General features: G+C 44.8%; 7 protein-coding genes across 26 annotated transcripts; 3 read left to right on the top strand and 4 right to left on the bottom strand.

The window, feature by feature from the left end:
- Positions 1 to 4,083: 4,083 nt before the first annotated feature.
- MYBPHL (myosin binding protein H like) lies at positions 4,084 to 22,125 on the bottom strand. 4 transcript variants are annotated; one of them, XM_055353965.2, is made up of 9 exons: positions 20,706 to 22,122; positions 12,149 to 12,237; positions 11,403 to 11,598; positions 11,031 to 11,170; positions 10,764 to 10,923; positions 10,215 to 10,351; positions 9,095 to 9,281; positions 8,192 to 8,235; positions 4,084 to 6,179 (listed from the first exon to the last, which is right to left on the bottom strand). In XM_055353965.2, exons 1-8 carry the CDS (start codon positions 20,848 to 20,850, stop codon positions 8,225 to 8,227), a joined length of 1,065 nt encoding a protein of 354 aa, XP_055209940.1. In that variant the 5' UTR covers positions 20,851 to 22,122; the 3' UTR covers positions 4,084 to 6,179; positions 8,192 to 8,224. The 4 variants fall into 4 exon arrangements, with proteins under 4 accessions (XP_055209940.1, XP_055209948.1, XP_018867208.1 ...); XM_055353973.2 differs by lacking the exon at positions 4,084 to 6,179 and adding an exon at positions 6,338 to 6,978 and having other exon boundaries at positions 11,472 to 11,598; positions 20,706 to 22,125; XM_019011663.4 differs by lacking the exon at positions 4,084 to 6,179 and adding an exon at positions 6,338 to 6,428.
- Positions 22,126 to 23,436: 1,311 nt separating this feature from the next.
- SORT1 (sortilin 1) lies at positions 23,437 to 111,621 on the bottom strand. 4 transcript variants are annotated; one of them, XM_019011709.4, is made up of 20 exons: positions 111,244 to 111,621; positions 83,255 to 83,314; positions 81,128 to 81,201; positions 69,096 to 69,198; positions 68,100 to 68,264; positions 64,660 to 64,733; positions 61,211 to 61,260; positions 59,481 to 59,611; positions 55,744 to 55,888; positions 54,450 to 54,605; positions 49,964 to 50,070; positions 41,218 to 41,320; positions 40,712 to 40,880; positions 38,765 to 38,955; positions 36,797 to 36,986; positions 31,724 to 31,840; positions 30,709 to 30,817; positions 28,536 to 28,642; positions 28,125 to 28,248; positions 23,437 to 27,919 (listed from the first exon to the last, which is right to left on the bottom strand). In XM_019011709.4, the coding sequence occupies exons 1-20, from the start codon at positions 111,547 to 111,549 to the stop codon at positions 27,905 to 27,907; spliced, it is 2,496 nt and encodes an 831-aa protein (XP_018867254.4). In that variant the 5' UTR covers positions 111,550 to 111,621; the 3' UTR covers positions 23,437 to 27,904. The 4 variants fall into 4 exon arrangements, with proteins under 4 accessions (XP_018867254.4, XP_030864832.3, XP_055209782.1 ...); XM_031008972.3 differs by having other exon boundaries at positions 59,481 to 59,608; positions 111,244 to 111,620; XM_055353807.2 differs by lacking the exon at positions 111,244 to 111,621 and adding an exon at positions 110,861 to 110,996.
- A 3,910-nt stretch (positions 111,622 to 115,531) lies between these two features.
- Positions 115,532 to 140,178, bottom strand: PSMA5 (proteasome 20S subunit alpha 5). 4 transcript variants are annotated; one of them, XM_031001431.3, is made up of 9 exons: positions 139,999 to 140,178; positions 135,556 to 135,622; positions 128,926 to 129,052; positions 126,755 to 126,822; positions 125,755 to 125,862; positions 125,555 to 125,613; positions 124,685 to 124,787; positions 123,606 to 123,692; positions 115,532 to 115,773 (listed from the first exon to the last, which is right to left on the bottom strand). In XM_031001431.3, the coding sequence occupies exons 1-9, from the start codon at positions 140,025 to 140,027 to the stop codon at positions 115,696 to 115,698; spliced, it is 726 nt and encodes a 241-aa protein (XP_030857291.1). In that variant the 5' UTR covers positions 140,028 to 140,178; the 3' UTR covers positions 115,532 to 115,695. The 4 variants fall into 4 exon arrangements, with proteins under 4 accessions (XP_030857291.1, XP_055209995.1, XP_063558186.1 ...); XM_055354020.2 differs by having other exon boundaries at positions 140,117 to 140,141; XM_055354005.2 differs by lacking the exon at positions 115,532 to 115,773 and adding an exon at positions 115,780 to 123,425 and having other exon boundaries at positions 139,999 to 140,160.
- Positions 140,179 to 182,485: 42,307 nt separating this feature from the next.
- SYPL2 (synaptophysin like 2) lies at positions 182,486 to 198,312 on the top strand. Of its 2 annotated transcripts, XM_004026261.5 has the most exons (6): positions 182,530 to 183,099; positions 183,263 to 183,337; positions 191,754 to 191,878; positions 192,949 to 193,150; positions 193,988 to 194,179; positions 195,543 to 198,312. In XM_004026261.5, exons 1-6 carry the CDS (start codon positions 183,046 to 183,048, stop codon positions 195,717 to 195,719), a joined length of 825 nt encoding a protein of 274 aa, XP_004026310.1. In that variant the 5' UTR covers positions 182,530 to 183,045; the 3' UTR covers positions 195,720 to 198,312. The 2 variants fall into 2 exon arrangements, with proteins under 2 accessions (XP_055210032.1, XP_004026310.1); XM_055354057.2 differs by lacking the exon at positions 193,988 to 194,179 and having other exon boundaries at positions 182,486 to 183,099.
- Positions 198,313 to 200,009: 1,697 nt separating this feature from the next.
- ATXN7L2 (ataxin 7 like 2) lies at positions 200,010 to 208,899 on the top strand. Of its 5 annotated transcripts, XM_019012046.4 has the most exons (12): positions 200,010 to 200,244; positions 202,221 to 202,286; positions 202,670 to 202,774; positions 203,171 to 203,381; positions 203,682 to 203,968; positions 204,547 to 204,629; positions 205,011 to 205,264; positions 206,094 to 206,292; positions 206,435 to 206,556; positions 207,088 to 207,883; positions 208,193 to 208,270; positions 208,752 to 208,899. In XM_019012046.4, exons 1-11 carry the CDS (start codon positions 200,118 to 200,120, stop codon positions 208,232 to 208,234), a joined length of 2,292 nt encoding a protein of 763 aa, XP_018867591.1. In that variant the 5' UTR covers positions 200,010 to 200,117; the 3' UTR covers positions 208,235 to 208,270; positions 208,752 to 208,899. The 5 variants fall into 5 exon arrangements, with proteins under 5 accessions (XP_018867591.1, XP_055209797.1, XP_018867733.1 ...); XM_055353822.2 differs by lacking the exon at positions 202,221 to 202,286; XM_019012188.4 differs by lacking the exon at positions 208,193 to 208,270 and having other exon boundaries at positions 200,012 to 200,244.
- Positions 208,900 to 208,978: 79 nt separating this feature from the next.
- CYB561D1 (cytochrome b561 family member D1) lies at positions 208,979 to 216,673 on the top strand. 4 transcript variants are annotated; one of them, XM_004026266.4, is made up of 4 exons: positions 208,979 to 210,439; positions 210,672 to 210,775; positions 211,272 to 211,309; positions 211,885 to 216,673. In XM_004026266.4, the coding sequence occupies exons 1-4, from the start codon at positions 210,292 to 210,294 to the stop codon at positions 211,994 to 211,996; spliced, it is 402 nt and encodes a 133-aa protein (XP_004026315.1). In that variant the 5' UTR covers positions 208,979 to 210,291; the 3' UTR covers positions 211,997 to 216,673. The 4 variants fall into 4 exon arrangements, with proteins under 4 accessions (XP_004026315.1, XP_004026312.1, XP_004026314.1 ...); XM_004026263.5 differs by lacking the exon at positions 210,672 to 210,775; XM_004026265.5 differs by lacking the exon at positions 211,272 to 211,309.
- Positions 216,674 to 220,336: 3,663 nt separating this feature from the next.
- AMIGO1 (adhesion molecule with Ig like domain 1) lies at positions 220,337 to 225,898 on the bottom strand. Of its 3 annotated transcripts, none has more exons than XM_004026268.3 (2): positions 225,572 to 225,898; positions 220,337 to 225,151 (listed from the first exon to the last, which is right to left on the bottom strand). In XM_004026268.3, the coding sequence occupies exon 2, from the start codon at positions 225,062 to 225,064 to the stop codon at positions 223,583 to 223,585; it is 1,482 nt and encodes a 493-aa protein (XP_004026317.1). In that variant the 5' UTR covers positions 225,065 to 225,151; positions 225,572 to 225,898; the 3' UTR covers positions 220,337 to 223,582. The 3 variants fall into 3 exon arrangements, with proteins under 3 accessions (XP_004026317.1, XP_018868174.1, XP_055209827.1); XM_019012629.4 differs by having other exon boundaries at positions 220,337 to 225,129; XM_055353852.2 differs by having other exon boundaries at positions 225,737 to 225,898.
- Positions 225,899 to 243,793: the final 17,895 nt, after the last annotated feature.

Here is a 243,793-nt window from a genome sequence, read left to right as displayed (position 1 = left end):
AGGCAGAGGCAGGCAGATCATCTGAGGTCAGGAGTTCAAGACCAGCCTGGCCAACGTGGTGAAACACCATCTCTACTAAAAATACAAAAAATTTAGCCGGGCATGGTGGTAGGCGCCTGTAATCCCAGCTACTTGGGAGACTGAGGCAGGAGAATCACTTGAACCCAGGAGGCGGGGGTCGCAGTGAGCTGAGATCACGCCACTGCACTCCAGTCTGGGTGTCAGAACGAGACACTGTCTCAAAAACAAAAAACAACAACAACAACAATAACAACAACAAAACCAGAAAGATCGTAAGGCTAAGGAAACAGACTTTTTTTTTTTTTTTTTTTGAGATGGAGTCTCACTTTGTTGCCCAGGCTGGAGTGCAGTGGTGCAATCTCAGCTCATTGCAACCTCTGCCTCCTGAGTTCAAGTGATTCTCCCGTCTCAGCCTCCCGAGTAGCTGGGATTACAGGCACACGCCACCAAGCCCAGCTAATTTTTGTATTTTTAGTAGAGACGGTGTTTCACCATGGCCGTGATCTGCCTCAGGTGATCCGCCCACCTTGGCCTCCCAAAGTGCTGGGATTACCGGGATGAACCACCACGCTTGGCCAGAAACAGACTTTTTGTAGCAATAATATTACTGGAAAGGGGTCCCAATCCAGACCTCAAGTGAGGGTTCTTGGATCTCACACAAGAAAGAATTCAAGGCGAGTCCATAAAGTGAAAGCAAGTTGATTAAGAAAGTAAAGGAATAAAGAATGGCTACTCCATAGGCAGAGCAGCCCGAGGGCAGGTGGTTGCCCATTTTTATGATTATTTCTTGATGATATGCTAAACAAGGGGTGGATTATTCATGTCTCCTTTTTTTAGACCATATAGGGTAACTTCTGGATGTTGCCATGGCATTTGTAAACTGTCATGGTGCTAGTGGGAGTGTAGCAGTGAGGTCACTCTCATCATCGTCTTGGTTTTGGTAGCAGCAAGGTCTTTATGACCTGTATCTTGTGCTGACCTCCTTAGGATCTCATCTTGTTACTTAGAATTCCTGTCTGGGAATGCAGCCCAGTAGGTCTCAGCCTCATTTTACCCAGCCCCTATTCAAGATGGAATTGCTCTGGTCGAAACGCCTGACAATAAGACGCCAAATTCCAGCCTGATTCTAGTATAGTATCACAACAGACAGTAGGCCCTGAAAGAAATTAAAGTATTTTACCTCAAAATATATTTTTCTTTTCTTTTTCTTTTTTTAGAAGCAAATGAAGGACAAAATTTACTGTTCTTTTTTTTTTTTCTTTTGTTGTTGTTGTTGTTGAGACGGAGTCTCACTCTGTTGCCCAGGCTGGAGTCCAGTGGCACGATCTCGGCTCACTGCAAGCTCCACTTCCCGGGTTCACGCCATTCTCCTGCCTCAAGTGGCTGGGACTACAGGCGCCTGCCACCATGCCTGGCTAATTTTTTGTATTTTTAGTGGAGACGGGGTTTCACCGTGTTAGCCAGGATGGTCTCGATCTCCTGACCTCATGATCCGCCCGCCTCGGCTTCCCAAAGTGCTGGGATTACAGGCGTGAGCCACCGCACCTGGCCCACAAAATTTATTTTAAAAGATGCTGCAAATTCACTCATCTGCTCTAAATAACTCCTGTCCTTTGGGATCCATTTATGGGCAATGTACACGAGACTTTACCAGTGCAATATACATATTTTCAATAGGTCTTTGGGGAACAGGTGGGGTTTGGTTACATGAATAAGTTCTTTATGGTGATTTCTGAGATTTTGTTGCACCCATCACCCAAGCAGTGTACATTGCACCCAATTTGTAGTCTTTTACCCCTCACCCCATCCCACCCTTTCCCCGAGTCCCCAAAGTCCATTGTATCATTCTTATGCCTTTGTGTTCTCATAACTTAGCTCTTAACAAAATATATTTCTTTGACATATTTTGAAATGGCCCTGCAGAGCTGTCTCTTGTGGGGAAGATCTACATTCTGTAGAGAATTCCCGTTCCTTCCCAGGTCTTTTCCCTGATCCAGGAGAGAACTAGGAGTCTGGCACATTTTTAGGTTTGATAAGAGCTCTGAAGTCTGCTACCTGGAGGCTTCACCCGCATAATAAATCCTTGGTCTCCATAACTTTTTATCTTAACTCAGACATTCCTTTCAATTGGTTCCAGGTCTTGGATAATAACTCTTAACCAATTGCCAATCAGAAAACCCTTTTTTTTTTTTTTTGAGATGGAGTCTTACTCTGTCACCCAGGCTAGAGTGCAGTGGCGTGATCTCGGCTCACTGCAAGCTCCGCCTCCTGGGTTCACGCCATTCTGCTGCCTCGGCCTCCCGAGTAGTTGTGACTACAGGCGCCCACCACCGCACCTGGCTAATTTTTTGTACTTTTAGTAGAGACGGGATTTCACCATGTTAGCCAGGATGGTCTCGATCTCCTGACCTCGTGATCCGCCCTCCTCGGTCTCCCAAAGTGCTGGGATTACAGGCGTGAGCCAGTGTGCCCGGCAGAAAACCTTTGAATCTGCCTATGACCTGGAAGCCCCTCCACCCATGCTTCAAGTTGCCCGGCGTTTCAGGTTGAACCAATGTATATCTCACATGGATTGACTGATGTCTGATGTCTCCCTGAAATGATTAAAACCAAGCCATAGCCCAACCACTTTGGGCACATGTTGTCAGGATCTTCTGGGGCTGTGTCAGGGGACCTTGGTCACTCATACTTGGCTCAGAAGAAATCTCTTCAAATATTTTATGGAGTTTAACTCTTTTAATTGACAGAGCCTATTAGAATTTAGGGTGGGAAGACCCAGAACTTGCAAGTTTATGTGAGGAAGAGCAGAGAGAAGAGGATTGCCTCTTCTGCTAATGAAGATGGAATGTCAGTTGCTTGCAGGATTTAGGGTACATGGAGGGTGGGAAAATCAGAGCCAAGTAGGGCTTCCCTCTCTCCAGGCAAGTAGTAGCAAAGTGGAGATCAGAGGGGAAGAAGCTGTTAATGAACTGCGTTCCTTCTTCCCCTTGGAGCAGCCTGAGTAGAGAAACCCTACGCTTCATCCATCCTTAGATGAGTACAGGAGGAAGTTTTAGCAAACTGGAAGTTAATTTCTCCTAAGGAAACTCCACCAGTTTATGATATATATATATATATTTTTTTTTTGAGACAAGAGTTTTGCTCTGTGGCCCAGGCTGGAGTGCAATGGTGCGATCTCATCTCACTGCAACTTCCGCCTCCTGGGTTCAAGCAATTCTCCTGCCTCAGCCTCCTGAGTAGCTGGGATTACAGGCATGTGCCACCACACCCAGCTAGTTTTGTATTTTTAGTAGAGACGGGGTTTCACCATGTTGGTCAGGCTGGTCTTGAACTCCTGACCTCAGATGATCCGCCCTCCTCGGCCTCCCAAAGTGTTGGGATTACAGACGTGAGCCACCATGCCCAGCCCAAATTATGATTTTGAAAGCTGTTGCAGTACCAGGAAAAAAAAAAAAAAGAAGGCAACAGAACTACTTTCACCTCCATTAGAAAGACAGCAAAGCCAGAAAGTATAGCTTTCAGGCACAAAAATTCTTCGCCCAGCCAGTAATCTGGGAAATATTGATATTTGTTTTCCTCATCTGAACCCCAAAACGACATGTAGGAACAGATGTTTAAGTTTTTGGATAAATAATGAATTAATGAAGAAATTCCGGCCAGGCGTGGTGGCTCACGCCTGTAATCCCAGCACTTTGGGAGGCCGAGGCAGGTGGATCACAAGATCAGGAGCTCGAGACCATCCTGGCTAACACAGTGAAACCCCATCTCTACTAAAATACAAAAAATTAGCTGGGTGTGGTGGCACGTGCCTGTAGTCCCAGCTACATGGGAGGCTGAGGCAGGAGAATCACTTGAACCCGGGAATTTGAAGTTGCAGTGAACCAAGATCATGCCACTGCACCCCAGCCTGGGTGACAGAGCGAGACTCTGTCTAAAAAAAGAAAAAGAAAGAAAAGAAAGAAAGAAAGAAGGAAATTCCTCCTCTCCCAGCCACATAGTAGGCCTGAACTCAGAAGTCTTCCTTAAGTGTCAGATTCATAAATGAGAACAGTAAGGACTCCAGCGTGCTTCTCCTTCAATGCAGAATATGGCTGGAGGTCTTGGGCAGTGTAATTTTATTTCTTCACCATGAAATTTGGGAATATACAATCTTTAAAGGATGGCCCTTGAGTAATTCAGGGAACAGCAGAGGGAAGGGGCTGTGAGCTGAGGCCAAAGGTCTGACTTATCCTTAGGGCATCATAACTGGGGGTATTTCACCCCTTCCTGACCTAGGTCCTGCTTCCACTGGAGGGAGGCCTCTTTGCCATTGGGTACATGGCTGGCTGTCACTGGACTCTGGTCCCTCCCCCAACACTCTCAAGCAGGGGTTCCTTACTAATGATTTGCATGACTATTTTCTCAGTTTTCAAAGGGATAGTATATACCCAGTAACATTCTAATTGCATAGAAATAAGTTAATTTATGACACAAAGGATGCCTTATGGCATGGAGGCTTAATTCTTGTGGAACTTCAGTTGAGGACTGGAATAGATACTTTGCCTCAACTGAAAATAGACCTTTGGTCTGAACAAAAAGGCCCTTCACATTCTGCTCAGCCAAATCACTTCCCCAACCTCCTCAAAACATTTCCTAATATGTATTGCCTCCTGGAAATATTTTCTTTCTTAAACGCATGATTCCAACCCAGACCCTCTACAGTGGGGATCACCAGATAAAAGGGATGAGAGAAAACAGGAAAGCCTTGGAGTCAGACAGACCTGGTTCAAATCCTAGCTCTGCTGCTTACTAGCTGCATGACTTGGGACAACTTAGGAGCTTCAACATCCTCATTTGTAAAATGAAGATTAAAAGAGATAAAGCACTTAGTTCAGGGCCTGTTGCATAGAAGGTTGTTTCAGTAATCTATGATTATATAGCAAACCACTTCAAAATTTAGTGGCTTGAAACAACAGCCACTATTTATTTGCTCATGATTTTACAATTTGGGCAGGGCTCTCCATGGGTGATTTGTTTCTACTCTACAAGGTGTTGATTGGGCTTGACTGGGGCTCTAGGGTCCAAGGTGGCCACGTGTGTCCGGGGCCATGGTGCTGGCTCTCAGTGGGGATGCTTGTTTGTCCTCCATGTGGCCTCCCATAATTCAGTAATCTAGCCTGAGATCCTTTATATGGGAGCTGACTTCTAAGAGCAAAAGCAGAAACTAAGGTACCTCTTAAGGCCCAGGCCTGGACTGGTGCCACGTCACTTCTGCTACATTCTTTCTGTCAAAGCAAGTCACATGATTCAAGGGAAGGGGAAATAGACTCCAACTCTTGATGAGAGGAGCACCGTGCTCATACAAAGATAGGAGGAACTGTTATCATCTTCTGCAGATTCTATCACAGAACACCTTCAATATCTTATTTGTCATCAGAATGAAAACAAAGATAATCAAGGGAACCTCACCTTTATTCTTTCCCTGGGTTTAATGAGACTCTGCTCCAATTTCTTTGCTTTTTTTTGTTTTTTTTTTGAGATGGAGTCTTGCTCTGTCACCCAGGCTGGAGTGCAGTGGCATGATCTCGGCTCACTGCAAGCTCCGCCTCCTGGATTCAAGCGATTCTCCTCCCTCAGCATCCTGAGTAGCTGGGATTAGAGGCGCTCGCCACCATAGCTGTCCAATTTTGTTGTATTTTTAGTAGAGACAGGGTTTTACCGCGTTGGCCAGGCTGGTTTTGAACTCTTAACCTCAAGTGATCCGCCTGCCTCGGCCTCACAAAGTGCTAGGATTACGGGCGTGAGACGCCATGCCCAGCCTAATTTTTGTATTTTTATAGAGATGGGGTTTCACCATGTTGGCCGGGCTTGTCTCGAACTCCTGACCTCAAGTGATCCATCCGTCTCGGCTTCCCAAAGTTCTGGGATTACAGGCATGAGCCACATTGCCCAGCCCTCCAATTTCTTGAGTATCATTCCAGCCCTCAGGTCTTGGGGCTCTGTCTATAATTAGCTATGTGCATATTTGTGTTCTGCTGTTTGCCTCTTTGTGGTGGATGTGCGTCCTGTTATCCCAACTTGAATTGGAAAGCCCATAGAGGCAGAGAGCAAGTCATCTTCGGCATCTCTTTCCAGCACTTAGTACTGTAGAGGGTTGAATTCAGTTGTGTCGTAGATGTCTAGGGAAAAGGACAGTGTTAGAAACCTCTGTGGAAGAGAATGTGGTTGTGGGAAGATAAAGGGGAGTCTTAAGGCCCTGTGGTTCCTTACAGCCTAGCTAAAGGATAGCAACTTTCCAAATGTTTCATAGAAAGTCTCAAATACAGGGACACATAGGCACTGGGGAACCACATATTTATTTAGATGAATCCAAACCAGACATGGTGCCGAAGCTCCTTGAGGACACAGTCTCACCACTGGTGGGCTTCCTGGAGGCATTGAAAAGAGGGAGCACTTTGTAGCCATGACAGCAAATGGCCAGAGGACGCCAGGCTGCTGAGGGCACCGTTGTCACGGTCCCTGGCTCCTGTGCCATGAATTCACTTCATTGCTGGGCACTGGCTGTGAGAGAGGGAAAGGGGCAACTAACACGAACACAAGTATCATTAACACAGAGAGGGAGGTGAGGGAGGGAGAGTTGTCTCTGCAAGCCGACTGTCGGAGAGCGCTTTCCTGAGAAGTCTGTACTTGTAACGCATCCCTTTAGGCTTTCATTTGCTACATACCAGTGAGAGCCTTAAATAAATGTCTTATGCGATCAAATTCATTTCCAATTTCCATCAGCCAGCAGCTACAAGTCAGAGAGGACACTGGGAACTTGTTCTCTTTAGTTCTGTCTCAAGCTTCTTTTTCACCTTATGCATCACTTTGTTCACAACATAGTTAATGTGAATGACGGAAAATCTAAAAGAGCTGTCAAGTTCTAAATGATGAGCTGAGCTGTCTTTTGCCAATAATGTGCTGCTTGGGACCACACACCTAAAGGTTAAATTATAATTGACATAAATGAGAAAGAGGATTTTCTTCTCTTGGAAGGGAAGGAATCCATAAGCTTCAAAGTAAAAAACAAATATATTAATCCATTTTTTTTTTACCATGCTCATGATCCTGAGGTGTTTACTCAGTCAGCAGGAGCAGCCTCCCCTGTCCTTACACACCCCACAGGCACAAGGTGCTGTGACTCTTGTGGGTTCCTGCACTCTGAATTGTTCCCTTGACATCTTTTCCTACAATACCTGCTCAGCTCCCTCCCACAGAATCTCCTTATGATTAGGTGGATGCTGTCACTCTTCTTCAGAGGACCAAATTTAGGTTTAATTCCTACCATCGACTTGAAGAGTACAGACAGAGAGGATATGACAAAAGCAGACTGCATCTACTATAAATTCTCTCCACAGGGATGACAGTATCACTTTTAAAAATGGTTACAACAGGCTGGGCGCGGTGGCTCACGCCTGTAATCCCAGCACTTTGGGAGGCCAAGGCGGGGGGATCATGAGGTCAGGAGATCGAGACCATCGTGGTTAACACGGTGAAACCCCGTCTCTACTAAAAAAAAAAAAAAAAAAAAAATTGCCGGGCGTGGTGGTGGGTGCCTGTAGTCCCAGCTACTCTGGAGGCTGAGGCAGGAGAATGGCATGAACCCGGGAGGCAGAGCTTGCAGTGAGCCGAGATAGCGCCACTGCACTCCGGCCTGGGCAACAAAGCGAGATTTTGTCTCAAAATAAATAAATAAATAAATAAATATAAAAATGGTTACAACAGCTGGGCATGTCGGCTCTCTCCTGTAATATCAGCACTTTGGGAGGCCGAGGTGAGTGGATCACTTGAGGTCAGGAGTTCGAGACCAGCCTGGCCAACATGGTGAAACTCCATCACTACTAAAAGTAGAAAAATTAGCCAGGCATGGTGGCGGGCGCCTGTAATCCCAGCTACTCGAGAGGTTGAGGCACAAGAATTGCTTGAACCCAGGAGGCAGAGGTTGCAGTGAGCCAAGATGGCGCCACTGCACTCCAGCCTGGGCAACAGAGCAAGACATCATTTCAAAAAAAAAAAAAAAATGGTTACAACAAAGTGGCCACCAGTGGATACATGACTGAAAGGCTCAGGAATGCACCTCTGTCCCTGACTCAACAACACTAGCCATAAACAGGAACTAATCCAGTGAGACATCTTGCCTCTCTTTACTTACCTTTGTCAGAGTACCATGCCTTCTTAGGTGTCCTCAATTAGGAACTGTAATAATTCGGACATTTCTCAGTGTTAACATCTCAGAAATCTCTGAGAAACCTTCTTTCAGAGCATTAGAAAGGAATATTCTATTTCAGGTTTTTGGGGAGTCAATGGTGCTAATTAGGTAGTCTATACATAGAGAAGAACAGGACATGTAAGGGCTCATTCATTCTTGATCCATGCAACAAACATTTAGAGTGCCTACTGTGTCAGAAACTGGGCTAGACACTGGGGGGACAAAGGCAAATAAGACAATGTCCCTACCCTCAAAATGCTTATAATTTAATAGGGAAACATATCTATAAATAGATAATTATAAAACAGTATGTTAAACACAATGATAGAGATCTGAACAAGGTGACAGGTATAGATAAGTGATTAAATACTTTAAGGAAGTAGAGAGGATATGCAATATTACTTATAAATAAACCGGAGGGGAAGTGAAATAAAGCCTGACAAACAGCTGCAGCTTTCCTAGGCTGAGTCGGAAGATTGCACAGCATAAAGAAAAATGAGCTGAGCGAGGACCGGGAGACCTGGGCTATTTCCACCAGTGCCAGGTGATCAACTAACTGACACTGGGAATCTTGGGCAAACCAGTTCCCTCCCTGTACTTTCGTCTTCTCATTTGCAAAATGGAAATAACAATTCTTCCCATATTATTGAATTGTGATGGAGAGAAATGAGATAGTAGATAATTAAAATGTCTCCTCCAATACATCCTGATGATGACAGTGATGAAAGAGTCCAGCGGAGGAACCCCTTCTCCACCTAGGCTTGCGTCTCTGTTCCCTGACTCTTCCACCGGTGGAGAGAGGAGGTGACTGGCACCCTAAGGCACTAGTTCTCCTCTTGCCCTTACCTTTCACATCCACACGACAGTCCACAGACGCCTCCCCTAGGGGGTTCACCGCCTTGCAGGTATAGATGCCTCCATCAAAGGGACCCGGCTTGCGGATCTCTAGGGAGCAGATTCCCAGGTGAGTCAGGGCTCTGTACTTAGGGTTGCCTTGGATATCCATCTTGTTCTTCAGCCAGATGATCTTGGGCTGGAAGACAAAGATGAGGGAGGCAGCAAGGAGGGGCGAGGGTAAGAACCAATAGTCTTTCTGTGCTCAGTTTCTGAGACTCTGTCTATATAGAGATAATGGCTTTCTGGAAGGCTCCCTGTTCCTTATGTTGTGGGAAGGGTTTCCCCTTCCAGTACCACCAGCAGTCCCCCAAGCTCCTTCTCTTGTTTGAAAATAGCACCTGAAACTTCATTTTCTTTACCAATATTTCTGACTGGAAGAAAACGGCTAACTTCTGTTCCGGGCTCTCAGGCAGCCCCTTTATGGATCAGAAGCACTGAGCATCAGGCTCACCTCTTGGGAACCATCCATATTCTGTTCCCACTGCTGACTTGTGAGTTGCCTCTGTCCCCTCTGGTTAGAGAGTAGCTTCTAGAGTGGGCTCTTGATATGCCCCTTCTGAGATGTTATCTCCATGTAGTCTGGCCCAGACTCAAAACCCAAAAGATTCTTGGTACAGGTTGTTAATGGTGTTTTCTGCTGTGTGTGGAGCATGATGACTAGATTGTAAATAGACAGAGAGCCTTGCTCAGGGTTGTGGCAAAAGGCTGAACTCTAGGCAGCTTACATGTGCACGGCCCTGATGGGATGAGGTATGCATGGAAAGGAGAAACCACAGGGACTCTGTCACTCCTACCACAGAAACAACTTGAAGCGCATGCCTAATTGCCAGCAGGTCAGTAAGCAACACCTTCATATATGAGAAACAAACATTCAAAAGGAAATGTCATTCTCATCAGTCCTTCTTGGACTCCAAGCACCCCGACTGTTCCTAAATACCATGCTGTAGGAGAGGCAGATGGCGGTGATGGTAACAGATGTTATGTTACAGTGCTCTGCAACTCAGCTTAGGTTAGGACAGGCAGGAACAAGAAGCAGCTCAGCACAGCGCCCCCCAGAGCCCCCACTCACCCGGGGAGAGGCGCGGACACAGCAGAAGAGCTGGGTATTATAGCCGGTGACTGTAGTGCAGTCGGCCAGAGGCTGGGTAAACTTTGGGGCTTCAGAGAAGTCTCGTTGGGCAAACCCCTTGGTCTTGTAAACAGTAGCTGAGGGCACCAAGAGGGGCTGGCATGTAGCTTCTGAGATCCCAGCCCTCGTCGACTCTTTATCCTTAGTATTTTTTTTTTTTTTTGAGGTGGAGTCTCACTCTATTGCCCAGGCTGGAGTGCAGTGGCACAATCTCAGCTCACTGCAACCTCCAACTCCCAAGTTCAAGCAATTCTCCTGCCTTAGCCTCCTGAGTAGCTGGGAGTACAGGCGTGCACCACCATGCCTGGCTAATTTTTGTATTTTTAGTAGAGATGAGGTTTCACCATGTTGTCCAGGCTGGTCTGGAACTCCTGACCTCAGGTGATCCACCTGCCTTGGCCTCCCAAAGTGCTGGAATTAGAGGCGTGAGCCACTGTGCCCGGCCTATCCTTAAGTCTTCCCAGCTCATGGTCCCCGTGCCTCCCTTACCTGCTTTCTGGATGTGGGCGAGGTCTGTGGTGATGGGGGCTGTTTCACTGAGTCCGCACTGGTTTTCAGCAAAGACTCGGAAGGCATAGGAGTTGCCGATGATGAGGTCAGAGACGATGCAGCTGGTGCGGTGATAGTGCTCCAGCACCGTGAACCACAGCTGCGGGGCCGAACATGATGCCAGAAATCAGCCACCCCATGTGGAGCTACCAGAGGCCTGTCCCAGCATGCCCTCTTCCACCCTCCTTCCTTCCCAGCTGGCCTCACCCCGGATTTTGTGTCAGCCTTCTGCACCGTGTATCCCAGAAGTGCTGTATTCCCCGTATCTTGGGGAGGTGTCCATTCCAGTGTAGCGCTGAAGCCCCAAACGTCCACCAGCTTAATACTCTGAGGAGGGCCTGGCCTCTCTGAAAGGGCAAAGCCATGGCAGTGGGCGTGGAACATCCCACATGCATTGAAGTCACTTCAGGAGTGCCCTAGCCCCTTTTTCTTCTCAGCTACCCCTCCTGCGCCCGCCCTGTGTCCCAGACATGACGTGGGAGCCTTGCCCCAGCTTCCCCAGCTCTCTGAGCTGGCTCCTCTTCAGCCTGGAGAGGGAGTTCCTGAGGACCCCCCCATCTCCCACTTCCCCCACCGTACCAATCACCAGGATGTCAATGGTGGCGGTGGCCTCCAGCCCACCCAGCTGCACACGGAGTTGGTAGCGACCTGAGTCAGCACGTTGGGCTTCTCGGATGAAGAGGATGGAGTCTCGCTCCCCATTCCGCACACTCACACGCCTGGTGTCCAAGGCACAGCCATCGTGTGTCCAGATGGCTTGAGGTTTGGGCTTGCCCTGAGGAATGAGGGTAACGCTTTCAGCAGCCCCGAGAGGCTTCCTGACTCTCCCTGCTGCTGTAGGGGTCCTGTCCACCCCAGGTTCACAGGGAGGCTTGACTTGGAGCTGTACATTCCTTGAGTTAGAAGTTGGTGGACCCTCCCGGGGGCCTCCTCCTTTCAGCAACAGCCTAAGGATCTTGGGAAAGAGGGATGGCTTTGAGTCTCCCAACCTCTGAGAGCTTAGGTCATGAACACCCGGGGCAGCTGGGACCAATTGAATGGCCACTCAAACTCTCAAGAACCCTTCTAACTGCAAGCTCCGAGGCTTCTGCAGACTGAAGGGCATGGATTAGCCTCACACCATCTCATGGGTGCACACCAGTCCTATCCAAACCCACCTTCAGGAGCGCAGAGGTCATTTGGCCTCAGACTTCTGGTGGTGTGACCCCTTCTATCCAAGGCTGGGAAGATTGCCCCTCTGCTAGCGGGACTCTTGGTATCTGTTTCCAAATCCAAAACCTGCACTGACCCCAGACATGGACCCAGTATGGGGCTGGCATGATCACCTGGAAAGGGATTAGTAGGTTCACTGTGTCCCCAACCTTCCGGATGTAGGTCTGCCTCAGGGTCCGAGGTAGCCAGATCTTGGGGTGCTCTGAGTGATGGAAAGAGAGAGAATAGGAGATGGATACTCAGAGAAAGTAAATCCTGCATCCAGCTGCCTGCTGTGGGTGAGTGGCCCAGGAATCGGTCACCAAATTAAGCCCTTCTTAGAGGGGAGGGGAAGAGTGCTCCCATCATCCTGCTGGGATTTGGGGATGAGGGGTTGGCTTAAGGAACACCCCGGGAAACATTAAAGTCTCAGCAGAAAGAACACTGGAGTGCGAGTCTGACAGTTCTCTTAATTTGTAACTCTCAAGTACTGACTTTCCATCATCTGGAGGCATTCCATCCTGATGGAGACATTTTTATTTTTCTGTTTGTGTACAGACCAGCCTAGTCTGTGTGGTTTGTCTTTCCACCCTGTTCTACATTTGTCCTCAATACCATTCCTTTTATCAAGGCCACTTTCCATGTCAATCCTGACCTCCCAGTTAGGTGTGGGTCTCAGGAGAATGCTCTCCATTCTGCAGGCAGAGTCAACACCCTGACCTCCCCAGCCGCCCACGGAGACAACACTGATGTCACTGCAGAGAGAGCACGTGTCTGGGTCCCTTCCTCTGCATGGCCACTCTGCTCCCAGGCGCCTGCACAGTCTTCTTCCAGTTTGCAGAGGATCATTTTGTACAGATTCTGGGACAGATTAGGTCCACCACTCATTTCCCTTTGATCTCACAGGTCTGTCCCAGTGAGAAGTAGAGATTAGATGATGTGTATGGGCTTCCAGGATGAAGACAGAAAATGCTTGGAAAAGTGCTGAGTGTAGGTTTGGAGATTGACCAGGTGTCATTTCTCTCCTCTTGGGATGCCTCACACTGTCTCAGCTGCCGAAGCACAAATATTCCACCTGCGTTCCCTCGGGGGCCTGTCTGAGACGGACACCATTTTCTGGCCTTTTCCTGGCTGCTGTCTCTTCCTTTCTCAGGCACAGGCAGTCGCCTGGCTGATATTATCTTCAGTAGAATGTGATAGTGCTTCAGTTCCCAACAACCCAGGATTCTTGCCACAGTTCATTCTTGGCAGTTGGAAGAACTTCACCCCTGGTACATTCCTGTGGCAAACAGCATGACTGCTCGATAGTGGATTCCAGACTCTTTGATAGCACACACTTCTGTGAAAATACTTCCCTGAGCATTCACTATGACATATGTATGTTTACTTATAGATGAACTGTTTAAATACATACATTACATAACAAACATGTAAGTGACGCAACTGAAACAGAGCTTCTTCTGTGTCCTTCCTCCAGCTCAATCGGCAAGCATTGTCCAGAGAACTTCACTCTGAGTCTCCCCATGATAATCTCAAGGTCACGAGACCTTTGCAAATGAAGATCAATAGCAATGTACAGTGCACACGGTCCGTTTGATTTCTGCAGTTTCCTTTTGTGCTGTGTGGCTTATGTTTTCACCTGGGCTGTGCCTGTCTTAGACTGCACCTCAGGAATATGTGACGAGGGGACTTGATGGGCCTGAGTGCCCGTCCTCCCTGCCCTGCTCAGGTCTTGACTGCCTCAGCATAGATGCAGCAGCTGCAGGCAGCTGAGTGACCCTGCTGTGGCTGCCCTCGGCTGGGCTCTGGTGGCTTGGGAGGGGCGGGACATGAAGAACAGAAGAAGCGTTTGTGTGATGGGCTCCTCTCCTGTGGCCATCTTGGCAAGCAACCAAAGAGTTGAAGACGGGCGGATATGACTTAATAGTGTTTTGAAAAAGAGGGCCGTACTTGGAAAGGAGGGTCAAAACCTCATCTTGTCAGGCTTGGTTCCCCACTGTTGGGGGAGGAAATAACCCTTCCTACATTTGCTGGGGAGAGGGCTGGAGAGAAGCTGGCTCTGCTGTCCCTGTGCCGCTTGCCTACAGAATGTCAGCGTTAGGAAGGGCCTGTAAGCACCAGAACAAGGATGCTGGGAGCAAGAGGGCTCCGAGAAAGAAGCCGGTATTCTGGAGACCTCCCGGCTAGCTGTGACGACGTGCTTGGCACCAGAGACTCCTGCCTCCCCATCTAAGATTGTGTGTCTGAAGGACCCATTCTCAGAGCACTAGCTGTGTCTTGCCCACCAGTGTCCACCCAGCAATGAGCACCATAGTCAGGGCTTGGACAGTGGCCTGCCCCTGGAGGGAGGAGGCCCAGAGGGAAGGCGGGGGCTAGACATACCCAAGAACTGCAAAGGGTTGAGGCGGGGAGAGGAACCCCGGCCTTCACGCCTGACAGAAGTGCCCGCTGAGCCCCGCCCTGCTGAGACCTCAGGTAGGGAATGGGCTGTTATGGGTAGCTGTGAGCTGATGTATGTGTTTCCACCTAGTGTTTCTTTTGTTTTTTAGAAAAACACCTGGGAAAATGTTAGCATTCTTACACCTGAACTAAAGAGAAAAATGAAAGAAATGGGTTTATGTGGAACATAAGCTAAGGTGTGGGAGGTAGAGGAAGAGGAGCAGACTGGCCCTTGAGATCTACAGGGGATCCTGGCTGGGCAGAGAGCAAGGAAGGAGGCTGCCCGCGAGAGCAAGGAAGGAGGCTGCCCGCGAGAGCAAGGAAGGAGGCTGCCCGCGAGAGCAAGGAAGGAGGCTGCCCGCGAGAGCAAGGAAGGAGGCTGCCCACGAGGACGGCGGTCTCTCCCTCCCTGGACGGCTCCATTGCCGGTTCTCTGCTTATCAGTGGGTTTCCTGACAAGATGACGAAACTTAAGTCTCTACAATGGACTCTGAGGATGAGTAGGTGAGGCCTCTGCTCCCAGCAGGCTCCCGGCTCCCTGTGGGAGGGCAGAGGATGGACATGAGGCTAACTCAGCTGACTACGTGCAGACGTGGCAGGAGAGAGTGTGACAGCTTCAGATGCCCAGTCAGCAGGTCAGCAGCATGCTCTCCAATCGCCTCTCAACCCAACCCAGGCACAATCTGACTCTTTGCTAAGAATGTGAATGCCGGGGCTCATTTGAGGCATCTCTTTTCACACATCCGCAGTCAAGCGAGGTGTAAATTGTACTGACCTTGGGGAGGCATGGCTTCCCCTGATGCCCAAGGTCTTTCTCCTCCTCAGATGACAGGAGGGATGTGAACCAAAGCCTAGAGTCTTTAAGAGCCTAGGTTTTCTAAAAGCAGGTCTGTGAGAGTCACAGTTTGGTTTTCTCCCTTCATGGGGTCTTAGAGAAAAGGCATCTTGAAAAGTCCTTTGAGGGCCTTTGGTTCTGAGTTAGGCTGCTCTCAGTACAATGTTTCTCTCAGACAGGATGCTGTTTAATTCTTTCTCAAAAATTCTTAGAGAAAACTACTCCAGGCTGGGCGCAGTGGCTCACGCCTGTAATCGCAGCACTTTGGGAGGCTAAGGAGGGTGGATCACCTGAGGTCAGAAGTTCAAGACCAGCCTGGTCAACATGGTGAAACCCCATCTCTACTAAACATACAAAAATTAGCTAGGTGTGGTGGCAGGCGCCTGTAATCCCAGCTACTTGGGAGGCTGAGGCAGGAAAATCGCTTGAACCTGGGAGGCAGAGGTTGCAGTGAGCCGAGATCGCACCATTGTGCTCCAGCCTGGGCAATAAGAGCAAAACTTCATCTCAAAAAGAAAAAAAAAAAAAAAAAAGAGAGAAAACTACTTCGAGTCCAAAGGTCTTGACTTCTGATTAGAAAATTCCTCCTAATACCTACCGTACTTTTATCCTGCTAAAGTTTATACCTGTTTTACTATTCTATAATTGTTCCTATCCTCTCATAATTCCCTTTTATGGGATCAGTCTTTCTCCAGCGGCTCCCTAGGGGCTGTATAGTTCAGACCGATATTACTAACTATGACCTGGAGAGCCAAGAACCAAGATGGAAGCATTGGAGAAGTGGAGAGGGTGTGTGTGTGTGTGTTTGTATGAGTGTGTATGTATGTGTGTGTGAGTGTATGTGTGTGAATGTGTGTTTGTGTACGTGCATGAACGTGTGTATGGGTGTGTTTACGTGTGTCTGTGAATGGTGTGTGTGTATGAGAGTGTGTGTGTGAGAGAGAGAGGGAGCCTGCATACACACGTGCCTATGTGGGTGAAGGGTTACCAAAAGAGGGCGAATGCAGGAGGCTAGCTATGGCTTTGAAACTATCCAGAGGTTTCCAGAAATCCAAGAAGTACCAGGATTTCTTAGAGAAACATTACCAGATGCCTAGGATGTGGCCTTGGTCTACTCAGAAACCTGTCTGGAGGAGTGCAATGGGAAAGGAGGGGGACAAGAGTGTCACTTTCTTGAAGGCCATGAAACTAAGGTCAGAAAAAATAAAAGGACATAGGAACAGGCAACACTTCTCTGAGGAAAAGACTCCACCCCACCCCGTCCCTATGTTACAGTCGTCCCCCTAGTGCTTGATGGTTTTAGCCCTGGCTCACTGTCTCTGCAACACCCTCTCCATGTGGTATGCCTCTCCAGGCATAACTCCTGCTGGTCCCAACACCCATGTTTCCAGTCCCCGTAGGGTCTCTCACATCTGGCCCACCACTCCTCCAATAACTTTGTCCTCTCCTAATTCAGCCAATGGTCCCTGTGGCCATTCTATAGACCAAGAGCTACAATCCTTCTATGATCAGAATTACAAGCATCCCACTGTCTCATCACTACCTCTATAACAGAGATGGCTAACTGGCCAAAAAAAAATGTATGTTACCCCTTCCGTAGTGTAGCTATCTCTGAGAAGTGGCTGCCCGGCCACCTTTTGCTGGATGGCTACGCGACCAGTTTTTGCCAATGAGACGTAAGTGGCAATGGTGAGAAGCACGTCTGGTCCCAGGCTTTGAAGAAGCTAGATTTCTATTTTCCTCTTCTGCTAGCTGTACACAGATGATCATGGGCCCTAAGGAATGGCAGAGCCCCAAGATGAAAGAGGGCTGGGTCCTTGAATTACCACTTGGAGGAGAACTATCTGCAGAATAGTTTTTAGTTCTTACACTAGTGAGAAATAGATGTCTGTCATTCCTGAGACCTGTTTCATTCACTAGTATACCTAACTAATATAATCTTTATCCCTTTAGCTCACTTCCTCCAGTGCTCCAACACCAGCAATTCTTTGGCACCACTGAGATCTGTGATCCATTGTCCTACCACCCTCTCACTACCTAGCACCCCTTTCACATTAGCACTTTCTTCACCACCCAACTTAGATTGCATGGTCATTATTATACTCTCTCTCTTGCACTCACTCAAATCCCTGAGTCCTCTTTGACTTCATTGCACTCTCTTGGCAATACCTAACCCTTGTTAAATAAACTTCCCACCCACTCAGTGCCTGTATCTGCACAGAGTAACAGGACTGGGGAAAAATACAAAATTATGTGGAGTTTAACTTGAGGGCCATTAATAGTGACCACCACCTCCAAGTGAACTCTGGCAATTCTACTAGACTTCCCAAGTTCACTCGGTCTCCCATTCTCCTGGGTGACTATCGCACACCTTTCTCTTCTAAAACCTCCCTACCTTCTCCCTCATTCTCATTCCCAGTTGCTGATCTTGCTAGTGTCTAAGGTCCACCTACAGTCTATTCTTAACATGGCCAGCTGGAAAAATCCTTAAAATCTACACTTGGTCCTGTCAGTCCTTACTCCCAGTCCCTGCACTGGCTGGCTGGCTGTCTCGTAGACAAACCAAAGTCTTCACAGCGGCCGTGCTACCTCTTGGACCGAAATACTGCCACTGTCTCCCTCCCTGTGCTACAGCCACAATGGCCCCAACCCATAAAGCACATTCCTGCCTCAGGGTCCTTGCAGTTGTTCTCTCTGTGTGGAAAATATTCCCCCAAATATCTGCATGGATTGCTTTCTCACATCCTTTAAGTTGCTGCTCAAATGTCACCTTATTAGTGAGACCCTCACTGAATATTCCATTTGAAGCAGGAAGCCTGCATGCTTCCTACCTGAAGCATGTGCTATCCCCGTCCCTGCATTAGTTTTGGCACAGCATTTCTCACCATCTGACATATTAGATACTTTACTTGTTTATTTATTGTCTAGCTCCCTCCACTAGAATCTAACTTCCATGAGGGCGTTATTTTTACCTATTTTGTTCATTTCTGTAATTCTGGCACCTAGAAGAGCGCCTGGCACATCATAGGCACAACCTAAATATTTGTGGAAGGAAGAAGGAGGAAAGGAAGGATGGAAGGAAGGAGGGAAGAAAGGTCACTCCTAGGCATGAGATTCAGTTTCCCATGCCTGGAAGACACAGAACAGTTCAGATTGAAAGAGAACACAGAGTCAGTTGGAGCGATGATGCTGAAGTCAGCAGATGGGCTCTTTCTCTGCCACCTCAGGGTCCCATCTTCTCCATGGGAGGGATGCAGCTTGTTCCCCAGCCTCTCCCTGTTTTGGAAGCTCTTCTCTGGCCCCTGCCAAGCTTTGTCTCCAGGACACAGTACTCAGTGTAGTGCTGAGGACAGACATAGAACTGTTTACCAATGCCGGCCACCTACTCCTGCTTATTTAGCCACGTAGCAGGCTTGCCAAACTAAAAGCTCATTGTTGGCCATTTGCAGTTGGTTTTGATCTTGCAAATTAATTTCTATTTCTGATGCCTGCTCTAGTTCCCATGTTTTCACATGCTTACTGTGATACTCAGTCCCAGAGCTCTCTGTAAGGAAGAGGAGTTAGGAGGAAGAAAGGCTTTGGAGCTCTCAGGGGGCTTAGGGGTCATCTAGTCCAGGCCCGTGGCACCCTGAAGGATCTTTGGTGGGGGTTTGGGGCTCTGTAGGCTCTCTGAACTTTTTTGTGTATTTTTCCGGGGGCAAGAGTCCACAGCTGTCATTAGATTTTCCTAGGGGTCCATATCCACCAAAAGGTTAAGACCCTGATTTGGTTCAACTCCTCAATTTACAGATGAGAAAATGGGAGTGGATTGACTTGCCTAGGGCCACAGAACAGAGCTAAGATTTGAACTCATGACTTCTTTGTTCCAAGTAGTTAACAGATGCACATATATTTTGCAAAGTATTCAAAGGTGTTCTTATTGCCAGTGACTTCTGGGATACCACTGGGTTGAGCCACTGGGTGCTAGTGGCCCTGAGGCCTGCAGTGTACAGAGCTGCTGCACACAAGAGGCTTTGGGCTGCATTTGCGGGCCCGTGACTGGGGGCTGTCAGGAGCTGGCTGCAGCCAGAAGGGAGAAGCATGGGGGAGATGAGCACTCTCCCTTGTGGTTTTGGGAAGACCAGTAGAGAGAGCCGGCAGTCCTGGCTCTCATTCTCCTGCTGCCTGTCACTTATTCTCTGGGCCTTTTAAGGGAAGAAACTGGTTTTCTGCCTCCATCACCCCAGCTTAATATATTTACACTAACTTTTGCTCCCTTCATCTTCAACGGGACAAACTTGGCCAGCTCTCTGCCCTTGACATTCAAATAGTTTCTGGAAACCTGGCCTCTCCCATGAGGATAAGAGGCAGACAGCGTCTGCTGCACAACCCTATGGAGGTAGAACGCAGCCTTCACCTCTCACTTGGAAATATTTGATCATTTATTTACATCTTAGTTTGGCCTCTTCCAAGGCACTCTGGATCATCTCAGCAATCCTTTCAACTACCCTGATAGGTAGATGTTATTAATCACCATTTTACAGAGCGAAAATGGAAACTGAGCAGTCCAGTGACTTGTCCAAGGTCACAGGGCTGTTAGAGGCAGCACTGGGAATTGAGCCTAGAGCTTTGCTTCCAAGTCTAGTGCATCTTTTCCCCCGCCTCTTCCTGCCCTAGGAGTCCACGTGTTTCTTGTTTGTGGTCTTTTCATCCTCTTAAGACTTTCAGGTGAGCGCCACGAAGTGGTTAGCTACAGAGGCCTCAGCCAGGGCATTCAGGGATGGGCGGCAGGAAGCTCGGGGTTGGAATTTCTCACTTGGGAACGCCTCTTTGCTGAGAGGCACACAGAGACCATCGTGAAGGGGAAATTGAATGCTTCTCCCAGGAGAGCTCCACTTCCGTGGAGCTCAGACTCTGAGGGGTCAGGATCTCCTATGGGAGCAGTGGGGGGTTGGAGGAGGTCCTGACCCCGTGGCACTGCCCAGCAGGAGGCCGAGTGTCACTGTGCTGCCCCACTCTTAGCCTCCCCATTGCCATAGCATGCTATTTCCCTGTTCCTTCCGCAGACAGTCACTATCTCTTACCCCTCAGTCCCTTCCTGACTGGCCATTAGTATATCAGGTCTTCCCAGTCCCTATGACAATTTTTTAAAAGGTAAAAATATAAACAGATCATTTTTAGTCACTGTAAGGTGCCACCAACACCATCACTGACTTCTCAGCTAAAACACAAAAACTTAGCAGGGACATTTGAGCAGCAAGTTAGACTCCATCAAGGACAGGGGATAGGGGCTCCCACGAATGATCTCCAGCCTAATCACCAATCCTATAAAGTCTTTAGCTCCGCAAAAAACCTGAGGCGCCGTTCAGGAAGGTGGCGATGTCTTCCCCAACTCCCACCACCCGGCCTCCCCACCCTCCCCACCTGCCATGGGTCACCTTCTATAGGGGGCAGGAGCTGGGGAGTGGGGCTGCCAGCCCCCTGTCCAGGTGAAGCCTGGGGTGGTTCAGCATCCGCTGGGCTGGCTTCTTTCACCTTCAGCTTGGATCCTGCGGCCACCTCCGGAGCTGTGGCTGCCTCCATGCTGGGCCTTCCCAGAGGCTGAGCTCCAGCTCTAGATTTTCACTGCTGGTGATGAGGGAGGGGCTGAGCACCTGCTCCCAGGCTGGCCTCCCGGGTCCCAGCCACAGGGTTACGTAACTGGGCTGGCCTTCCCCACTCAGCTACGCCCAGCAGAAAGGCTGAAGTAGGGTTTGGGGGAGAGAGGAGGATCAGACAGCAGCGCAGAATAGCCCCAGGAGGACTGAGGTGGCCCTGTTATCTCGGGAGAGAGATGACACCCCCCACAGCACCAGGGAGGGAGAGCTTGAACACACCATCCAAAAGGGACCTCTAATTTCTGTAGGGAGGGTTGAGTGACATCTCTGCTCCTGACCTCCAGTTCATCCCGCGGGGCATTCAGGTCCCAAAGAAGGGGCCCAGGATTAGCTGACTCACAGCAACGCCTGGACTGCTCTTTCTCCCTCTGCTCCCACATTCAATGAGTTGTAAAGTCTTATCAACTCGACCTTTACAGGGCCTGTCCCATCCTCCCCCGCTCCCCGGGGGCAGCAGGCACAGCGCAGTGGTAGGTGGAGACTGCACTCGCACTGGCTGCCCAGGTGCCACTTGGGGCTCTGTCACCAACTAGCTGTGTGACTCACAACACCTCACAGTCTCTCTTCCGTCTGTTTCCTCATCTGTAAAATGGAGATAATTATAACCATAGGGTCGTTGTGAGGATTAAAGAGGTAATCTCTGTAAAGTGCTTAGCAGAGTGTAGCCGACTAAATGCTTGATAAATGTAAGCTATTTTTAGGTCAGGCCAGCACTTCCCCCTTTGAGAGCTGTCAATGGCTGCCTTGCCTATTAGATGAAGTACAAATAAAGGGATAGGCAGCAGTGGTGGAGGGAGGCGAGCTCAGAGACCTGTGTGTGACTTCTGGTTGTACCACTCACTCACCAGCTGGGACTCTGGGCAAATGGCCGACTCGGAGTCTCAAGTCCCAGTCTATGAAACAAGGGATGATGCCCATGATTGTGTTGAGGATAAAATGATACAATCTATAGGAAAGCAGCCAGCTCACAGCAGGTGCTAGTCACATACTACAGGTCCTACATGATTTCCAGACTTAGCAAACCATCTTTCTATACGTGTTGTACATGCCATGGACACTGCCGCCTATCATACTCCTACCTTCTCATCTCCAGAAGCCAGCATCCCTCTGCGTTTTAAAATGCTTTAATTTTAGAGCAGTTTGAGAGTCACAGCAAAACTGAGTGGAAAGTACAGGGTTCCCATAGCCCCCTACTCACCCCTGTATTTTTTTCATGGAAAAAAAATGGGTGCAGTTGAACAAATGGACTGACTTCTTACTCATTTTTGCCTTCAATTTTGGGGTAATTGGTAAGATCCCAGGAGCCTGTGTTATCTTGGGGTGACAGAAGCTCAGGCTCTTTGTAACTGGTATAGGAGCTAAGGTCCAGGACAATCTGTTTACTGGGGCCTTGGATGGCCTATGGGGTTGATTTGGTTGGCAGAAGACTGGGTTTTTGCCATATCAGAACTAGTTTGAAGGTCTTTCTGAACTATTTTTCCTGCTTGACCCAGCCAAGGCCCCATAAGTGTGGACAGTCTCCTAGCCAGGAGACCCCAAATACACCCCCTTTTACACAACACGTAACCCATCTTTTGGTGAGGAAATTGGCCCAGGCTGAGTCTTAGCCCTTTGTTGGAGCGAAGGTGTACAGAATCAACTTTAAGATGCAGGTTCCTAAGGTTTGCCCATCAGAAAGTCTAATTCAATAAGTCTGGGGTGCTATCCAGAAATCTGCACCTAAAAAAACCAACCTAGTGACTCTGGCGCAGGATATCTTGGAATACCATGTTAGATAGAATTCCTTCAAATGAAACAACGATCTTCGATAATGTCCTGGGGTAGGAACTCTCCCATCAGATGGTGGCCTCAGGAACAAGGGCTTTGCCCTGTCATCTTCAGACCAAGGTGCTGGAGTATTACATGGAATATTGCCCCAGGCTAGCAGGGTAGGATGGCTAATGGTTCCAGACGGGTGGGCAGGAACCTCTCTTAAATGCTTTGCAAGAGAGGAAGGCTGCAACTCTCCAAAGGTCCTTAAATGAAATGGACAAGAAAGGGCCCGTAAGAACAGCAAGAGAAATGTAAGAGGAGCAGATGGGAAGTTACAAAGCTGAACTTCTCAGTGCCGCCAGGGGTCAAACCTGCTCAAAAGAACACAGAATTCAAGGAGTAATTATCTGTTGCTGTGTCCAGAAGGAAGAGTGTAGCAACTGAAACCTGTGAAGGTATGTGGGGTGGGTGCCTAGACTTTCTAGGAGGAAGAACAAGAAAGCTAGTCGTATACACATCCACGGGAGGAAGATCTGTATGAGCACTAAGAGCAAGAAAATGAAGAACAAGACAATTAGGTAATTTATGGCTCACATTTTTGTGAGCCGTTTTCCTCACAGATGACCGAATACATTTCATGCTATAAATGTACAGTCCTGGCTCTTTAAATGGCTTGTTCTCTGGTTGCTGGAGTCTGATTCTGAAGCAAGAAAACTGGAAAAAGTATATCAACAAACTGTAGCTTAGTCATTTCAGTAGGTCAGGTAACAAAGTCCAGTCTGTTTTATTTTTAACCCAAATATTCCAAATATACAGAAAATTACCAGTACAAAGTTAAACACATTCAGATTTATTTACACAATGCTAAAGAAATTTGAGTTTTATTTCCATTTTGTGGAATTTTATTATGGGGTCTGGCTTTAATGTGTAACTGACGTGGGTCACTGAAACTCGATTATCCCACCTCACATGCAATTTTCTGTCCCAAGGCAATAGAAAACTTGGGTTTTTAGGGCACATGCAGTAATGATCTTAATACTGCTTTACACTTTCATGGGAAGGCAGCTGTCCCACAGCTTGGGGAAGGACCACATGCTCAGAAAGGGAACAAGAGAAAGGGCTGAACAACAGGCACATGGGGACCCTGAGCATTTCTGTGCACGAGGATAAGGAGAGTATGACCAAAACCCTCCTCCCTAGAGGTCCAAACACAGGAGGTGGGCCAAATCATCAGGGAACAGTCAGTCACCCGCTTGTGGCTGAGGGCATGCGGAGGATGAGAACTACATTAAGGATCTGGGGCATAGCAATAAATCATTACCATGTACACTATACAGTTTATATATGTATATATGTACACACACATATATATAAAGGTACAGATTAGTTTATGTTATTCCTTATAAACAAGTACACTTAAGAATGTACTGGTGTGAAGAAATGCATACTGCAAGTTGTTTCGAATTAATGTTCTGACTCTTGTTATTATAATGCAACCTAACCAAGAAATCAACATGCTCCTGCTATTTCAATGATGCTTCATGAGGGCAAGGCCTGGGCTCTGCTAGGGCAGGATGGTGCTCCTAGAGCTACCTGAGCTGGACAAACCCATGACAGATGGAACAGAAAGTCTGGCACCTGCTGACTCCGGCCCTCCCTGTCACTTCATCACACAGCAAATCTTAAAACTTTGGTTTTTTTCAAAGGACATTTAAGTCCATGTTCATTTTCCTGCTTCAGGAAAGATGGTAGCAAAGTTGAAAGCCGAATCCCTTCCTATTTTAGCACTTCCAAGTATCCTGGATGAATATAGGGGCGAGGGGCTACACTGACAATGAGCAGGATGCACTCTAGGTCATTGTGGACAGGCATGGAGCTCTTGAGAGCACTGCTCAAAGGAAAGAGGGAATCTCTACCTGGATGGTTGGCCTGGAAACTAAATAATGACTAATGCCAGGCCAGCCCCGTTACCCTGGGGTGGGTGTGGATGGCCCTGGGCTCCCCTCCGTATCCTGGTATCGTGACGAAGGCCATGAGAACCAGCTCTGGTTTACAGTCTCGATGCAGGAGCTGGAGGTGGCCAGCACATTACCAGCCCGTCAAGGATGAAAGACCAGCTTGGGCATGGAGAGGCCCAGAGGCAAGCCTCAGAGCAAGAGAGAGGAGGTGGGAAGTCCATTCAGACGCAGACGTAGATTCTAAGTTCCAGTTACGGCTGATCTATGGACTCTCCTGAGCCTGCCCCCAGAACTGCCACAACTCTCCAAAGGCTTTTATTCTTCGAAATAGAGTTGCCATTGAATTAAAAGCCTACAGGAGAGACGGGTCTGGTCTGTGGTCTCACTAAAGCCCAATGCCCAATTAGGTCCAGAGAAGAAAGAAGAGTGAGTTCCCTACCTGGATTTAAGAACTCGGACCACTTTGGACTGGTATGTCCAATCTCTCTTACAATGCTAAATTCCATTGCTGAAGCTTCCAGAAATGATCTCTTCTGCTACATCAAGCTTGGGAGTTTACACAATGATACACTATGTTTTACCTTCAAAGATAATGCTCCTAACATGAGTAGGACAAATTAGAAATCTATTTTTTTAGAAGCTGCAACAGATTTGGGCACTCTTACTCTCTGGCTGAGGGCACACATTTGTGAGTGAGCAGGTTGATAAAGAAAGCTAACTAGCCAATAATGAGAATGAGCCAGGCTGGCTGTCAGTCTTCAAACTAACAGAGCTAGCCAGCCTGGGGTGGAAACCAGGATGGGGAGGGAGACCCATCAGTGGAGAGTCCACTCCTGCACTCTTGAGCAGTGACCCTCAATGAGGGGAGGGGCAGTTTCTGCAAACATATTTAAAATCCCCCTTACTTTTGTTTTCAGCCATGAAAGACAGGAAAACACAATTTTCTGTTCACCAAGGTGGCAAAAAGGTGCTAAATACTGCTCGGAAACAAATGCCACTGATCCCTGTCATAAAGAACAGCAAGTTATCTACAAGAAGGCAGCCTTGCTCAAAGTGGTCAGCACCCGCATGTGTAAAGATTTCCAAGAGTTCTGAAGACAGCCAGCCAGCACTGCTTATCACACACACAGGGACCCTGAACAACTGACTCCATCCCAAGAACATTGTGAGGTTCAAATGACATTATGTGAGTGAAGGTGCTCTGAAAATTTGCCAAGTTCCACAGAAATCCCAGACATCATTAAAAGCGAAGAGCCCTATCGTATATGGTTAGAGAAGAATATTAAGTCTCCTACGTCTTAAAACGAGTAAGAGGATTACCATGTATTGGTGCATCTACCCACAGTGAGTACATGCTGGGAGAAAGGTGAGTGGTGTAAACAGTTCTTTTCTGAGTACCAAATTCACTTTGGGCAGGAGGGAGGGTGGGACAGAGGCTGACGTTTTCATTTGTGAGCTGGTGTATCTTTGGAATTATTTTTAATTTTAAAACCATGCAAAATGAATAAGCAAAAAGACTAGTGCACTCCAGCCCTAACCATATTATCTTCACAAAAACTGCCTCAACTTTATTTTCTAACTGAAGCTCCCTGACTCATTTCATTCTACTGCAGTTTTAACGTCTCTAAAAGTCTCCATCCACTCTCTCCCCCACTTTCCACGCAGCTGTTAATCCATTCTGGGGAGGAGAGAACTTAGCCATCTGCTTACATTCTGACAAAAGTTAATTTGGCACTTCAAATAAAAAAAAAAAACACACACACAAAACTGACTTTCTAGCCACAAAATAAACTAGTAGCAAATGGTATCTACCAAAGAATGTCCCAGTCATCATCAATGGGAGAAATGTGACCCGCACAGTAGCTACATTAAGACCAAAAACTTGCCATACTGTATTTCTGTACAGCAAATATTCAAGCTGTATTAAAACTAATTATTGCAGCTTTCCATTACTATATGGCCACCCCAAAATCCACCCAACTACATTCTATAATTTATTTAATTTAGAGAAGTATCAAATGGAAAACTTCTTTTAATCCAAAATAAGAACTTAATGTATCACACAAAGCATCATCTATACTGGAAGTGTGTTTTCAATTGGTTCCTCCAAAATTTTTGTGTCAACAAATTACTTGGCAAAGTCAGAAAAAAGGGGTGAGAAGGAAAGCCTGGTAATAAAATTCTAATTTTTTAAGTCTATAAATCTGAAAAAATCTCTAGTATTGGTTCCATGTACAACAGCAACCTAAGAAGCAGCAGATAGGCAGCCATTGTCATGATTTAGCAACGAGCCACACGACAGTTAAGAAGGGAACATGGAAGACTGTGAGGTTCCGTCTTCGGGGGTTCACACTGTGTACCCGACAATCAACTCTAGGAAAGAGATCATTCAGCCTGGGCAGACTTCCAGCTAAGTTTGTACCCTGTCCTTGAGTAAGTCTACTGGCACACACAGAAAGCACAGCTTGAAAAATCTCAGAAGCAAGAGTTTCTCTTTTAATAGGTGCTGTATCTAGTCAATTCTCTGCTGCTCCCTTCTTCCTGCCCCAAGTTAAAAATATTGCCCTGTAAGTTTTCCTGATGTACTGTGTGGGAAGCACGTGGTTAAGTTAGTTGCCAAAGGGCAATTAACAAGGGTATTGCCTAATTAAACAAGGGAAAAGAAAAATCACTGTGGTCTGTGGTCTCTGAAAAAAAAAAACAAAACAGTAAGTGGGATCTGTGTGAGAAGCTGGTGTGCAGTGTTCTTGGAGTAGGACTGTCCCCAGATGGAGAAAAGCCGGCCAGGCTGTGCCAGCCTCTGCAGCCTGTTTTCATCTCTACAGCTGTTCCGTCTCGCCAGCAGAGCCCAGGGATGGTACCAAGTACACTGTGAGAGCTGATGCTGGAGTTGGCAGATGCCCTGGGGCAGGCGCCATGCAGAACACACAGAAGTGGGGTTAGTGAAAAGGTCCCTTCGAATTCCATTTCGTTTCCCTTAAAAAACAAAAACAAAAGCCCATACTTTGCAAACAGACAGGACGAGAAATAAGAAGTTAAGGAATTTAAAATGTCTCCCTTTTTCTCAGAGCCAATTGTAAAAAAGTGCTCAGGGTTCCCCACCCCCACCCTGCATTTCTTTAGTGTAGGTCCTTTTGGCTTTGATGGAAGCAGCAGAAACAGAGCTGGGTCCCTCGCAATGGGAAATTTATTTCCCGAAGTTGGAGCCACAGGGAGTGTAAGAGGTACTGTGGTTCCACCATCCATGCTGGGTCCAGCTCCTCTGAAGAGCTATTCCAAGAGGTCCTGAAAAAGACATGCACCATATTACCGACAGACCACAACACTCCTATTTCAAAAGCAATCACCTAGTTTCTGGGCTTGCCAAATCTTATGGTCATTAAGTCGCCTTGGCCCTGGCATATCTTGATCATGAATAGAAGACAGACTTTATTTTCTTGTATTTTTTTGGGGGGGGGGGTTACTACCATTCAAGAAGAAATAGCCTCACCTCATCTGAGTCATCATGATAACCACTTTTATTAGTGTGGGAGGCTGTGTCCAAAGCATCCACACCATCCACACCATTGGCCTCTGCATGCTGCTGCAGCACAGAGTATCGATGCACCAGGAACCTGTGAACAGAAACCTCCTTAACACTCGGTGGTACACAGCAGGGGTGCACTTCTTACAGGACTGTGGACTTTCTCAGTTTTATACACTCAGGAACGCATCACAGACACAGAAAGCACAGTCCATGGTTGACATATGAAAAATGTATGACATGAGAAGATTTGGGCCTGATGTTTCAGGAACAGTACTGCAAGTACCTAGTTTTTGCCAAGAGTAGACTCAGCCATATGCCCTAGATCAGCCTTCTGGCTTGAACTCAGTACCTTGGATTGACTTCTGTGTTCCTTACCTTCCCCCACAGACGTATTTCTTCACAATGAGCACTCCTGCTACGACTGTGACCAGCATCAATCCCACGATGGCCAGGATAATTGGAACAGAATTTGACTTGGAATTCTTGAGAAATTAAAACACAAACACAAAAGTTTTAGGCATGCATATCCTAGGACTGAGGTCAAGGCAGCCACTCATTCCCCTCATCTCTTTGTGAATGATCTGCAGTCCTAATGCGCTTAATGATGGCTCTTTTCCAACCCCCCAAGATGAACCATCTCAGTGTTACCAGGAGAATATTATAGCTGGCAGAGAGTCATCTTAGCTCCAACTGCCTTGAACCTTCAAATTCTGTGGTTTAAATGTCAAAGTTACACTGGAAGCCTGGGCAACTGCCTAGATCAAGTATGATTGCTCCACACTACCACTGTTCACAAGTCTTGGGGCTTAAGGGTGGAGTAGGAAAGGGAGACTACTGTAACAGTGGGCCGAATGACTCTAGAACAGGGCCATTATCTGGGAAGAAGCTGTGTCAGAAGAACCAGACAGGCCATTATATGACACCAAGATTTATTTACTTAATTTTTTATATATTATTACAAATAAGCCTTATCATATCATTGTTTGCATGTGACCTACCTGCTTCTGGGTGGGAAATAGGGAGTGTGTGTTTTCAATGTATCCCAGAGGAGGCAGAGCTGGATTCTAGGACAAGCTGTGTCCCTGTGGGTGGGAGTCCTGTGCAATCACACACACGAACACTCTGAGGAGAGTCACCAGGAGCCCAGGACAAGGGTGCACAGAAGGAGGAACTCGCCCCCTTACCAATACACACACCCACACACTCCTCTCCCATCATCTCCTTAATCCCACCCCTTGTCAGTCCCTCATCCCTTAGAACAGCAGAGAGGAGGGACTGCAGATGATCCAGCTTGACCTCTCCTATTACGAATTGGGAAACGGGCCTGCTGTTTAGCATCTGAAGTCATGCTGCTGGTCTAGTGTTTCATTATCAAGAGGTTTCCTCTTTACACATCTCCAGTTCCACAGGTAGTTCAGTGCTACAGATTTGGATGCAGCCTCATAACCTTTTTTTTTTTTTTTTTAAATTGAGACAGGATCTCACTCTGTCACCCAGGCTGGAGTGCAGTGATATGATCATGGCTCACTGCAGCCTTGACCTCCCAGGCTCAGGCGATTCTCTCCCTTCAGCCTCCTGAGTGGCTGGGACTATAGGCACACACCACCACATCCGGCTAATTTTTGTATTTTTTTTTGTAAAGATGGAGTTTCTCCATGTTGCCCAGGCTGCTCTCCAACTCATAGCCTCAACTGATCTCCCCACCTCAGCCTCCCAAAGTGCTGGGACTATACAGGAGTAAGCCACCATGCCCGACAGGTAACTTGCTTCATTTAAATCAAAACCAGCCCATTACCATCGCTCAATTTTTCACTTTGAACATACTTAACATGACTTGGTCAGAGATCCACCCTACCTATTGCCCAGTGCTCTTCTCTTCCACACATGCACAATTCCAGGTCATGGCCCTTCACAGACAACCTTTTTTTTTTTGGTACGGAGTCTTGCTCTGTTGCCCAGGTTGGAGTGTAGCAGCACGATCTCGGCTCACTGCAACCTCCACCTCCCAGGTTCACATGATTCTCCTGCCTCAGCCTCCCGGGTAACTGGGACTACAGGTGTAAACCACCACACCCAGCTAATTTTTGTAATTTTAATTTTTGTATTTTTAGCAGAGACAGGGTTTCACCATGTTGGACAGCCTGGTCTTGAACTCCTGACCTCAGTGATCTGCCTGCCTTGGACTTCCAAAGTGCTGGGATTACAGGTGTGAGCCACTGTACCCAGCCCACAGACAACCTTTTTGTTTTCCTAAATGACTCTCAGCCTCAGAAATTTCCACAACTGTATGATTTTAAGAATTTTACAATTTTACAGAATATCATCCCCCGACCCTCAATAAGAAAAGAGCTTTCAGTAGGGTGAGCTTATCACTGGGTTACATGACCCATCCTTCATGCTAACAGCTTCCTGTATAAAGGGAAGCCTGAGAGAAGTAGTTTGACCACTTTGTATCAGTAACAAAACTCTTTGATGCTTTAACTTTGATTTTTCTTGGCAGAACACAAAATCCCATTTGTACCTGAAAACTAGACCTATTTTAACATACCTGTTTTTCCGGACTCAAAAAGTTGCTTGTGCATTTCTTTTTCAAGTCTTTTACTTCTCGAACTGGATTTACCCCACCCTGGCATTTGTCCCCTGGAATTTTCCGGTACCTACCAGGCAGAGAAGATTTGGTAACAGAAGATAAGGATGTATTCCTGGGTACCTGCCTATTTCTTGGAAACAAGATTTGAAAAGCTGCCGAAAAGCTTCCCATCCTTACGTCATCTTTCAGGCCTGGGGGGAATGTCCACAGGGATGTTTTGGGGGATATTTTGTGTAGTTTCAGGCCTTAAGCAAACTAAGCATCTCTGTCCCCTCCTGTCAGAAACATGCCTGTTCTTTCTACCTAAGAGACTGTGCCAAAGAAAGCTGACCCGAAAAAAGCTCATTAACAAGCGGTACAAAATGGGAGAGGGGAAGTTATCAGGGGAGCGAGGTAATGAGGCCCCTCTAGAGCAGCACTGTCCAATATGGTGGCTACTTAAATTAAAATTGATTAAAATGAAAATTTCAGTTCCTCGGTTACATTAGTGTCCACAGCTATGTGTGGCTAGTGACTATCATATTGGGCACAGCAAATTACAGAACACTTCCATCACCAAAGAAAGTCCTATCAGACAGAGCTCTCCCTGGATGTGCCTAAACTGTGCCAGATGAGCGATGGACGTTCATGGTGGATGGGACGCTTCTGTCGTTCTGCCTGTGGGTCCCTCGCCTCTCCTCCTTTCCTGGGGGCGATTGGGCGGGAGGCAGGGGTGCAGGATCTGGCTGAGCTTGTTTTCCTGCCCTCTGCCTCGTGGTGTTGGTGGGGTTGAGTCCTCTGACACCAAGCACCCATGGCTCACCTCCTGTAGTTGACCCTTGAAGGAGGCCTTCATATCCTGCCCCTCCCCAACCCCGCCAAAAATAGTGCTCTAAAGTAGGGCTTGGATCTCAGTGTGGAGAGAAGCAGCTTTCACTCTGAACAAGAACACCTCACCTCATCCATCGTGACAAGGGAGAAAAGGCCACCTCACCCATTTGTTGTTAGGTGTTCTTCTCTTCCGTACAGACAAAACTCCAGGTCGTGGCCCTTCAGTTCTGGCTGTTCCACACACTTGGAGTCATTTTCTGGACGGTAGTAGCCAAAATCACTGCAAGAGTCAGCAAATAAAGTACCTTTCAAAGCAGCTGGAAGACCGCAAGTGACTAGCAATGAAGGGTTATGTGGGGTAGTGGATGGTTAACATTCCAGTCTTGGGTTGTTAGAAAGTAGCTCAGGAAGTCCTGTGACACCTCTGAAGGAGGTCGATTTAGGAAAACAGACATGGAGAGGGCCTTTTTTTTTTTTTTTTTGAGATGGAGTCCCGCTCTCTCACCTAGGCTGGAGTGCAGTGGCGTGTTCTTGGCTCACTGCAACCTCTGCCTCCAGCTTCAAGCGACTCTCCTGCCTCAGCCTTCTGAGTAGCTGGGATTACAGGTGCGTGCCACCATGCCTGGCTAATTTTTTATTTTTAGTAGAGAGAGCGTTTCACCATGTTGGTCAGGCTGGTCTCAAACTCCTGACCTTGTGATACGCCCACCTCGGCCTCCCAAAGTGCTGGGATTACAGGTGTGAGCCACCGTGCCCCGCCAGAGAGGGCCTTATTAAGGAAAAGAAGCTTATGGGTCAGGCCTGGTGGGGGTAGGACTAGCTAGGGCCCCAAGGCTGTGCACTGCAGGCAGCTCAGGCGCAGGGAGGTGACTGATGCAGCCTGCAGAGGGGTGGAGACTCACACAGAAACCTCAGCATCAGCAGCAGCTCTCAACTCAGGGATACTTGGCAATTCTTTTCTTTTCTTCCCCCTCCCCGCTTTTTTTTTGAGACAGGGTCTCGCTCTGTTGCCCAGGCTGGAGTACAGCGGCATGAACACTGTAGCTTCAACCACCTGGGCTCAAGTGATCTTTCCGCTTCAGCCTCCCAAGGAGCTGGAACCACATGCATGCACCACCATGCTCGTCTAATTCTTTGTAAAGATGAGGTCTTGACACATTGCTCAGGCTTGTTTTGAACTACTGGGCTCAAGTGATCTGTCCACCTCAGCCTCCCAAAGTGCTGGCATTACGGGTGTGAACCACTGTGCCTTGCTAATTTTTGTATTTTCTGTAGAAAGAGTTTTGCCGTATTGCCCAGCCTGATCTCAAACTCCTGAGCTCAAGAGATCCACCTGCCTCAGCCTCCCAAAGTATTGGGATTACAGGCATGAGTCACTGTGCCCAGCCAGCAATTCTTTTCTTTACCTCCAAATGTCATTATTATGTTGCCCTTGCAGTACACAGCAAATTTTTCTGTCTTCCCCACTTCTGTTCCTCTTAGCTTCTTAGATAGTCTTTGCCTTCCATGTGAACACCATTTTCTGTCCTCCATTCCACCCCATCTCTCCATAGTGCCACCCACTGCTCTCCTTTTCCTGTTTACCCCAAAGAAACAATGTCTGCTGACAATCTCCAGGGCTGACTCCATGAGCATCCTTGGTTCCCCTCCTCCGACCTGCCCTGGGGCCTTGCTTCCCTGAGTATGAGGGGAACAATCAATCTCTCCCACTCAGCTGGCAGCGTCTCCTTAGCCTGCATGTCTTGACCTTAGAAATTACTTCCTTAACCCACCTCTCCCTTACTACCCACATTTCTCAAAAGAATATTTTTTTACTTGTCCTATTTTACTCATTTATTTTTTCTTCCACGCATTTTGGCTTTGACCCCTTCTGCAACTTTGAAAATAAGTGTCTGGGCCGGGCGTGGTGGCTCATGCCTATAATCCTAGCACTTGGGAGGCCGAGGCAGGCGGATTACCCGAAGTCAAGAGTTCAATACCAGCCTGGCCAACATGGTGAAACCCCGTCTCTACTAGAAATACAAAAAATTAGCCAGGTGCAGTGGTGTGTGCCTATAATCCCAGCTACTCGGGAGGCTGAGGCAGAAGAATCGCTTGAACCCGGGAGGTGGAGGTTGCAGTGAGCTGAGATCGCACCACTGTACTCTGGCCTGGGCAACAGCATGAGACTCCGTCTCAAAAAAAAGAAAAGAAAATGAGTGTCTGCAGTGCTCCTAAGGCTCAATAATCATCAAATTCAGTGGAGCCCTCTCGGGTCTCATTCCCCCAGACCACCCATTCTGCAGCATCTGACATACTGTTGTGCCCCTGCCCACCTTGGCATTGGTAAAGCTGCACTCATCTGTTTCTCTGCCCTCTGCTGCCCCCGCCACTGCTTGCTCTTCTTTCTTCCTAACCCATAAATGCAGTCTTTGGCCGGGGGCAGGGGGCAGGTATAATGCATTCTCTTACTTTTTCTCTATCTGCTCTCCCTTAGTGATCACAACTATTTTTGGTTGCAACTAAAACTTCCAGGTTTTACCTCTCTTGAGTTCTAATCCTATATTTCAAATACATGCTGGATATCCCACCTAAATATGCTGACAAAACCTCAAAGAAATAAGATGTTCAAAATACATCATGTTTTCTCCTTTGTGCCAGGCTCTCCTTATCATTTCCGTATTTGTCCATGACATTACCTTCCTTCCCACTATCTCACTGGAAAATTTAGCCTGAGGATCCTCCTTCTGGGCCCTACTTACTTCTTTATCATGACTACTGTGACTTCCCCAATGGCCTATCTTCCAGGACAGCCTTCCTTGATCATGCTGTTGGTGTCTCTGCTTGCAGCAGTCCACTGGCATTGATGAGCTGCTTCTTCCCAGATGCTCATGGTCAAATCCTACCATTTGTCAACGCTCAGCTCTCATACCACCTCCTCAACAAGGCCTTCTTTGACCCACTTCCTTTCAGCTCTACATGAAATATTCTCTTCCTTTTCTAAATCCCCATGGCACCTGGCACCTTCTGTTTTGCAACAAATTTTCCATTATCACTTTTCATTACCTGCGCATAGCTGGTATTCAATGAGTATTTGGGGAATATATGGATGCTGCTCGTATTTCAAGGTTTTCCTGGTAAGTATTTAGGAGAGAGGGTATGAAGAACGAAAGATGCTGAAGATATCACCCCTCAAATAACAGGAGGAAATTCGGGTAAGAGTTTTAGGTATTCAATCAGAAATTTCTGGATTTTTGTGAGTACCCTTCTCACTCATAAAGGACCCACTTCCCAAACATGTGGGCTCTGGAGTCGGGATGCCAGTTTCACATCCCAGCTCTGCCACTTCCCACGGGCATATCAGTCATGTCCTCTCTGTTGCGAGGTTAAATGTAAATTGCTTAGGATAGTGCCTAGTATAAAGTTAGTGCTCAATAAATGTTAGCTGCTATCATGATTACTATATTATTATCGAATAGAATATGCTTCCAAGGAATTTGGGGCTTAATGATGGAAGCAAACCTATAAATAGTAATTAAAATTTAGTAAGTGCTGTAATAGGGGAACTCTGGGGGTCTAGATGAGGGAAAGCCCATCTAGTGGTGATACCTGAGCTAAGTATGAAAGGCTAAGTGGGAAGTCGCCAGACTTGGGGGTGAAGCAGGGACTGTGGAAAGACTTTTCAGGCAGAGGGAGCATCATGTGCAGTGGCATGGAGGTCTGAAAAACCATGGCACTGCTGGAGAAGAGCAGAAGCACAGGTGAAGAGCTTGGCATATTTGGAGTCGAGGATAGGAGAGAACTCTTCAGAGTGTTACAGGTTTATCGATGACCTCCAGCCCTACTGGAGCACCAAAGGTGATCCTTACTGAAACAGAGAAGGGAGGACCCTTAATCATGCCACACACAGGTGTGAGCCATGCAGGAGAAACCACACTGGGTCAGACCTGCATTTTGGTCAGACCTATATTCTATTGTCACCTGCGATTTGAGAGAACATGACGTAAAGGGCCATGGCTGCTATCTGCCTGCCTTCTTTGTCCAAATCCTTTAGGATCTACTTTTATCTTGTGCCAGTATCTTTTGCAGGTAACAAGTTCCAAAAGATTATCATCTGTGATATGAAGCAGTTCCTCTTATTTGCCCAAAAATTACCTCATTTAAGCTATCCAGGGACTCGTGCCCTTATATAATCAACTAACCCAATGCCAGCCAAGTAACTAATCCTTAAGTCTGGATGGTCCTGAACTCTAGGGAGTCCACTTTGATGGCCTCTAAACCTTGATGGGACCATGACTATACTGATGTCACCTCTAGTCTCAGGACCAACCACCATCTCTCTGCCTTGATTCTTGCAGAGGATCCAAAACCTAGTGTCTGCCTGCTGAGCTCATGCTGTCAAGGGGTTTTCTTTTTCTTTCTTTCTTTTTTTTTTTTTTTTGTTTGAGACGGGGTCTCGTCATATTGCCCAAGCTGGTCTCAAACTCCTGAGTTTAAGCAATCCACCTGCCTCGGCCTCCCAAAGTGCTGGGATTACAGGCATGAGCCACCGTGCCTGGCCTCAGGCTGTTTTCTAAAGTCCAATTTCCTCTTCGCTCCTCTACCACTTCTTTTGGTGTTTCTGTCTTTTCATTTTCTACAGATTTTTGTTTGTTTTATTCTCTTCTTTCTTATATATCACTCCTCTCCTTCACACCACTGTCAACTCAGGATTTCTTGGGTTTGTTGCTGGTTCTGCCCAATAATTAACTGTCTAATATATGCTATCTGTTTCATTATTAACAATTCTGGTTTCCTCTCTCTGTGCCTCAGCTTCCTTGATAAGAAGCAGCAGTTCTCCACTCTTGGGGGAAAGGGTTTCAGTTTTTTTTGGGACAAGAGTCTCGCTCTGTCCCCCAGGCTGGAGTGCAATGGCATGATCTCAGCTCACTGCAACCTCTGCCTCCCAGGTTCAAGTGATTCTTGTGTCTCAGCCACCTGAGCAGCTGGGATTATAGGTGGGCGCCACCACACCCTGCTAATTTTTTGTTTGTTTGTTTGTTTTTTGTAGAGACAGGGTTTCACCATGTTGACCAGGCTGGTCTCGAACTCCTGGCCTCAAGTGATCCGCCTGCCTCGGCATCCCAAAGTGCTGGGATTACAGGTGTGAGCCACCGCACCTGGCTGGATTTCAATATTTGTTAGCCCTGTAAGAAAACTGTCTTTCACATCCTCCAACAGGGAAAGGGAGACAGAGAAATCTGAGGAATGCTGATACCAGAGAAAGTCCTCCAGGGAACAGAGGCAGATGGAGGGTTGCTTGGTCACAACATAGTCTCGACCATTCTGACACACAGATGACTTGCGTAGCCGCAGAAACTGTTCTTTGTAGCCCAAAATGCAGCCATCTTCATAATCTTCAGGGTCTGTGGAGTGTGCCAGCCATATGGTATAGTCCTTCTCTTCACCTAAAGGAGAGACACACTGTTCAGGAAAGTGCACAGCACAGAACCCACCCACGGGAGGCAGCTGCCAGGCTATAGGAAGAACAAGGAGAGGGAAAGTGGGAATGTCTGACTCAACCTATTCCTTCATTTTGGAATTGCAAACAAAAAGTTACACTAGTCTAGAGCCTACTAGCAATCGCATTTCCTCATGCCAAAAGAGTATTCCTTCCATCTTAACATCCATCTGAGGATTAGGAAAAACCCTATTCGTTTTGAAGTGGGAAGCTGGATAGAAAATCTCTCAAGTTCCTTCCAAACTAAGAGGCTGCTGTGTGTGTCCTGCACACCTACGCCCTCAGTCAGTAGGAGCTGTCAGAGGTAAGCAACCAGATATTCTCCACTCAGGACCAGGGAGCTCTTTGTTTAGGACAAGATACCAATTAGCCAAGAGCACAGGTTCAATTTCACCATGTGTTCATTGGCTTAAGGCAGAAGGGAAAACATCCTCTTCCTAGACTTCTAGCTCAGTTGACCGGCTCTCAAATGCAGATTGCTGATAAACCTAGTTTCTGGCTTAGTGTGTCGTATCATCTACTGGAAAAATGACTCAAAGGCTGTGACCTAAAGACAGTGGATTAGGTTTTATCCTTTGGGATATGAAGACCAGCATACACCCTGCTAAAGAGCAGGTGCTTAACAAATCTTTTAATGACATTACACTTTAGGGGTAACTGGGAACTGCCTGCTGAGGGGAGAACTCCCAAGCCAGCTTCTGTACAGTCTACTGAATGGATTTAGATGACAGCGACCCTCAGGCATTAAATCTATTTGAACGTCTTACGGAAAAGTGATGTCCAAACCAAGGGTCTGCTCCTTCAGGAGTCACTAAATCAACATGCTGAGGAAATGAGCCCATGACAGTCTCAAAGGACCAAATTCAACTAAAGTGTCTAGAAACGTTAAGTCTTTTATTGTATTATGCCAACACTTAACTACAGGTCATCCTTTTTCCAGTGTTTTTCTTTATTCCCCTTCTTCTTTTTTTTTGAACAGAGTCTTGCTCTTGTCGCCCAGGCTGGAGTGCAATGGCATGATCTTGGCTCATTGTAACCTCTTCCTCTCGGGTTCAAATGATTCTCCTGCCTCAGCCTCCCAACTAGCTGGGACCCGCCACCTTACAGGCACCCGCCACCTTACCTGGCTAATTTTTCTATTTTTAGTAGAGATGGAGTTTCGCCCTGTTGGCCAGGCTGGTTTCGAACTCCTGACCTCGTGATCTGCCTGTCTTGGCCTCCCAAAGTGCTAGGATTACAGGCATGAGCCACCGCGCCTGGCCATTCCCCTTATTTCTTAGCATAATGCCAGCACCTTTGTTTGGCAGTGAGGTTAGGGTTTGCTTGTGACACTTCGGAAACACTGTGCAATGAACATTGTGAATCCTTTTCTGAAGCTATTTTCTGGGCCGTTAATATTGCTTAATGTTGAAATGATAATATTTTGGATATATTAAGTTTATTTTATTCATATCACCTTTCTTTTTACTTTTATAATATAGCTGACATAATAATTTAAATGACATATGTGGCCCTCATATTTCTCCTGGACAGTGCTAGCACCAAGGAGGAGGCTGTTCTTCTGATGCCATTCCATTACTTAATCACCCACACAGAACATCTGTCAATCCTCTTTCATATGCATATGCATCTGCTGATTCCAGCTAAAAGAAATTAAACCATATTGATTATTTAGGCAAATGGACTTACAAGTTTCTGGTAGAAAAGGTCAAAGGAGACACTCACAGTTCCTTTCAAGGATATCTTTAAAATCAATGGTGTAGGAGACCCACTGGCTGGTCAGGAAAGATTCTGTGAAGCCCCAAATGCTGATATTCATGGACCTAGCTCCAGGTTCTGAAGCTAGGCCAGTGAAATAGATGGGGTCCCTGGTGAACGTGTAGGTTTGCCAGCATTGACCTTCGTCTGTGGAGAACCTGAAACCACAATTACAGAAAGATCATGACAGAGGATCAATGTGTACTGGGAATTCAGAAAACCACTCTGGCTTTTTGATCCCAAACCAGACAAAACCCCTTACATTTAGGTGATGGCTTATTGGCTGACAATTATTTTAACTTTTTTTTTTTTTTTTCTGAGATGGTGTCTCGCTCTGTCACCAGGCTGGAGTCTCGCTCTGTCACCAGGCTGGAGTGCAGTGGCGTGATCTCGACTCACTGCAACCTCTGCCTCCTGGGTTCAAGTGATTCTCATGCCTCAGCCTCGAGTAGCTGGGATTACAGGAACGTGCCACCACACCAGCTAATTTTTGTATTTTTAGTAGAAATGGAGTTTCACATGTTGGGTAGGCTGGTCTTGAACTCCTGACCTCAGGTAATCTTCCCACCTTGGCCTCCCAAAGTGCTGGGATTATAGGCGTGAGCCACCGCACCCGGCCAACTATTTTAACTTTTAACGTCTGTAGTTAACAGGATAAGGAAGAGATTTGTTCAGAGAGAATATGAAAGTAAATACCTTTACAGAAATTATTTCAAAGGAAAGACAGGAGAGTGACCCAGGTAAGAACTGGCTTTTAAATTAATAAATTTAAGGCTGGCTGTGGTGGCTCACGCCTGTAATCCCAGAATTTTGGGAGGCTGAGGCAGGTGAATCACCTGAGGTCAGGAGTTCGAGACCAGCCTGACCAACACGACGAAACCCCGTCTCTACCAAAACACAAAAAACAAAACAAAACAAAAAACCACAAAAATTAGCTGGGTGTGGTGGTGCATCCCTGTAATCTCAGCTGCTCAGGTGACTGAGACGCAAGAATCATTTGAACCTGGGAGGCAGAGGTTGCAGTGAGCCAAGATTGCACCATTGCACTCCAGCCTGGGTGACAAGAGCAAAACTCCGTCTCAATAAATAAATAAATAAATAACAATCAAATTATTTTATAAGAACTTATACTTCTTTTTTTTTTTTTTTTTGAGACGGGATCTCACTCTGTCACCCAGGCTGGAGTGCAGTGGTACGATCTCAGCTCACTGTGGCGTCGACCTCCTCAGGCGATCCTCCCACCTTGGCCTCCCAAGTAGCTGGAACCAAAGGCGTGCACCACCACGCCCAGCTAATTTTTCTTTTTTTTTTTTTTGTGGAGACAGGGTTTTGTCACATTGCCCAGGCTGGTCTTGAACTCCTGGGCTCAAGCAATCCACCCACCTTGGCCTCTCAAAGTGCTGGGATTACAGGTGTGTGCCTCTGCACCCAGCTCAGAACTTGTACTTAAGAAGTCATTTTCCATCTAGAGTGCTTGAACGCTTCCATAATAATTTTATGGACAGAAATAATATATATATATATATGTTTTTTTTTTTTGATTGAAATAATATTAGAGACAAGGGACAAGGTCTCCCTATGTTGCCCAGGCTGGTCTTGAACTCCTGGCCTCAAGCGATCCTCCTGCTTTGGCGTCCCAAAATGCTGGAATTACAGGCATGAGCCACTGCGCCCAACCCAGAAAGAATGTTTTTAAGAAGTGACAAATATGTTAGCTAGAGGCAGTCAGAAGAAAAAACAATGCCATTTAATCTGAGTTGCCAATTAAAAGCAATCCTTTCTAGAATCTTATCTATAGTTCTGTCAAATGCAAAAATTTGAATTATAGTCTGTAACATCCCCCCAATAAACTGAAGAACATTCCCCCAGTTGCCCTCTATGCAGACAGTGTGTGTGAGATGAGTTCATGCATACTTAATCACATTGATAGGACGGCTGCTGTGCTCAATGGCCACAATGATGCCTCCAGAATCCAGGATGGTGTAATAGTGGGGTCCTTCCAGCATCTTTGTCCAGGAGTAACCCCCATCATCTGAGATGTACACATCTGGAACCATCACTGAGATGGCATCCCCCACGCTACCTGCAATATAATCCACCATCTCATTAGCACAAATAGGCAATGAAACAGAGAGCATTTACTCCAGAGAGAATAATGTTGAATGAATTTATTCTGATTATTTCCCATCAAGCCTCTTTTAGTAGGAAAGAAAACCACCAAAAACTTCGGAGAAGTTGTGTTGCTCTCTCTGATAAAAGTTGATGAAAAACCCAAAGTGTTGTTATAATGTAAGAAATTCTACCAAAGGAATGTAAAAGCATCCACATTGTTTCTTCCCAGAGCGTTCAAAGCCTGCGGCTGAGTTTCAGTGTGCTCAGCCACTGTTCCAGTTGGAGGTGGTGAGTGGGAGGTTCCTTACCATGAGCAATGACAATGCCTACGGCATTTGGCTCTGAGAGTGGGGCCATTGGAACATTCAGTTTCTGGGAGATGCTGTAGGAAGCATGAATATGAAGGCTGCACTGTGAAAAGAAACAAAAGCTTAGATTAGAATCAAAGATAAAGATACAATTTCTTTAATCATTTCACAAAGCCCTTCCAATAAAGCTTTAAGTTAACCCAGACCTAGGTAAAAGTACCATCTTAACTATTTATTTGCTATTTAGGTGTATAGTTCAGTAGTGTTAAGTATATTCACATTGTTGTACAACCACATCTCTAAACTTTTTCATCTTATAAAATTCAATCACCAATTAAGCAACAGTTACCTACTTCTTCCTCCTCCCAGCTCCTGGAAACTACCATTTTACTTTGTGTTTTCTATGATTTTTACCATATTACTTTGTGTTGGCTACTCTAGGTAGCTCATATAAGTAGAATCACATAATATTTGTCATTTTGTGTCTGACTTATTTCACTTGGCATAATGTCCTCAAGGCTCATCCATGTTGTATTAATAGCATATGTCAGAATTTCCTCCCTTTTAAAGGCTAAATATTATTTAAGTGTGTGTGTGTATCTGTATCCACACACACCCCACACTTTATTTACTCATTTATCTGTCAATAGACACAAGTTGCTTCTACCTTTTGGCTATCATGAATAATGTTGCTATGTACATGGTTGTACAAATATCTTTTTGAGAACCTGCTTTCAACTCTTTTGGATGTATACCCCAGAAGTGGAATTGCTGGATATGATAATCCTATTTTTACTTTTTTTTAGGAACTACTATGCTGTTTTCTGTAGCAGCTGCACCATTTTACATTTTCACCAAAAGTGCACCGGGCTCCAATTTCTCCATATCCTTGCCAACACTTTTTAAAATAGTAGCCACCCTAATCTGTGTGAGGAGATACCTCATTGTGGTTTTGACTTGCATTTTCCTAATGATTAGTGATGCTGAGCCTCTTTTTATATGCTTGTTAGTCACTTCTATATTGTTTTTGGAGAAATGTCTATACAAGTTCTTTGCCTATTTTTTATTCAGGCTATTTGTTTGTTGTTGAGTTGTAGCTCAGTGGCATACTCTTGATTCTGAAATGTACTACAATATCTGGAAGCAAATATTTCCTCATGGGTAACCTGTCTCCGTTTATTTTATTTTTGCATTACATCAAAGCCTCTGAACAATGTTTAAAGGCTGACTCTACACAAATAAACTTGATAAGCACCTGATATACTTCAGACACCGTACAAGATGTGATGGTGGTTCGAAATAAGATCCAGTCTTGTCTTTAAGAAACTTAAAGGCTCCAGGTCCACTCTCACAGACCCAGCCAAGTGGACCCCTGCATCAGGCCAGCCCCTGCAGGCTCAGGGTAGGGCCCACCCCTGCACCAGGCTGGCTCCTGCAGATCTACTTACCGGGCTCCAGGTGTTTCACCTGAAGACCCACTTAAAAGGTCCACCCTAGTGGATTCCACTGCCAGGCCTGCCGCAGAGGACACAGCCTCCAAGCTTCCCCCAAAGACCAAGGCACCAGGCCCACCTACCTGCAGAACCTGTCAGTTGCCCCCCCAAGAATCTCTGGATGAGCTACCTACCTGGTAAGGGCTTCCCCTGCTGAAGCCATCTGTAAAGGCCTATGTGTGTAAGAGGACACATAGGCTGAAAGTAGAGATAAAAAAAAAGATATTCCACACAAATGGTAGCCAAAAGAGAGCAGGGGTGGCTATATTTATTTATTTATTTTTTTGAGATGGAGTCTCACTCTGCCACCCAGGCTGGAGTGCAGTGGTGCCATCTCAGCTCACTGCAAGCTCCGCCTCCTGGGTTCATGCCATTCTCCTGCCTCAGCCTCCCAAGTAGCTGGGACTACAGGCGCCTGCCACCACGCCTGGCTAATTTTTTGTATTTTTAGTAGAGACAGGGTTTCACCATGTTAGCGAGGATGGTCTTGATTTCCTGACCTCGTGATCCGCCCGCCTCGGTCTCCTGAAGAGCTGGGATTACAGGCGTGAGCCACCACATCCAGCCGGGGGTGGCTATATTTATATCAGACAAAATAGACTTTAAGTAAAAAACTATCACAAGGGATAAAGAAAGTTACCACACAATGATAAAGGTGTCAATTCATCAAGAGCATATAACATTGGTAAATATAAATGCACTCAACATTAGAGCACCTAAATGTATAAAGCAAACATTAACAGAACTGAAGAAAGAGGTAGACGACAATACAATAACAGTAAGGGACTTCAATACTTACTTTCAATGATAGATAGATCATCCAGAGAGAAAACCAGTAAGGAAAGAGCAAACTTGAACAACACCATACAAATGGACCTAACAGACATATACAGAACATTCTATCCAATAGCAGCAGAATATACATTCTTTTCAAGTGCACAGAGAATATTCTCCAGGATAGTGCATATGTTAGGCCACAAAACAAGCCTTAACAAATGTAAGACTGAAATCACCTCAAGTATCCTTTCTTTTTTTTTTGAGACGGAGTCTCACTCTGTCACCTGGGCTGGAGCGCAGTGGCGTGATCTTGGCTCACTGCAAGCTCCGCCTCCTGGGTTCAAACAATTCTCTGCCTCAGCCTCCTGAGTAGCTGGGATTACAGGCGCCTGCTGCCACGCCCAGCTATTTTTTTTGTATTTTTAGTAGAGACCAAGTCGGCCAGGCTGGTCTTGAACTCCTGATCTCGTGATCCACCCACCTCAGCCTCCCAAAGTGCTAGGATTATAGGCGTGAGCCACTGCGCCTGGCCTCAAGTTCTTTTCAACTACAACATTATGAAACTAGAATCAGTAAAGGGAGGAAAATTGGAAAATTCACATGAATGTGGAAATTGAACAACATATTCTTGAACAACCAATGAGTCAAAGGGAAATAAAAAAAAATCTTGAGACAAATGAAAAGGGAAACACAACATACTAAAACTTAAGGGATGCAGCAAAAGCAGTTCTAAGAAGAAAGTTTATGGTGATAAATGTCTACATTAAGAAAAAAGAAAAATCTCAAAAATCTTAACTTTATACCTCAAGGAACTAGAAAAAGAACAAACTAAGCCCAAAGTTAGCAGAAGGGAGGAAATAATAACAGAACAGAAATAACTGAAATAGAAGTTAGAAAAATAACAGGAAAGATCAATGAAACTTAGATTTGTTTTTTTTTGACAAGATAAAGAAGTGACAAACTTTTAATTAGAATAAGAAAAAAAGAGAAGACTCAAGTAAAATCAGAAATTAAGAGGAGACATTACAACTGATACTACAGAAAAAACAAAGGATCCTAAGAGACTACTATGAACAATTATACATCAACAAATTGGATAATCTAGAAAATGGATGAATTTCTAGACATACACAGCTTACCAAGACTGTATCATGAAGAAGAAATAGAAAATCTGAACATACTAATATGAGTAAGGAGGCTCAATCAGTAATCAAAAACCTCCCAACAAGAAAAGCCTAGGACCTGATGGATTCAATGGTGAATTCTAGCAAACTTTCTTCAAAGAAGAATTAAGACCGATCCTTCTCAAACTCTTCCAAAAACTGAAGAGAATGGAACACTTCCAAACTCATTTTATAAGGGTGGTATTACCCTGCTACCAAAACCAGACAAGGACACTAGAAGAAAACAAAATTACAGGTCAATATCTCTGATGAACATAGATGCAAAAATTCTCAACAAAATACTAACAAACTGAATTCAACAGCATATTAAACAGATTATATACCATGATCAAGCAGGATCTATCTGTGGAATGCAAGGATGGTTCAACATATGCAAATCAATAAATGAGATATGCCACATTAATAGAATGAAGGATAGAAATCATATCATCTTGATAAATCCAGAAAAAGCACTTAACAAATTTCAACACCCATTCATGATAAAAACTCTCCATAAATTAGGTATAAAAGGGATATACCTCAACATAATAAACCCATTCATGATTAAAAACTCTCAATAAATTAGGTATAAAAGGGATATACCTCAACATAATAAAGGCTATATGTGACAAGCCCACAGCTAATATCATACTCAAACAGTCAAAAGCTAAACCTTTTCCTCTAAGATCAGGAATAAGACAAAGATGCCCATTCTCACCACTTCTGTTCATTATAGTAATGGAAGTCCTAGCCGGAGCAATTAAGTAAGAAAAAGAAATAAAAACAAAAAGCATCCAAACCAGAAAGATAGAGGTAAAATTGTCTGTCTGCAGGTGACATGAGCTTATATATAAAAATCCTTAATCTTTAAAGACTCCACCAAAAATGTTAAAACTAATAAATTCAAAAAAGTTGCAGGATATAAAATCAACATATAAAAATACAATATACACTAATAACAAACTATCCAAAAAAGAAATCAAGAAAATTTCATCTACAATAGCACAAGAAAAAAACTTAAAAAAAAAACAAACCAAACTTAGGGATAAATTTAACCAAGGAGGTGAAAGACTAAAAACTACAAAACATTGATGAAAGAAATTGAAGATGACAAAAAAAAAAAAAAAGGAAATATATCCTATGTTCCTGGATTGGAATTATTGTTAAAATGTCCATACTACCCAAAGTGATCTACAGATTAAACGTAATGCCTATTATTTTGACTGTCTTTTTTTACTATTATATGGTTATAAATAACCCTCTTTCTGTGACAACACAGAACAATCCAAACACATTAATTAATTCATCAGATGTTTACTGAGTACCTGCTATATTTCAGGCACTGTTTTAGGTACTTAAGGTACATCAAGAACAAAACAACCAGTTGTGGTGGCTCACATCTGTAATCCCAGCTGAGAGGCTGAGGTGGTAGGATCACTTGAGGCCAGGAGTTCGAGACTAGCTTGGGCAACATGGTGAAACCCCATCTCTACCAAAAAGTACCAAAATTAGACAGGTGTGGTGGTACACACCTAGCTACTTGGGAGGTGGGAGGCTTGTGTGAGCCCAGGAATTTGAGGCTGCAGTGACCTATGATTATTCCACTGGACCCCAGTCGGGGTGACAGAGTAAGACTTTGCCTCTTAAAAAAAAATTCCAATGGTAATTTTCACAGAAATAGAAAAAATCCTAAAATTTATATGGAACCACAAAAGACCCTGAATAACCAAAGTAATTGCGAGCAAAAAGAACAAAGCTGGGGGTATCATGCTACCTAATTTCAAAATATATTATTGAGCTATAGTAATCAAAACAGCATGGTACTGGCATTGAAAACAAATAGACCAATGGAACAGAATAGAGAGCACAGAAATAAATCTATGCATTTATTGTCAACTTAACTTTGACAAAGGTGTCAAGAACATACAACGTGAAAAAGACAGCCTCTTAAATAAACGGTGCTGGGAAAACTGAATATCTATATGCAGAAGAATAAATTTCAACCCTTCTTTCTTTCTTTTGAGATGGAGTCTTGCTCTGTCGCCAGGCTGGAGTGCAATGGTGCGGTCTTGGCTCACTGCAACCTCCGCCTCCCAGGTTCAAGCAATTCTCCTGCCTCAGTCTCCCAAGTAGCTGGGACTACAGGCGCACATCACCATACCCAGCTAATTTTTGTATTTTTGGTAGAGACGGGATTTCACCATGTTGGCCAGGATGGTCTCGATCTCCTGACCTCGTGATCCACCCTCCTTGGCCTCCCAAAGTGCTGGGATTATAGGCGTGAGCCACCACACCTGGCCTCAATCCTTATTTCATGTCATGTACAAAAATCAACTCAAAATGGATTAGAGACATAAATGTAAGACTTGAAACTGTAAAACTACTAGAAGGAAATATAGGGAAAAAAGCTTCTTGACATTCATCTGGGCAATGGCTTTTTGGATACGACCCTAAAAGCACAGGCAACAAAAAACAAAAACAGACAAATCAGATTGTATCAAACTAAAAAGCTTCTGCAAAGCAAAGGAAACCACCAAAAGAGAGAAGACAGACAATACACAGAATGGGAGAAAATATTTGCAAACCATACATCTTACAAGGGGTTAATATCCAAACAAATCAGTAGCAAGAAAACAAATAATCCAACTAAAAAATGGGCAAAGGACCTGAACAGCCATTTATCAAAAGAAGACATATAAATGGCCAACAGGTATATGAAAAAATGCCCAACATCACTAATCATGAGGGAAATACAAATAAAAACCACAATGAGATATTATGTCACCCAAGTTAGATTGGCTATTATCAAAGAGATAAAAGGTAAGTAAGTATTGGCAAGGACATGGAAAAAAGGGAACCCTGTACACTGTTGGTGGGAATGTAAACTGGTACAGCCATTATGCAATACAGTAAGAAATTTTCCTAGAAAATGAATAACAGCAGGGCCGAGCATGGTGGCTCATGCCTGCAATCCCAGCACTTTGGGAGGCGGAGGCGGGTGGATCACGAGGTCAGGAGTTCGAGACCAGCCTGGCCAATATGGTGAAACCCCGTCACTACTAAAGACACAAAAAATTAGCCGGGCGTGGTGGCACGTGCCTGTAATCTCAGTTACTTGGGAGGCTGAGGCAGGAGAATCACCTGAACCCGGGAGGCGGAGGTTGAAGTGAGCCAAGATTGTGCTATTGCACTCCAGCCTTGGTGACGGGGCAAGACTGTGTCTTTAAAAAAAAGAAAAAAAAGAAAATGAAGGACAGAACTACCAGCAATCCCATTTCTGGGTTCATATTCAAGAGAAATGAAATCGGTATGTCCAAAAGATATCTGTGCTCCCATGTCCACTGCAGTATTATTCACAATAGCCAAGCTACAGAATCAACCTAAGCATCTACAGATGGATGAATGGATAAAGAAAATGGAATATTATTCAGCCTTAAAAAAGAAGGAAATCCTGTCATCTGTTGAAAACATGGTGAACCTGGGAGGCATTATGTTAAGTAAAATAAGCCCAGCACAGAAAGACAAATACTGCATGATCCCATTTATAAGTGGAATGTAAAAATGTCAAACTCACAGAAGCAGGGAGTAGAATGGTGGCTTTTGGGGCTTGGGGTATGGGGAGATGAAGGCCAAAGGGTACATAGTTTCAGTTATGCAGGATGAATAAGCTTTTGAGGGAAAATATACATGGTGACTACAATTTAGAATACTGTATTGTTACTTGAAGTTTGCTAAGAGAATAGTTCCTAAATGTTCTCACCACACACACAAAAGATAATTGTGAGGTGATGCATATGTTAGTTAGCTTGTGATAATCATTTCACAATGTATATATATATCAAAACATCACAGTGTACACTGTAAATATACACTTTTTGTCAATTATGCCTCCATAAAGCTGGGGAAGAAAGAAATGTATTGTCAGAAACTAGTTGAGGTATGCAGCCGAATGAAAGTTAACGCTCTAAAAAGGGTTCAAAATGGCTAAAATGACAATAAATATTATATTATGTATATTTTACTACTATTTTTTAAAAAAGAAGAGGTTCAAGCAAACTATTAATGAAATAAAGAGGAATGATTAGCTCTAACTGGATGGTCACTGAGGGTGGTTAGAATTTCCACTAATCCTAGTCAACTGGGGTTGGGGGAGACAGGCCCCACTTCCTCCAGGAATAGTGTGGGTGTTCAGGGAATGGCAGGGGGTTACAAGGGGTGTGTCAGGGATAAGGTGAGCAATGACAATGAAAAGGCGGCAGAGGGCCCAGCAGGAGAGAACCTTTACTCACCAGGTCAGGGACAGAGGCCATTCATCACAGGCCAAGAGAGCCACAACGAGCGCTGGGCAGGGAGAGGCATGGGGAGCCTGCAGGCAGCAAGGCAAACACAGAGGCCACTGAACCTACCCAGGCTTAAGGTGAGGAGGGCAGTGGCTGGGCAGGGCCAAGGCAGACAGGTGGGAAACAGGGGTCAGAAGGTCGGGTAGATGCAACAGTGCTTGCGAGTGTAAAGGAGGAGAGTGTGTTGGGGTGGTGTAGGCAGGCACACTTTCTCTCATCATTTGAGGCTCTTAAAACAAAACAGAAAACCCCACCTAGAAAAGCAAAGTGTATGTCAGTGATACAGATACTAAGGAGGGTTCGGGAACTACCGGTACTTCAGTTTCTGAAGGAACTCCAGCTGTCCCCCAGGCTCACATTCTGTGAGAGCCAGATAAAAAGCTTGTTTTTTTTTTCCCTTTTTTCCTTGCCTGCCAAGGCCTGTCACTCCAGGCTTTAGATCTCTTGGAGTGACACCTGCGTAGTTCCAGTTCCCAAACTCTCTGCAAGGAGGGCTGCCTTGCGTCCCTGTGCACTAAGCAGGTCACCACCCACTGGCCATGGGAGCCTAGGCAGAGGGAAAGGAAGGCCAGATCCTCTTCCTCTTGTTTCCGATGAGCAAGGCTGTGCACTGCTTATGAATGGTGGAGCTGTGGCTTCTTGCAGAACCTCTAAAGTCTCCCAGCTGCCATGCTGACCCCTAACTAATCACCAGCCCCTCTGGCCATTGTTTTAATTCAGCAGTTTAGTGAACCACAAATTGTTAGCCCTCAGTTTTGTTCTTCTTTAAAAGACAAATAATCCATAGTATTTTGACCTTTCCTCAGTTCTTACTTCCGAAATTCTAAGTTAATTTCATTACTCTCATCTCCAAACTTTCCATCTTATGCTGAGGACCCTAATCAAGTATGAAACTTCATCATCCAAAAGGCTGGCACTGATCAGAGCACAATGGAAAGGCTGCTGTGCTCTGCACACATTAGAGTAAACAAACCTCATTCTTGTTTTTTGCTGTAGCATCACATTCACTGTTTTCAGGCTTCCTCAGGTGCGTCCACCTTCCTCCTTGGTCAAAAGTGATCATGGTCTGGATAGAATTATCTGAACGGGAAGAGAACAACATTAAGTCTGATACACTGGAAGTACCTAGGTTAGATTCACTTTATCACTGCATGACTCTCTCCTGAGACCGTATAGCACCTGGAGTCCGACAAGCTTGTAACACCTCACAAAACGGCTCATTGTTGGTAATGGAGCAGCACTTTAAATATGATATTTGAGGCCAGGTGCAGTGGTTCATGCCTGTAATCCCAGCACTTTGGGAGGCCAAGGCAAGTGGATCACCTGAGGTCAGGAGTTTGAGACCAGCCTGGCCAACATGGTGAAACCCTGACTCTACCAAAAATACAAAAAATTAGCCAGGTGTGGTGGTGGGGGCCTATAATCCCAGCTACTCGGGAGGCCGGGACAGGAGAATCACTTGAACCCGGGAGGTGGGGGCTGCAGGGGGTCAAGATCATGCCATTGCACTCTAGCCTGGGCAACAAGAGCAAAACTCTTGTCTCAAAAAAAAAAAAAAAGATATTTGAAGAAGGTGTCCCACCTAAACAGGACCCAATTAATTCCACAAATTATTTAGGACTGATACTCTTTGAAAAAGATACCTTTTAACTCCTTACCAACATGAACAGGTTGATGTCCATTCTCCTTCCCTGTTTGCTTGCCTGGGAAGTAAAATCTACCACAGGAAGGCATCCTAATCTTTATTTGGACAAGGCCATGACACTAGGCTTGTTTTAGTGACTCTTGAGATTCAGTAAGTGTGCAGAGTTCTGGATTAATAACTCTGAATTATTGTCTCTCCACTACTCCATATCCTATCTTTCTTGTACCTTTCTTTTTTCCCTCGTCTCTTCCCCATTCTTATTTTCAATGATATAAACTGTTGCAGGTTTTAAATTCAGAGATAATATCCTTTGAGTTTTCCTTTATTTTTATTTATTTATTTATTTATTGAGACGGAGTTTCGCTCTTGTTGCCCAGGCTGGAGTGCAATGGCACAATCTCAGCTCACTGCAACCTCTGCCTCCTGGGTTCAAGCAATTCTCCTGCCTCAACCTCTCGAGTAGATGGGATTACAGGCACCTGCCGCCTGGCTAATGTTTGGTATTTTTAGTAGAGACGGGGTTTCACCATGTTGGTCAGGCTGGTCTCCAACTTCCGACCTCAGGTGATTCACCCGCCTCAGCCTCCCAAAGTGCTGGGATTACAGGTGTGAGCCACTGTGCCTGGGCTCCTTTGAGTTTTCTAAGAAAAAGCAAACAAGGAAGCAAATGAAGGAAAATTCATTTACTCAACAAACATCTACTGAGTGCCTACTATGTGAAAACTCTTTTTTTTTTTTTGAGACAGAGTCTTGTTCTATCACCCAGGCTGGAGCGCAGTGGCACCATCTCGGCTCACTGCAACCTCCGCCTCCCGGGTTCAAGCGATTCTCCTGCCTCAGCCTCCTGAGTAGCTGGGTCTACAGGTGCATGCCACCAGGTCTGGCTAATTTGTATTTTTAGTACAGACTGGGTTTCACCATATTGGCCAGGCTGTTCTCCAACTCCTGACCTCAAGTCATCCACTCACTTTGGTCTCCCAAAGTGCTAGGATTACACGCATGAGCCACCACACCCAGAGTGAAAACTTTTGTAAGCCTTTGGTAATGTATCAGTGAACAAAACAGACAAATATTGTGAAAAATACATTCCAGTAGGGCGAGACAAGCACTAGACATAGTAAATAAGTAAATTATGTAGTATGCTAGAAAATAAGTACTATGGAAAATACTTGCGCAGCTAAAGGTGGATTGATAGTGTGTGTGTGAGGAGGCGAGGGCAAACTGGAATTTAAAATAGGATAGTCAGGGAAGGTCTCATTCAAAAAGTAATACATGAGTACAGACATATCAGCCTTGCGGACATCTGGAGAAACAGAGGGAACTGTCGGTGCAAACTCTAATCTGTGCATGTGCATGTGTACCTGCTGTGTTAAGAACTGGCAGGCGGACAGTATGATGAGAGTAGGGCAGATGGAAAGAGAAGCGCTGGAGGTGAGTCAGGGAGGAAACCGGGAGCCATATCTCCAGGACCTTGTAGGCCACTGCCAGGACTTTACAAAATAAAAACAGCCCCTACCTCCTACCGAAAAATAAATATATAAATAAAATGACACTTTAAGAGTCTTTGTACTTGAGACTAATGTGTTTATTTGTATAACTGGGCCTAAGGAAAGGTGAGCTCTGTAGAGCCACTGAGTAGAACACAAGAAGAACCCTGGCTGGCTATTGCTATGCACCCTTATCAAGAAGAGCAGGAAGTGGGTCAAATTCAGGCTTATTCTCATAGGCCTACATCTCCCAATATAGAAGACTCATTTTATTACCTAAACAATGTAGACTCAAAACATCTTTTTTTCTACTTGTTGTTGCTCTCCTCACTCCTAGTTCTATTTATCATAACTTATTTAAAATAGGGAGCCTGAATTTGCATGGGTTTGGTCTGTCCCTGCTGGACTGTCCTCCTGATCCCTCCTCCCCCGGCATCACCCAATGTCTCACCACCACCACCAGGCCAAACCCTCCTGTGACTCTGATACTTTTTTTTTTTTTTTGAGATGCAGTCTCACTCTGTTGCCGACGCTGGAGTGCAGTGGCGTGGTCTTGGCTCACTGCAAGCTCAGCCTCCCGGGTTCACGCCATTCTCCTGCCTCAGTCTCCTGAGTAGCTGGGACTACAGGTGTCCGCCACCACGCCCAGCTAATTTTTTGTATTTTTAGTAGAGACGGGGTTTTGCCGTGTTAGCCAGGGTGGTCTCGATCTCCTGACCTCATGATCCACCTGCCTCAGCCTCCCAAAGTGCTGGGATTACAGGCGTGAGCCACCGCGCCCAGCGACTCTGATACTTTGCATGTGTAGTTCCTTCAGCTGAAAATGCCCTTCCCTCCCCATTCCTGCCTATCATACTTGAGGCTCAGTCTTAAATGTTTTTCAAGTGTGTTCACTGTATGGTTTTGAGTGCAAGGCTGTTCAGCCGTTTATCTGTAGGCTCATGTGGCAAGTATTACTGAACATCTACGATGTGCAAAAATTGTCATAAGCACCAGAGGAGCATCAGTGAACACAACTTTAAAAATCACTGCCATCCATAGGACTCAATTAGAAGCTTCTTCAACGAAGATATTCACATGGCCAACGAGCACATAAAAAGTTGTTCAACATCTTTAGTCATTAGAGAAATGCAAATCAAAGCTATAAACGAGATACTATTTCACTCCCATTAGGAGTGCTGTTACAAAAATAAGAGAATATAATGTGTTTGCAATGAAGTAGAGAAATTGGAATCCTTTTGTATTGCATGTAAAATGGTATAACCACGTGGAAAACCCATTGGTATTTCCTCCAAAAGAGAAACATGGAATTATCATGTGATCCTGCTATTTCACTCCTACATATATCCCCAAAGGAACTGAAAGCATTGACTTAAACAGTTACATGTATAACAATGTTCATGGCAGCATTCAGTATTCATAAGAGCTGAAAATGGAAACAGCCTAAGTGTCCATCAATGGAGGAATAAAAAACAGGCTGGGCATGGTGGCTCACGCCTGGAATCCCAGCACTTTGGGAGGCCAAGGCAGGCAGATCACCTGAGGTCAGGAGTTCGAGACCAACCTGGCCAACATGGTGAAACCCCATCTCTACTAAAAATACAAAAATTAGCTGGGTGTGGTGGCACACACCTGTAAACCCAGCTACTCAGGAGGCTGAGGCAGGAGAATCCCTTGAACTTGGGAGACCAAGGTTGCAGTGAGCTGCGATCACGCCACCGCACTCCAGTCTGGGCAACAGAGCAAGACTCCATCTCAAAAAAAAAGAGAAAGAAAAAGAAAAAAAAAGGCACTATATTCAAACAAAGGAATATATTCTAGTCTTAAAAAGCAATAAGTGAAATTCTAAAACATGCTGCAATGTGGCTGAACTTTGAAACAATATGCAAAGTGAAAGAAGCCAGACATACAACAACCAATAGTGTATGATTCTGCTTACATGAGCTACCTAGAATAGGCAAATTCATTGAGACATAAAATAGAACGTTGGTTACCAGAGCTGGGCGACTGGGTGGGGAACGAGGAGTGCTTGTGCACCTGGTGCAATTTCTATTTGGGATGATGAAAAAGCTCTGGAAATAGGGGTGATGGTTGCGCAACATTGTGACTATGCTTAATGCTACTGAATTTTACCCTATACAATGTTAAAAACTGCAAATTTTGTTAGACATATTTTGCCACAATAAAAAGAAAGGAAACAAAAAAATGTACATGGGTAGGCTTGTTGGCTTGGCAAGCAACATTACTAGGGGACAGGTTCCCCGAAGCCTCAAATCCTACCACATGCAGCTGAAGGCACTGTACACCACTGCAATGCCGAGACTCACCTTCGGAGAGCACGCTTGTTATGTAGACACCGCGGAGGGAGGTCACATTGGTAAAGTCCGTCTCTCCGCCTGTGGTAGTGTAGAGATGTCGGTCCAAAGACTTGGAATAGACAATGCCTCGATCATCTGAGGTAAAGATTGTGCCAAACCCAGTGTCTGAAATAGGCAAACAAACAAAAATACTAAGTCTTGGGTGGAACCAAAGAGAAAAACAAGTCTAACCACACACATGATTATCTGCCTGACCAAACACAGTAGCCAATTGTGTCTCTTCATGATCAAGACTCAGACCTGAGAATTAATCAAGGTTTGATACTCAAGATCTTTACGCCCATCTTTAATTCTAGTACCCAGCTTAGTGCCTGGAATATGGCAGATGCTGAGTTTGTTGAATAAATTAATCAGATGCTACAGAAAAACTCTTCCCAGATATATTTTGGTGGGAGAGGCCCTGTGTTTAGTTTACATATTTTTAAATCTTTACACTCTAGAACAATGCTTCTCAAACTATCTGTAGTGAAGGATCAATTTGTAAGATTTCCAATATGTCACAAACTGATGCTTTTGTAAAACATAATAAAAACTAATCATTAGAAAATGAAAAGGTAAACAAAATATATGCCCCTAAGTTTTTTTTTTTTTTTTGAGATGGAGTCTCGCTCTGTTGCCCAGGCTGGAGTGCAGTGGCACGATCTCAGCTCACTGCAAGCTCCACCTCCCGGGTTCATGCCATTCTCTTGCCTCAGCCTCCTGAGTAGCTGGGACTATAGGTGCTCGCCACCACGGCCAGCTAATTTTTTGTATTTTTTGTAGTAGAGATGGGGTTTCACTGTGTTAGCCAGGACGGTCTCGATCTCCTGACCTCGTGATCTGCCCGCCTCAGCCTCCCAAAGTGCCGGGATTACAGGTGTGAGCCACTGCGCCCAGCCATAAGCCCCTAATTTTTTGTCATTAGATCCAACAGACATAAAATTGCTTTGTCAAAAGGCTAGAAGAGTTTCCAAACTCTTGCTCTCAATTTCTGTACTTATCTGGTAACAGACAGTTTGCAAATCAGTATCAGTCTGCTGACCATTCTTTGAGCAGCTCTGCTCTAGAACACCTGAACATACACACAAGCTACCAAAACAAGTGGCATTTTTAACAGGGGCTACAGATTATCTCTAGGACAGAAAAATCAGTAGGGCACTAATAAATTTCTAGGGGTAAGAGGAAAACTCGACATGTAAAAATAAAAGCTGCTCAAAGCTTACATCTCTATGCTTTTAAGGGTAAGCCACTAAAAAGCTCTTACCTCCAGGTTCATCTACATGCATGAATACCATGTCATCATTTGCTGCCAGAATAGAATAGAACTGTTCCTGTCCCACGGAGGGTAGCTGGGCCATGCTCCATGTGTCCCCTTGATCTGTTGAAACGTGGATCCTTCTTGTTGTATCCTAGAACAGATGTCAATATTTATCTTTCTAATTTTCTGCCAAGATGCCATGGGCAGGGACATGAACAAGAATGTTTTAAATAATTACTATTATCCATTTCTCTACTGGGTACGATTGCTATGAATGAAAGGTCATAGTACCAATTACCAAAGCAATTTCTAGCCTCTAGCAAAGTTCTAGGTAAAGGAACAATCCATTCTATTCTAAGTAAGGCTATCTTGGCTTTCTCTTTGAATTCTTCATTCTGATGGGGCCCTGTAAGATAGTATAGTCTTGGTCTCTGATAGTCCACCTCCTTCAGTAGAGCTAAGGATTTGATGAGAACATTAGGTTGGCTTTATAGCCATTTGCATACACTCAGGTAATTCTTAAAATGATGACTACTGCATAAAAGTTTGGTCCCTTTCATACAGTCCTTGCATAATTTAAAGAATTATATAATTAAGGGTCTAGAAAATAGAGACGAAACCCATGTTTGGGAGATCACAAGGGAAGTCAAGATGTAACACGCCTTCTCTCTTAAGGAAGTCTCTCAGAATAGCCAGGATGAAGGGAACAGGCATGGGCTGGAAAGAGGCCAAGGAGAGTCAGAAATTACTATAAGGAAACTGATTAGGGAGTATTTGGCTGACGAAAAGAGTCTGTTAAGAAAGCAATTAAAACTTAACTCTCTGATAAATAGCTTAACATCGCTACTAGATACAGTTAGCCTGAGCATGAGAATTAATGTCAGTGTTTCCTTAGATTAAATACCCTTTAAAGTTCAGTGATAAGTACATTTAACTTATTCAACTTATACCAACATGTCTTATTACTTTGAATCTTATTCTCATTACTGTAGGTAGAAACCAGAGTTCAAAAGTACATCGCAAAATTTTAATTCTGTAGACAGCATTATACCATATATGCAGTATAGCATAGGAAGCTACCTCTGGAATTTGAGTCTGATTTCCAGCAGGATTCCACTACTGGTTGACCCTAGGTAAGTTACTCAATTTCCTCACCTATAAAACTGAGGTAATACTATTAGCTCACAGGGTTATTGGGAGGATATTACAAAATGGCTCTGGAGAGTTATCTGTATTTACTGCCTACTTCTTCATCTCTAGTTCTCACTGAAGTCACTCCAATCGGCCTTTTAACTTCCAATGAAGTGCTTTTGTCAAGGTCACCAACAACCTCCACGTCGCCAACTCCAGTGGATGATTCTCAGAATGCACCTAACTCAGTGGTCCTGATTTCCCTCTTCCTCCCTGATCCCTCCCTCTCAGTCTTCTTTGCTGGATTCTTCTCTTTCCAACCTTTCAGTTGTGGGTGCTTCAGGGCTTGCTCAGTCCTCCCACCTCTTTGCTACCTACTTACTCCTCCAGAAGATATCATCTGGTCACATGGCTTCAAATACCATAGCAATTAGGGAGATTCATATACCCAAATGCTCACTTGACATCTCCATTCAGATATCTAATAGGTGTCTCATATGCAGAACTGAATTCTTTTTTTACTTTTTTTGAGACAGAGTCTCACTCTGTTGCCCAGGCTGGAGTGCAGTGGCATGATCTTGGCTCACTGCAACCTCCGTCTCCACAGTCCAATTGATTCTTGTGCATCAGCCTCCCGAGTAGCTGGGATTACAGGCATGCGCCACCACGCTTGGCTAATTTTTTGTATTTTTTAGTAGAGACAGGGTTTTGCCATGTTGGCCAGGCTGCTCTCAAACTCCTGACCTCAAGTGATTTGCTCGCCTTAGCCTCCTAAAGGGCTGGGATTAAGGCGTGAGCCACCATGCTCGGCCCAAAACAGAATTCTTGATTTTTCTCCCACAACCTGCTCCTCCTGCAGTCTCTGCCATCCTAGAAAATGGCACCACCATTCAGGCGCTCAGGATACAGACTCTTAAAGGTACCCTTGATTCCACTCATTCTCTCACAACCCACATCAAATCCATCAGCAAGTCCTATTAGCAATATGTTTAAAAATATATCCACAGTCTCACCACCTGCCCCCTTACCCACTGCCAAGAGCCTGGCCAAGCTACCACCTCCCCAGCTTGGACTCCTGAGAGAGCTCCCGGCGCTCCCGCTGCTTCTGCGCGTGCCCGTCAGGCTGTTCTGCGCACACCTATTCTTCAAAATAGAAGCCAAATCTCAGCATTCCCCTGCTCACAACCCTCTCACAGCTCCCAACACAAGAAGAGTAAAGCTCACATCCTAATTGTGATCTACAAAGGCCACATAAGGTCTGGCCAGGACCCCTCTGGCCCCACTTTGGACTATTATTCTCTGTGCTCCCCCCATACTGCCCTTCTCCCCTTTGCTTGGATTGATCGGGCATGCTCCAGCCTGAGGGTCTCTGCACTGGCTGTGCCTCATCCTACTCTCCTCCCAGATGGCCACATGGTCAAGTTCTTGTTTCACTTAGGTCTCAGAGAGCCCATCCTAAACAGTCTGTCTAAAAGAGCACTGGCTCCTGACACTTTGTTTTCTTACTGTTTTAGATTTCTTCGTGGCTTTAATTATTACCTGATACACACACACTCACATTTATATTTATTTATGAGACAGGGTCTTGTGCTGTTACCCAGGCTGGAATGCAGTGGCATGATCACAGCTCACTGCAGCCTCAACCTCCCCAGGCTCAGGTGATCCTCCCACCTCAGCCTCCCAAATAGCTGAGACTACAGGCACATGCCACCATGCCTGGCTAATTTTCTTATTTTTTGTAGAGACAGGGTTTTGTCATGTTGCCCAGGCTGGTCTTGAATTCCTGGGCTCAAGGGATCCACCCGCCTCAGCCTCCCAAAGTCCTGAGATTACAAGCGTGAGCCACTAACCCCAGCCTTCATATTTATTTTTTGAGTATTTATTTTCCCCCTTAAACATAAGTTCTGGGAGCAGGAAATTCATCTGTTTTGTTCACTGCCATATTCCTGGGACTTAGAATAGTACCTAGCATATAGTAGGCACTCAATTAATGTTATCTAATTGTATTTTTATTCTTGGATAATGAGTAAGAGATTGCTTTCTACAGATATCCATGTCTGAGTAATGCCCAAACACTGGATCAAAATATCCTGGCCGGGCGCGGTGGCTCACGCCTATAATCCCAGCACTTTGGGAGGCTGAGGCGGGGGGATCACCTGAGCTCAGGAGTTCAAGACCAGCCCGGCCAACATGGCAAAACCCCATCTCTACTAAAAATACAAAAATTATCCGGGTGTGGTGGTGCATACCTATAGTCCCACTTACTTGGGAGGTTGAGGCAGGTGAATTGTTTTAATCTGGGAGGTGGAGGGTGCAGTGAGCCGAGATTGCATCGCTGCACTCCAGCCTAGGCAACAGAGAGAGACTTTGTTTCAAAAAAAAAAAAAAAATCCCAAAAACGATACCAGAATTCACATGGTGACAGAAGGCCAAAGTGCAGAGTAGCCTATCAGTCAATCAGCCTTTGCAAAAAGAATCACCCCTAACACTCACAGTGGTACTAAATATAACAAAAAGACAAGAAACTCTGTCAATGCCAAGTAATACAGAGAATCTATATGAGAGATATTTGCAGAAATATCAGACCCCAAAGGGGAGAGGGCAATACCTACCTTATCAGCCATCACAGAGGCAAAAAGGAAACGTCCCCCAAGACCAAATGAGTAGATTTTCACACCAATAGTTTTGAAGCTTTTTCCCAAGTCTGAAGTTCTCCATAATTCCAGAGCCCCAAGGTCAGCTTCTTAAACAAGACAAAATATTAATTAAAATTTCACTTACTGGTGAGCCTAGTTCAAAGCAGTTGTTTTAGAATCAGTCTTAATTTTATAGCTAAAGCATTTTAAATACTATGCATGTTAATCAAGTGACAACATAAAATGTGATACAGCGGCCAGGCGCAGTAGCTCATGCCTGTAATCCCAGCACTTTGGGAGGCTGAGGTGGGCAGATCACGAGGTCAGGAGATAGAGACCAAACTGGCTAACACCATGAAACCCCATCTGTACTAAAAATACAAAAAAATTTAGCCAGGCGTGGTGGTGGGCACCTGTAGTCCCAGCTACTCGGGAGGCTGAGGCAGGAGAATGGTGTGAACCCGGGACGCAGAGTTTTCAGTGGGCAGAGATTGCGCCACTGCGCTCCAGCCTGTGTGACAGAGCAAGACTCCGTCTCATAAAAAAAAAAAAAAAGTGATGCAGCATTAGATATAGGAAATTCATATTTGTGTTTTATTTTATACATTTCAGATTTTATGCTCAATGGAAAGGTAAGAGATTACTTAATTCTAATACAGTGTTTCATAAAAACATCAAAGCCACAGCAGACGGGCACGGTGGCTCATGCCTGTAATCCCAGCACTTTGGGAGGCCGAGCCGGGTGGATCACAAGGTCAGGAGTTCAAGACCACCCTGGCTAACACGGTGAAACCCCATCTCTACTAAAAATACAAAAAATTAGCCGGGCGTGGTGACAGGCGCCTGTAGTCCCAGCTACACGGGAGGCTGAGGCAGGAGAATGGTGTAAACCCAGGAGGCAGAGCTTGCAGTGAGCGGAGATGGCGCCACTGCACTCCAGCCTGGGCGACAGAGCAAGACTCCATCTCAAAAAAAAAAAAAAAAAAAAGCCACAGCGTGCTGCTTTACTTTCTTCATGGCACAGTTTGGAATTATCTTATCCTATTTTAAATTGTCTTGAGTTTTCTTTTCTTTTCTTTTAAGAGCTGGGGGTCTTGCCACATTGCCCAAGCTGTCCTTGAACTTCTGGGCTCAAGCAATCCTGCTGTCTCAGCCTCCCAAGTAGCTGGGACTGCAGGCATGCAACCATCATGCCCAGCTGGAGTTTTGGTTTTCTTGAATTTACATTCCATGAGGGCAGGCCTTGGGTGTTTTCTTCTCTCCATCCTTAGAACAGTGTTTAGCATATGAGCAGGTGCTCAAATATCTGTTGAATGAGTAAATGAAAGATTTTGCTTTCTGTTTTGAAATTGTGTCATAGTTTGGGAAGCCAGTTACTTCTGCAAACACAAACACAACCCTTGCTTTCCTGTAGAAATAACCATGCATTTCAATTTGCTATTGTCTGTAGCATAATATTTGCTTTACATAAATACATTGCTAAGATTAAATATTGCCTCTACGTATAGCCTATATTTTTACTTGATCTGGGTAGTGTAGTAATTTGGTTTTACTTTCAAGATTTTAATAACCACTAACAGCTTTCTTTAGCTATTACAATTTCAGGAGAATGGAGGGACCTTTTATGTTTCTACCTTGCACAACCCAGAAAATTCTACCATGAATGGACAACAGGACATTATTTTCTGGGACTAAAATATACTTACTGCAGGAGCCATTTGCATAGGTTGTAAAGAAGATGGTGTTGTCTGATCCCCTACAATGAGGCAAAAACGGGGAAAAGAAATGGTTTAAGACTGCTGAAGGACTGTGTTGACCTTACTCACAAACTTCCTAGCAGGTCTAACAAGCTTCATTCACAGGCACCGACAAGCACCACTTCTCAGGTGCTGAGCCCTGGTCCTTCACAGCTCCGCCTGTCAAGCTCCCCACTGCCTGGCCCATGCGTCGTCTACAGTCCACCACTTCTTTACGTGGACTCTTTCAGGCAGTCATGCTGGTCTACTCACCCTCTCCACATTTGCCTCTGACATTTTTGATCATCACAACTGAGGGGTGGGTGGCGGAGGTGTTATTGGCATCTACCGGGTAGAGGCCAGGGATGCTACTACACATTTTATGATGCACAGGACAGTCCTCCACAATAAAGAATTCTTTGATCCAAAATGTCATTAGTGCTGAGGTTGAGAAACTCTGTTTTAGAGCACTGTACCATCTGCACAGCCACTTGGCATGCACTTGCCTCCTGTTTTTTATTTTACTTGCATAGTATATGCCTTACCTTTCCTACTATATAAATTAGCTTCTTCAGGGCAGGTACTATACTTTGCTGTTTCCCTTCAGAATCTAGTTCAATGCTTTGTATGAGTTAAATAATTTAGTTCTTCCATCTCAAATAGACAACTAGGTCAGAGGTTGAATTATTTAAAATGTAACCTGGAAAGGGAGTTCGCAGGGAACTAGATTCAGACCCTCCTGGCACTTACTGGATTGCAACCAAAAAAAGGTGTTGGTTTTGAGCATGTTCTTTCACAACTTTTGGTTGTAAATTCCTAGAAACTAGAGATCTAAAAAGGTGAGTAAACAGCAGCATCCTGGTTATTCATATTTAGACACTAAACAAAAAAAAAAACATGTTACAAAAGTAAAAACCTTGCATAGGATATAAAACAAAATCCTATTTTAAAATAACTTCTTAGTTTTAAAGATAAGGTTTTGTTTGTTTATTTAAGTGACGGAGTCTTGCTCTGTCACCTAGTTTGGAGTGCAGTGGTGCAATCACAGCTCACTGCAGCCTCGAACTCCTCGGCTCAAGTGATCCTCCCATCTCATTCTCTTGAGTAACGAGGACTACAGGTGTGCACCACCATGCTTGGCTTTTTTTTTTCTTTAATTTTTTGTAGAGATGGGGTCTCACTCTGTTGCCCAGGCTGGTCTTGAATTCCTGGTCTCAAGCGATCCTTCCATCTCAGCCTCCCAAAGTGCTTGGATTATGGGTATGAGCCACTGCACTTGGCTAAAGATGAGTTTTAATGATTAAAATTTAACAAAACTTAGCCAGGTGTATGCCTGTAGTTCCAGCTACTGGGAAGGCTGAAGTGCGAGGATCACTTGAGCCCAGGAAGCAGAGGCAGCAATGAGCAGAGATCGTGCCACTACATCCCAGCCTGGGTGACAGAGCCAGGCCTTATCTTAAAAAAAGAAAAAAAAATTATTTACACATGACCTACATGTTTTAGTTCCATCAGGAGTGAAACAATTTAACTTAGTTATCTTAAAAATTACTTCCACCTGGTACGGTGGCTCATGCCCTGTAGTCCCAGCACTTTTGGGAGGCTGAGGTGGGCGGATCAGGAGGTCAGGAGTTTGAGACCAGCTTGGCCAACATGGTGAAACCCCATTGCTACTAAAAATACAAAAGTTAGCTGGGTGTGGTGGCACACGCCTGTAATCCCAGCTACTCAGGAGGCTGAGGCAGGAGAATCACTTGAACCTGGGAGGTGGAGACTGCAGTGAGCCGAGATTGCACCACAGCACCCCAGCCTAGGCAACAGAGCAAGACTCCGTCTCAAGAAAAAAAAAATTCCTTCCTTCCTGATAAAACTGTATAAGGTACAAATACAATTCATTAGAATACATAAAACGAAAGCAAATGTGGCATGTGTACCAGAGTGGTGCTATAAAAACCTCATTAAAAAAACATTTCTGGGGCTAGGCATGGTAGCCCATACCTATAATCCCAGTACTCTGGGAGGCTGAGGAGGAAGGATTGCTTTAGCACAGGAGTTTGAGACCAGCCTGGGCAACATAGTGAGACCCCCTATCTCTACAAAATAAAAATACAAAAATTAGCTAGGCATGGTGGCACATGCCTGTAGTCCCAGCTACTTGGGAGGCTGAGGCAGAAGGATCGCTTAAGTCCAGGAGGTCAAGGCTGTGGTAAGCCATGACTGTGCCACTGTACTCTAGCCTGGACAAAAGAGCAATACCCTATCTCAAGAACAAGGAACATTTCTAGAAAAGGCCTACTTTATTTAAGCAATATATTTAATATTTTAATCAATCTTGGTAGACATATTTCAAATCTGTATTCTACACTTTCCTGATTCCTAGAGTACAGGAAACTCTTGGGATTGTGGGTCATCATCATGAACATCAATTCTACCAAACTATAACACAGCGTTCCCATTAGAAGTTACTAACACAGGTGTACTTTCTTGATCTAGCACTAAATAATTTCATACTGTTTATTCTCTAAGTTTTTGTCTGCTCTTTTAGAGTAATTCCACCTCCTTCCAGCTCTCAGGCTGTAATTCTAATGCTGTTACGTGCTTATTGCAGCAGTTACATATCCTATCTCTGTAACCAATCTGCTATAAACTGGGATTCACAAATTAGCTGAAATTAGTCAAAGGGAAAGGAGAAAGAGGCTCTAAACAACATTCTGAGCCTAATCAGATTTTGGAGGCATGAAGCCTGTTAATTCAGTTCTTGCTTAGCCATCCCCACATTCTCCAAATAAGCCTCCTTTCACAGAAGGAAAAAACTAAAGCCCAGAAAGGTTGAGCCCCTGACTAGCAGCAGAGTGAGGACAGAACAAAGGTGACGAGACTCCCAAGTAAGAGCTCCCTCCACTCCATCCTCTTTAAGCAGGCACCCGGAGGGGCAGGGAATCTCTCCGAGAAAAGTGAATGAGTTTTGGTGCGCAATGTGACTTCAGGAGTCTGGAAGCTCTTTCAGCTTTCTTTCTGATTCCTTGCCATGTTCTACATGACTGAAATGGAACTCTAGACAAGAGGGTAAATCTGGGCATGGAGAAGTATTTAAATCCCTAAATTAAAGCTATATTTTATTGTATTTTAATTGATGTCACCATTCATGGAGAATGAACCCTGGGCAGGCAGCAGCAACTCAGTCACCTGCCTTGTTTTATACTTTATGTTCTAACATTTAAGTGAGACTAAGTCTTCTTTTCCAGTGGAATGAGAAGCTCCTCCAGGTCAAGGCCTGTGTCACACCCCTCTCCAATATCTCTTATGGCACCCTGAAGAGTACTTGGCACACAGTAAGTGCTCAATATTTATTCATGTGATTTTTGGCAGCGCTATCAGGAAGGGTTTAGGGCTCTGCACAGATGGAGTCTTCTGTTACTCACCATTTGGCCAAACATACTGCTTTGTGGATTTCTTCCCATTTTCCCCCAAAATTCTTGGACACCCACAGGCCATTCTGAAAGATTATAAATGACTTATCAAAATTCTAGCTTTATCCTGTGTAGTTGCTTGTATGACCTTTAATATTTCATATCCAATCATTCAGGACAGGAAAAACACACACTGAAGCTCCATCAGAGCTGCCCGAGCTCCACAGACACACACATGGTTTATCTGGGCCCTTTTGGGGTCTTGGAAGTTCAGAATAACAAATGCGTATGAAGTGCCTATTATGTGCCAGGCACTGTACCAGATGTTGCACTGGGGATACAAAGATGAATAAGACACACTCCCTGCTGAGAGAAGGGGCTCACAGTTTAACAAGGCGCATAGATAAGAAGAAAGTTCAACACTATGCAGAGTTATAAAATATGGTCTAGTATAGAAGTGAGGAGAGGAGGAACATTGCATCAGAGATGGTTTCCTGAAGAAGACAGGTGCACTGAGTTTTAAATGATGAGAGTGGGACCAAAAGAAGGCAAACAGGGAGATGAGGTGTTGCTGCACAAAGAGAGACTAGTATTAGCAAACGCAAGGAGGTCATAAACCCTGCAGTGTGTGCAGGGAGCTAAAAGCCATCAGGCATCACTGGAGTGCAAATTCCAAGGTAAGCAAATGAGGAACTAACGCTAGGCAGAAAGGTGAGACCAGCTCACAGAGAGCCTTCCTTCTGTGCCATGGTAAGGACTCTAGGGTTTATTGCATATGAGGTGCTCTCAGGAGGAATGTGTGCTAAGCAGGAGGATGACACAGTCCGTTTCACTTTCTTAGGTGGAGTACTTGGATGTGAATGGGAAAGATGGATTTCAGAGGGTCCAGACTAGAGGCAAGGAAAAGCAGTGAATGACTGCCACATTAGTTTGGTAAGAGCTAATGAGGTCTTGAACACTGGCCATGAGGAACAGGCTCTGCAAGAATTTAGAAGCTAGCATAGTAGAACTGGATGACTTCTCCTGCAGGGCAGGATGAGAGGTAGGGGTGTGTGTGTGTGTGTGTGTGTGTGTGTGTGTGTGTGTGTGTGTACGTGCGTGCATGCACACGCATGTAAGTTGGTCACTCTAGTTTCCTGGTTGGGGTATAGGATGCATTGTGATATCATTAACTAGTATAAGGATTAAGGGAAGAAGATCAGGTCTGAGAGAAGAGTAGGGAGGAAGCTCAGTTTTAAATTGATTTAAGGTGCTTGTGGAACATCCAGCTAGAGATATTCAGGGGGCAGCAAGACAGGAATATGATGGATTAGGGGAAAGCCAGGGCTAGAGATAAGGATTTGAAAATCTTATACATTATAGGTGGTGGTAGCTAAATGGTAAGAGTGCAAGAGACTGCTCAGTGAAATGAGGAGTAGGCATTTAAGGGTAGGCTGAAAGGAGGTTAAGGAAGGAACTAAAAGGAATAATGTCACAGAAGCCAAACAATTAGAGTTCTCAAAAGGAGGGATTGGCCAATAGTTTGAAATGTAGCAGAGACTTAACAAAATTCTGACTGACAACATTACACCGGCAATGTGAGCTTACTGAGCTCCGCCTCAGTGGAGATGGGACAGAGATGTCCTAGTCTAGCTGAAATTAAATGTAACTTACTTAGGCAGAATTTATGTTCAGTACTCCTGTACTCTCACCCACCATTCTCCTCTAACTTTTTCTCCCCTGGTAATACTCACATCCTAGCATTTCTAATTTACCTAATTCTACTTATAAAGACAAGGCAGAATTTGATACCACTGATTTGCACTTTAGTACAAATTGGTCCCTCTTCCCCATCCCAATTATATGTACTTCAGACTTACCCTTAAATGGAAGAAATTTCAGGTACAGAAGCAGACTATATCTGTCTCTTCCTGAGGACAGTGCTGTTTTAATAACCCTGAGACACTTGGTAAGGAAGATGCAGTAGTCAAAGGGGAGCTCTATGGGTCTGTTCACTCCTTGCTCCCTTGTAGTGCTTTCAGCTTAAGCTGCTGGAGGCCAATTTCCAGGAATTGTTGTTCTAAGATCTGAAGCTTACTCCCCAGCAAGCTAGTTTCCTTCCTCTGGCCTCCACTGCTAAGCATAACTCTGAGGCCGGACACAGTGGCTCACACCTGTAATCTCAGCACTTTGGGAGGCCGAGGCGGGCAGATTACCTGAGGTCAGGAGTTCGAGACCAGCCTGGCCAACATGGTGAAACCCTGTCTCTACTAAAAATACAAAAAAATTAGCTGGGCCTGGGTGCACATGCCTGTAATCTCGGCTACTCTGGAGGCTGAGGCAGGAAAAGCACTTGTACCCGGGAGGCGGAGGTTGCAGTGAGACCAGATTGCGCCACTGCACTCCAGCCTGGGCAAGAAGAGCAAAACTCTGTCTCAAAAAAAAAAAAAAATAAAAACAAAAGCAAAAAAAACATAACTCTGGCCCTCCTGGTGCCCCTCAGCCTCACCTCTGCTCAAAAATCTCCCCACAGAAAGCCCAGAACCCAGACCTCTCTTCCAGTGCCCTTCGTCCTCCTATGTCATCCTTTGCTCAGCCTGACTTGTTCACAGTTGATGATCTTGTTTCGGACCCCAAAACAGTCAGTACAGCAATGACTCTCAAACTTTGGTGCTCAGGCTCAGCTGGGGAGCCTGTTAAAAATATTAGCCACCCCACAACAGAAGTCATTGATTTATTATATCTGGGTTTGGGCAAAGGGATGTGCCTCTTGAACTAGCTCCTCAGGTGTTTCTATCTGATGAGAGAAGGCCATAAAAATGTAAAGTATAATTCTGATTATTATAGTCTAGCAACTCAGCCACTTTGGGCCCTTAACCACAGTAAAGGAGACTGGTCCTCCAGGAAAGGAGAAGCTGAATGTGTTCCTCAGAGAACTTTGAGAAGTGGGAGGGTTAGGGAAACACACTGGTTTCTGGGGAAAGTATAGGAACGTGGTAGGGAGCGCAGGGATTTAAGGCTTTGGATATTTAATACATGAGTGTCAAAGACAGAAATCAGTATGTTTTATAAACTGAGGACATAACAAAAAAGAAAAAAATTAGAAAGATGTTGTTTGATCATAGAAAAGGAACAATGACAACATCAGGAGTTTGACAATTTATGCTTGTCCCTTGTAGCACAAGAATGATTAAATTAAACTGTTTTCTAGTTCATTACTCCAATACCACACATTTAGTCACTTAAAAAAATTACAGTGACAACTAGGCATCACACTTACCTGGAATAGATAGCATGTGGGAATCGTGTCCTTTACCAAATAGGAAAAAACGTTAAAAAAATACGTACTTCATGTCATAAGGAGACTCGAAAGAAGTCCAATATTAAAAGCATTTCCTAAAGGATCCTTCTAAGACAGTACATTTGAGACTATAAAATGCAAAAGGCAAACCATGTTCCTCAACTGGACTTACTTCAGTGCTGAGAGCTAAAAGATAATCAGAATTCTGAGGGCTATACATCATCTGAGTGAGAGGATGAAAAGGGAGATCTGTTTGCACAAAATTCTTCGCAAAATCTGATGATCTGAAGATTCTTCCTCCACGACTTCCTCCAGACACCTCTGCTGTTAATACCACCTGATAGGAAGAGGAAAGATCTGATTCAGGGTATGATACTATCTATGCAAGCACAGGAGTTCTTACACCATTTTCACCAGACATTAGTTAAGAAATTTTAGTTCTAGAAATAAGAAGAGTTATAAAAACTGATTAGTTGTTCCACTCTACCCCTTGGGTCTTATTCTTACAAAAAAATAACACCCTGAACTGAGCTGGGACATCATATCTGTGGGTTTAAGCCTAGATTAGGCTGAGATTAGTTTTCCAAAAAACTAAAATGTTGTCATAGGTTATATACATTGTAATGTTAAGCAACTGCTGCATAATTATTAAGGGCTTTGGTGCACCTTGGGCGGGGAACAAAAACAAATAAACCTGTGTGCTCAGAGTTCCATTCTTATATGATCGATATTAAATTGTGTTTAGGCAGGCACAGTGGCTCATGCCTGTAATCCCAGCATTTCAGGGGCTGAGGTGGGTGGATTGCTTGAGCCCAGGAGTTCAAGACCAGCCTGAGCAACATGGCAAAACCCTCTACAAAAAAATACAAAAATTACCCAGGAGTGGTGGCAAGAGCCTGTAGTCCCAGCTACTCAAGTGACTGAGGTGGGAGGATCCCTTGAGCCTGGAAGGTCAAGGCTGCAGCGAGCCGTGACGGTATCACTGCACTCCAGCCTGGGAGACAGAGTGAGACCCTTAAAAAAATTGTGTTTAATTTTAAAATATAAATATAGCAATACTAAACTAAAATACATTACTGTGAATCACTGGACCATGCCAATACTAATATCTGACAGCTCTGCATGTGGTATCAAGCACAAGCTTTATGTATACAAGAATGAGTCTCACCTTTCCAGAGTTCTCAGGACCAATAGCCATGCCAAATTCAGTCCGAATAAAGGTGTTATTGATGAGATTTGTAATATCCTTAAAGTTCTTCCCATAATCCTCACTGAGAGGAAGAAAAAAAGGGCAAATTTAGGGTACAGTGGTCATGGATATTACTGAGTTCCTACTCAGCTTTCATTCTCCCTTTCCACCAATCATGCTGAGAGACTCACCCTGAATAGCCACATTCCTAGCTCCAGAGGTGCCCTGGTGAGTCCGAAGAACATTCCACCCCCCCCCCCCCGGCCCCCGACCCGCTCACCAGTGATGGGGGTTCAGGAATCGGGGAGTGACTCAGGATGAGCCAATGGGAGATAAAAGGTGGGTGGGAAATTTGGGGTCTTCTAGGAAGCACACTGCCTCCCACTTATGATAGCCACCTGATAAAATGGTCTATATTCCTTCAGACCAGCAGTTCTCAATCAGGGTGCTTTTGTCCCCCAAGAAACATTTGGTAATGTTTGCAGACTTTTTTTTTTTCCTTTGAGACAAGATCACACTCTGTTACCCAGGCTGGAGTGCAGTGATGCAATCTCAGCTCAGTGGTGCAATTCCCAGGCTCAAGTGATTCTCCAGCCTCAGCCTCCCGAGTAGCTGGAATTACAGGTCCGTGTCACCACGCCTGGCTAATTTTTGTATTTTAAGTAGAGACGGGGTTTTACCACATTGCTCAGGCTGGTCTTGACTCCCAAGCTCAAAGTGATCCGCCCGCCTCGGCCTCCCGAAGTGCTGGGATTACAGGCATGAGCCACTGCGCCCGGTCCTACAGACATTTTTGATTATCACAATGCAGGGCTGAGGTGCTACTGGCATTAAGTGGGTAGTGGCCAGCGATGTTGCCAAACATCCTACAAGGCACAGGACAGTCCCACAATAATAAAGAATTACCTGGCCCCAATGTCAAGAGTACTAAGGTTGAGAAACCCCAATGATGCAGTATGTGAACACACAGTAAAGACTGCTATCGTCATTCTGTCACAATGGGAGCACAGAGAAGGTAATTTCAGAATACCTGAGAAGCAGAGCCTATGACACTGAATTGAATTGACCCTGAAGCCTGTCATTCCTCTGTACTTAGTTACAGAATCAACTATTCCCTTATTATTCAGGTTAGTTTAAGGTGAGATCTATGCAAAGTGTTCCCAGAGGCTTCTAACTAATCTATTAATCCACAGTAGTTATGATAAAGCTGTAAATGAAGCTGTAGCAAGTTCTTGAAGTTTTCCCCCGTAGAAGTTACCATCCCTAGGCACAAGTCTGTAAGGCACTCAGTACATGAAATACAGCTAGGAAAAACAAACAAACTTAATCTCAACTCTCAGAGTTTCCAAGCTTTTTCCAAAAGTTCATTCCAACAATATCTTTGAGAAGTATTCGAATCCATGTTTAGATTCTGGAAAATAAAAGCAAAAATTCCATAGCTGTCTAACCCTGACAGGTTTAATACTATGTATAGCTCTCTTACACAATACACAATGCTAAATCTTAATGTTCATTAAGTATCCATCAATGAAGACTGCTGTGCACTGCAAATTTTTGCACACAGATAAATGTAATCTGCAGTGGTCTTCAATGATAGAATATAGTTACGTGTTGCATGAAGATGTTTTGGTTACCAATGGACTGTTTATATGATGGTGAGTCCAGATTATGAAACCATATTGTTACCATGCCTTTTCTATGTTTAGATATACAAATACTTAGTACTGTGTTACAGCTGCCTACAGAATTCAGTACAGTAACATGCTCTACAGGTTTGTTGCCTAGGAACAAGAAGTTATACCATATAGCTGTGGTGTGTAGCAGGCTATACTGTCCAGGTGTGAGTAAGTACACTCTGTGATGTTTGCACAATAATGAAATCACCTAATGATGCACTTCGCAGAATGTATCCCCATCAATAAGCGAAGCTTGAACGTACATGATGTAAATGATGTTACAGGTTTTGGTAGCGGCCTCAACAAATAAAGAATTGCAGAACCATGAGCAGTGTAAGGGGCTGAAGTGAACATCTTGTCCAACTCCCTCATTTCACAGATGAGGAGTTGCATGGGAAGGCAATTTATCAAAAGTCAACTAGTTAATTAAGGGCAAAATTGAAACTATAGTCCAATTCTCTGAACCTTTAGCCCTAAACTGGAGATAACTTTTAATTATCTGTGAGGATTTTTTCCCTTACAAACTGGGGTCTTCCTCTATCTTGCTGGGGGCTTATGACCTGGCAGAAGAGATCAGCTAAGAGAAAGTTGGAGACAGAAGGGAAGTATCCATGTGTGTATGTAGAGGTCCCTAATATGCTTAAACAAACTACGTATGTCTAAGTTGTCTGGATGACTCTATCCTTCCTTACGTACATACACACACACAGAAAATTCCTAGATAAATGAAATACAATTGGGCGCCACCCAACAGACTCCTATGTTACCCTTTCTTTGGCTTTGCAGAGATCAGCTCTTATCTTCCTGACAGCTGGCCAAGAGATGTGCATAAACAATTCCCAGCTCTACAGTGCATGTATCATCAACAGCTCTGTAAATCTTCCAAAGGGGTTGAAGCAGCCTGATTAGTACTAGTTTACAAATTGGTCCTCCTTCATGACATCCCCAGAGAATCTCCACAAACCTGTTGGCAAGCCTGCTTGCTTTTTAAGAACTTGGCACAACAAACACATCCCTGCCCTTCAAAAAAAGAAACCAGCATGAGCAAAACAAAAAATCACCTGCTACAGCACTCTGGTACTTTAGTCAGTTAAATAAATGGAGAAAATGAACTAGTATCAACCTGCTGGGACTTAAATAGGGTTCTAGCAAGGCCACTTTGGGCCCAGGGGTATATTTTTTAACATAATACTTTATTTAAATGTAGCTTTATTTTCTATCAGCATACATATCATGAAGATTTGTATGGTCTCAAACTCCTGGCCTCAAGCAATCTTCCCACCTTGGCCTCCCAAAGCTCTAGAATTAGAGGCGTGATCCTAGCACTTTATTTTCTATCAGCATACGTCATGAAGAGGAAATTGATGAAGCAACTTTGATAGATCTAATTTTCAAATTCCATATGATAATTAATAGCGTTATGAACAGCCGTTGAATGATAAGTAAACAGTTAAAACGCTGTGAAACCAACTGCTTTAGAAGCAAGTCTTTCTGGCCGGGCGTGGTGGCTCACGCCTGTAATCCCAGTACTTTGGGAGGCCAAGGCAGGTGGATCACAAGGTCAGGAGTTCAAGACCAGCCTGGCCAAGATGGTGAAACCCTATCTCTACTAAAAACACAAAAATCAGCCAGGCGTGGTGGCACGCGCCTGAAATCCCTGCTACTCAGGAGGCTGAGGCAGAGAATTGCTTGACCCCGGGAGGCGGAGGTTGCAATGAGCCGAGATTGTGCCACTGCACTGCAGCCTGGGCGACACAGCGAGACTCCGTCTCAAAAAAAAAAAAAAAAAAGAAAAAAAGAAACAAGTCTTTTTAATAACAATTCTATGCATCAACACTAATATCCATTTTCTGGTTATCAAAAATAAATGATCATTTTTGCATGTATCCACGGTGTAAACATGCACATGTTTATAACTCAAGAAAATAATGCTAAAACACAAATATATTTGGAATAGAGCTTATTTTAGCTAGGGCTGCTATAAAAGAATATTATAAACTGGGTGGCTTATAAACAGCAGAAATTCATTTCTCACTGTTCTGGAGGCTGAGAAGTCCAAGATGAAGGTGCCAGCAGATGTGCTGTCTGGTGAGGGTCTGCTTCCTGCTTCACAGATTACCCTCTTGTCACTGTAACCGTACATGACAGAAGGGGCAAGGGAGCTCTCGGGGTCTCTCTTATAAGGGGACTAATCCCACTGGTGAAGGTTCTGCCCTTATGACCTAATCACTTACCGAAGGTCCCACCTCCTAATACCATCGCACTAGGGGTTAAAATTTCAACATATGAGTTCAGAGGGAACATAAACATTCAGTGTACGGCATCCTGACACCCCCACCCTGCCCCTCCACTCCATTCCTCAAAACTCATGTCCTTCTCACATGCAAAATACATTCATTACATCCCAGCAGCCTCAAAAGTCTTTTTATTTTATTTTATTTTTTTGAGACAGAGTTCCACTCTTGTTACCCAGGCTGGAGTGCAATGGCATGATCTCGGCTCACTGCAACCTCTGTCTCCCAGGTTCAAGCGGTTCTCCTGCCTCAGCCTCCCAAGTAGCTGGGATTACAGGTATGTGCCACCACACCCAGCTAATTTTTGTATTTTTAGTAGAGACAGGGTTTCTCCATGTTGGCCAGGCTGGTCTCGAACTCCTGACCTCAGATGATCCACCCTCCTAGGCCTCCCTAAGTGCTGGGATTACAGGCATGAGTTACCGCGTCTGGCCTAAAAGTCTTAACTTGTTCCAGCATCAACTCTAAAGTCTAAAATTGAAAGTGTCATCTAAATATCATCTATATCAGACAAAGGTGAGACTCAAGGTATGATTCATCTTGAAGCAAACTGCTCTTCAGTTGTGTACCTGTGAAACCAAACAAGTTATGCACTTCCAAAATACAATGGTGGGACAGGCACAGTATAGACATTTCCATTCCAAAAAAGGGAAATGGAAAAGACGAAAGGTGACTCCAAATAAGTCTAAAATACAGGCAAACTTCATGAGATATATTTATTTAGTTATTTTTAAAGAGTAGGTCTTAAGGCTGGGCATCCTCCCACCTCGGCCTCCCAAAGGCAACATAGTGAAAACCCATCTCTACAAAGTATACAAAATTTAGTTGAGCATGGTGGTTTCCAGCCTGTAGTCCCAGCCACTTGGGAGGCTGAGGCAGGAGGATCACTTGAGCCCAGGAGCTCAAAGCTACAATGAGCCGTGATCATGCCACTGCACTCCAGCCTGGGCAACAGTGTAAGACCCTGTGTCAAAAATAAATAAATAAAGAGAGGGTCTTGCTCTGCACCCAGGCTGGGGTGCAATGATGAGATCATAGCTCACTATAGCCTAGAACTCCTGAGCTCAAGCAATTCTTCTGCCTTAGCCTCCCAAGTAGCTAGGACTACAGTCATGTGCCACCGCACTCAATTTTTTTTTTTTTTTGGTAGAGATGGGTCTCACTATGTTGCCCAGGCTGGTCTCAAACTCCTGGCCCCAAGCAATCCTTCCACCTCAGCCTCCCAAAGTGCTGGGATTACAAGTATGAGCCACTGCGCCTGGCCTAGATATTAAAGCTTGAAAACAATTCTCTTTGGCTCTATGCTCTGTCCTACAGGTCCAATATTGGGGAGGGGGTCCCTCCTCTTCCCAGACACGCTGGGATTGTGTTCTTGCTCTGCAGCCTTGCCAGAAAGGGGGTAGGCCCGCAAGGATCTGGGTGGCCCTTCTCCCATGGCTTTGGGTGATGGTCCCTTCTTTTGAAATTGAGGAGGCAGCCTTGGTGATCCCTGAATGGCCTTGTCTTAAAGAAGAGCACACATATGCAATTGAATAGCTCTGTGGTCCTTGAAATCTGAAAGCCTTCCCTCATTGGGTTCAAACTGGCAGTTTTCCTGTTGGGGTGACTGATTGAGTTCTTAGTTTACACCCATGCTAATCTCTTTATCAAATGGTCACTTGGCCACATCCTAATTATTCACATCCTATTATTGCAGTCTGTGCAATTTAGATAGACTGAGAATTTTCCAAATCTTTTAGTACTGCTTTCTTCTTGCTTAATAATTCTGTCTTTAAGTCATTTCTCTTTTCCCACATTTTACTACGAGCAGTCAGGAGGAACCAAGCTGCAACTTCAACATTTTACTTAGATATTATTTTAGCTAAATATGCAATTTCATTGCTTGCAAGTTCTAGTTTCCACAAAACACTAGAACATGAACACAATTCAGCCAAGTTCTCTGCCACTTTATAACAAGGATTGCTTTTTCTCTACTGTCCAATAACAAGTTCCTCATTTCTGCCAGAAACCCATCATAATGGCCTTTGTGGTCCACATTTTTACGAATATTCTACCATGGATTACTTAGGTATTCTCTAAGATGGAAGTTTTCTCTACAGCCCTCCTCTTTTCTTTCTGAGCCTTCACCAGAACCATCTTTAAGTTTCCTTAACAGCTATGTAGGCTTTTTCAAGCATGCACCTCAAAAACTCTTTCTGCTTCTACCCATTTTCTTTTGTTCGTTTTGCCATGACTAAGCCACTATAAATTATAACATAAAAGTAACAAGGATGATGGTAAACTCTTAAAAATATTATTGTTTTGTGGTTTTTACTAATTGAGAAAGCTTATACAATCTTCATTATTCATGGATTCTATATTTGTAAATTTGTTTACCTTCTTAAATTTATTTGTAATCCCCAAATCAATACTCATGGTCCCTTGCCAGTCATTTATAGACATTTATAGAGCAGCAAAAATGTGAGTCACCCAGTGTACCCATTCCTAGCTGAGGTCAAACAAGGTGATGCTTTGCCTTTGTGTTCAGGTCTAATACTATAAATAAGTGTCCTTTTCACGGTCTACTTAGTTTTTTTCTACTTAGGTTTTTGCAAGTTTATGCTTTTCTTGGGGGGTACTTTTTCTGTTTAAATAGCCTCCAAGAGCAGTGTCAACAAGCTGTTTAGTGTTCCTAAACACAAGAAGACTTTGATGTGCCTCATGGAGGAAATACGAGTATATGAGACAAGCCTTGTTTGGGCAAGAGTTCTAGTGCTATTGGCCATGAATTCAGTGTTAATGAATCAATAATACATATTAAATAAGGTATCTTTAAACAGAAACACACATAAAACAAAGTTATGTATTGATCATTTGATGAAAATGAGTGCTGTGACCAGAAGTTTGCAGAAACCTAACCCTATATGTCCCCCTAGGAGCAATGGTTCACTATTAACTAATTCAATATTCATGACAACTTTACAGAACATAACTATCACTAATAATGACAACCAACTGCACTGAGATTTCCAGGTAAAAGATCAATAGGGAGAATGTAGTTTATTAAAATGTATCAAAATAATCATGGACCTGAAACTACTGCTGGGTAATATTGGCAAGATTTGAATTCATAATAAACTTAATTCCCAATATTTCAGTCTCTTTTTCCCCCACTGTCTGATATTACCCTGTGTTTTTATTTAACTATGTTGTGTTTTATCATTATTGGGAAAGGATACATGTTTTCTGTAGAAATTTTGAAACTACAAGTGGGAAAATAAAGAGAGTAAGATATTGTAAATAAAATCACAGAACTTTTAATCAGAAGGAACATGAATATGTATTTGTGGGTCTTCATCTTACTCTGATTGACAACTTTACGTGTATAGAAGTGAAGTTGTATTAAAGGTAAAATGCCATCATCACATTTTAATATACTTTTTCTTTAAAAAAAAAAAAAAGCAAGAAAATATATGTTGTAAATGGAATTTATCCCAACCTTGTAACTGAAATATGCAGTCATTGTTAACAATCTACTGCAGTGAAAACTGAACTGAGCATATCATTAAAAAGGTTGTTACACAACATGCCTTGAAGAAGCTGGTTTACTGCACTAGCAGCACTTTGTATTGTATACCTTTAAGTTATCCTTTTTAAAAAATCTCAAGTAACATCCTGAAAAACTTACATTGACTATGTAATATATTTTAATGCAAAACCTCTTAATAGGGAAATTTGAGCAATTCTCAATAGAAACACCAGGAATAAAATAGCCCAGCAGTCTTTGTGATATTAATAATTAGGTATATAACATTGGTGTAGAATAATGCCTACATTTGCTTCACTAAGTAAATTATACAATGAAAAGTTGGACTCAAGACATCATAAAACAAAAAGATGGAAAATATCTTTTAGTTGCCAAAAATCAAATTATCATCTTAATTGTAGCTAGTTTATTTCTTTAACTTCATATGTGCAAGTGAGAGACAAACATACTCTATAATCCATTATAAAACTAATATTCCTTATAAGGAAATCAAAATTTATACTATACAAATATGATTCCCTTAAATGGAAAATATGCATATGTGTGTGTATGCATGTACATACACACAAACATATGTATACACACATATACATACATACACATACATATAATCTCCCAAATCCTTCAATAATTCTTTTTCACGGCCTAAAGACAGAAGTATACTCCCTCTAATTCTGTATATCAACAGAGACAACTTCCTTCTATTCTTGTGAGACTTCATGCTGTAATACACAGAGCAGGTGGCATGTGATTTGCTGTTTTTTATTTGAAATCCAAATGAACATTTAACCACATAAGATTTAGTACGCGAAGATGGTCTAACGAATAATATAATCACCAATGCTGTGAAAAACAGAAAAATCTTCAGAGTGGGTTCAATGGGCTTTTATCGGTAATTGGGCAACTTCATCATACTCAGGACCCATTTTGATCAAACTGCTTCTTTCCCTTTCTCATTTCTGAAACAACAGTTGCCTCTTGGTTGGCATGTTTGACATGGTTGACTTGGTTGGCCTGTCACTTTAGGCCAGGCCAGCCCAGTTGGAAAGGCAACAAGGCATATTTACAGTTTCCGCCTAAACTCTGGAAGCGGGTACAGAGTCAGTTTCCACTTCATGGCAGGGAAGAGATAATTAATATTCAAAGTCAATGTGGTTAAACAAACAAACAAAAAAAGAAACAAAAAACTGCTGGGTAACATGAAAAAAAAGTACCTTGGTAACATTATACTATATCAGAAACAAATAGAATTGCACTCTAGTAAAGTATGTCAGGAAAGCGGGGTTTTTTGCAAGACTAGACAAAAACAGGCTGAAAAAAGGCTGAGTCTGATGGTGGTGGTATTTAAACAGTGACATGGCAGTATTGGTTCTTGTTTTGGTTTTGATTGTCAAGTTGTTGAGGCATTAGGTACAGAAGATAATTCAACCTAGAGAAAGAGGCATTTAACAAACAGCCTTTAAAACATGTTGACATCCATCAGAGTGGAGGTTTTCCTTTGCTACTGAAGAGTGAACTAGAAATAAACATCCCCTATGACACAAATATGTATGATACTGATCACAGTAGTATTAGTTACAGCGAAAAAAACAGCTACAACCTAACTATCCAATGGAACAATGATTAAGTAAATTATGTCAATCTAAAAAAATGAGGGGTTACCAGCAGAGTGAAGGTATGAGTACCGACCCATCAGCATGGATGTAGGTCATAATGCCAGGTGTTAGTAACATTTGCATGTTGGCAGGGGCTAGGGGGTGCAGTGTGCATTTGTAGAAGACGTGGAGGCATCTGGGGGCAGGCAATCTGCCTGAAGGCTTCAAATTCATTTTAACAACTGGTACAGCAATGCCAGTACCTGCTGGCTACATGCCATCCCTGATCATTGGCATGGCAGCAGCTAACAGCACCAAGCTATTCCTCCATGCCAGGCACTGCAGAGCATACCTCACAACGGCTCTGAGGTGGGCATTATTATTGTCCTTTTACAGATGACAAAAAAGACTTAGGAGGTTAAATGACTTTCCCAAGTTCATTCTGTTTGCAATGACAGTGCTGTGATTCAATCCTGAGCCTACCTGCCAACAAAGCTTCGCAACATTTTGCTATTCCACATTGCCTCCCAATACTCTACATTATATGATACAACATCAAAGGGGAAGGTCAAGATAATAAACTGCAAACAAATTAAGATTACACGTGGCTGTATGGTGAACTTTTTTCTTTCCTTTAAAATTTTCAAATGTCCTATAATATGATTATACTGTTTTTATAATGAAACACAGGTTGGTAAGAAAAACTATCATGAGGAGATATTTTATTTTTTTGAGAAAGGGTATTGCTCTGTCACCCAGCCTGGAGTGCAGTGATGTGATCATACCTACTGCAGCCTCAACCTCCTGGACCCAAGAGATGCTCCTACCTCAGTCTCCCAAGTAGCTGGGACCACAGGTGTGTGACACCATGCCCAGCTAATTTTGTGAGGAGGGAATTTATAATAGCAAACATTCTTAAACACAGGAAAGAGTTACTGAAGCAAAGTTACACATTTTAAAATGCATTTTTCTCTCCCCAAATAGGATGTTTTTCATCTAAAATGGTTCAACTACTGTTCTGATTGAATAAACAAAGTCACCTACTATAGCGCTTTCTAGCTCCAAGATTCTAAAATATAGTCAATTCTATATTTAAAAAAATTTAATTAACCATCTAAAAATGATAAAGAAGCCAAGACATTCATTCATTTATTCAATTATTATTTGCTGCCTGCCTACTAGATGTTAGGCATTTGGCTAGATCCTGGGGACCCCAGTTAGTCAAGAACCTTGCCTTCATGGAATTTACACTGTAGTTCTAAGATGGCAATTCCTTGTTGGCCTAAAGGTATTTGCTGCCTCTCTGGGACCAACATCAATGTATTGAAGGGCAGAGACCTCTGGCTCCATGCCCAGGAGATGTAGTCAAAGTTCATACCTCATGGGGAAGAGAGGTTAGGCTAATCCATTTCAGAGCTTGAACATGGGTTCACTCCCACTTGGGCCAAGAACAGCAGTCAAATAAAGAACCTTGAGAAAGTACCATTACTCCTGGGAGACACCCTGACCCTAGGGTAGTTTCTATATCATCTGCTGGTATGTCATTATTTCTTTAGGTCTCTAGGGGAAAATGAGACAGACATAAATGATTGAGAAGACACAATCATTCAGCAATCTCTAGGAGTTAGTTGGTCTTGAATCTTACTGCTAAGGAACGGAACCTACTGTTTAACCAAGTCATACCTTTGAGAAGACAACTCTAAAACTTCACCAATGTCACAGTATAGGTTGTGGTTCCAGAACACATGTTACCACCATCATCGCCAGTGTGAACACTACAAAGCACTTTGGTAGGTCTGACCTGAGAGCCTCCTTCTTACCTAAAAATAATCTGCTTAGGCCTCAAAATGCTGTATAAATATTTGCTGGGAAAGTACAATGAAGATTTTCATTTCAGGAATATAAAAAACCATTTTGTACTCACACTAAATAGAAAGACTTTTTAAACCCCATACTACCTTCCCACAAATAAATATCCATATAAATGAACACAAACACACAGCACTATACACTCTTTCTTCATCTTCCTTTATTGTTCTGCCCCTCAGTCAGGTCAAACCAACCTCCTTGGAACCACGTCCCTTTTCATACTTCTTTCAGTTGCTAATTAGATGCTAAGGCCAGGCATGGTGGCTCACACCTGTAATCCTAGCACTTTGGGAGGCCGAGGTGGGAAGACAGCTTGAGCCCAGGCGCTCGATACCAGCCTGGGCAACATGGTGAAACCCTGTCTATCCAAAATACAAAAATTACCCAGGCATGGAGGTACGTGCCTGTAATGCCAGCCACTTGGGAGGCTGAGGTGGGAAGATGGCGGATGGCTTGAGCCTGGGAGGGAGAGGTTGCAATGAACTGTGTTTGCGCCACTGCTCTCCAGCCTGAGTGACAGAGCTAGACCCTGCTCAAAAAAAAAAAAAAAAAAAAAAAAGAAGAGTAGACGTTAAAAAGTGTGCTGAGGGCCGGGTGCAGTGGCTCCCGCCTATAATCCCAGCACTTTTGGAGGCAGGTGGATCATTTGAACCCAGGAGCTCAGTACAAGCCTAGGCAACATGGGGAAACCCTGTCTCTACAAAAAATACAAAAAATTAGCTGGGCATGGTGGCGTGTGCCTGCAGTCCCAGCTACCTGGGAGGCTGAAGTGGGAGGATGGCTTGAGCCTGGGAGGTGGAGGCTGCAGTGAGCCAAGATGACGCCACCGCACTCCAGCCTGGGTGACAAGAGTGAGACCCTGTCTCAAAAAACAACAACAACAACAACAACAACAAAAACATGTGCTGAGTGTGACAGTCTGGTGAAAATTTAAGATGGCTAGAAGATCTTTTACATCAACTGTTAAATGCCATCATGTCTAGAAAAGGGAGAATCTACATTCTCAATACGTTACTTACTGAAATGCTCCAACGCATGTTATTGATCTCACCTTCGATATAGCTTGGACTGTCCAAAAGTCATAATTACCAGTGGTACATGGAAGGTAGTCAAGACTAGAATGACCTGGAGAGAGAAAAAAGCATTCTGTAAATAAAAAAGATATTCCAATCACATGCTGATATGTGTTCGAGATTAAGCCAACACCTAAAAGACTTTTGATATCCCTACTTTGTAGTACTCCCCAAAGTCTAGAAGGATCTAGTTACTTGGGCTGAGAATGATGAGAAAGTCCTCAGCTCATTTTGTTGGGATGATCCCCATTGCCTCCATTGAAGCAGTGAGGCTGACTACTCAAATACACATTAAAATAAAAGAAGGCTTTAACTATTTTGTATCCAAATTATTGTAAGATACTCTCAGGCAAGAACCCTCTTCCCTTTTCTCCTTACAGAGTCTAGAATAGCGTGGGTGTTCTCACAGAGATCACTGTGTCATGTATGTCTGTCTTTTTCTTCTCCTTGCCGTTGGTTCTTCATGAAATTCATTTTTTCAGTACCTTATCTACCAAAAACTATGCACGAGGAAATGATTCTGGATGGATTACTACAACAGTCTAGGGAGTCTCAGAAAGCCATATGAGAAATCTTGGAGATGGCTGGGCACGGTGGCTCATGCCTGTAATCACAGCACTTTGGGAGGCTGAGGCGGGCGGATCACTTGAGGTCAGGAGTTCGAGACTAGCCTGGCTAACATGGTGAAACCCCATCTCTACTTAAAATACAAAAATTAGCCGGGCATGGTGGCACTTGCCTGTAGTCCCAGCTTCTTGGGAGGCTGAGGCATGAGAATTGCTTGAACCTGGGAGGTGGACGTTGCTGTGAGCCAAGATTGCACCACTGCTCTCCAGCCTGGGTGACAGAGCAAGACTCTGTCTCAAAAAAAAAAAAAAAAAAAAAAAAAAAAATTCTTGGAGATACCAACTATCTAAGATAAATGGGTAAATCATGGAAATTAGGGTACAACTCAAATTTTATAAAAAACTGAACTATGCTTAAAGAAATTCTACTGAAAGTTTAAAAATTAATCAAAATAAGAAATTTACAATTTGCTTTTCAGCACCAAGATTTTATTTCTTTAGGCTTCTAATATAACTATCATGTGCCTCAATGCTTTGACACATGCATTATGGAATACCAGGGGGCAGGAGATGTTGCCCCTGCTCTTGTTCAAGCAGGATAACAAGACAGCCAGGCAACAAGTCCTGATTTAAGACCAGGGGCCAATGTATCCTCAGCGTGTCCTCCTAGTGGGAGCCCAGCTGTATATCAGGAGGGATAAGGAGCTGACTGATCCTCCTTCCATTCCCCCAATCCTGGCAGTACTTCTTTTGTGGCAGGGGCAGGGACCAACAGATGAACAACCATGAGCCCATGGGCACCACAGTCCCTCAACACACCTGTAGGAAAGGACACAGGAACAATACAATTTGGAGGAAAAGTGCCAGGATGTTTTTAATGGACATTTTCTGTTTCTATATAGGGGTTTCCCCAAGCATTGTGAGCTTCCCTTCTCAGTACAGAGCACTTTCATCTTTCTTCTTGCTCATCTTGATGCTAAGCAGCCACCAAGGACTGAAAAGGTGTCCATCTTCCCACCGTGGAAGAAGGTGGTCAGAAGATGTTCCCAGCCAGGCGCAGTGGCTCATGCCTGTAATCCCAGCACTTTGGGAGGCTGAGGCGTGTGGATCACCTGAGGTCAGGCGTTCAAGACCAGCCTGGCCAACATGGTGAAACCCCATCTCCACTAAAAATACAAAAAATCAGCTGTGCATGGTGGTGGGTGCCTGTAATCCCAGCTCCTTGGGAGGCTGAGGCAGGAGAATCGCTTGAACCCGGGAGGTGGAGGTTGCAGTGAGCTGAGATCACGCCATCGCACTCCAACTTGGGCAACAAGAGCGAAACTCCGTCCCCACACCCCCGCAAAAAAGATGTTCCCAATTCTAAAGCAAAACCAACACAACTACAACTTCCTGAAAGTCTGTCTTGCAAACATGTGTTTTCTGTGATTGAGGCTAAAGACAGTTTCAGGAAGAAATGATATTAGGTGCTTAACCCTCCCCCAAATCTGTTATCATCTTCTTGCTGGGCTGAAATAACAGACTCAAAATATGACTTACCCCAGTGCTATCTCCAACCCAGGACAAGGATACTGAGCCTCTGAGATCATCAAACACATGCTATAAGGGGAAAAAAAATTAATTTAGAAATGACAGCCACTCTCCTTCAATCTTTGGCTCCTTTAAATATCTGAACTTTATTACTGTTCAGAGTAATTAAATTCATAATTACAAAGTGGGTATGGATTCCCAGTACAAAATTTGGGAGGGATGGGATTTAACTACTTAATGTGAATCACAAATAACTTGGAAATTTAAATTCTCTCTAACACAAAGTAAGCCAAGCAGATGAGTTTTCTTTACTGCACCAGATGGGGAGATGGGAGATGGGACAATCTAATTGCTTTCTCCAACAGAACTAAATATAAAGGTATAGCAAAGTATTTTTAGGATGCTTTAAAACAAGAGATCATAGCCCACACTGGCAGGCGTAATTGTAACCAAATCAGCATAATTTAAATTTTTCTGGGCATCCTTTACAGTATAGCTGAAAAGTTCGTAACTGGATTCCTTTTACTTCTAGTCTAGCTCACTCAAAAATGACAAGGGGCAGAAGCAAGAAGCAAATGCCTTTGTTTCACCTTTTTATTTAATAATAATAGTAATAATGATAATAATAAAACAACCTTACTAGAGTTGCAGTGAGAGTAAGGAGGTAAAAAAGGGAAAGCTGGTATATTATATCCAAAATATAGTAAGCATGTTAAAATATAGTTATAATAATCATTGTAGGTGGTTTTGGGTTTTGTTTTTCAAATACTTCCTTTCTTTACTTATACAATAATATATATTCATTAAAGAAGACGTAGACAATTATAAGAACGCATAATAAAGATAAGTCACTCATAATCCTACCACATAGAGATATTCAAGGTTAATATTATATGTATTAATACAATCTTCTGTTCTCTATAATTTTTGTAACTGATAAAAAAAATAAAAATTCCAAAGAGGTAATAACTGCACTTGGCAAAAATTTCAAACCATATAGAAATTACATACTATATAGAGTCTATATAGCAAAGAGTGAAGATCCTTCTCTTTTCCAGGCCACATGCTCACCACCCAAGCCCCATTTCTTAGACAGTTTAATAGTTCAGTATATATTTCTAATAAATGTGGATGATTATGCTTTTTTCTTAAGACTTATAATCTTACTAAGATTTTAAAATCTTAAACATGCCTTGCCCTCCCAGATATGAGAAGCTCCTTGGAAGCTGGGGAATGTAACTTTATACTTCTTGGTACTCCCTGTGCCTTCCACAGGAATACTTTGCACACTCAGTAAGCATTTGTTGAAAATGATTACACATCCTCCCCAAACCACAAACTCAACCTCAAAATAGAACATGTCTATAAATGGTTGGGATGTCAGCTACTTGGTCACTCAAGCCACCAATCCCACATAGAAATCTAAAGAAACAGAACTCAAAACATGAACTGTTTTGTTTATCTTCGAATTTTCTCTTGCAGTCTTGAATGCGCTTCCGAATTCACGTATGTGATTTCCCCTCTGGACCGTAAGTACCTTTGATGTCAAAAGAATCTCTTACACAATTTTTGTAAGTTAGTACAATCAGTGCCTCACGCAGGTCTTGCTCCGTAAATAATGGTTAACTCTCAAATGCTCGGCAGAGCTTCTCACAGCCTCTGCAGGAAAGAAGGGCTATTCAGACATGCAGGCTTGCCAGGCATCTGAGGAAAAAGTAGGGCTGCCAGAGCTTCTGAAACCAGAGGCTTAAAAACGGACATAGCAGTGTGTCTTATATGATATTTCACACATAGCAAAACCTCACATTCTCTTGAGTGAGGATAGTGTCTGAAATGACATCAATGAGGTCCTTCAGGAAAAACAGGAACATCCAGAGCTACCACAAGCACCAGGCAGATCACAAGGGCTAAGATCACAGTCATCTAAACATAGGTTATCTTTCCAAGGAAGGTCCTTGTCATAACTGACTAAGAGAAAAGAAAAAGTCCATCAGTTATGGCACTGGAATTCGTGGTTGTCTTCATCAGGCTGTAAGATATCAGTCTTGAGCCAATCAGGACTGCAACTTTTACTTTTCAGGCAATGCTCTACACAGCCCACCCAGTCAATGCAGACTGGCATTACCCACATTTTCCTATTGCTCAACTACAGAATGAGGAGGATTATCACGTGTCACTGGCAACTCTCAGCTTCACTGAAACAACTGAAATGGTAATGGACCTCATTCATCATCCAAAGAGTTCCTTTGGAAATGTAGGCCAGATTTACTAGCAAAACTGTGGTTTTCTACTGCCCTTAAGCTGTCCCTCCCACCCGCTTCAAATAACCAATGAAGATTTGCTTTTGAAAATGGGCAAACTCACTGAAAAACTCATCTACCTATAGCAAATGCAATTACTTTTTTAATATTTCAGTCTCTAACATTCTTATACTGGTGAAAGTTAAAAAAGAAAAATGAAATGAGATGTTACAGCAGGCCCAAAGGTTAAGCAGAAAGAAAAGGTCATATGGAAAGGAGATAAATCCAGGAGAGCTAGGGACCCAAGAGTACAGATTCAATCCTGCCACTTCAATGGGAGAAAAAAATACGGATGTCCAGGAAAGGGCAGACAACCTGGTCATGGTTAGGAGACAGAATTCACAAGTCAGCACAAAGCCATCAATCCTAATCCAGAATCATTTCTAATATTTAAGACAACGTACATGTCATTCTACACTGCAGTGGCATCTTAGATCTTTCAAAATATGTATTACAGCACTTTTAATTGTAGCCACAAGAACCTTGCCTGTCCTCCCCACTAGACCTGAGGTCCATCTGGTAAAGGAATCAAGCTATACATTTCAGCAGCTAACACACAGCATAGTGCACAGTGGGCACGCAATAAATATTGAATTCTTTAAGAACTACTTATGAAGTTTTGAAAAAGATGACGACAAAGTAAAAGGATAAGGCCAGGCCCACTTAACTTCCCCATGACAGACATGAGTATGAAATGTAAAAGTTCATTTCTGGGTGGACTTCTGCTTCTGGTCAAGATGGAGTGACAGGGATCACATTTACCTTTCTACCGGAAACAGCTAATAAAAAACAAAACAAAACAAAACAAAAACACAGAATGGGCCGGGCGCGGTGGCTCACACCTGTAACCCCAGTACTTTGGGAGGCCGAGACAGGCGGATCACGAGGTCAGGAGTTCGACTGAAACCCCGTCTCTACTAAAGATACAAAAAATTAGCCGGGCGTGGTGGCGGGCACCTGTAGTCCCAGCTACTCCGGAGGCTGAGGCAGGAGAATGGCGTGAACCTGGGAGGCGGAGCTTGCAGTGAGCCGAGATCGCGCCACTGCACTCCAGCCTAGGCGACAGAGCGAGACTCCGTCTCAAAAAAAAAAAAAAAAGATACAAAAAATTAGCCAGGCGCGGTAGCTACTCGGGAGGCTGAGGCAGAGAATTGCTTGAACCCGAGAGGCGGAGGCTGCAGTGAGGCAAGATCGCGCCACTGCACTCCAGCCTGTGCGACAGGGCAAGACTCCATCTCAAAAAAGAAAAGAAAAAAAAAAAAACCCCAAAACGACAGAATATATGAAATGACTGTTTCCAAGATATTGGACACCAGGCACAAAGGACGACGATTCCTGAAAGACAAGGAACTGAACAAGGAGGACCCTACAGCTAACTGGCTTACTGCCTGGAGAGAATTTCAGGCACAGTGCAGGGGAGGGGCACCCAGGCAGAGTCCAGAGTTCTTCCTAAACTGAAGAGAGGAAGCTGATATATCGTCTGGGGAGGCCAAAAAGGTTCACAGGGCAGAAGATTAGAGAAGAAAGACTTATACAGAAAAAAAATGCTGGAGATCTGAGCAGGGGGCCTCCCCAGCCACCCCACCAAGTCTTCAGCTGAACACCCATCAGCACACGCATGTGAGGAAACTACCTGAGGCCAGGGAAATAATTACCTGAAAGGAGGGCAGAGAACAATATTCAGACCTCACACAGGAACAGGAATAATTCCTGTTCCCAGCAACCATAATAGGAAACCTCGTTATTTCAAGGAAATTGGGTAGAGTACTCAGAAACATTTACCTCTGTGGTAAAGAAAAATAACCCCGGACTTAACGCTGTGCCGGTCCCGCCTAAAAATGCTTAAAAGCAAGACCCAAAAGGATCAAACTGTTTCCAAGTAACCAGTGTTCCAGAACAAAGTTCAAGAATATTTAAAAGAATACAAAAATATCTAGCACCCAACAAGCTAAAACTCACAATATCCAACTGAAAAATCATCAGGTGGGTAGGTGCAGTAGCTTATGTCTATAATCCCAGCCCTTTGGGAGGCCGAGGTGGCAGGATCACTTGAGGCCAGGAGTTCAAAGCCAGCCTGGGCAATGTAGCAAGACCCCCATTTCCACAAAAACAATTTAAAAAAATCAGCTAGGCATGGTGGCACATGCTTGTAGCCCTCGCTACTTGGGAGGCTGAGGCAGGAGGATCTCTTGAGCCCAGGAGTTTGAGGCTACAGAGAGCTATGATCATACCACTGCACTCCAGCCTGAGCAACAGAGCAAGACCCTGTCTCTTAAAATAAATTTTTAAAAATAACCAGGCACGCAAAGAAGAAATCAGGACCCATAATGAAGAGAAAAATCAAACTGACTCAGAAATAACAAGATAATTAGTAGATAAGGACATTGCAACAGTTATAACTGTACTCCACAAGAAATTAGAGAATGGATTGAGAATGTTAAAGAAAAAAAATTTTTTTAAAGACTTAAAATATTTTAAAGACGCAGTGGCTCATGCCTATAATCCCAGCATTTTGGGAGGCCAAGGTGGGCGGATCACTTGAGGTCAAGAGTTCGAGACCAGCCTGGCCAACATGGTAAAATCCCGTCTCTACTAAAAATACGAAAATTACTAAAATACTAAAAATTAGCCGAGTGTGGTGGTGGGCACCTGTAATCCCAGCTACTCAAGAGGCTGAGGGAGGAGAATCACTTGAATCCAGGAGGCAGAGGTTGCAGTGAGCAGAGATTGCACCATTGCACTACAGCTTGGGTGATGAGAAAACACCGTCTCAAAAAAAAAAAAAAAAAAAGAAAAGAAAAGAAAAAGACTTAAATTAGACTGTAGAAATGAGTATTACAATGACTGAAATGAAAAGTACACTGGATAGGGTGCTGTGGCTCATGCCTGTAATCCCAGCACTTTGGGAGACTGAGGCGGGCAGATCACCTGAGTTCAGAAGTTTGAGACCAGCCTCACCAACATGGTGAAAACTTGTCTCTACTAAAAATACAAAAATTAGCCAGGCGTGGTGACATACACCTGTAGTCCCAGCTACTCAGAAGGCTGAGGCAAGAGAATCGCTTGAACCTGGGAGGTGGAGGCTGTATTGAGCCAAGATTGCACCACTGAACTCCACCTGAGTGACAGAGTGAGACTCCGTCTCAAAAACAAACAAACAAAAAAACAAACACTGGATAGGCTGAACAGGAGATTAGACACTGTAGAAGAGGTGAGTGTGAACCTGAAGCCATACCAACAGAAACTATCCAAAGTGAAACACACAGACAAAAAAAGACAAAAAATGAACAGAGCTATCAATTCAGAAGATGTTCTACAATTTCTACAAATGTTCTTGAAGTTGTTCTACAGCTCAGCGATGGCTCTGTTCATTCTTTTTGAAGTAGAACAACTTCAAGCAGCTGATTATATATGCAATCAGGGCATCCAGAGGAGGCTGGGCTGGAGACAGAAAAAAAAGTTAAGATATAATAGCCACAGTGGCTCACGCCTGTAATCCCAGCACTTTGGGAGGCCAAGGCGGGCGGATCACGAGGTCAGGAGATCAAGACAATCCCAGTCTCTACTAAAAATACAAAAAATTAGCCGGGCGAGGTGGCGGGCGCCTGTAGTACCAGCTACGCGGGAGGATGAGGCAGGAGAATGGTGTGAACCCCAGGGGGCGGAGCCTGCAGTGAGCCGAGATCGCGCCACTGCACTCCAGCCTGGGCGACAGTGAGACTCCGTTTCAAAAAAAAAAAAAAAAAAAGATATAATAGCCAAAATTTCCCCAAATGTGATGAAAAGGATAAACCCAGAGATCCAAGAAGCTCAGAAACCCTAAGCTCAAGAAACACGATGAAAAATACACCAAAGCACATCATATCATAGTCAAATAATCTAAAATCAGCAATAGAGAAAAATCTTAAAAGCATCCACAAAAAAAGATGACATTACATACAGAGAAACAAAGAATGATAGCCGACTCTTCCTACAATGCAAGCCAGACAGTGGAGTAACATGTTTAAAGTACCGGCAAAAAAACAGTCAAGCTGTAATTCTATAGCAAGTGAAACTATTTTTCAAAAATGCAGGTTTCACAATGAGATACCATCTCATACTAGAAAGAATGACTATTACTAACATCACACACACACACACAAAAACAGATACTGGTGAGGCTGTGGAGAAAAGGGAGTGTTTATACACTGTTGGAGGGAATGTTCAGCCCCTGTGAAAAGCGATTTGGAGATTTCTCAAAGAACTTAAAGGGCCGGGCGTGGTGGCTCACGCTTGTAATCCCAGCACTTTGGGAGGCCGAGGCGGGCGGATCACAAGGTCAGGAGATCGAGACCACGGTGAAACCCCGTCTCTACTAAAAATACAAAAAATTAGCCGGGCGTGGTGGCGGGCGCCTGTAGTCCCAGCTACTCGGAGAGGCTCAGGCAGGAGAATAGCGTGAACCCGGGAGGCGGAGCTTGCAGTGAGCCGAGATCGCGCCACCGCATTCCAGCCTGGGCAACAGAGGGAGACTCCATCTCAAAAAAAAAAAAAAAAAAAAAGAACTTAAAAGAGAACTGTGATCTGACCCAGCAATCCTGTTACTGGGTATATATACCCAAAAGAAAACAAATCATTCTACCAAAAAGACACATGCACTATGTTAATTATAGCTCTATTTACAATAGCAAAGACATGGAATCAACCTAGGTGCCCATCAGCAGTGGATTGGATAAAGAAAATATGGTCTATATACACCATGTAATACTATGGAGCCATAAAATGAATGATATCATGTCCCTTGCAGCAACATGGATGCAGATGGAGGCCATTACCCTCAGTAAATTAACACAGAAACAGAAAACCAAATACCACATGCTCTCACTTATAATGGGAGGTAAACACTGGGTACTCATGGACATAAAGATGGCAACAACAGAAACGGGATTATTAGAGGAGGGACGGAGGTGAGTACTGGTAAACTAACTTTTGGGTACTATGTTCACTACCTGAGTGATGGGATCATTTGTATCCCAGCATCGCACAATATACCCAGGTAACAAACCTGCACATGTACCCCTAAATCTAAAAGTTGAAAAATGCAAGTTTCAAAAAGGAAAAGTTCTGTGTTTCTGCACTTGTCCATTGCTCCTCAGCATTCTATTGTGGGTGTTTCTTTTTGACAGCCACAGGGGACAGACTATATCAGTGAAAAAGATCTGAAAGACAGCCTAAGTCCCATCTTTCACTGTAAAACCAACCATTCTGGTTTGTAATTATCACAGCTCAAAGTGATCTCCTCTTCCTAAGCATAATCCTCACAGCATTCACGGACACTCCTGGTACTATAACTATTTATATTTATATATAAATGTAAACTATACGTACATGTAAACTATACATGTAGAACTATTTACATATTTGTCTTCCTCTCAAATTATGCTATAAATTCTTAATGGCAGACACTATAATTTGGTATTACCCATCAGGCCTAGCACAAGGTCTTATATTTATTAGATGCTCCACAAACATCTCTGTAAAAGTCTATCACAAACTCCTGCTACTAACATTATTTCTTTTTCTTAGTATTTTTTTTAACTCATCATAGCTGTTTGTCCTGAACTAACATTATTGATCTGTATGTAATCTTCCTTCTAACACGGTTACTGCTGTCTCAGTAAATAATGGCTGAATAGCGTTTATTCCTATGCTCTTCCAGCCAGCCAAGACACTGTTATACACTGGTATGTGTTCTTAGATGTTCACACATGATGGTGATCTTACTCCTCTCCTTCCCATTGTAGTTACCATTAACTTCACGTAGCTAAACATTGGTAAAGATGCCCTGAACACGTCGAAGTGTTTAGAGGCACTGAGCAGGGGTAGTCTATACAGAAGAGAAATTCAAATTTCAAGCAAAGAAATAAAGGTCTGAATACTGAGATTTAAGCAGAGTTTACAGAGTTGGGAGGCAGATATAAGCAAGAGCAAGGCAATGAGAGAAGGCAGCGGTGCAGGTAGAACACACAGGAAGATAATATGCAAGTATCTTGAAAATTTTCAAAGAACACCACAAATAAAATCTATTAATATCACCATCTAGTAAAATGCTGAGTATACAGTAAATGCTATTAAGACTTGTTAAAATAAAAAAAGAATTTCAGGCTGAGATGGTGGTTCATGCCTGTAATCCCAGCACATTGGGAGGCTGAGGTGGGAGGTCACTTGAGTCCACGAGTTCAAGACCAGCCTGGGCAATATAGTGAGACCCCCCCCGCATTGCTACAAAAAATTTAAAAATCAGCCAGGCATGGTGGTACACACTTGTAGTTCTAGCTACTCAGGAAGCTGAGGTAGGAGGATCACTTGAGCCCAGGAATTCGAAGCTGCAGTAAGCTATGAACATGCCACTGCACTCCAGTCTGGAAAAGAGAGAGAGACCCGGTCTATATTTAAAAGAGTAATAATAAGAATCTCAAGGTCAGAATAAAGAAAGTTAAGGTTGAAATAGAAGGAAAATAAAAATAGTGAAAAGGAAGTATATTTAAGAAGACACTTTAGAAATAGTACTCCTGCTTGAAAGACCCAAAGAAAGCTGAGAGAGGCCACTGGATCACTTAGACAGGAAAGGTGTCTGATGATACATAGGCCTGAAAATAATGAGCCAATAAGTTATGGCTCAGTTGCTGTAATCAAGGCAAAGTAAGAAGAATAAATGAAATATGAGCAGAGGATAAAGCTTTGTTGCTAGAAATAACTGAAAGGCAGAATAATCCCTATAGGAAGGGAAAACCCAAAACCTCTGACACAGTATTACCGAAGAATGTTCTATAATATCAAAATAATGAATCATATAAAAACATCTAGTACTATGTTAGAGTCCAGCCAACAGAAGGTAGAGTGAATGTTATATATATATATATATATATAAAGATGTTATGTGTTAGTTGTATAAATGATAATTCAAATGGAGAGTGTGGGAAGAGTTGAAGCATGTTTTGTTTCTGGTAAACAATAACTGGAGGCCAGGCATGATGGCTCACACCACACCTGTAATCCCAGCATCTTGGGAGGCTGAGGCGGGTGGATCACCTGAGGTCAGGAGTTCAAGACCAGCCTGACCAATATGGTGAAACTCCGTCTCTACTAAAAATACAAAAATTAGCTGGGTGTGGTGGCACACACCTGTAGGCCCAGCTACTGAGGAGGCTGAGGCAGAAGAATTGCTTGAACCCAGGAAGCAGAGGTTGCAGTGAGCCGAGACTGCGCCACTGCACTCCAGCCTGGGTGACAAAGTGAAACTCCGTCTCAAAAAGAAAAAAAAAAAAAATAGCTATGTTGCTCTAATGTAGCATGCCTAAGAGGCAGATTATTGGGGTGTCCAATCTTTTGGCTTCCCTGGGGCACACTGGCAGAAAAATTGTCTTGGGCCACACATAAAATACATTAACACTAACAATAGCTAATTAGCTAAAAAAAAAAATCATACAAAAAAATCTCATAATGTTTTAAGAAAGTTTACGAATTTGTATTGGGTTGCATTCAAAGCCACCCTGGGCCACATGTGGCCTACGTGCTGTGGGTTGGACAAGCTTCATTTGGCACAAAGAGAACACGATCTGGTCACTTCACATTGCTAAGGAGTCAGCTAAACATATGATCTAGAAACAGGTCAAAATTAAGGAAAACTATGTAAATATGCTGTTTCTGTGCTTAACAGTCCAAAAGCCAGTACCCTGAGGAGCCCAGAGCAAATACAGTCATTCAGATGACCTAATCCTACCCTAGGATAGGAAGCACAGAAGCCAAGAAGTTTAAGAGTAGCTGGGTGAAATGTCAGCTTGATTCTACCAGGAGCAGATGAGCATGAAATTATTGCCACTTTTGGAAAAATTTATTAATCCCATGACAGAGTTACTGGCGCAGGAATAGACTAATCAATAGAGCAAAACAGATCTAGGAATGGATGAGGTTTCTTTTAGCACATGATAAAGCTAGCATTTCAAGTTAGTGGTATAAGAACACTGGAAAAACTGGCTATTTGGAAAAAAATAAAATAAAAAGCTGAATTCCTAACTCCCTTCTTAAAATGCCTAAATAAATTCCATATAGGGCGAAGATTTAAATGTAAAAAAATTAAATTATAAAAATACTAGAAATGGCCAGGCACAGTGGCTCACCCCTGTAATCCTAGCACTTTGGGAGGCCCAGGTGGGTGGACTGCTTGAGCCCAGGAGTTTGAGACCAGCCTGGGTAACATAGTGAGACCCTGTCTCTACCAAAAAAGAAAACAAACAAAAAAACAATAGCCAGGTGTGGTGGCATAGCATGAGTTTATGGTCCCAGCGACTCAGGAGGCTGAGGTGGGAGGATTGCTTGAGCCTGGGAGTTCGAGGCTGTAGTGATCTGTGATGGCACCACTGTACTCCAGCCTGGGTGATCGAGTGGGACCCTCTGTCAAAAAATGATACTAGAAGTATAAGCGAATATTTTTATAACCTTGGAATGGGAAGACCTTTACAAAAATGGTACAAAAATCAGAACCCATACTTAAGGATTTACTTTGACTATGTAAAAAGTTTAAATTGCAAAACACCAAAGAGAAAGCTGAAAAAAACTGGAAAAAATTATTTGTAACATGACAAAGAATATAGAAAGGGTTTCAATTAATATAAAATTATTTGTAACATGACAAAATATTAATATAGAAAAGGTTTTCAAATCAGTAAGAAACAGGCCAAAACCTCAAACAGGTTTTTGGAAAATAGGGAAAGAACATGAGCACCCAATTCATAGAAGGACAAAGAAATGGCCAATAAACATTTGAAAAGCTATTTAATCTCTAAAACAAAAAAAACAGGCCGGTGCAGTGGCTCACACCTGTAATCCCAGGCTTTGGGAGGCCAAGGCAGGAGGATCACTTGAGCCTGGGAGTTTGAGACCAGCCTGGGAAACATGGCAAAACCCTATCTCCACAAAAAAAAAAAAAAGAAAAAAAAAAAATTAGCCGGGTATGGTGGTGTGCACCTGTAGTCCCAGCTACTCAGGAGGCTGAGATGGGAGGGTGGTTTGAGCCCAGGAGGTAGAGGTTGTAGTGAGCCAAGAAAGAAAAAGAAAAATATGACATTTTTGCCTTTCAGACTGGCAAAGATTAAAAGACTTGACAAAATGTATCCAGTGAGGGCATAGGGACCAGAGCACCTTCTTCTATGGTGGGTGGCAGTACATAAATTGCTGCAACTTTTCTGGACAGCTATCTGGTGATGCAAATAAAAACTGAGAACGTCCGTATCATGTGACTGAGCAAATCCTATTCTTAGGAATTTGTCATAAGGGGATAATCACACACCTTTATAAAAGATGTCATATATTGGGGTGATTACTGCAGCTAACAACTATTGAACATTCCCCACATGTCATCTTCTGTGTTAGGTATCTTACACACATTATTATTTAATCCACATAACCCCATGAGATATTACTATACCTGTATATTATAAATGAAGAACTGGAGATTTGTTAAGTAAATTATGTTATGCCATACTACAATATATCAGGTGCTATCAAAAATGTTTCAAGAACAAGGAAAAAAAGAAGAAACGTTTAAAAAAATTTTAAAAACCCAAAACAAAAATGTTTCAGGTATTTACTGACATTGAAAGATACTCAGAGCATATTAGTAAAAAGCAGGCTACATAACAGCATGTGACATCATATGTGCATATTTATGGTTACAATGTTATCAGGGGCTGGGCACAGTGGCTCACACCTACAATCCTAGTACTTTGGGAGGATGAGGCAGAACAATTGCTTAAGCTCAGGAGTTTGAGACCAGCCTGGGAAACATAGTGAGACTTTGCCTCCACAAAACCAACAATAACAACAACAATAAAAACTAGCCAGGCATGGTGGCAAGCACCTGTCATCCCAGACACATTGTTTGAGCCCAGGAGGTCAAGGCTACAGTCAGCCATGATTGTGCCACTGCACTCTAGTCTGGATGACAGAGCAAGATTGTCCCTTAAAAAAAAAAAAAAGGTATCTGGAAGGATACCCTTTAAAATATCAATAGCAACTGTCTTTAAGTGGTATTATAGAATTGATAGGGGTGCACTCTTCTTTATAGTTTTTCTAGAGTGCATACATTACTCTCATCCCACCTCCAATTGGCAGAAATCATTTTAAAAATAAAACTATATAAGTAAGCTATTTTTACTTAAAAAAAAAAAAAGAAAGGAAAGAAAAAGTATAAAGGAAAGGGTGATACAAAAAGTACACTTAGACCATATCAGTTTATCTATCTATTTTTTTTTGGGACAAAGTCTCACTCTGTTGCCCAGGCTGGAGTGCAATGGCATGATCTCAGCTCACTGCAACCTCCACCTTCTGGGTTCAAGCAAGTCTCATGCCTCAGCCTTCCCAGTAGCTAAGATTACAGGTGCATGCCACCATGCCCGGCTCATTTTTGTATTTTTAGTAGAGACGGGGTTTTACCATGTTGGCCAGGATGGTTTCGAACTCCTGACCTCAAATGATCTGCCTGCCCCAGCCTCCCAAAGTGCTGGGATTACAGGTGTGAACCACCACGCCTGGACCCATGTTAGTTTATTCTTATTTATATTACACTAGCTAACAGATATACCAGAAGGTTACAGGATAGGTCAAAGAGCCCCTGCTACACTGAGGCACAGGAACATAGGTGGTCTTGATGTAAGGTAGACCTCCTAATATCATTAATGACTGATAACACTAAACTTCCTTTTCAGAGTCATATTCAGAGCCTTTTGTCCATTACCTATTGAACAGTGATTTCTGGCGTCCCAGATGGTACCAACAGCCATCTACTGCCCTCGGTAGGGGAGCTCTGGGAAGCAGAAGTAACTGGCTGGCATTTATAGTTGCCATCTGACTGTCAAATAGGTTTTCAGGAATTCATTATGTTAGAAAGCAGGGGACAGCTTGTACTACCTTCTCTAAAATGCATCCACCTTGAAAGCGGATGATATAAGACTCATCCAAGCATTTATTGCCTACCATCTTAAAGCAGGGGGCCCCCACACTTTAGAGTTCATGAATTAGCACAATGTTCATTTCTACGATCATCTGAATACCCCCTAGGTTCTGTTCACAAGATTCTTCATGGAAACAACCATCTTCCCATCTAATTAAACTAGAAACCAAATTAAATTACTGTTACTATAAGCCTGGAAAATTTAAAGTTGGTCCCAAGAGTCACTGTAGGTTGGAAAAAAATCCAGTCATGAGAAACTTATATCTTTAGTTACACACATGATCAAAAATAAAACACTGAAAAAACTAACACCTGCACTATTGCGTGTGGGTCAGTTTTCCCAAGGCAAGGCCCAGCTTAAAAGCCACTTGCTGATGGCCTGACCCCATCAGGAGCAGCCTTTTTGACAAGCAAAGAAGGAAGTGAATTCAGTGATGGCATTCTTCACATACCTGCCCTCTTTCAACAAATATGTCTGCATGCCTACCATGTGCTGTGATAATACATGCTCTGAGCTACTGAAGATTATAACCTATCAACAGGCATCTTACGTACAGAAATCTAAAAATAAAGGCTAAACATGCTAGACTTTTAATCTACAGAAGTCAGCCTGTCACAATGAAAATAAAACTACAAAAGAACGTTAAGCCTAGCTCAGTAACTAACTGGTTGGGAAGGTAAGCATAAATCATCTTATCTGTTGGGAATCCATTTCCTCAGGGGTAAAACTGAGAATTACAAAGGCAAGGCATCGGTGATCCCATACAGACTGCAGATCTAGGATTAGGCTTCCAAACCCCAGTGAGGCCTAGAACACAACCTGAGTGATGCTTTTGCAGGCAGGAAGAAAATCCTAACAGAATATAGTTCTGTTAAATTAGGCACTGCTAGAATCATAAAACATGAGCCAGAAATAAGATCACAAATGTCCCAGTTCTCATGAAGTCTATTCTTGGAAATGAAAAAATTAACTACAAAATAATGTACAAGTTTCCAAATCTATTTAATTATTCAGAGTTTTCTGAGGGAGCATGATACAGAGGAGAGTACCAGGCTAATAATCAGTCAACCCAAATTTTATTTCCAGCTCTACAAAATGCTGCGTGAAATTGGGCAGCACAACCTGACATCATTACCGAAGTGCGGGGGCTAGAATGACAATCTTTCCAGTCTCTCTAAGCTTTAAAATTCTATGATTCATCAATAATTTAGCCACTCAGTTTGCTTTTCAACTGCTATGTATCTGGGTTTTTGTTGTTTTCGAGATCAGCTCCCTGCTCCACAATAAGCCAGTGTTCAAAGGAGAGGGGCAACAGCAACCTCCATGATTCAGATGCCTCAGCAACCCGGATACTCACCGAAAAGAAGCAAGGAGACCTCTGATGTCACTATCATGCATTAAAAATCTGTGCATTTGACTTCTAAGAGAAATCTGCAGACCATCACTCTAATTCAATTTATTAAACTGGTTAGAATTGTCTAATATTAGAAATCAGCTTTCTCAGCATAGAGAGGAAGCAAATCAAATTTGAGGGTGATATATGTAGAGACAGACAGGGACAACAGCAAGAGGAAGAGGATATTACAACAGGAATTACAAAGGGAATATCATTTCTGCAGCAAAAAAGCAAACAGGCAGACAATGGCATTAAGTTTATAATCCAGGACATCTGAAATGGGAGAAGATAGCCCCACATATCTCAATAGCTCCTGTGGGTATTAAATGTCATACCACATTAAAATACTGTGAGTCATTGTCTTAGTCCATTTTCAGTTGCTATAAAAGAATATCCAAGACAGGGCAATTTATAAAGAAAAGATGTTTATGTAGCTCACAGTTCTGGAGGCTGTGAAGTCCAAGAGCATGGCATAGGCATCTGCAGAGGATCATCTCATGGCAGAAAGTGGAAGCAAGCACAGGAGACACAGAAAAGAAATAGGACCAGGCCAGGCATGGTAGCTCACGCCTGTAATTGCAGCACTTTGGGAGGCCAAGGCAGGTGGATCACTTGAGGTCAGGAGTTTGAAACCAGTCTGGGCAACATGGTGAAACCCCATCTCTACTAAAAATACAAAAATTAGCCAGGTGTGGTGGCGTACACCTGTAATCCCAGCTACTTGGGAGGCAGAGGCACGAGAATCCCTTGAACCTGGGAGGCGGAGGTTGCAGTGAGCTGAGATCACAACACTGCACTCCAGCCTCGACAATAGAGTGAGACTCTGTCTCAACAACAACAACAACAACAACAACAACAAAAAGAAAAGAAATAGGACCAAACTCTCTCCCTATTATAATTAACCCACTCCTGGGATAAAGGCTTTAATCCATTCATGAGTTGGTGCCCTCATGATATACTACCTCTTAAAGACCCACCACTTAATACTGTTACATTGACGATTAAGTTCCTAAAACATGAATTTGGGGAGGCACATTCAAACCACAGCAGTCCTGGTATAGCATAATTTATTCTCTTCTTAGTGACCTAGGCTCATACTGTTGACCAAGAAGGCAGAGAAGTATATTAGAAAGATTTCCATTAAAAAAGCAAGCAAACAAAAAACCTTTGGCACTTATAAAAGGGTAGGCTTAGTTTTTGAAAGTCACTTCCATGAAACAATTCATTTCTCAATAAATAGCTACATTTCATAATTTTTGCATTTAATTGTTATATCTTAGTTCATTTTAAAGAAAAGAAAGTGACAAAGAGATATGCTCCAGTTGCCAGCTGACTGAGCCGAGAGAACCATAAAGGCTTGCTGCTTATCCCTTGGGTGTGGGCGCTAACCCCTTCCCCCATTCCCTCTGCCACAACCACACTGGCCTTCTTCCAGATCCTGGAGTATGCCAAGCTCTTTCTAGACCCAGGCCTTATGAACATGTTGTTCTCTCTGCCTGAGATACTCTTCCTGGCAAAATTCTATTCAAGTATCAGTTTAAATAATTTCTCAGTGAATCTTTCCTAATGCCCCAGACTGAAAAAGACCTGTCAATTATTCCTGTGGTTACTATTTTTCTTCTTGGTAATTACTACATTTATAATTATATATCATTTAGTGCCATTTTCTCTATTGGTCCATAAAGTTCCATCGAGGCAGAGGTCTGGTGTTCTACACCAGTTCCCAGGACCTGATAAGTGCCTCATGTGTATAGGTGCTCGACAAACAACTGCTGAATTAAAGAAAAACAATAATATTTAACCTTTACTAAGCACTTATTATATTAGTATTATATATTAAGGTACTCACTGTTAATTTATAAAGAAAGCAGCAGGCTCAGAGGCATTAAGTAATTTGCTCAAAGTCAAAAAGTTGGTAAGTGGCAGAGCAAGGTTTCAATCTCATGTCTGTCTGACTCCAGACTACACATTTCATGACTACTCTTTCTTCAGCATTGTGGGAGGCAAAAGTGATGAAGGACTCATAGTACAAGCTGGGCCCTACCTTTAAGGAGTTTATCATTTAGGGAGTAAAACTTCTATAAATGAAACTGAACACAAGACAGAAGTGTTGTATTACATGGCACAGTCCAAAATTATAGAAGAGAACAGGAAAAACTAACAAGGGCTAGAAGGGCATTCAGACAGGAAGAAACCCATGAAAACAAAGATGGAGAAGCAACAGACCATATGGGGAGCTGAAGGGACTGGTTAGAAGGTCACTTTAACTGAAACAGAGGGTTAATATAGGCCAGGAAGTGGTGAAATAGAAGGTTAAACAAATATGCACATAGGCCAGGTGTGGTGGCTCACACCTATACTCCTAGCACTTTGGGAGGCCCAGGCGGAAGGATCATTTCAGCCCGGGAATCCAAGACCAGCCTAGGCAGCATAGTAAGACCTCGTCTCTATTTTTAAATAATTGTTAAAAGTTTAAAAAAGCAATATGCACGTAATAAAAAATAATTCCATCAACATTCTGGTCCGCTATTCTTTCAAGCAAAGTTCCGAAGAAGTACTTATCACATTTCACTAATATTTCTTGAAACTTCACAGAGATCAGTAGAGTGCAAAGCTAACAGCAGCTGCTCAGTTAAAGAAAGGGGTGAAATATGCAAGGTGCTATTTCAGAGCTATCAGCTTAAACCAGAGTCATTAACTCTTAAATTAAAGCTTAATGAAGGGGAAGAAAAATTGTTATTAAATTATAGTCTTTAAAAAATAATTTGGTCAGGTGCAGTGGCTCATGCCTGTAATCCCAGCACTTTGGGAGGCTGAGGCAGGCAGATCACCTGAGGTCAGGAGTTCAAGACCAGCCTGGCCAACATGGTGAAACCCCATCTCTACTAAAAATACAAAAATTAGCCAGGTGTGGTGGTGCACATCTGCAGTCCCAGCTACTTTGGAGGCTGAGGCAGGAGGATCACTTGAACCCAGGAGGCAGAGGCTGCAGTGAGCTGAAATCATGCCACTGTACTCCATCCAGCCAGGACAACAGTGAGACTCAGTCTCAAAAAATAAATAAATAAAAATAAATAACTTTAAGTTATTTAAACCTACTTACTAGCCAGGCACAGGGATATGTGCCTGTAGTCCTAGCTATTGCAGAGGCTGAGGCAGGAGGATCACTTGAGCCCAGGAATTCAAGGTTACAACAAACCATGATTACACCCCTGCACTCCAGTCTGGGTGACACAGTAAAGACCATGTCTCTTAAATTTTTAAATTTTGTTTTAAAACAAAACAAAAACTATTTAACCATATATGCTTGAAGCTATTATAACCAGATGACCAGGTATCTGATTACTGTTTTCTGATTATTAATCTGATTATTTTCTTCTCTATCTCCCATAGCTTCAAGAAAGGCATTTTGGGCTGGGCGCGGTGGCTCACGCCTGCAATCCCAACACTTTGGGGCCGAGGTGGGTGGATCACGAGGTCAGGAGTTTAAGACCAGCCTGGCCAAGATGGTGAAACCCCATCTCTACTAAAAATACAAAAATTAGCCGGGTGTGGTGGCGGGCACCTGTAATCCCAGCTACTTGGGGGGCTGAGGCAGAGAACTGCTTGAGCCCCGGAGGCGGAGGTTGCAGTGAGCCGAGATAGTGCCACTGCACTCCAGCCTGGGCAACAGAGCGAGACCCTGTCTCAAAAAAAAAGAAAAAGAAAGAAAGGCATTTTGAATAGATGATCTCTGCCTAACCCTATCCCCCACCCTCCTCTTTTTTCATCCTGAGTCCAGTGATACAAGTAGTACATTTTTTTTTTCCTTTTAGATATGGGACCTCACTATGTTGCCCAGGCTGGCATACAGTGGCTATTCACAGATGCAATCATAGTGTCCTATAGCTTTGAACTCCTGGGCTCAAGCTATCCTCCTGCCTCAGCCTTCCAAATAGCTGGAACTCTAGATGTGCACCACTACCTACCCCTAATAAATTTTTTTTGTATTTTTGGAAGACAGCATCTCGCTCTGTTGCCCAGGCTGGAATGCAGTGGCGCAATCATAGCTCACGACAGCCTCAAAACTCCTGGGCTCAAGTGATCCCCTCACCTCAGACTCTTGTGTGGCTAGGGCTACCGGCATATGCTACCATACCAGGCTAATTAAAAAATTTTTTTTATACAGATGGGGTCTCACTATGTTGCCCAGGCTGGTTTCAAACTCATGGGCTCAAGTGATTCTCTTGCCTCAGACTCCAAAAATCTTGGGATTATAGGTGTGAGTCACCCTGCTTAGCCAGGGCTAATATGTCTTAATCCAGATGCAGTTCTTGTGAGTACCTATAATAATTCTCTAGAAATATTAGAGATATGAAAAAAATTAAGCACATGTACAAATATTTAAGCATCTAACTGGTAATGTGTCAGAAGCTTTGTAGTGAAAATCATTACAAGAAATCCTCAACAAAAGAATATACACTAAATCCCGTACTATCTTCACAATGACCCTAAGAGGCAGTATTAGTACTCCCATTTCATAGATGAAAAATCTAAGGTTCAGAGAGGTTAATTTGTCCATGGTCACCACTGAAGTTTGAATCCAGATCTAATACCTGAGATCCTGTTCCCCCAAACTACTGCCTCAAACCATCATCAATTATATTAACAAAAGTTTGACATAATCACAAAGGCTTAAAAAAAGAAGAAAACCACTACATACACGTCTTACATTTCTGCCAATCTTGACTCACTTTAATTCTTGCCACCCCCACCCAAGCCTGTCATCCAACTCTGCCAAGTGATAAACCAAATGCATTTATGCCTCATCCGTCTGCTTTAATACACATGCTCCTCAGGGTTTGGCTCAAGGGCTGTATCTATCAGGATCACCTGGCTGAGAAGCAGGCCCTGTGGAGGCTGTGACACATCAGCAGGTTTATTAAGGAATTATACAAATCATACTCATACGGTACTTCAAGGTTTCAAAATATTTTCACATATATCTTCTCTTCAAAACTTCATGATAATCCTCCATTTTATGTAATGGGAAACTGAGGCCTAGAAAGGCTAGTTGAACTCTGTTGAGGGTACTATGACCTTGAGAAAAAGAGTAGAATTCACAACTATATTACTTATAACTGGGATCTCATAACTTTGCCTTATCCCTAAAGCAAATGCATTGATTTCAACACTCCTATGAAACACTTCCAAATGCAGCACCATGTTGGGACATCTGTGTTCTACTCCCAGCTCTTGGCCAGTAAGCAAGTCAGCCAGCCGCATCAGCAAAAGGGCTCTGACCAGCTAATCGGCCCAATAATCCATGATTCAAACCATTAAGCACATTATCAGCAAGAGTTCAACCTTATCCTTGTTCACAAATGTTCAGAAAAATCTGTTCATAGGCATCACTGTCTTACAGCTCCTGGCTTCCTCATGCCTTGGCTCACATTCTTCTTCAACCAGGTCCAGAAGTTTAGGAGTGCTTTTTGGAAACGTTAGCACTTCAATTATAAAGGATGGTCTGCCTCACCTTCTGTTCTGCTTTCCTCTGGAACCTTCACATCCAAGACCAAAGCAATGGCCGGCCTCTGAAAGGGGAACTCTTCTTGGCTTCCCATTTCTACCTCTGGTTCCTCCAGCTCTAGCCTCATGTCTAGCACTATCTGTTAAAACTCTTTCACAAGTAAGTCCTTTTGCCAAACTCACTACCCACACCCCTCCTCTCTTTCCATCCCCCACAAAAGAGCTATTTTTTTTTTAACTTCCCTATATGTTTTCCTGGAAACCTTAGTCATACTCCCCATCAACTACCTCACCCTAAAATAAAGTTTCTGTTGACCATCCCTTGAACATATCTTGGATTTTCCTACTTCCTTCGTGCCGTTACAGATCTCCCTAAAAATCACCTCCACTTTGATTCTCTCTTCAGCCAGAGGGCTTTCCCAGAACACTGCACTGCAGTAGTCAAGCCTTCTTCCAAACTCCCAGTGAAACATCTCTGAACACCTAAATCCTTAAGATAGCCCCAGTGCTTTGCTTTGTTTATGCACAGGTCTGGACTCCACTCAGTACATGGCAGGCAGCTCAGTAAGTGTCTAAATGAATGACATCTATATAGTACTTTACCTTTAACAAAACACGTTGATAAAACTTCTCATTTGACCCTCCAAACAATCCTAAGAGCTGCTGCTCTAGTTTAAAAAACAACTGTAAAGATCACTGAAGTTAAGTGATTTTCCATAATCACACAGCTATAAAGCAGCAGAGCCAGGACCCAAATCTGGGTATTGAGACATCTCTTTGAAATTTTGTATACAACATATTTATGTTTTGAATCCTTTATGACAAATAGCAAATACTAGATAAAAATGATTTGAACTAACTTGTCTGGGAATTATTGAAGTTAATACAAATTTTCCTTCCCAGTTTAATTTCTCCTGGTCCTTCAGAGCAATTGTACTGTGGAACCAGACTTGCAAACTGGCTTCAGTACAATATTAGAAAGGGGGTGTGTGTGTGTGTGTGTGTGTGTGTGTGTGTGTGTGTGTGCGTTTTAGGACATACAGGAAGAATAAAATGCTTATCCAAAGCAAACATAAGACGGATAGTATTCATAAGCCAGAGAAGGAACATACATACGTTTTCTTCTGATAAAAATAAATCAAGCCAATTAATCACATATAAGTTTCTACATGTGAATATATTTATGGTAAGCTGACCATCTATTTTCAAACACACAGGCAGCCAGGATGAAGAAAAAAAGCCCCAGTTTTGGCAGAGTACTATAGGAAAGAGAAAAAGAAAAATGAATTTACTGCTATCTGTTGGGTTTGCTTTTGGACTATTCAAGCTAGTAGCTTTTATTAGCATTAGATTTTTCAGCCAACAAGGAACAAACAGTAAAATACTACCCCCAAAATAAAAGAGAAAAATGTCTTTCATAACTACATGAAAAAAAGTACTCCTGCTATCTTTAAGAACACGCATATTTCACTGAAGCAAGTTCTGGAAGTGGTAGTAAAACACTCCTAAATGTGAAATCCATGCTATGTTCAAGTTTGACTGGGAAGTCAAACAGCCACAGTTTGCTTCTAAATTTGGAATCAGCCAGGAAAACATTTGTGATCACAACCTCTGGCCTCTCCCATATGAATCATAGAATTTTTGAAAGAAATTTTAAAGCTAGTCCAAAACTTCTTGTGCTGTAGATGAGGAATCGAGGGCCAGAGACTAAAACACAAAACAGAAAATAAGTTACATTCACAGAAAACTTCCTCGGCAAAACACGACAGGTTCTGAATGGAAGGGTTTTGTTTTACTGTGGTTTCCTGAGATTGAGATTGGGGATAGAGAAGGAAAAACAGCCTCCATCTTTCACCTAAAAATTTTCATAGGTATGAGGAATCTGTCATGAACATTCATTCAACCAAACTATCTCAAAGCAACATATTACTAACCCAACTTTGACTGCAGTCACCATTGAAACAAGAACAAAAAAGCTGCCTAGAACTGACTGAAATTGATCAGCTTGTTCTTCAAGCCCCATTAATCCTCAAATCCACCTGCATACAAATCACTGAGACCACATAGTGGGAAGAACAAGTTTTCACCAAGTTTCTAAAAATAGAAGTAAAAGATGCAATAAAAACACTGATTACAAAAGGAGAGAAAGGGAACTGAAACTTGTAGAAATCCACAAATGCAGTATCTAGTTCATAATATTGTCAGAGCCATTGCCACAGTTTTGTTGTTTCTAGAAAAGCTGTATTCTAAATTACATGTCAAATGTGATGGCTTTGTCTGCCTTAACATTAGCTCCTAATTATATAAAATATCTGAGCCTCATTTCTGCAGCCTCAAAACATAGTTCACTTTCTGTAAAAAAAATTGAGGGGTAGGATTAGGTAGGAAGGAGGGAGAAGAACAAATGTTACTCCCCCGTTCTGACCACTACAACTTGGTGCTAAGCACTGCCCAGCATGTGATGGTCACACAAGGGTAACAGGCCAACTGGGACAAAGTTGGGGAACGCAGACTCTGCAGTCACCCACTGAGAACCCAATGCCTGTTGACAAGAGTTGACTGGAAACTGGCAGAGTGCAGAAGAAACTGCTAATAGTATCTGTGACCCTGACATGAAAGATCTGATCAAAACAGCAGGATAGAAAGCCTATTATTGTTGTTAATAATCACGAAAAGAAAATAGCCATTAGAAATTGAACAGAACATAAGCCTTCTTCCAATTATTTCCACAAGCAGACATGAGACTCAGATTTCTAATTAAAAATCACTGTGCACAGAGCCAAATATTTGAGTCAGCAGAGATCTTACCTAATTGTTAACACTGCATTCCCTTGGAGCCATCTGTCATACCTGGCTAGCTTTCTACTCTCATCCCAACCGAACTTCAGATGAAGACTAACCTTTCCCCAGATAAATTACACTTCATCAAATCTGCTGATACTTCTTACTGAAATATCCAATGCATAAGTCATTTTAACATCCCTCTAGGGGCTAAAGATCTGACTATACATTGCATGAGAGAGGACTCTTCGTGAGGGTTTCGCTCACTCTGCTCAACCAGGACCAAGAAGGAGATCCTACAGAGCTCCTACTCCTTGATCCAAAGCTGAATGGAAGAAACAGAACTCAAGAGAATATTAAATAAGCTAGACGGCTGGGGGTGCTAGGGAAGGTAATATGAAGAGAGGCCAAGTATTGGAATAAATGAGGCAGTTAGGAAGTTCCGGGGCATTAAAGGACTGACCTTCAGACTTCCGGGTGTTACAAAGGTCTGGCGATCCACAACAACAGGCCGAGGGCTTCAGCGGCAGCTCCCTGAAGCCTCTGACAGGCACACTCAGTCCTGTCAGCTTGGACTCAACCCTGCCAGCGCCAGCAAACAAACACACGCATTCTTCCCAGAGCTGACACCCCATACAACACAGCCTCTCTACAGGGCCTGTTTATTTAAGGAACCAGATGCTTTAAAGTTGGAGTAGAAGTTGGGAAGTTATGTTTAAAGAAGTAGTTAGTGACAGGAGCAGAGGGAGGACAGAAAATAAGCAACAGTTCCTGGCTTTATTCATCATAAGTTTAAAAAGTTTTAAGGAAATTGTCAAATGGTCTGTACACAGGAATGAGAAGTAAGGAAATTATGTCAGCCACCACCACAACTCTGGCCAAGGCACTTCATCTGTTCCTTTAAGACAGTTTCATGCCTACCCTCAAAGGGGTGCTTACAGCAGAAATGTTTTGAAGCAATCCAACTTAGCAACCAACAATAAAGTCTTCTAGGCCTGCTCAATTTCACGCATGTACAAAGGTTATACATGTCATGAATACTCCAAGCAGCTGAAGGAAAGAATCAGTTAAAAATGTGGCATGAAAACAGTTTTGAGTTCCAGGCAAAAGGAAGATTATTGAGTCTAAGAAGAGAGCATTTATAAATGATAGCTAATTGCTGAGTGCTAATTATGTGCCAGACATTGTTCTAATGAGTTATTACATATGTACAGATTATACAACACAATGTGATATGTTGTAATACATACTATAACTCATTACAAAGTAATACAATATTACATATGCATATATTAATATTATGTAATACAAATATATATACAATAATATACATATATATTATGTATATATAATTTAACACACACTCACTTAATTCTCACAACCACCCTACAAATTAAGTGCTCTTATCTTCACTTTACAGATTAGGAACTGAGACACAGAAAACTTAAGTAACTCACCCAGGATCACACAGTGACACGGCCAGGGTTCAAATGCAGACAGTCCAGATAAGGCAGTGCTATACCACCTTACCATGGTAAGTCAAACCCTTAGAACAAAATTAAGGAGCATAATTTTTGGAAAGTTATAACTATTTCTCTTTCTCCGTTTTCTTGTCATCCCTTTTGTTTGTTTTTTTAGTAATAGCCAGTATTTTTTATTTCCACTTTCCCATGAGTCTATTATAGCTAACTTGTAATACTATAACTAGAAAGGAAAATGTTTTCCTCTCCTGCCTCAACTCCTAAAATAAAGCACTTAATCATTAGGACTTCTATGTGAAAAAATATATGCTGTGTGTAATAAACCCAATGCACTTTAAATATATTTTAAATTAATAGATTGAAAAGAAATGATATGAGAAAAAAAACCTTAGAGAGAAAAAGGGAGGCTTGTGCAAAGAGAAAAACCTGCTGGATTTCATGGACAGAGAAGCCTGAGTGGTCATCAGGACACCTGTCTCCTTAAACCGTAATGTAAACGCACTATCATGCTTTAGCTTTACCGTGCTTTCTTGAGAAGACAGGTTAAATGCTAATATATCCTCATAAGCCACAGAAACAGGTCTAGTAGTTTGCTATAACCTTCTGAGGCTTTTCATTCTCCAGTCTAAATGATCTTTTCTTTGTATCTTGGCACCCCAGCATCTAGCACAGATCTAGGCATTTGGAGGGCATTCACATACATTGATGATGTGAATTAATGTGGCTTGAAATGAAACAGGATCGAGTTAAAAGAAATAAGAGAACCATGAACTTTTGCTTTTTCTTGGGACTCGAATCCTGTCATGTTATGTAGGAAAAATGATTCTACATGTACCTTCCTTCCCCAGTTGTACAAAGTACAATATCTCTGATAAAAAGTTGTTCTGTCATGCTGATGCTTTTATTTCACACTGTTTTATAAACGGTCCAAAAATACTAGATCTCTTCAATACAGTTCAGGATTTTTTATGACTTCTAAAACCAAATAAATAAACAGAAGAACAGGCTACTACATAACAATTCTTGGTTAAGGAAGTACTACTTAACCATTTTTAAGGTAAAGGATATTAAACAAAGGCTCCACTTTTTTTTTTTTTAACCAGATACAGAAAGGATGAGATCTCTGAAGAAGAGATCACGGATGACTAACAAACGCAAAAACTTTTTTTTTTTTTTTTGAGATAGAGTCTCACTCTGTCACCCAGGCTGGAGTACAACGGTGCAATCTCGGCTCGCTGCAACCTCTGCCTCCTGGGTTCAAGTGATCTTCATGCCTCAGCCTCCAGAGTAACTGGAATTACAGGCGCATGCCACCGCGTCTGGCTAACTTTTGTATTTTTAGTAGAGACAGGGTTTCACCATGTTGGCCAGGCTAGTCTCGAACTTCTGACCTCAACTGATCCACCTGCCTTGGCCTCCCACATTGATAAGATTACAGGCGTGAGCCACCGTGTCCAGCCAAAATAGCTATTTTAAATAAGGTCACTGAAAAAAACACTGGGAGAGAAAAACTAAAAAAAAAAAAAAAAAAAAAAAAAATTATTGCAAACAGCTAAATGAAAGAAATAGAAGAAAATTTCTTTACATGTGGACTTCAAAGAATGAGTGGTTTTAGGTCTACTCTTCCACAGATTTGGCCTTAGAACCCCTGAGCCAGTTTTTTCAACCTCTTTCTTTGGAATCAATATATTACAAATGACACATCAATTCAAACTAACCAGGAAGACTCTGACTCAAGGAATAAATCCAGGCAGGGCATAGTGGCTCACGCCTCTAATCTCAGCACCGTGGCAGGCTAAGGTGGGTGGAGCACTTGAGCCCAGGAGTTCAAGACCAGCCTGGGGAACATGGCAAAACCCTGTTTCTTAAAAAAAGAAAGAAAAAAAGAAAAGAACAATTAGCTGGGTGCATGCACCAGTAGTCCCGGCTACTCGGGAGGCTGAGGTGAGAGGATCACTTGAGCCCAGGAGGTCAGGGCTGCAGTGAGCTGTGATCACACCACTGCATTCCAGCCTGGGCAACAGAGTGAGACCCTATCTCAAAAAAAAATAGTAATTATACAAAAATTAGCTAGGCATAGTGGTGCACACCTGTAGTCCCAGCTACTCAGGAGGCTGAGGTAAGACTCTATCTCACAAAAAAAGAGAAAAAGAAAAACAGGAGTAAATCTAAATCCAGGAGTAGCAGCAGACCTAAAGTTAGGTCAACCAGCGAGAGAAGAATTTGAAATATGGAGTAAGAACGCTGCGTCCAGCTAGCTCAAGGAAGGAAGTGGTCCAGTATAAATTAAGCATCAGTGTTGTAAAGCCTTTCTCAATCCCCCACTGTGAGAAGGAAGTCTATTCGATTTTTTTTTCTCATCAAGTAGGAAGACTTCCCAGTACTCATTCTACCCAACCTGTCCCACCCTCCAGCACTAGCTTGGCTACCTTTACACAGCTGCTGCTCGGGCTGCACTAAGCACAGTTATTCCTGAATACTTGTGTCTTGTGTCCTCAGATCAGAGAATTCTATCACAGGTAACAAGTATGGTCCAGATAACCAGGCAGTCCAAAGGGAGACTGAGGCTTGGCTGACGCTGAAAAACGGTTACAGAAGGACAAGTGCTGGCACAGAGACTTGGCCACCCATCTCTGCCCCCAAGTGCAATTCATTTTCTTTGAAAGAGGAAAACAGGCAAGGGAGAAAATATATAGAATTGAAAATACATTATGCAAATGTGGCTAGCAAGGATTAAATTGTTAATTTGAGAGAAATAGGAGAAAGATGCCCAAGTTGTGCTGAAGCAAGGAACCAGGACTTTCTTAATAATTAAGTCAGTCCAGTAGTGTGCAAAGGTTGAGCTGCTTGTCCCCAGGGACAGAAATCCCATAATTTTGAAAGTCTTTTGACCAAGAGCTGGCTCAAAGCAGAATATGTGCAATGCGTTTCTTAACTATTGAAAATCTTGTCACCACGGGATATAGACATGCCAGTCAGACTTCCGTACCATGACAGAAGGTCAAATCTGAAGCAGTAAAAGAGATCACATAAATATTGCCAGCTCATTTCCAAGCTAGTCCCCTTAACTATTAAAACACGGTGACCAGATCGCTGCTTCGGGCCTCCTGAACTCCCGCCTCTCCCACCCGGAAAGTACTGACCCAGAGAGGACACACCTTTGCTTCTGCGCAGCCCAACTTCTGCAAGCGCTCAAGAGTTAATTACTCCTTCACCTTCCTGGGGCCTAACAGCGTTACTGGGTCCTGATTATTTATACAGACGAAAAACGATGTTCAAGAGATTTTGACAACTTAAAAGAAAAAAAAAAAAGAATGCGGTGGAAGTCTAAGATTGCCTCCCCTGTGACGAAACACAGCCCCGCCGGCCGCCCGGGCCCGACTCCGCCCGCCCGCCCGCCGCAGTTTCGGGGCTGCGGCCCGGGGGACGCGGGCGCGGCGGGGCTGGGGTCTCCTCCGGGAGTCGCGGGGCGCACGGGCCGGGAGGGGCACGCGGGCGGCACCTCGCACCCGAGCGGCTCCCGGACCCGGCGCCCGCTCACCTGGTGCGTGTTGTTGGCCAGCTTGGCGACGAAGTCCCGGACCCGGCCGCACTCCTCGTCCTCGCCCGGCGCGCTGCGACGCCAACGGCCGCCGCGGGGAAACGCGCCCCCGGCTGCGGCCGCCCGCAGCCCCCAGCTCACCCCGATGGGGCCAGACCAGCGCGGCAGCGGCGCAGCGGGCGGCGGCGGCGCGTCCAGCCGGTCCTGGCTGAGGGTCGCCGGCGGCAGCAGCTGCAGGAGGAGGAGGAGGCCGAGGCCATGGAGCCAGCGCGAGAGGCCGTCCGCAGCTCCCCAGGGCCGCTCCATCGCCGCCGAATGCCGCCGACGCCGACACCTGCCGCCCGGCGCGCCCGCCCACCCCCGCCGGCGCGCGCCACACCCCCGAGCCGAGCGCGGCGCTCCTTGGATGCGCGCGGCCGGGCCTCTCCGCCCCATAGGCTGGCCGCCTGTCCCTCTTCCCCGGCCCACTCCTCATTGGCTCGCGTCGCCTCCGGCTTCGGGGGTCCTGGATTCGGATGCTAAGATGCGGGACTGATTGGCTGGAACGGGGCAGAGACTGCTGAGGTCAACCCCGCCTCGCCCGGCGTCTCCCGGGCCCGGCTTGCGGAGTTCACGTAGGAGCTTCTCATACCTTCCCGCCGAGCCCAGGGCTCCTGGCTTCGCGACCCCTTGCCGCACCTCTAGCGCCCTGAAGTTGGGGCTGGGTTACGTCCCTCCTGTTCCCCAGAGACACTCCTAAAATTCCTTCGGTGAGGCAGAGCCTGGAAAACCTACCCAGGAAATCCCTGAGCTCGCTCAGCTGGAAAAGGGGGCTCCATCATGAACCGGGGCTTCGGGTTTTTATAAACCCCGCTCACTGGAGCGCCCATTGTCTGCTAAGCAGCTGCCTTGCTGCAAGAAGGTGAATGCGAACTGATGTGGGCCACATCCTACGGAGACAGACATCAGGACATCCGTGACTCCTGCAAGCCTGAAGAATAGTCTTTCCATACGTTTGGCCTCTCACCTTCCTCTTCTGCGGGGAGGTTACCGGCCAAAGGCGGAATTACTTACAGGTTTTCCAGGACTTCGAATGTAGCTTAGGCATTAGGGGCAGGTAAAAGGGGGCAAGAGAATGATCCAATGCCTACTGTACACATGATCATTTCCTAGATGCACATTTATTTTACCAAAGTGCCTTAACTCTGCAGTGAGAGCTTCGGACAAGTTTGGTTCCAGTATGTGATATCCTCTAAATTAGCACCCCGATCCACCTCTAATGAATAAAATAAAACCCCTACGCTGTTCCCTTTACCGCAGAAGCTGCACACACAACTTCTACAACACGTAGCACAGGTAAAACCAGTTCTGAATCCTTAAGCTTACTGACTCCATCCCTTTAGAAAGCTAGAAATTGTTCAGTAGAAAAGGTAGCAAATAGAAAGATACAAAATATGCAAGTCATTACACTCAAAGCAAGTAAAGATTACTTTTAATTATAAACTGGCCATAAACCCAAATGAGGATATAGTCATTGCAGAGCAAAATGATACAATGCACCCAACCCGATATTTACATTAAAATATTTCCAGTCACATTAACTTTCAAACAAAAAGACTTAACGAATTTACAAATTTTTCCAAAACAACCACAGTAAGACGTGAGAAGCGAAAAATGTTTTTGAATGCCATCTGAGCAGGATAGTAAAATCACTAGAATAGTCTTTTTAAGTTCTCAGTTACTGGACTGAAAAGATAAAGCTGATGAAAATTGGTGAACAATTTCTTCCTTTCCCTAACTACTATCAGATTAATTTTAAAAAGATTATTTTTAAATCTATGCCAACTATGGGAGTAGATCACAAGACAGTCAGTTCCAGTAGCATGTGATTAGGTGGGGGGAGGAAAGGGGGTTATAAAGGAATATTTCTTTGTTTGGGTGACACAAAGATGAATGGTCTATTGTCTTACTGTCTGAAAAGAAAAAAACAACTCAACAGTGCCACCTCCTGGAGAAATTACCAAATACACTTTTAAACGCTATTAAATTTGTTCCAATTATCTTTACCTTCACTTTTTAATATGTTGCTTTTAGTTATCACAGGCTTACAGTACTTATATATTTCCTTCTTCAAACTGTATCAGCTTCTGGGACATGGTAACTTGCATATGGCACTGAGAAAATGTTTGAGTGAATATATTTATTATTTCACTTTTTAAATTGGAAACCCTAGGAACTATATTTCATTTTTGTCTAATGAGATTGACATTAAATATAAAAGTTGCACTGTCAGTTCTCCTTTGTGAGATACTGGACATAAGATTTCACCTTATTTGCAGGACTAAAGTAAATTTATCTTATTACTAAAAACCATACCTTTCTCCAGGAAACATTCTATAGCAGAAAGATAACATAAAGCAATTACACATCATGACACCATTGCTGTTCGTAGTAAGATCACTTCTTTAACCTAAGAAAGCTTGTTTTAATATTCTACAAAAAAATCAAAGTTCTACCTCTTTGAAGAATGCCAATTATAGAAGGTATGAAATTTACTGTTTTACCAGGTAAAACACTAATATGCTGCCCAGCCAGTGGGAGGGAAAACAACTTAAGCTGAGGCGAACGGACATAGGCTAAGAGCTACTCCTTAGTATTTGGGCATTTTTCCCCCTATGAAATGCATGTGATTCAGAGACACAACTCACCTCTCCCAAAAGCAACATAGGCTTTATCCATTTCTGCATTAACCTAGAGTTAAAAAGGAATATTGTTTATTGTTTGGCTCTCCCCACTAGAAGTTTCACAGGAGCACAGATCATATCTACCATTTGAACAGCTCTCTGCCTGATGGCTAATACATTTCTTGGCATATAGTAGGTAGGTAGGTGCTCAATAAATTTGTTACAGGAATAAATGAGATAGGATTTTCAAGGGTATTTTCTATTAGGATTTAATAAAATAAAGTGATCTTTAGAGAAACAAATCTCCCCATCAACATGCTATACTTAATAAGTGTTAAAATCACTAGAAGTCTCTGGAACATTCAGTAACAATATACTCTAATTCTCTGCTTTCCTTATGTGTTATTCTAGGGCAAAATCCCTTTCTTCCAAATGTTTCCTATCATTGCAGTTTCCAAATGTATATAAACACATTGTTGTTTTTTGTTGAACTACAGTATGGATTTAGTATGAATTCAGCCTACCCAAATAGTCATAATTTATTAACATATAGTACAACTTCCTACACATTAATATAACCAGAGCCCAGCAAATAATTATGGGGTCCCTGTTAGTGAATTAAATCAATTCTGCATCATCCACATATGGATTAGCCATGTTGTGGACAGTGCAAGTACTTTTCAAATCTCCAGATTTCCCTATTACTTAAGAGCTGGTGATCTCAAACAAGAAAATTTGAGCTTTCAAGTCCCAACAGCTTAATTTTGTGTGTCCATGGGCACACAGCATTAGATTCTTCATCTGTTAAGTAGTGATACTGATACCATCTTCCCATGGTAATTTTTGAGGCTGAGATAGAATGATTCTTTAAACAATCTCCACCAATCATATGATGGCAGCTCTAATGGGGAAAGTTCATCATTCATTCCAAAGTCTAATGGAAACTGCTTCTGAATTTTACAATTCTCTTACTGATATAGAGATTTGTAATTGATTGCCAGTGAGGCCAAGGTCATTAATTTAATTCTTTCTTAGTCCTTCACTTCGTAAACAAGGAAATCTCTTTCCAAATTGTCTATCAAGACCCAAGAACTGGTACAACACTGTTGATGGCTGATTCCAACCCATCAATGTTTTGAGGAGGACCTCAAAACATGTTCTTCTGATAGTCAATTAGTAGCATCTCCTTATAAGAAAAGCAGCAAAAATGCACGTTTGCTCCAGAAATTACAGGGCCGAAATGGATTTACAGTGCTGTTAACATCTATTAACCACTGGGAAGAGCTGGACTAGTTCATTTATCAACACCATGGGATTAATGGATATAGTTGATTCTGTTATAGAGCATCACTAAAACAGTTTTAGAACAGACATCTTCATAGAATAGGGATATTAATAACACTGTCCTTTTGGCCCACCAACATTTGCATTTCAAACAAAAGACTGTATTACAATGGCTGGGCACAGTGGCTCTTGCCTATAATCCCAGCACTTCAGGAGGCAGAGGCGGGAAGATCACTTGAACCCAGGAGTTTGAAACCAGCCTGGGCAATATAGTGAGACATCATCTCTTAAAAAAAAAAAAACAAAAAAAGACTATTAGAAGAGAACAGTCTATTAACAAATATTTTAAAATTTTCTTTATTTCAGAACTGCCTTTATGTACAGACATCATTAAAAAAAATGCACATACAATGGAGATTTTCCAAGGAACAGGAGCTGGAAATAAAATTTAAGGACATTATTAGAACTGAAATTGTCCCAGAGAAGTTCTGAGGATCAGGATTCCTTAAATGTCCTTGATAACCTCTTCAAGTTCTTCCTTTGTGAACATGTGGAAATTCTGGCCAGGCTGCACTGTGGCTAGCTGGAAAGAAAACAGAAGGGTTAATAAGCTGGGCTGAGTTACCCTGCTGATGGCCCTACCATGGTCAGGAGAAGCTGTGTTGGTGATGCAGCTATTCATTAGGAACTAAGGGATCTGCTGTCCCAAGGATATCCTTTCCAGGCAGCAGGTCCCTAAAATAGCTCTCTGGCTCCAAAATAAAAATGCTTATTGACCAAATTTTCTATTTTAAGGTTAACTCACCACATCATACTTAACCAAATGCCTGGCATCATTGTCACTTCTTGAAGTCACTTCAACAGGGATCACAAAAGCAGCAGCAAAGTACATGGAGTCAGTACTTTTTTCTGTTAAAGACTCCTTTAGAAATATATTTGAAGTATATTTAAATACTTAAAAGTTGAGCTTGTGTGTGTGACTTGGGGTTACTTGGCCACTCTGTGCCTCTATTTCTTCATCTGTACAATGAGGACAATAAGAATAGCTAATTCATAGAGTAGTTGTGAGGATTAAATGTTAATATATATAAAGTGCTTAGACCATTATTGCCTACAACAAATAATCATTAACTATTGTCAGGTATTTTCTCTAAAATTGTTTATGTGGCAAAACTTAACAAAAAAGTTTTTTTTGTTTGTTTTTGTTTTTGTTTTGAGATGGAGTTTCGCTCTTGTTGTTCAGGCTGGAGTGCAATGGCGTGATCTAAGCCACCTCAACCTCCGCCTCCCGGGTTCAAGCAATTCTCCTGCCTCAGCCTCTCGAGTAGCTGGGATTACAGACGTGCGCCACCACGCCCGGCTAATTTTGTATTTTTAGTAGAGACGGCGATTCTCCATGTTGTTCAGGCTGGTCTCGAACTCCCAACCTCAGGTGATCTGCCCACCTCGGCTTCCCAAAGTGCTAGGATTACAGATGTGAGCTACTGCACCTGGCCTGTTAACGTTTTTGTAAAAGAACTGGCCAAGAAAAGATTTCATTAACACTGGCATAGGAAATCAGTTGTGACTGCTGAAGATATCAGTAATAACTGGAAATCCAGATTATATTTACATTTAAAAGCAACAACAACAATAAAAAACTAGGGTCAGAAGATGGTTAATTTCAAATTTAACTATCATGACTAGGTTTTCCATTCTCTCTGTTGATCATGTCCCACAGTTTTGGGCAATACTGAGCAATAGGTGCCACTTCACATTTGCCTCAAAAGATTTGTGTTTTACATGTCATTTCCTCATAGTGTTTTTTTTCTTCAATTTTTAAAATTAAACACATGGCTGGAAACAGTAGCTCATGCTTGTAACCCCAGCACTTTGGGAGACTGAGGCGGGAGGATCACTTGAGCCCGAGAGTCAAAAACCAGCCTGGACAACGCAGGGAGACTCCGTGTCTACCAAAAAAAAACCCCAAAAAACTAGCAGGGGGTGTAGCAAACGCCTGTGTCCCACGTACTCAGGAGGCTGAGGTGGGAGAATTGCTTGACCCTGGGAGGTTGTGGCTGCAGTGAGTTGTGATCATCCCACTGCACTCCAGCCTGGGTGACAGAAAGAGGCTCTGTCTAAAACAATAAATTAATTAATAATAATTTTTTAAAATTAAATATAGTAGGGCATTTTAAAGTAATTTTCAGTACTAATATTTAATGTAACTTGAAAGTTGCTAGAGAGAATCAGCATAATCCAGTTATATGATGTTTAGTATCCTCTGCCTCATCTATAAGTAAAATTCAGAAAGACTGCTGCACGTCTTAAGACATCTGATATCTGGGAACAGACTTAAAAAAAAAGTTCTCCTCTCAAAGCTTGTAGTCTCCTCTAGATTCTCCTAAAAGATATATCTCTAGTTACATGAAATGTCAGAAAAGTCCCAAATATATCTGCAAAATATAGGTAAACAATTAGTTTACCATGTAGACCAAGAGTTCCATTCCAAGGATATTTAAACATACAAATATTATTACTGCTTCTCTTGGCCAGGCGTGGTAGCCTGTAATTCCTTCAATTCTGGCACTTTGGGAGGCTGGGGCAGGCAGATCACTTGAGGTCAGGAGTTCGAGACCAGCCTGGTGAACATGGCAAAACCCTGTCTCCACTCAAAATACAATAATTAGTCGGGCATGGTGGCGCATGCCTGTAGGCCCAGCTGAGGCACAAGAATCACTTGAACATGGGATGTGGAGGTTGCAGTGAGCCGAGATCGCACCACTGCACTTAGCCCAGGCAACAAAGTGAGATCCTGTCTCAAATAAATAAATAAATAAAAATGTTACTACTGCTTCTCTTAAGGTATATCTTTACTTGATGATCAATGACATGAGGACAGAGAAATATAAGAGCAATAATCTAAAGAGTGAGGGCCTAAAGAATTTCACTCATGACTCAGGCTAGCCTTCTCAAAACATTACAGGGGCTAAAAAGCAGAAACTGGGAAAACTCTGAGTGGAACAGTCCTACAGAAGAACTGGAACGCAAATCAATACTATTAATAATAGTGTCTGAGCCAAGGACTGCCTTCAGGAAGTTGCTCATCACTAGATAAGTAAAAATAATCCCTTACATTTGCATAATAATAAATGTATTTGCATTATATGAAAGACACTTTTCTATTTATTATCTCACTTTCAAAAAACATCTCTATGAGGCAGGTAGAACAGATATTTTCTTTCAATTTATTTCACCAATAATTAATTACTAAGCACCTGTGTATTAGTTACATGTACTTGTGACTAAGGATCCAAAGATGAAGAAAGTCTTTATTTACTAAGTGCTAGATGCCAAATGTATTCAATGTCAGGTAAGTGTTGTAATAGAACTAAGAATATGTATAAGAGTGATCTGGAGGAGCCCAGGAAGGCTTCAGGGAGAAGCAACTTTTGAGTTGTGTATTAAAAGCATGGCAAGAATGGGTCAGACAGTCAAAGACAGGAAGGGCAAACAATGTGCAAATGCACAGAACCACAAAAGAACACAACATATTTGCAAAACTGAAAGTAATTCTGTATGGCTAAACCACAGCTTGCACATGGAATATGACGTGAAAAGGAGAGGGAGTAGGGGGTCAGAGCTCATGGGAGACAGTATGTTAAAGTGGTTAAAAGTATAAGACCTAAGACCAGACCTGGATTCAAATCCTGACTCTACCATTTACCTGTTGGCCCTACCGTCTCAAAGCCAGTTTCCTCTTCTGTAAAATAAGATTTTCGGAATAGGAATATCTATCTCATAGGAGTGTTGTGAAGATTAAGAGAAGTAATTGCATGTAAAATGCTTAGCAAAGTCTCTAACAGATTAAACAAATGACTTAAGAAGTAGTGAATTATGCCATGAAAAGAATTTTGGAATTTATCTCACAGACAACAGAAGTCAGAAAAGGTTTTTTTTTTTTTTTTTTTTTTTGAGACAGTCTCGCTCTGGAGTGCAGTGGCGTGATTCCAGCTCACTGCAACCTCCGCCTCCTGGGTTCAAGCAATTCTCATGCCTCAGCCTCCCAAGTACCTGGGATTACAGGCACACGTCACCGTGCCTAGCTAATTTCTTGTATTTTTATTAGAGACAGGGGTTTCACCATATTGGCCTGGCTGGTCTTGAACTCCTGGCCTCAAGTGATCCACCCATCTTGGCTTACCAAAGTGCTGGGATTACAGGCGTGAGCCACATGTCCAGCCAGAAAATATTTCTTAAGTGGAGAACCATTAAGATTAGATATAGCTTAGAAAATCCACTATAGTAGCACAATGAGGAAAAAATGGACTGAAATGGAGGAGGGCAAGATTAGTTAGGAAGCCTCTGAAAATATACAAGGTAGAGGAAAAATGGGAACCTGAACAAAAGGCGGCACTGGAAGTAGGGATGGAGAAGGGACATTGATTTGGGAGTTATTTATAAGGGAGCAAAGAAATGACTGAGTAAAAGGGGAAAGGGAAGTCAAAGTCTTCCAGGTTTCTCGTGTGAATGACAAGTACACTGGGGGTGTCATCAACCAAGATTAGAAATATGGGAAGATGAAATGGTTTTTAGGAAAGATAATGATTTTAATTTTAGAACTGTCAAATCTGAGGTGAATCCTTCAAAAAGGTCAAATGATAGTTCCAAAGAGTAACCATGAAATCTGACAAATAAGAGTTATCTTAGCAAGGAGCAGTCTCATGGAAATAATAAAAACTGAAACAAATAGTAGTGATTGAGGAGTAAATGAGAGGTGAAGCAGTGGAGATAATACAGGTTCTGTTTGGAGGAGACTTGGCAATAAAGGTGAAAAAATAAGATGGATGAAATAGCACTCAGCAATGAAATGTAACAGAATTGATGCAACACGGGTGAATCTCAAAATCACGCCAAGTGAAAGAAGTATAGTCCCTATAGTCACCTATAGTCCCAATTACTCAGGAGGCTGAGGCAGGAGAACTGCCTGAGGCCAGGAGTTTAAGACCAGTCTGGGCAACACAGCAAGACCCCATCTCTAAAAAAATTAAAAAACATTAGCCAGGCATGGTGTGTGCACCTGTAGTCCCAGCTACTCGAGAGGCTGGGGTGGGAGGACTACTTGAACTCATGAGTTCAAGACCAGTCTAGGCAATATAGCCAGACCTCATCTCTTAAAAAAACAAACAAAAACATTTATATGAAATTCTAGAACACAAAACAAATCTATAGTGACAAAAAGTAGATCAATGTGGGGGAAGAGACTACAAAGGGACATGAGAGAACTTTTTGGGAGGATCAATATAATGACTGGGGTGACAGATACTGGGGGTTGTACATTTGTCAACATCCGCTGAATTGTAAACTTAAAATAGGTACATTTTACTGTATATAAATTATATCTCAAAAAAGTTCATTGAAAGTAAGGACACTCGATAGAAGGAGGTACATATAAAGATTTTCTTAAAAAGAAAGATGTAAGATGTAACTTGGATATATATATATATTTTGAGACAGAGTCTCACTCTGTCGCCCAGGCTGGAGTGCAGTGGCGCGGCATGATCTCGGCTCACTGCAAGCTCCGCCTCACGGGTTCACGCTTCTCCTGTCTCAGCCTCTGGAGTAGCTGGGACTCTAGGCGCCCGCCACCACACCCGGCTAATTTTTTTTGTATTTTTAGTAGAGAAGGGGTTTCACCCTGTTAGCCAGGATGGTCTCAATCTCCTGACCTCGTGATCCGCCAGCCTCGGCCTCCCAAAGTGCTGAGATTACAGGCATGAGCCACCACGCTTGGCCGGATATTTTCCTTTTCTTAGGGGAAGCAGTTCATGTAGGGAGGCTGGAGCTCCAAGGAACAACTAATAGACTAAGAACTTAAAGCAGATGGGCTCTAGAGCAGTGGCTCCCAAATGTCAGTCCTTCTTAGACTGACCTTTCACAGCAGCCTATGAAAGCTGGTTCTATGGGTGAGACATTCACCAACAATACTCTCCAGTCCTCTCTAATCTTCTGTTCTTAACTAGTCAATCCCCTACCATGGATTAATCCAACTATCCATTTTCTCATGAGTGTGGTCAACAAATATCCTGGTAAGTACTGATTGGTTTAATTACTGATATATAATTACAGTCTTGGTTGGCCTTTAAATTTTATTTATTTATTTTTTGAGACAGAGTTTCGTGCTGTTGCCCAGGGTGGAGTGCAGCTGGAGTGCAATCTCAGCTCACTGCAACCTCTACTGCCCAGGTTCAAGCAATTCTCATGCCTCAGCCTCCCGAATAGCTGAGATTACAGGCACGCACCACCACACCCAGCTAATTTTTTGTATTTTTTTAGTAGAGACGGGGTTTCACTATGTTGGCCAGGCTAGTCTCGAACTTCTGGCCTCACGTGATCTTCCTGCCTTGGCCTCCCAAAGTGCTAGGATTACTGGCCTCAACTAGGATTTTAATATGGCCCAGCAATCCTTTTACTCTTCCCTGTCTTCTCATAACGACTTTTCCAAATATTTCCCATTCTCAATTTTACTGTTGCATTCACCTACCCTCGGCAGATGACCTTACAATCACTAGGAAAAATCTGGGGAAATGTGGGACATCTCTCCAGGTTTACCGCCAAACCCACCTATCTTTACTCGTCATTACTTCCTTTGCTCCTGTCTACTCTTAGCATTACTAAAAAAGGACATTCCCAAGCTGGCCATACCTCTCCAGTCTCATCCCTTACCGTCCCCCACCATCTTATATACATCCCACACCTCAGCGGTCAGACAAAACCTCAAAGTTTCCTTTACCCACAATATTATTTTTACATCTTGAACCCTTTGCACATGTTGTCCCGTCTTCCTGGAATACCTTTCTGCTCCCTTTTCCAGACATCACCTCTTCCAAGAAGCTTCCCTAATGCTTTAGTCTAAGTTGTACATACTCACAGGAATCTGTTCTTACTGCTGTTATAGAAATATCACCCCAGGTTCTTATTATCTATATGTTCCCTGCACTACACAGTATACTACTTGAATAGGAATTGGATTTTCTGTGTCTGTAACCCTGGGCATCTAGCATAATACCTGCTATATAATGGGTACTCAATATGATGCTGAATGAATTTTACTTTTCAAAGCCAACTCCTTCATGTGTACCATGCCTTACCTCTTCTATAACTTTTCCATCACTATCCTAACCTCTCCTTTTATTTCTTTCAGCTTTTTTTTTTTTTTTGAGACGGAGTCTTGTTCTGTCGCCCAGGCTGGAGTGCAGTGGTGCAATCTTGGCTCACTGTAACCTCCACCTCCCGGGTTCAAGCGATTCTCATGCCTCAGCTTCCCAAGTAGCTGGGATTACAGGCGTCCACCACCACGCCTGGCTAATTTTTGTATTTTTAGTAGAGATGGGGTTTCACCATGTTGGGCAGGCTGGTCTTGAACTCCTGCCCTCAAGCGATCCACCTGTCTCAGCCTCCCAAAGTGCTGGGATTACAGGCCACTGCGCCCGACTCTTTCAACATTTTTCTATACACTAGTTTCATCTCCGTTTATATTTTCAAGACTTTTCCACATCCTTAAAAAGACACAATCCTTTTCTTTAATGCTATCTTCTGCCGACACTAATCAAACTTCTTGAGAAAGCAGCATACTATTGTTTTCTCCACTCATCATCTCCCTTTCATTCTTTTTATTTTATTTTTGAGAGAGTCTCGCTCTGTCGCCCAGGTTGGAGCGCAGTATCACAATCTCAGCTCACTGCAACTTCCGAATCCTGGGTTCAATCAATTCTCATGCCTCAGCCTCCCGAGTAGCTGGAACTACAGGTGCATGCTGCCACACCTGGCTAGTATTTGTATTTTTGGTAGAGTCGGGGTTTTGCCATGCTGGCCAGGCTGGTCTCGAACTCCTGGCCTCAAGTGATCTGCCTGCCTTGGCCTCCCAAAGTGCTGGGATTACAGGCGTGAGCCACCTCGCCAGGCCTCATTCTTTAACTCACTGAATTCTGGCTTCTGCCAGCACCACTTTACTAAAGCTGCTTATTATTCAAAGGCTGTTAATAATTTCTTAGGAACTAAATATACAAAAATGTCATTTCCATGATCTATGTAGTCTTCAGCAATGCCAGCTATGATATCTGAATAAAAAACAATAAAACAGCCAGGTGTAGTGGCTCTCACCTATAGTCCCAGGTACTCAGTAGGCTGAGGCAGGAGAATTGCCTGAGGCCAGGAGTTTAAGACCAGTCTGGGCAACACAGCAAGACCCCATCTCTAAAAAAATTAAAAAACATTAGCCAGGCATGGTGTGTGCACCTGTAGTCCCAGCTACTTGAGAGGCTGGGGTGGGAGGACTACTTGAACTCATGAGTTCAAGACCAGTCTAGGCAATATAGCCAGACCTCATCTCTTAAAAAAAAAACGAAAAAAATCCAACAATAAAACAGAAAGTACCTCAATGTTTGTTGCATTCAGCTTCTCCTCCATTACTTGTTTGAGGATGATGAGTGAAGACTTGATGGCTTCTTTCAAAGTCATAGACTTGAAACAAAGAAGGCAAGAAGATGCCTATTAATTATACACAATCCTTCCTTCCTTCAAAGATTTTCCCTTTATCTCACTGAAAAAAGTATTTAGCAAGTATGTCAAACATCTTACTTAGTATGGTGCATTACAAGTATCTCCAGAACTCAAGTAAATGGCAAATAAGTAGAATACATTTTTTCAGGAAAAAAAACCCCCCAAACCTTATTGTGAGCCACAATAAAGTCACCAACCAAAGTAATCTTTGAAGAAGGGGAAAGGGATAGACTAGTCTTGTGTACATTTGAATTCCTCTTTTAATTTAGAAGATAATATTATCGGTAATATCCAATGAACAATAATGCCCAAATGATCTAAGAGGTAGCCCAATGGTTTAGAAAATTCAAATTTACCCTGTTTTGTACCTAATTTCCTCCACATGTAAAAGCAATACCATTAGGAGCTAATGTGAGCAGGCATCCCTGTATGAACCACCTGAATAAGTAGAGCAGCCTTCAATCACACCAATGAGTTACCCAAAACCAAATCTTCCCATCTCACAAAGAAAATACCAAATGCCCACTTGCTTCAAGAGCCAATTGTAAAGTGCTAAGTAAAGCTGTGAAGATAGAGGATAAACATATTGTGGTACATCCATACCATGGTATATTACTCAGCCCAGCCATCAAACGGAAATACTGGAACAACATGAATGGATCTCAAAAACAGTGTGTTAAACAAAACAGATACAAACTGACTAACTGTTTAATTCCATTTATAACAAAGCACAACAGACAAAACTAATGGACAGTGGTAAACATGGTTGCAAGGGAGGGAAAGAGATTGACTGGAATGTGGATGAGCATTTTTCTGGTGGTGATGAAAGTGTTATTTATCTTGTTTTGCAATTGTCAAAACAGAACTGAACTCTTAAGGTTTGCACATTTTATTATATGTAAATTATACCATGATTAAAAAAAATAGTAAGAGTTGTGAGAATACTTAATTACCTTGTGGTAAACTTCTTGCAAGGAGCTCTGGGCACCCTCTGAAGCAGAGCCAATTGCTCGAGCATCACACTGTACAAAGGTCCCAGATGGGTCCATATGAAACCTGCAAAACCCCCAAAATGAGGACTAAAATGCTCAGGAGTGGTGGCACTTTATGTAACAAACGTCTCACTAAAACAAAGTATAAATGCTTGGCTCTGCAGCCAGGAAACACCACTGAAATATTGAGGCACAGATCTAAAAGATGTTCTATGTCTGGAGAAACCAGACATTTTAAAAACTGTTTAAGAAAATTAGTACCTTCCTTAGGGATTTAGAAGTATAGTATGTATAAATATGGTACTTGTTTATGCCTATCTTAGAAATATTTGAGGATGAGGATCAGATCAACATTCCAGAGCAAAGCTCTAAAACATACCCTGACTATAGTAACAAGTTACTTCTAATTCCTTCCAGAATTAGCACTGGTTCCAATAGGGGAATTCTTCATGGAATCCCCAAATTTGTGCAAACGGTATAGAATCACTAAACTTTAGTATTAGAAGCCATATATATATGTATATACATATACACACACACACACCCTACAATAGCCCTTTTTACAATAATCTTTTTTTAATGTATTTTTTAAAGAGATGGGGTCTGGCTCTGCTATCCAGGCTGGAGTGCAGTGGCATGATCATAGCTCACTACAGCCTGGATAACAACTCCCAGGCTCAAGAGATCCTCCTGCCTCAGCCTTCAAGTAGCTGGGACTACAGGTGTGTGCTAATACCTGGCTAATAGTCTACAATAATCTTCTCAGTCCCCACCCCAAATTAAAATAATTCCCCGCAAAAGCATGGGGGAAAATTACAAAATGGTACTTACAGCTGGGGTCCTTTCTCATCAACTCCTCCAAATAACAATGCTACTCCAAAGGGACGAGACTAGAACCAAAAAATAAGAGATATTAAGATAAATGGCTATAAAGTAAGGAGGTGAGAGGGGCTGGGAATGTTATGTTCACAGGACAAATGTCCTAAGTCCCATACAACAATAAGAAAACTCGACACAAGTATCACACTCACCATGGCACCTGGATCTGCATCTTCTTCTCCAAACTGCAGAGCCAGATTGGACACAGCTTGGGTCACACTCTCCACTGTCATTGTCTCATTGTAGGTGAACCAGTGGTTCTAGAAAAAGAGCAAAGCATGGTACAACCTTCTAATAAGGACATTAAAGCAGCCCACCATCTCACTACGCACATCCCTTTAAACTGGGATTGAAAACTGAAGGCTCAAATGTGGTTTTCTTAATTAACATTAACCCTGAGTACTTGGGAGTACATGAGAGGAAGAGAAATAGCTCTGGAAATAAACATATCACAAGGACTCTAAGCAACGACGGACAAGAGAATTACGGCCTTGAAAAAGAGGGTTATGCCTCAAAGCACCAAGTTTACTCTTTCAAAAACTAAAAGTGCCTCTTTCCCTCAAAGACTCTAGCTTATTCTGTTGATGTTTAAATTAAATGACTTATTCTTACATAAGTACAGACAGCAAACTTGCAAATAAGTACAAAAAATTTTACCATGTGATGTATTTTTCTTACTAGCCTATCTCGAAGCAGCAGCTACAAAGTTTAAAAAAAAAAAAACAAAACAGTATCCCTGACCAGTATTTGTCAGTTGGTACAAGTTATTACTCACCAAAGGAGGGCTGTTATTTACAAGCCTGGCAGCAAAGGCAGCTGAGGGGAGAATATCCTTTAACTACATCCACCTCCTGCCATGATGCTCCCACAGAAAGTCAATTAGGAAACAATGCATGCTTTATATATAGGCAAAGCCAAAAAAAAGAGGAAGACACTGTCAGCACTACTGACCAGAGCCTCTTTAAAACTGCAATGATTGGACAGCTAAACTCCAAGCCCCAGGAAGTTCTAACTGGGAATTCTACCCAAAATTACTCCCAAGAGCCACATCTAATATTGACACAGGTACCTGCAGTATAGCCCAGGCAGCTAGATAATCACTAAACAAGGAACTCAAGCATCCTGGTAAAAAGGAGATAATGCCAATTTTACCTGTGTCTCCACTCTGGCTTTATCAATTAAAGTCTTAGCATCAGCAATTAGCCCACTCATGGCACAACCTGCAATGTAAAAGCGACAGTGACCCAGTGGCCAAATCCTTGTAGAACTCTTTCATCCACTCAGGAAATCCTGAAATTCTGGATTGGAACCATGGCAGCCATTCAGCTATCCCATGGCATTTTATACCCAAAAGATTAGATAGGAAATGATCTGCACTGAACCCAAGTATTAATGATATTAGAAACAAAAAACCATCCACAATGACACAGAAGTCCAGACGATAAAAATAAGCCCAGAGAAAAGCAGCTAACCAAACATGAATTTCTACATGTTACATCCCTAAGCATCCCTTTAGCACTCTTTGTAGACGATGATACATTTTCAAACGAAGCAAATACTAATGCCCCAACCTGGGAAACAAGGAAAAGAAAATCACCTCACTATGGACTACAGTGGAGGACTCTCGAATAAATCAAAAGCCTTTTGCCTCTCTGTCCCAAACACAAAGCAACTAGTTATATCAGAGAGAGTTTGCCTGATGGCCCAAGCTGTCACGATTATGGCTATAACTGTTATTTTACATGCCATGGCTCAAATCTAAATCTCCAGCCTAAGTTTCTCTCCCAAGTTTCAGACATATAAAGCCAAATAACTTCCTTAATATATCTACTTGGACATATCACACACTCATTTCCCTTCCAGACCCCGTCTTCTTCCTTGGCCCTCACAACCAATCAGATCACAAGTTCTGTCAATTTCTATCTTCCTCTCCATTCTCTGGCTACTGTGTTGGTTAAAACCTTCACCATCTCTTTGTTTGGACTATTACAAATTTTTCAACTGGCTTCCGTGCCTCCAGTTTCAGCCCTCTTTAGTCTATCTTTAATATCATTATCAGAATGGCCTTTCTGAAATTATAATGGGATCCTATTACCTCATTGCTTAAAACCTTTCCCATCCTTGCAAAAGGATTACATTGAAGCCCTTCAGGGTGGTAAAAAAGGAATTCCGCTCTCTGACCGACTCATCTGCTGCTGCAGTTCATGGCCCAGGCCTACAAAACTGCTTGTGCCATGGTATTTTATATTTTACACCACGATGGCTTCAGTCATTTCTATTCCCCCTGACTAGAATGCTCTCCCTTGCTATACCCAGACACTTGTTTGCCTTGTGTACACTTCCTTATCTTTCAGAATTAAACTCAGCTCAAAATCACTTTCATGGAATCCTTTTCTGAAAGCCCCACTACCGCTGACTCCAGGCAAAACTAATTATTTCTTCCTTTGTACTCCTACTAAGAACACACTAGTCTTTCTTAATACTTTTGTCACTTAATTGCATTGACTTACTTACATGTCCACCACCACAATTAGACTGTATGCTCCTGTAAAACAAGGACTATGTCTTATTCCTTTCTATATCCTGGTATCTAGCATAAGGTCTGGCACATTGTAGGCTCTCAATTTGTTGAACATAGTGACATTGAGCTACCTTCAAAAGACAAGTGACTTGAGTTAAAGAAGACACAATGTTCCAATCTTAAAAGATAAAATTTCAGTTTCTATATCTATGAAAGAGATAATATCAAGCTCCCAGAGTCACCACGGCATTTGGTTCTGATGCCTTCAAGCAATTAATTATTTTGCCAATGCTTCATTAATTAGATGACTAGACAGGTTAAGAAAATTTGGATAGCCAAATAAAATGCCATTCTATAAATAAGTAGAATTACTCACCCTGTAATACTATTATACAATGATGTCAGAAGCCAAGGCAGGGGAATTAAAAACCAAAAAAGTGGGTAGAGGCAACAAGGAATACAAAGATAATCTGAAAACAAAGGAGGAAGACTGATCTAGGCAAGTCTATATTATTCTTATAACTTGTAGTCACTTCAAAGATCTCAACCTTTGCATATTTCAACAACCATCACATTTACCAAGTCTAAATTTGAGGGGAAAGGAACTTCTGGGAGTAGGTTAAACATAAATGAGTCCTGCAACAGCCTCCTATTCCTACATTTACGCATTCTGGCCTACTGCCTGGAAAATAATAGCTAACAAGGGGATAACGTGTTCATTTCATAAACCTTCCTTGGAACATCATAGAGGACTAATTAACCCAGACCAGATCCTACAGAACAGCTTTCCTCCACTCCTTACCTATGTGAGCATCAATCTCTACAATTTTCTCAATGCTGCTGGGCTCCATCAGTGGGGAAGTAATTCTCTTCTCCACAGCTAGGCACACGCCCTCTGATGTCTGGATCCCAATGGCTGTAGAACCAAGCTGAAGAGAAACATGTTATGATTACCATATATAGGTCAAATAACTGTCTCACATACTCACCAGATAGCTCTCTGTAAATCTTCACATGATAGAAACTTCAACTGGCCACATCTTATAGGCAGAGAGAAGGAGCACCCTAACATACTGTAAGTAATTAATATACTATTCCTGTCAATAGCAAGAACATTGATTTACAGAATTTTGTGATTCTAAAAAGTTCTTTTTTTCTCCCTTAAAGTTTTTTTAAATTTTTAATGTTTTCTTTATAATTTACCCATGTAATTCCCAGAACCCCAAAAGAGTAAGTTCAACAGTCTTTCAAACATTGGAAAAATCCACTCTCTAATGCCAATATTTGGAGGACGGAGGATTCAAAAGTTCTAAACATAGTGGGCAAGAAAGTAATAAAACTCTTAATGTCTTCTCTGGACCTGGCCTCTTTTCACCTCTGCCATCTACCTTGGTCTGTCCCAAGAGGTGATGATATTCCCCAACCTACCTGACCTCCAAAAAAGTAATAAAGGAAGGTAGGGAGGGATGAAAAGAACCACCACCATCATCACCACCAACAACGTAAAACTATTAATTATTTAAGGTCGCTAGAAGTCCACAATATACCTGGAATTCATCTCTTTATCTCTACATAACTCCCAGTCATCTACTCCTCTATGCCCACTTCCTGCAAAATGAGGATGACAATAATAATAAGGGTAAACACATTATATATTATAAAATGCTTAAAATGGTGCCTGCCAAATATGAACAAATGTTATTCATATTCCATGCCTAGATACTTCAATAGCCTCTCTCATCTTTAATCTCTCTCTCAATGTATCTCTAATGTTATAACCTGACTGATCTAATAAAATGCTATTATCATTATATTTCTTCTCTCAAGAATTAACATCACCCTATACTGCCTATAATATATCCAAATAAACTTCCAGAGCCTTCATATCCTGATGCCACTTTTCCCTTCCAACTTCACTACTCGTTATTCTCCAACAAAATCCCTCAGGTATAGCCCAGCCCACTGGCTCAAGCCACGTTATCTCCTACCCTTGCACCCCTCTGCTCATGCTGTCTCCCCTGGAATACATTCTTCCTTCCCCCAATCCAAATTCCACTCATCAAAGCCTTCCATGACTATGCTTTCTGCTTTGAATTCCCATTATATTTAGTTATTTCTACAAAGTAATCACTGCCAAGTGTGAGCATTGCAAAGAGTTCCAAAGAATCCCATGAATCTTTATGTATAACTTGCTTAACATGTCTGCAGACTGAATGATCACTTCACACACATACATATTATTTTTCAAATGTGTTGAATTGTGACTTTATTTAGAAGTGTTATTAAATGTACACCAGCTTTTTGTCATGTATTTTCTTAATCAGTGGATACCTGCATAACTACAGGAGATGAACTGCCAAAAAATTTTATGTAAAAAAATGAGTACTCAGGTTGGGCATGGTGGCTCATGCCTGTAATCCCAGCACTTTGGGAGGCTGAGACGGGCAGACTGCATGAGTCCAGGAGTTCAAGACCAGCCTGGGCAACATGGTGAAACCCTGTTTCTATAAAAAAATACAATAATTAGCCAGGCTTGGTGGCGTATGCCTGTACTCCCAGCTACGCGGAAGGCTGAAACGGTAGGACTGCTTGAGCCCGGGAGGCAGAGGTTGTAGTGAGCCAAGATCACGCCATTGCACTCCAGCCTGGACAACAGAGTGAGACCCCATCTCGAAAAATAAATAAATAAAAATGAATGCTCATATTTCTAGTTAAAGGTGCAGACTAAAGACATAACATTAGTTCCACGCCTTCCTTAAGTCTATTGATGTAAGATTAAAGGACTTTTAAAAAGGCATAAATCCACTATAACAGAGAGTGGGAGAAGACACAGCAACAAAACTTTGAAGCTAAAAAGAAGATAGGTTAGTGATACCTGGGTAATCCAAATCCTAAACCAGCAGTAAAGAAAGTAAAGAAACAACCTGATTTTTATCACAGGACCTCAAAAAAGGAAATGGTGGCAACAAGGACCTCTGGAAATGGAAATGAACAAGGAGCTAAAAATTGCAAGATGGTTCAATGTTTAAGAAACAGATTCCCAGATCCCCTCCCCTATGCTGTAAAGCTAGATGACTGCACCTCCCCCACTCCCGTGGAAGACTCCAGGCTTATTCTCTGGAGACCGTAAAACAGAGTGTCTTTGGATTGGGGACACCAAGCACAGTCTAAGGCAGGAATAATGTACTGAAAACGGGATAAATATGTAAAAATTTACAAACCAAATGTTAAGAACCTCAGCCTTCTTTCCCTACTCAGCTCTCAGAAGCCAGCAGCCAGAAATACCCTCCCGGAATGAAATGAGAAGAGGCAGTTTTCTCCTGAGCAATGTTTTTCAAACTTTTTGACCAAAAGCCACAGTAAGGAATACATTTGATTTCATAACTAAAACCCACAAATAAATATAAATACATAACAGAAACAAAATTTCAGGAAAAAAACCACTCATCACTACTATGGGCAAGGCATTTTGATATCTACTGCTCTGTTTCACTTAAAAAAGAAATGTGGGCCAGGAGTGGTGGCTCATGCCTATAATCACAACACTTTGGGAGGCTGAGGCAGGAAGATCACTTGAGCCCAGGAGTTTGAGACCAGCCTGGGCAACATGGCAAAACTTTACCTCCACAAAACATAAAAAAAATTAACTGGGTGTGGTGGCACATGCCTGTAGCTGGGGGCTGAGGTGGGAGGATCACTTGAGCCTGGGAGGTTGAGGCTGCAGTGAGCTGTGATCGTACCACTGCACTCCAGTCTAGGTGACAGAGGGACATTCTGTCTCAAAAGAAATGCTCCTCATGACCACTAAATTTATTTTATTATCTCCTAATAGGTCTAGACCTGCAGTTTGAAAAACATAGCTCTAAACAATCTGACCAGTTCAAAAGGAAAAAAAAAATACTTTAGACAGGGTCTCACTCTGTTGCCCAGGATGGAGTGCAGTGGCACAATCACGTCTCATGGAGCCCCAACCTCCCAGGCTCACGAGATCTTCCCACCTAAGCCTGCAAAATAGCTAAGACTACAGGTGTACACTACTACACTCAGCTAATTTTTTAAATTTTTTGTGAAGACAAACTCTCACTATGTTGCTCAGGCTGGTCTTGAACTTGTAGACTCAAGCAGTCCTCCTGCCTCAGCGTCCCAAAGTGCTAGGATTACAGGTGTGAGCCTTGCCCAGCCTAATTTTTTAAATTTTTTCTAGACACGGGCTATGTTGCCCAGGCTAGTCTTGAACTCCTAGGCTCAAGTGATTCTCCTCCCTCAGCCTCCCAAAGTGCTGAGATTATAGGGATGAGCAACAATGTCCACAAGGAAAAAAATTTTCAAGAAAAATTAGAAAATTGTTGAAGAAAAACAAGATATTTCATCCATAAAACAAGAACGGGATGCTAATAAGAAGAAAAGAAAAAAAAGAAGTTGGAAATTAAAAATTATTTCTGGCCAAACACGGTGGCTCATGCCTATAATCCCAGCAATTTGGGAGGGTGAGGCGGGCGGATCACCTGAGGTCGGGAGCTTGAGACTAGCCTGACCAACATGGACAAACCCCATCTCTACTAAAAATGCAAAATTAGCCAGCGTGGTGGCGCATGCCTGTAATCCCAGCTACGCAGGAGGCTGAGGCAGGAGAATCGCTTGAACACGGGAGGCGGAGGTTGCAGTGAGCCGAGATCACGCCATTGCACTCCAGCCTGGGCAACAAGAGCAAAACTCCACCTCAAAATAAATAAATAAATAAATAGTTTCTACAATACTATTGGAAAATGGGTTCTACCAAATTGAGCAAATAAATCAAAAAAGATGACATGGGGCCTAACACAAGAGGGAGTTAAAGGGAATGCCTAGAATGATCTCACAGAAAATGAAGTCCACAGGTACGCAGGAGGCCCAGAGAACAACCAGTCCAGATTGGAGCAGATTAGAAGGCTCCAAGATTTCATTAAGAATCCTTAATAGGGCACTGTGGCTCATATCTGTAATTCCAACACTTTGGGAGGCCTAGGTGGGCGGATCACTTGAGCTCAGGAGCTCAAGACCAGCCTGTGCAACATAGCGAAACCCCGTCTCTACAAAAAATACAAAACTTAGGCCGGGCGCGGTGGCTCACATCTGTAATCCCAGCACTCTGGGAGGCAGAGGCAGGTGGATCACAAGGTCAGGAGTTCGAGACCAGCCTGACCAATATGGTGAAACACCATCTCTACTAAAAATACAAAAATTAGGTGTGGTGGCACGCGCCTGTAATCCCAGCTATTCAGGAGGCTGAGGCAGAATTGCTTGAACCTGGGAGGCAGAGGTTGAAGTGGGCTGAGATAGCGCCACTGCACTCCAGCCCGGGTGAGAGAGTGAGACTCCGTCTCAAAAAAAAAAAAAAACAAAAAACAAGCCAGGCATGGTTGTGCATACCTGCAGTCCCAGCTTCTTTGGGGGCTGAGGCAGGACGATCACTTGAGCCTGGTAGGTTGAGGCTGCAGTGACCTGAGATGCGCCACTGCATTCTAGCCTGGGTGACAGAGCAAGACTCTGTCTCAAAAAAAAAAAAAAAAAAAAAAAAAAAGGAATCCTTAATAGGACACTTAGTTTGCCTGAATGTTTTGAGAGGATACATGTAACCTGGAGAGACTTTGGAATGCATTATTGATCATCCTAAATTAAGCAAATATTTTTAAAAAGAGAACTATTAACTCCAAGAAAAACAATGTTGTGCAGAAACAGAAAAATAATTATAAAACGCAAAATGGCTCAGCTGTGAAAAGCATTTACAGTTATACTAATGTAACTATTGACTAATGATCTTACAAAATTATGATATTCATGATATATACGGAGAGGGTCACCCTATCCCCACCTCAGAAGACAATTGTGTGTGGTAGGGAGTAGGGATGTGGGGTTAGGGCAGAAATCTTCATCTTTCATAATGAAAAGTCCATGGATAATGCCTAATAAAAAAAAACCATACATCTGTGTTATAGAGATATGGAGGTACAGTCCTAGAACATTACCAGCTGAAACAATTTAAAGTGTTGCCTCTGAAAAGCTGAACCTAGATGATGCAGGCCTCAAGAATTGCTATTTTTGTTACAAGGTTTATAGAACTACTTTGCCTTCTAACTCTGAAACTACATGTATGTATACCTTAAAAATCAAATATATAATCAGAAACCATTGCCAGAAAACTTAATTTAGCACTTAGTTGTTCTCTAATTGTTTTATGTATAGTATACTGATCTTGAATCCCTAACTGAACAGAGTAGGACAGAATTCATATATACTTTTTATCTAGAAGAGTGATTCTCAATTGGGGGCCCTTTTGTCCCCACCAGACACTTGGCAAAGTCTGGAGACATTTTTGGTGGTCACAACTGAAAGAGTGCTACTGGCACCTAATGAGTAGTACCCAGGAATTGATAAACATGCTAAAATGTACAAGATGGCCCTCCACAACAAAGAATTATCCAGTCCAGGCCAGGTGTGGTGGCTCACACCTGTAAATCCCAACACTTTGAGAGGCTGAGGCAGGAGGATCACTTGAGCCCAGGAGTTTGAGACCAACTTGGGCAACATAGCAAGACCACATCTCTACCGAAAAAAAAAAAAAAATTAGCCAGGCATGGCGCACACATCTGTACCCTAGCTGCTAGGGAAGTTAAGGTGGGAGGAAAGCTTGAGCCCAGGAGTTAGAAGCTGCAGTGAGCTAAGATGGTGTCACTGTACTCCAGCGTGGGTGACAGAGTGAGACCCTGTCTCTAAAAAAACACTAAAACAAATCTCTTATTTAGTCCCTAAGGTGTCTTTACCAACAAGAACACAAAGGTGGGCTGGGCGTGGTGGCTCACGCCTGTAATCCCAGCACTTTGGGAGGCTGAGATGGGCGAATCATTTGAAGTCAGCGGTTCGAGACCAGCCTGGTGGTACTGGGAGGCTGAGGCAGGAGAATCACTTGAACCCGAGGGGCGGAGGTTGCAGTAAGCTGAGATCACGCCACTGAACTCCAGCCTGGGCGACTGAGAGAGACTCCATCTCAAAAAAAAAAAAAAAAAAAAAAAAAAAAGAAAAAGAAAGAATACAAAGGTGGTCAGATACATGATTTGCTAAAGAAAACAAAACAGAAAAAGTAATACAGGTGCTAATTCTGGACTTCTGTACCTCTCTTTATAGCTAAGAGGATCAAAAGCACAAATATGTCCCTCCACCCCCACTGAGAAAAAGCTATTTAGATAATTACGAAGCAGTTAACTGCTCAAAAAGTTTTAAAATTGATATTAGGAATAGGATTGAAACTGTTATAAAAATGGTTAACAGTGGTTGCTTAAAGGGATGTAAGAACATTTTCTAAAGGAATGGTTAAACCACATTTACTCCAAGTGTTCTGCCAGCAAAATGTCAGGTAGCCATGAAATTTCAGGAACTATGCTACTTGCTACTATACCTTGATAGCCTCAATGGCATATTCCACTTGAAATAATCTTCCTTCGGGAGAAAAAGTATTCACGCCCCTATAATTTAAAAAAAATTATTAATTATACTCATAAAAACTAGTCATGTAGACACTGAATTCAAGTTCCTTGACAACTAGCTCAGATAGCTACAGAATACGCACGCTGTCATTATTCTCTACTTCGCCCACAACAATCTGTAGCATTTTTTTGTACATTAACAGTTTCTCAAGGCAATGGAACCTATATATAGAACACTTCTGCCTCACTCCCAGAAAGTCTTCCCAAATTGATGAAATGAGAGCAAATGACTTTTCTGCCTCAATCCTGAATCAACTTGGATCCATTCTGAATAGACTTACCAGTTCCTTTGGTAAGTTCATGCCTCAAAACTATCAGCCAATTTCCAAGAAAATGTGCATTGTTCCTTATCCTCTTCCCATAACATGCATATGACGTTAATACTTGGGGTTATCACTCTTCTTTCCATTCTCAATGCCCTCATTTCCTTTCACCTAACGTTTGTAATAGTCTCCTAACAGGTATTGACTCGTGGAGCAAGTAGGAAGAGTTTTTCCCCTAATTCAGACAATCTCTATAAAACACAGTTATTACTTTTTTTTTTTTTTTTGAGACAGAGTCTCGCTCTGTCGCCCAGGCGGGCGCGATCTCAGCTCACTGTAACCTCCGCCTCCTGGGTTCAAGCAGTTCTCCTGCCTCAGCTTCCCCAGCAGCTAAGACTACAGGTGCATGCCACCACGCCCAGCTAATTTTTGTATTTTTAGTAGAGATGGGGTTTCACCATATTGGCCAGGCTGGTCTTGAACTCCTGACCTCGTGATCCACCCGCCTCGACCTCCCAAAATGCTGGGATTACAGGCATGAACCACTGCGCCTGGGCCTAATTATTACTTTTTACTAAAAGTTAGTCACAGGTACATTTCTCTACTTATTTGTATGAATTACTATTGTTATCTTAACAGACTGAGATCCATGTAGTTCCTAATTCTAACCTAGTTCATTCACTCAATATTTACATAACTTACATGTCAGACTGCTTTCCTCTCTAAAACACTTCCCCTTAACACTTAACACTTTCCACCTTTCCGTGTTCAAGTATGCTGGAAATCCTTACGGAAAAGAGGCACCAATCATGGTCTCAGCTATAAAAGCTTTGAGCACACAATGGACACAAAATATATGTGAACAAATGAATGAGATGGCTGCAATCCGTGGTTTATGGAGTCCAGACTTTACAACAGGTAACATGTCATATAGTAGTGCTTTTGGCCTGGCGTGGTGGCTCACGCCTGTAATCCCAGCACGTTGGGAGGCTGAGGCAGGCGGATCACCTGAGGTCAGGAGTTCGAGACCAGGCTGGCCAACATGGTGAAACCCCGTCTCTACTAAAAACACATAAATTAGCTGGGCGTGGTGGCAGGTGCCTGTAATCCCAGCTACTTGAGAGGCTAAGGCACGAGAATCACTTGAACCCAGGAGGCAGAGGTTGCAGTGAGCCGAGATGGTGCCACTGCACTCCAGCCTGGGAGAGTGCTAAGCACAAGTTACTTCCAAATCTCTACTACCAGTTTTACCTCTTTCCTAACTAATTTAAATGTTTGCTGAACATTTCCACTTGCATATCCTATTAGCACTTAACACTTAACATTTTCCAGTTTGAAATATTATCTCTTTAAATCCAGCCACCTTGCAAAATTGACTTCATCTCCTGCCATTCCTATTTCAGTTTTATTTTAAAACATCTCAAATCTTCCAGTGTTCCCAAGATAGGAAGTTCTAAATGATCTGACTCATTCCTCCCCGTCTTTTCCCATATCCAACTATATGCTAAGTCATACCAATTCATATCAATTCCTCCTCCACAGTAACACATCACTCTTCCTTCTCAATGCCCTCATTACCTTTCACCTAACTATTGTTAATAGCCTAACACTAACAGGTATTGACTCACTTTCCCCTAATTCAGACAATTAATCTCTGTAAAACACAATTATTATTTAACAGCGCACAGTTGCCTACAGAAATAGGACCCAAACTCCTTAGCCTCGTGTTAAAAACCATTCAATATCTAGCAGCATCCTGTTTTTCCCATTATCTCCTGCTGTTCCCATACACGTATCATATGTGCCAGTCAGACTGGACTTTTCCCAAAATGTATTGTGCTTTTCCATTGCTCCTCCTTCATTTATTCCATATTCTCCAACCCACAACTATTGATCTGTCTTTATTAAATTCCTGCTCTTTCAAGAAACCTAGTTTAAATGTCAGCTCCTTTGTGAAGTTTTCCATGATCCTCTCATATTGAATGCAATCCCTCATCAAAACTTCCATGGTATTGATTTGAATTTCTCTAATGGCATTAATATATTTCTGACTCACACTATAGTTACTTCTGTAAACAATTCTTTTTTTTTTTTTTTTTTGGAGACAAGGTCAGCGCCACCACACCCGGCTGATATTTTTTAATGTTTAGTAGAGATGAGGTCTCACTATGTTGCCCAGGCTGGTCTCCAACTCCTGAGCTCAGGCAATCCTGCCTCCGCCTTCCAAAGTGCTGGAATTACAGGCATGGGCCACTGTACCTGTAAACAATTCTTTAAGAGTCTCAGGCCGAGCGAGGTGGCTCTCGCCTGTAATCCTAGCACTTTGGGAGGCCAAGGCAGGTGGACCACGAGGTCAGGAGTTCAAGACCAGCCTGGCCAAGATGAGGAAACCCTGTCTCTACTAAAAATACAAAAATTAGCCGGGCGTGGTGGCACCGCCTGTAATCCCAGCTACTCAGGACGCTGAGGCAGAGAAGTGCTTAAACCCGGGAGGCAGGCCAGGCGCGGTGGCTCACTCCTGTAATCCCAGCACTTTGGGAGGCCAAGGCATGTGGATCACGAGGTCAAAGATCGAGACCATCCTGGCCAACATGGTGAAACCCCGTCTCTACTAAAAATACAAAAATTAGCTGGGAGTGGTGGCGCGCGCCTGTAGTCCCAGCTACTCGGGAGGCTGAGGCAGGAGAATCGCTCGAACCCAGGAGGCGGAAGTTGCAGTGAGCCGAGATCATGCCACTGCACTGCAGCCTGGTGACAGAGTGAGACTCCGTCTCAAAAACAAACAAACAAAACCCAGGAGGGGGAGGTTGCAGTGAGCCAAGATCACGTCACTGCACTCCAGCCTGGGCCACAGAGCGCGACTGTCTCAAAAGAGTCTCCTATATGTGAGCAAGGAGCTTGATTTTGTCCATTGCTGTAGCACCAGCACCTAGAACAGTGCCTTGTTCACAGCAAGCACTCAAGCACATTAACTAAGAGAATAAAAAGGGATGTATTTTAAGCCGTCTTGGGAAGACAGAAAAATAAGTAACAAAGCAGTCAATACATATGTTAAGTAAATGGCCACAAAATTTAATAAATGCTTTCTGATAAGCATAACAATTTCTATCATACACATCCTAACTCAAAATTATGTCACCCGAAGATGATTCTCTTCAATGTTCTGGAAGTTAAATATCGACCAACAAAGTCACTTTATAGGACAGTGGGGAAATATGTCAAAACTTCACACACATCTTCTATGAGTCAGTAAAAAAGATGAAAAAGTGGTAACTCCAAGTGGTAAAACTTTGACAGGATCAGCATATACTTGACAGGAAATGCAGCTTCTCATACCACTCAGTACAAAGAAAATGTCTGCCTTCCATGACTTTAAAAAAGAGTAGCTATGTAAAAACTTAACTGACGAAAACAGAAACTGAAAGTAAAAATGTCTACAGCATATATATGTACAACTTAATATTGTGAGCATTTTCATACCACAAAAGTTTTTTAAAACTTGCTTTAAACTTTTAAAAAGTCAAAAAATTTTGGTCAGTTGGAATTGGCATGATGAGAAATCTCTTGAAAACCATTCTAAATTCCAGTTCCTATAAAATCAGACTCCAGACAATATATCCAGCCAAAGCTACGACTGCCTTCGCGCTTCTGAAGAAACTATACACCGCAGCATGCCCTACTACAAACCAGTTGCTTTTTCTTCCAGGAAGCACGTTTAACTTTTTGTTTGTTTGTTTAAGGTAGTCATACTAGGCACGAAAAGATGAACGGAGCAAAGAGTGACCCTTGGCCTTCTCCGGGTTCAAGTTAGGAGTTCCGGCTCCTCACGCCTTCTTTACCAAGCACCAGCCGGAGCTTCTCGCTTCCGCACCGAGTTAGGACCCAGGGGTGACTCAACAGTAGGACAAGTGCCGCCGATGTGGTCTAGCTTGGGGAAGGACGACGGGCGCCTGAGGAGGGCAAAACATCCCCAGGTCCGGCCAGTCTCGGGTTCCTGGGGAGCCCCATGACACGGCAGAACCCAGGCCGCGCGGCCAGGTCCCGGGCCTGCCAACCCATAATTCCCACCCGACGTCCCCCAGCTGCACGGACCTGTCGTACTCAGACCGGGTGAGAAACATGGCGAGGGTAGGAGGAGGCAGCGGCTACGCGGGGATTCTGAGGACCAACACGACTCCACCGGCACCCAACTCACCGGCAGCCAACTCACCCACACGGCCGCAGAACTAAGGACCAACTGCGCGTGCGACCGCGACCTCTTTAGCCCGCCCTCCTGTGCCTGCTTCCTATTGGCTGGTAGTAGTTCCCGCCTAGGTGATTGGGCCAACGCGCTTCCTCACGAGGGCTTGGTTGGTCCGGAGGAGGAGGAGGACCAGTGAAGTACTTCCGCCTTAAATCGCGGGTGGTTGCTAGGGACGATCGGCACCCAAGGCGTGTAGTGAGTTCGCCTTGTAGAGAAGGTGTGAGCCCGCCCCAAGACTGGCAATTGGAAAGGCTTGCATGACATAATAGGTCCCTCGCCGGCGCCCGTAATCCCAGCTAGAGGACTTTGGTCCCGTTTCCGGCAAGGCCACCACCTGACTTCTCTTCGCAGGATTCCCTCTCTTAGGGTTCCTCCACGGTGTTCTCAATGCCTGGTCGAGGGCTCCAGGACTTTGGGCGGTAATGAGTCGGCTACAGTGGGTCTGAGCCGGCGCCGCGGACGAGTCCCTTCGTTTCAGCCAGTTTGGCTCGTTTATTGAGAAAAGTGGGGGGCGAGGGGTTAGTATGTAAGAAAGTCTTCAAGTTTCCACATAGTTAAGGTAATTTTATCAACTCTTTCTTGCACCCCTCCCCCAGTACAGGTTTCAGACCTAAATAACCTAGAGTTCAGGATCCAGACTTCAAAATATTCACTGCTTTTTCTGTTATTTGTGAAAAATAAGTGTTTTCTTTGAGCCCAGATCGTGCCATTGCACTCCAGCCTGGGCAACAGCCAAACCCTATCCGAAAAAAAAAAAAAAAAAAAAGCGCTTTCTTTTTCGACGCTTCTTGCTTCCCTTCAATAAGTTGCTTGAGGAGCAACTTTGCAGCTTCGTAATAACACTGTAATTCAAGTATTTGTTCAAGAAAGGCAAGTAAGAAGTCTTGGCACGGGGGTGGGGAATATAGGGAAATGTTGGTCAAATGATACAAAGTTTCAGTCAGAGAAGGTGGATGAGTTCTATAGTTCATATATTGTGTACTTGAAATTGTGAAGAGGGTACACCTTAAATGTTCTCACCACAGGAAAGTAAGTATGTGAGATGATGGATTATGTTGATTAGCTTCATTTAATTAATCGCAGTGTGTGTGTGTGTATATATGTATATCAAAACGTCACGTTGTATACCATAAACATGAACAATTTCTATTTGTCACTTACACCTTAAAGCTGGAGTCGGGGGAAAGAAATCATTTATCAGGCAGTATATGCTGGAAAGGGAAATGCCAGCGTCTCATTTCCAGTTGTTAATGTGATACCACTAGTCAAGTCCTTAACCTCTCAAGGCCTGTATCTCTCCAGTAAAGTTCATTCTTGGTCCTAGATTAGGTTTGTAAGTCACCAAGGCATTTCAAAGGTGCAGGAAATGTAAAAATACACCTTTTGAGTATTAACCAAGATTAGTTTTCCCCACCCTTTATTTTCTGACTTCCTTCATGGATTCAGTAGGAGTTTAGTTTGGTCATCCCTGGCCAATCAGATGTTTAGCACTAATAAAACTGAGGAAGAACTCCAAGTAGCAATCCTCTGGGATCTGTTAGATTTCTGAGAAAAGAATGGTAATTTTTAGCTTTCTTGTCAGCTTTCTGACAAGCTTTTTTTTTTTTTTTTTTTTTTTCACCTTATCAGTTATTTTCTATGGAAAAGTCTTGGTCGTAAATTCACTACAGCTGCTCTTTAGAAGTTCTTTTATGGTCAGGCACAGGGGCTCACGCCTGTAATCCCAGCACTTTGGGAGGCCGAGGTGGGTGGATCACGAGGTCAGGAGTTCAAGACCAGCCTGGCCAAGATGGTGAAACCCTGTCTCTACTAAAAATACAAAAATTAGCTGGGCGTGGTGTTGGGCGCCTGTGATCCCAGCTACTCGGAAGGCTGAGGCAGAGAGTTGCTTGAACCTGGGAGGCAGAGGTTGCGGTGAGCCAAGATCTCACCACTGCACTCCAGCCTGAGCAACAGAGTGAGACTCCATCTCAAAAAAAAAAAAAAAAGGAGTTATTTTACTACGTAGGTACTTTAGCATAATATTTCCTGAGCACCCAGGGTTCCATGGTGCTCTGCAGACCCTATCAATGTCAGAGACAGTAGTGAATTGCTTACGAAATGTTCTTGAATGTAGAATCTCCTCTGGGTAAATGTGTTTGTGCTATATATAACATAAATGAAGGGGAGCTGCAGGTAATTGTGGATAGGAAGGAAAATCTTTTCTCCCAAGAGAGTGCATTGTAACAATCTAGCAGCTAGCATAATGTGTCTTTGAAAGAAATAAAATGAGAAATTAGCTATTTAAAAGTAATTGAAGTTAAAATGTGTGTACGTACAAAGGAATATTGTTCACCCTTTAAAAAGGAATGAAATTCTGATACATGCTACAACTTGGATTAGACTTGAAGACCTTATGCTAGGTGAAATCTCAAGACACAGAAAGACAAATATTGTATGATTCTACTTATGTTAGGTACCTAGAATAGTCAAATTCATAGAAACAGAAAGTAGAATAGTGATTATCTAGGGCTGGAGGAAGAGGGGAATGAGGAGTTAATGGGTTTAATGGGTACAGCATTTCAGTTTGGGATGATAATGAAGTTCTGGAGATGGACTGTAGTGATGGTTACACAACAGTGTGAATGTACTTAATGTCACTGAATTGTATACTTAAAAATGGTTAAAATGGTAAGTTTTATGTTAGGATATTTTACCACAACAGAAATAATTTTTTAAGTTAAAGGGGGGAAAAAGGAAAATCATGGAAATGTGAGTTCTTTGAGGGTCAGTACTCTCGTTCAGCCTAGCACCTGGCATATGCTCTAGATACATTTGTTTAGTAAATAAGTATTTATTTTTTTAACTTTTATTTTAAGTCCAGGGTGTATGTGCAGGATGTGCAGGTTTGTTACATAGGTAAACGTGTGCCATGGGGATCTGCTGTACTCACCATTTCGTCACCCAGGTATCAAGCCTAGTATCCACCAGTCATTTCTCCTGATCCCCTCCCTCCTGCCACCCTCCGCCCTCCAGTAGGCCCCAGTATGTGTTGTTCCCCTCCGTGTGTCCATGTGTTCTCATCATTCAGCTCTCACTTGTAAGTGAGAACATGTGGTATTTGGTTTCTGTTCCTCCAGTAGTTTGCTAAGGATAATGGCCTCCAGATAAGGATTGATTGATTGATTGATTGCTATAAGCATACTAGTTCCATAGACATTAATATATGTGTGACTTGGAGAAGTAGAGTAAGTAGAAAATTCAGAATTTCAAATAGCCACTTTAAAATATTTTTAAGTACTGTATTTTTTTAAATTTTTTAAATAAAATAGACAAAAGTTTGTTGGCTACACCGTTTTAGGTGAAATATACTGAGAGATGAGGACTCTTCCTCATTGGAGAAATGTAAGTTATTTAGACATTAATAAAAGTTCTGCGTTCACCCATAGAGTGAGAGTTCTCAAATATTTTGGTACTATCTTGCACATTTTTGCAAAGAAAGGAAAATCATCCTTAATTGAAAGCTGCCATGATTATTTTGCAGATGAAACAAACTGTATTGCAGTAAAGATACTTTTTCAACTATAGATTGGAAGCTGTGTCATTCTACTGGAAGTAAATGAAGTAGTTTGGTAAAGTTAATAGCCCGATAAATGCTGAAAATACTCACATTTGTTAGCAAACATCATATATGAGTACTTTGTGTCAGACATTCCTGGGTGAGGCAGAAAATATGTGGAGAATTTAAAAAGTGATTCCAAATAAATTTAGGTCCCTTTGCTCTTTCTAAATATTACATTCCCCAAATCCACTTATCCACATTTATCTCTAGTAACTACAATTTGTTTATGTAAAAAGACATTTTAGATTTGGCTGCTTCCCTGTGTGTCATTTTTTACTTCAATCACTTTGTAGAGTATTTTTAAATAATAAAGGTTTTTAACTCAAGGATATAGAGAGGTTTAGCTAGCTTTGATTCTTGCAAACCCCTGAAGAAATAGAAATTGAACAGTTCTGGCCAGTGACTTAGCATGGCAAGAGTACTAATGCAGGCCCATTGCTGCATAATTTGGGACTACTCTAATGGCAAACTTTGGCTTATAGACCCCCCATCAGCCTAGCTGAAATTTTCTTAGAACTGCACTGCAGTCTGAGACCCTGCCTGTGCAGTTCTTTCTTTTCTGTCTCCTTCATAGGTGCCAGACTTATATCACAGTCTGGAGCATCTCCCACCTTCTCCTGCTCTCATCCCTTTTATCCTTCATAGATGTTTCTGCCGATTGATCTCTTACATGTTTTTATGGGCTGAATTGTGTCTTCCCCCAAATTCAGAAGTTAAAGCCTTAACCCCCAGTATCTCAGAATGTGACTGGAGCTAGGACCTTTAAGGAAGTGCTCAAGTTCAATGAGGCTGTTAGGGTGGGCCCTAATCCAGTCCTGACTGATGGTTTTATAAGAAGAGGGAATTTGGATACACAGACACCAGGGGCAGGTGCACACAAGAGAAACGGCCACGTGAAGACACAACAAGAAGGTGGCCATCTGCAAACCAAGGAGAGAGGTTCAGAAGAAGCCAGACCTTCTGACACGTTGATCTTGGACTACTAGCCTCCAGAAGTGTGAGGAAATACATTTCTGTTGTTTAAGCCACTCAGTCTGTGGTATTTTGTTATGGCAGCCCTAGGAAACTAATACACATGTCAAATCTCATTTTGGCCTTTGCTTCTCAGAGGACCCAAACTAACACAGATGGCGCTAGGGGAGATCAGGAAGACATAAGATGGGGTTTCAGGACTCACTCACTTACTACTTGTTGGGCAAAGAGGATGCCATCCTGCACAGTATAGGTAGGAGCTTAGGTAGTTCCTAGCACAAGGTGGTGACCCAGTTGCTAAAGATTTTCATCAATGTTGACCTGGGAAAATATCCCAGTGAACTTAAAGACCTTGTAGATACAATTTCAGGCATTTGAAATATATGGGGGAACAATGCCTACAAGGACAGTGGAGATGCCTAGATACTGCTAAGTTATAGCAATACTGTGAAAAGGGATGAGAAAACAAAGCTTACACTTGGTTAATGGCCAAATGTGAAAGACAGAGGGTCTCTTTAGTAGCCTACAAAGAGTCATTTATTTTCTGCAATGGAAAAGCTAACATGGATGAGTGACAGACTTCAGACATGATAGAGTCACATATTCCAGACACATTGAAATGTGCAGCCAAACAGGTCAGGGTCCTTATTGGGAAAGCCAGAGACTGAAACAAAGGATGGGACATCTGGGTGGACATCCGTATGGATGTTTGCTCTGCAGACCTCTGTGTACTTTCAAAACTTGCAGAAGTGGTCTGCCTCTCTATATTAAGAGTGAGTACTTCCCCCAAACTGAAAGATACTGCAGTGCTACTCTCCCACAAAGAAGCACAGGAGTTGCCCCAAATTCCTCTCCTAGCCCCTCCAGGCCAATAGCTAGAGGTAAATACTAGCATAACCCAGCTAGGAAGATGCTGGGCCTGACAAAGGAGGAAAAACTATAAGAATAAATTCGCATATGCAGACAAGCCGGGGAGCACTCAGGGATTGGATTTTGAGGTTGCTTGATCAAGGGAACTGAAATATAAAACAGTAATTAAGATTCATTGACTTGGGGGCACTTCTTGAGACACAGAATTTAACACCCTAGCAAAGACTCAGACATAAAGTCACTTTTGGGGAATTCTTAGAAATCTGGAACAAGTGATGACCAATGCTGAGCAAAGTAAAAATGAGTTACCCTAGCATATGGTAGAAGAATGAATTTAAAAATAATTTAAAATAATTTAAAAATTCATTCTTCTACCATATAGGGGAAGTGAGTGTTTTCAATTGATGTATTATGTGAGAGCAGAAGACCCTTTAGAGGATTATGGTCCACAGAAGGGTCAAGGAGATGCACCATTCATCAAGGCCATCAGAAGTCCTCTGTTAAGAGGAATAGCAGCATCACCAAATAGTTTTCTGCAGTCCTGCGCTGACAATTGGAGAAGCAGTCACTGAGTTGGGCTTATTAATAACTATGAGAATTATATCACCCCACCTCCCAAGTAATAGAGGCCAGATGGTGGTGCTTAGTCATCAGAATCCAGAAGTCCAATTACCAGTAAGAGTAGCAAGATCTGGGAAGAGTAGCAAAGTAGAAATGTCTGAATTTTTCTGATGTATGGTAGGGGCCATTCCCTACTTTAGTCATATATTTCTGTAGACTCTGTTGTATTGTAGCTGTCAGACATGGAAAGATGCAGTTTGGAGTTTGTGATGATTAATTTTTTATCAACTTCACTATAGGGTACCCAGATATTTGATCAACTATTCTAGGCTTGTCTGTGAGGGTGTTTCTGGTTAAGGTTAACATTTGAATTGGTAGACTGAGCAAAACAGATTGCCCTCCCAAATGTGAGTGAGCCTCATCTAATCAATTGAAGACCTGAATAGAATAAAAAAGCTAAGAGGGAACTCCTCCTACCTGACTACTTGAGCTGGGACATTGGTCTTTTCTGGCCTTTGGACTGGGACTGGAACATCAGCTCTTTTTGGGTGTCAAGCCTACCAACTTTCAGACTTTAATTGGGCAGAAGCCAATGGTCTGGCCCTTTCACAGGGGGTCTGGAAGGCAAAGGACTGGAAAATCAAAGACAAGGAGGTCTGGGATAGAGTTACGTGAATGAATATACAGAAGTAGTCATGAGGTGTGAAGTTTTTATCTCATGTATCTACAAGAGAAGAGGCACTAAACAATCAAGAAGGCAAAATGAGTCAGTTGACATTACTAGGCTTAATCATTGGCCACCTAGGAACCAGCATCATGGGCACTTTTATGGGCTAAATTGCTGTATTTGTCTGTTCAGATACTGCTTATTAGACATACCTGAGACTGGGTAATTTATAAAGGAAAGAGGTTTAATGGTCTCAGTTCCACATGGCTGGGAAGGCCTCACAACCGTGGTGGAAGTCAAAGGAGAAGCAAAAGCACATCTTACATGGCAGCAGGCAAGAGTGCATGTGCAGGGGAACTCCCCTTTATAAAACCAGACCTTGTGAGACTTATTCACTGTCACAAGACTTACTATCATGGGAAAGATCCACCCCCATGAGTCAGTTATCTCCCACAGGGTCCCTCCTGTGACATGTGGGAATTATGGGAGCAAAATTCAAGATGAGATTTGGGTGGGTTCAGAGCCAAACCATATCATTCTGCCCCGGCCCCTCCCGAATTTTATGTCCTCACATTTCAAAACCAATCATGCCTTCCCAACAGTCCCCCAAAGTCTTAACTTATTTCAGCATTCACTCAGAAGTCCACAGTCCAAAGTCTCATCTGAGACAAGACAAGTCCCTTCCCCCTATAAGCCTGTAAAATCAAAAGCAAGTTAGTTACTTCCTAGATACAATGGGAGTACAGGCATTGGGTAAAATTCCAAATGGGAGAAATTGGCCAAAACAAAGAAGGTACAGACCCCATGCAAGTCAGAAATCCAGCAGGGCAGCCAAATCTTAAAGCTCCAAAATGATCTCCTTTGACTCCTTGTCTCACATCCAGGTCATGATGATGCAAAAGGTAGGCTCCCACAGCCTTGGGCAGCTCTGCCCCTGTGGCTTTGCAGGGTATAGCCCTGCTCCTGGCTGCTTTCCTGGACTGGTGTTGAGTGTCTGCGACTTTCCTGGGCACACAGTGCAAGCTGTCGGTGGACCTACCATTCTGGGGTCTGGAGGATGTTGGCCTTCTCACAGCTCCACTAGGCAGTGCCCCACTGGGGACTCTGTGGGGCTCTGACCCCACATTTCCTTTGTGCACTACTCTAGCAGAGGTTCTCCATGAGGGCCCTGCTCCTGCAGCAAACTTCTGCCTGAGTATCCAGGTATTTCCATACATCTCTGAAATCTAGGCAGAGGTTCCTAAACCACAATTCTTGACTTCTGTGCACCTGCAGGCTCAACACCACGTGGAAGCTGCCGAGGCTTGGGGCTTGCAACCTCTGAAGCAATGGCCTGAGCTCTATGTTGGCCCCTTTTAGCCCCAGATGGGACACAGGGTACCAAGTCCCAAGACTGCACAAAGCAGCAAGGCCCTGGACCCTGCCCATGAAACCATTTTTCTCTCCTAGGCCTCCAGGCCTTTGATGAGAGGGGCTGAGGTGAAGACCTCTGACATTCCCTGAAGACATTTTCCCCATTGTCTTGGTGATTAACATTTGGCCCTTCATTACTTATGCAAATTTCTGCAGCTGGATTGGATTTCTCCTCAGAAAATGTGTTTTTCTTTTCTATTGCATCATCAGGCTGTACCTTTTCTGAATTTTCATGCTCTGTTTCCTCTTGAAGGCTTTTCCACTTAGGAATTTCTTCTGGCAGATACCTAAATCATCTCTCTCAAGTTCAAAGTTCCACAGATCTCTTGGGCAGGGGCAAAATACCACCAGTCTGTTTGCATAGCAAGAGTGAACTTTACTTCAGTTCCCAACAAGTTTCCCATCTCCATCTGAGACCACCTCAGCCTGGACTTTGTTGTCCATATCATTATCAACATTTTGGTCAAAGCCATTCTACAAGTCTCTAGGAAGTTCCAAACTTTCCCACATTTTCCTATCTTCTTCTGAGCCCTCCAAACCATTCTACCCTCTGCCGTTTCCCAGTTCCAAAGTCACCTCCACATTTTTGGGTATTTTTACAGCAACACCCCACTCTACCAGTACCAATTTACTGTATTAGTCTGTTCTCATGCTGCTAATAAAGACATACCCGAGGCTGGGCGCAGTGGCTCACGCCTGTCATCCCAGCACTTTGGGAGGCCAAGGTGGGTGGGTCACGAGGTCAGGAGTTTGAGACCAGCCTGGCCAAGATGGTGAAACCCCATCTCTACTAAAAATACAAAAATTAGCTGGTTGTGGTGGCAGGCGCCTGTAATCCCAGCTACTCAGGAGGCTGAGGCAGAGAATTGCTTGAACCCAGTAGGCAGAGGTTGCAGTGAGCCAAGAACACACCACTGCATTCCAGCCTTGGTGACACAGCAAGATTCTATCTCAAAAAAAAAAAAAAAAAAAAAAAGACATACCTGAGACTGGGTAATTTATAAAGGAAAGAGGTTTAATGGATTCACAGTTCCACATGACTGGAGAGGCCTCACAATCATGGCAGAAGGCAAAGGAGAAGCAAAAGCACATCTTAATACATGGCAGCAAGCAAGAGGGCATATGCAGGGAAACCCCCCTTTATAAAAGCATCAGACCTTGTGAGACTTTTCACTATCACGGGAAAGACTCGCCCCCATGATTCAATTACCTCCCACCAAGTCCTTCCCACCACACACGGGAATTACGGGAGCTACAATTGAAGGTGAGATTTGGGTGGGGACACAACCAAATCATATCAATTGCCCCCTACTCAATTCATACATTGAAGACCTAACCTCCAGTAGCTCAGATTGACCTTATTTGGAAACAGGATTGTTGCACATGTAATTAGTAAAGATGAGTTTATACTGGAGTAGGGTAGACCTGTAATTCACTCTGACTAGTGTTCTTATAAGCAGATGGCCACGTGAAGACATACACAGTGTGAACACCATGTGAAAATAAAGGCAGAGATCAGGGTGCCAACAGAAGCTAAGAGAGAGGCATGGAACAGATTCTCCTTCATAGCTCTCAGAGGGAACCAACCTTGCTGACACCATGATCTCAGACATCTAGCCTCAGAACTATGAGACAATGCATTTCTGTTGTTTAAGCCACCACGTTTGTGGTACTTATGTTATGGCAGCGCTAGGAAACTAATACCATTACATAAATGGAGTGGCCACAGTGGCAGGGATAGAGGCTATGTATGGGCTCCAACTTTCCAAGGCTGATCTAGCTACTGATGATCTTTACTGTGAGCATGAAAGACTAATGCAGAGTCCCCAATATGGCACTATTAAGGAGACCAACTGGCCACTTGGTGACAAGTTGACAATACTAGGTCTCTTCTACTTCTGGGGGTTTCAATAGTTCATTCTCACAGTGATGGATGTCTAATCTGGGTATGGGTTTTCTTTTCTTGCCCACAAGTCCTCAGCCAGGGTTTAAAATATGGAGTTTAAAATACGGGTTTAAAGTATGGGAGTTTACAGAATGAATGCCTGATCCACAAGCATAAAATTTTTTGTAACATAGCATCCAACCAGGGGACTTGCTTCATGGTAAAAGAGGAGCGGGAATGGGCCTGTGGCCATGACATCCACTGATCATACCATCATACCATACCATCCAGAAAAATCTGGCACTTTAAAGGGCTGGAATGAGGTTTTTTTGTTTGTTTTTGTTTTTGTTTTTGTTTTTGTTTTTTTTCCTGAGGCAGCTCACTTTCTTGCCCAGGCTGGAGTGCAGTGGTACCATCTCAGCTCACTGCAGCCTTGATCTCTCGGGCTCAAGCCATCTTCCCACTTCAGCCTCATGAGTAGCTGGGACTATGGGCATGTGCCACCACACCCAGCTAATTTTTTAAAAAATTTGTAGAGATAAGGCCGGGCATGGTGGCTCATGCCTATAATCCCAGCACTGTGGGAGGCCGAGGTGGGCGGATCACGAGGTCAGGAGATCGAGACCATCCTGGCTAACACGGTGAAACCCTGTCTCTACTAAAAATACAAAAAATTAGCTGGGCGTGGTGGCAGGCGCCTGTAGTCCCGGCTACTCGGGAGGCTGAGGCAGGAGAATGGGTTGAATCCGGGAGGCGGAGCTCGCAGCAAGCTGAGATGGCGCCACTGCACTCCAGCCTGGGCAACAGAGCAAGCGACAGAGCGAGACCCCATCTCAAAAAAAATTTTTTTTGTAGAGACAAGCCCTCACCATGTTGGGCAGGCTGGTCTTTAACTCCTTGGCTCAAGTGATCCTCCTGCCTCAGCCTCCCAAAATGTTGAGATTACAGGCATGAGCCATCACAACCAGCCTGGAGTGACTTTCTAAAGGCACGGGTGACGTTGCACTCAGAGGCAACACTCTGAAAGAATTGGATGCTATCATTCTGGATTTGTTATATACATTAAATCAGAGGCCTTTGTAATTCTGTCATAGTTTGTTTTCTGTTGCTGTAGCAGAAAACCACAGACTAGGTAGTTTACAAAGAAAAGAAATTTATTTCTTACCGTTCTAGAAACCAGGAGGTTAAAGAATATGGTGCTGCCATCTGGCGAGGTCGTTCTTGTTGTGTCATGACATGACAGCATCGCATGGTGAGAGGGCAGGAGCATGTGTGTCAGCTCAGGTCTCTCTACCTCTTCTTTTAAAGCTACCAGTCCCATTATGGGAGCCTCACCCTGATAACTTTATCTGATTCTAATTACCTCCCAAAGCCTTACCTCCAGATGCCATCAACATATGAATTTAGAAATTAAGTTTTGTTTTGTTTCGAGACAGAGTCTCGTTCTGTTGCCCAGGCTGGAGTGCAGTGGCGCGATCTCCACTCACTGCAAGCTCCGCCTCCCAGGTTCACGCCATTCTCCTGCCTCGGCCTCCTGAGTAGCTGGGACTACAGGCGCCCGCCACCATGTCCGGCTAATCTTTTGTATTTTTAGTAGAGACTGAGTTTCACTGTGTTAGCCAGGATGGTCTCGATCTCCTGACCTCGTGATCTGCCCACCTCGGCCTCCCAAAGTGCTGGGATTACAGGCGTGAGCCACCGCACCTGGCCGAAATTAAGTTTTTAATACATGAAATTTGGAGGACACATTCAAACCACAGCAGGCCCTAATAGGAAAAATACTTGGGTCCACTAACCAAGGAGTAGATGTGGGAATAGCCCCACTTCTCTTCACTATCAATGACCCAGTAGAAGATTTTGTGCTTCCCATACTCACAAATGTGGGATCTGTAGGGCTGGAGGTCCTAGTCCCCAAAGAGGTTACGCTCCTATTAGGGATCACAGCAAGGGTCCCATCGAACTACAAGCTATGGCTGCTGCTGGGCATTTTAGACTCCTTATGACCAGATATCAGGAGGCAAAAAGAGGAGTCACCATCATGACAGGAGTAATTGACCCTGATCAGTAAGAGGAGATAGTGCTGCTTTTTACAGAGCTGATGTGATTCCACTTGGGCATCTACTGATACCTTCTTGCTCCATGTGGCTGAATGAACACATGCAGCAAATCTGGCCTGAGAAGGGTATGGTTAGCAGGAGCCCAGACCACCACATAAACCACCAAGACCTGCTGAGGTGATAACGGACGGTGAGGGGAATTTGGTGTAGATAGTGGAGGAGAGAGAGGATCAGTAACAACTGTGGCCCCCAGACAAGTTGCTATAGTTTGTCACACTAACCTTCGTCATCAAGTTTTCCTTTAGCAAGAAAGGCCCATGGGAACCATAGAAAAATTTCTTCCCAAACCTGTGTGAAAAAGTAGATCTGTGGGGCTCAAAGAGTGGGCTGTGGTGGTTATGAAAGTGGGCCTCCCAGATTTCCTGCTATGGGAGGATAGTTCATTGATGACCCCGACTGCTGACCTTCTGGATCAACCTATGTGTTTGCAGCTGAGGCCATGCTTCTTAGGAACTATTTTTAGCCAGTGACTAAGCATGGTGGGGTACTAATACAGGCTCATTGGGACTTCTCTAATGAGTCACTTTGGTTCAAAGCTCAGAGGGAAATTTAGAGAAACAAGCAGCAAATTTAATGCAAAGAAAACAAAGGAAAGGAAATAAACATTAGAAATAAATGAAATAGAATGCAGGTATCCGAGAGAGAAAATCAACAAAACCAAAACTTATCTTCTAAAACAGAAATGAAAATTCATCAACTCTTACCAAGGGTGATCAAGAAAATGTGAAAGAAAACACATTACCAATATCAGCAATTAAAAGGGGGGACATCATTATAGGTCCTGTAGACATTAAGAAATACAGGAGGATACTATAAACAACTTTATACCGTTAGAGTTGACAATTAAGATGAAATGGAAAATCTTAGTGAAAAACAAAATTACCAAGACCAAAACCAGAATAAATAGAAAATTTTATATTTTAGAAGAATTGAATTCATAATTCAAACCTTCCTACAAAGAAAACTCCAGATGGCTTCACTGGTGAATTCTTTCCAAGATATATACTGCTTTTAGAAAGGCATAAAAGACATATTCATACTTTCTAATGCTTGTATATTACATACTCTATTTGTGGCTTAACTTCCCCCTGCTTCCATGCATCATTCATTGAACACCTACTATGTTTCAGGGCATGATGCTAAGTGTTATAAATACAAAGATGAATAAAGAGTTTTTTGGTGGGGGAGGGACTTTGAGGTTGATGGAAGAAGAAGATATATATAATGTAAATGTAGCGAATTATGTGCTAATGATGATATGTATAAAGTACTATGAGAGATTGTGATGAATCCAGGGAAGAGAAGGCTTCCCAGGCATGAGGGGTGAAAAAATATGGCATGTGGTATAGGCATAAAAATGACTAGAAAATAAAAGACATCCCTTCTCAGTCTTCCTTACTGAATCTTCTCCTCATATTCCCTTAATTTTTTTGATTACTCAAGTCCTGTCCTTGGTTTCTGTTTTTCACTCTCCCCAAGCAGTTTTATCTACTCTCACATTTGCCCCTTTCATATACAAGTTAGTCATTCCAAAATCTGTGTTTCCAGCCTCTACCTCTCTATTGAGCTCCAGGCCCAAATGTCCAATTACCTACAGAACTCACCTACGCAAGAATTTTGCCCTCACACTATGCCATCTCCTGCGTCACCAAATTCCCTCCCTTAAAAAAAATCCTTCCCTTGATTGCATGTGTCTCTCCAGCTACTACACCATTTCTCGGCTCCTCTTTGTGTAGTGAAACTTCTCACTTTCTTTGTTTCTTTGTTAAAAGTGAGGTTTTTATCCCCATTACTTTTTTGAGACTGTGCTTATCAAGGTCACCAATAACCTTCATGTTGCCTAATTCAGTTCTTAACCTACTTGACTAAATGGCAGCATCTGACTAGTTGATCATTTTCTCTTTCTTGAAGGACTGTCTTTCCCTGGCCTCCACCCTATACTGATTTTCTTCTTACTTCAGTGGCCACTCCTCTGTCTCTTCATTGGATCCTCTTTCTTTTCTCAACCTTTAATTAATTATTGGGGATTCTAGTGTTCCATCCCCAGACTTCTACTAATTTTTTTCTTATACTCATTTCTTAGAAAATCTTAACCAACTCTGTCATTTTAAATATCATCTATATGTTAGTGATTCCAAAACATGTATATCTGCAACCTCTCCCCTGAACTCCAGACTCATATCTCCACTGGCTACTCCACTTGGATGTCTAACAGTATTCCAAACTAAATGTGTCCAAACCAAGTCTTTGATTCCTTGCTGCCCAAACCTTCAGCCTTCTCCATATCAGTAAATAGTTCTACCATTCGCCCTGTTGCTCAGGCCAGAAATCATCATGGACTCCTCTGTTTCTAATACCCTCTTTGATCCACTAGCACATCCATCATCCTACCTTCAAAATATATTCCAAATCTGATTGACTAGTTCTTACCACCTTGATCACCGTTACTCTCATCCAAACCACTATCATCTCTCACCTAGATCCCTTCCTCCTAACTGGCTATCCTACTTCCACTCTCCCCCAACTATATTCTGAATGATCCTTTTACAGTGTAAGTTAGGATATGCCACTCCCCTGTTCAGAACTCTCCAGTGATTCATGTCACACTTAAAATAAAATCTAAAATTCTTTCTACAGTCTGCAAGGCCCTAATGATCTGGCCTCTTGCTACATTCTGACCTTATGTCCTTCCACTCTCCCCTTTCTTTTTTTGTACTTCAGCCATACTAGCTTCATTGTTGTTTCTCAAACATATGCCAAGCACATTGCTGCCTCTGGACCTTTATACTTGTTTACTTTAGAAATACTCGTTCCACAGATATTCTTATGGCCCATTTCCTCACACCATTCAGGTCTCTGTTCAAATGTTACCTCCTCAGGGGGACCACCCTATCTAAAATAACTCTTTGATTTGCTGTGCTTTTAGTCTACTCTATTTTTTCCCTAGCTTATAACCCTACAGGAGTTATATCATGTACACGTCTGTTTATTGAATATTATCTGCCTCCCATATTAGAATGTAATTTCCATAAAGGCAAGGAATTTATCCATTTTGTTCAGTCACCAAGTCCTATCTATTCTACCTCTTTAAAATATCTTCTAGCTGAGCATTGTATAATCCCAACGCTTTGGGGGGCTGAGGTGGAGGATCACTTGAGCCCAGGAGTTTGAGACCAGCCTGGGCAACATAGACCCTGTCTCTACAAAAAAATAAAATAAATTTTTAAAAAATCTTCAGTTCATCTTCTTTCCATTCCTACTACCTCTGTCTTAATTCAGTTGCCATCATCACTTGCTTGGACTATTACAGTATTCTTCTACTTGATTTTGTACCTTTGTTTTCTTCTATCCAGGCCATTCTCCCACACTACTACAAATTTGATAGCACTATAGTTGATATCTGTTCATGCCTCTCCCCTACCTAAAACCCTTTGTAAGGGATACCCTCTTTGCATATTGGATAAAGTCAGTCCCTTAACACAGCATCCAAGGCAATTTCTAGCCACTTATTCTGCTACCTCCTTGCCTTTCCTCTCTAGCAGTCCAAAATGCTTATATCTCATGTGTTTCTTGCCTCTGTCCTTGGAACATGCTGGTTCTTTTCTCTTAAATGTCCTTTCCTGACTCTCACAAAGATAAATATTACCTCCTCTGGCCATGCTTCTATTGCATTTATTATACTGTGCTTGATTTTTTTTAATACTTACATGAATGTCCCATTCATGTGACACTGTGAGCTTCTTAAAGGGAGAAAATTGTGTCTTATTTAGGGCACAGCTCCTGTCACACAGTCAGGGACAGATGGAGATGGGAGTAAGGCACAGGAAGTGTTCAAAGTAGAAGGAACTTTATGTATGAACACTCTGAAGCATGAAGGAACTTGCTTCATCTTTAGGAAAGAGAGGAAGTGAGTGTGACTGGAGACCAGTGAATGAGGGGCAGAGTAACAGGAGAGCAAACTAGAAAGACTATGGGAACTAGATCATGCAAGGCCTTGTTGGCCATGCTAAGGATCTTGAACATTATCCCAAGAGAAATGGGAACCCTCTGAAAGATTTTAAGTAGAAGAATGACAAAATAAGATTTGCATTAAAAAGTCAGGATGGCTATGTAAATAATGGATTGAAAGGATACAAGAATGAATACAGAGACGAGATAGACACTATTTCAATACTCCAGGCAAAGGGTGATGGTGGGTTGAATTAGAGTGGTAGCATTGGGGATGGTGAGAAGTAAATAGATTCAAAATATATCTTGGAGGTAGAATGAATAGGGCTTAGTGACAAAGTGAGGGGGTGAAGGAGATAGATTTGCACAACTGAATGGCTGGTGGAATCATTTACTAAAATGCAGATTTGTCAGAGTAAGGGTCAAAAGAGAAACAATTAAGTTTTGAGAGGTTAAGTTTGAGATGCCTGGGTGTGAGGCATGTAGAGGAATAACACAGTTGAATATAGGGGTGTAGATTTCAGAAGAGAGGTCTGGACTGGAAAAATAATTGGGAGTCATGAGCATACAGGTTTTATGTAAAACCTTAAGAGTCAATGAGAGAACCTAGAGCAATTGTAGCATGAAAAGAGAAGAGGGCAGGCTTATGGGGAATTGAATATAAATTCATTGGATTAGAGGTAATGAGAACATGAAACTCAGAGGGCACAGGGACCTTGAAGTTGCCCAGGAAAATGGTAGAAGTTGAGGGTACAGGAAGGCTGTGAGTGAGGTGCTTGCAGGTCTTCAGAGAATGAGGGAAAATGACCAACAATTTGGAAGATAATTGCACTGGGAAGGGAGAAAAGATGAATAGATAGATGACACAAACCTCTAAAAGACAGAAAGATTTTCCAAGAGGTAGAAGGAGCAATGGGGACAGACAACCTAAATTTCCCCCTTAAGTATATTTTCTGTTTAGATAATGAGGATCTTCAAGAGTATCTTTGGATGTTGCAGGTTAAATAGATTCAAAGAAATTCTGTCTGTGCTGTTCCAGACCAAGCCAGTCCCCTGGGTCTTATTCAAGGCAGGAAATCTGGTAGAGTGAGGCCAAAGCAGCGGGAACCTGGCGCAGATAAGAGTGAGAAATAACAGGCTATACTGCATTCAAGTGAGAGGTGGTGAGGGATTGAGCCAATGCAGGAGCAGAGGGGATAAACAGGGAGAGCTTGAGGAAATACCTCTGACATATCTGGAGACTGAGCTCAATTACATGGCTACTGATTCAATCATTCATTCCTACGTAAGGAAATCCCTGTAAAAACTCTGAACACCAAGGCTCAGAGGAGCTTCCTGGTAGGTGAACACATCAGGGTACTGGAAAGTGATGCATCCTGTCACTGTAGGGGAAAGGGGAAGGATAATCTGAAATCAGAAGCTTCCCAGATTTTGCTTTATGTGTCTCATTTGACTGGCTCTGTTTTGTATACTTCATAATAAAACTATAATCACAAGTATAGCACTTTCCTGAGTTCTGTGAATCATTTTGAATTATTGAACCTGAAGGCATTGTGGGAACCTCTGAAATTTTAGTCAGTTGGTCAGAAGTTTGGGATCCCTGAACTGTGGCTGGCATCTGAAATAAAGCCAGTCTTTCTGGGGACTGTGACCTTAAAAAAACCTGTGAAGTCTGACACTAACTCCAGGTGGTTAGCATCAGAATTGTATTGCAGTTGTAATTGGTTCTGAATAAAAGGTAACAGAAAATCCTATTCAAACTGACTTTAAAAACTAAATGGAATTTATTGGTGCACATTACTGAAAAATCCAAAGTATAAGACTTCAGGGCATGGCTTGATATAGCAGCTCAAATAGCATTACCAGGACCTGGTTTTTCTGTATCAGGTTTTCTGTTCTGCTTCCTTGAGATTGGCTTCATTCTCAGCAAACTCTCTCCAGTGCAGGATGGCTGCCAGTAGTTTCTGAGGCTATGTGCTTGTGGATTTATATCCAGTTGAGAAGAGAGGGAGAGAGAGAGGATCTTGATGACTCAAACAGATGTCCGATAATTGAGTATGATTGGCCTAAATTGGGTCATGTGACCATCCCTGAACAAACTACCATGCCCAGGAGTATTGCCATAAGCCATCTAGAGCCTATCCCTAAAACCAGAAGTAAGGTCAGTCTTACCCAAATCATTTTGCCAAAAATGGCTTGCCTTAAGCAAAATCTGGGTACTGTTGTTAGGAAAATGGGGAAATGAATATTGGGGATACAATTAGTCATGTCCACTACGGTGTTAAATTGATATTTATTTAATTGACTCTTCATTTAAAATATTAACTGCATTTTGGAAAGCACCTCCAAATCCCTTTAGTTCTTAATTCTGCACTTAAAGAGTTTTCTATCTGAACTCTAGTTGGTTTAAGTATTCTGTGAGATTCTCTTTGCAACCTAGGGATTTGTTAGTGCAATTCAGTAAAAGAGAAATACTGCTTGCCAGATTATGGTAAAAACTCACCTTCTCTAGATGTAATTTATGTCCAATTTAATTATTCAGAGAATAAACCCTAAGAAATAAGTTAGGTTGACAGAGTAAGGTGATTCTGATAAAAAAAAAAAAAAAAAAGGTTGACAGAGTAAGACGATTCTGCAAAAGAACATTTCTATGCCCTCAGCTCTGCAAAACCACTTGGAACTACCAAAGTAGGTATCACAAAGCTTATACACCAAAGCTCCTGGACTTTATTAATGGGAAACATTCTCAGATCTTCATTTAGAGCCAATTTGCTATGATTCTAGATATAGTTCTAACAGATTAAGTTATCTGGTGTAGTGAACCTATGTTGTTCACAATTCTCTTTTTTGGGTAATACTATTTTGATTTTCCTCTGGGTAAACTAGCTCTCTCACTTTTGGTTTTGTGGGTTTTGTAGGGCTGATACCACCCATAAGGTTGAGGAATTGTACATGACCAAGAGCCAGTCAGTCCCTTGTCCACGGTAATTGATGCTGAAATGGGCAAGTGGCCCAATTTGGGCTATTGCGAGCCCTACCCAGAACTTTGCCTGCAACTCTGGTGGGGTTGCTAGATTGTTAAGATGTAAGCCCAGATCCATATGGGATACCCTGAGGGAAGATCCTGCTGGAAAATTATGCCAATGTAGAGGAAAGAAGAGCAGAAAGATAGAAATAGATTCGGCTGGGCGAGGTGGCTCATGCCTATAATCCCAGCACTTTGGGAGGCCGAGGCAGGTAGACTGCTTGAGCCCAGGAGTTCGAGACCAGCCTGGGCAACATGGAAAAACCCTGCCTCTATACAAACAATACAAAAATTAGCCAGATGTGGTGGCTCCTACCTGTGGTCCTAGGGAGGCTGAGGTGGGAGGATCACCTGAGCCCAGGTCGATGCTGCAGTGAGCCATGATCGCCTGTCACTTCACTCCAGTCTGGGTGACCAGAGTGAGACTCTGTCTCAAAAAAAAAAAAAAAAATCGTGGCACAGTGGCTTACACCTGTAATCCCAGCACTTTGGGAAGCCGAGGCAGGTGGATCATGAGGTCAGGAGTTCAAGACCAGCCTGGCCGAGATGGTGAAACCCCATCTCTACTAAAAATTCAAAAATTAGCCAGGCACGGTGGCGCGCGCCTGTAATCTTAGCTACTCAGGAGACTGGGGCACTCTAATCACTTGAATCTGGGAGGTGAAGGTTGCAGTGAGCCGAGATTGTGCCACTGCACTCTAGCCTGGGTGACAGAGCAAGACTCTGTCTAAAACAAAAAAAAAAGAGAGAGAGAGAAACAGAGACAACTGAGCAGAGAGAGAGAGAGAAAGCGAGAAAGAGCAAACTCAATTCTGATGTTATACTTTGAGCCCCTGGAACCAGTCATGACTAAAAAATTATTGGACTTTTCAGTTACAGGAGGTAATAAATAACATTTATAGTTTAAACATTTTTGAGTTGGGTGTATGTACTGAAAGAATTTTAACGAATTCATCTGGTTTTCTGGCTCGAGCAGATTAGATTAGAAGTAATAACAAGAAGGATTTTGCTTGAAGGCATGTAAATAAGCAGCAATTTCACTTTTTTTTTTTTTTTTTTTGAGCCAGTCTCTGTCTGTCGCCCAGGTTGTAATGCAGTGTCTTGATCACAGCTCACAGCAGCCTTGACCTCCTGGGCTTAAGCGATTCTCCTACCTCAGCCTCCTGAGCAGTGATTTTTTAAGTGTTATAAATCGTGAACACTTAATGAAATAAAACACAGTATTTTGGTATCTGGTGCTGACACCAAAAGAAGGCAAAATAAAACTACAAAATCTTTCTTTCTGTTTCATTAAACAGTTTGGGACCCTAATTATTATATCTTATAGGTCAATATCTTACAATACAGGAAAATGTTTGATGATCCTAATGACAGTCTCTATTTTTATAACTGCCTTCTATGTTCTTTCACACATAAAACCTTTTGATTTTTTCTTTTTTGAGGTGGAATCTCACTTTGTCACCCAGGCTGGAGTGCACTGGCATGATCTCGGCTCACTGCAACCTCCGCCTCTCAGGTTCAAGCGATTCTCCTGCTTCAGCCTCCCGAGTAGCTGGGACTACAGGCATGTGCCACCACACCTGGCTAATTTTTGTATTTTTAGAAGAGATGGGGTTTCACCATGTTAGCCAGGCTGGTCTCGAACTCCTGACCTCAGGCAATCCACCTGCCTTGGCCTCTCAAAGTGCTAGGATTACAGGCATGAACCACTGCACCTGGCCGATAAAACCATTTTTGATTTCTCTTTCAGTGAGTAGTTACTATACTGAAGCAAAATTATATTATTAATGTTTCTGTCTTAATTTTTTTCAATTTTTTTTGTTTGTTTTGGTTGGTTGTTTTTGAGACTGTCACCTAGGCCAAAGTGCCTAGTTTGTAGTTTTAGTGGAGATGTGGTTTTTGCCATGTTGGCCAGGCTGGTCTTGAACTCCTGGCCTGAAGAGATTCACCTTGGCCTTCCAAAGTGCTGGGAGGGATTACAGGTGTGAGCCACTGTGCCTGGCCCAGCCTTTTTCCTAGGAAAAAAAAGAAAAAAGTGTAGCAGAGGATGGAAGGGGTACGGAGTTACTGAGACTGGGTGGTAAAAAGGGAGTGGGAGGGCTTGTGGTGAGGATGTCAGTGATGGGGGGAGGGATTGGGCAGAAGGAAGGAGGGTTTGAAGAGAGAATGAAGAAGAGTAAATAAATTTGCTGACCAGTGTGTAAAATAATGGTATAACACCAACAAAAATACCTGAATTTCAGTGCTTAAAAATAGCACAGTATACTGGAACATCGTAATACAGAAAACAATAATGCAATGACAACTTCCTCTTCCTTCACCTTCAGTCAGAGTAGCCTCTAAATCTTGTTAATCCAATTTTAGAGACATATCATCCCACCTAGAGATTCTGCTTTCTGAAATATTCTTGGTGCCGACCTTGGAAGGCTCTGGTTCTGTTTTAAGAAGGAAAGCCATTTGCTTGTATCACCTTACATACTGCTGTCAGACTAATATTTCTGAAGCACAGCTCTAATCAGATAGTCACTAATATTTATTGAGTGTTTGCTATATTTCAGGCACCAGGCTCTACATACATTATCATATTTAACCTTCACAACAGCCATTTTAAAGTAGATACTATTATTAGCTCCATTCTGTAGATTAGAAAAAAAAACTTTAGAGGAATCAAATCTCCTGAAAAGGAAACACAGCTCCTAAGTGGCAGAACCAGGTTAGGAATCCAGCTCTGTTTGGCTCTGGAGCTTGGATTCCTCACTACTATTCTTATTTTATCTCTTCTGCTCAAAACCTAAAAGTAAATAAAGTCCAGGGGCTTATCACTCAAGGCCGTTACCCCCAACTGCCATTCCAATTATATTTTCTTTCTTTCTTTTTTTTTGAGAAGGAGTCTCGCTGTGTTGCCCAGGCTGGAGTGCAGTGGCGTGATCTTGGCTCACCACTGCAACCTCCACCTCCTGGGTTCAAGCAATTCTCCTGCCTTAGCCTCCTGAGTAGCTGGGATTACAGGTGTGTGCCACCATGCCTGGCTAATTTTTTTGTATTTTTAGTAGAGACAGGGTTTCACCATGTTGGTCAGGCTGGTCTCAAACTCCTGATGTCGTGATTCACCTGCCTCGGCCTCCCAAAGTGCTGGGATTAAAGGCGTGAGCCACTGCGCCTGGCCCAATTTTATTTTCTACTGCTACACTTTCATACATCTGATTTTCAGGGCAAATAGAAGTATTTGCTGATCATCAATATACTGCAGTATTTCACACTACCATGCCTTTGTTTACAAAATGCTTTCTCTGTCTCACTGGTTCTAAAAAATAATAGAAATCTTTAAATCCTTGTTTCATACAATAGTCATGATTTTCCTTATAATAAGAGCCATTGGATTTTACTGTGATACAGATATTTTTTCTTCTTCTGAAGCATATATGAAGATTAAGTGGTTTTTGAAATCTATTAGGCCTTTACAAATTATTTGTAAGTCCAAATCCTAGAGAATTAGGATTCTAGATAACAGAAGTCATTTTCAAAAGTCCAAGAACTCTTTAGTGTCTCCCAAGATTATCTAATAAACAACGACAACAAAACCAATAGGACATAAATTTGGGAAGTGGTAAATCCCATTTTGTAGTTGGAAGTGCCTATATTCCTAACAGGCAGAATATTCAATAATTAAAATATCTGCTATGGAATAATTTTGTGGATTAAAAAAGGCACGAGTAATGTTACCTTCAGTATAAAGTTAGTTTGGCTACAATATGGTTTGAGCTTTTCAAAAAGCAGTAGCTCTTCAGAAAGTACAAAAGAAGAGAATATTTTCTAACTCATTTTAGGGGGCTATCATTACCTTGATAACAGAACCAAACAAAGATAGTTCAAAGAAAGAAAACTATAAATCAATAGCCCTCATGGATATAGATGTAAAAATCCTCAACAGATATTGGAGAGTCCAATTCAGCAATACATAATATATAACACAAATATATAAATACATATATATAACACAAATATATAAAGTACATATATAACACAAATATATAAAGTACATATATATATGTGCAAACATATATACAGAATAACACACCATGACAAAAATGCAAGGCTGGCTCAATATTCAAAAATCAGCTGGGCATGGTGTTGGTGCACGTTTGTAGTCTCAGCTACTCAGAAGGTTGAAGCTGGAGGATCAAATCCAGCCTGGGCAACATAGTGAGACCTCCATCTCTACAAAAAAAAATCAGTAGACTCACAAAAATATAATCAGAAATATAATCTTTGACAAAGGAGCAAGGGCAATTCAATGGAGAAAGAATGGGCTTTTCAACAAATAGTGTTGGAACAACTGGACATCCACATGCAAAAAAATGTTTCTAGCCATAATCTTTACATCCTTCACAAAAATTAACTCAAAATGGATTATAGACATAAATGTAAAATGCAAAACTATAAAACTCCTAGTAGATAACACAGGAGAAAATTTAGATGGCCTTCAGTTTGCTGATTACTTTTAAAATTTTCATTTATTTTACTTATTTTTGTTAGAGATACATGCCTCACTGTGTTGCCCAGGCTGCAGTCCAGTTTAGGCTCACTGCAGCCTCAAACTCCTGGGCTCAAGTGATCCTCCCACCTCAGCCTCCCAAGTAGGTGGGACTACAGGCATGCCACCACCCCCAGCTAATTTTTTTGTTTTTTGTAGAAACGGGAATAGCACTATGGTGTCCAGGTTGGTCTTGAACTCCTCCTGGCCTTAAGTGATCCTCCTGCCTTAGCCTCCCAAAGCACTGGGATTACAGGGATGAGCCACTGTGTCTGGCCTGATGATGACTTTTTAGGTACAATACCAAAGGCATAACCAGTAAAAGAAAAAAATGATGTTGGATTTTATTAAAATTTAAAACTTCTGTTATGCAAAAGATGCTGCCAAGAGAATGAGAAGACAAGCCACAGACTGGGAGAAAATATGTGCAAAAGACTTATCTGATAAAGGAGTATTATTCAAATATAAGAGGAACTCTTAAAATTAAACAATAAGAAAATGAACAAACTGATTAAAAAATGGGAAAATGATCCAAACAGACACTTGACCAAAGAAGATGGCGAATAGTATATGAAAAAATGTTCAACATATGTCATCAGGGAATTGCAAATTTAAACAATGTGATACCAATACACACTATTATAATGGCAAAAACCCAAAATACTGACAACATTTAATGCTGGTGGGGATGTGGAGCAATGAGAACTCTTATTCATTGTTAGTGGAGAAAAAAGAAATGGTACAGCCACTTTGGAAAATAGTTTGATGGTTTCTTACAAAACTAAACATATTCTTATCATACAATCCAGCAAAATCACCCCTCGGTATTTACCCAAATATGCTGAAAGCTTATGTCCACACAAAACCTGCACATGGATGTTTATAGCAGCTTTATTCATAATTGCCAAAACTTAGAAGCAACCAAGATGTCCTACAGCAGATGAATGGACAAATAAACTGTGGTACATCCAGACAATGGGATATTATTCAGCACTAAAAATAAATGGACTATCAAGCTATAAAAAGACACAGAGCAACATTAAAGGTATATTATTAAGTGAAAGAAGCAAATCTGAAAAGGCTGCATAGTGTATGATTCCCACTTTATGGCATTCTGAATAAAGCAAAACTATGGAGGCAGTAAAAAGATTATAAGTTGCCAGGGAATTGGGGAAGGGAGGGATGAATAGGTAGAACACAGAAGATCTTTAGGGCAGTGAAACTCTTCTGTGTAATACTGTAAGGGTGGACACATATCATTTATTATGCATTTGTCAAAATACAGAATATACAACACAAAGAGTAAACTCTGGCTGGGCACAGTGGCTCACGCCTGTAATTCCAGCACTTTGGGGGACTGAGGCAGGAGGATTGCTTGAGCCCATGGGTACAAAACCAGCCTGAGCAATATAGTGAGACCTTGTCTCTCCAAAAAATTAAAATATTAGCCTAGTGTGATGGTGCTCAGTCCCAGCTACTTAGGAGGCTGAGGTGGGAGGGTTGCTTTAGCCCAGGAGGTCAAGGCTGTAGTGAGCTGAGATTGTGCCACTGTACTCCAGCCTGGGTGACAAAGCAAGACCGTCTCAAAATATATATATACTGTAAACACTAATGTAAAGTATGAACTTTGGTTGATAATGATGTGTCACTGTTGGTTCATCGATTGTAACAAATAAATATATTACATTGGTGTGGGACATTGATATGAGAGATGCTGGGCAGGGGAGGAGGAGATATACTCTCTGTACTTTCTACCCAATTTTGATGTGCACTTAACACTGCTCTCAAAATAAAATATATTAATTTAATTATACACGTAATTTTTTTCTTTAAAAAAATCAATTTAGGCCAGGCGTGGTGGCTCACGCCTGTAATCCCAGCACTTTGGGAGGCCGGGGTGGGTGGATCACCTGAGATCAGGAATTCAAGATCAGTCTGACCAACATGGTGAAACCCCATCTCTACTAAATACAAAAAAATTAGCTGGGTGTGATGGCGCATGCTTGTAATGCCAGCTACTTGGGAGTCTGAGGCAGGAGAATCGATTGAACCAGGAGGCGGAGGTTGCAGTGAGCTGAGATTGTGCCATTGCACTGCAGCCTGGGCAACAAGCATGAAATGCCATCTCAAAAAAAAAAAAAAACAATTTAATTTGCCATACTAAAAGTCTAAATAAGAAAGTGTAGCAGTCTTCCTGCTCCTTAGCTCAGCTAAGTCCGAGTTCTTGCCTCACAACCAGGAAGAATTAGGCACACGGACACCAGAGAGTGAGTGGAGTAGAATTTATTAAGCAAGAACTCTCAGTGGAGAGGGGACACAGTGGGATGGTTCCCCTACCTGAAGGTGGGAAGTCCCCTGTGTGGCTGGGTCTGGGGCCTTTTATGAACTTAGAATGGGAAGTGCATGCTGATTGGTTTGTGAGTATGCAAAAAAGGTTAAAGTGAAGACACCACTCTAAAGTAGGTATAACAATGTAAAAAACCAATTAGGAAAGGGTAGGTATATGTAAAATAGGTGAAGAGTGGGGACCAATCAGAGGAAAGCACACCAAATGGGAAGAAAAGTTCTCAATCCGGTTGGAGGATTGAACTTGTAGCCTGGCTTCCAGGCTTTCAACTGTCTTTGGCTTGGAGGTGGGGTTGTACTGGGAACCTGCCCCAATTTGCCTAGGCATTTGGCTGCCTCCTGTCACTATCATTTCGCCCCTCTGAAGAGGTACATCTAACTGCCATTAGAATAGGGATGAAGTCCAAGGCCGGGCGCGGTGGCTCATGCCTGTAATCCCAGCACATTGGGAGGCCGAGGCGGGCAGATCACAAGGTCAGGAGATCGAGACCATCCTGGCTAACACGGTGAAACCCCGTCTCTACTAAAAAATACAAAAAAAATAGCAAGGCGTGGTGGCGGGGGCCTGTAGTCCCAGCTACTCGGGAGGCTGAGGCAGGAGAATGGCATGAGCCCGGGAGGCGGAGCTTGCAGTGAGCCGAGATCACACCACTGCACTCCAGCCTGGGCGACAGAGTGAGACTCCGTCTCAAAAAAAAAAAAAAAAAAGAATAGGGACGAAGACCAATCTTAACTGCTTCCTGCTGACAGGGGGTGCTGTTTTGCGAAAACAGCAGTCAGATCTCCCTCAGAGGTCTAAGGGTCCCCAGTAAAAGGGAGCAATTGTCCAAGGCTCCGGTTACATGATCATTTGGAGTTTGATGTCCTCTAGGCAAGAATAAACAATTTGGTTTATTAGAAGACATGTATCAAAATGAAACAAGGGGGTAAGGACAGCTCAAAAATCCCAAGGCTGCCAATACACTCAGATAGCTGGTGGCCATAGTTATGCCTGCTAAGATTTGGGTGCATGTTGACTTTGGTTAGCTCCCTTGTTCTGATTTTCCCAAACAAAGAAACCTCCAGGTTATGAGCACCCCATTTACTTCTATTACCTGGCAGGATTTGCAGGAGAATTGCCCAGAATTAGAATATTGATCCAGATTTTTACATTACCCATCCCTTCTCTTTCTTCTGAGCTGCAGTGGGAGATCACTGGTTGGTTCACAGGAACAAGCAGGATTAGTCTAAAATGTGGGCAAAAACTTAAAAACAACTAATGAGATTAGAATTTAATGGCAAGTGTGTGATAAGTTTGAAACATAATTTTTCTTTCTCCAGTCCTTATTGTTGTTAAAGACAAATCATGATAAGACTGAGTTGTTTGCAAAATAAACTTTAGTCTTATACTTGTCTCTTATACTGATTATTATCTATACTTATATTGATTATTTGCATAAAGTATAGCAAGAATAATTATTTTTCACATAGGCTTTTTTTTAAAAAAAAATTTTTTTTTTTTGAGGCAGAGTCTCGCTCCGTCACCAGGCTGGAGTGCAGTGGTGCAATCTTGGCTCACTGCAACCTCCGCTTCCTGGGTTCAAGTGATTCTCCTGCCTCAGCCTCCCAAGTATCTGGGATTACAGGCGCCTGCCACCACGCCTGGCTAATTCTTGTATTTTTAGTAGAGATGGGGCCAGGGTGGTCTCAAACTCCTAATCTCAGGTGATCCACCCGCCTCAGCCTCCCAAAGTGCTGGGATTACAGGCGTGAGCCACCATGCCTGGCCCACATAGGCTTTTAAACTTAGCTTTGATGGAACTCTGTTCCACAAGGAAGCTCAGATAAGACCTTTTAAAGCCAAGCCCAGCCATGGGTTTATACCCTCATATACCTATGAGTTGGGTAAATTCCTCTCTTCTTGAGATCTCAAGATAACATGGGACTCCTGTGCCTGTTAGAAAGTGACCTTCTTTACTCAATACAGGTTAGGAACCCTGTACAGGGACAGTGTAGAGAAAGCATGTGACCAGTTTTCCCAGGGGGGTTTTATTGGCTCTGCAAGTCAAGCTTGATTCCCTAAAGGAAAGCACATCATTCCAGTCAAAGCCTTGGTGAAACAACTAGTTTCTCCAATTGTGTCCTGTTGCAAAAGAAAATGTTTCTTATTGCACTGATGCAAATTAATTACTATATTGCTGTAAGTTAAGAATACTCACAAATAGTTTCCAAATTATAGAGAAACCAGGCAGGGAGAAACAAATATGCTTCAAATTTTGTTCACAGGAGTATAATTTACTCAATTATTAAAGGCTGTAAATGTCTCAAAATAAAAGTTTCCTTGATTCTGAAAAACAAAACGAGGATCAGCAATGTCTTAAGCAAAAAGTTATAAAAAGATTACTTCAGTTTTCTGTTAGTTCAGTCAATTCAGTGAACCCTTATTCTGCTTGATATTCATGAACATTTTGGCTCTTCATGAGTCCTGTATGTTTTCCTCTATTCCAATGTTGCAATCTCCAAAGTTATCAGAAACCTGTATTTCAGAGCACCTGTCAAAGTCCTGTAGCTGATTATAAACCATCTTTTGAAAAGAATCAAAGCAAGACAACAATTGTCTGTGAATGACAAAATGTCCTCAAGGTAGTTAGGGTCAAAAACACAATTGACAAAGAAATTTGGTTATTTCTGTGGTTGACAATAACTTAACATAGTAACCTTAATTATGATTGCTAGCACATACTCAGACATTAGAATTTTAGAAATCCCATGCAATTCTGGAACATATGTTAACATTATTCACTAAAATATAACCTGAAGAGAATTGAACATTATTTTGGCAATGCTACATAAATAAACATGTCAAACAACCCTGTTTACCTAACTCTTTTGGATGCCCCAGGGGCCCTCTGTGGCACCCAAAAGTTAGGGGTTGGAAAAGACAACCTTGAAACTGAAGTTTGATCTGGGGAAGGCTGTCAAATATGTTAAAGGTTTAAAACACTTGATATTATGAAATAGAATTCCGGATTACCATAAGTCATTTATTTAGCCAAAATGATGACTCAAAAAGTTTAAACAAGGCAAAAACCTTTACTCATTAAGAGGTAAGACTTAGTTTTCCAAACAATCTGTCCTTAATACTACATAAAAATCCTGTTCAAAGGAGAGAAAGCTAAATTTCACCTTTGCATTAGTCTATTATTAATGTCAACCCCAATTTTTTTAATGAAACCTTATAGATAATTCTATCCAATCTTAACCAGTTTGACCATGAGGTGAGATTCTTATAAGACTTTCATAACTCTTTATAAATTTTGTTAAAGAGTAGATCAATGCCTTAAGAAAATCTTGTGCTTTTATTCCAATGCTCAATTTGTGGAAAAACCCTATAATACCTTTTTGAAGTTAGTCAATATGTTCACACACAGGATTTCTTTTGAAAGATTAATTTTTACAAACTTTCAACCACTTGTTTAAGCCTTTAGCTTTATCTTATCCAGTTTTTTAATCTTATCTAATTTAAAACAATCCTTTACCTCTCTAAACTAGGCAAAAATTTACATTCCCATGCCTTCTTATAATCTTTTACCAAAAACACATTTTATCTTCCTTACACACCTTGCATGTAAATCTATTTTCAGTAGTCTCAATTACATGTTGTAATGGCAACTCTTAGCAATTGATATAGAAAAAGCATTTGATGAAATTCAACATCCATCCATGGATTAAAAAAAAAACTCTCAGCGAACAAGTAACACAGAGAAACTTCTTCAACCTGATAAAGGACTTCTACAGAAAATCTAGAGCTAACATTGTACTAAATGGTGAAAGGCTGAATACCTTTCCCCTCAGATGAGAAACAAGGCAAATATGCCAACTCTCACCACTCCTATTCAACATTGTACTGGAAAGTTCTAGCCAAGGCAATAAGGCAAGGAAAATAAATAAAAGGCATACAGTTTGTAAAGAAAGAAATAAAACTGTTTCTATTTGCAGATGACATAGTAGTGTACATAGAAAATCCCAAGGAATCACACACACACAAAAACCTCGTAGAACTAAAATAGGAATGTATAAAGGTCACAGGATAAAGGATTTTTTTTTTGAGAGACTTTCACTCTTGTTGCCCAGGCTGGAGTGCAATGGTGCAATCTCAGCTCACTGCAACCTCTGCCTCCTGGGTTCAAGTGATTCTCCTGTCTCAACCTCCTGAATAGCTGTGATTATAGGTGCCTGTCACTACACCCAGCTAATTTTTGGTATTTTTAGTAGAGACATTGTTTCACCATGTTGGCCAGGCTGGTCTCAAACTCCTGATTTCAGGTGATCCACCCACCTCGGCCTCCCAAAGTGCTGGGATTACAGGCATCTATCATGCCTGGCCTAGGATAAACGATTAAAAGAAAAAAGTCATTTTTCTATATACTAGCAATTGTCAACTGAAAACTTCAATTTAAAACAATATCATGGCTGGGCATGGTGGCCCACGCCTGTAATCCCAGCACTTTGGGAAGCCAGAGTGGGTGGATCACTTGAGGTCAGAAGTTCAAGACCAGCCTGGCCAACATGGTGAAACCCTGTCTCTACTAAACACATAAAAATTAGCTGAGCATGGTGGTGGGCACCTGTAATCCCAGCTACTTGGGAGGCTGAGGCAGGAGAATCGCTTGAATCCAGGAAGTGGAGGTTTCAGTGAGCCAAGATCGCACCCCTGCACTCCAGCCTGGGCAATAGAGCGAGACTCCATCTCAAAAAACAAACAAACGAACAAAAAATCATTTATAATGGCTCCCCCAAAATTAAATGTGAGGGGACTTGAAAAAGTGAAATTAAAATATAAAAATTAAAAATATAAACTTTATTTATCAACACAAGCTCCATCAAGTTCAAGATACTTTTGTAAATGATAATATTAATATCAGCCATTGAGTCCATTCTTAAAGAACTGAGGGTCCTGGGAATTTAACCATGTCAATGCAATATTTTTTTACAGCATTAACTGAAGAAAAATAGGTGCCCTTTAAAGATTTTTTAAGACTGAGAAACAAAAAAGAAGTCAGAAGGAGCCAAATCAGGACTGGAAGGTAGATGCTTACTGATTTCCCATGGAAACTCTTGCAAAATTGCCTTTGTTTGGTCAGAGGAATGAGCAGGAGCATTGTTGTGGTAGAGAACAACTCTGTTGAAGTTCTCCTGGGCATTTTTCCGCTAAAGCTTTGACTTTCTCAAAGCACTCTCATAATAAGCAGATGTTATCAAGGCAGGAGGATCGCTTGAGCCCAGGAGTTCAAGACCAGCCTGGGCAACATGGCAAGACTCTGTCTCTACAAAAAAATAAAAAAAAAATTAGTCGGATGTGATGGTGCACACCTGTGTTCCCAGCTACTTAGGGACTGAGATGGGAGGATCGCTTGAGCCTGGGAGGCAGAGGTTGCAGTGAGCTGAGATTGTGCCACTGCACTTCAGTCCAGATGACAAAATGAGACCCTGTCTCAAAAAAAAACAAAACAAGCTCTCCCTCTCCCTCTCCCTCTCCCTCTCCCCTCTCCCCTCTCCCCTCTTTCCACGGTCTCCCTCTGATGCCGAGCCGAAGCTGGACGGTACTGCTGCCATCTCAGCTCACTGCAACCTCCCTGCCTGATTCTCCTGCCTCAGCCTGCCGAGTGCCTGCGATTGCAGGCGCGCACCGCCCCGCCTGACTGGTTTTCGTATTTTTTTGGTGGAGACGGGGTTTCGCTGTGTTGGCTGGGCTGGTCTCCAGCTCCTAACCGCGAGTGATCTGCCAGCCTCGGCCTCCCGAGGTGCCGGGATTGCAGACAGAGTCTGGTTAACTCAGTGCTCAATGGTGCCCAGGCTGGAGTGCAGTGGCGTGATCTCGGCCCGCTACAACCACCTCCCAGCCGCCTGCCTTGGCCTCCCAAAGTGCCGAGATTGTAGCCTCTGCCCGGCTGCCGCCCCGTCTGGGAAGTGAGGAGCGTCTCCGCCTGGCCGCCCATTGTCCGGGATGTGAGGAGCCCCTCTGCCTGGCTGCCCAGTCTGGAAAGTGAGGAGCGTCTCTCCCCGGCCGCCATCCCATCTAGGAAACAAGGAGCGCCTCTTCCCGGCCGCCATCACATCTGGGAAGTGAGGAGCCTCTCTGCCCGGCCGCCCATCGTCTGAGATGTGGGGAGCACCTCTGCCCTGCCGCCCAGTCCGGGATGTGAGGAGCGTCTCTGCCCGGCCGCCCCGTCTGAGAAGTGAGGAGACCCTCTGCCTGGCAACCGCCCCGTCTGAGAAGTGAGGAGCCCCTCCGCCCGGCAGCCGCCCCGCCCGAGAAGTGAGGAGCCCCTCCGCCCAGCAGCCACCCCGTCTGGGAAGTGAGGAGCGTCTCCGCCCGGCAGCCACCTCGTCCGGGAGGGAGGTGGGGGGGTCAGCCCCCCACCCGGCCAGCCACCCCATCCGGGAGGGAGGTGGAGGGATCAGCCCCCCGCCCGGCCAGCCACCCTGTCCGGGAGGTGAGGGGCGCCTCTGCCCGGCCGCCCCTACTGGGAAGTGAGGAGCCCCTCTGCCTGGCCAGCCGCTCCGTCCGGGAGGGAGGTGGGGGGGTCAGCCCCCCGCCCGGCCAGCCAACCCGTCCAGGAGGGAGGTGGGGGGGGTCAGTCCCCCGCCCGGCCAGCCGCCCCGTCCGGAAGGGAGGTGGGGGGGTCAGCCCCCCGCCCGGCCAGCCGCCCCGTCCGGGAGGGAGGTGGGGGGTTAGCCCACCGCCCAGCCTGCCGCCCTGTCCGGGAGGGAGGTGGGGGTTCGGCCCCCCGCCTGGCCGGCCACCCGGTCCGAGAGGTGAGGGGCGCCTCTGCCCGGCCGCCCCTACTGGGAAGTGAGGAGCCCCTCTGCCCGGCCAGCCGCTCTGTCCGGGAGGGAGGTGGGGGGGTCAGCCCCCCGCCCGGCCAGCCACCCCGTCCGGAAGGGAGGTGGGGGGGTCAACCCCCCGCCTGGCCAGCCGCCCCGGGAGGTGAGGGGCACCTCTGCCCGGCTGCCCCTACTGGGAAGTGAGGAGCCCCCCCGCCCGGCCAGCCGCCCCGTCCGGGAGGGAGGTGGGGGGGTCAGCCCCCCGCCAAGCAAGCCGCCCCGTCCGGGAGGTGAGGGGCGCCTCTGCCCGGCCGCCCCTACTGGGAAGTGAGGAGCCCCTCAGCCCGGCCAGCCGCCCCGTCCGGGAGGGAGGTGGGGGGGTCAGCCCACCGCCCAGCCTGCCGCCCTGTCCGGGAGGGAGGTGGGGGTTCGGCCCCCCGCCTGGCCAGCCGCCCCATCCGGGAGGTGAGGGGCGCCTCTGCCCGGCCGCCCCTACTGGGAAGTGAGGAGCCCCTCTGCCTGGCCACCACCCCGGCTTGGAGGTGTACCCAACAGCTCATTGAGAACGGGTCATGATGACAATGGCGGTTTTGTGGAATGGAAAGGGGGGAAAGGTGGGGAAAAGATTGAGAAATCGGATGGTTGCCGTGTCTGTGTAGAAAGAGGTAGACATGGGAGACTTTTCATTTTGTTCTGTACTAAGAAAAAATTCTTCTGCCTTGGGATCCTGTTGATCTGTGACCCTACCCCCAACCCTGTGCTCTCTGAAACATGTGCTGTATCCACTCAGGGTTGAATGGATTAAGGGCGGTGCAAGATGTGCTTTGTTAAACAGATGCTTGAAGGCAGCATGCTCGTTAAGAGCCATCACCACTCCCTAATCTCAAGTACCCAGGGACACAAACACTGCGGAAGGCCGCAGGGTCCTCTGCCTAGGGAAACCAGAGAACTTTGTTCACTTGCTTATCTGCTGACCTTCCCTCCACTATTGTCCTGTAACCCTACCAAATCCCCCTCTGCGAGAAACACCCAAGAATGATCAATAAAAAAAAAAAAAAAAAAAAACAAAAAAAAACATAGATAGTCTGAACTGGGATGTGCTGTAAGTATAAAATAGACACCAGATTACAAAGACACTATACAAAAAGAATGTAAAAATATCATATATTTGTATTAACTGAATGTTATATATTTTAGATTTATTGAGTTAAATAAATATAGTATTAAAATTAAAAAAAAAAAAAAAAAAAAAACTGTTATCATTCTTTGGCCCTCCAGAAAGTCAACAAGCAAAATGCCCTGTCCATCCCAAAACACTGTTGCCATGAGCTTTGCTCTTGACCAGTTCATTTTGCTTTGATTGAACCCCTTCCACCTCTCGGTGGCCATTGCTTTGATTGTTCTTTGTCTTCAGGATCATAGTGGTAAAACCATGTTTCATCCTCTGTTACAATTCGTTGAAAAAACACTTCAAGATCTTGATTCTACTTTTTAAAAATTTCCATTATAAGCTCTGCTCTTATCTGCAGATAACAACAGTTTTGGCACCCATTGAGTGGAAAGTTTGTTCAACTTTAATTTTTCAGTCAGAATTGTCTAAACTGAACCAGTTAAGACATTTATGGTGCTGGCTATTGCTTGTGCTCTTTAGTCATTGGTCCTCTTCAATTAGAGCACAAACAAGATTTATTTTTTCCTTGCAAACTGATGTGGATGTCCTGCTGCTGTGGGCTTCATCTTCAACATCTTCTCATTCATTTTTAAAACAAGTTATCCATTTGTAAACTGCTGATTTTTTTAGGGCATTGTTCCCATAAGCTTTTCATAAAGGATTCATGATTTTATCATTCTCTCACCCCAGCTTCGCCATTAATTTAATTTTTGTTCTTGCTTCAATTTTAGCAGAATTCATGTTGCTCTGATAGGGGCTCTTTTCAAACTGATGTCTTATCCTTCTTAGTGTCTCAAACTAGCTCTGTTAAGATAGGTTATAACAAGTTAGTATGAGTTTATTTTGGTGCAAAAAAGTTTTGAGGCCAGGTGCGTTGGCTTACACCTGTAATCCCAACACTTTGTGAAGCTGAGGCAGGAGGATCGCTTGAACCCAGGAGGTCCAGGCTGCAGTGAGCTGTGATTGCGCCAGTGCACTCCAGCCTGGGCGACAGAACAAGACCCTCTCTCAAAAGTAATAATAACAATAATAAATTAATTACAAATTTTTTTGAAATCCATGCACAGTATTTTCATAATGCACATTGTCTGTGAACTTTTTTAAGACCCCTGTACTTATGTATAAATTTATCAAAACATGTATATGATCAATATGCTTCAAACTGAAAAATGCTGATGAAAGAAATTAAAGACCTAAATAAATCGAGAGGTATATTGTGTTCATGCATTGGAAGGCTGAACATAGTAATGATGTCAATTTTGCCTAAATTGATCTATAGATTTAATGCAACTCCAATCAAAATCCGAGCAGAATTTTTAAATTTTTTAAGTTGATACATAATAGATGTTCATATTTTCAGGGTACATGTGATATTTTGATACAGTCATATAATGTGTAATGATCAAATCACGGTAATTGAGATATCCATCGCCTTAAACATTTTTCTTCATGCTGGAAACATTCAAATTCTTCTCTAGATATTTTGAAATATGTAAGAGGATTGTTTATTACAGTCACCTTACTGATTTATAGAACACTAGGTATTAATTCTTCTACCCGACTGTATTTTTTGTATCTTTTACTCCACCTCTCTTCATTCCTCCTTCCCTTTCCGCTTCCTGGCCTCTGGTAACTACCAGTCTACTCTCTCTTTTTTTTTTTTGAGATGGAGTCTTGTGGTGTTGCCCAGGATGGAATGCAATGTTGTGATGTCAGCTCACTTCAACCTCTGCCTCCTGGGTTCAAGCAATTCTCGTGCCTCAGCCTCCCAAGTAGCTGGGATTAAATGCATATACCACCATGCCCAGCAACTTTTTGTATTTTTAGTAGAGACAGGGTTTCACCATGTTACCCAGGCTGTTTGAGCTCCTAGCCTCAAGTGATCCGCCTGCCTTGGCCTCCCAAAGTGCTGGGATTACAGGCGTGAGTCACTGCCTGGCCTACCAGACTACTCTTTACCTTCACGAGATCCATGAAGCTTCTCCAAAAACTGTTTGGTAGTTTTTTGTTGGTTTTTTTTTTTTCTTTTTTTAGCTCCCATATATGAGTGAGAACAGCCAGCAGAATTTTTTTGTGTGGACAAGCTGATCCTAAAATTTATTTTGAAAGGCAAAGGAACTAGAATAGCTGAAACAATTTTGAAGAACAAAATGGAGAAATCTTATTCTATTTTAACATTCATGATGAAATTAGTGTTCAATACAGTGTGGTATTGGCAAAGGTACAAACAGCTAGGTTAATGGAACAGCATAGAGTCCAGAATTATATTTACACTAATATGGCCAGTTGATTTTTTTTCACAAAAGTGCAGAAGCAATTCAATGGCAAAAGAATAGTCTTCAAAAAATGGTGTGGGACAATTGGACATTCGTATGTAAAACCTTTTCTATTTGTTATTATTTTTCGAGACGGAATCTCTCTCCGTCACCCAGGCTGGAGTGCACTGGTGTGATCTCGGCTCACTGCAACCTCTGCTCCCCAGATTCAAGTGATTCTCCTGCCTCAGCCTCCCGAGTAGCTGGGACAACAAGCATGTGCCACCACGCCCAGCTAATTTTTGTAATTTTAGGAGAGGTGTTTCACCATGCTGGCCAGGCTGGTTTCGAACAGCTGACCTCTAGCGATCTGCCCAGCTTGGCATTGCAAAGTGCTGGGTTTACAGGCATGAGCCACCAACTCTGGCCATAAAACCTTTTTTAAAAAACCCTGACCTAGGCCGGGTGCCATGGCTAACGCCTGTAATCCTAGCACTTCGGGAGGCCAAGGCAGTCGGATTACCTAAAACCAGGAGGTTGAGACCAGACTGGCCAGCCTGGTGAAACTTCGTCTATACTAAAAATACAAAAATTAGCCAGGTGTGTTGGCGGGCACTTGTAATCCCCACTACTCGAGGAGGCTGAGACAGAATAATCCCGAGCCCGGGAAGCAGAGTTTGCAATGAGCCAAAATCGCCATTGCATTCTAGCCTGGGGGACAGAGCAAGGCTGTCAAAAACAAAAACAGAAAAAACACCCTGACCTAGTCCCAGCTACTCAGGAAGCTGAGGCAGAAGAAGCAATTGAGTCGAGGAGTCAAAGTCCATTGAGTCCACGAGTTCAAGTCCAACCTGAGCAACATAGACAGACCTCCCATCTGTTAAAAAAAACAGAGAAAAACCTTGACCTGAATCTCATACCTTATACAAAAAAATTACTCAAGCTGTCTAAATATAAAGCATAAAACTATAAACATTTAGAAATCAATTTTTGTTATTGTTTTTGATACGGACTCTCACTCTGTCTCCAGGTTGGAGTGTAGTGGTGCTGTGTCCGGAATTTTTTCTTTCTGGTGGGTTCTTGGTCTCGCTGACTTAAAGAATGAAGCCATGGACTCTCACGGTGAGTGTTACAGTTCTTAAAGATAGTGTATCCAGAGTCTGTTCCTTCTAATATTCAGATGTCTCCAGAGTTTCTTTCTTCTGGTGGGTTCCTGGTCTCACTGACTTCAGGAGTGAAGAGGCAGACCTTGACAATGAGTGTTACAACTCTTAAAGGTGGCATATGCAGAGCTGTTTGTTCCTCCCTGGTGGCATCCTGGTCTCACTGACTTCACAGCCCCACGTGGTGAGGGTTACAACTCATAAGTTGGCCTGGACACAAAAACCTAGCAGCCACCAGCTTTATTTTACCAGCTCGGGTGGATAGCTTTTATTCCCTTATTTGGCCCCACCCACATCCTGCTGATTGATCCATTTTACAGAGTGCTGATTGGTCCATTTTACAGAGCACCGATTGGTCCATTTTACAGAGTGCCGATTGGTACATTTTTACAGAGTGCTGATTGGTGTGTTTACAATCCTTTAGCTAGACACAAGAGTTCTCCAAGTCCCCAGCCGACCCAGAAGCCCAGCTGGCTTCACCTCTCAGCGCGATCTTGGCTCGCTGCAACCTCCGCCTCCTGGGTTCAAGTGATTCTCCTGCCTCAGCCTCTTGAGTAGCTGGGACTACAGGCGCTTGCCACCTTGCCCAGCTGATTTTTGTATTTTTAGTAGAGAGGGGGTTTCACCATGTTGGCCAGGATGGTCTCGATTTCTTGACCTCATGATCCGCCCACCTCGGCCTCCCAAAGGCAAAGAGTTTTTTAGACAGGATGCCAAAAGCATGATCTGTCAACATAAAAATTGGTAAATTAGAGTTCACCAAATGACGGTGTTAGGAGAATTAATAGACACTATAGACTGGGAGGAAATATTTGCAAATCACATATCCAACAAAGGACTTGCATCCAGAATATATAAAGAATTCTCAAAATTCAATAGTAAGAAACAAACAATCCACATTAAAAATAGGCTAAAGATTTGAACAGACACTTCACCAAAGAAAATATATGAGTGAGAATTAGCTAGGTGTTGTGGCACATGCATGTAATCCCAGCTACTCAGGTGTCTGAGGCACGAGAATTGCTAGAACCTGTGAGGTGGAGGTTGCAGTGAGCCAAGATTGCAGTACTGCACTCCAGCCTGGGCGACAGGGCGAGACTCTGTTTCCAAAAAATAAGATAAAATAAACTGTGTGTGTGTGTGTGTGTGTGTGTGTGAGAGAGAGAGAGAGAGAGAGACAAATAAGCACAGTAAAAGATGTTTAACATTATCAGCCACTGGGGAAGTGCATATTAAAACCACAATGAGTTATCATGACATACCTTTTAGCATGGCTAAAAACAAAGCAAAACTAAACTAATACCAAGTTATGGAGAAGATGCAAAACAATGGAGTACGTTGTTGGTGAAAAACAATGCAATGCAAAATGCTACAGCCACTCTGGAAAAGAGTTTGGTACTTTCATATAAAGTTAAACGTACATTTACACATAACCTAGAAATTTCATTTCTGGGTATTTACCCTAGAAATAAAAAACACATCCACACAAAAACCTATATAAGAATGTTTACAGCAGTTCTACTCATTAGAGTCAAAAAAAAAAAAAAAAAAAAAAAAGGAAACAACCCAAATGTACTTCTGCGGGTGAATGGATAAGCAAACTGTGATGGATCATATTTCCTATGAGGGAGTACTACTCAGCAACAAAAAGGAGCAAACTACAAGCAACAGTATGGATGAATGTCAGAAATATTATGCTGAGTGAGAGAAGCCAGACACAAAAGACTACATACTGTAAATTCCATTTATCTGAAATTCTAGAAAAAACAACTGATTTATAATGACTGAAAGCAGATCAAGTGGTTGCCTACAGATTGATTGCAAAAGGGCGGGAAGGGGCTCTTGCGAATGCTTGAAATGTTCTGTATCTTGGTCATGGTGGTGATTATATGGGTGCATACATTTGTCAAAGCTCAAAGTTGAAAATGTATACATCTTATGACTGAGGTGGCTCACTTTTAGGTATAGAGCAATGTTTATCAAGCTGCTGGTAGAGTCCTGCTATTAGTGAATCATCAAATTAATTCCAGTGTGTCTACCTAGAGAGGTATTTATCCTGGAACTAATGAAGCTGAAGCTTCAGCCTCCCACCCTTACAAAACATCTTCCAAGTCCTGGTTACTAATTTTGTATTCAAAATTGTGTACGTTTTCTTTTTTCTTTTTCTTTCTTTTTTTTTTTAGACAGAGTCTCCCTCTGACTCACAGGCTGGAGTGCAGTGCATGGTCTCGGCTCACTGCAACCTCTGCCTCCTGGGTACAAGCAATTCTCCTGCCTTCAGAGTAGCTGGGATTACAGGTGCTCACCACCATACCCGACTGATTTTTTAGACAGGGTTGCACCACATTGGCCAGCCTGGTCTTGAACTCCTGGCCTCAAGCAATCCACCTGCCTCGGCCTCCCAAAATGCTGGGATTACAGGCGTGAGACACTGCGCCTGGGCAAAATTTTGTACTCTTTTTAAAGGGGGCCCTCAAATTGTATTAACTTTAGGCTCCACAAAACCTGGATCTGCCTCCAGGTGACCAGAATTTTTTTTAATGAAATGGAATAGAAAATATGAGGGTGTTTTGCAAAACTTTTGTTCCAGTTTATATAGTGGGTCAGGTTGTAAAATTTTATTTCTTACCAGGGTTTGTGGTTTAGCGCACATGTGTGCACACACAAACACACACACAAAGTTGGAAATTCAGTGCTGTGTAGAAATCTATGTACATGTACACAAGGAGGTCTGTACAAATTTAGTGCAGCGCTGTTTGTAAGAGAGAATCGTTGGAAACAACCTAAATGCCCATCAATATGAGAATAAATAGACTGCAGTATGCATATGTATGTAATAGAATTCTATATAGCTAAAAGGAATGAACTAAAGCTACAGGCATCAGGCTAGATGACTCTCACAAACACAACATTAAGTAAAAAAGTGAGTTGAAGAAGGTTACCTAAAGCATGATACCATTTAGATAAAGTTTAAAGCAATTTAAAAAACAATACTACATCTGATGAGTTTCTAGGTATTGCTCCTATAGTTACATACATAGAAAAAGTAGTAAACCATGCATGAGACTGATAAAAAAACAAATTCAGATTTGGATAATGGATATTTCTGGGGAGGAAGAAGGGAGGGAGTGACATGAGGTGATACATAGTTTTTCAATTTTATGCATTTTTTTCTTTTTTAAAGAATGGATTTAAGGAAAATAATGGATTTGAGACAAAAAAGAGTTAAAGATTAACAAGGCTGGTTGGTGTGTAAGTGGATTTTTGTTGTGTTATTCTGATTCTTTTTGATTGTGTTGTATTCTGTATGTATATTGTTGAAGACATTGGTAATATGTATGTTTTTGTGTTTGTGTAGTGTGGCATTCACATATATCACACTATTTAATTTTTATGACAGCCTCGTGAAGTGAGTGGAACATAAATTATTATCCCTATTCCATAGAACAGGAACCTAAGACGGCAGAACAATTTTTAAACTGTGGACTGGGGACTGGGCTAAGCTGTTCCTTGCTTAGTCTAGATTTGCATGGAAATCCACTGGAGAAGTTTCCTTCAAGTCCATGTGGCCTGATCCAGCCCGAGCTGCCTTCCTCACCTTCTCTCTCTCTAAATCCCAAGGCTTTGGGAAGGCACTTACTCAACAGGGAAGCGACTTGTATAGATAATAGCCAAATGTTTGTTCAAAAGGCATTCATTCTGATGTGCGGGTGGGAGCGGTTGGGGGGGACCTGCAAGAATGACTTGGATGAGATGGATACATATTTACAAGCCAGTGCACAGGAATTTGTCCTTGGACAAATCACTTAACCTTTTACTACTTATATTTATGCTCTCGTAAACCAAGTGTGGAATATTCTCGACTGCTCACCCCTGCCAAATGCTTTTCAAAAGTTAGAGACCGAGTTACAGTTATCAAAATGCAACGACTTCAACCCAACCCTTCCCTTCCCTTCCCTTCCCTTCTTCCCTTCCCTTCCCGTTCTTTTTCTTTCTTTTTCTTTCCTCTCTCTCTCTCCCCACTTCTGTCTTTTTTCTTTTTCTTTTTCTTTTTCTTTTTTTTGACACAGTCTTGCTCTGTTGCCCAGGCTGGAGTGCAGTGGCGCAATCTCGGCTCACTGGAACCTCCGCCTCCCGGGTTCAAGTAATTCTCGTGCCTTACCCTCCGGAGTAGCTAGGAGTACAGGCGCGTGCCACCACGCCCGGCTAATTTTTGTATTTTTAGTAGAGACAGGGTTTCACCATGTTCGCCAGGCTGGTCTCGAACTGGCTTCAAGTGATACACCCGCCTCCGCCTCCCAAAGTGCTGGGATTACAGGCTTGAGCCAACCGCGCCTAGCCAGACGTCAACTTTTCAGTACGTTTCAATATATTCTTTGCGCCTCATTCCTCAAAGACCTTTTTTCACTCTCATTTAAATGGTAATGACCATTTTAAAGGAGATTAAGTTTCTACTTGTTAAAGATTAATAACTTTTTTTTTGGAGACAGAGTCTTGGACTGTCGCCAGGGCTGGAGTGCAATGGCGCGATCTCGGCTCACTGCAACCTCTGCCTCCCGGGTTCAAGCAATTCTCCTGCCTCAGCCTCCTGAGTAGCTGGGATTACAGGCGCACACCACCACACCCGGCTAATTTTTTGTATTTTTAGTAGAGACGGGGTTTCACTATGTTGGCCAGACTGGTCTCGAACTCCTGACCTCGTGATCTTCTGGCCTCGGCCTCCCAAAGTGCTGGGATTACAGGCGTGAGCCACCAAGCCTGGCCAATAACTTTTAAATCACTAACATACAAATGTCTTTTGTTGTTTAAAAAAAAAAAAACAATACCTAGTTAGACAGGATAAAAAATCAGCAGCTTATATTCTATCGCCCTTTTGTCGGTACTGGCGGTATGTTAACCGTGAGGCTTAGAACCTTGTTTCACAGCCCTGATCGTGCCTTTTGAGAATCTTTTACGTTCTGGGTATTCTGGTATGGAAGAGGAGAAAAACCGGCGCTGGGCAGTTCGCAATCCAGGAAAACAGGGAAGGATAAACCTGAAGCCTGTGCGTCCAGGTGCGCCTGGCTAGGGTTTCCGACGGCCGCGGTGTCTCGGTGGGGACCGGTCCCGGAGGCTTCGGCCAGGAGGACCCAGAGCACCCCCCCACCCACCCCCCGCGGCGGAACTAACCACGGAGGCCTCTGGTCCCTTTAAGGTGCCCGGCGAGCGGAGAAAGGGAGCAGAGGGGGCGGGAGGAGGGTTCGGGAGCGCACGCCACGTGACTCGGCGGCCAAGTTCGCTGCGAGTTTGACAGAAGTTTGAATCCGAGTCGGGGGCTTTCTGCTGCCGGCGGTGCACCGCGGCGGCCGCAGCCTCTGAGAGCACGAACAGCAGCGCCCCCGCGTCCCAGCCAGCCAGCCAGCCAGCCAGCCTGGACTCCGGCCCACCGACGGCCGCTCGCGCTCCAGCCCCGCTCGCCTGCTCTGCCCCGGACCTGCAGCTCCCCGCTCCCCCGCGGTGTCCGCCGCCTCCTGGCCAGAGAGCCAAGCCCCCACGCCGCTCCCAGCGCTCGCCGCGCCAGCATGTCCTCGACCGAGAGCGCCGGCCGCACGGCGGACAAGTCGCCGCGCCAGCAGGTAGTCCCTGCGCGCCCCGGACTCTCTCACCCGCCCCTCTCCACCTAGATGTCGGGCTGCACACTTATCCCACCCCTGGACCGCGTGTGAGTGGGGCAAGGGGACCAGCGCCTTCCCAGGGCTCCCCACCGCCCTGACCCCCTGGCCGGCTGTGTCTCCGCAGGTGGACCGCCTACTCGTGGGGCTGCGCTGGCGGCGGCTGGAGGAGCCGCTGGGCTTCATCAAAGTTCTCCAGTGGGTGAGTCGCTGCCCCGGCCCCGGGCTATTTCGGGAGCCTGGGCTGTGACGCTGACCTGAAGCAATGGAGCCAGGGTGGGGGCTGGGGAGGTGCTGCGGCCGGGCCACGGCGGAAGGGTGGGGGGCGGCAACAGGTGGGCGGGGGAGGGGCGGGCTGGGGCTGCTTCTCCGGACTTAGTGGCAGGAGGGTGAAGAGCGAGGCATGCGGAGTCCCGGATTCGGTCCTTCTATGTGCAAGAAGCCTTTGCCCAGGGCGCTCACATTTCACCCGGGCGAGAGGACCCGGGTGTAACCTTTCCAGAACTCTGATCCTGCACATACCACTCCTTGGTGACGGGAGGGGGGAGAAGGACGAGGGGGACGCGGTCCGCTCTTCACCAAGAGGGAAGCCGCAGAGGGCAAAGGAGAGAAGGAAGCAGGCGATGGAAACCGTCCTGCCCCCAAACCCACCAGGGCCTGGATCATCCTGCAAGTACTGGGCTCAGGGGACAGGCTCTCGGCTCGCCGTTCCCTGTTGAGGTCACTGGAGTAATCTGAGTTCCTGTAAATGAGTGAGGGAGTGGATGAATGAATGAACGGAGCTTGTGGTTCTATGATTAAATAAAAGAAAAAAATAAGAATAAAAATCACGGCATGGCTAAAATGTGGCATGTAGAATAAAATGGAACACTGATCTGAGAAGCTGGGGCCCTGGGATCCAGACCTAGACCGGCCTTTTCCAGCTATGTCACCTTGGGCAATTCATTTCTCTGGACTTCAATTTCCAACACTAGTTAGATGTTGATCAGAACCTTCCTAGGGTCTCCTTATGCTCTAAATAGTTTGGTGTGCCAGAATATGGCCCTAGGTTAGACTTACTTTGTGACCTTGAAAAAGTCACTTGCTCAGGTCCTCAGTTTCCCCTGTTACAGTCTAGTGGAAATACTATCTTGCTTCACTAGGCCAGTGCCTAAGGCCTCCTGGGTATAAATTAGGAATGTGGACAGGTGCAGTCAATTTCTCAAATCATAAAGATTTGTAGGGGGCATTTAGTGCACTATTGCAGAAGAGATTTTAAATTAGACAATCCACATACCAAATGGTGTGTGAATAACTTAATTAATGTGCTCTCAGTACAGAATTCAGCTAGGGAATAAGTTACCATTAATACTGAGGAGGATTGAGTTCTACGGGGCTTTGGAGACAAGAATTAGCACTGTGACACCAGTTCTTAAATCATGGTTTGGATGAGAATAATCAAATCTGGAACCCAGGGATTATCGGGCCAGCCTGTGAGCTCCCAAGTGCAAACTCTGGGACCTGGTGGGGACTCTCCACCTTTCTTACTGCCTCAAGAGTGGTTAGACCAATTGCTGATTGAGCTCTTTTGCCTTTGGCCCCTTCCCTGTTCTGATCCACCACTCAAGTACCAGAGGGAGCCATATAAAAATGATATTAAGGCTCTGAGTGACTGGCATCCAGAACTGGAAGAGCCATTATAAGCAATTTTACCATTAAATTAGACAAATGGATCCAACAGAATTTGAGACACACTGTCAAAGGATAAGGGAAACAATGAGGTTATTAGACCATGGACTCCTCTCCCTTGGAGGGATTCTGAAAAGCTTCCTTCTTCAATCCTGCCATCCTTCCCTCCACCCAGCACTCCAAATACCCACAACATTTCTGTAAAGGCTGTACAAAGCAATGCCCAGGGAAATGATGCAGTCTTGGGGTCAGCACTAATGCCCTAGGAATTAAGATCTGATAGACTTTTATGATCTTCAAGTACTTAGAAAGGGGGTTGTGCAAAACAGAGACCCTTTTCTCTCAGAACGCTAAAACCTGGGCCCTGGGCTAGACTCTGAATTCAGACTTCATTCACAGGGTAGCATCACAAAGAAACGTGCTTTGCTTTTTTTGCCATCCCAGGTAGCCTGAATTTAGGGCGCCAGTTTCACTTGCTTTGAAGCTCTGCAGATGAGGTAACATAAAAAGTACACAGGCACTAGCACCAGAAATGACAGTGGAAATGTCATTTGAGTTTTTCACTCATTTCCTGTTTGGAGGGATCAAATGCTCCTGATTGGAGAAGGAAAAAAGAAAACACAAAGCTTGCAGTTATTGTAATGGTAATTGAGAACTTTTGTTGTCATTATTACCAAAAAGCAAAGATTTTACTGGAATCTTTGTGAAAAGAAAGTAATGTTATTCTTTTATTTGTCAGGAGCTTATCTTAGAGTGTTTTTTTTTAATTGAAAATCAACTAATCTCACCTCAATTCCAATTCTGTAGTCTCATTAAGTCTATACTAAGCTAGCAAAAATAACCTGGACATAGACCAATTATTGGAGAACTAGTTTTTTTAAAAAAAGAAAAGGACATCAAATCATAGGAGTTCAAGATAAAAAAGAAAAGAAAAGAAGTATCTTAAAAAATTTTTTCTTTTTAAGAAAAAGACACACTTTGGGAGGCTGAGGTGGGAGGATTGCTTGAGCCCAGGAGTTTGACACAAGCCTGGGCAATAAGGGGAGATCGCGTCTCTATTAAAAAATAAAATTAGTTGGGTGTGATGACACATGCTTGTGGTCCCAGCTCCTTGGGAGGCTGAGGCTGGAGGATCATTGAGCCCAGGAGGTCGAGGCTGCAATGAGCTGCACACTCCAGCCTGAGTGACAGAACTAGACCTTGTCTCAAAAAAAAAAAAAAAAAAAAAGGAAAATAAAACAAAAGAAAAAGAAAGATAGAGAGATTTTTGAGGTCAGATAGGCTTTGGTTTAAATTGAGTCCCCTCTGCTTTCTTGCTTTCTAGCTCTGGAACCTTGAGTAAGTAAATATCAAATCTTTTTTTTTTTCAGACAGGCTCTAAGATAGAGACTAAGATAGAGACTGGCTCTATCGCTGAGGCTGGAGTGCAGTGGTACGAACACATCTCACTGCAGCCTCAATTTCCAAGCTCAGGCAATCCTCCCACCTCAGCCTTTCAAGTATCTGGGACCAAAGGCACATGCCACCATGCCCAGCTAAGTTGTAAAAAATTTTTGTAAAAATCGGGTCTTGCTATGCTGCCCCAGCTGGCTTCGAGTTCCTGGGCTCAGGTGATATTCCCACCTCAGCCTCCAAAAGTGCTGAGATTACAGGCATGAGCCACCTCGCCTAAACAAAACAAAAAACAATGAGATAAGCATGGGAGTAGGACCTGGGGAGAGAATTTGTCTTCCTTGTGCTGTGAGCTAACTGGTGATGTTAGTGTCCTCAGGACTGTCACAGGATTATCACCAGCGAGCATGTCAGTGCCAAAGGGGAGCCTCATCCTTAAACTGGAAAGGTTTAAGGTTGCAAAAGAGATGCAGAAGCAGAAGGCGGAGGGCAGAAAATGACCATCGCTGTCCCAGCAATGGGGGTCCAAGAGGAGAAAGGCTGGTTGGCACCAGAATGCTAGAACTCCCCCTTGTCTCAGATCCTCTACCTCTCCTTGGCTGCTCTTTATAACCAATTTGCTCATCTCAGAGCCTTGTGCTTGGTGACAGGGGTGATTTTAGTTCTTTCCTTCTCTTCTCTGTGTCTCAGTCACTTGGCACAGTTAGGGAAGAAAGCAAATCTGGAGTGGAAAGATGGAGGGTTAGGAGACATGGAGGGGGTTGGGAGAAAGTGTCTTTCTGAGCTTCTGCACCCCAAGGCACAGAGCTACTCCTTCCCTCCTTGTAATCCTCAATGCACATGATAAAGATCTCTTCTTTAGCCTCAATAACTCTGGGATGCAGTGTTTGTTTTTATTATTTTTTGTTTGTTTGTTTTGCTATGATGCCTCTTTCTTGATGTGAATTCTCAAGAGCAGGAGATAGGTGTTATTCGTCTTCATATCTCCAGCACCTGGCACAAGGTAGATGCTCAATCAGTGTTGAGTTAATGAGCAAATGAAATGGAAAGAGCACTGGACAGGGAATCAGGAGATGTGAATTCTAAGCCTGGCTCTCACATCAACTAAATGTGACTTTGGGAAAGTGACTTAATCTTTTGGGGCTTCACAGTCCCCCTCTGTGACATGAGATGATTGGGTGTGTGAATCTTTGAGGTCCCTTTTGTTCTGCTATTCTGTGAACCTGTGATTCCCCTCAGATGTTCTCATTTTGCTCTGGTACCATCCGACTGTATAGTGTTCAGATTTAAACGTATATTTTGGTAAATAAAAAATTATCATGTAAGATCCCTGACTTGAAAAGAATCAGAATACAATAAATACTAAAGTTATTGTGGGTGTATTTTGCCCTCTGAGAAATCCGAAAGCATGATTCAGGATTGTCAGAACCTCAGGACCGTCATTTAGACACAGCAGAACTTTTGGTAATAATGGAAAAGTTTTAGAATCGGTGCTCTCTAAGATAGTACCTGCTAGCCACATGAGGCTATTGGGCACTTGAAATGTGCCTAGCGTGACTGAACTGATTTTTTTTTTTTTTTTTAGTAGAGACGGCATTTAGCCATATTGGCCAGGCTGGTCTCGAACTCCTGACCTCAAGTGATTTGCCCGCCTTGGCCTCCTAAAGTGCTGGGATTACAGGCATGAGCCACCACACCCAGCCTGAACTTTTTTGTTGTTGTTTGATCCAGTCTCACTCTGTCACCCAGGCTGGAGTGCAGTGGCGTGATCATAGCTCATTGCAGCCTTGAACCCCTGGGCTCAAGTGATCCACACACTTCAGCCGCTGGGACTACAGGCATGTACCACCATGCCCAACTACTTTTTTTTTGGTAGAGATGGGGTCTTGCTATGATACCCAGGCTGGTCTTGAACTCCTGGCCTCAAGTGATCCTCCCACCTTGCTTCCCAAAGTGTTGGGATTACAGGTCTGAGACACTGCACCTGGCTTGAATTTTTAATTTAATTTAATTCTGATTAACTTAAACTTAAATAATCAAGCTTGGCTAGGGGCTACTGTTTTGGATAGTGCAGCTCTAGAGTATGAGCCCCATGAGGACAGAGATTTTGTTATTCTTTTTCTTTTTTTGAGATAGGGTCTCGCTCTGTCACCCAGGCTGGTGTCCAGTGGTGTGATCATGTAGCTTTGACCTCCTGGGCTCAAGAGATCTTCCCACATCAGCCCCCAGAGTAGCTGGGACCACAGATGTGCACCACCACACCTGGCTAATTTTTCTTGGCTAAATAAAAAGTTGGCTAGTCTCAAACTGCTGGGCTCAAGTGATCCTCCCACCTCAGCCTCCCAGAGTGCTGGGATTACAGGCATGAACCACCATGCTTGGCCTTTTTTCTCTTTTGTTCACTACTAGATAATAGTGCCTAGAACCGTGCATAGTAGGCACTGTACATGCTAGGCATAGTACATGCTCTTAAATTTTATCTTTCTGTAGATGCTCAGGAGTGCCTTTCAGGAGAGTGCTGGTGAAGAGAAGGCTCCATAACTGACCATTCACTGCCCCCAAGTTTTGAGTACCTACTTTCTTTTTCTTTACTTTTTTTTTTTGAGATGGGGGTCTTGTTCTGTTGCCCAGCCTGGAGTGCAGTGGCATGATCATAGCTCACTGCAGCCTTGAACTCCTGGGCTCAAGTGATTCCTCCACATCAGCCTCCTGAGTAACTGGGACTATTAGCAGGCACCACCATGCCCGGCTAATTTTTTGTTTGTAGTTTCTGTAGGGGAGGGTCTTGCTATGTTGCCTATATGTTGCTAGTCTCAAATTCCTGGGCTCAAGCCATTCTCCTGCTTGGCCTCCCAAACTGCTGGGATTACAGCTGTGAGCCACCATGCCCAGCCCCTGCTTTCTTAAGGAACCTATAAGGAGCCATTCACTGACTAACTGCCAATGGGTAAAAATATTTCCAACTGTGCTGCCCTTCCCAGAATGTGACACCCTAATCACATCCAGTTCTGGGCACCAGAAGCTAAGAGGAATAAAGAAACTTCTAAGAGGAATCAGATGGCCACAGAACTGACAAAAGATTAGCGAATTCCTATGAGGAAGAGTTAGAGAAGTTCCAGTATTACAATGGTGAGGCCACTTTGAGTAAGTAAAGGGTAATGATACAGAGGCTTCGAGTGACTCTTCTCTACCTCTGTGAAGAAGGCGGGCAGACAGAGCTCTACTGCAGTCTTCATCATTTAATTCAGGAGAGGAGGGTATTTAGGCATTGGAGGGAGGTTTTACTGTCTTCTTTCCCAGATATCTTTAAACATGGAGACAATTCTCATTTGTCTGGAATAAACCTCCTGAAAACAGAGAGGTGCCCATTATTTGGAGAGAGGTCAATGGCTCCAGCATGGAGATCTGCAAGGCCGGGCACTGCAAGCCGGGGGCAGTGGCACTGGACACCTCGCAGGGGCAAAGCACAGCTGTTGGCAAGCCCAGTCAAGAGTACACTGACAGTGTTACTCTCAGAGAGTGAGAGAGTTCCAGGGCTGGAAAGGGCCTCTAGATTATCTACTCCAAACCCCTCCATTTAAGATGAGGAAACAGGCTGGGCTCATGCCTATAATCCCAGCACTTTGGGAGGTTGAGGCGGGCGGATCACAAGGTCAGGAGACCGAGACCATCCTGGCTAACACGGTGAAAACCCGTCTCTACTAAAAAAAAATACAAAAAATTAGCTGGGCATGGTGGCGGGCGCCTATAGTCCCAGCTACTCAACAGGCTGAGGCAGGAGAATGGTGTGAACCCAGGAGGTGCAGCTTGCAGTGAGCCAAGATTGCGCCACTACACTCCAGCCTGGGCGACAGAGCAAGACTCCATCTAAAAAAAAAAAAAAAAAGATGAGGAAACAGACTCAGAGAGCAGAGTGACTTATCAGAGCTCACCTGGCTAATTAGTGACAGGACCAGGTCTGGAACCTAGGTTTCCATACTCCTAGTTCAGGTCTCCTTTCACTCCATAATGCTAACAAGCATTGGCAAAATAAAGTGCATATAGCTTCTATTCTAGACTCTGGATGCAGGGCTGATATACAGATCAGCTGTCTTCCAAGTGCTTAATGTCCAAGACACTGAGTCTCGAAGAAACATACAGAAAGTGAACAATTAAGAGAATAAGCTCATTGCTTAATAAGAACATGACATTGTGTACAAGTCGAAGGTAGGTGCACAGGAAATCCAATCTGAGCAGATGATGTGGAGGATAAGACATTTCAATTTCTCACCTCCTTTTCTTTTTTCTTTTCTTTTTCTTTTTTCTTTTTTTTTTTTTTGGCAGTGGGCAGGAGAGGGACAAGGTCTCACTCTGTTGCCAGGCTGGAGTGCAGTGGCACGATCTCGGCTCACTGCAACCTCCGCCTCCCGGGTTCAAGTGATTCTCCTGCCTCAGCCTCCCAAGTAGCTGAGATTACTGGCGTGCGACACTCTACCGCCAGGCTGATTTTTGTATTTTTAGTAGATACGGGGTTTCACCATGTTGGCCAGGCTGGTCTCAAACTCCTGACCTCAAATGATCCACCCGCCTCAGCCTCCCAAAGTGCTGGGATTACAGGTGTGAGCCACCGCACCTGGCCTCTCACCTCCTTTTCTAACCAAAGTGTGTTTCCTGGAAAGAAATCTGAAAATCATAGGATGAGGAAATTTTATTTCACTTGAGAGAGAAGGTGTAGTAAAATGTGAGGAAAGGTGGAGAAGAAAACGATTCGAGTGACCTGAGACACCTCTGGATCTTAACACTGAGAAACGGCAGCATCAACAGATGACAAAGGGAAATACCAGTGGGGAAACAGTGGAGACTGATAAGGCAAGTGGAGGGTACTTTTCTCTGGGCTTGAGCCAAGATTGTCACATTGGCCCAGCCAGCACTATTGCTAGAAGGCCATGTGCCTTTTGGGGAAGAGGAATTAGGCTGTCAGTACTATGGGACAGTAGTATGGCCCATCTGGGGTGGCTTGGTAGAAGCTGGCCCCTCCAGCTATACCTCCACCAAGGCAGGAAGCCACTGGAAGTTAGCAACTAGGAAACAAGATTAGATGACTAATTCAAAGGAGAAATGAAAAGCGTTCTAGGCATGTCTGATCTAGGTTGATGCAGGGGAATCTTTCTGAGTGTGTCTCTCCCTTGGGAAGGAAATTCAAGTCTATCTGTAAGCTAGAAGTTTCCTAAAGCCTGAATTGCAGAGGTTTTGTGTTAGTCATCTTAAGGAGGCTACCTGTGGTCCCCAAGTCATGCCCAATGGAGAGATCTGGCAACTGTCCATTTCCTGCCTCTTCATCTCCCTTGCAGACACCACTCAGTCAGCCTTGTATTCATTTGGCTATTTGGTCCAGCAGCCTGAGGCTGGAAGACAAATGGAAGCCATGTGTTTCTACCTAGGAAGAACTTGATTAAAGGGGATCCTCACTCTCCCCCACTCCCGCACTTAATGTCTGCACCTGCGGGGAGTCACGGTTAGTTCTTGACTTTGGCCAGTTGAGGCCTTCTGACTCTCAAAGAGGCTTCACTCTCTCTCAGCTCTTTGCTATTTTCGCCTTCGGGTCCTGTGGCTCCTACAGCGGGGAGACAGGAGCAATGGTTCGCTGCAACAACGAAGCCAAGGACGTGAGCTCCATCATCGTTGCATTTGGCTATCCCTTCAGGTGAGCAAGAATTGGTTCCAACCCAGCACATCGTCTCTCACTTGACTGGCAGGACCTGCTTGGTCTCTTCCTCCTCCAGAAACCTAAAAACCATTCATTGCGTGCCACTCCAGATTCAAATAGAATGACAAAACTTAGATCCTTTCTGCTTTTTAGCAATTTCAGACACACTGACCAGAGCAAAACAAAAGGGAAATACAGATTGATCACTGTTATAATAATGTTCCAGTCCATGGACAACCCATGGCAGGTCACACCAGCTCATACAGAAAGAGCCAATGCAGTTTGGGATGGAGGCTTACAGGAACCTGGACAAGTTGGACAGGTCTCTCTGACCCTCAGTAGCTTCCTCTCTGCCTTGAAGGTAGGGAAGCTTATTAGTACTTACATCCTAAAGAGTTGATGTGGGATCCTCAGCCAGTATGACCAGGATACAAGTGGGCACACCTTGACAGGGAGGTAGAAGTGAACTCTTTTCTGGGTATTTGAGAGCTTAGGAAGTAGGGAGCCCAGGTGTTCAGGGGAAAATGGGGATGAGGCTCACCTTTTCAGAAATTTCTAGTATCAGCACCCAAGTTATATTAACTATCTCATATATAATAGGCTGTGTTTTTCTCTTTAATTTGCCCACTGTCTCATTGGAAAGCCCAATAAAGCCTGAGAATGGGTGATTCCAACCTTATCTTGGCCACTCTGGGCCTGCACTTTCCAGAGGCACAATGAAGCTGATCTGCCTAGTGGTTTGGCTACCAGAAAGAGAAGAACTACATATATTGCAGTTGTGACCTAAAGGGCCCTGGAGACACTTGGGAATACATGGTCACCATGTCTGGGCAGGGTAGATGAGTGGGGTGGGCGGGGGAGCAGCTGAGGGGAAGGTAGAGTTTTACCAGAAATTTTGGGGAAGTTCCCATCTTGACTGCAAGGTTCCTTCCAGAAACTTGCCTCCCTACATGACCCCTTTCTTGGCTCTGTAAGAGTCCCCTGCTGAGAACTAGCACAGGACTACTTCTGGGCCAGGGAGAGAGAGGATTGCCTGAGCTCAGGATGGCCTCCCCTGCCACCTGCAGGTTGCACCGGATCCAATATGAGATGCCCCTCTGCGATGAAGAGTCCAGCTCCAAGACCATGCACCTCATGGGGGACTTCTCTGCACCCGCCGAGTTCTTCGTGACCCTTGGCATCTTTTCCTTCTTCTATACCATGGCTGCCCTAGTTATCTACCTGCGCTTCCACAACCTCTACACAGAGAACAAACGCTTCCCGCTGGTGGTGAGTCAGCACAGGCCAGAATGAATGGGGTGGAGAAACAGATGTTTGTGAGGGGGTTGAGGTCAGAACTGGAGCAGAGGACAAACATGGCGGCTTCCACCCCCATGGTGGAACCTCTGCCTCCATCAACCTCCCGTTGCTTGCTCCTGTTCACAGGAGGCACAATAGCACCATACACAAGCAGGCTCTGGAGTTAGACTGCCTGGGTTCAGATCCCAGCATGGCCCCTTACTTGCTGTGTGATCTCAGACAAGTTAAATAACCTCTCTAAATCACAGTTTCCTTAACTATAAAATGGGGATAAAATAATACGTGCTTCATAGTTTTGTGTGTATATGTGAAAAAATGAGAATGCATGTATCTAGTACATAGTTAGTCTCAATAAGCATTAGCGATTATTAATATTATTCCTCTTTACTCTCTTCCTATCCCAGGCATGCAAGGCGGAAGGGGTGCCTTAAGGGACCCCATTTGCGTCCTGCAGTCTACTTGTATCTGAGCAATGGTGATCAAAGAAAAAGCTGGGAGGGAAGAGTGGGGAATTTAGGCTCCACTTGGGATGAGTGGGTTTTGGGGTGAGGCTGACCAACGATGCCTTGGTACACTGTTGCCAGATCTTAGATCTAAGGGCATTAGCAGGGCTAGCCTGAGTGGCAGGACTCCTTTGGGGGCAGTGAACAGATGCCTCAGGACCACCTGGGTTCTAGGTGTTGGGTAGGATGGGAAGAGGCAACTGTCCTGGCACCCTGGGATTGCCAGTATCATGGCAAGAGGAAAAGAAGCAAGGGAATCATGGGGCCTTTCTGAGTGTATTTCCCATCCCTCTGCTCCTCCCAGGACTTCTGTGTGACTGTCTCCTTCACCTTCTTCTGGCTGGTAGCTGCAGCTGCCTGGGGCAAGGGCCTGACCGATGTCAAGGGGGCCACACGACCATCCAGCTTGACAGCAGCCATGTCCGTGTGCCATGGAGAGGAAGCAGTGTGCAGTGCCGGGGCCACGCCCTCTATGGGCCTGGCCAACATCTCCGTGGTGAGACCTGTGGCCACTGCAGGAAGCAGCACCAGCTCTGCTGCCCAGGCCTGTCCCAGCTAGCAGGTCCTGAAAGGAAAGAGAGGATGTCCCAGAGCTGGTGTCCCCTGCACCTGGAGCTGGTGCCCTCACTGCGCTTCATGCTGGCTGCTAGCTCCTGGCTGACCCTGAGAGGACATTTTGGGATGAGGGGAACCCAAAAGCCACTTAGCCTTCTGTTCCTTCCTCCTGCACTCTGCCTCCAATTCCCTTCTCATTTCCCCACCTCTAGGCACGCTCTCTGTGATGTCTCCCCTCCTCCTGCCTGTTCTACACAATGTGTGTGAGCACATAAAGGGGAGCCTGGGGCTGTGGCTGAGCTTGAAGCTGCGAGCAGACCCAACATGAGTGGGAAGGGGCTTACTATCACTCAGCCCTCCAGCCTGGAAAGGGGCTTTGGAGCAATAGTGGGTCTGCTGGATGCATATGGATTTGGCCATCCCAGTTGTTAGAATGTTGAAATATGTCCATATCCATTGGTAAAGAGCTGAGGTCTTGAGCTTCTCAAATGCTGCCCGTCATCCCAGCCACCTCAGCCCTGCTCTGAAAATGACTTGTTCCCACATCTGAAATGTTTAATGGCTGGCACACCAGGAACACACGTCTGGAACTTGCTGGAACCCTGCTGATGGTTCCTCCCCAAAAAATTTTATTGTAAAAATGTTCACAGATACAACAAAGTTGAAAGAATTTTACAGTGAATACCCATGCACTCACCACCTAGACTGTGCCATTAACTTTTTACTAGACTTGCTTTATCACATATTTATTCACTTCTTCATCCATCAATCCGTCTTGTTTTTAGTGCATTTCAAAGATAATTTGGGACATCAGTACACTTCCCTCTAAGTACTTCCTGCTGTGAGGTTTTTAAAATATGTTGAATAACTATTTGAACATAGCCCTGGCTAGGTGCCTGATCATAGGGAAGGAGCACCTTGGACAGCTCCTGCCACACCTACCTGGCGGAAGGTGCTCCAAACAGGGCCTCACGCGTGCTGTAGGAGGCGCCCCAGGGCTGACTTTTGCTTGGCTCCTCGCTATGCTTTGCACGATGCTCCTCTAAAGGGCCAGATTCTGCTAGTGACCAAGCTATAGCTTGGGTGCATGGTGTGGACAGAATTAGACACTTTCACCTGGGATTCCCTAAACAGTTGATGGCCCTGAGCCCTGCCTCTATACCGAGCTCTCTGTCTTAGTCTTTCTAGTCCTCTGTGCTTCTTCCCTGCACAAGCCCCCACCCCCACTGCAATAGGAACTCCCCCTCCCTGTTCCCACAGTGACCCCCTGACTATTCTCACAAATTCCCCTGATGTCTTTGCAGCTCTTTGGCTTTATCAACTTCTTCCTGTGGGCCGGGAACTGTTGGTTTGTTTTCAAGGAGACCCCGTGGCATGGACAGCGCCAGGGCCAGGACCAGGACCAGGACCAGGACCAGGACCAGGGCCAGGGTCCCCGCCAGGAGAGTGCAGCTGAGCAGGGAGCAGTGGAGAAGCAGTAAGCAGCCCCCCAGCTGGCTATTCCCGAACTGGACAGCACCTCTTCAACCACCTCCGGCTTCCAGGACCTTTCTCTTCCTCCTCCTCCAATTCCCGTCCCCCATTATTCTGGTCTTTGAGCTTTGAGACGATGGGCAGGCATCAGCTGTTGAAAACCTGGGCAGCCCTCTCAGTGGCTTCCTATCCTCCTTCTTGCTGGAGCCATGAATGGCAGGAGCTCAGTGCTTCTTGTCCAGTGCCTGGACCCAGGTATCTTACTTGGGGTCTTACTTGTACCCTTACAGTCTCTGAGAACCAGCCTCTGCTGCAGGTGAGGGTTGGGGGCAGGAAACCAGTGCTCTGAGACTGGTTCCTAGCAGCCACCTTTCTGTCAACCTGTCCAGCTTCAACAATATTAGGGGGAAGGGAAATCAGCTAGTAGCCTTCCCCTCTGGTCCCTTGTGTGGAGGCCCCAATAGTGGTTTGGCAACCCCTCCTCAGTGGCTGTCATCTAGTCCCTGCGTCTGATCTCCAGTCATCCCATGACTCAGTGTGCCTTCCACTGTCTTCTCTGGCCTCTGCCTGCCCACAGAATCCACCATGTGTGAACCAGAGAGGTCCACCAGCCTAGAAAACAGCCCTTCAGAGGGTCCTGATGAGGCCTTCCTGGACTCAGCTGGGAGCAAGATAAATTGCAACTGAGTTGCAGCTTCAAGAAAGTAAAGCCAGTAAGCTTGCTGGCAGAATCAATTTCTTCTATCCCCTCAATCCTCCCACCCACCAGGCTGGGGCACTTTCCACCAACACTCTAAACTCTACTTTAGAAACGCCCTATCTTCCTCCCTGTCATCCTTCTTGGTCTCACACTTAAGACTCAAAAATGTGGAGTCAGGACCTGCCTCCTAATCCCCTTACTTCTCTGTCCATCTCCCTTCCCCAGCATCGTGCATCTGAGGCATTTGAGATCCTTTTTGAAGTCTCTCCAGGCCTTCCTTTTATTCCTGTGGGGCCAGACACGGGCTTAGGAAGGGCCAAAGGACCATCAGGAGGCTAAGTTGCCCCAGAGCCCCAGGATGGATGGGCCCATTTTTTCCTTATTCCCTGCTCAGTTTTTTCCCCTGCTCCTTCTCTAGTCCTTCTTTCATATTTCTCCTTCTCCTCTTGAAAACAGGATGTTCCCTCTTCCCTTGCCGTCCCATTTCTCCCCTGTGTCTTTATTTCTCCCAGTCTCTATCCCCTCTCAAGTCCAGGGCAGGCCGATGCTATTGGTGCTTCTTCACTTTGGGACCCAGTTCCATATTTGTCTTTAGTGTATATCCTCTTCCTGATACCTCCTTCAGTCCCTCTCTGGGCCCCAAGGCTGAGAATCAGTGTTAACTGGGTAAGGATCATTTGCTTCCTACCCAGCTCAATCTGCCCTGGCCATAGGGCTTCCCAGGGAAGGAAGAAGAGGGAAGAATCCAACCACTTTCCAATCCAGTGCCAATTGGCCTACTAAGCATCCTAAAGGTGAATGTGCCCTGTGCCAATCTCTCCTCAGGACTGAGTCAACCCCCTTCAACCTCCTCACCTCTCTAAACACCATCCATAGTAACATGTGCATTACTGGGGTACCTAGGAGTCAGGACTTTTGACTTCAGGCCAGTCATTTCCTCCCGATGGGGAAAGGGTGAGATTTACATCCCCAAATGCTTGAGTCCCTCAGTGAAAGAATTAGTTTTTGTTTGTTTGTTTAAGATTTTGGGGAAGAGATTTGAGGAGGAAAGAAAGGAGATGGGGTGAGAGGGTTTTTAAGTCTGAAACTCTCTGTCATGAGCTGTCCCCATGGTTACTCAAGGACAAGGGGGGACAGTTTTGCCTACAGCTCCAGAGACACAGAGAACAAAGGGGCGACCTTCATTTTTCTTCAAGCCGGCCTCTGTGGGGGTCTGTGAGCAGCTTCTACTGGATCTTTGTTTGGATTCTGTGTCTGTATTTATAATTTATTTGAAATGTGCTGGGTAGTGTTCTCATTTGGGGGCTGAAGTTAGCAACTGGGCCTTCAGCTAGGGAAAGCAGTTGCGGGCAGGGGGTGGGGGGAGATTATATTCACTCCTGCCAAGGACTCCCAGCCCAGAACTCTCTTTAGAGCAAGGAAGGCTCGTTCTCTTTCTTCTCAAGAGGCTCTCTTGTTCTCCATCAGGAGAGCCTTGATTTAGGCTATGGCCTCACTCTCTATGGCCACCCTAAGAGGAAAGGCTACTTCACCTCATTACCTCCAGAGGGCTGGGCAGGGCCAAGTGCCTCATAGGACTCATGTTCTCTCCAACCAGGGCTGGCATCACTGCTTTGCAAAGTGGGGCCTGAGGTAGAAGAAGGTGTCTGGTTTCTCCAGCTGCTGTAGGAGGCTAATGGGCAGGGTACTTGCCCTTTTGTCCCACTAGACTCTAACCCAGCACCAGGGTGCCCACCTAGGACCTTTCCTGGACATGAGTTTCCTTCACTATCATAGTCATGAGCCTCCTACTTCTGGGATTGCAGATCGGGGTGGGGGGAGAATGTTGCATGTTGTTTTCTGGTGCTTGTTATTATATATTTGAATAAACAGTGCTGCAAGTACTTGCCATGAAGGATCTGAGACTGGAGTCCTTCCGGGGATTTATTTTTTCTTCCTCTCCCTTGCTTTAAGTTCTTGAACCAATATCAGGACTTTCACCAAGATATCATTCTACTGCTTTCCACTGTGCACCCCAAGCAACAAAGTCAGACTCTGTTGCTTGGGGTGCAGAGAGGAGAGCAGTTATTCCTAGCAGGCTCTGGTCTAGTGACATCTCCTCTTTTGGTGGCACCCAATTAGACCAAAGTAACTGGGACTCATTAGCAATTCTGGAGCAAACTCAAAAGGTGAGAGATAGTGGCTTCCACAAAGCTGTTTCCATTTGCTCTCCTACCATCTGTGACCCAAACAGGCTTCCTGTCAGGAGTTGAGGGCCATATGCTTCACTTTCTTAACTATCAGCTTCTTGTTGAACAAACTTGCACCTCTATCCCTCTTCAGAGAGTCACACACTACATTTACATCCCCTAGAAAAATACCTTGGGTACAATTGAACATTTAATTTTTACCTGATTCCTGGATGCCCTAGGGATCATCTATGGGTCTCAGGTTGAGATTCCCTGCCCTCAGAGATTATTCTTGAAGTACTTACACCTTCCTTGGATGAAAAGGAGAAGAAAATCTGAGGTCTTGTTCCCCAACTTGTTTTCCCCTTAGCTAAAGGGTCAAGCGTCGGGCGTGAGGTGTGAGAGGCTGAGGAGGAAAAAGGATTAGTATTACTTTTTTAATGCGATGGCGGGGCGGGGGGGCGGGAAGTGGAGTAGGCAGACTTTTGTCTGATTGTGTGAGGGTGGGAAGAAATGTTATCAGCTGAGAAGATGAAAGAAATGGATGATTAAGGTACTTTCCAGACCTTAGCAAGGAAGATGACAGCTCTGATGAGAAATCTCCCTATGCCGAGGCTTCAGAAGCAGCCCTTCCAGCAGAGAAAGTATTCATTAGAAAAAGAAGGCAAAGTGATGGATGGAGTCAGGGTCCAGCCAGGGTTTGGGAAGAGGCTGTACAGGGTATCGATCGCAGTTCTCAAGAGAAGAGAGACGGATCAGCAGAGATGCTGCAAACACCAGCTGCCTCGGGGCCACCCCAGTTCCGGGGCTGGCTCTGGCTCGGAGACAGCCTTCTGTCATCCTGTCATCGTGACAGGTGATCTTGGTCAGCTTGGCCAGGTCTTCTCAAATCCAGACAACGCCACGCCAACCCTCTGCTCTGCATCAGGGCAGCGTGGGTTTCCCACAGAGGAGGCACGACACGGGAGCCGAGGCCCTCCCCCACACCACCCCTGTGTCCTTCAGCACATCCTACAGACTCCCTCCCCTTGCCCTTCTGATTCACAGCGCCCACCTCCCTGCACCTACCCTATTCGATCTACAGGGGAGCGGAGTCGCTTCGTGGCCGCCAGCCCGGGAAGGGGCGCCAGCCAGCTGGCGGACGCACGGCTTAGAGGGGCATCTGGGCAGAGAGGTTTGGGGCTGGGGAGAGATGCAGTGAGCTTGGGAGAGTGGACTGGTAGCACAAATAATGTGTGCATAAGGGTTAGAAGAGGAGGTCCTGGAGCTTTGGTCTTCTCTTTTCCCCCTGCAATTGTGCATTTCGGAGGGGCTCTTGCTGCAAGCTCGGTAGGCAATAGCATCCGCTCCAAGACTACACTTCCCAGAAGGCTGTGCGGGGGGGGGGGGGGAGCGGGGAACAGGCAACCTGTGTTGCGCTTGCGCAAAGACTGCGCTGGAAAGGCAGGTGGGGAGGAGGGGAGGCGTGCCCGCGACGGGGCGAGGGGGAGGGGGCCGCGCGGCGGCGGCGCCAGGGCGGGCGCGCGTCCGCGGCGGTGATGGCGGTGCGTGAACGCGCGGCGGCAGCAATGGCCGCTCTGGAGCGGCGGGTGCCGAGTCTCGATGACTTCGCGGGACAGAGCTGGAGCTCGTGGGTGGAGCGGGCCGACCTGCCCGCGGCTGACGGTGAGTAAAGCCACCCTAAAGTCCGGGGACCCCATCACTATCTCCCCTCCCCCCTTCCGGGCCCCCGCCAGCTGAGGGGAGCCGCCGACTGGAGCCGCCGTCCGGCTCCCCGGCCCCCCAAACAAAGGACCCGCCGGGTCCTAGTGCCCGCCCGCTCCGTCACCTTCTCGCCTCCGGGTCCTAGCGCCGGCTCACCGCTCGCAGCCCACCCTGCCCACCTCTGCCAATGCCAGTCCCTAATACCTGCCCCCATATAGGCTTGCCTTTATCTTTCTCCTTGCCTGCTGCCCCTCAGCTTGCGCCCCTCCTGCACCTGCCTCCAGCTTTCCCTGTCCGCAACAGTCCTCCACGTGTTTCCCACGCACCCCACTTCTGTGCCCCCTTCCTCACCCCCCTTGTTCCTTCGCCTTTTGCCCCACACCTCCTGCTCCTTTTCGGCATTTGCCTGCAGCTGCAGTGCTTTTAGACCCCCGCCCTCTCCGCGTTAGTTCGTCCGTCCATCCATCTATCCTCCCTCCCTCCATCCTTCGGTCCATCCATCCATGCCTCCAACCCACTGTCCTTTCCCAGGCCTCTTGCCCTGCCTCTTGGCTCTCTGCTCTTACTCTCACCTTCTCTAGGCCCCTGAGTGCCTTAGTGAGCGGGCCTACAGCCCCTTCTTCTGATCTTTGTCTTCTGGGCCCCAGGGAGCACCTGGCCTCGTGGCCTTTCGGGGTGACAGCAGGCATCACGCCCCTGAAGAAGTTTGCAAGTGAGAAGAGGTGGAGGAGGAGACTGCACGGAGGGGTCTCTAATGACACTTGTTCTCCTCTGAGACATCCGACTCCCAGTTTCGTTCTATCCATCATTCCCCGCACTTGCATTTAACGGACTTAGAGTGGGAGCTGCCCCTTGTCTCTTGCGTGCCTAACCCACGACCCCTCATAATCTGGATATTATATAAGATTGTCAACAATCTTCTCATCCTAGAAAGGAGCATATCTGTTAATGGGCATCAGAGAGCAGACCTAAGTGGGAGCCCAGGCCACCCTGGGGCTGCCCCATGCTGGGTGGGCAAGGATGGGGCCATTGTCAGGGTCTGGGTGCATTGAGAACCGGAAATGGAGTCAGACAGGTTTGGTGACTCAGAATTGATTTTTTTTTTCCCAAGGGACAGGGAGGGGGCGTAGAGGAGGGAGGGGGGAGGAGAGAGGTAGGGGGATGGGGAAAAAGCTGCTTTGCACAGCTAAGATGTTTTTGTCATTAACCCAGAAACTGAGGTACAAGGGCAACCCCTGCCCAAAGCCCCTCTAAGAAGGGGAGGGACTTGCATAGCTGACCAAGGAGACTTTGAAGATGCTCAAGGACCAAAGACAGCAGTTTCTCTGCTCTGTGACCATCCTATCAGTGCAGGACCTGAGAAGCTGGGTGTAACTTTGACAATGCTATGGTAACCCAGGTGGAGCAAAATTGAGTTCATGGGGGTGGGGACCTGGGAGAGTATCTATTTGGGATGCCACATAGTAGCAGAAAGGACCCATCTGAGAAATCTCAAGAAGAGATTCAGGGACTTATAGAAACATTGGTTAAGGACGGTTTCCCCTTTAAATGGGGAAGCAGGCCCAGAAAAGAGATGATACTTACCCACAATCACCCAACTAGTTAGCAGTGGAACCCTAAACTGCACCTTGAAGTGAAGGGTCCCATAAGAAAGGTGGATGGATTCTTCTTAGTGGGGCCATCTTAGTCCAGATGCAGCAGGTGAAGGATGATGGGCATTTGAGAATGACCCACTGAAAGGTTCCCCAAGTGGTCCTAGCACCAGGAGCTTGTCACGGAGTGTGGGCTTCATACTGTTGAGCTGCAGGCCCTGCTTGGGGCTTCTGGAAAGGGGACAACCTCTGGGTTGTCTTCTGGGAAGAACAGTCTCTGGTAAGGAGAGGCTGGAGACTCTCTAAAACTGGCCCTGACCCTTCTGAGCTGTGTTTCTCCTCTAGGGGCTGAGCTGGAGGAGAGTAGCAAAAACATGAAGAAGTTGGATGCCATGACCCTCATTAAAGAAGGTGGGAGTCGACACACATTAGGGCTGGGACCCAGGGCAGACAGGACCACGCTCCACTTTTCCACCACACTACAGAAGGAGGTGGCTGCTTGAAGCAGCTGTCTGGGGACGCTCATTTTGATAGGTCCGAGTCGGCCGGTTGTTCTGGCTCCTGTGACCTGTCGTTGGAGATCATAATCATAGGTGATTGCCCACTCACCTGAAAGCGTATACCCTTTGGGACTGCTTAGATCGAACTCTGGAAGCTGGAAGCATTCAGCATGGAGCTTGTTATATCAGCGGGGAGGTGAAGTGCCTTCTGAGTGTGGGGTGGGAGTGCTCTCCGATCTTCCAGAGAAACCCTGGGATCTTCAGCCCCAGTGACATGGGCTTCTGTCATTGCAGACATGTCCATCTTCGGGCACTGCCCTGCCCATGATGACTTCTACTTGGTTGTGTGTAACCACTGCAGCCAAGTGGTGAAGCCTCAAGCTTTCCAGAAGCATTGCGGTGAGGGGAGCCCTAGGGAGGAGATAAAGGGACAGGGGAAGGTGGAGCATGGAACTCTGAGGACAGGGTCAGTTGGGAGGTCTCGTGGGGTAATGGAGGGTGGTGTTGAGGGTAGGAAGGTCGTGGGGGTGGCTTCAGAGCATTGTGGGGAGTCGGGTTATTGTTTCAACAAAATTCTAGCATCCAGTGGAATTACGGGAGGAGTTAAGAAATTCAGGAAGCTGGGTCTTGAATTTTGAGTCTTAAAGGCTCAGATTCAAATGGGAAGGAGGCATGTTTACAATCTAATTTATGGAAACTCAGATTCTCTCATGTGAGTCTATGGACAGGGTTAGGTTGGGGAAGGAAGTGGTGATACCACTCACCTTGATTATTCTTTCCACCTCCTGGTGACAGAAAGAAGACATGGGCCCCTCAGCAAGCTTTATGCCCGGGCCCCACCCCCACCTCCAGCCCCTGCCAGCTCTCAGAAATGCCATGTAGTGAATGGGCAGGGCCCAGCTTGTAGGGCCCCAGGTTCCACGAAAACCTCCTCCAGGGAGAAGGGCCAGGGGTCCCGGAGCCGTGGCCACCAGCCTCCTGAGAAGACCCAGAAGGACAACCTCTGGTAAGGAGAGGCTGGAAACTTTCTAAGACTGGCCCTGACCCTGACCCATGGATGGGCTGACATCAATGCAGACAGCCCTGGGTCAAGGCATACTCCTCACAGCAGGAGGCAGCCGCCCTGTCTGCAGCTTCCTTCCATATATTCCAGGGAAGATGGGGTCTCCTCTTCCCGTGTTTCATACCCCTGCTGGAGCCCACCCAAATTCCAGGGCTGGGAAAGAGATGGCTCTGGGCTAGAGTCCAGGCCCCAGGCCTCGCCTCCCCTCCCCTCCCCCAGCCAACCCCCTCTCTCTGTGTGTAGCCTTTTCGTGCCTGTGGTGAATCTGGAGAAGATGTCCAGTCTCCCGAAGCCTGATGGACATGGAATCAGGGTGGCCCCACCCTCTGCTTTTCTCAGCCAGCCAGGGGGCCTCACCAAGGACTCCCCTGGAAAACCTCCCATGGCTCCCCCTTCTAAAGAACCTCCTGGCAGAGAGAACATCGAGATCATCCCCAGTGAGGGGTCCAGTCACTGGTCTGAAGGCAGCCCTCCTGAAAAGGAGCCCAGTGGGACCAGGCTGCCCCCTAAAACCCACCGGAAGATGGCTCGTGAGTAGTTGTGGTCTTGGGGGTCCAGAATGTAGAGTGGGGACTCCTTTGGGCTGCTTTGTCCTTGGGCTGGATGAGGAGGAGGTCAGGTTTATGGGCCTGGCCATCACAGGTTGTAGGGTATAGGAGCCCCGTCACCTCTTGACCTGCTTGCTTCCTGGGAAGCTTCTCTCCATCCTGTGTCTCCTGATCAAGGCTGAGGGAGCCCATGCCCAGGAGGTGAAGTTCTTTCTCACTCTTTTCTCACCTAGATCCAGGGCACCAGCCAGACACATCTCACAGCTGGCTTCTCTGGCCTCCCAGATGCCCATGGCTGCTTTTGTTTCTTGATGTGTGTTGCCCTGCTTTGGGCTTGAAGTCCCAAAAGGCGCACCTGAAATTGGGATAGGGATGGTTCTCACACCCAGCAAGGAGATGTTGATGCCCAGAAGTTTATCTGGAAGGTACAGCCCCAGGCTGAGGGCTGGAGTCTCTTCTGCCTTAGTACCAGTTCTCAGGCCCTTGGCAGGAAGCGGCCAGATCCTCCTGTAAACTCCTGGAAATGGTCTTGAGGTTCATTGGAAGTGCTTTCCCCACAGGAAAGGAGTGCGACCTCAACAGGCAGTGTGGGGTAATAAATCCAGAGACCAAAAAGATCTGTACCCGCCTATTGACCTGCAAGGTAACCCCCTTCCCACTGCACGGTGAGGGAGGACAGCACAGGGCTTGCTCACTCCTTCCCTGGGCAAAGAGAGGAATGTCGATGTTACTGAAGGTCCAGCTTAAGGGAGGGCAGTTAGGCCCACCCAAGGGAAGGGGAGATGGGGATGCCCCTCCTGGGCAGAAGGTGGGAACAGTGGGAAGGAGGGAGTTTCCAGATTCCCCCATCCCAAAGGAGGGTTTTGGCCCCATGGGGGAATGAAACAAAGACACATGAACACAGCTGCAAATATGCCCACCTCTCTTCCTGCCCCCCAACTTGCCCGGGCCAAAGCACCCTGCCGTTCCTCACCCCTTCTCAGTTCATACCTACTCCCCAGCTCTCCACTCTGCTGTATTCTAGATCCACTCAGTACACCAGCGCCGGGAAGTCCAGGGCCGGGCCAAGGACTTTGACGTGCTGGTGGCAGAGCTGAAGGCCAACTCCCGCAAAGGGGAGTCTCCCAAGGAGAAGAGCCCAGGGCGCAAGGAGCAAGTTCTCGAGCGCCCCTCCCAGGAGCTCCCCTCCTCAGTCCAGGTTGTAGCAGCGGTGGCTGCTCCCAGCAGCACCTTCTCTGTTCGTGCCAAGCAGACCTACCCATACTGTGCACTGCCCAGGTACGTCTAGAATCTAACCCCTACCTCACCTGGGGGTACTTGGCTCCTAAGCCATCAGGGGCCCCTGGAAACAGGCTCAGGGAGTGTCCTGGAAGAGGCACTCCCTCAGCCCTGAGTGTGGGGGGATTCCTGGGGCTCCTGACAGTGGTGTGGAAGCAGGAGACTCCCCTGTTTCCAACCAGGCATACCACAGCACCCCAGCCTCTCGGCAGTGTGCCAGATCCAACACTCAGGATATGAACATTTTCCCAGCTGCCTCCAACAGACTGAAACTTGTCACTGGGGAGCTGAAAGGGTCACACTCCTGGGCAAGGCAGCCCTATGTGTATTCACTCACTGGCCCCTTCGCGTGCAGAGGCTATGCCGGACCCCAGGGAGAGCCTGACTTGCTGAAGGAGACACACATGCATCTCTGCCTGTCACACAAGGGGCAGACACGAAACACAGGCTCAGCTCACAGACAGGCTCACAGGAATATGTGATGCAAGAAGGGGGTTGAGCAAGTTGACTGGGCTGACCAGAGCTGGGTACAGTTTTAACTGTGAAGATTTTCTGGAGGAGGCGGATCTGCAGCAGATTATCCCCTGAGGAGGAAGGGGCTGGGAGGTGAAGGGGCTGGGGAGAGAATCCCTTGGGAGCAGTCTCTCTGTCTCTTACTCTGTGAGCTATGTCGTTCCCTCCTGTCCTTCCCTTCCCTCTGTCCTCTTCTGATTGCCCTGCAGGGTGTCTGCCCTGGTGCCCTGCTCTTTGAGCTCGGCGGGTTCAAGGATGCCCCTACTCTGACCCCACAACAGTCACATTCCCCTGGCATCCCTTTTGGCCCTTCCAGGTCCCGGGCCTCCTCCGAGAGTGAATTGGATGATGAAGGCCCCTGTGGTGGTGATGGGGACCCAGGCCTGTTCCCCTTCCCCATGCCCCGGGGTGGGACCCAGGCCTCCAGCGAAGAGAGTGAGGAGGAGGGGACATCTGACGACCTCCACCCACCCCCTGACTGCCATTATGCAACCCGGCCCCCACGGCCACAGGCGGTAAGGACCTGGAATAGGGGCCTATGGAGGGGGTGGCCCAGCACTCCTGGCCAACAACATGGGGAGGAGGCCAGATCCTGTGTGCAGATGCTGTCTCTGCACCCCAGACCCTGCCAACCATGCACCTTCCTTCTGCCTTTAGTTCTGCACCTTTGGGAGCCGGCTGGTGAGCCCAGGATGCTATGTGTTTAGCCGCCGGCTGGACCGGTTCTGCTCAGCACTCAGCTCCATGCTGGAACGGCACCTCAGCTCACACATGTGGAAGTAAGTCTCTTGGGCCCAGAATGGAAGTTCTAGAATGGAAATTCCTAGGTTCCAGACATACTTGGGCTTCAGAAGCCCTGATCTTTCCTGTATACCCGTAGGTGTGCCTTGGCTATTTGCCAGCAGGACCCCAGATAGGGAGTAGCATGAAAAGGAGGTGGGAAAACTTGGCAGCCTAGAGTTTGGCTAAGGCAGGGCATGGAAGGGTGGTCTGGGGGTGAATCTAGATTTTCATCCATCACTTCCAGTACCTTTTGGTTAACTAGGGATAGGGGATGCCCAAACCAAGATTTAAAATGAAGTTCCTAGTGGGCTACCTCCTAGTTAGTAGGTACTAGCTAATTCCTCTCCACAGGCACACCCTTGTGTCTTCTTCCTAACCCTCAGTTCCAGCATCTCCCAGCAGATGGCAGCAACTCTGGGGCTCTGCTGACCATTTCTAGGTGGGGCAGAGAGACTGGAGTGTGTCTTGTGTTGGGGGAAGCTGTCTTGTTTCTTGGCAGTCACAGTGGGGCTTTCTTTTTGCTGCAGGAAGATCCCACCAGCAGCTGAACCTCCAGCTCACCTTGTCAACTCCCCGTTATCTGCTCCCCTGAGCCCATCCTCTACAGGCACCTGCCCCCGCCTTCCAGGTCCACCCCCGAGACCTGCCTGCCCAGCCTCCATGCCCCCCACCAAGGACAACCTTGTCCCCAGCTACCCTGCAGGCTCCCCCAGCGTGGCGGCTGCCTGTAGCCAGGCAGAGTGCATGGGCGGGAGCCAGGCTATCACCTCACCACTGCCTGCCAACACGCCATCCCCGTCCTTCAGCAAGCTGCCGCCTTCCAAGGCCAGCAAGTCATCCAAAGGCAAGGACGGGGTGGAGGTGGAGGCCCCTTCTCGAAAGCGGAAGTTATCCCCTGGCCCCACCACTCTTAAACGGACCTGCATCCTGGAGCCCACTGGAAAAGGGAAACCCTCTGGCTGTAGGGGCCTCTCGGCCAAAACTAAAACAGCCCTGAGCATGGGGCTTAATGGGACAATGGGGCCAAGAGTGAAGCGGGCAGGGCCCCTGGACTGTCGTGGCTCCCCTCATCAGCTCCCCACACCAGTCAAGGCTTCTCAGCTGGAGAACCGGGGAGCAGCTGGACACCCAGCCAAGGCCCTGCCAACCAACTGCCTCTCTGAGGAGGAGGTGGCCAAGAAGCGGAAAAACCTGGCCACTTATTGCCGGTCAGTGAAGGCCAAGCACTGTCAGGCTGGTGCCCCTGCTGATGTGGCCTGCTCTGTGCGCCGCAAGAAGCCAGGCCCGGCCCTGGCCTTTGAGGAGAAGTGCTCTACACTGAAGGTACCAGCCAGGCTCCCTGAAGATTGATGAGGGTGGGGCACACAGGGGGTACCTGATACAGAGAAGATGCTACATTGGTGTTTGTGCAGGGAAAGGGAGGAAGGGGAAGTTGAGAGAGTTCCTGGACTGTTTTCTTTAGGAAGAGGTAGGTCAGTTCTTAGCAAAGTGACTCCAGCTTTTTGCCTGGTGAACCTTCCCCTATCCCTAACCCTTTCCCTTGGGCTGAGGAGATGCGGCACCCCTCCACCCCTGCTTTTGCTATAATCAAAGGGCTACTTCTTTCTGAATTGGCTGTGACCCTCATTCCAGGTACTGGAGCTACCTCTGTTCCCTGAAGGAAAGGGAGTTTGAGTCCCTGGGTCACAGCCTAACATGCCGAGCAGCAAGGTGGGTGGGCTGGTCTCACTGGTTTTTCCTCTGGGCATCAGGGCCTTGAAGGGCAGGCACACAACCCCATGTCCACTTATGCACATGTGCCCACCTCCAGGTGTGCAGGTGACAGGCAAGTTCTCCAGGGTTTCCAGTAAAGCCTGCAGCCAGTTTTATTTGCCTCTTCTGGTGGGAGCCCTGGTGTAGTGTGCCATGTGCTCTCCATATGATCTCTGCCAGGAGGGACTTACTGGAGGTGGGACGGGGGTGCTCTCCTGGGTTAGATGTGGGCCTAATCATAAACCCTGTGTGTTCTCCAGCTTCACTACCCAGGCTGCCCCTGGTGAGCTGGCATTCATCTTCCCCCTTGCTCAGTTTTACTCACCAGGCCAGCAGAAGGAAATCAAGCTTTAGCCTCTGTAGTGCACACAGTTCACTGGGTAGGACAGCTGGTAGGCCCCCACCCTGACCCTTTCTCTCGCCTCTTGTCTTCCTGCAGTCAAAAGCCCATTAACGAGAAAGTGCCTGCCCACTGCAACGGAGCCGCCAGCACCTCCTCCCCTCCAGATCCGGGCCCCAGGCTGCTGCCGCTTTTTATAACTTTATATTATTTTTTTTAAGAAAAAAAGCTCTTTAAAATACCTCAAGACTGTCTCCCTGTTCTGTTGCTGCTATGAAAATATAAAAACAGAAACATAGAAAAGGAAGGAAAAAAATAACAAGATGAGTGTCCTTACTGTCCCCAGCCCTACCCTGGGAGGCTGAGATGATAGGCAGCCAGACTCCAGCTCCCATAGCTTGCCTGCAAAAGTCTCTTATGCTCATTATTATTATTATTGTCATCTTGTCATTTTCAATAGTGTGAAAAATGTTTGTGTCACTGGGGTAGTCTTTCCAGACAGGATGATGAGGCATGTGGCTCTGAATGAGTAAGGCTTCCTGAGTCTTGACACCAGAGACGACTGTGGTCCCACTGGGAAGAGAAACTTGAGAGGGGGAGCTGCACTTCTGGCTCTTTCTAGGATCCTTGCCCTGAGGGTCTGGGAATTGGCTTGTGACCCTTTTCTGGTCCTTCAGCAACCCTAGGCATCCATCCCTCCCTGAATTATTGCCTGCTTTTCTTCAGCTGTTCCTGCAGCCTCATTTTCTCAGCCACTTAGGGAGCTTGAGCTGGGTTGGTCATTGCTGTTGGGATGTTCCTGTTTTCTATTGGACAGCCTTCCTTCCCTGCCTGTGGGTTTGCCTTTAAGGAAGGGGTAGAACCTTTCCCAGGGAGGCGTCCTTGGGTTGAACCACCCCTTTTTTGGAGGCAGGAAGGGAAAAGGCATCATCACTTGCAGAACTGGTGGTGTGGGAGGCCACAGGAGTGTGGGAGGCCTTGGTCCTTCAGGATCACCTGGCTCCTCAGGGCTGAGCAGCTGCTGAGGAGGCGGCAGGGCTGGGATATTCCATTTATCTCGCTGGGGACCACTCCCGTGCAGATGCGAGAGGAGACTTGCATTTCCCTCCTTTGGTCCACCAGGTTCAAGGCACTATATTTTGGCGATGTCCTTTCCTATTCTCCTTGCTCTTAGGCATGGAGGAAGCTTGTTCCCTGAACAAGACAAAATGAGGTGACAGGAGACAGTGCACAGCCAGGGAAATCCAGTACTACTAGAAATCGGCTCCAAACACTTGTTTCACACTCTTGGTTCAGCGTACCAAGTGTGTGATTTGGGGTTTCACTGAAATCGTTTGCCACAAAAGTAATTTCCACAGGCTGCTTGGGATTTACCCTTGTAGACAGACACACAGATACAAATGAAGGTGGGCTGGGAACTGTTCGGTCCCCTTCTGCCTCCGGGCTCTCGCAGGAGCGGGCCTCTCCGGGGCACTCGCGTTTCCCCCCCAGCGCCCAGAGGGCGCTGTGGGCCACTCCGCTGCACTGCCGGCGGCGTCCCCGGGGAGGAGCCTCTCCGGCAGCCGCCACCGCCTCCGCGATCGCAAACCCGGAAGACGTGTTCGGGCAGCTGGAGTGTACGGGCCCGCGGGCCACGGCCATGCAGCCCCTGGAGGTAGGTCTGGTTCCCGCTCCAGCTGGGGAGCCGAGACTGACCCGCTGGCTGCGGAGAGGCAGTGGGATCTTGGCGCACCTGGTAGCTTTGGGCTTCACCATCTTTCTGACAGCGCTGTCCCGGCCAGGAACCAGTGAGTGTGCGGGGCGGGGTTGCGGAAGGGGGCGGAGTGGAGATGCTGGAGGGGCAGCGCTTGGGAGCCCCGGGAGACTTGGAGGAGGGACCCCAGCAGTAAAGGGGAGGCAGAAACAGTGGAGGGATTTTGAGGGCCTGGTGGGGCGGGGCCCCAGGGATCCTGGAATAATGGGGTTTTGGGTGCTGTGGGGGAAGGGCAGACGATTGAATAGACCGAACTACTTCCTCAGAAACAGGTCCCCTGATGGAGGATAGAAGTGAAGGAGGCCGGGCGCGGTGGGTCATGCCTGAAATCCCAGCACTTTGGGAGGCCGACGCGGGTGGATCACTTGAGGTCAGGAGTTCGAGACCAGCCTGGCCAACATGGTGAAACCCCGTCTCTACTAAGAATACAAAAATTAGCCAGGCGTGATGGTGCGCGCCTGTAGTTCCAGCTACTTGGGAGGCTGAGGGAGGAGAATCGCTTGAACCCGGGAGGTGGAGGCTGCAGTGAGCCGAGACTGCGCCACTGCACTCCACCCTGTGCGACAGAGCGAGACTCCGTATCAAAAAAATACAAAAAACAAAAAAAGGGGCAGAGGACTGGGCTGCCAGCTGAGAGGTGCTGAAGGGGGAACCCGGGCCAAACTGTTGTATGTGTGTGGATAAGGAGGCCCTCTTGGTTGCTCACCCTGGGGCTCCTTGGCTGCTCCACTTTGTCCTTAGTTCCTGTGCCCGATTAGGATTGGGGATGGTACTTTTCTCCTGTGGCTAGATTCTTTGGGTTCCACCTAGCTACAGGGGCAGGAACAATGGTACCAAGCCCTCAGCCTGTTCTCTTTGATTCTTAGGTCTTTTCTCCTGGCACCCTGTATTCATGGCCTTGGCGGTGAGTTTAGGCTTCTATCTGATTTGTTTGGGTATGCCTCACCTCATTCTCCCAGGCAAGCACCCAGCTTTCAGAAAGCTCAGCCTTTCTAAGGCTAAGACAGGTGGAGGAAACATCTAGGGCTCATCTTTCCCTGCAGCCTATGGGATTGGGAAACCTGGAGGGCTGGGCCATAGGCAGTTGTCAGATGGTTGAAAAGGGCGGGAGGGCATGGAAGATAATTTCTTTCTCCACTGGGGCCTGAAAGGAGAAGGGGGGAGAGGTGTTATCCGGTCATCTCCCGACTTGTCCCCAAAGTTCAGGAAGAAATTTAACATTTGCTGCTCCACTGGTCAAGAAATGGGAGTCATTGTAGAGGTTGGGATGGGGAGATGTCAACCTGAATGAGGAGACGTGCACTCAAGTGCTGATTCCCAAATGTTCCCAGAAATGTTGAGCTGTGAGGCTGGTGGTCCTGGCTGAACTTATTTAACCCTTACCCTTTGTCCTCTTTGTCAGGATGTATGAGAGCACCTCCTTTTTCTCAGGCCTCCAAGCCAGACATGAGGCTTACTGGCTCTCTCTTATGTTCACAGTTCTGCCTCTGCATGGCTGAAGCCATCCTACTCTTCTCACCTGAACACTCCCTGTTCTTCTTCTGCTCCCGAAAAGCACGGATCCGGCTCCACTGGGCAGGGCAGACCCTAGCCATCCTCTGTGCAGCTCTGGGCCTGGGCTTCATCATCTCCAGCAGGACCCGCAGTGAGCTGCCTCATCTGGTGTCCTGGCACAGCTGGGTGGGAGCCCTGACACTGCTGGCCACTGGTGTCCAGGCACTGTGTGGGCTCTGCCTCCTTTGTCCCCGGGCAGCCAGGGTCTCAAGGGTGGCTCGCCTCAAGCTCTACCATCTGACGTGTGGACTGGTGGTCTACCTGATGGCTACAGTAACGGTGCTTCTGGGCATGTACTCAGTATGGTTCCAGGCCCAGATCAAAGGTGCGGCCTGGTACCTGTGCCTGGCACTGCCCGTCTATCCAGCCCTGGTGATCATGCACCAGATTTCCAGATCCTACTTGCCGAGGAAGAAAATGGAAATGTGAGTTCCTGCGAACTCTGAATCTAGGTGGGACGCTTGCCTTGAACATCATGGTTCCTTTGGTGATCTATAAGGGATCTATTTAAGAAGTGGTCAGGTTTTTGCACTTCTTGGCTGGTCCAGGGACTGCAGAAACCAAAGCTGCTATTGTTGAGGAATAATTCAGTGGGTCAAAATGGGGAGATGTACTGGGTATGAGTGGAAGGTGATGGAGAGCCTGATCCTGAAGCCTCTACTTGATGAGAGACAGAGTTTTGGGTGGTGATAGTGATGTGCTGGTGGTCATTTGTTGCTTGTGTGCCTGATGAAAAATTGGGTTCCTGTAAGTTATGAATGGCATCCATGGATATTTGGGTTACTTTTAAGAAAGCAGTGTGATGTAGTGGAGAGAGCCCATGGGTCTTATTTATGGGATATGGTCCTCTTAGGCTCTGTTGTACAACCTTAGGTACATTCCATATCTTAAGACCACTGTTTCTTCATCTGTGAAATGTTTCTAAACAATCTCTAAGTCCCTTCCTTCTCTAATATACAGCGTCTGTCAGGTCGGTGTCTCAGAATACTGTCCCAGCTGTGGACCACGTGGACCACTTAGCAGACTCAGGGGGTAGTTCTTTACTCTCCCTTTACTCCCCTGGAGGGACAGCTCTGCCCTTGAGGCCCTTCAGAAATTTGTGCTGATTTGGTCCCTGTGCCAGGGCACAGGGGGTCAGGCACTGTGAAGAGAAGGGACTCAGGTGAGGGTCTTCTGGACTCTAAGACGGTAAAGGCACTAAAGTCACTTTAAAGCTTTTGTAGAAGCAGGAGGGCATTGGCTTAACCAAGCCGAAGGCTCCGGGCTGGGCTGCCTAGCCCAGCTAAGATCTTCCTTCAGCCCACCTCAGGATCTGGGCTTGAGGGCTGCAGGGCCTGCGTGTGCTCCCTCCCCCGAAATCACTTCTCAGGGCAAAGGAGCCCCAGGCATCTCATGCTTTGCCCTTCTTAGGGCTCAGGTTCTTGCCTTAGCACATAGGTTCTGGGAGCTTTTTTGAAGCTTTTCATAAGGGCCAAGGAAGTGGGGCAGGGCTTTTCTGATCCAAAGAAAACAAAGTTTCTCTGGTTACCCCTCTTCCCTTGTTATCTAAGCTTTCCTCAGTTGTCATCTCTTGCCAGCTCTTTGGTCCAAGAGGGGGCTGAGTTTGGTGCCAGCTGGCAAATGAGGGCTGGACTCTCTTCCCTCCAGAGACCACCACCCTCCTTGCTGCAGCTGAAAGTAGTTCCCCAGGCTGCCCTCGGTGGTGAGGACTGGATGCTAGACTGCTTAGCTGTGGTCTGGGCTCAGTTGAGAAGATAGGATCTCCCTAGATCATGGCAAGGCCTGACAACAGCTGAGCCAGGAAAGTGCTGCTGAGGCAAGTAGACATAGCTCACAGGGAACTCTGGGAAGCCTGGGGTGTAGGCGCTGGAGCTCCAGTTCCCAGGAGCAGGGGCAGGTGTTCCTAGATGTTAGTGTTGTGGATGTCCTTGGTCTTCTGAAGATTCAGGTCCTCCTCTCCGGGTAGCTTAGAAGTAAGGAGGTTGGTTTGATTCAATAGTACAAGAATGGGGACAGCAAGGGCAGAAGTGTCCTCTCCACGTACCTCATTATGCCCCTCCTGGGGGAGATTGCATCTCCAGGACAAGCATCTAAAGGAGGCCCCTGCTGTGCAGAGGGGTATTGTTCCTGTCTCTTTCATTGTCCTCCCTCCTCTCAAACTCTCCAGTGTGGTGTGAACTCAGAAGAAACGGTTACTGGGGCTGCATGGAGAATTTCACCTGCGGTGATTTTGATCCAGGGACTGCATCTCCTCTTTCCTCATCACAGCCAGTGCTGAGAGGCTCATTCTACCTGCCGCAGGGTAGGAGGGCTAGGCAAAGTTCACCAGCTTGCTCTAAGAGCAAGCAGGCAATGCCGTAAAGCCTGAGCCTGCCTGAGGTGCTGCCTCCTCCCAGGTGGTGCGGGGGCTGGTGGGCGGGCGGGCAGGCGTGCTGACAGCCGGCAGTTTGCGTGGGCTGTGCCATCTGATGTCTATTCCCAGCCCTGGGAGGAAGGGGGAGTCATTTATATTCTGCAGGAGGAAGGGGCCCCAGCTGTCGCCTTTCTGACCAGCAGGCCTGGAGGGCAGGGGCACAGAGCAGAGAGGAGGGCACTGGTGGTCTCCTGCTTAGCCTGGTGGTCTCCTGCTTAGCCTGGTCTGACTGCAGTGTAGGGAATAGGTCACCAGGAGGAGCCCTTCGTCCTGGCAGGCCGGATTGTGGAGGGACTTCCCTCCCCCCCTTTTCCATTTCTCCCTCCATCACCACCTGCCCTCACATCCTGGGGCAGCAGCTGGACAGCCATTAGACCTCAGTGCCAGGGCACTCTTCCTCCAGCTGGGATCTCAGTGGCTCCCAGCTGCATGGGCTCCTGCTTGTGTGTTCCCTCCTCCGCCATCCTCTGTTCCCCGCACCTCCCTTATTCTGCTCATGTCTGGGGTATTCACTTGGCTCCTCAGCAAGGAAGCAAACGCCTTGGAGGAGAAGCACATGGTTGCCCTTTTGTCCTTGCTCCCTGGCTAGGGAAAGCTGCTAGTGGTCAGCCTGTTTTGCCTTTTTTTTTTTTTTTTTTTTTTAAAAAGCCAGGGCAGAGTGCTTAGATTTTAAAAATTTGCGTGTCATTTGCACAAATTTTCATATCAAGCTAAGTCCTGATTCCAAATTTGATTATATTCCAAATTTGATTATATTCCAAATTTGATTATATTCAAATTCAACCTTGAGGACATTAGAAATATAGATGGCTTCTGTATCCAAATCTGAATGGAAATGAGATTACCCTTCTGGGTTCAGATACCCCTCCCAAGCCCCCATCTTTTCTGTAACCACCCCTCCTCTGAGCCCCATCATGGCTGGGGTTGGTATGGAGTGGGAGCAGCTCTGTATCTGGGGAAGTCCTCCAGCCTCACCTTCTTGGCTCTTAAGTGGTAGGCTGTTACCACTTGCCAGCCTGGGCCTCCTCTCTCCCCACCCTTTCACAAGGCAGGCTGCCCTTCCACACTCACTGGCCCATCCCTTCTTTCTCATCGTCCCACCCTCCCACCCCCGTGCATGGCTGCTGTAGGTCTGGTTTTTTTGGTTTTTTTTTTTTTTAAGACGGAGTCTCACTCTGCCGCCAGGCTGGAGTGCAGTGGCACAATCTTGGCTCACTGCAACCTCTGCCTCCCGGGTTCAAGCGATTCTCCTGCCTCAGCCTCCCGAGTAGCTGGGACTACAGGCACGTGCCACCATATCCAGCTAATTTTTGTATTTTTAGTAGAGATGGGGTTTCACCATGTTGGCCAGGATCTCTTGACCTCGTGATCTGCCCGCCTTGGCCTCCCAAAGTGGTGTGATTACAGGCGTGAGCCACCGTGCCTAGCCAGGTCTTGTTTTGAAAACCTCACTGTGGGAGATTCAAGCATCCTCCCTAAGCCAGCTGGCCGCTGTGCTAAAGCCTGTTCAGAGTTAATAATAATCATTAGCTGAATGGTGCTGGGGCCTTTCAGCTTCAGATCTCTAAGCACTTGCAGGCTGAGTCAGTCAGCCCTCACCTTCCCCCTCCTTCCTGGGCTGCAGAGTGTAACAGAATGGGAAGGCACTGTGGGAAGGAAGTCAGGAATCTTGCTGCTAGCCACGCCTTGCAGTGACTGTCGTCTGGGAGTGGGCACTGAGTCCTCTCAGTAAACTAATAAGACTTGCACCTGACAAAGGTCAAGATATGTAGGGAACACAGTGTATGCTAGGCTGAGACCTATGGTGGTGGCAGGGGTGGCTGTTCAGCCTGAACTTCCAGTACTCCTGCCCTTCCTTCTGTTTACCTGTCTTGGCCTCCAGGGGGCACCCCTGGTCTTGATGCCTCAAGCCCAGCATTTCTGGGTCCCCTCTGCAAGCTCAGAGAGCAGGGAGGCTTCTGGTAGTGCTCTTGATGCTCCTGTGTCTGGTTGGCACAAAGATCCTGTGTAACATGAAATGAAAGGTGCATCGGCTTGGGGGCTGGGAAACCTGCAGTATGGGTTTACTCCGTCCCTATCACTGGTGTGGCTGTGGGCAAACCACTTATTGCCTGACCTACCTCACAGGGATGTTGTGAGGGTTTGATGAGAGAATGAATGTTAATAGGAATTGGAAAATTCAAAGCATTAAACACATGTAAACAGGTGGTATTTTTATGTTCTTGTCCTTCTCTTTCACTGAGCCAGGCTTTGGGCTTTATGCTTCTTAGGCAATAAACAGTTATGGATAATGACAGGGGATCTAAGTCTCAGAGAGTTGTTCTGGCCATCATAAGAAAACATGGACACATTTCTTCCTTCCAGATGCAAGGTCAGCTCTTACCAACTCCTGCCAGAAATGCCACCACGGCCATGACTAGTGAAGTTTGCCGTAAGTGCTGCCTACCTGGTGTTCCCAAATCACAGGGCAGACTGCAGATCTCGGAGTCAGTACAATTCCTCCCTAGGTCCAGCCTGAAGTTCCTGGAGCTGGTCTTCGTCGGGAGCTGCAGGTCACAAGTCTATCTAAATCTCTCCTAATTCTGCCCTTCTGAGGGAAAAGTGGAGCAGACAAGCTAGGAAGGGAGGAGCAACTGGAGCAAACAGCATCGCCACAGACCCTCTATTTACCGAAGCCACAGAATGAGCAACACCTGCCTCAGGGATTGGAGATGCAGAGCAGGGACCCCTGGCTTCCCAGGGTCCACAGCCTGGTTTCCCTTTCCCCATTTCAGGCTCTTGGAGTAGGATCAGTCCCCTCCTCCTCCAAGTGCTTTATTGGCATTCACACACACACACACACACACACACACACACACACTGAAAGCAGTTCTGTTTAAATTTTAAATTGGGGAAGAATACTTTCCATTCCATTTGTCTGAGAGCAGCAGCAGTCTGCCTGGAGTGGATGCAAAGAAGCAGGAACAGCAAAACAGCAGTGCAGAGGCTTGAATATTCGTTTTTTATCTTAATTGCTTTTTCTGTCCTGGGATCCAGGAATGAAACACTAGTCAGGCATTGTGTGCAGAGCCTCAGCAGTCCTCACCAGCACTGCACAAAGAAGACAAGCTGAAAGGCAGAACTGCCCTGGAGGGTGGTTTGAAGTAGCCCGTCTCCAGCATGGCGCTGGGCTTAACCCCTTCATGTAGGCAGAAATTACCTCCAGTGAGGGGACCTTCCCCCTACCCACCCACTCAGGAGACTCGGCTAGTCACCAGATGCATCACAGAAGAACAATCTCAGTTTATAATCCACCTGCTATTGCTAGGATTTCCCAGATGAGTTTTTAACCTCTGTTGGAAGCAGATTAAGGAATGACTTCAGGCTATTCAGTAGCATCTGAGGAGCCAACTCTGTCTCACTGAGTATACATGAGTGGCCCCCTAGCACCCCTATCTTTAAAGCAGATACCCAGTTATCTCATGGTGCTTTCTAAGGATGCTCAGTTCTGCTCAGGCCCCCCAAAAGCAAACTATGACCAAGTGAGGGAGCAGTGGGAGGTAAGGGAAATGCAGCACAAAGTACAATCCAACTCCAGTACTTGCCAACCTGTATGTGTGTGCACATGCATGCATACACCAGCCTTGGAGGCAATGACTCCTGCCTAATGTATGCCAGTCTCACCTAATGTATGCCAGTGCCAAAGGGCATCCAGAAGTCCCACTTCAGGGCTCCACGTCCTGGCTCACTGCAGGTTGGTTCTCTCAGGCCATGGTTCCAACCAGGGAGAGTAAACAAGCTGACTAGATTGGAGGCGTCAGGGCAGGTCTAAGTGTCTTCATCATTTTAAATTTTCCACCTGAGAGTGTAGAAGCCTGATGAAGGGGCTTAACTGGCAGCTGCTTTAGCCTTCCTCTCCCAAGCCCCAGGAGAGGAAGCATTCAGCACAGGCTGACTGTGGCTAGACCAGAAAAGCCAACCGTCCCACTGCAGGGGCCTGAGCCTTTTCTGCTATGTGGGTGGAGAAAGTGAAGCTTCCCCACTGGTTTCCTGTGAGATACAAGAGAAGTGGTGCAAGAAGTGCATGCAGAAAGGGAAGGAGTTGAGAGACTGGGGGGAAGAGAGGCCAGGTTAACCAATGCACTGAACTCTTATCTATTCTCAAAGAAAACTGTCATATTAGCCTCCTCCCTCCCCGCAAGTGCTACCTAAGAGGAGCCAGGGTAAGTGCTGCAAGGCATGGCAGACAAAATTGCACATCTTGGCCAGAATCTAAGGAACTTCTTGTAGTTTGGGGGAGGTGATGGGGAGGTGGTGAGGATGTGGGTGGTGGGTGGGTGGGGGGTGTTGAAGAGATGCAGCCATGGACTTCCTTGGGCTTGGCACAGGCCAAAATAGAAGAGAGAACTCCAAGTAGTCCTCATCAGACTTGCTCTCCTTATCAGCTTCATCCTGTCGGCCAAATTGTCAGCCATAGAAAAACTGCTTTGCAGATGAAAAACCATATAAATGCAGAGTATGGGAGTGCTCTGACATCAACAGCTGTCATTTCACTGACTGCCAAGGTTGACTTGTCTGATGTGGCTGGTTGTGCAGTAGCTCCACCCCTCGTCACCTTGGTTGTTCCTCCTGAAGTGAAAAACAACTTTCCAAATAGAGGAGGGCTGCCCTTCAGTCAAGACTTTAGGTAAGTATTCAAATTCGCATTCTTTTAATTTTTTTCCTTGTATCATTTCCTCTCCCTCTTTGGAATCTGCCACGACAACCCCCTTCTAGAATCACCAAGAGAGTAGCCAAAGAATCAGCATGGTTAGAGTTTTAGAGTCCAGTCCAATTTCTGGTAGGCTGAATCTGTACCAAAACGTAGGGACTGCATTTTTCTGTTCCATGCAATGCCTAGGACACACTAAACTGTCAAGGAAGATTAACCTGCCCATTAGGTGAATATACTTTTAGCCTAAGATGGCTACCATTTACAACATGAAAATACTGATAATAAAATTCTATGAAGGTGAGCTGCTGCCCACCATTTTTTAAAACCCAATCCAAGCATTTTTTCCATGGTATGGTCAGTAGGCTTGATCCAGACTTTTAAGAGAACTCGGCAGGGAGGCAACCCTCTGCCCTAGGGATCCAGGAAGACATTATCTACAAGCCTCAGCGAGCGCCAAGTCATGGGATTTCTAAACTCTAAAGCTTCAGTGACATTTGAGAATCTTAGGGGTCAGCAAAGTATGGTTTGTTGGTCAAACCAGCCCACTGCCTGGTTTTACGTGGCCTGTGAGCTAATAATAGTTTATATATATATATATAAAACATATATTTTTTTTTGAGATGGAGTCTTGCTCTGTTGCCCAGGCTGGAGTGCAGTGGCGCTATCTTGGCTCACTGCAAGCTCCACCTCCCGGGTTCACCCCATTCTCCTGCCTCAGCCTCCTGAGTAGCTGGGACTCGCCCGCCACCACACCCGGCTAATTTTTTGTATTTTTAGTGGAGACGGGGTTTCACCGTGTTAGCCAAGATGGTCTCGATCTCCTGACCTCGTGATCCACCTGTCTCGGCCTCCCAAAGTGCTGGGATTACAGGCGTGAGCCACCGCGCCCGGCCTAGTTTATATATTTTTTAATGCTTGGAAAAACTCAAAAGGCATGTTAAAATATGAAATTCAAATTTCAATGTCCATAAGTCAAATCTTTTTTGGACCACAGCCACAGTCATTCATTTTTGTCCTGTCTGTGGCTACACTCAAGCTATAGCAGCACAGCTGAGTTGTAACAGAGACTGTGTGGTCTGCAGAGCCTAAAATATTTACTATCTGGCTCATTAGGGAAAATGTTTGGGACCCCGGTCCATCTTAATGCCTAGATGTGTATTTCACCCATGTCCGTACAATAGCACTTAAAGATTTTCTTCCTAGATAGGACACACCCTTCTGAGGTACAGTGAACCCCACCCACAGGCTGAAAAAATAAACCAGTCAGATTGTGCCAGAACAGAGACTCAAGCCAGGTTTAATGATCATTGTCTAGTTTTCAGAGCCCAGAGGCTCCAAGATTTGCCAGCCTAGGTGTACACAAGTGGGAGGAATGGGGTCTTGGACACGGGAGGCCTGCTTGCTTTGTCAGCAGAGCTACGAGGAAGTACAGAGGTAAGAACACACACAAAACTGGATCCATCTGCTTTGCTCTCCCCAGCTGGGGTGTACCCTCTCCTGGCCCCTTCCTTGGGCCCCATAAATACAAAATAATAATAATAATTACACAGATTGTAGAGCCCTGTCATCCTCTGTCTCCAGGGACACCTGCTTCCTGGGAGACATGTCTGGTTTATGGGTGTGGGGTAGGGTAAGAGGAGGTGGTGATCTCTCGGCCTTTTCTTATACCCACACCTGGCAGTTTTCAACACAGGGTTCTAGTGCGCTTACATATGCTGATTATTCAATTCTCCAATTAAAAAGCTACCTTTGGGTTCTATCACCTGAAACCATGGGAAGAAGCAAATCAAATCTCTTGGTAGGGCAGCCAGGTACATCTACCAGGTGTCTCAAACTCAAGGCCAAACTAATGGATATAGTCAGGAGACTTAAGAGCCACAGGGCCTTTTCTCATTCCCTAAACTGGGTAGGAATTATGAAGAAAACTGCCCTCCCAGTCCTCAGGAGCTCCATCACGATGCCCCAGAAGGCCTGCTTCACTTAACGCTCACTTTAAAGATCTTCAGAGCCCTAGATGGTGCCAAGCGGGGAGACTGCAGCATGGAGATGAGATTTTCCCAGATTTCCTGATGAGTCTGAGGAGGGAGTCCTAGTTCCTATAGCTCCAGTAACAAAATTCTCAGGAGTCTCTGGAATAAATCAAGACAACTTTTCTCTCCTGAGGACAGTTAACAGGAAGAGCAGCTCACAGCTACTTAGCCCCTTGCCAGTTTCCTTCTGAGTCCTTCAATGACCTAGTTCTATCTTAATTGCTCATATATTGCTCATATATATAGTCTTCACGGGAGGTTTCTAAGGAGTCCGAAGAACCAGGTAGCTCCTTACCACCTCTTCTCCCAAGGCCTTCAACCCATGGTTCTTCTAACTCCAGCCTGGGCAGAAAAGTGATTCAGTGCCATGGAGATGTGGGTGAAGCTTCAGGGAGTTCAGAAATTAAAATACAGGAGTGTGTATTTGAAGAGCCTGGCATGGTCACTGTCTCTCCTAAAGAGGAATACAATTGTGTGCATGAAGTTGTGCACATTGGTGGAGACCATTCTGAGAGTGTCATTAATGGGGACTACAGATTCACTGTCCTGGTGGAAGTCAAGGTGCTGGTGTGCATGCATACCTATAAGCATGCATACCTATGAGCATGCAGGTACTTGAGGGAAATGCTGCACCTCTCTCTCAACAAAACTAGGTTACTAATAAAGGATGGACAGCAGCCTTGAGTTCCCAGGACCAGACAAGGGGAAGATGTTGAGTCCCCTTCCCCAATCTTAATAGGAAGCTTAATAGTCAGGCCCTCCAAGCCCCTCACCCACAGGTAAATGACACCTCTTAGAATGTAAAAAGAGGTCAGAAATCTAGAGGATCTGGAGAACTTCCAATGGACTAGAAACGTGCGAGAGAAGAGACACTAAGAAAAACCAACATCAGAGAACATTTTCACCTTCACCCTGCTCATCCCCCGCCAAAGCTCAGAGCAGCCACTCACGGGGCATGCAGTATAGTCAAAGGGAAAGGTTAAAGGGATCAGTCATCTCCATACTCAAAGTATTCTGCAACCTTGGATGGAATGGAATGTTGAGCTCATTCTTCTTAAGTTCCTCTGGCCTCACAACCACAACTGCAAAGACCTCTCGATGGAGGAATGGGGTGGCAGAACTCCCCTTCTGAAAGTTTAGTACTACTGATTATCTCTGCTTCAGGATTGCCTGGAATCTGTGGAGAGGGCAGAACTCGAAGCTGCACTCCAAACTGCCATTCTGGGGTAGAGACCACCCAATTCCAACCCTTCTGATGTCAAAACCCCATGCTTTGACTTTGCAGCAGAGGTGGTATCTCTGAGAGGAGCAAGGCAACCTTGTCCACACAGAGGAGATATATACTGGATTTTCACTATCGCCAAGCCTACTCTAAGCCAGCTGGGGCCAGGCTTTCTTGGACTCCTCCCTTTACAGAGCAGCATATTAGGGAAAATTCAGAATCCCACCTGAGCTTGATAAGGAGACTGGATGAAGAGATGGCATACATTGAGAATCAGGTAGGTCCAGCTGGATGCTACATAATAGAGGCTGATTTACCTTCATCCTTCTAGTGTGAAGTGGGCCCATGTATCAGTCTGTGGCAGGCATCCATAAAAGCTCTGCCTTCAGCAGCCCCCACTCTGGCCTGACACACAGATGCTGGGAATCAAATACTAACCAAGGGTTTCACCAACCAGGGAATTAGCCTATCTGGAATTCACCCCCCATCTACAAGTTTCGTGCTGGCACCTATGCTGTGACATGGACCCTTCAGTTCATGCTATAACCCTCTGTGCCATTGGTCCCAGGACAAGGCACAGATACCACATCCCACATTGCTGTTGTAACTAAAAGGCAGCAGGCCCGGCTCCTGCAAAGATCCATCCACCCAGGGCACATCAGGAAAAAGGAAGGCTTTAATGCAAAGTCTTACAACAGCTTTGGGGAATTGTTACCGATTGAGGTCTCAGCCTTTTCCTGACTCATTTTCCAAAGGTTTTCAACTTCCCCAGCTGTGAAGTTTGACTTCCTAAACAAAGAAGATACTACAGCTTTTCCCCAGTGTGGCTCCTGTGGAAGCTCCCCCAACACACACAACATCACAGGTGTGGGTGGGCAGAGATAGAAAAAATTTTTTTTTCTAAATGTTTTTCTCTTAAGGAGCTAGGGATGACCTCATGAAAGTTTAGGGAATCTGTTCTTCCCCTCACTCCTTCCTCATTCCCATCCAACTCAGACATGCTTCTCTTCCTCTACCACACTGAGAATTGGCAGGGCTTTGGGTACGGGTGTAGCATTTGCCTGAGGATTAATATACCCCCATTTGAAAATCGTGGCAGCCACGCCCTGTTTGGGGTCTTGCTCTCTGTTGTACCTGGGACCAATTCCCTTGAGGTCAGGAGGAATCCATTCCCTTGGGCAGCCAGCCCTCTCTTCCATCCCCTCATATCCTTCGGGGGTGCATTACCTCTCCTGGGGCAGAATCTCCCCACCAACCCATCCTGCTCACACCACAATGGGCGTATCAGAGAAGACCGAGCTGACTGATTCTGGATCCGACATCCTCCGTTGGCCCTTGCCTGTGGCCTCAGGCACTGGCAGGGTGTTGCCTGGCTTGAGCTTGCCGTTTTGACCCTGCCCAGGTCCAGCAGGTTCCAGGAAAGCCACCCGCCGGTCAAAACCATCATCTTTGTCCCCACCAGCCATAGGATCATGGTTGGGTGTGGTACTAAGCATGGAAGAGCTGAGGCTGTCTCCTTGATGGCTGGAAGGCTTCTCTACACCCCGGCACCAGCAGCGGCAAGGGGTGAGGTATAGGTATATGAGGACCAGGACCACACTAAGGATACAGCCCACTAGGGTGGTATAGGCTGTGTTGAGGGTGTCATGGTGTCCGTGCAAGGTGAAATTGTGCACTTTCAATTCCACAGACAGTGTCTCATTGAAAGTCTCTCCCATGGCATAGCAGGTATACACACCACCGTCCTCGACCTGCACCTGCTGGAAAAGAAGACTGCCATCCTTAGACACACTCACTGTGCCATTGGTCACCTCATCTAGCACCCGTTCATTACTTGGTGTCACCCACACCTTGGTCATCCCTTGCTGCTTGGTGTCACACTTGATGATCAAGGTGTCACCCAGGTGGGCCTCCCAGGCACGCTCCTTGTACTCGCCACAGTTGAGGAAACTCAGGTTGAAGACATTGTGCAGCTTCTTGGAGTTCATGCAGTACAGATCCTCTTGAAAGTCCATCACGGAGCTCAGCTGCCGATACTGCCAGTGTGAAAACAGCTGGTAGAGCTCACAGTCGCAGTTCAGGGGGTTGTTATGTAGGTACAGCCCATTCTTGATCCAGGCCGGCAGCTTCTGCAGGTCAGGCAATGGCAAGTTCTTCAGCTTGTTAGAAGAGAGATCCAGGAGCGTTAGTTTGGGTAGCTTGGCTCCTTCCTTGACCAGTTCCAGAGGGAAGCGAGAGATCTGGTTCTGGCTCAAGTAGAGTTTCTGCAGCTGGGCCATGTCATCGAAGGCGCACCGGTCCACCGCCATGATGTGGTTATTGTAGAGCAGCAGCACCTCCAGTACTTGCAGGTCACTGAACAGGAACTCATCCAGTGTACGCAGCTGGTTGGAGGAGAGGTCCAGGTAGCGCAGGTTGGGTACCGGGGAAAAGGCCTCAGAGGAGATGAAGTTCAGGTGGTTGTGGCTCAGCAGCAGGGAGTGCAGCTGGGTCAGGCGCGTGGGGGTCCACTCGGCCCGCAGGCGGCTCAGGTTGTTGTGACTGAGGTCCAGTAGTGCTGTGTAACTGGGCAAGGAATGGGGCACATTGGGCAGCTGCTGCTTGGAGCAGCTGAGGATGTTGCTGGCGCACAAGCAGGCGGCAGGACAGCTAACCACGGCTCGGCCAGCTCTGGCCACCTCAAAAAGCAGCAGGGACAAGGACGGCAGCAGGAGCCAGAGGCCTCTCGGGTCACGGTGGGGGTGCATAGTGTCACTGGAGTGGGCGAGGAAGGCCACAAGGAAGATCTGGGAGGAGGTCACCCGGGCATGTTCTGGTGGGGTACGGAAGGGTCACTTGAGAGAAAGAGGATGGGTTTGTGGTCACCAAGGACTCCAGAGGGAAGGACACCCTCTCCCACTTCCCCTCCCACCCTTACCTCCACCCCCTTTGGGCTAGGAGAGAGAGATGCTGGGTAGTTTCCAGGCACTGTGCAGGCAGTGGGCTGTAAATATCGGCCGAAGAGGAGGTGGCCCGAGGGCCTGCTGGGCTGGGGTCACAGGGGTGCAGGCTGCAGGTATGCACAGGATGGCAGGGACTGCTGGGAGTCACAGGGATGGCACGGGCAGGGTTTGGAGGTGGGGTCGGTGTGCCTTTTGGGAGGAGCTGAGGGAAGGTCAACAGGGCACCGGGCTGGGTAGGACGCGTCCGGTCGGGGTTGAGGGTCCCCGGGGCCTGTAGGGGCGGGCTCCCCCCGGGGCCTCCGGTCACTGCACCTGCTCGGCGAGGACGTGTCTCAGCCCATGGCCGGTCTGGGAGCTCCGTCGCGGCCTCCCCCGGCGGCGCCTCACCGGCCGGCCTGTCACTGCGCCCGCCTTACGCAGGGGCCCGCGCCCGGCACCGTCGCCTCCCGGGGACTTGCGGGGCCCCGCTCCGCTCACCCTGCCACCGCCTCGACCGCTGAGCCCGCCGGAGCCCGCCGACCGCGGTCGCTGCCTCCAGGTCCGCAGGCCTGGCGCGGATCGGTGCGGGGAGCCGGAGGCGCAGCGATCCCAGCGGAGGGAGCGGCGTGGGGGCAGCGAGCACCGCGCGCGCGCCCGTCGCCGCCGCCGGAGCCTCGGGGCGCGTGCGCGCGGCGGGGGCGGGGCGCACGTGCGTGTGTTTGTGTCGGAGCCGGCCGGGCGGACGCGCGCGGGGTCGTTCCCTCAACCAGCGAGCTCCGGACGCTGAGCTAAAGACGAAAATTGGCAGGAAGGGCGGCACTGGCCCCTTAGGCTCCGCTATAACTTCCTCCATCCCCCATTCCCCCATCTCCCAGCACCCTTCTCGCTACACAGACCGGCTCTCAGGAAAAGTCTAACTAAAGTGAATTCGCTGCACCTACTCGGGCAAGAGGCGTCACATGTCTTTTAATTTCACAAATTAAAGAAATCTGGCTCAGCTCCCGCCTGCCAATGTTGGCGGGAAATTCATTAGTCACATTCTGAGGTTCCCCCTCCCTTCTCTCTGTGGCTGTGGGGTCTCAAAAATTGGGGGAGGGGTTCCCCCCACCCCACCCCCGTCTTGATGCTACTAGTTCATGACCCTTGAGGTACCACTGAAGGGCACATCTCCTTAGCCTGCAAGCCAGCTGCGCAGGAGGGGGGAAAGGGGGTGTTTGGTGAGCCCAGGCCCCAGAACACCCCTTTACAGACACCTCATGCACCTCTCCCCACTCCACCTGCTACACACACACACACACACACACGACTGCATACAAGCCAGGGACAATTTCCATTCCTGGAAACTCCGAAACCCTTCCCAGCCCGGAGGAAGTCATTCAGCCCTTAGGTCTGTCCACTTGCCTTCTTCCTAAACCAGTGCCAGCTCCCCACTCCCCTTATGGAGCAATTCCAACATAGTTTCTCTGTTACCTAATCCTCAAGATGAAGGCCAGTGGTGGAGGTGGAGGGGTTTCTTCTTTAGGGTGGCCCCTGAAACAACAAGAAGCTGTTACTAGTGTATGTTGTTTGGGTTTGGGGGTGAGGAAAGAGAGAGATGCAGGAAGAGCCTAGACCTTATCATTCAAGATGTTAGCTGTTCTTGAGATGGTGGACCATAAGAAATTACCTTTTTATTCTTTCCAGTCTCTTACAACAGCAAGATCAAGACTGAAATTAATGTCTCAGTAGATTAGCTTGCTAAGAGTTTTAAAAAGAAAGAATTTATATCTGTCACATGTTTTACCATGAATTTTAGTGAATATATTATCTCTTCAAGGAGTATTAGCGTGTTAATCTTATGCATAGTGTGAAAAGGTCTTTCTGCAAGGTGCAGTGGCTCACATCTGTAATCCCAGCACTTTGGGAGGCTGCGGCAGGAGGATTGCTTGAGCACAGGAGTTCGAGAGCAGCCTGGGCAACATGGTGAGACTCTGTCTCTTAAAAAAAAAAAATAGGCATGGTGGCACGCACCTGTGGTGCCCACTACTTGAGAGGCTGAGGTCGGAGGATCACTTGAGCCCTGGAGGTCAAGGCTGCAGTGAGCCATGTTTGTGTCACTGCATTCCAGCCTGGGTGACAGAGCAAGATCCTGTCTCAAAAAAAAAAAAAAAAAAAGAAAAAAAAGAAAGAAAAAAGAGAAAGATGTTCTGTTCTGTTCATTTCAGGCATCATTGAAAAGATGAGGAGGGTAATCTTTTTGGAGGACAGGGTGTGAAGAATCTTGAAATCACATTGCATCAGTTATCTATTGCTGCATAATCACATTACCCCAAAACTTAGTGACTTCCTACAACAATATACATTTATTGCCTTTCACAGTGTCTGTTGGTCAGATTCAAGAGCAGTTTGGTGGACAGTTCTGGCTTGGCAGTTTCTCATGCAGTTATGCGTTAGATGGAGCCACAGTCATTAGAAGGCTTCACTGGGGCCATAGAGGCTCACTTAAATTCATGTGGCTGGCTGTTGGCAGGAAACCTCTATTCTTATCCATAAAGGTCTCTCCACAAGACAGCTTGAGTATCCTCACAACATGGTAGCTGACTTCCCTCAGAGCAAGAGATGCAAGAGACAGCAAGACAGAAGTCACAGTGATCTGGCTCTTTGAAGTGATGGATATCACCTCCACTGTGGTCACATATGCAATTCCTGATTCAATATGGAAGAACTACACAAGGGCACAAATACCAGGAAGAGAGGATCACTGGGACCATCTTGGAGGCTGGCTATCACACACATCATCTCTGAAGTTACATCTATTTTTTAATTTTGAGAATTTTCAAACATACACAAAAGTGAATAGTACAACGAACTCCCATATACCCATCACCCATTTCAATAATTATTAAAGAAATGTCATCATTTTATTTTGTACAAATATTCGTGAGAAACATATGCTCCTCTCACCCCACCCCTCATCTCCATATTGCATACTTTCTTTTCACTCCAGTGTTGTTCCAGGCTCTCTCCTCTCCCTTTCCTCTTTATTTTTATTTTTTAGACAGAGTTTCGCTGTTGTCACCCAGGCTGCAGTGCGGTGGCATGATCTTGGCTCACTGCAACCTCTGCCTCCTGGATTCAAGTGGTTCTCCTGCCTCAGCCTCCCAAGTAGCTGGGATTACGGATGCCTGCTACCATGCCCAGCTAATTTTTATATTTTTAGTAATGACAGGGTTTCACCATGTTGGCCAGGCTGGTCTCGAACTCCTGACCTCAGGTAATCTGCCTGCCTCGGCCTCCCAAAGTGCTGGAATTACAGGTGTAAGCCACCATGCCCGGCCTCCCTTTCCTCTTTCTGCTGTGTCCAAGGCGTGGGAGAGAGACAGATAGAAAGAAAAAGGCCCCTTATGATGGATACCAGTTTCAAGAGTGGGTGTCTACAATTTGGAAGGGTCACCACAGATATGTTCCTCAATCAGTCTCTTTTTTCAGCTAATCCATATCCTTTTAAAAGTAATCATTTTGGCTGGGTGCGGTGGCTCACCCCTGTAATTCCAGCACTTTGGGAGGCTGAGGCAGGCAAATCACATGAAGCAGGAGTTCGAGACCAGCCTGGCCAACATGGCAAAACTCCATCTCTACTAAAAATACAAAAATTAGCTGGGCGTGGTGGTACCTGCCTGTAATCCCAGCTACTCGGGTAGCTGAGGCATGAGAATCACTTGAACCTGGGAGGTGGAGGTTGCCGTGAGCCGAGATCATGCCACTGCGCTCCAGCCTGGGTGACAGAGTGAGACTCTGTCTCAGAATAAATAAATAAATAAATAAATAAAAATATAAACTAACCATATCCTTTTAAAATGTTAATGTGCAGACAAATCAGCGGGGTATCTTATAATCATGGAGATTCTGAATCACCAGGACTGGGGTGTGGCATGAGATTCTGCTTTTCCAGCAAACTAACAAGATGATGCCAATGCTTCTTTGAGACCACACTTTAAGTAGCAAGGATCTAGAGTTGTGCTGCCTAATTGGTAGCCAGCAGCATTTGTGGCTACTTAAATTAATTAAAATTAAATATAAATCACTTTTTCAGTTTCCTTAGCCACATTTCAAATGTTTATGGCCATATGTGGCCAGCTACCCTGTTGAACAACGCATTGATTGTCACAGAAAGTTTCATGATGGCACTGGTTTAGATAATTGACTCATAATAACTTTCCCACAGGTGCTCTTTAGACCGGAACAACTATTAATTCACAACAAAAGAAGATCTGGGCAAGATAAATAGCAACAGGTTATTTAGTGAGTATGTATTTCCACTTGCTGGAATGGACCAACTCAGTATTCCTAAATACAATTTGAGAGGTTGTTTGGTTAGCTCAGCACTTGAGCAAAAGCAGTTGGATATGTCTCCCAGTTTATGAGACTGGATGAATTCCTTTTCTCCACGCTACAAGTATTTTTTGCTTTCTTAATAGCTAATACTAGCCATTAGAATCAGAGTGGAGAAGGCTGGTAGCAGTGGCTTATGCCTGTGATCCCAGCACTTTAGCAGGCCAAGGCAGGTGGATTATTTAAGCTCAGGAGTTCAAGACCAGCCTGGGCAACATGGAGAAACCCTGTCTCTACTTAAAATACAAAAATTAACCAGGCATGGTGGCATGCTTCTGTAGTCCCAGCTACTTGGGAGGCTGAAGTGGGAAGATGGCTTGAGCCCAGGAGGCGGAGGTTGCAGTGAGCCAAGATCGTGCCACTGCACTCCAGCCTGGACAACAGAGCCAGACCCTGTATCAAAAAAAAAAAAAAAAAAAAAGAAAAGAAAAAAGACTTAGAGCAGAGAATGCCGAGGGAAGACACCCTATTAAGAAGCTATCTTCTGGCCGGGTACAGTGGCTCACGCCTGTAATCCCAGCACTTTGGGAGGCCAAGGAGGGCAGATCTTTAGGTCAGGAGTTCGAAACCAGCCTGGCCAACATGACGAAACCCCGTCTCCACTAAAAATACAAAAATTAGCCCGGTGTGATGACACACCTGTAATCCCAGCTACTCAGGAGGCTGAGGCACGAGAATTGCTTGAACCTGGGAGGCAGAGGTTTCAGTGAGCTGAAATCATGCCACTGCACTCCAGCCTGGGCAACAGAGCAAGATTCTGTCTCCAAAAAAAATTTAAAAATTTAAATATTTTAAGTATTCTTGTATTTTGTGGAGATCCCAATAGTATTACTCATATCAGCAACTTTGTATTTTTTTGGATGTCTCCAAAAAGGGGGGAGCCTCTAAAAATTAGACTATTTTGGGGGTGGGTAGCAATAAAGATGAGTCTTTTGTTATGAATTGCTTAAATGGCTAACATTTTAGCCCTCACCACTAGGTTGAGCCCCCCCCCCCCCCGCTTTTTTTTTTTTTTTTAGACAAAGTCTTGCTCTGTTTCCAGGCTGGAGTGCAGTGGTGCGATCTCGGCTCACTGCAACCTCCGCCTCCTGGGTTCAAGTGATTCCCCTGCCTCAGCCTCCCAAGTAGCTGGGACTACAGGCACAGGCCACCACGCCCAGCTAATTTTTTGTATTTTTAGTACAGATGGAGTTTCACCATGTTGGCCAGTGTTGTCTTGATCTCCTGACCTCCTGGACCTCCCAAAGTGCTGGGATTACAGGCATGAGCCACCGCGCCTGGCTGGATTGAGCCCTTTCTGTATCTAGCAGTTCACTCATGGTTCCATGTTCGGTTTGTTCCTGAAAGTGCTCACTCTTGAGAACTCCTTTTGCCATCCTCCTGCCCCCACCTCCATAAACCATCAATCATTTCACTGACCTTTTAAAATGCTCACACATTGATTTACTCAATGTCCAGGAGGCAAATACTCCCTCTGTTTAGACAACCGGCATCGGAGTCCGTTTTTCCAGTCTTTTCTCTTTCCACCTCAACTCTGCACACTTCCTGGAAGCTCCACTTGATCTGCAGAAACCACAAGAATGTACATACCAACTAGGGGCAGCTGAGGGCTCACTGATGTAGGTGGAGGCATGCCATGGACACCTATCCATGTCCCGGGCTCTTCAGGTTTGTCAAACAAATATGAAGACATCTGCTTAATCTATAGCTCATGCACTACAGTCAGGACTAACCTGCCACCAAAGTGGTGATCATTCTAGATGGCTAAGTCATGAACATTTTCTTGACTTTTAACACTTACATATGGACATCTCAAAATAACGCTGCACTGGGTCATCATCAGATAGATGTGTCTTTGAAGTATGGCTGAACAATAAATTCGTGGTTCAAAATGTTATTTTAGCCCTTAGGGATGGAGTTCACCACCACAGTCCACCTACAGCTGACCCAATATCCCAAAGATGGAAGACTATAGTTCCAAGGCTTTGTTACAAATAAGACTACCTTGGAGCTCCCGCCATGGGGGCCTGGATAACCAGGAAGTCCTCCAAAAGGCATCTTATATTTTTTTCATTAAGAAGTTTTGTCATAAGTGTGAAAATATTTTCTTTTCCTGTACATGCAATCCTCTCTTTTGATTTCTAAAGGCTTTATATCTAAAATTAAATTCTAGCTAATGTTGAGACTTCTAAGCTAATTTTCATATATGAATTTTTTTTTTTTTTTGAGACAAAGTCTCACTCTGTCACCCAGGTTGGAGTGCAGTGTTGTGATCACAGCTCACTGCAGCTTTGACCTCCTGGGCTCAGGTGATCTTCCCACCCCCACCTCCCAAAGAATTGGGACTACAGGTATGTGTCACCATGCCCAGCTAATTTTTAAATTTTTTTGTAGAGACAAGGTTTTGCCATGTTGGCCAGCTGGTCTCAAACTCCTGGGCTCAAATGATCCACCCGCCTCAGCCTCCCAAAGTGCTGGAATTACAGGCATAAGCCACTGCGCCAGGCCCATATATAAATTGTTGACTAGTTTGTCTTATATTTGGAAAGTTAATATTCTAGTTTAGGAAGTCAGCACTTTTATGATTTAGGGAAGGATTATAGTTAGAGTCAATGTTTAGCTTATAGTTAAAAGTTTCTTTCCGTGATCTGCAGCCATTTGATTACTATTTGAGTTTACAGATCTGTTTCCTCTAATCATGCTTTCTGAGCCCATAGCTACTCATTTGTCTTTGAAGTTTCTACTCTTCAACCACTTAGACTATTCTTAGCAAATTCTCAGAGTAATCACAGTACTAGCTCATCTTGCCCTTACCTATAATGAGAGAACTTTAGACTACCTGCCTGTGCTGGAAGAGGCCATAGCAGTCAAGTTCACAAGCTGGTTCATGGCAGAACCGAGTTAGAAACCTAGAGAGAGAGTGTAGCTTTGTGGTTAAGGGAGTAGGCTCTGGAGCTAGGCTCCTTGGGATCCTATCCTGGCTCTGCCACCCACTGTGTGACTTGAGCTAGTTACTTAACCTATAAAATGGGGATAATAAGAATACTTGCCTAATGGGGTTGTTGTGAGGATTTACTGAGTTCAGGAATCTAGGAGATACTCGAACACCAAGTAGGCTCTCTATAAATGTGAAGAGGTAGGAGTGGGCTGTCTCCTGCATCCTCGGTCAAGGTTCTTTTCAATGCATCATAACATTTTCAGGGATAGTGCAAGGCAGATAGAACTGAGGAAAAGTTCTATCTGTAGTCTGTGCTCTCCAGAGCCTGCCTTCTGGGGCTCCAGGCCAAGGTTACAGGCAGAGCTAAGTACTAAGTGTTGATGAATGGGAATCTAGGATGAGGAAGTCATTGGGAAGCCACAGTAGGGGCTGAAGGAGTGAAGAGGACCCAGGATTAGTAACAGAGCAGTCAGTTCCTGCGAGGGCACACGCCAGACCAGCAGGAAGGGCAAGGTCTGACTCCCCAGAGCAGGCAGCAGTTCCTTAAAAATCACAGGCAAAGGTGCTCCGGCTGTACTTAGTTTGAGTCAGACCACAGCCGGAGTCTAAAGTTCAGCTCTGGGCAGCTCATTTACAGTCTGGAGCACAGCCAGAGGTAGTTGATGCAGTGGTACACAGTCTAATAATCATTCATATGCATTCACTCACACACATCTGTTGAGCCCCTAGGGCAGAGCACTGTGTTACATGCCTGTGGTGAGGCTGGGTGAAGCAGGATGCAAATATGCTTTAGAAATAGTTTCTTCTCTCTAGGACTTAGAAGGTAAGATATGTGGATTCTACACAATTTAGCAAATATCTGTCAATTGCTTATTATGTTAAGGACTCTATGTAGGGTATGTACTTCGTGGCCAATAGAAAGAGAATTGGACTAAGTGCCAAGAAAGCTGGATTCCAGTCTTACCCCGTGTATTAGGTCATTCTTCCCTTGCTATAAAGAAATATCGGAGACTGGATAATTTGTAAAGAAAATGTCCAATTGGCTCACCGTTCTGCAGGCTGTACAGGAAGCACAGCAGCATCTGCTTCCGGGAAGGCCTCAGGGAGCGTTTACTCATGGAGCAGGCACTTCCCATGGTGAAAGCAGGGGCAAGGGGCTGGGGGAGGTGCCACACACTTTTAAATGACCAGATCTCACGAGAAGTCATTATCACAAAGATAGCACCAAGCAATGCAGGATCTGCCCCAATGATCCAACCTCTAGCATTGAGGATTACAATTCAACATGAGATTTGGGTGGGGACAAATATCCAAACTATATGACTCCTGTCATCATCTGGCTGTGTAACTGTGGACAAGTTACAGTGGGGCTCAGTTTTCTCACACATAAAATGGAAGTTATAATACCTGCACTATTAAAAGTACAAATTCTAGAGCTCCTGACCAACCGAATCAGAATCTTCGTGGGAGGAGCCTGGGAAGTGTTTTGAGCATCAGGACACTTGGGAAACCCCACCCCTCAGGGCCATGTTCTCCATGTTTAGGCCTCAAACTGTGTACATCAGAATCTCCAAGGAACTTCAAAAGAGGATTTCAAGGCCCACCCCAGACTTTCCTAGAACTCTGGAGATGGTGCCTGAGAATCTGTATTTAAGGTGACTGTTTTTTTTTTTTTTTTTTTTTTAGACGGAGTCTTGCTCTGTCGCCCAGGCTGGAGTGCAGTGGTGTGGCGGGATCTTGGCTCACTGCAAGCTCTGCCTCCTGGGTTCACACTATTCTGCCTCAGCCTCCCAAGTAGCTGGGACCGCAGGCGCCCACCACCACGCCCGGCTAATTTTTTGTATTTTTAGTAGAGACGGGGTTTCACTGTGTTAGCCAGGACAGTCTCGATCTCCTGGCCTCGTGATCCACCCTCCTCAGCCTCCCAAAGTGCTGGATTACAGGCGTCAGCCACCATGCCCAGCCTAAGGTGATTCTTTATACCTCCAACTTTAAGCACCACTATTACAGAATTTTGGTGAGGATTAAATGAGAACAGATGTGAACACTTTGATAGCTCATATATGAGAGATGACCGAGCAATGGGAGATTTTTACTTTGGGAGGAATTTATCATAACCATTTCTGAAAGTTGAAGCATTGTGCATTAGTCAGAATCTTTGGAACTGCAAAGAAGAATGATACCTAACAGGCTTTAGGAAGAAAGGTTTACTGCAGGACTCCACATGGTAGCTGGTGAGTCGCCTTATTAGCTGTAGTCACTGTGGTCCCAGTGCTTCCAAGACTTGGAGAACTGAACTCGTGTTTTGAAATGGCAGAAAGAGGCCCATAACCAAAAGTCATCCACCTTCTTTCATTTCCATCAGGGAGTTTACTTCCTCAAAAAACAGGCTTTGAATGAGTCAAATTGCCACCATCTAATATTGAGCACTCTTTTGAGGGCAGAATTCTTATCAAGGCCTTTCCTTTGGCCTCCTGTGTCCCCCACCCATACAAGGTTAATTTCAGTATGTGGACTAATCCCCATTCCATCATCTGTGGTAAGAGTAGCAGTTAGTTTTGCTCAAGATACATAACACCTTGGGGATCTGCTTTCTTCAGAAAAGTAAGCAGGAAATATATTAAAAAGAAAACATTTTGAGGCCTGTTTATCTAGTATAGATTTTCATGAAAAGAGGGAATAAACAAACTATGGTTCTGAAATTTGGTAATACACATCTCTTTGTGAAACCCATGGATTCCCCACCTGAAGCACATGGGCAAGGCACGCACAATTTTATGCACATTTCTTGGGGGCATGGACTTTATAAAGCCTATCCATGGACGCCTAGGTTGAGAATCTGTGCTCTTCTGGGCCTTTAAAGGGCAGAAGTATACTACTGGGTGGAAGTGTCAGAGACACAGATTTCCTTTGCATGTACAGAAACATCTTCTGACATTTCAATTGTCCAATAATGAATCTTTTCCATCTTGAGGTAGTGAGCTCCCATGACAGGAAGCACTCAAGTAGGAGCTGGATGACGACTTTGCACAGATGTCCATTCATTTATTTATTATTACTATTGTTATTTTTGAGACAGAGTCTCACTCTATCACCCAGTCTGGAGTGCAGTTTCCTATGTGTCTATCTTTGGGGTTTTGTTTGTTTGTTTGTTTGAGACAGTCTCACTCTGTTGCCGAGGCTGGAGTGCAGTGGCGCAATCTCAGCTCACTGCAACCTCCACCTCCTGGGTTCAGGCGATTCTCATGCCTCAGCCTCCTGAGTAGCTGGGATTACAGGCACATGCCACCATGCCCAGCTAATTTTTGTATTTTTAGTAGAGATGGGGTTTCCCCATGTTGGCCAGGCTGGTCTGGAACTCCTGGCCTCCGGTAATCCACCTGCCTCAGCTTCCCAAAGTGCTGGGATTACAGGCGTGAGCCACTGCGCCCAGCCTTTGTGTTTATCTTTATGTTCCACTTTTCTACTATACACTCACAGGAGTTACTGCTATATGTGAATGGGGGTGTGTGATAGAATGAATGAACAAATAGGCCAGGCATGGTGGCTCACGCCTGTAATCCCAGCACTTTGGGAGGCCAGGGCAGGTGGATCACTTGAGTCCAGGAGTTGGAGACCAGCCTGGCCAACATGGCAAAACCCTGTCTCTAGTAAAAAAAAAAAAAAAAAAAAAAAAAGCCAGGCGTGGTGGCCCACACCTGTAGTACCAGCTACCTGGGAGACTGAGGTACAAGAATCGCTTGAACCCAGGAGGTGGGGGCTGCAGTAAGCTGAGATTGCACCACTGCACTCCAGCCTGGGCAACAAAGCAAGACGCTGTTTCAAACAAACAAAACCCCCAAAGATGGACACATAGGAAACTGTTTCTGTCCTTAAGTGCCGTGATATAGTGAAGGAAACCAAGACACAGATGGCCACAATGCATGGTGACAGGTAATGTAAGAGCCCATGTGTAAAGAGCTTAGGAAGACAGAGAAGGGAGCAAGCTTGTGGAGGAGTCCTGCATAGGGCCAGAAGCTGACCAGATGACCACTTCCAACTCTAGTACCACATGCAGCAGTGGGGCCAAGGGGTAGCTGGGGGCATGAGGTGGGCTTTAGCCATGCCACTCCAAACAGATGCATAATCTACGTTTTTTAAAAAATGTACTTGATACACAAATACAGCTTCAGGAGGAGTCTTCCAGCTCCCCCTACCTCCTCCTGCCTTCTGCCTTTCAACCACATGGCAGCTTCTTAGACTGTCCTATATGGGCATTCTAGAAGTGCTACTGATCTAATTTTTTGTTTTGTTTGGTTTTTAGATACAGGGTCTCACTATGTTGCCCAGATCAGACTCACTCAAACTCCTAGGCTCAAGTGATCCTCCCGCTTCAATCTCCTGAGTCTGGGACTATGTAGGCATGCTCTACTACACCAGGTCTATATTTCATGAAGTTATCAAATAATTGGCCCGAGGCCTTCCTAGACATTGTTATTTGAATGGAGCACCATCAGTCTACTGTTTGGGCTGGAAAACCAGGGACTGCTGGTGAGAAGTTGCTGGTGAAGATTAGGAAGCGGGCAGGCAGGAGTGCAGTTGCACATGGAGTGGCTGTCCCAAACCTGGAGTCATCTCCCCATGATTGTTCTAACAACTTTGAGGGTTGAAAGCATTTCCTTCCCTGCAGGTTTTCCTCATTTTCTTTGCCTGCTTCCACAGACAGCACACCCGCCCTTTCTCCCTCCCACCAAGGTCACCACTCAGCAGGCTTTGATAAATGTCATCTTTTTTTGAAAGTCGCCTTGGAAAAAGGCAATTTGACTGCAGTGAGGCAGAACAGGGAGCTGAACGCCAGCCGCCCTTTATTGACCACAGCCCAACCCCAAGAACAAAATGAAGAAGAGTGCAGTGCTGCCCTGGGCCCCTGGTGATCCCAGGACCGCCTCTCCCAAGGGCTCTGTGCACGGTAGAGAAGCCTACAGCACTGCATCCTGGGGTCTAGGTCTCCTCCTCCCTTTCTGTCCCTCTTCCCAGCCCTTGTCTTCCACTACTTGTTTCCTAGCTGGTAACTAAAGGTCCCTGAGAACCTCCATGGCTCTGGGGGCAGGAGCCCTCTCCACTGTGCAAGCAGTGGGCTGCTGATTAGCACACGGAATAAATAACAGCAAGCTAATTATCTCCCTGATTGCGGCTTGCCTCGCTAACACGGCTGGGCTGGGGTGATGATGCGGCAGTTGAAACTATTCCAAGCATGCTTCTGGGTTCAGGGAAATTTCCATGTGTTTCCAGCCTGGAGACGCTTTCCCTTCCCAGATGCTCTGGAGTTCTAAGTGGAGATGTTCCCACTCCTGCTTCACTTTGGAATTGAGAGACTCACCCCAGACAGACTGTTTGTGTCTGTCCCTGGTGGGTGATGGGAGCTGGCTTCTCAGAGAAGCAGGGGAAGGCTTTCAGGGAGGACAGAGGTTGGCCAAGGGCATGGAGAGATGAATCCTCAGGGACCACATACTCCAGCACTTAGCTTCCTAATTACATCTGCTACTCCAACTCCTTGAACTGAGTGCTTCCTATCAGGCCTGCAAGCAACAGTAGAAAATACAAAGAGCATTGGAGAGCACTGGTCCTACCGTGACTGCCTCTGTGACTTTGGACATAGTCCTTAATCACTCAGGCCCTTCATTCCCTCTTTATGAAATGAGAGAGTTAGGCATCATGACCTCAGAGCTTTGCCCAGCTCTAGAAAAAGCTCTAGAGTCAGCTTTGTGACTCTAGCTCTGAAACTGGACTGCAGTGTTCTCTTGGAGTCCCAGGCTTGGAAAGCGCCCGACACCTCTTGTGGCCACATCTTCAGGTTTTCCTTTCCCCCATATTATTGCATTGTTTCCCATCTTCCCTCGCCCTTTACCTGACTTCTCTACTCTCTTGGTCTTGAAAACTTGTCTTGCCTGGAGGGAGAAGGGTGAAGGACATCCTCTTCAGGAAGATGTTAGTTTCCAGCAGCCCGGGACGTGCTAAATTGCTGAACAAGTAGTTATTAGCCTGTGAAAAGACAAGATGTGGGGGTGTCTTTTCCCGGGAGTGGTAACTGTTGCTAGTCTACTGAGTATCGAGGAAGAATCTACTTGCCTCCTAGGCATTTTGGCCCATCCCCAGACTATGGGCCCTGCCACCACCTGCACATCAATTGCAGAGTCCACTTGTAGGAAATTGAAGGGCTGTCTTCGTTTGCTGGTGAGACTCATCTCTATAGGCTTGGTAAGCCGTCTTCTGCTGGAGGTCAGATGTTAGACAAACCAGATATTTTCATTTGATAAAGATAAATCCATGAAAAAGCAAACCTAGGTCACAGTTCCCTTAGGAAAGGGAAAGGGAGAAAAGATAGGGCTAATGTTATACTTGGGCTAAAGAGGAAAATATTGCTTGTGGAAAGATAGGGTAACAGCCTCCCAAAGTACTAAGTTCATGCTACCTGGTCTGATCGGATGGGAAGAGATCTCATGTAAGAATCAGAAGGTCACATTCAACATTATGCTTTGTAACTTCTAAAGGGTAAACTTGGACAATTCATTTATTTTTTGCATTGGTTAGGGTGAGCTGACTTATGTGATGAATAACCCCCAAGTCTCCGACTTACCTCAATGGAAGTTAATGTCTCCCTCGCATAACAGTTTAATGCAGGTGTTCACTTGATGGCCTCCCACCGGATGATTCAGAGACCCAGAACGATCCACCTTGTGGCTCTGATCACTGTTACAGGTTTTGGAATCCTCTATTGGAGGATTCTGTATTCCCTGTTTCCAGTCAGCAGACGGGGTAGAGACAGGAAGCATGCAGGATTGTGTGGAAGGTTTTAGGGACCAGCTCTGGAAGTGGCATTAATCATTTCTGCCATATTCCACTGGCCAGAACTCTGTCATATGACCACACCTGACTACAAGGGAGGCTAGGAAATGTAGTCAGGCTATGCACCTAGGAGGTAAAAGGAAACGGTTTCATAAAAAACCAATCAATCAGTCTGTGACACATATTATTTGAAGTTTCTGTTCCTAAACTTATCCATTGGGCAAAGGGCCTCTACTTCATCATCTAAATTAGCGTGAATATAAGTTAGGAAAACAGATTTTGAGAGAGCTTAAAAAATTTATAATATATATATATATACACACACATATACATGCACATAATGTGTTTCTCAGATTAATCTAGAATTAACTTCATATATACTGTCTCTCTTACTCTATTAGAAACACTATATGCTCTATTATTGAAACAAACATATTTGGGTTATAAGACAAGTGTCTCTAAATGACAGTTGGAGTTCAATTCAGTGTGTGAATAAATACTCTGCAATAAATTAAATCCTTAAAAATTATATAATGTGTCCTTTCTCTCCCCTTTCCTTTGATCTGGATTAAGGATTCAGCCAGCACAGATGCTGTGGTCAGTGTGGCTGGAGCCAAGATTTGGCTGGTTCAACCAGCATGTGTGGTGAGTTTGAGGCAGAGAGGGTGGCCTGTGTGGTTAGGAGATTGATTACAAACAGAGGAACTGAGCACACACATAGTAGGTTAAGGATGATGGGAGCTATATTTCTCATAGTTGGTGACAGGAGTTATGTATGTGGAAAGAGAATAAACCCTGTGGTATTCAATCAGAATTGGGGTAATTAATTTGAACTCATGATTTTAATATATGTAAATGTGTGTGTGTACATATCTAATCTAGTCCCATGTATACAAATGAGGGAACTCATTTATGTGCCCTCTCTGAACGATACTAGAAGCAATGATGCCCCAATGGCAGCGAGCACACCAAGCACCCAGATTTTGGCTTCTAAATGCTATTTTCTACTTAAAAAACAAACAAACAAACAAAAACAAAAAAAAACCTCCACCAGGACTGATCAGCCTAGAAATTACTAGATGAGCTGGGAATATCTTGTGCTAGAAAGTGAGGAAGTGCTCAGATAATGACAGAAACACATGGAAAGGATGGAAAATCCAACTTGAAGGGGCATGCACAGGCCAAATCTGAGACAATTTAGGCATCAAAATAAATAATTTTGGTATCGGGTTACAACTAAAATATGGTAAAATAGGAATGAATGAATAAATAAATAAATAAATAAATAAATAAATAAATAAATAAATGGGGAGAGAGAGCAGGCTTTACCTTATGTTAGAATGCCAATTGATGTATATAGAAAAAAAAGCTGCATTTAGAAAATTGCCATCTAGTAACCATCACAGTAATAAACAGTGTAGGAGAGGCCGGGCGTGGTGGCTCATGCCTGTAATCCCAGCACTTTGGGAGGCTGATGTGAGTGGATTTCGAGGTCAGGAGTTCAAGACCAGCCTGGCCAACATGGTGAAACTCCATCTCTACTAAAAATACAAAAATTAGCTGAGTGTTGTGGCGGGTGCCTGTAATCCCAGTTACTCGGGAGGCTGAGGCAGGAGAATCATTTGAACCTGGGAGGCGGAGTTTGCAGTGAGCTGAGATCGTGCCATTGCACTCCAGCCCGGGCAACAAGAGTGAAACTCTATCTCAAAAAATAAAAATAAAAATAAAAAAATAATAAATGATGTAGGCAAGAGTCATCAGTGGATGTTATAACTAGGGGGTGAAAGTCTGATGAGGAACATGATTTTTACACAATCTTAGTGTCTCCCCACAAGTACTTGATTGATGAGTACACAATACTATTAGTTGACTTTATAGTGGAAAAACTTAGCTGACATATCTTAGCCAAGTGATAAAAGTTAACATCTCCAGGCCAGGCACGCTGGCTCATGTCTGTAATCCCAGCACTTTGGGAGGCTGAGGCGGGCAGATCACCTGAGGTCAGGAGTTCAAGACTAGCCTGGCCAACATAGCGAAACCCTGTCTCTACTAAAAATACAAAAATTAGCCGGGTGTGGTGGTATGTGCCTGTAGTCCTAGCTACTTGGGAGGCTGAGGCAGGAGAATTGCTTGAACCTGGGAGGCGGGGGTTGCAGTGAGCCAAGATCATGCCACTGCACTCCAGCCTGAGCAACAGAGTGAAACCCCATTCCCCCCCCACCCCAAAAATAATAAAGTTAACATCCCCAGTAACAGGATAGGACAACGTGACATTGTGTAACTCTTGTTGAGATGAACTGAGAACATGGCCTCACTTCTGCAGTATTCCTGACAAAATGCATAACCAGAAACTACTCATAAGGAAACATCAGCCCAACCCCAATTGAGGGATATTCTACAAAGTTTCCAGGCTGGATTCTTCAAAAATATTAAGTTCAAGACAAGGAAAGACAGGAAATGCTCCAGACTGAAGAAGACTAAAAAGACGTGACAACTAAATAGAACACATGATCCTGGATTAATGCCTAGACCTATAAACAATGTTACTAGAATTATCAGTGAGGCCAGCACAGTGGCTTATACCTGTAATCTCAGTACTTTGGGAGGCTGAGGTGGGTGGATCACTTGAGGCCAGGAGTTTGAGACTAGCCTAGGTAACAGCGAGACTTCATCTCTACAAAAAAATACAAAAAAACTAGCCAGTCATGGTGGTGTGCACCTGAAGTGACAGCTACTCAGGAGATTGAGGTGGGAGGATCGTTTGAGCCTGGGAGGTCAAGGCTGTATTGAGCCATGATCATGTCACTGCATTTCAGCATGGGCAACAGAGTCAGACCCTGTCTCCAAAAGAAAAAAAAAAGGATTAGTGAAATTTGAATGGGGTCTCTGGATTAGCCAGCAGTTCTGTGTCAATGTTACTCTACTGATTGAGATGTTGTACTTTGGTTATGTAGGAGAATGTCCTTGTTTTTGGTAAATACACACTGAAGTGTTAAGGGGTAATAGGGCATCATGTCTATAGTGTACTCTCCAATGGATCAGAAATTACGTATATGTGATGTATACATATGAGAGAAAGAGAGAGAGAGAACACATACAAAACAAACTGAGGGTTGGGCACTGTGGCTCACGCCTGTAATCCCAGCACTTTGAGAGGCTGAGGCAGGTGGATCACTTGAGTCCAGGAGTTTAAGGCCAGGCTGGGCCACATGGTGAAAACCCACCTCTACAAGAAAAATACAAAAATTAGACGGGTGTGGTGGTGCATGTCTGTAGTCCCAGCTACTTGGGAGGCTGAGATGGGAGGATGGCTTGATCCTGGGAGGTGGCGGTTGTAGTGAGCCCAGATCGCACCACTGCACTCCAGCCTGGGTGACAGAGTGAGACCCCATCTCAAAAAACAAAAACAAAATAAAAAAAAAAGTTGAGGAACTGGGTGGAAGGGATGCAGGAACAGGGGTTCTTTGTATCTTTCTTGCAACTTTTCTGTTGATTTGAAATAATTTCAAAATAACAAATGAAAGAAACATCCACAGCATACAGAACACCTGTGCCTTTGGACTCCTGCAGGAGAGACACTTGATAAGAGTTGGAAGTTAACAAGAGGTCAGAAGCAGCAAAGCATCATAGAAGGTGAACAGGATTTGGAATAAATGACATGGATTCGGTCCTAATTTTGTTACTTATTAGCTGGATGATCTGCAAGAAAGCATTTCACCTTTCTGAGCCTGATGATAGTAATAATCTCACAAGAGTGCCGTGTGGCTTAAATTATTAAATAATGTATGTGATGGTGCTTATTAAAAACACTATTGCAAATATAAATCATTAGTAGTATCTCCCTTCTCCCAGAAAACTACAACTAATGAATGTAAAACTGTCCCTTCAGTCCCCACATCTCTTTCAGTTCTTCATTCAGCTGCCATTTCAGAGAGATGTAAGAACTTGCTTACAGACTGAGAATGGAAGAGGCCGGCACCTAGGAAGAGGCACAATTGACGGCGAAGCCACCAGGGATGGCCACAGTGCATGCATCTGTGTCCATGTATGCTCATGTGTGTGCGCACACACATCCTGGAAGCCTCGGTTTCAGGCGCCTTCTCTGTGAGCAGAGACCCTGTGGGGATGGATGCATGCTATTATAGATTCATAAACATCTGCTCGTGTGGCCTGGGTAGTCCCTTCTAGAAGGAAAGCCCTTTGCTTCTGTCACTCCTGACAAAAATACTTGCGTACACAGCATTATGATACATACCATTCTCTAGCAACTTCGGAATCAGGGTCCTAATGCCACACACTGCAGATGAGCTGATAGACAGCAGTGATGAGAATCAGACCTGCTTGTGCACTTTCCGAAGACTTTCATCCACATTCCCTCACACGAGCCTTAGAGTGACAGCAGCCTGTGAGGCAAACATTGC

Source organism: Gorilla gorilla, chromosome 1, assembly GCF_029281585.2.
Source record: "Gorilla gorilla gorilla isolate KB3781 chromosome 1, NHGRI_mGorGor1-v2.1_pri, whole genome shotgun sequence".
In the NCBI taxonomy this organism is placed as follows: domain Eukaryota; kingdom Metazoa; phylum Chordata; class Mammalia; order Primates; family Hominidae; genus Gorilla; species Gorilla gorilla.
Note: the sequence above shows the minus strand (reverse complement) of the source record. Positions and strands in the feature narration are given on the sequence as shown.

Bases quoted from the DNA above. Each gene is read 5' to 3' on its own strand.
- MYBPHL (XM_055353965.2), bottom strand. From the start codon at position 20,850: ATGGAGGCAGCCACAGCTCCGGAGGTGGCCGCAGGATCCAAGCTGAAG. The intron at 12,238-20,705 runs GTGACCCATGGC...TCCATCACTCAG, and splicing joins GCTCCTGCCCCCTATAGAAG to AGCACCCCAAGATCTGGCTA. The intron at 11,171-11,402 runs GTACGGTGGGGG...TTGCCCTTTCAG, and splicing joins CATTGACATCCTGGTGATTG to AGAGGCCAGGCCCTCCTCAG.
- SORT1 (XM_019011709.4), bottom strand. From the start codon at position 111,549: ATGGAGCGGCCCTGGGGAGCTGCGGACGGCCTCTCGCGCTGGCTCCAT. The intron at 54,606-55,743 runs GTAAGAGCTTTT...TGCCTATTTCAG, and splicing joins GCATGTAGATGAACCTGGAG to ACACTGGGTTTGGCACAATC. The intron at 31,841-36,796 runs GTATCAGCATTC...TGACTCTTGCAG, and splicing joins TCCCTGGAGGACTTTCTCTG to TGATTTTGGCTACTACCGTC.
- PSMA5 (XM_055354005.2), bottom strand. From the start codon at position 140,027: ATGTTTCTCACCCGGTCTGAGTACGACAG. The intron at 124,788-125,554 runs GTAAGTACCATT...GGGGTTTTGCAG, and splicing joins GATGAGAAAGGACCCCAGCT to GTTTCATATGGACCCATCTG. The intron at 123,693-124,684 runs GTAATTAAGTAT...CTTTGTTTCAAG, and splicing joins TGCAAGAAGTTTACCACAAG to TCTATGACTTTGAAAGAAGC.
- SYPL2 (XM_004026261.5), top strand. From the start codon at position 183,046: ATGTCCTCGACCGAGAGCGCCGGCCGCACGGCGGACAAGTCGCCGCGC. The intron at 183,100-183,262 runs GTAGTCCCTGCG...GTGTCTCCGCAG, and splicing joins ACAAGTCGCCGCGCCAGCAG to GTGGACCGCCTACTCGTGGG. The intron at 191,879-192,948 runs GTGAGCAAGAAT...TGCCACCTGCAG, and splicing joins GCATTTGGCTATCCCTTCAG to GTTGCACCGGATCCAATATG.
- ATXN7L2 (XM_019012046.4), top strand. From the start codon at position 200,118: ATGGCGGTGCGTGAACGCGCGGCGGCAGCAATGGCCGCTCTGGAGCGG. The intron at 200,245-202,220 runs GTGAGTAAAGCC...TTTCTCCTCTAG, and splicing joins CGACCTGCCCGCGGCTGACG to GGGCTGAGCTGGAGGAGAGT. The intron at 204,630-205,010 runs GTAACCCCCTTC...GCTGTATTCTAG, and splicing joins CCCGCCTATTGACCTGCAAG to ATCCACTCAGTACACCAGCG.
- CYB561D1 (XM_004026265.5), top strand. From the start codon at position 210,292: ATGCAGCCCCTGGAGGTAGGTCTGGTTCCCGCTCCAGCTGGGGAGCCG. The intron at 210,440-210,671 runs GTGAGTGTGCGG...CTACTTCCTCAG, and splicing joins GCTGTCCCGGCCAGGAACCA to AAACAGGTCCCCTGATGGAG. The intron at 210,776-211,884 runs GTCAGGAGTTCG...TTATGTTCACAG, and splicing joins ACGCGGGTGGATCACTTGAG to TTCTGCCTCTGCATGGCTGA.
- AMIGO1 (XM_004026268.3), bottom strand. From the start codon at position 225,064: ATGCACCCCCACCGTGACCCGAGAGGCCTCTGGCTCCTGCTGCCGTCC.